Genomic DNA, 288,358 nt, shown 5'->3' with positions numbered 1-288,358 from the left:
CTGAAAATATTTCTAACACTAGGAACTGAATTTTAAAACTGATGGCCATGAAGGAACATAACAACACACCTGTACATCTAAGACTGTTGTAGAGCACTCTGTCAAATATGCAAATTATTTGTATTCACATAACACTAATATCTTATACTTCAGCAAACTGTTTAGTTTCCGCAGTTAATGCTATTATAAAAATCTCCCAGGATATTTTGGAGACATAAAAAACAAATCTTATATGGGATAGATACATAGTGGGCAAAGCATATAGACAGCTCAGTCAGTGATATGCTTTCCCCTCATGAACCAGACTCAGAATCAGGGATCTTGGCATATTATTCAATCTGTCTTAGCAAGTTCCAAAGGCTGTGTAGGGTAGGCTTCTCTGCCAGCAAAGGATCACGTGTTGGTGATGGACTAGCCTCACCTTCATTGTTTCAGCCTTTTCCCAAAGTAAACAGTTCCTTCCATTAGAGGCTCCCTTGATCATTGCCTGACCGACTTTATGTCCAAAGGTATGATCCCAGAAAAATAGGAAGTCACTATAAATAGGATCCAATGGATCAATTTTCTTCAAATAATATGACTGTGTCAGGGATATTTTGAGTAAAATGAGACTAACTAGTTGAAGGTCAAATACTTGCATGGATTATCTAACACTGAGCAATAGTTCATGAAAGGGCTGCATCATATAGTACATTTTCACTCTTTAGCTGATGGATATCAGGATATCATCTTCTTCCGGATTACTCTGAGGACCATTACAGACCTCATGTGCCCTAGAGACTCTGTCGATATCTACTCTTGTTCTGGAATCTCTGGATCCAAGGAGACTTCTTTTCTACTTTCTGAACCTTGCTTCTCAAACACCTACCTGATTTTATATTACCAGACCTGTCTGAAGGTCCTAATTTCTCCCAACCCCCAATTAGGCTGACTCTAACTCTGAGAAAATGATTTTGAATAACAGCAATTGCAGAATGTTACACAAATAACATAGTGTGAGTTCTTTAGATTATCATTATTATTATTATTATTATTATTATTATTATTATTATCAAGGGGCTCCTGAAACAGCCCTGTTTTGCACCACAGCTATGGGAATTGTGCTGGATACAGGTACAACTACAAGCAACACAATCTCTCAATGACTAGAATCCAAATCAAATTATAAGGCAAAGTTTTACTGAGTAGAGGAAGCTGGAAAGGCAATGGTAGCAAGCAGTGAGGAAAGAATCTGGAATGCTGAAAAGACACAGTGAGCCACCTGACATTACAGTGGGCCTTCATAATTCTTCCAGAGCAGAAAAGGGACATAACATGGATTTTATATAATAATGTCCTCCTCGACTCTATGTACCATATACAGATGATTTTCTCCACAAGTTTTCAATGAGGATCAGTAACATGGCCCCTAGCCAGTAGAAAGTAGGACTATATATGAGCTTTTGTGTCCCTTTTTATTTCACTTGGGAGCTAGGTAGAGTTGCATACTAAATGGACTGCTGTATTTGATTTTTCATGGGTGCAATCTGAAATCTCAGGGGCTTTACTCATCATGCTTGGTCGCTAAAGATGGACATGGTTGCAAGGCTACACAAACAGACTAACAAACACATATAGACATAGAAACACAGTTGTATATATCCATACCACAAACACTTACAAAGGCATTTTGCATTATACAAACACACAACTTAGAATAAACACACTGAGTCACAGCTGGTACACACACACACACACACAAACACACCCCAACACACACACCACATAGCACAAAAAGACTGAAACAAAAACATATACATCAATGAAATTCTTGCTCTTATCTAGCATATTTTTTGTTGTATGAGCATGTCGAGGGACCTATGATGTGTACAAGGGTTTTAGACTCAAGGGGGCTTTGCAGCTCTGACCTGTACTTATCTCCTCTTTAGAAACTTTTTCTATGCAAATACTTGCTGGTTCTACAAGGACATTAAAATCTCTACACAGATATCCTGGACAGCGTAGCACTAAATTGCCAAGAAAGAGCTTTCTACCTATAGCCTCCAGTAAGCCCCATTTTGACTCATCACAGTCCCCTCACTAAACCTACACTGAGTCCTTTTTAGCATCTGAGGAAGACTGTGACTTTGATCATTACACAGGAAGTTTACAACACCTTACTTATTATATGATATTAAATCATTCTCAAAATCAGTCAGGAGAAATCTAGTTAGATGACCTGTTGTGACATATCTGAAATGCAGCACTCTACACAACTCTGAGAATCTATCCTGAAACAGAGCCATGCCCAAAATACAGTTAGCAAAACAATGTCAGCAGAATGATGTCCTGTAGGCTTCTATGTATGCCCATGGTTAAGCCAATAAGAACAGCCAGAATATCCCAGGCAATAACTCTAAGCAGGAAAAATGAAAAAATCTAATACTTAGTTTAAAAATAGTAGTATTGTTTAATGATTTGTTGGTTTAAATAAGAGACAGTTGTCCACCTGGTAGTGGACAGGAGATAAAAAGTCTACTGGACATCGAACAACAGGAAGTATCAGGTTTATTGAGAGACCTAGGCCCAAAGAAATAAGTTAAGAATGACTACACAAAATCAGATGTCCTTAACTGGCCTTACAAAATACCCACAAAGGTACAGATTGGCATAAGCACCCATAAACACACATACACATACACACACACACATAAAAACATAAGGGAGCAAAAAACAATGAAGAATCTATCATGCTAGATGAACAAATATTTTAGACTATGCAGAGCAGATATTTAAACTGAGAATTTCAACTCTAGTATTCTTACTAGAGAAATAGAAATCCCTATAAAACATTCTTGGTCAGATGAGGGGTATATATGGAGAAATTTTTACATGAAGCCTCAAAACTCTCACACCAACTGAGATTGTGAGAAGCCTTTCCTACATCCCTGCTCATTCAGCCAGCTCCAGACCACAAGGCCCAGGAAGGAAAACTCCAACAGCACTCAAAGAAAATAGGACTGACATGCTGCTACTCAGGTTCACTCAGTGTGAATCAAGATCTACAGGGGAAAAGGTTGGGGTGGGGGACAAAAACTTCCAAAAGGCAACAATGAAATCCACTTATTTGTCAGTTCCACTAAGCTATCATCCCTGCAATCTATGTCCTACCTAGAAACCTACCTGATGCCCATAAAGCAAATGAGCTTCAGGACTTTACTTCTTCCTTCAAAGCTCTCCACTGATCTGAAGAAGGACTCTAGCACAGCACCCTTCAAACTTAATATCATGTAGAGTTGTGATGTGTAATCAACTAATCTCCCCTAGTGAACTGCAGATTATAGCAGGGCAGAAAAATTTGCTTGCTAAACATATAGTTTCTTGAAAAAGGCTACCTCCAGAGAAAGCCTTGTAGATGATCACCTAAATAAACACTTGGAGGAGACACAGGGGAGTGCCTGGATAAGTTGGTGGATGTTTCATTGGATTGTCTATGTTTATGGTTAGCCATGAGGGCAATCTGCCTCTGATACACATCATCCTACCTGCTACTGCTTAGCACTTGGGATGTATGTTCTTAGAGGTCTCATCACAGAACCTCTTTTCTTCACCATAGGATGCTTCCTGGTCAGCCTGCTCTACCAGCAGCTTTCTGTTCTCATTCAGCAACATCCTTACTTTTTCCTTCAATTGATTGCATTCTGTCAGGAGGTAGGTGTGCTTGAAGCTGAACCAAAAACAAACAAACAAACAAACAAACAAACAAACAAAAAAGGTGATTCCCAGCAAGCTCTATTTGCATGCTACTCCACCAAGTACTATGATCTCTGCAAGAGCCCAGATCCCCAGACAGCCCCAGACTAGAGTCCACAGTATACCCATCAGTCCAAAATAGAGGCAGGTCAAATCCAGGGACCAGCCAAATGCCACAAGAATCAAAGGACTTCTGAAAACCCTGACACTAAGAGTGCCACATGTACATCACAGAGGAGGAAATGTACCTCATGGTTGCTTATATGTCTGTGGTACCAGAAAACCATCAGCAGGAAGAGTGCAAATCCCCTCTGAGGGAGGAGAGGAGACCCAAAAGGTATAAACTCTTTCGATTTTTGTCATAGATCCCAGATCTTTTAATCTGCTGTCAGAACCCTAGAGGTCAGGGTTGCTTGAGATTCCCAGCATGGTGGAAATTGGTTCTATACAGAGGATTCTGAATTTGGAAGAATAAAGACTGACTGTCTTGGACAATCTTCACACTTAGGAAAAATGAGTCCAAGAGGTACAAATCCAAGACCCTTGCCTCAAGGGAGGGCTCCTATTAAGAAACAGATAGTATAGAACTAGAGCTCTTACTTTTGTTCAAAGTCCTGGAAGTCCACAAGCATTCCCTGCCTAGTTCAGGGTCTCAGCTGTGTCTGGGACTCACCTGTAGGAATCTTTATCTTCTATGAATTCCTTGTACATCTCAATGGTATCACTTATTGACTGTGTCATTTTTTCCATATCTAACATTGTCTTCTCATGTTGTGATTTAATGATGGTGAATTCAATGTTCATCCTGTGGTAGAGCATGGCCCAAAGAGTAAATAATCCTCTGAACTAAAGCAATCAAGTATCATGTGCAAAAAGGCTGTATCTGGACTACCCAAGCCAATTGTATGCCACATCATTGCTCCTTCAAAGTGGGTCCTATTGGTACTGATTAAATATCTTGTGCAGAGGACAGCAGAGCCAGGCGACCAAATGGAGATGGCTGACCTTCAAGAGCTTCTTTTGTGAGCCTGAAAGAATATACTAGTTCTGTGAGATGTTTCTACTAGACTGTGCCACAGGCTTTGGTCCTTAGATATAAGGATTTTTTCTCCTCTTAGTTTTAAGGCAGGGATAATCCTTTGATCCAATTGCTAAATGAATTCTCAGAGGACATAACTAGTATTTACAAAGAAAAAGGCTTTATAACACCTCCTACCCCAGGAGATACCTGGTGATACCAAGGTAAACACAGGGAACAAAGTACCCTGATGATCAACTTGGGCCTCTAAGGACTCAACACTATCATGCACTACAAACTGTGCATCACACAAATCCTCAGATCCCATCAAAGGTCTCCGAACCCCAGATCCTTTTCAAAACACAAACAACTAACTTCACACGCACACACACACACACACACACACACATACACACACACAAGTTAAAATGCCAAATAAATCCAGGTAGGTTCCACAGTCTGAGAGTACAATGAACAAAATTATATTAAAGCAGTAATGGCCTGCAGACATTGCATTCTTACACAGTAAGGCAGCAATTGTGACCAGTTGTTAACAAAACCAATCAGACTCCAAGCACAGCAAGGGCAAGTACAAAAGAGGATGACCATAGAACACACAGCACTTATCCAACAATTTAACAACTGTCAAGACTTCTTATAATGAATGTGAGAGATGACACACTTCATTCATGGGAGAAAATGTGGGTTAACAGAGAGGGCACAATACAGTCAACAGGATACAGGGCATAATTTTACCTGTAGTTCAAATCAGTATTCATGTCAATGTCCAAGATTCGAAAAAGTTCTAATCTCTCAGCATTTATCTTCCTGATATAAAATTTCATATCTTCTACTTTATTCATATTCTTCATATGATTAATGATGTTGCAATTTTGGGATGATGTTTTCCCAGCAGACACTGAAGATAGATAAACACAAATGCATTTGCATAGTTGATGGCCCAGGGCAGGGGAGACCATTCTGAGTCCCAAAGAGAAGGTTGAGGAAGAGAAAAGCTAGAGACAGGATTAATCACAGAAAAAGCAGAAAGGCTATATTTGAGCTGGTCTGCTAAGTTATATTCCTCTTCCCAACCACCACTGTTGGTCACAACTAACACACACTATTTATTATATTACCCCTTGCCCTGAAATCCATAAGCTGCCTCACACATAAAGATTTGGGGAACAATTTCAGCTCATGTCATATGTTATGCCAAGAAAACCATCAATACCTAGTCATGTGTGTTCAAACTCAAAGTGGCTGAGACATCAACAAATGACCAGATTAGAATCCTCCTCTGTTCTCTGCATCAGAGACTCATGTATCCTACAATAATCTAGAACATGAAGTGCTTCAACTCCCTACCAATAAGGGACACATTGTTATTCTCATAGTGCCTTCTCAGGGCATTCTTTGACACTCTAAATGAAATTAAATGGCTCCTAGAAAAGAAGCTGCAGGATTGTCAATTCTTGGCTCTGTCAAATGAATTTTCAGAAATTCTAGTCTCTTGGTCTGTCATTAACAAAATCCAAGGCTCCAGCTCTTAATATCTACTCAGGGAAGGCTCAGCTCAAGCCTACCTGTTCCAGAATATCCCAAACTCTGCCCAAGACTCACTGTGCCTTCCCCAGAATGATTTCCTTCTTCTGTTTTTACAAGAAAGGATGCCAGATTCCTTCTGCCTTGGTCTGGTCTCTCCTTGATCGCCATTCTCCTTGGGAAATTGCCTGCGCAGCCAGGAAAACATGCCTGATTGAGAACCCAAAAGGCACTGAAGGAATGTCCCACAGGCAGTTGCTGTAGCCACAACACAGGTGACATCACAGAAGATTCTAGTTCTATCCTAGATACAAGAGATTGTCCAAGGAAGGCATTACTGATGATGTCACTGGGAAAGACTAAGGCCTATTTGATAACTAGAACTCCCCAAATTTACCAGTTTCTGTTGTGCATTTCCTGGAGCCTCTCCTGTGACCTGGCAAATACCCTATTGCAACCTCTCTTTCTAAATTCGGAGATTTTTCATATGCCTCATTAAAAGACAAGTGCTTTCGATGGGAAGCATTGATTAGGACCCTGATATGCAGAAGAGATTTTTGTTAGCATCCAAATCTCTAGGGATGGTGAAGAGATATTTCTCAATAATAAATATACTATCTGAGTGAATTCATGTGACATACAGTCTAATTCCCCAGGTTTTCCCTGTTTCACAAAGGCCAATATCTTTCTCCTATACCTTTAATTGTATAAAATCTGGATAATATCTTGTTACTGTGCATATCTTGATACTGGGTATTGTTCCTATATACATATCCATGTGTTTCAAAAAATCTCCCGTTTACAATCCCATCTTTTGCAAGGAAAACTCCCTTTTCTTTGGAACATAGGGGCTCAGCGACAGGACAAATATAAAGTGGTAAACTTCCTGTCCCATCTTCAAATTATTAACTTGCACACCCTCCCTTTCTAAAATACAACCAGACAATTAAAGTGGACATCATTGAGCAAAGGTCAACCTGGACTGTACTGCATTGTAGCCTCATAGCCATCAGTTCTCTAATATCAGTCTTCCTGAATTCCCAAGTGCAGGCATGGGATGCTGGGGTTGTATCATAATACTCTACTCATAGCAAACATAAAACTCAGGAGGTAGGGCAAGGAGTGGAATGGCCTGAGTTCAGGTTAAACTTCAATTTTAATGGGTCAATAAGTTCAGGATGGAGTCCCTTTGGCTTTGTCATCTGAGGCTTCTGTGTTCTTATGCTGGGTGTGCTGAATCTGTGCTAGAATGAAACCTATCCTCACAGATGGACGATGAAAAATCATGTATGTCTTTTGCGGGAAGACATCTGCCTTTGACTACCACCTGGAGCCACACAATACCAACATGCAGAGCTCACAATTGAGGGGCGGATATTGTTGATACCTTAGAAGTTGAGGGCCTTTTCTTCCAATATGGAGCCCATATTTTGGCAATGTGATTTTTCCTTTGGTTTTTCACTATCTGTGGCTTGGTTGTTTCCTGGTCTAAAGGGTTCTGGATGTACCAACAAGCGGTCTCCTCCATACTTTTTTTTATCATGAAAAGGATTTTTGCAGAATCATGCCATGCCAGTAGGAAGGTCAACTAGGCTGCTCTTAGGTCCAGCTCACCTGGTAGAAGACTGAAGACCTGAGGTATCTGGGGAAAGAAAGCAGCACACAGTATCACACAGCTCCCTCTACTGCAACTGATAGAACTGTAAAAGGGTTGTTTGGTTGGTTTTTATTACATATAAAGCTAGCCAGAGTGGGTACATGCCTTTAATCCCAGCACTCAGTATTTTTTTGAAAAGATGTTGTTGTTAGTATTCCTATTGTTTCCTTTGGTTTTTGTTGTTAATTCCCCCAGTTATTTGCACTGTACCTAGAAGGTTAAGCTCATGCTCTGTACAGTCCTATCATTCATGTTAGTCAGAAGTGGTTACTCCTCAGATGATCTCATTACTCAATTTCAAATAAGGAAAACAGTCACAGAAACATTAGTTACCTTGTATGATCTCATGGAACCAACTCAACATGACTGTAGAGTGGCATCTCAATATTTTGGATTAACTTAGCTTCTGTTTTTGAGATGACAGGCCTATGTGGAAGTCTCCATTTAGGTGGCAGAGGGCCTGGTATAGCTGAAAGAATGGCTGCCCTGGAAGGCCAAAGCTGGCCCTTCAGTGTCTCTGAACCCTGAGGCAGAAATCTGCCAGTAACACAGGAACACATGGCCAGGGCTTGTTTGGTACTGTATTATGGATGAGCCCTGAGACCAGGATGAAAAGAAGCCTCTAGATTTCTATTAAAGGTGGCACAGTCACTTTGATGTGAGGGGAATAATGGATCTTTGGGGTGCAAGTCCTCCATTTTATTCATCTTTGCTATGTACACAGTATGTGTCAATGACAAAGTCACCCTACTTTACAACATCTAGCCCTTCTAGATGTTAAAGTGTTTGCCGGTGTATACATACTAGAGTTACTAGAACAATATATTTTGCCCCATTTTGATAAAACTTTAATTTTGTTTTTGTATTAATATAGTTTTTGCTCATTCACATTACATGATGCTTACTGCAACCCCACACTCACAATGTTTCCCCAAAATTCATGAACTCTTATTCTCTGATCAGATGAGGGGCAACTATCTCAGAACATCTCTTCTTCTACCAAAGTCAACTTACCCTGTCCTGTGAAAAGGTGTCGAGGGTGCTGTAAAAAGGATGTCTTTTGCTTGGCTTTTCTCTTGCTCCATTTCCTGGATATGACAAGTTCATACAGAACTGTCCTGGAACATGGTACTTCATTCAGATGGTTCACAAGAAGCACTGGTTTTGTTAATGTTCCATCAAACCTACTCCCACTAGTGTCCTAACCCTGGCAAAGGCAATGAGACATGAGGCATCTATTCCAGGAGTTTCTGATTATTCTCAGAGCAGCAGTACAGCAGCCTACAAAGCTGGCAAAGTTAAGTGAGGTCAAACAGGGAACCTAAGAGCCTACTGCTTCTTTCATAAAGTATGTTCTAGAGGATTACCATATCTAAACACACATAGTTTCGTACGCACTGGACACTAAAGTGCTCAGCATACATTGCTTTTGTCACTCAGTTTCCCCAAATATTAGAAGTCCCCAAATTTGGAGAAATTTGAAGGAAAAAATATGTCCCTGGGGTTGGCGATACCTCAAAAAAGTGTGAGGACAGAGAACTGTTTGAGACTCAGAGACCAAATGCTTAACAAGATCAAAGTCGAAGCCCAATAGGAAGATCTAAATAATATGCCATTGGATGAAACATGAAATTCGGAAGCCATAGGCCATGAAGGTAAGTCATTGGCCTTCAGGCAGATCTATTTCGAATTTTCTGAGGAACCTCCAGATTGATTTCCATAGTTGTCATAGTACTTTGCACTCCCACCAGAAATGAAGTTTTGATTCTCTTTTCTCACATTCTCACCAACATGTGCTTTTGCCAGATTTTGATCTTGGCCATTCTTTATTGGAAAGTATACGGCCTTATACCAATCTCAATTGCTTTGGTTTTCATTTCCCGGAAGACTAAGGACTTTCCACATTTCTTTAACTGCGTCTCAGCCATTCAAGTTTCCTTGTTTTGATTTTTTTCTATAGTTCTTTGCGACTTTCAGACTGGGTTCTTTTCTTTTTGGTGTTTATCTACTTGAGTTCTTTAGATATTTTGGAATGTAAGGTTAGTGAAATTTTTTTCCCATTATGTAGGTTACCAATTTGTCCTACTGACTATGCCCTTTGCCTTACATAAGTTTTTCAGTCTCATGAGGTCCCATTTATCAATGTTTGATGTTAGAACCTGAGCCATTGGAGCGTATTTAGAAAATTTGCCCCTACTCCTGTGAGTTTGAAGATCTTTCTCAATTTCTCTTCAATTAGATTCAGTCAATCTGGTTTTATGTTGAAGTCTTTGATCCACCTGGCCTTGAGTTTTATTCCTGGTGACAAATATGGATCTACTTTCATTTTTATACATACTTACTTACTGACAGTAGGACCAGCACCATTGATTGAAGATGCTTTCTTTTTTCCATTGTATATTTTTGGCTTCTTTGTCAAAGATCATGTGTCGATATGTATGGTTAAATTTCTGGGTCTTCAATTAATTTTGTTTTTATATTTTAAAATATTTTAATCTTACACTTCAAATTTTATCCTGTTTCCTGGTTTCTGGTTCAAAACCTGTTATCTCATGCCCCCTCCATCTGCATCTATGAGAGAGTTCCCCACTCACACAAACACTGCTGTCTCCTTGCCCAGGCATTCCCCTATACTGGGGCATTGAACTTTCAAAGGAACAAGGGCCTCTCTTCCCATTAATGTCTGACAAGGCCATTGTCTGCTGCATATGTAACTAGAGCCTTGGGTTGCTCCATATGTACTCTTTGATTGGTGGTTCAGTTCCTGTGAGCTCTGGAGTATCTGGTTGGTTGACATTGTTGTTCTTCCAATAGTTGCAAATCCATTTAGCCCCTTCAGTCCTTTCTCTAACTCCTCAATTGGGGACCCTATGCTCATTCCAAAGGGTTGCTGCAAGCATCTGTTTCTGTATTCATCATTCTTAGGCAGAGCCTCTGAGGAGACAGCTGTAGCAGGCTCCTGTCATCAAACACTTCTTGGCATCTTTGATAGTGTCTGAGTTTGGTGTCTGTATATGGGATGGATCCCCAGGTGGGAATTCTCAGGATGGCCTTTGCTTCAGTCTCAGTTCCACAGCTTGTCTCCACATTTCTTCTTGTGACTCTTTTGTTCACTCTTCTATGACACTCTTTTTGTTATTCTAAATGAATTTGCAAATTGCTTTCTAAGTATAAGAACAATTGATTTGGAATTTTGATGGGGATTGCATTGAATCTGCAGATGCATGATGGCCATTTTTACTATATCAATCCTGCCAATCCATGAGAAGGGGAGATCTTTCTATCTTCTGAGATGTTCTTTGATTTCTTTCTTCAGAGACTTGAAGTTCTTGTCATACAGATATTTCACTTGCCTGGTTAGAGTTTCTTTCAAGGTATTTTCTTTTGTTTGTGACTATTGAGAAGGATGTGGTTTCCCTAATTTGTTTCTCAGCCGTTTATTTTTTGAGTAAATTAAGGATACTGATTTGTTTGATATAATTCATATCCAGCCACTGTGCTGAAGTTGTATATCAGGTTTAGTAGTTCTCTAGTGGTCAGTGCTTCTAATCATTGGTTGTGTGCTGACCCCTGTGGTTGAATTATGGGAAGCTGCTAACCCCTGTTGTTGGAAACCTGGAAGAAGCTGAGGAGGGGGGAGGGCAACCCTGTTGGAGGACAAGAACACTCAGTAAACATGGACCCTGGAGATCTCTCAGATGCTGCAATACCAACCAGGCTGCATACAACAGCTGTTATGAGGCCCCCAAAATATATACAGCAGAGGACTGTCAGGTGTGGATTCAGTCAGAGAAAATGCACATAATCCTCAAGAGAATGGAGGCCCTAGAGAGTTCAAAGGTCTGGTGGGGGTGGGCGTGGGGGTGGGGATATCCTGTGGACACAGGGGTTTGGGGGTGGTGGTATGGGATATGGTATGGTGGTGGACCAGGAGAGGAAAAAAATCTGGATTTTAGGCTGGCATGGTGACACACACCTTTAATTCCAGCACTCAGGAGGCAGAGGCAGGCAGATTTCTGAGTTCCAGGCCAGCCTGGCCTATAAAGTGAGTTCCAGGACAGCCAGGGCTACACAGAGAAACCCTGTCTTGAAACAAAACAAAACAAAACAAAACAAAACAAAACAAAACAAAAACAACAAACAAAAAAATCTGGAGTTTAAAATATGTAAAGGAAAAAATTTTTTTAAATAGAAGAAAGAAAAAAAAAGAAGGAATTCTCTGTTGGAACTTTTGTGTTCAGTTAAGTATATGATCCTATCATCTGCAAAAAGTGGTATTTAAATTTCTTCCTTTCCAATTTGTATCCCTTTGTCCTCCTGCTGTTGTCTAATTGCTCTGTCTAGGACTCTGAGTACAATATTGAATAGGTAGGGACTGAGAAGGCAGCCTTGTCTACTCCCTCATTTTAGTGGGATTGCTTCCAGTTTCTCTCCCTTTAGTTTGATGTTGGCTACAGGTTTGTTGTATATTGATTTTACTATGTTTAAGTATGGGCCATGAATTCCTGATCTTCCCTAGACTTTTATCATAAATAGATGTTGAATTTTGTCAAATGCTTTCTTAGCATATAATGAAATGATCATGCAGTGTTTTTGTTTGAGATTTTTTAGATAGTGGATTATACAGATGGATTTCTGTATATGGAACCTTCCCTGCATCCATGGGATGAAGTCCACTTGATAATGATGAATGATCTTCCTGATTTGTTCTTGGATTTGGTTTTTGAGAAGTAAAATGCATAATTTTGCACTGGTATCCATAAATGAAATTCAGAAGTTCTTTTTTTGTTGGGTCTTTGTGAGGCTTTGGTATCAGTGTAATTATGGCTCCATAGAGCACATTGGGTATTATTCCTTTTGTTTCTATTTTGTGGAATAGTTTGAAGGGAATAGGTATTAGGTCTTGTTTGAAGGTTTGAAAGAATTCTGCACTAAACCCATCTGGCCCGGAGTTTTTGTTGGTTGGGAGATTTTACCCATTGCTTCTATTTCTTTAGGGGTTATAGGACAGTTCACATGGTTTATCTGATCCTGATTTAATTTTGGTACCTGGTATCTGTTAAGATAATTGTCCATTTCATACAGATTTTCCTGTTTTGTTGACTACAGCTTTGTAGTAGGATATGATGATTTTTTTTTTATTAACTTGGTTTCTGTCATTATGTCTCCTTTTTCATTTCTGATTTTGTTAATTTGGATACTGTCTCTGTGCCATCAGGTTAGTCTGGATAAGGGATTTTCTATCTTGTTGATTTTGTCAAACAATCAGCTCCTTGTTTTGTTGATTTCATTGTATAGTTTTTTGTTTGTTTATTTGTTTGTTTGGTTGGTTGGTTGGTTGGTTGATTTCAGCCCTGAGTTTGATTATTTCCTTCCATCTACTCCTCTTGGGTATATTTGCTTCTGTTTGCTCTAGAATTTTCAGATGTTCTGTCAAGCTGCTAGCATATACTCTCACCAGTTTCTTTTAGGAGGTATTCAGCGCTATAAGTTTTCCACTTAACATGGTTTTCATTGTGTCCCATAAGTTTGGGTGTGTTGTAACTTTGTTTTCACTAAATTCTAAAAAGTCTTGAATTTCTTTCTTCATTTCTTCCTTGGCCAAGATATAATTGAGGAAAGTATTGTTTAGCTTCCATATGTATGTAGGCTTTCTGTTTTTTTTGTTGTTATTGATACCAGCCTTAGTCCATGCTGATCTGATAGGTTGCATCAGATTATTTCAATATTTTGTATCTGTTGTGGCCTGTTTTGTGAACATTTATATGGTTAATTTTGTAGAAGGTGCCATGAGGTGCTGAAAAGAAGGTATATTCTTTTGATTTAGGATGAAATGTTCTATAGATATCTGTTAGATCAATTTAGTTCATAACTTCTGTTAGGTTCATTGTGTCTCTGTTTAGATTCTGTATCCATGATCTGACCATTGATGAGAGTGGGGTACTTGAAGTCTCCCTCCAGTGTTGTGTGAGTTACAATTTGTGTTTTGAACTTTAGTAAAATTTCTTTTCTGGTTTTAGTTGCCCTTGCAATTGGAGCATAGATGTTCAGAATTGACAGTTTATCTTGGTAGATTTTTCCTTTGATGAATATGAAGTGTCCTTCCTTATCTTTTTTGAAAACTTTAGGCTGAAATTCGATTTTATTTGATATTAGAATGCCTACTTCTCGTTTCTTGGGACCATTTGTTTGAAAAATTGTTTTTCAGCTTTTAATTCTAAGGTAGTATCTGTCTTTGTCAGTGAGGTGCATATCCTGTATGCAGCAAGATCCTGGGTGCCGTTTACTTTTTGAGTCTTTTAGTCTATGTCATGATATTTGGGAATTGAGTCCACTGATGATTGAAAACCACTCTGGAAATCATTTTGGTGGTTCCTCAGAAAACTGGACATAGTACTACCTGAAGACCCAGCAGTAATACTCTTGGGCATATACCGAGAAGATGCTCCAACATGTAATAATGACACATGCTCCACTATGTTCATAGCAGCCTTATTATAATAGCCAGTAGCTGGAAAGAACCCAGATGTCCCTCAATAGAGGAATGGATGCAGAAAATGTGATGTAATTACACAATGGAGTACTATTCAGCTATTAAAAACAAAGAATTTATGAAAGTCTTAGGCAAATGGATAGAACTAGAAAATATCATCCTGAGTGAGGTAACTCAATCAGAAAAGAACACACATGGTATGCACTCACTTATAAGAGGATAATAGCCCTGAAGCTTGATATACCCAAGATACAATTAACAGATCACATGAAGCTCAAAAGAAGGAAGACCAAAATGTGGATACTTTGGTTCTTCTTAGAAGGGGGAACAAAATACCCATGGGTGGAGACAGAGAGACAAAGTGTGGAGCAGAGACTGAATGAAAGGACATTGAGAGACTGCCCCATCTGTCTAACCATTCCCTATAGTGTCACTACACCCAGGTGCTACTGTGGATGCCAACAAGAGCTTGCTGACCAGAGCCTGGTATAGCTACCTCCTGAGAGTCTCTGTCAGTGCTTGTCAAATACTGAGGAGGATGCTCTCAGCCCACCATTGGACTGATCACAGGGACTGCAGTAGTGGAGATAGTGTAAGGACCCAAGGTACTGAAGGGTTTTCCAGCCCCATAGGAGGAACAATACGAACCAACCAGTACCCCCAGTGTTCTTAGAGACTAAAGCACTAGGACAAGAGTACATATGGAGAGAACCATTTCCCTAGCTGCATATTTAGCAGAGGATGGTTTTGTTGGTCATCAATGGGAGGAGATGCCGTTAGTCCTGTGAAGGCTCAATGCCCCAGTGCTCAGGAATGCCAGGTCCAGGGAGCTTGAGTAGGTGGGTTAGTGAGCAGGGGGAGAGGTTAGGAGATTAGGGGTTTTCAGAGAAGAAACCAGGAAATGGAATAACATTTAAATGTAAACAAAGAAAATAATTAAATAAAAAATATTTTGAAAATAATAAATAAACTGAACTTCTAAATTATCCAGAGATTATGAGACTTGAGAAGCTCTTGGTTTATCTTCCTAACCTGTGTGTCCTTGTATAAATCAAGATAGGTTTCTTTGTATGTTGGGGAGGGTAGTTGAAGGAAATAATTTTAATTTTCATCTGGAGGTGGCTTATTCTTTAAGGATGAGGATGAATTCTGTCCTTTACTGTCAGGAATGGCACAGAACCATACATTGTTGTCCCATTTCCAGGCTGCAGAGCCCCACTGGTTTCTGAGCTTTATTGGCCGTTTGCTCTTGTCTACAAACCCTGCTCTCTCTTTTGGAGTAAATTGTCCCCTATTATATGTACTTAATTCTGTGTTTTGTCTTCCCACAGGATGTTGAGTAACTGCTTAAGTAGTTTCAGGACAACTAACCTTAGTGCTTTTATATAAGATTGAGTGGGATTATCATTTCAAAGTCTGCAGATGACCTCCAGAAATCAAAGAAAAGGAGTCAATTTGATAATCCCGAAATAAAATAACATGGGAAAAGCTTAAAAACCAGTGACTGGACAAGTTAGTCATTTGGAAGAGGTGTTCATCAGCCTCTGGTTCTATCTGTACCTTCAAAGTCTACTCAAGGCTGGACTAACCTGAAGGAGTAAACACGAATCTCAGGGAGCACACAGTGGCCATGGAATACTTTCACCAAAGATAGATTCACAGTCTACAAGGATGACAAACAGAACCCACCTGTGGAATGGGAACACTCTGGCTGTACAGTCTTATCCTGACAAAGGCTCCAGATTTCAAGATTACGAACCGTAAAAGTAGAGCAAATCTGTGTGTAGGACACTATTGGCTCATCAAGCCTGGGATGCACCAGGGCATACAGTAGGCACATATTTGTTTTAAGGAATCCCTACAGGAATGAGAAGACAGGATGAAGATGCCAAGATCATCCCTCTAAAAAGAAGACCTGAGAATGTTAACTCATCACCTAATTTGTAGAAAAGTTTGTGCTTTCCCTTTTAACTTCCAGCTATGCATGTGTTTAAAAAAGAGGATGAGAAGAGGCACAATGGGGAAATCCCAGCATCTTCAAGAAAACACCATTCTCTTCAATCACAGGAGAGTGGGTTAGGAATGCCTCCCCCACCCACCTGCACAACTCTTCCAGGGAAAACAGAGGCTTTAGAATCTAAGTGCAGACTCACATCTTACCTGTGAGAAAGGCATTCTAAGTTAGATCATACCAGTCCACAGATACTAAATGATACAATCAGAAAACCTTTTGAGAAGCAATCGCCCTCTACCCTACTACCTATTCCCCTCCCTTTCTTTTCTCAGACAGGGTCTTTTGTAGCTCAGGAGGGTCTTGAACTCTGGATCTTCCTGGTTCAGTGTTCCCAGTACCCAGCTTTGAAAGACATTTTTCAAACAATGTTTAACACTAGGTGTCAGACTCTAAACTTCTGAACTTCTAAGACTATCAGAAGCCATTTTACAACTATATATAAAAAAAAAGTCACCACTGTGGGTGTGATTGGCAAACACATTCTTGTACTTTTCTGCATTTTCTTAAACTTTATTTACATTATGCTCCACCCTTAAAGTTTTGGTCTAATTATCTGCAAGTTGGATAACTATCTTATTCTGTCTCTCAAAAATCCCCTCATGGTCGGGAAAAGTTAAGTAAGTGCTGGACAGACATTTCTGGGGTTGTCTGGTTTTGTCCCTAAAATACACCCAAATCCCCGGACCCCTTGGGGCAGGCAGAGGAAAGCTCTTCAGAATAGCTTGGCTGCCTGGAAGCCACAGCTGGTCTCTTTTACTGCCCTGTCTAGCAGGGTCACCAGTTTTATCTGGGGAAACTCAACTCTTAACTTTAGTTGGGCCACCAGCAGCCCCTTGCCCAGCACCTTCCTGGAACCCATAGCCAGGGCTCCTGGCTCACCTGACCAAGTTGGGGTGCTCAAATTCTCCAGGTGCCTTAGCACTGCCACCTAGCGGATGGTGGAGAGCTGCATGCCCTCCTAGCTGGTCTGCACTCATATGAGCTTCAGAGTCTTGAAGCAGCCACCTTTCTTCAGGTAGCGGGCCTTGAACACCTACCCTTAGGCGCCTTAGCAGATCTCCTCCAAGCACTCATACTGCTGATAGGTGAGACTCAGGCTGTCCTTCTCCATGCTGGCTGCAGGCTATCGGTTCAGCACAGTGGAACCAGGATGTGCACTCCTGCCTTACAGGCCTTAGGGATGCCTGGGGTTGGACTCCTGGCCAAAGGGCAGGACTGACCAACCTCCTTGCCCTTGGGCACAAGCCTCGTGCAGCCTCCAGGAAACTCCACCTAGCCAAGCCACTGTGCTGGGCTGCTGCTGCTGCGGAGAGCACCAATCCCTCCTCTTCACCCTCCTCAGTGATTATTACACAGTCTGCCCACAACCTCTGCACCTAGGAGAAGGAGACCAGAGGACAAGGAGAAATCATGATCAGTCTGCCCTGGAGACTTCCACCGGGTTCCACCAGCTCCCTTCTCCTCCCCTCGACTGGCCCTGGCTCCCTAATCAGGCTGGGTTTCTTGGAGAAAAACCAAGTTACTTTTCTTCCCCAGCAGGGCTCATGCAATCTTCAGAGGATAAGGTTGCTGGGGCCCCTGGGGGATGAGCGCCAGGCGGGAGGCAACAGGACAAGAGTGGGCCTGCAGAGCAGCCCAGAGTGTGCCCAGAGCACAGGGGAGGGGAGGCGCCCGGAGCATCAATGTTATGTCTCAATATTTATACCTACATAGTTGTTCTCTGTTGCCCTCCCTCACTCCGGGGGCCTAGTCCTGTGGAGTATGGGGCGACCTAGGGGAGATCTGAAGCTGGCATGAAAGCACCTGGGGTTCACCCATGTGGGGCCACAGAACTGGGATGGGGCTCCTAGGACCCTGTAACCCAATGCTGCAAGTATGCTAATAGGGGTGTCAGACATCTGCTCAGAGATTACTTCCTTTCTTTCTACTTTCAGTTTTTCCACAGGGAGTCATTTGAAAGGGACTCATTCTCACAAATGGTCTTTGGGGTGTGGCAAGCTTAGTGGGAGACCAAATTCTGCCTCTGACTTGGAGGACCTCCCTGGTGGATACTCAGGGAGGATAGACCATCTGGTAGGGGAGTGCTGGGGCTACTAGAGGTAGGAGAGCAAAGAGCCCTGGAAGGGGAGAAGTGTCTTGCCCCCCCCCCCCGCACAGATAAAGCCCACATATACAGGATGAGTGTGCCCCCAGGCTCTGGGCTGCTCCTGCCCAGGGAGTGCATTTGAACTGCAAAGCTTTAAATAAGAAAAGTAAACTTGGGGCTTGAAGCAAGAGTGCACACTTGCAGGGATTTAACCATGGTGGGCTGTGTGCACTACTCCATGCATAATGAACCTGAGGGGTCGCCAGCAGGAAGCCTGGGCCAAGGTTTTACTCCTTAGTTGGGAAGATGGGGCCCATACCCACACCCCTCGGGAGGCTACAGAGGGAACTTGCACAGGGGAAATAAACGTGGGGGCACGGAAACACATTCTGCAGCACAGAATCCCACCCAGATGGTGCACGTTCAATTTTAAATGTGACTGTTCAAGTAGAGTGAGTTTGGGGAAGCTCGATGAAAAGTGAACATATGAGTATTTTATGTACCAAATCTGTTCAAGCTGGCATAGGACCCAGGTATCAGCGTGTTCCTGCTGTGGGAGGTTCCTCTGGAGACCTCTAGCTCCTCCCAGCTGACCCCCAGAACCTACCCAGTCCCAATGTTAACCCAAGTAGATTCTGAGGGGCCACACAGCCCCCTACACACCTTTACTCTCACACACTGGGATCCTAGCCAGGACCCCCGCCCCTCAACCTACCCACGAGAGTCCTTGGCCCCTTTCCTGTGGTCCAGGGGCGCCAGACTCCTGTGAAGCTGGAGTGTCTGTCTGCCCCCACAGGCATTTGCCCCTAGAAGCAGGTAAGTGACTACTGTGGCCCAGGTGAGTGGCACTCTGCGGGCAGGGTGTGGGCATAGCCAGGGAGGGAGGAGGGACAGCAGAGTGCACTGCCCATGGGCAAGCCAGAAGGCTCAGGGGCCTTGGGCTTTAGCCCTGGCTAGGGAACCAAGTGGAGGACAGCAGGGCGTGGACCTTCTAGCCTCTGAGAACCACCTGGAGGTGAGCATGCAAATTAAAGCCTTCAGGAGCAAGCAAGCAAGGCTGTGCTCCCCAGTGAGCAGCTCAGAACTGGGGACCTGGAGGGCCAGGAAAAGGTAAATGAAAATTTCCAGTTCTCACTGCAACCACTCTAGTGGGGGAATCTAGCTACTGAAAATAAGTGGCATGAAAGGCATCCAGTGGGATTCTGCATCGGGGGTCTTCAGGGTTTCCACCAACACTTAAGTTCCCCCAGATTTGGGGTATTGACAGAGTGGGTGAAGGTTATCAGTCTGATGAGGACAGAAGAAAACAAAATAAAGAAAAGTACTTATGGGGGTTCCGTGGGGTGGCAGATAACAACATTTTCCTACATGCAAAAACCGGACCTTATTGAGGAGTGGGGTGTGGGGCGAAGATTGGCAGAATGCCATGCAGAAAAGAAAATACCAATCTGTCCAAGCACTTTTCACTTTCAGCTTGAGCTACATTTGTTTTGTTTTCTCTCACTTCCTTTCTGCCTCACAAAGCCCTATCTTTTCTTTTTGGACAGAGGCTATGGTTTGGGGAATGGCCAAGCACACTTGTGGTTAAGGATCTATTTGAAGGGGCTGGCGGGGTCACAATTATTAAGTGGTTAGAAACTGTTGAGGGCTCACCAAGGTATTTCTGGAGAACTATAAAGATTCAATTTCAGTATTAAAAATTACTGCAAAATAACAGACATGTGCACACATGAGGAAGAGTGCTTAATTTAAGTGCTTTATTGGGGACTTTGAGATTTGAACCTTTGTAAGAATGTCCTTTTACCTGAGAAAAAAATGGATGCAGCTACTTTAGGTGAGAATGAGAATTTTGGTGAAGGGGAGAAAGGTCTTCAAGTCTTTCTACAAGGAGTAAAACAAAATAGCTGTCTTTGAAAATAATTCGATTTTTCCCCAAATCTAGATCTGTAGATCTCAAAACTTTTAAACATCTTAAAGCAAGAGAGAGAAAAAAGTACAGGAGGGGCAATTTCTGTACTTTGTAGAAAAATCAACAAAATTCTGTTTAAATTGGAAATATTGCTTTTAAGATTTTTTTTTATATTAGACCATGTTACTAATTTCACCCTAGGTTTTTTTTTTTCGTTTTTAAAATTAATTCTGTTGCAATATGAAGCAAGGTTAAAGGAATAAAAGTTGCTCTAGAGAACTGCAAACAGTTTTTACTACAGATGCATTGTAGTAATTTTTTTAAATAATAAAACAGAGCTATGATGTGCCTTTAAACTTAACTTATAAAACACATTTTGTGTTTGAGCGCATCTTCTAAAATAAAACCCAGTTTCTGAGCAAATTTTACTTATGGTTTCAGATGTATCACATACACAAAGAAAATTATTAGATTTTATACTTATAAAAGCATTACTACCAATCACTAGGCTCTTAGCCGAAGATACAAGTGAGAGCGTCCCCCATTTTGATGACTGTTCACACTTAGCAATGCTTTTTAAAACAATTTATTTGCTGGTAATTAATATGCTTATCTCATCTAAAAATAATAGTCAATAAATAGCTGCAGGAACAAGCACTTGGTGTCATGCATTCATTTAAGTAAATTATTCAAAAAAATACTAAGTGGCAAATAGCTTATAACAGAAGAGTGTTTATTCTATACTATGTAGTATTTTTAATTATAGTGTTAGAAAACAACTGTTGCCAAGCAGATGAGAATTGTCATGGTTTAGATTACAAAATCACCTGGGCAATGTCAAAAACAACCCCCCAAACCAATGAAGCTGACTGTACCAGATTTTACCTCTCTTGGTGTCCTCTTTTCTTTTCTGCTGCAACTTATGTTTTATGTTAATTTAGCATTGTGTACTTTCCCTGGTTATGGTTCACATTAAGTACCAGCTGGTTAAAAATTCAGACCCAAAGAGTTACAATGGCTTGCATTAAAATATTAAACTAGGGGTTGGGGATTTAGCTCAGCGGTAGAGTGCTTGCCTAGCAAGCACAAGGCTCTGGGTTTGGTTCTCAGCTCTGGAGGGAAAAAAAAAAAACAAAGAAAGAAAAACAAAACAAAACAATAATAATAAACTATAAGGTTGTTTTTGTTTATGGGTATCTTCCTCTGTTGTCAGCAGGCTATCATAACAAAATTTGTGCAAAGTTTACAAACTGAACCAAAGTCTGACTCCTTTGTTGAATATCCTTCACATGAAAACACAGGATTTAAGACTCATGGCTGGACCTAGTGTTTTTATACTTACACTGCCAGTCATATTCCACAGTTGCAAATCAAAATCACCTTTGTGAATTTCTTAGAATTCATGAATTTAAACTCTAAACTGGGAGTTTAGTGTTACATAAAGGATATGTGTCATATGGGAGGAATTTTATGTCAAATTATGTAACTTTTTGTTTTCCCTTGAATAAAAATTAAAACTTATGAAGTTCTAATGTAAAAAAAAAAACAAAAAAACCAGTGAATGAATTCTTTGCATACTTCTATGACAGTGAAAGGCTGGGAAAATCCCTAGGAATTGGAGTGTGAGGTGAGACTCAGTACAAGGTCTATGGGCACAGAAATCAAATGTTGAAACAGCTTAGAAGACAGATCAGGACGAAATATATTGAGTCCAGACTGATGCTGGGGAGTCAATGAACAATCCAGAGAACATTGGCTCAGCAAGAAAGGAGCAGGGAGAGAGGTACTTAGGCAGTTCTTGAAGTTAACCTTTGCTAAAAATGAGTAAAAAACTCAATTTTTTATAGTTGGTGCATTCATACAGGAAAGGAGGAGATGACTCAGTCACTAAAGGTCCTGAGAGGCCACACTGAGCTGACATTCATGAGTTCTCCATTATTTATTAAGAACAACACACTTGATTAAGATGCTTACATGACCTATACACCCAGCACTTCTCTCTCTGCTACTATCTGTCATGGTGGAGGATTTTGTCAGGGTTGTCTCTTCTGAGCTGTCAGGACACTGGCAGGCTTTTCCTCTCACCTGTTTTGGTCTCAACAAAGTCTTCCCTCACCCACGAGAAAATCTCTTCTTGAAATTTGAGCCTCATTGTGAAGTAGCAAGAGAGTGGAAACAATTTATGGTATTAAAGATGAGGCCTTTGGAAGGCAATGTGGGTTAGATAATGTCATCAGAAAAAATTCTTGCCTTTTGCAAAAGCCTTCAAAACAAATGGTTCCCTAGAATAGTTTCCCAACCAGAGAGCAGGATAGCATGTGGCTTATGTATTTGCAATATGGTTGTGGGAGACAGGCTACTGATTTTAGATAGTCTTAAGTAGCCAGGGCTGGTCTTGTACACAACCCACTAACATGGTCAAGGTTGACTTTGGATCCCAAAAGCCATCCTAAATATTTGAATATCAATAATTAAGAACCACTTCTTCATTTCTAAAATTAGTAAGTGTTTCAAGTCTAAAATAGTTTACCTTTACCTTCTCTTAAGTTAGTATGTAAATAATGATATCATTGTGTAACGATGATTTAATTTTTCCCACCAAGAAAAAGAATGCTGCTTTCTTTTTCTTGGACCTAAATGGTTAAATGGAACCAATGATGGAAATCCTCTGTCAAAGTTCCCTCTGTAAAGAAAATGCTCCTGATTCCTGACTAAGGAACAGAGTGTGGTGTGTGTTTCTGGTTGAGGCCTCTTATCAAGTTAAGGAACTAAACTAGATTTCCTTTTTAGAAACCCATAAATGCGTGCCATCTTGTATCAAAGAGTTCTTCTGAGTGTGATGAGAACAATGGGTTTTTTTTTTGTTCCCCACAGAGATATTGTCAAGACTGAGGCTTCTGTGTGCAAAGCAGAGATCTGCTGTACCTTTCCCAACTCAGTCCATGACTCAGTTTATGTTAAAATGTATGACCTTATTAGTAATGCAAGGTAGGTGAATACCTCCTGTGTTCTCCTCCTGGGAATAGTCTAGACCAGAGTGAGATTATGTCTCTCTTTCTGTCTCTCTCTGTGCCCCTTAATTATGTTTATATGTGCCTCTGTCTCTCTGTTTCTCTCTGTCTCTGTCTATCTCTGTCTCTCTGTCTTTGGTTCGCTCTGTCCTATTTTCTGTCTCATTCTCTGTCTCACTCTGTCTCTGTCTCTCTCTCTCTCATGGTGTTTTCGAGGCAGTGTTTCTCTGTTTATTCTGGTCTGTACCTCACTCCATACACCAGGCTGACCTTGGAAGATTCAGATAAAATCATGAACCACAAATGCCTACTGCCTGATTCTAAGAAATCATATATACTTTAAAGTATAGTGGAAGTTCATTGTAACAGTGACTGGAGCAGTTGTTCATGTAATCTAGATAGGGGGATTAGAATTTAAGTTATTTGGGCTCTCCAGAGTTAAAAGAGATTATCTTGTGCTTCCTTCCTTTCTGAGTTTCTTCGTCCTTTCCTCTATCCCTCCCATGTTCCCTCTCTCAGTCCATGACTCAGTTTATGTTCAAATAATGTATGATCTTATTAGTAATGCAAGGTAGATGAATACCTCTTGTGTTCTCCTCATGGGAATAGTCTAGACCAGAGTGAGATTATGTCTCTCTTTCTGTCTCTCTCTGTGTCCCTAAATTATGTTTCTGTGTGCCTCTGTCTCTCTGTCTCTGTCTCTCTGTCTCGCTCTGTCTCATTCTATGTCTCATTCTGTCTCTGTCTCTGTGTCTGTTTCTGTCTGTCTGTCTCTCTCTGTCTCTCTCTCTCTCTTTCTCTCTCTCTCTGTCCCTCTTTCTCTGTCTCTTCTCTCTCTCTCTCTCTCTCTCTCTCTCTCTCTCTCTCTCTCTCTCTCTCTCTCTCTCTGTGTGTGTGTGTCCCTCTCTCTCTGTCTCCTGTCTCTCTCTCCCTCTCCCTCCCCCTCCCCCCCCCCCTCTCTCTCTCTCTCTCTCTCTCTCTCATGGTGGTTTTGAGACAGTGTTTTTGTGTGTTATTCCTAGCTGTTCTGTACCTGTACCTCACTCCATACACCATGCTGTCCTTGGGAGATTCAGGTAAAATCATGCACCACAAATGCCTACTGCCTCAAAATAGATGCCTTATTTTCATCTCTCCAATTCTACATAATTCCCCATTCATCTGCATTTTCTTTTCCACATTTAAAAAGCTAACACACTATTATATGTCACTGATGTATGCTTAGAGTATAACACTACTTCCCTTACAGCTATTGGTCATTGCTAATATGTATTAGTGTTGCTAAAATTTTTCTGTAGAATAAGATTCAGAACATGAACCAAATCCTTGCTCCAGTTTTTGTTTTCCTGCAATAACCAGCTGGGCTGCAATTCTCACATAACATCTTCCAGAACACCTGGACAACATAACCATATATTGGTCATTAGTTGTGACATTTTCCATTCTGTCCAGGTCAGTCCTCATAGCATAGAAACTGGCTGGACGTGTATTAACCTCTTCTGGATTGGTTCAGTACTGCAAGGGGATCTATCACACTTTATCTAGATATGTTGTATATTGCCTAGTATCTTATTCTGGAGTCTGGGTATTTCATGTGGATTTGCATGGGGATCCAAAGGATCTCTTCTGGATACGTTTGGCATTGGAAGGTGATTGATAGCCACTTTTTAATATTTTGAGTACCAAAAGGCAATCTATCCCACTCTCTAGAAAAGCCACTTTGACTTCAGGTCAATTTGGGTGAGGTACTCAGCAGGAAGGCAAGAGCTGTCCTGTGTGACATCAGAAGTCCCTTCCCTAGATGTTGTATTGTAACCTGGAGAGCCCTGGCATTGTCTGTGATGTTACTAATGTTGTGGTGACTCCAACTGCTCTTGGAGCATTCATTAACTACCTTTAAGGTTCATCCTTAGACATGCTGACAAAACTGAGCAGCCTTCTTGGAGGTGAACATACAATGAACATACAAAGACCAGAAAGAGGCAGCCACAAGATGGCCTTTGGTCTTAGTGTTAAAGAGAAAGAATTAATGGTCCTGGGGAAGTCACTATGAATCCTGGGCATGAAAGAGGGAGCTTCCTAGAGAAGGTGGGCTTGAGCTTGGAATTCCAGTAATAGAATCAGGAGCTTGGAGCTTCTTGGAGCAGTTTGTTTGACAGGGAGCAGGAATTGTCAAGGCTGCAGCTGCTGTACAAGAACTCCGTAATTTCATTCTGACTGTCAGAAGAGGGCATCAGGCGGCAGACTCCTCCTCCTTGCTCCTAGGGCTATACCACAAGCTGACTTTGATCTTAAGATGCTCTCTGGATGTCTTTGGTACTGGATGGCAATCTGTCTTATCCCATCTTCTGGATACTTTGGGTAATGAGGATCTAGCACCCTCTTCTGAGTAGTTTTCATAATGCATAGAGGACTTTCATCCTTTGCTGTCTGCTTTGAGTATAGGAAATAAATCTAACCCATTCTTCTACTCACTGAATTTACTCCATGACACAGGCTTCAAGGATCACGTGAATTCAGGCTATGTCCTGGACTACCCTCATGCAGTGGATGTCACATTCTGCCTCCTATATACGGAGACCTTCTGTTGCTTATTAAACTCAGTATCCTGATGCCAGGACAACACAGGTTGGGGTTCCTTAGTAAGGGATAAAGGGCTTCAAGACCTCCCTCATGGGCCTGGAAGGAAAGACTACCCTTCTAAAAAGTTCCCAGGAAGTCAGTGCCACAGGTCCTGGCCCACCTCAACCCTGTTACCACTTTTTTCAAAAATATATCTTCAGAACACAAATTCTCAGTTGTAGGTTCTTATTGCTACACAGCTACCAAGAGCAAAAAATCAGTATTTGTAGGGAGGAGACTCAGTATCAGGATTGCTATATATAATCCTCATGTGATTTGAATGTGCCACCAAGGTGAACATATAGACAAAGAGCAGTGCTGACTAAGGTGGGGCTCCCTGCACATGGAGACAGCATCACCTTGCAACAGGCCCCACTGTAGACTCCAGATTCCAAGGATGCATAGACCCATGGGGGATACAAGCACATACACACACACACAGACACACAATTGGTCCTCTATGAGGAGTCCATGTCTGTAGGCTTTTACTACACTGCATCCTTGGTGTATTGCTTTAAGTTCCATGTATGCCTGATAGCAAAAATCAAGGAAAGGATATTCCAAGTTCTCATTCATTCACTACTTTCATCTTGAACATAGGCAATCACAGCTTGGTGGTGCTAAACACTAGGGAATCCAGGACCTACTTGCATCACATCAGATACTAGCTGACAATGCCCTCCAAGCACAGCATGGCTGACTATCTTATGCCATCCAGAGCCAGTAGGACTGCAGTATGTGCTGAGGTACATGACTAGCCACAATGGTTGGGAATGATATCCTATCTTGAGAATAGCTGCCCTGATTTTAGGCCAAGAAGTGGGAGTGAGTAGGTAGGGGAGCAGGGCAGGGGATGGTATAGGGCACTTTAGGGATAGCATTTTAAATGTAAATGAAGAAAATATCTAATAAAATAAAATAAAATAAAATAAAATAAAATAAAATAAAATAAAATAAAATAAAAAGAAGAGGATACTTCTCAAAGAGTAGCTGAAAAGCTCTTCCAGATACTGGACCAACAGTTTTACCAGTCCCATTGAATTGTGTCAAACCATACCAAAGAATTCATAGACAAGACTTGTCAATAAACTGAATGATTTATGGATAGATGTGAAACTTCATGGTGCATGCAGACTTCAGAGTTCGGGTCTCATGCAGTAAAGAAGATTTCATAAATGGAAACACTACAAAACACTTAGTAGAGTGCAGGAAAAGGTGGATGGGCCTCCTTCTTACTTTGGGCCTATTGTACGCAAAAACAGGGAGGGATTCATCCCAATACTATTTGATTGGAATGCATGCTGCATTGCTTTCCATGCTCAGAGATAATCAGCTATCCAATCTATAACTATTGCTTTTTCATTACCCATTTTCTCCAGTTCTCCGTAAAGGCTATTCATCTGACGACCTGAGAGACAGATTGGGCTTCTGACTACCCCACCATCCCCCCAGACACTTTGGAGCCTTGTCATAGTGATATTACATAGCTCAAGAAGGTAGACAAGACAACATAATAAATTTGGAAAGGCTTTACATGATTTTTCCACTATTTTACTGGAGAGTTTAAGTATCATTTTAGCATGCACTCAGCACACCCAGGTCAAGAAGGCAGAAGGAACAGATGTCAATGCCAAACAGATCCCCTCCTGAAATGATGGATCCATTAAAATTGAGGTTTCACTGGGCCAGAGGCCTTTCCATCCCCTATCCATCGCCTATCCATTATATTGAGTCTTAAGCATCTAATGAATACAGGATCATTATCCAATCTGGAAGAGTCTCAGGCCTGGAACTGAGAACTCAAAAAGGTAGAAACTGGAGAAGGGATAGGTAATGGGACTATGGAGCAGCAATTCAATGTCCCTGTAGGCCTTTATTCACAGATGCCTATTTTGTGTGGTTGTTTTGGAGACAGGAAGAATGTGGGATTTTATCTTTTGAAGAATGGATGTAAACTTTACAAGTTGATGCTCTCCCTGAATCTGCCTTCCTCTATTGCCAAGTACAAGGGAGTTTTCTTTGCAAAGAAATGGGATTGTAAAACAGAGATTTAATGAAAACACATGGCTCAGTATAGTGAAACAATGTGTCCTTCCAAGGCATGTGCAGACTAAAAAATATAATCCAACTTGCATAAAAGTAAAGGTGCAGGAGGATGTTTTTGGCCTCTGGGAAACAAGTCCTCCTGGGGAATAGGATTGTATGTTACATCAATACACCCAGAACTAAATTTATATTGAAGAAGAATCGCCCACATCCAATGATGCTAGAGCTTTAGATCCTATCACAGATGTGCTACCCATGCCATGGCCCTAAGAAAATCTCCCCATTCAAATCATTTGACTTGTAGTGAAGCAGAGAGAAATGTCTCATTTTGGAAGGAGAAGTTGCCAAGAGTTAACCCCTGGGTCAAAAGAGAGACTCCAGGAAAGGGCACTTCAGAAACTGGTCAAGATGGGGCAAGCTGGCAAGCAGGTAAGCCATGGACATTCCCAGTGACATCATCAGTAGTTACTTCCCTTGACAATCTCTTGTATCCAGGAGAACCTTAGAATCTTCAGTGATGTCACCAGTGTTGTGGTAACAGAGTTGCCTGTGAGGTATTCCATTAGATCCTAATGGGTTCCCAAGCAGGTATGTTGTCCATGCTCCTCGGGGTATTTTGGAGGGAGAATATAATACAAACTGAGACCAGATCAAGGCAGAAGGACACTGTCCCTCTATCATGTTGGGAGAGGGCAAGAAAGAACTGGTCATGGAGAAGGCACAGTGAGACCTGGGCAAGGTTGGGGGAGATACATGGGGGATGTGTGCTTCAGCTGGTCATTGCAGGAATACGGCGTTTGATCTGGATCCTTCAGATTCCTTAATGGTTAAGCCAGAGACAAGAATATCTGATGATTAGTTTTTTAGACAGTGTGGAATTGACAAGCCTGCAGTTGATTTGCTGAGAGATCTTTATTTTCCTGTGAATGGCAAATTATTCAAAGACCCAGCTCTATGAGATTAACAAAGTGTTGCTCTCAGGAAAGAGTGTTGAAGCACTCCATGCTGATATAGTTTCCTCTAGGTTACATAAGCATGTGATGCCAAGAACAGAGAGGTATATTCCCCTGCTCATGTATCAAGGTTTCAGACACTTTGGTATTGAACACGTATGATGTGGACTGATTCACAGTCTGGGGTCAGTGTAGTAGTGTATGAGCTCTCATTACACATTGTAAGAAGCCTAGAAAGGTGTTGGCTCATGGAAAGTTAGGGGCTGGTGTTTATTGTCTATTTTCTTGTGCTAAGAGGGATGGAATAAGTTGTAAGATATGAACTGAAAATGCCCTCCAAGTCTTCTTTCTGGAGCAGCTTATTATGAATTTCAGGCCTGGGAGATTGCAATAGGTTGTCAGGCATATGTTTAGTGATGGTGGATGGGAACAGGGACACAGCTGAGGAGACCAGCTTGAAGATAGCTTTCCTGCTCTTTCAGGGATTCACAGTGTCTGTAGATTTTCTTCTTCCTCAGGCTTCTGTGTGTGACAATGCATGGTTTCTGCTTTCCCTGCCCTACTTTCTATACACGTTTACTAGTGTTTATCTACTTACAGGGTCTGTTGTGAAGGCACCACCCCAAACTCCCAACAACAATGAGCAGGAGAAAAGAATCAAGAGGTTGGAGAAGCTCAAAAGAGATCTCCAGAACATAAAAAATGAGAGAGACAAACTCCAGGGAATCCTGGCCAAGTACTCTAACAAGGATTTGAATGACAGGTAGTCACTGTGCCTACTTCTTTACTATCTTGGGACCTTCCTGTTAAGCACTGATTCCCTCGTAAAACAGGACACTACAAACCCCAGGCTGTCCACATATCCAAACTCATTTGGCTGATTGGAGTTTCAACACAGAACTTGAAGTTCAGATAGTAGTGAGATGGGGGTCACAGGAATTTTGATGCCTCCAAAACTAAATCAGAGCCTTTAGCATGAATCACCATCTGGGGATGAAGGTAGTAATGTGTGAGCTCTCATCCTGCCTTTTAAGAAGCTTGCACAGGTGTTAGTTTGGGGGATTTGCTAGGTATTGTGTGTTTATGGCCTATCCTTTTAAAATTGATCTGGAGGTAATTTGGGTGCAATTGACCCTGCCAACAGCTGGAGTGGCCTCGTCCCACATATTACCTCTCAGTATGACGGGATTGGCTGCAGTTCATCACTGCTTTTCTCAGATTTTATTCATTATACTCTCAGATAATGCCACATCATTATATTTATTTAGCATTCTGATTGAGTGTAAGTGTGTGTGTGTGTGTGTGTGTGTGTGTGTGTGTGTGTGTGTGTGTGTGTGTGTGTGTTTGCTTATCATCTGGAGAATCTATGTAATGTGATAGGTCATTATGTTTTGCCTGACACAGTTTCTAGGAAATAACAGTGAGGAAGCAAGGAAGGATCATTCTGAGCAGCACAGGACTTGACTTCTGTGCTTACATTCGAATCTCCTGGTATATGTTATAAAGGCTTTTCCCTGTAGATATGATTATGTCCTTTGGGAATTTTTGTAGTAATAGAGCCAAGGATTGCCAAATCCTTGTCTAAAAACAGGAGGAGAGTCATAGAGATTTAACGTGGTCCCAGGCCTGTTGCACAGATTCCAGGAAAGTCCATTGAGAGCTAATCTATTATTTCAAGCCTCTTCAGTGAACTGAAGCAGGTGAGCTCCCTGCCATTACTTCCCTGTCTCTACTGGCCCCAGGCCAAAGGTAATAAATTTAATAAGCACCAAGTGGAACTGGTGACAAGGAGCTAGGTTGTGGCATACATGGGTTGGGGTAGTGCATGATTCTCCTTGAATAGAAATGATTCTTGTACCCTTGGTTCACGGGATTATTTATTCCTTGGGCCATGTCCTCCCACAGGATCAACTTTGAGACATTCATGCTTGAGATGCAACATGATCAGGTGATGACTGACCTGAAGAGAATGCCCAAGGACATCAGTGAGGCCTTGTACAAGTGCCAGGACTTGACTAAAGAAAATGAATATTACTGGTGAGTGACTAACATGGTCATGAAGCAAGAACTAGACACGGGATATGTCTGTCCATATGTGTCTTTGAAACAAAGTGAGGGCTCAGGTTCTATACTGTTTTCTCTAACAGGAAGCCTATCTCGTTTAAAGCAAGCCTGTAAGATTTTAACATCTTGTACTCTATTTGGCAAAGTGTGTAGAGTCTGTGAGCCCCTCAAGTCATAGTCCTTTACAACTAAGTATCCTCAAGATAGAAAATGTTTACACCATGATGGAAATATTTATCAACCTTGAGCCTCTTGGGCTCTGAAATTAGATTCATAGATGAGGTTTCCCTGAGGAACATAGAACGACTGTGTGCTGCTTGGGTGTCTTCTCTCCTAGAGAAATTTTGCCCTATACCTAAAAACAGGTGGTTTTTTAATACTGTAGACATATAAGCACATATGGACCCCATGTTCCCTTCTGAGGGATACATGAGTGCCTGTTGGTGTCAGTGGTTTCAGAAGTACCTTGGGTTTTCTGGAAAGTGGCTGGCCTATGGATTTGACCTCTCTCTATGTGATGCTCCACGGACAATCTGGATACTTGTCTGGGGCTGTCTGGTTATCAAGGCTCATGACAGGGGAATGGTCCTTGGAGGAGTGGGAGGAAGATGGATATTGCCTGGAGTCATCATATTTTGTTTGTGGATCAGGTTCAGGAACTGCCACCTCCTGATTGAATCTAAGCTCATCCAGCTCAAAGTCAGGATGTTGCAGAAGGAGAACAGACAGCTGCTAAGGGAGCAGATTGCCTTTGAAGAATGCAACATAGAAACAAAAATACTATGTAAAGAAGGCAGCCAGAAGATCAAAGACAAATATAGCAGGCAAGCAGCAGGTAGGCTGAATGAAGCATCAGGGGCAAGTTGCCCTAATGTGTAAGCATAAACACAGTCAAGCCTATGCAACTGTCCTGAAACTTATGCAGGCTCTCTGCTATGTCCCATCCAGTTGTACAATTCTGTGATCATTACCAAGACTTTCTGTGTATTTGACCTTTTTTTCAAGAAATGTAATTACTGCCATGCCTTCTCCTCGTCCTCCTCTTCCTCCTCCTCTTCCTCCTAGCAATTGGACACCTCTAGTTGGCCACTATAAGGCAGAGGAGATCCTGGACCCCTTATACCATCACGTTATTGCTCTATGGTATGGAGAGGTGCCTCAGGATGCCACTTCCTGAATTATCTAGGAACCAGGTCCTCTGTACTGATCTATGGCAACTCACTCAGAGGGGCTTGTGCCCAGTCCCCTCCTAGGACAGTAGGGCAGCCTCTAATTTTAATGTTTTATAATTAAAGTCTTTAGTAAAAAGGAGTAAGTTCCACAATATACATATTTTAAAAATAAAAATTAGACTTCTCTGACTTTCTTGCATAAGTTAACCACCTAGACATTCAAGGTATATCTGATTGGCTTCACCAAGAGGATTCAAAAAATCCTACTCTGCATCCCTCTCCTGACATAGGTTTCCTTAGTATGTCATGGCCCTGGCTTTGCTTCAGTACAGATTCCCCCTCAGAGTTTTTCAGAGTGCTGCATTTCAGAACAATCATTGCATGTCAATTCACTAGCCTCATTTTGACTGACATTGGAGATGATTTTTATATCACATGAACTGCAACGTGTTGAAATGTTCCTGTATAATAACCATTGTTAACTCTTTTTATTGGTGCTACCAGGGTCTTCTGAGATGTGGCCAAGGTAGGTTTAGGAGCAGATTATATTTCAGATGTTCTTTGACCCCTCTTTCCTAGGACCTTGAATCTTGTGTGCCAGCTTGTCTGTGCAAGGCTTACACCATACTTGTAGAATCAGCAAGTATATGCATGGAAAATGTTCCTGACAAGGAAATCAGTACAGGCCAGGGCACACAGGCTGGGTTAGTCTAAGAGCCTTTTACACATCTTAGGTCCCAATAATTCCTCAAGTGACAGGAAATGTTCTGAAACATAGCCATCTTTTCATAGCGGAGGTTGTGTCTCTATGTGTGTGTGTGAGTGTGTGTGTTTGTGTACATTTGTGTGTGTGTGTCCTCTTGTCCATGGGTGTTTAGTATGTGTGTTTTGTATTTCAGTAATGGTAGGTGCTTGTTATAGTTGCTTCATTATACAAGTGTGTATTCATGTACTCTTTTTGTATGTGTGTGTGCATGTGTCTTTGAAGGGATGCAATTGTGGGTCTCTGTACATATACGTATGTAATTGTGTCTATATATATTCATACATTTGCTTGGTCATTAAACATCTTAAATGGTAATGGAGGAAATCTTTAATGAGAATTGTACTCTGTCAATTCATATTGCATTTTAAGAACCTCAAACATAGTAGCCCATCTTCATGCCTATCCACCTAGATCACTAGAACTAAAGAAGACAAAAAATGGTATAAAATCTGATATTCCAAAATTTGTAGATTGAAAAATACTTATCTGTTTTGATTTTATTTGTAGGAAAACAAATAATTGTGGTACCTGGAAGTAAGGAAAAGGCTCCTATGTCAAATCCATGTGCCTGAGAGTCAAAAAAAGCTGGCTAAGGCTTTGTGTTCCTTCTCTGCACTTGGTGAATAGTGATTGCCCACTGGAAGATCAACAACAGCACCAAAAACAACAACTTAAATAATGGACTTTGTGTGAATCTAAGGGGCATGTCTCTCTTAAAAAGAAAAAAAAATGGCATCTTCTAACGGAACTGAATATGTTTGCTATGTATTAGTCAGTTTGTTTCACTAGCATTAGAAAGGTATGAGGAAGAATTTATTAACATATCATCACCAATAAAAATTAAGGTTTTCAAAATTATTATTAATGTTAATTATTTATTTATATCCAGATCTCAGCTTCACCCTCCTCCCTTCACAATCCCTCTTTCCAGTGGCTCCCTGCTATCCACCCTTCCTACCCTTCTCCTCAGAATTGAGGAGGCCTCCTATGAATAACAACCAGCCTTGCATTATCAAGGTGCAGTATACCTAGGTGCATCTTTGTCTTTTCAGGCTAGATAAATCATGACAGTTAAGACAAGGGGATCCAAAGTTAGGCAATATTGTCAGAGACAATCTCTTCTCTAGTTTTACGATTCCCACGGGAAGACCAAGCTATGCAACTGTTACTTCTTTGGAGAAGGCCTAGGTCCATCCCACACATATTCTCTGGTTCAAAGTTCAGTCTCTATGAGTTATTCAGAGCTCAGATTTGTTGAAACTGTAGGTTATCAAGTGGTGTCCTTGATCACTGTGGCTCCTTCAACCCTGCCTCTCCCTCTTCCACAGAATTCCCCAAGCCTCTGCATCTGTTTCCAGAAGCTGCTGAGTGAAGGCTTTCTCTCTAACAATAGTTATGCTAGATCCATGGCTGCACATATACACGAATATCATTAACTATGTAGGGGGTGGGGAGGCTCCATTTCTTGGCATGGGTCTCAAGTTGGGCAAACCATTATTTTGTGCTTTCATAAAATTCAACTTCATCTTTTACCATGCACATCTTAAAAGCAAGAAAAATTGTGGGTCTAAGTTTTGGTGGCTGAGTTGTTGTTTCAGTCCCTCCACTGGAAGTCTTGTCCGGTTACAGGAGATGGCCAGTTCAGAATCCAGACTTTCCAATTTGAGTCTAGAGCCACCCTAAAAGATTCCTGGGGTTTTCCACTGTCCTGGGATTCTAGCTCTTCCCAGAGAGCCTCCCACCCCCAATACAGGTGCTGCTATGAAGAGAGGTATGCAAGTGTTCCTGTGGTATGGTAGAGCATCATTTACATATATGCCCAGGCAAAGTTCAACTGGGTCTTGAGGTAGAAATATTTCCTGTTTTCAGAGAAAGCATCAAGTTGATTTCCAATATGGTAGGACAAATTTGTACTCCCTCTAGCAGCAGTGTTATCCTTGGCACACATTTTCATCAGCATGAGCTGTCCCTTGAGATTTTTACTTTATCCATTCTGAGGCCTGTAAGATCTCAGAGTACTTTTGATTTGCATTTCCCTGATGATGATGACTAAGAATATTGAACATATCCATAAGTGCTTCTAGGCCTAGTGAGATTCTTCTGTTGGAATACTCTCTTTAGATCTGTACCCAACTTTAAAATTGGGATAAAATTTTATTTAGTTTGTAGATACATAGTTTGGTGAGTTATATAAGAGTTAGTGAAGATCTTTTCGCATTCTGTAGGTTGCACTTTTGCCCTTTTGATATTACCTGTGCCATTGTGAAGCTTTTCAGTTTTATGAAGTCCCATTTATTAAATTTTTGCTATAAGTGTGAGACCTGTTGGCATTCTGTACAGGAAGCTGTCTCCTGTGTGATTGTGTTCAAGGTTATTCCTCCCTTTCTCTTCTATCAGATTTAGTATATCATGTTTTAGATGAGGTCTTTGATCCAGTTGGACTTGTGTTTTGTGCAGGGTGAATAATATGGGTGTATTTTCATTCTTTAACATGCAGTCATTCAATTAGACCTGAGCCATTTGTTGAAGATGCTTTTTTTTTCCACCCCACTATACAGTTTTAGTTTCTTGGTGAAAAATTAAGTTCTCATCAAGGTAAGGGTATTTGCTTCTGGGTCTTCAGTTCAATTCCATTGGTCAAACTTTCTATATCCGTGCCTGTAGCACTTTGTTTGGTTGCTATTGCTCTCTAGTAAAGCTTAAATCAAAGATGGTGATGCCTCCAGAAATACCTTTACTGTAGGTGATTGTTTTGGTTTTACAGGGTTTTGGTATTGTTTTGTTTTTTGCTTTTGGTGGTGTTGGTTGTGGTGGTATGGTTTTTTGTTTGTTTTTTGTTTTTGATATTCTTTCTTTTTTTTTTTTTTGGCTTTCCATATTGAGTTGTGTAATGTCCTATCAAAGTCTGAAAAGAATTGTGTTGGAAATTTAATGGATGTTTTGCACTGAGCCTGTAGATTGCCTTTGGTAAGATGTTCACTCTTACTATGTAAATCCTACTAATCCATGAAAATGGGAGATCATTTCATCTGGTGATATTTTCTTCAATTTCTGTCTTACAGGTGTGAAAATTCCTGACATAAAGGTCTTTCATTTGCTTGGATAGAGTTACACCAAGATATTTAATATTATTTGTGGCTATTGTGAAGTGTGTTGTTTCCCTAATTTCTTTCTCAGTCCAATAGATGGTAGGCAACTTTATGATGTACCACTTGCTCAATGCTATATACATGTGCTGAAGAAACCTAGTTGTTAATTGGAAACATCTAATACATATCCTTGAAAGACACAACAGACTTTGTTTGATAATGAGTGTCTTTAACTCTAGGTTTAGACATTGGTATTCTTGTGTTCCACGTCTATAGCTAGGACTATAGATACTATCTTCAAAACAGTAAAAGAAAATGAATATAATGAACTCGTGGGATGTCACAATAGTGACGGTGATTGCAACCAAGCTGGAGACCAGAATTTGATCTCCAACAATTGAAAGACAAGAGTAAATTGATTCACAACTTATCTTTTAGGCTTCACCCAAGTGTGGGGGCAACAAGCACAGAGATGGATACAATAATTCATAAGTGTATAAACAATGCACAACATGATAAAAATAGAGGGCACATGCCACAATTTATGGATTATTATACCATAAAAACCATTACATTGACCACTATGTATGTGTCTTGTGAAGAGATTCTAGCCTACATCAGACTCTCCTGTCCTTATCCAAGTTTCTCCTTCCCTTCCACTCTGACATACCCAAATGGGACTCACCTAAATTCATTGTCTATTGCTAGCAAATAGGGTTTAACGTGAAGGCACAGGACACAGTACTAACCTGATGCTGAGCCTTTGCAGTCAATGCATCCTGAAAGGCTTAGGATTTACCCATCACAGAAAGAGTCTTCAAAAGTAGCTTTGAATTACACTCTTTCAAAGACATGATTTCTTCCCCATGCTAATATCAATCTTCTGAGTTTAAAGAAGCCCCACACCCTACAGAAGGGACACTTTAACTTCTTCAATAACTGAATTTGAAGTACTAAGCCAGAATCCTAAAGGTTCTGTGTAATTCCAAAGCTTGAAAACTACCTGAAATATGGCATGAATAGCTGGACAGACATTCATCTGGAGGCATCTTCTCTGTCAACTTTTCAGGATGAAGAGCAGGGCCTTGTCCTCTACCATACTCTGTCCATCACAATAGGTTGACACTTTTCCTAATGAAACTGTTCATGCTAAGATGTAATCTAATAGCTTACATAATTTGGCACAAATCATCCCACTACACATTAAGGCAGGACACCATTTTCTGACCCAGACTGGTAACACTTAAAGAAAGAGACTCTAGTTAATTCTGTTTCCAATGATATACAGGCTACTCACAAGCAGAGTGGCATAGTTTCCAGTATTCCTTGAGATGAACCTTAGGAGTGCTTCCTAAAAAGGCTAGCATGTTCTGGTTTCAAAATCCACATTGAAATATGCAGCTACCTATGAGTTAAAAAACTCTTTAATTCCAATATCTTTGCAGATAATGCATAAATGCAGGGCTATTCAGGCACTGTCTAGGAAGCTAAGCAGATCACAGAAAGAGTAACAAGAGATCTAGGATTTGTTACAGGCTTGACAACACAATGAGTTCAATTTATCTTATAACTGTCAGCCTGCCTACAAAGATACTGTGGTTTCTGAAAAACAAATAAAAATTACCTCTTGGATTTTCCAGTGTACACATAGCTGCCCCTGAAATTTAGTCTGCCTTATGTGGAAATGAGCCATGAACACAGACAGGTATACTTAAGAAAATCCTGTTTCCTGGTTGACTCATAAACTTCCAAGATCTGCCACCTGAAGCAGATCTGCTAATGTTTCAAGGACCCTGTTTGGTCAACTCATTGTTAATCTCCACCTTCTGGGGACCTGAAAAAGAGTAGTGGCTTCAAGAATGGTGGAAACCTTAGACCTTTCTCAGTCTCCTTGCATGGATTATCAGCCCAAATAGGGTGAATGTAATAAAACAAATTGAGCATTTTCTACCTTCATGATCCACACTGAAATTTGGTGTGAACTCTCAGCAGAGTTCATGACCAACAGGAGCACCTGGCCTCCCTTCTTCCCAATGGCCCTTACTGGTGTCCCCCTCCATTTTTTCTATTCTCTTTTCTAATCTGAACAATCAGCCTTGGGAACTCAGATTTGGGGTATTTTGCCATTTCATTCAGAATCTGTGTATTGCCTATGTCTCCCTTTAGGACTCTGTGAATCAGCCTGAGTTCTTATTAGAGCTTTTTCCAGCTCTGCATCAGCAGATACCCATGGGAGCTTCTGGCCCCCCAGGCAGGTGATTTTCCAAAGCTCAGATAAGAGACATGACTGTGAACAACACCCTGACTCCTGCAGATGGATATCTGATGAACAAACTCCATGACTAGTTGTACAAGGAGGTCTTTGGGACTCCTCCAAATCTCCTTGCACTGCAGCTTCCCCTACAGTTTAATGGGGATGCCTTACATATTCAGAGGATCAATACAGTATCAACAAGTTGGCAACATACTAGCATCCAGAAAGGCATGGTCCAGGAGAATCTGAGAGTCCTACATCTTCATCTGAAGGCTGCTAATATAACACTAATTTCAAAGCAGCTAGGTTGAGGGTCTTGACACAATGTCACATCTACTCCAACAGTGCCACACCTTCTTATTGTGCCAATAGGACAAAATGCAATGCACATACTAAGAAAACATCTTTACCAACCCTATATCTGATAGAGGGCTAATATCCAAAATATACAAAGAACTCAAGAAGTTACACTCCAGAGAACCAAATAACCCTATTAATGAATAGGGTACAGAGATAAACAGAAAATTCTCAACGGAGGAATCTTGAATGGCTGAGATGTACTTAAAGAAATGTTCAACATCTTTAGTCATCAGGGAAATTCAAATAAAACTGATCCTGAGATTCCACTTCACAGCAGTCAGATTGGCTAAAATCAAAACTCAACTGACAGCTGATGCTGGCAAAGATGTGATGAAAAAGAAAATTCCTCCATTTCTGCTGAGACAACAAGTTGGCAAAAATCACTTTGGAGATCAATCTGGCAATTTCTCAGAAAGTTGGAAATAGTTCTACCTTAAATGCAGCTATGCCACTATGGTGCATATAAGCAAAAGATTCTCCAATACATTAAAAGGAATATGCACCAGTATATTAATAACAGCCTTATTATATAATAATCAGAAGATGAAAACAACCCAGATGTCCCTCAACAGAGGAATGGATACAGAAAATATGGTACATTGTACAGTGGAATACTATACAGCTATTAAAAAAAAGACTTCATGAAATTTGAAGACCAATGGTTGGAAGCTGAAATATCATCTTGAGTTTGGTATCCCAGTCACAAAAGGACACACATGGTATGTACTTTTAATAAGTAGATGTTAGTCAAAAAACTGCATGGAATGCTCATGAAACAATTCACACACAATATGTAACCCAGAAAGAAGGAAGACCACACAAAATGTGGATGTTTCTGTCCTACTCAGAAGGGGGAAGACAAGAATGTTTGGAGATAGGAGGAGAGAAGGATCTGGGATGGAGAGAAGAGTAAGAGGTAAGAGTGGGCTGGTTCAGATATGGGAGGAGATAGGGGAGAAGTACAGAGGGTAACTCATTTGAAAGGAGGTCTGTAGCCATGGGGGAGGGGGAAGTGTTTGTAGCCACTATAAAGTCCCAGATGCCAGGGACCCAAGAGATTCCCAGGACGCAACATGGAGGACATTAGCCTAAATACCAAACAAAGGGCAGGTATGAACTATACAAACCATATTCAGTGAATATGCATGGCCACAGTTGAAGAGTGGGGCCATTTAGCTGCCTCAAAAATACTAATTCAGAATTACTTCTCTCAAAAGAAAATGCAGAGATAAAGAAAGGAGCAGAGATTGAAGGAAAGGCCACCCAGAGACTGACACACCTACTGTTCCATCCCATTTGCAAACACCAAACTCAGTCAATATAGCCAATGTGAAAAAATTTGGCGCTGACAGGAACCTGGTCTCTCTCTCTCTCTCTCTCTTTCTCTCTCTCTCTCTCTCTCTCTCTCTCTCTCTCTCTCTCTCTCTCTCTCTCTCTCTCTCTCCCACAGGGGGATAATCTTTTTGTCTTGCTTCCCTAAAGAGTGTAACAATGATAGATAACATATGTATCAAGTTAGGATTATGGGCAATCAGGAGATGTTTCAGTGTATCAGTACAGAGCAGTGCTTCTCAACCTTCCTTTTTTTTTTTTTAATATTCTTTTATTATGTATTTTCCTCAATTACATTTCCAATGCTATCCCAAAAGTTCCCCATACCCCCCAACTTACCTACCCACACATTCCCATTCTTTTGGCCCTGGCATTCCCCTGCATTGGGGCATACAAAGTTTGCAAATCCAATGGCCTCTCTTTCCAGTGATGGCCGACTAGGCCATCTTTTGATACATACAAGAGCTCCGGGGTACTGGTCAGTTCATCATGCTGTTCCAACTATAGGGTTGCACATCCCCAAAGCTCCTTGGGTACTTTCTCCAGCCTGTGAGCATCCACTTCTGTGTTTGTTACCCCGGCATAGTTTCACAAGGGAGAGCTATATCTGGGTCCTTTCAGCAAAAGCTTGCTAGTGTATGCAATGGTGTCAGCATTTGGAAGCTGATTATGGGATGGATCCCTGGATATGGCAGTCTCTAGATGGTCCATCCTTTCATCACAGCTCCAAACTTTGTCTCTGTCACTGCTTCCATGAGTGTTTTGTTTCCAATTCTAAGAAGGGGCACAGTGTCCACACTTTGGTCTTCATTCTTCTTCAGTTTCATGCGTTTAGCAAATTGTATCTTTTATCTTGAGTATCCTAAGTTTTGGGCTAATATCCACTTATCAGTGAATACATATTGTGTGAGTTCTTTTGTGATTGTGTTACTTCACTCAAGATGATGCCCTCCAGGTCCATCCATTTGGCCAGGAATTTCATAAATTCATTCTTTTTAATAGCTGAGTAGTACTCCATTGTGTAAATGTACCATATTTTCTGTATCCATTCCTCTGTTGAGGGACATCTGGGTTCTTTCCAGCTTCTGGCTATTATAAATAGGGCTGCTATGAACATAATGGAGCATGTGTCCTTCTTACCTGTTGGGACATCTTCTGGATATATGCCCAGGAAAGGTATTGCTGGATCCTCCGGTAGTACCATGTCCAATTTTCTAAGGAACCGCCAGACTGATTTACAGAGTGGTTGTACAAGCTTGCAATCCCACCAACAATGGAGGAGTGTTCCTCTTTCTCCACATCCTCGCCAGCATCTGCTGTCACCTGAATTTTTCATCTTAGCCATTCTGACTGGTGTGAGGTGGAATCTCAGGGTTGTTTTGATTTGCATTTCCCTGATGATTAAAGATGTTGAACATTTTTTCAGGTGCTTCTCTACCATTCGGTATTCCTCAGGTGAGAATTCTTTGTTCAGTTCTGAGCCCCATTTTTTAATGGGGTTATTTGATTTTCTGGAGTCCACCTTCTTTAGTTCTTTATATATAATGGATATTAGTCCCCTATCTGATTTAGGATATGTAAAGATCCTTTCCCAATCTGTTGGTGGTCTTTTTGTCTTATTGACAGTGTCTTTTGCCTTGCAAAAGCTTTGTAGTTTCATGAGGTCCCACTTGTCAATTCTCCATCTTACCGCACAAGCCATTGCTGTTCTATTCAAGAATTTTTCCCCTGTGCCCATATCTTCAAGGCTTTTTCCCACTTTCTCCTCTATAAGTTTCAGTGTCTCTGGTTTTATGTGAAGTTCCTTGATCCACTTGGATTTGACCTTAGTACAAGGAGATAGGAATGGATCAATTCGCATTCTTCTACATGATAACAACCAGTTGTGCCAGCACCATTTGTTGAAAATGCTGTCTTTCTTCCACTGGATGGTTTAGCTCCCTTGTCAAAGATCAAGTGACCATAGGTGTGTGGCTTCATTTCTGCATCTTCAATTCTATTCCATTGGTCTACTTGTCTGTCAGTATACCAGTACCATGCCGTTTTTATCACAATTGCTCTGTAGGAAAGCTTTAGGTCAGGCATCGTGATTCCACCAGAGGTTCTTTTATCCTTGAGAAGAGTTTTTGCTATCCTAGGTTTCTTGTTACTCCAGATGAATTTGCAGATTGCACTTTCTAATTCGTTGAAGAATTGAGTTGGAATTTTGATGGGGATTGCATTGAATCTGTAGATTGCTTTTGGCAAGATAGCCATTTTTACAATGTTGATCCTGCCAATCCATGAGCATGGGAGATCTTTCCATCTTCTGAGATCTTCTATAATTTCTTTCTTCAGAGACTTGAAGTTTTTATTATACAGATCTTTCACTTCTTTAGTTAGAGTCACACCAAGATATTTTATATTATTTGTGACTATTGAGAAGGGTGTTGTTTTCCTAATTTCTTTCTCAGCCTGTTTATTCTTTGTGTAGAGAAAGGCCATTGACTTGTTTGAGTTAATTTTATATCCAGCTACTTCACCGAAGCTGTTTATCAGGTTTAGGAGTTCTCTGGTGGAATTTTTAGGGTCACTTATATATACTATCATATCATCTGCAAAAAGTGATATTTTGACTTCATTTTTTCCAATTTGTATCCCCTTGATCTCCTTTTGTTGTCGAATTGCTCTGGCTAGGACTTCAAGTACAATGTTGAATAGGTAGGGCGAGAGTGGACAGCCTTGTCTAGTCCCTGATTTTAGTGGGATTGCTTCCAGCTTCTCACCATTTACTTTGATGTTGGCTATCCCACTAAAATCAGGGACTAGACAAGGCTGTCCACTCTCTCCATACCTATTCAACATTGTGCTTCTCAACCTTCCTATCCTGTGACACTTTTATGAAGTTCTTTAGTTTTTGGTGATGCTCCCCGCCCCCTTACCATATAAGTATTGCAATGCTACTTCATAACTGTAACTTTTGTTATTGCTGTCTCTTGAAATGCTATGCAGACCGCCAAACATTAAGTGAGGGAACCCAGATTGTGAAGTTAGGGCAAGGACTGAAGGAGCAGAAGGGGTTTGCAACCCAATAGGGAGAAAAACAATGTCAACAAACCAGAGGCTCCATGGAAGCTTTTAAAGTCTGCCACCCTCCTCATAGATCCCTCCCAGACTCCATTTATTGCCCTTAATTGAGTAGATATATTCTCTGGGGAAAGTTTCCATAGTTGAGGTATAAGCCTGAATGTACATACGAATACATAGATTATGACATTCTGTGTCTGTGGTGACTGGCTGATGAGATGGCTCAGTGGATAATGGTAATGCGACCAAGCATAGAGACCTGAGTTCCTTCCCTGTGACCCACATGATAGGAGAGAAAAAACTCCATATTTTGTCCTCTGGCTTTCATGTAGGTAGGGGTGCCAAGTCTTAGCCCACAGCAGCTCAAGTTTCCCATTGCTCACTTACTGAGAACTCTCCATCAGATACACACATGTAATTATATGATTCTATGCTCCATTTGAGAGATTCAGTACTTCTTTATTTTTACTTTTGTTGCCCAGAATTAGAAAAACCAAGGAGGCCAGCTGTGGCTGTAGGTCTCTGCATATTTACATTTAAATGATGATGGAGAGTGACAATTGGAGGGACTGCCCACAACAGGACACAATGGAAAACTCTCAGGAGCCTGCAGCAGCTACTTGTAAAAAGGGATGGTGTCTGTGTTCTTGAGAAGCAGGAGATACCTTCCTCCTGGGTACCTGCCATTTGAAATAAGGGACTGCCTGATGTAGGCTGTGATAGAAACATCTCAATAGACTGTGGAAGCTTTTCAAACTAAAACATAATTCCCCTTTATCTTAACCTTAGCCCTGTACAATCACTGTAGAGAATTCATTGTGCATGACTGCTTTTCAGCTGGCCTTGATGTGTATAATTATTCTATTATATCTGAATTTTCTATTTCTTTCTATTTCTGCTTTGGTGTAGTCTGTGAAACTCGATGTTTCTTGATGTAATGATTCTTAAAGTATGAAAAATTGAGATATAAGGAGCTCAGTACAGCACACTTCAAAATGTCCAAGGTGTATGCTGTGTGTTCTCATCTTGGAAACTATGTAAAAACTGTGTAATGATAGTTCCAGATTAATTCATGACTTTTAAAGAAAGTTTGAATAATGTATTAGAAAATGAAATAGGGACAACATTTGGACCCGAGAAATGTAAAAGTTATTGATGTTCTGAAATTAGTTTCACACAACATTTGAGAGTAGTCCTGAATAATAAAGTATAGAATATGTCATACTGTATGCCAGTCAAACTAAGTCAAAACACTGGGACTCTTTTATGAGAGTTATTGTGTGCAATGTACAGAATCAGAAAGCTAGCAGAAGTACTGAGTTAAGGGTTAAGCACCTCTGACCCATTCAGTGCTTTGGTAGAGGCTTTCCCATGAGAGCCCTACCCTGCAAAGCAGAGGATGAATCTCCAGTACACACCAGCTACTCAATTGGATACCTTGTTTCCTTTTGTAAAGAAATGGAGGAGGCCATTCAGCCACCATCTGGGAAGGCTCTATCTCATTTTCAGAGCCACTACAATTGCAAGATTTTAACTTGGCACCAGCTCCATTGTCTTATGCCAGTATTCTCTGCATTGCCCACTTTCCCATGGTAGTGTCAGTGATGGGCTCTGCACTATTATTTGTCCCTGTTACCTGGTGTTACTGTTCCCAAAATCTGCTTCTCTGATCTAAAGAGAAACTTCAAATCACATTCTAAACTGCTTTTGCTCTGAAAGGAGATGGGTGCTTCTACTTTTTTACAACAAAGTAAACATATCTCAAGAAACTCTTTCTATAGGTATGATCCATTCCACTAATATAGCACACAAGGAAGGACAAAAGTGCATATCAGGGGATGGAGAAATAGCTCTTCATCTGAGAATATGTTTCTCAAAAAACCCACCTGGCATCTAACAGTCCTCTGTCATTTTAGTTCCAGGTGAAACCCCATAACTTCTTCTGGCCTTTGGGGAATGGCATGCAAGTGTTGCACAGACCTACAGAAGGTAAAACATGCATAAATATAAAATAAATCAAAATTACAAACAAAATCACCACTGGGGCGAAAGAAAACAGAGGGAGAAAACTCATAGATCATATGGGCCTGGATTTTGTCTCAGCTTTTAAAAACATCTGGATACTGAATACTGAACTACACACTGTGCTTGTGTTAAAACACCCAAAAGGAACCAAATGTATTGTCAAGCACAAAATTCACTCTCATAATCAAGAAAAACAACAAAATCACCAAAAAAATTCCCTATCTCAAAAGGTCCTAAAATTGAGTATCTCTAGTAGTAGTTGCCACTGAATGAACATTTGAAGGAAAGCAGAAGCATACATGTCTGTGTTTTCTGACAGCTTTTATATTCCATTAGAATATGTTTTTATTTTCTGAAAGACATTTCAGAAATACTGATATATTTCCCATTAATTTGTTCAACACTATCATCCACAGTATTTTAGCAGCAGCTAAATATTTGAAATGCAAGGATACAGCATGGTGAATTTTTCCATCATGACATCGGTATCCACAGAGTTGGACACACTAGACACACTGAATGTAAAATCAATCACTTTTGTAGCTCAGTCTGGCTGAGAAGTCATTATGGAACCCAAGCCCCTTACAGAGATCCATCTGTGTCTGATAGGTGTGAGATTTCAGTAGGATGATACCACAGCTGAATAAAGAAGTTTCTTATGAGTGAAGAGGTGGAGATCATTGTTTTAATCTTAAGAAAACATCCAATTTATTCAATAGTAACTAAAAGTGGGCAGTCAATATGTACAGTGTATAGCCTTATCAAAATATTAAATCAATTACAAAACAAAACAACAGCAAAGAAACAAACAAAAAAACTTCTAATGAAATGAAAGAAAACCAAAGAACAAAAGTAATCAAAGCTCAAACCAAAATCCAAAAACAAGAATTGTGCAAAACAGCCTTCTTTTGCTGTTATTTTATAGCAAAGACTTACAGCCAATGACTGTCCTTGGCAACACAGTAGAAAATGAGTTACTTCTGGTAACAATCTTTACAAGAGAAATTTTAGTAGGTGTCCTTTTTTGGAGTGTGGGTTTGAAGAATAAGAACACCCAAGACTAAGCAGAATACATGTTACCAACCTTGGCTCAAATCTTTACAATTTTGTAGAATGATTTTTTAATTTTCCTGGATGACCTATTAGGACAAGAAAAATTTACACTCTCAGAATCTTCCTGCTTTCCTAGCAGCTCTTGATGTGTCTCAACACATGTCTGAATCCCTCTACATGTTCACACTTGCTGAGCCAGAGCCCAGATGAAATTAAGAGCTATTCATTCCAATGAAACAAAAATAAAGGAAATTAATGCAGCAGATGATAGCTATGATTACTGGGGATGAGATGAAATATTTGCTTTGCACATGCAGAGCTTCCCCTATAGAAGTTCTCTTCAAAGGAGACCTTGTCCTGGTCTGTTCCATGTTCCAGTTTCTGCTGGAGTATTTTACACCTAGGGAAGGAAGGAACAACAGCCCCGTTAGTGTTGTTTTTCAATTCAGCTTTAGGTCCCACACTAGATCTATTCAGCTGGACAACCAATTATTATGACCTATCGTCTGCTGAGGTCATTACCTGCATTCCCAACTGTCATAGAGCACTTGGGCTTGTAATTATTTCTCAGCTTTTAAAAACAGCTGGAAACTGAGCTTTGAACTACACACTGTAGTGGAGTTTAAAAAAAAACACTACATTACTCCAATAGCCCATGTATAATATATTGAATAATAACATTGTAATAATGTCTGAATCTTTGTTGAAGAGAGATGTGAACAACCTAGAAAATCATGTGGATGCCTTATGGGGAACCTGCCTAGAATTGAAGTGAAGGTTATGATTATTTCTCTAGTGCAGGATCCTGACAGGGTACCACTCATCAACCCCTATATCTGGAAATAACCAGAGAAAACATATCACATGAAATCCACAGGCACTGATCTGGGATCCATGACAAAAATCGAAAGAGTTTATACCTTTTGGGTCTCCTCTCCTCCCTCAGAGGAGATTTACACTCTTCCTACTGATGGTTTTCTGGTACCACAGACATATAAGCAACCATGAGGTACATTTCCTCCTCTGTGATGTACATGGGACACACTTAGTGTCAGGGTTTTCAGAAGTCCTTTGATTCTTGTGGCATTTGGCTGGTCCCTGGATTTGACCTGCCTCTCTTTTGGACTGATGGGTATACTGTGGTCTCTAGTCTGGGGCTGTCTGGGGATCAGGGCCCTTGCAGGGATCATAGTACTTGGAGGAGTGGCAGGCAAATGGAAGATTGCTGAGAACCTCCAGATTGATTTCCATAGCTCTCAAAGCACTTTGCACTCCCACTAGAAATGAAGTTTTGTTTCTCTTTTCTCACATTCTCACCAACATGTGCTTTTACCAGTTTTTGATCTTGGCCATTCTTATTTGGAAATTATACTGCCTTATACAAATCTCAGTCGCCTTGGTTTTCATTTCCCTGAAGACTAAGGACTTTCCACATTTCTTTAAGTGCTTCTCGGCCATTCAAGGATCCTTGTTGTGACTTTTTTCTATAGTTCTTTACGACATTTTTAGACTGGGTTCTATTCTTCTTGGTGTTTAGCTACTTGAGTTCTTTAGATATTTTGGAATGTAAGGTTAGTGAAAATTTTTCCCAATATGTAGGCTATCAATTTGTCCTACTGGCTATGCCCTTTGCCTTACATAAGTTTTTCAGTTTCATGAGGTCCGATTTATCAATTTTTGATGTTAGAACCTGAGCCATCGGAGCGTATTTAGAAAATTTGCTCCAATTCCTGTGAGTTTGAAGCTCTTTCTCAATTTCTCTTCAATTAGATTCAGTGAATCTGGTTTTATGTTGAAGTCTTTGATCCACCTGGCCTTGAGTTTTATTCCTGGTGACAAATATGGATCTAGTTTCATTTTTATACATACTTACTTACTGACAGTAGGACCAGCACCATTGATTGAAGATGCTTTCTTTTTTCCATTGTATATTTTTGGCTTCTCTGTCAAAGATCATGTGTCGATATGTGTGGTTAAATTTCTGGGTCTTCAATTCATTTTGTTTTTCTATTTTAAAATATTTTAATCTTACACTTCAAAATTTATCCTGTTTCCTGGTTTCTAGTTCAAAACCTTTTATTTCATGCCCCCTCCATCTGCATCTATGAGAGAGTTCCCCACTCACACAAACACTGCTGTCTACTTGCCCAGGCATTCCCCTACACTGGGGCATTGAGCCTTCAAAGGAACAAGGGCCTCTCTTCCCATTAATGTCTGGCAAGGCCATTGTCTGATGCATATGTAACTAGAGCCTTGGGTTGCTCCATGTGTACTCTTTGATTGGTGGTTCAGTTCCTGTGAGCTCTGGAGTATCTGGTTGGTTGACATTGTTGTTCTTCCAATTGTTGCAAACCCATTTAGCCCCTTCAGTCCTTTCTCTAACTCCTCAATTGGGGACCCTATGCTCATTCCAAAGGGTTGCTGCAAGCATCCTTCTCTGTATTCATCAGTCTCAGGCAGAGCCTCTGAGGAGACAGCTGTAGCAGGCTCCTGTCATCAAACACTTCTTCGCATCTTTGACAGTGTCTGAGTTTGGTGTCTGTATATGGGATGGATCCCCAGGTGGGAATTCTCAGGATGGCCTTTCCTTCAGTCTCAGTTCCACAGCTTGTCTCCACATTTCCTCCTGTGACACTTTTGTTCACTCTTCTATGACATATTTTTTTTGTTATTCTAAATGAATTTGCAAATTGCTTTTCTAAGTATAAGAACAATTGATTTGGAAATTTGATGGGGATTGAATTGAGTCTGCAGATGCATGATGGCCATTTTCACTATATCAATCCTGCCAATCCATGAGAAGGGGAGATCTTTCTATCTTCTGAGATGTTCTTTGATTTCTTTCTTCAGAGACTTGAAGATCGTGTCATACAGATATTTCACTTTCCTGGTTAGAGTCTCCTTCAAGGTATTTTCTTTTCCTCTATAAGTTTCAGTGTCTCTGGTTTTATGTGAAGTTCCTTGATCCACTTAGACTTGACCTTAGTACAAGGAGGTAGGAATGGATCAATTTGCATTCTTCTACATGTTAACAACCAGTTGTGCCAGCACCATTTGTTGAAAATGCTGTCTTTCTTCCACTGAATGTTTTTAGCTCCCTTGTCGCGAAGATCAAGTGACCATAGGTGTGTGGCTTCATTTCTGCATCTTCAATTCTATTCCATTGGTCTATTTGTCTGTCACTATACCAGTACCATGCAGTTTTTATCACAATTGCTCTGTAGTAAAGCTTTAGGTCCGGCATGGTGATTCCACCAGAGGTTCTTTTATCCTTGAGAAGAGTTTTTGCTATCCTAGGTTTTTTGTTATTCCAGATGAATTTGCAGATTGCACTTTCTAATTCGTTGAAGAATTGAGTTGGAATTTTGATGGGGATTGCATTGAATCTGTAGATTGCTTTTGGCAAGATAGCCATTTTTACAATGTTGATACTGCCAATCCATGAGCATGGGAGATCTTTCTATCTTCTGAGATCTTCTATAATTTCTTTCTTCAGAGACTTGAAGTTTTTATTATACAGATCTTTCACTTCCTTAGTTAGAGTCACGCCAAGATATTTTATATTATTTGTGACTATTGAGAAGGGTGTTGTTTCCCTAATTTCTTTCTCAGCCTGTTTATTCTTTGTGTAGAGAAAGGCCATTGATTTGTTTGAGTTAATTTTATATCCAGCTACTTCACCGAAGCTGTTTATCAGGCTTAGGAGTTCTCTGGTGGAATTTTTAGGGTCACTTATATATACTATCATATCATCTGCAAAAAGTGATATTTTGACTTCATTTTTTCCAATTTGTATCCCTTTGATCTCCTTTTGTTGTCAAATTGCTCTGGCTAGGACTTCAAGTACAATGTTGAATAGGTATGGAGAAAGTGGACAGCCTTGTCTAGTCCCTGATTTTAGAGGGATTGCTTCAAGCTTCTCACCATTTACTTTGATGTTGGCTACTGGTTTGCTGTAGATTGCTTTTATCATGTTTAGGTATGGGCCTTGACTTCCTGATCTTTCCAAGACTTTTATCATGAATGGGTGTTGGATCTTGTCAAATGCTTTTTCCGCATCTAAGGAGATGACCATGTGGTTTTTGTCTTTGGAGAAAGTGGGGAAAAGTCTTGAAGATATGGGCACAGGGGAAAAATTCTTGAATAGAACAGTAATGGCTTGTGCTGTAAGATCGAGTATTGACAAGTGGGACCTCATGAAACTGCAAAGCTTCTGCAAGGCTAAAGACACCATCAATAAGACAAAAAAACCACCAACAGATTGGGAAAGGATCTTCACCTATCCTAAATCAGATAAGGGACTAATATCCAATATATATAAAGAACTCAAGAAGGTGGACTCCAGAAAGTCAAATAACCCCATTAAAAATGGGGCTCAGAACTGAACAAAGAATTCTCACCTGAGGAATACCGAATGGCAGAGAAGCACCTGAAAAAATGTTCAACATCCTTAATCATCAGGGAAATGCAAATCAAAACAACCCTGAGATTCCACCTCACACCAGTCAGAATGGCTAAGATCAAAAATTCAGGTGACAGCAGATGCTGGCGAGGATGTGGAGAAAGAGGAACACTCCTCCATTGTTGGTGGGATTGCAAGCTTGTACAACCACTCTGGAAATCAGTCTGGCGGTTCCTCAGAAAATTTGACATAGTACTACCGGAGGATCCAGCAATACCTCTCCTGGGCATATATCCAGAAGATGTCCCAACCGGTAAGAAGGACACATGCTCCACTATGTTCATAGCAGCCCTATTTATAATAGCCAGAAGCTGGAAAGAACCCAGATGTCCCTCAACAGAGGAATGGATACAGAAATTATGGTACATTTACACAACGGAGTACTACTCAGCTATTAAAAAGAATGAATTTATGAAATTCCTGGCCAAATGGATGGATCTGGAGGGCATCATCTTGAGTGAAGTAACACAATCACAAAAGAACTCACACAATATGTATTCACTGATAAGTGGATATTAGCCCCAAACTTAGGATACCCAAGATATAAGATACAATTTGCTAAACGCATGAAACTCAAGAAGAATGAAGACCAAAGTGTGGACACTGTGACCCTTCCTAAAATTGGGAACAAAACACCCAGGGAAGGAGTTACAGAGACAAAGTTCGTAGCTGTGGTGAAAGGATGGACCATTTAGAGAGTGCCGTATCCAGGGATCCATCCCATAATCAGCTTCTAAACGCTGACACCATTGCATACACTAGCAAGATTTTGCTGAAAGGACCCAAATATAGCTGTCTCTTGTGAGACGATGCCGGGGCCTAGCAAACACAGGAGTGGATGTTCACAGTCAGCTATTGGATATATCACAGGGCTCCCAATGGAGAAGCTAGAGAAAGTACCCAAGGAGCTAAAGGGATCTGCAACCCTATTGTTGGAACAACATGATGTACTAACCAGAACCCCGGAGCTCTTGTCTCTAGCTGCATATGTATCGAAAGATGGCCTAGTTGGCCATTACTGGAAATAGAGTCCCATTGGACTTGCAAACTTTATATGCCCCAATATAGGGGAATGCCAGGGCCAAAAGAATGGGAATGGGTGGGTAGGGAAGTGGGGGGCGCTATGGGGGACTTTTGGGATAGCATTGGAAATGTAATTGAGGAAAATATGTAATAAAAATATTAAAAATTTAAAAAAAGGTATTTTCTTTTATTTGTGATTATTGAGAAGGATGTGGTTTCCCTAATTTCTTTCTCAGCCTGTTTATTTTTTGAGTAAAAAAAGGATACTGATATGTTTGATATAATTCATATCAAGTCACTTTGCTGAAGTTGTATATCAGGTTTAGCAGTTCTCTGGTGGTCAGTGCTTCTAACCATTGGTTGTGTGCTGACCCCTGTGGTTGAATTATGGAAACCTGCTAACCCCAGTTGTTGGAAAGCTGAAAGAAGCTGAGGAGGGGGGGGGCAACCTTGTTGGAGGACAAGAACACTCAGTAATCCTGGACACTGGAGATCTCTCAGACACTGCAATACCAACCAGGCTGCATACAACATCTGTTATGAGGCCCCCAAAATATATACAGCAGAAGACTGCCAGGCTGGATTCAGTCAGAGAAAATGCACATAAGCCTCAAGAGAATGGAGGCCCTAGAGAGTTTGAAGGTCTGGTGGGGGTTTGCCTGGTGGTGGGAACATCCTGTGGACACAGGGGTTTGGGGGTGGTGGTATGGGATATGGTATGGGGGTGGACCAGGAGAGGAATAAAATCTGGAGTTTAGCCTGGCATGGTGACGCACACTTTTAATCCCAGCACTTGGGAGGCAGAGGCAGATAGATATCTGAGTTCCAGGACAGCCTGGTCTATAAAGTGAGTTCCAGGACAGCCAGGGCTACACCAAGAAACCCTGTCCTGAAACAAAACAAAACAAAACAAAGCAAAGCAAAACAAAACAAAAACAAAAAACAAACAAACAAAATTCTGGAGTTTAAAATATATAAAGGAAAAAAATTTTAAAAATAGAAGAAAGATAAAAGAAGGAAATCTTTGGTGGAACTTGTGGTCAGTTCAGAATATGATCCTATTATCTGAAAATAGTGGTATTTTAACTTCTTCCTTTCCAATTTGTATCCCTTTGTCCTCCTTATGTTGTCTAATTGCTCTGGCTAGGACACTGAGTACAATATTGAATAGGTAGGGACTGAGAAGGCAGCCTTGTCTACTCCCTCATTTTAGTGGGATTGCTTCCAGTTTCTCTCCCTTCTTTGATGTTGGCTACAGGTTTGTTGTATATTGATTTTACTATGTTTAGGTATGGGCCATGAATTCCTGATCTTCCCTAGACTTTTATCATAAATAGATGTTGAAGTTTGTCAAATGGTTTCTCATCATATAATGAAATGATCATGTAGTGGTTTTCTTTGAGATTTTTTAGATAGTGGATTATGCAGATGGATTTTTGTATATGGAACCATCCCTGCATCCATGGGATGAAGTCCACTTGATAATGACGAATGATCTTCCTGATTTGTTCTTGGATTTGGTTTTTGAGAAGTGAAATGCATAATTTTGCACTGGTATCCATAAATGAAATTCAGAAGTTCTTTCTTTGTTGGGTCTTTGTGTGGTTTTGGTATCAGTGTAACTGTGTCTCCATAGAGCACATTGGGTATTATTCCTTTTGTTTCTATTTTGTGGAATAGTTTGAAGGGAATAGGTATTAGGTCTTCTTTGAAGGTTTGAAAGAATTCTGCACTAAACCCATCTGGTCTCGAGCTTTTGTTAGCTGGGAGATTTTACCCATTGCTTCTATTTCTTTAGGGGTTATAGGACAGTTCACATGGTTTATCTGATCCTGATTTAATTTTGGTACCAGGTATCTGTTAAGATAATTGTCCATTTCATACAGATTTTCCAGTTTTGTTGAGTACATTTTTGTAGTAGGATTTGATGATTTTTTTTAATTAACTTGGTTTCTGTCATTATGTCTCCTTTTTCATTTCTGATTTTGTTAATTTGGATACTGTGTCTGTGCCATCAGGTTAGTCTGGATAAGGGATTTTCTATCTTGTTGATTTTGTCTAAGAATCAGCTCCTTGTTTTGTTGGCTCATTGTATAGTTTTGTTGTTGTTGTTGTTTGTTTGTTTCTTTGTTTCTTTGGTTGATTTCAGCCCTGAGTTTGATCATTTCCTTCCATCTACTCCTCTTGGGTATATTTGCTTCTGTTTGCTCTAGAATTTTCAGATGTTCTGTCAAGCTGCTAGTATATACTCTCTCCAGTTTCTTTTAGGAGGTATTCAGAGCTATGAGTTTTCCACTTAACATGGTTTTTATTTTGCCCCATAAGTTTGGGTGTGTTGTAACTTTGTTTTCACTAAATTCTAAAAAGTCTTTCATTTCTTTCTTCATTTCTTCCTTGGCCAAGTTATAATTGAGGAAAGCATTGTTTAGCTTCCATGTGTATGTGGGCTTTCTGTTGTTTTTGTTGTTATTGAAGACCAGCCTTAGTCCGTGGTGATATGATAGGTTGCATCAGATTATTTCAATATTTTGTATCTGTTGTGGCCTGTTTTGTGAATGATTATATGGTCAATTTTGTAGAAGTTGCCATGAGGTGCTGAGAAGAAGGTATATTCTTTTGATTTAGGATGAAATGTTATATATATATATATATATATATATATATCTGTTAAATCAATTTAGTTCATAACTTCTGTTAGGTTCATTTTGTCTCTGTTTAGATTCTGTATCCATGATCTGACCATTGATGAGAGTGGGGTACTTGAAGTCTCCCTCCAGTGTTGTGGGAGTTACAATGTGTGCTTTGAACTTTAGTAAAATTTCTTTTCTGGTTTTGGTTGCCCTTGCAATTGGAGCATAGATGTTCAGAATTGAAAGTTTATCTCGGTAGATATTTCCTTTGATGAATATGAAGTGTCTTTCCTTGTCTTTTTTGAAAACTTTAGGCTGGAAGTCGATTTATTTGATATTAGAATGCCTACTTCATCTTATTTCTTGGGAACATTAGTCTGGGAAATTGTTTTTCAGCTTTTAATTCTAAGGTAGTATCTGTCTTTGTCAGTGAGGTGCATATCCTGTATGCAGCAAAATCCCGGGTGATGTTTACTTTTCCAATCTTTTAGACTATGTCCTTTTATTTGGGAACTGAGTCCACTGATGCTTGAAAACCACTCTGGAAATCATTTTGGTGGTTCCTCAGAAAACTGGATATAGTACTACCTGAGGACCCAGCAATAACACTCCTGGGCATATACCGAGAAGATGCTCCCACATGTAATGATGACACATGCTCCACTATTTTCATAGCAGGCTTATTATAATAACCAGTAGCTAGAAAGAACCCAAATGTCCCTCAACAGAGGAATAGATGCAGAAAATGTGATGTAATTACACAATGGAGTACTATTCAGCTATTAAAAACAATTATTTATGAAATTCTTAGGCAAATGAATAGAACTAGAAAATATCATCTTGAGTGAGGTAACTCAATCACAAAAGAACACACATGGTATGCACTCACTTATAAGTGGATACTAGCCCTGAAGCTTGGAATACCCAAGATACAATTAACAGACCACATGAAGCTCAAAAGAAGGAAGACCAAAATGTGGATATGTTGGTTCTTCTTAGAAGGGGGAACAAGATACCCATGGGTGGAGACAGAGAGACAAAGTGTGGAGCAGAGACTGAATGAAAGGTCATTAAGAGACTGTCCTGTCTGTCTAACTATTCCCTATAGTGTCACTACACCCAGGTGCTCTTGTGGATACCAACAAGAGCTTGCTGACCAGAGCCTGGTATAGCTACCTCCTGAGAGACTCTGTCAGTGCCTGTCAAATTCTGAGGAGGATGCTCTCAGCCAACCATTGGACTGATCACAGGGACTGCAGTAGTGGAGATACAGAAAGGACCCAAGGTACTGAAGGGTTTTGCAGCCCCATAGGAGGAACAATATGAACCAACCAGTACCCCCAGTGATCTTAGGGACTAAAGCACTAGCCCAAGAGTACACATGGAGGGAACCATTTCTCTAGCTGCATATTTAGCAGAGGATGGCTTTGTTGGTCATCAATGGGAGGAGAGGCCCTTAGTCCTGTAAAGGCTCCATGCCCCCGTGCTCAGGAATGCCAGGACCAGGGAGCTGGAGTAGGTGGGCTAGTGAGCTGGGGGAGATGGTAGGGGATTAGGGGTTTTCAGAGAGGTAACCAGGAAATGGAATAACATTTAAATGTAAATAAAGAAAATATTTAAATAAAAATATTTTAAAAATAATAAATAAACTGAACTTCTAAATTATCTAAAGATTATGAGACTTGAGAAGGTCTTGGCTAATCTTCCTAACCTGTGTGTCCTTGTATAAATCAAGACAGGTTTCTCTGTGTGTTGGGGAGGGTAGTTGAAGGAAATAATTTTAATTTTCATCTGGAGGTGGCTTATTCCCTAAGGATGAGGATGAATTCTGACCTTTTCTGTCAGGAATGGCACGGAACCATACATTGTTGTCCCATATCCAGGCTGCAGAGTTCCACTGGTTTATGAGCCTTAATCATTATTTGCTCTTCTCTACAAATCCTGCTCTCTCTCCTTTGGAGTAAATTGTCCCTTATTATATGTACTTAATTTTGTGTTTTGTCTTCCTACAGGATGTTGAGTAACTGCTTAAGTAGTTTCAGGACCACTAATCTTAGTGCTTTTATATAAGATTGAGTGGAATCATCATTTCAAAATCTCCAGATGATCTCCAGAAAACATAGAAAAGGAGTCAATTTGATAATCCCGAAATAAAATAACATGGGAAAAGCTTAAAAACCAGTGACTGGACAAGTTAGTCATTTGGAAGAGGTGTTCATCAGCCTCTGGTTCTTTCTGTATCTTCAAAGTCTACTCAAGGCTGGACTAACCTGAAGGAGTAAACACGAATCTCAGGAAGCACACAATGTCCACGGAAACTTTCTCCAAAGATAGTTTCGGACAGTCTATAAGGATGACAAACAGAACTTCCTGTGGAATGGGAACACTCTGGCCATACAGATTTATTCTGACAAAGGCTCCAGAATTCAAGATTATGAACCATAAAACTAGAGCAAATCTGTGTGCAGAACACTATTGGCTCATCAAGCCTGGGATGCACCAGGGCATACAGTAGGCACATATTTGTTTTAAGGAATCCCTACAGGAATGAGAAGACAGGATGAAGACGCCAAGATCATCCCTCTAAAAAGAAGACCTGAGAATGTTAACTCATCACCTTATTTGTAGAAAAGTCTGTGCATTCCCTTTTAACTTCCAGCTATGCATCTGTTTAAAAAAGAGGATGAGAAAAGGCACAATGGGGAAATCCCAGCATCTTCAAGAAAACACCATTCTCTTCAATCACAGGAGAGTGGGTTAGGAATGCCTCCCCCACCCACCTGCACAACTCTTCCAGGGAAAACAGAGGCTTTAGAATCTAAGTGCAGACTCACATCTCACCTGTGAGAAAGGCATTCTAAGTCAGATCATACCAGTCCACAGATACTAAATGATACAATCAGAAAACCTTTGGAGAAGCAATCGCCCTCCACCCTACTACCTACCTCCCTCCCTTTCTTTTCTCAGACAGGGTCTTTTGTAGCTCAGGAGGGTCTTGAACTCTGGATCTTCCTGGTTCAGTGTTCCTAGTACCCCAGCCTTGAGAGACATTTTTCAAACAATGTTTAACACTAGATGCCAGACTCTAAACTTCTGAACTTCTAAGACTATCAGAAGCCAATTTACAACTATATAAAAAAGGCACCACTGTGGGTGTGATTGGCAAATACATTCTTGCACATTTCTGCATTTTCTTAAACTTTATTTACATTATGCTCTACCCTTGAAGTTTCCTTCTAATTATCTGCAAGTTGGATAACTATGTCACTCTGTCTCTCAAAAATCCCCCCACGGATGAGAAAAGTTAAGTAAGGGCTGGAGGGACATTTCTGGGGTTGTCTGGTTTTGTCCCTAAAAGACACCCAATGCCCCTGGACCCCTTGGGGCAGGCAGACCCAATGCCCCTGGACCCCTTGGGGCAGGCAGAGCCTGCTCTTCAGAATAGCTTGGCTGCCTGGAAGCCACTGCAGGTCTTTTTTTCTGCGCTGTCTAACAGGGTCACCAGTTTTATCTGGGGAAACTCAACTCTTAACTTTAGTTGGGCCACCAGCAACACTTTGCCCAGCACCTTCCTGGACTCCATGGCCAGGGCTCCCAGCTCACCTGACCACATTAGGGTGCTGGAATTCTCCTGGTGCCTCAGCACCGCCACCTTGCGGATGGTGGAGAGCGGCATGCCCTCCTCACTGGTCTGCACTCACAAGAGTTTCAGATTCACGAAGAGGAAGCCTTTCTTCAAGTCGCAGGCCTTGAACACCTTCACTTAGGTGCCTTCGCTGATCTCCATCATGTACTCAAACTGCTGATCAGAGCGACTCAGGCTGTCCTTCTCCATGCTGGCTGCAGGCTGCCGGCGTGACACAGTGGAACCGGGTGCACACTCGCTGCCTTACAGGCCTCGGGGAGGCACGGAGTTGAACTCGCAGCCGCCAGGCTAGAACGAAGGACCTCAAGCACAGCAGCTGTGATACTCCACCTAGCCAAGTCGCCAGGCTCGCCTCGCCGCGCCGCGCTGCACCATCACTGCAGGAGAGCTCTGATCCCTCCTCTTCCCCCTCCTCAGTGATTGCATAGTCCGCCCACAATCTTTGCACCTAGGAGGAGGAGACAGGCGGACAAGAAGAAAGTGCGATTAGACTGCCCAGGAGACTTCCACAGGGTTCCACCAGCTCCCCGCCTCCTCTCCTCTACTCGCCCTGGCTGCCTAATCCGGCCGGGTTTCTCGGAGAAAAACCAAGTTACTTTTCTTCCCCAGCAGGGCTCATGCAATCTTAGCGAGGAAAAGGTTGCTGGGGCCTCTCGGGATGAGAGCTGGGCTTGAAGCAGCAGAAAGAGAGGGGGCGTGCGGAGCAGCCCAGAGTGTGCCTGGGGCGCGGGGGAGAAGACCCGCGCTTCAATGTCATGGCCATCTGTTAGGGAGGGCTGGGGCGACTAGAGGAGGGAGAGTGAGGGGCCCTGGAAGGGCATTACTATTTTTTTTAAATTATATATATGTTTTGCCTGCTGCAACCCGCACCTGGTACCAGCAAAACTGGCAAAAAGCAAGCTAGCCAGGCACATGGAGCAGACCACCTCGGGCACCCAGAGGGGACTCTAGAAATCCCACCACAACCACATCTGTGCACCAATGCATGCAATTCCCCCAGAAGCCAGAAGAGGGCATGGTGTTCAACCCAGAAATGCATTAATAGGATTGTTAGCTGCCCTCTGGCTCAATATTTATACCTATATCATTGTTCTCAGCTGCCCTCCCTGACTCCGGGGTCCTAATCGTGCGGGGTCGACCTGGGGTAATTCGGAAGCTGGTGTGAAAGCACCGGGGGTCACCTGTGTGGGGCCACAGAACGGGGTTGGGGCTCCTAGGACCCTGTAACCCCATGCTGCCCAGTATGCCAGTGGGGGTGGTTAGACATCTGCATGGAGATTGTTTCCTTTCTTTCTACTTTCAGTTTTTCGACAGTGAGACATTTGAAAGGGACTAGCTCTCACAAATGTTCCTTGGAGTATGGCAAGCTTAGTGGGAGATGAAATTCTCCTCCAACTCAGAGACCTAACTGGTGGATGCTCAGGGAGGACAGACCATCTGTTAGGGAGGGCTGGGGCGACTAGAGGAGGGAGAGTGAGGGGCCCTGGAAGGGGAGAAGTGTCGTGCCACCCACCCCCACCCGCGCACAAACACTAAGATCCCAAGGGTGTAGGAAAGGCAGGTCCATCACACTTTCACTCATCCTGTCCTGAAAAAGTAACTTCAGGACTTTTCTAGCTAACTGGGACTGGCTCTTAAGTTTTCAACCCTTGCAAAAGCAACCGCCCTTAAGATGGTGGGGGTCAGGGGCAGTAAACTTAGGTCTCCGGGTGTTAGAAGGGGCGGCCCTTGTGTAGAGACTTCTAAGAGTCACAACTGTATTGCTCTAAAGCTTCTTAGGAAATGAATATTCACTTGGAGTTCATAAGAAATCAGGAAACCCAGAGCTATCTGCCTCTCATTTCCTGGAAATACAGCACTGGTGATAACTGTAAAGCAGAAATACCGACTTTCCAGAAAAAGACTTCCCAACTACCCATGATGAGGTTTCCCAGACATGTTGAGACATGGCTTTCCTTTTAGGTAATATAAGTGTGACTACACATTTGGAGCCTTTTTGGGTTTCGTTTATTTGTTTGAATTTGGAGCATTACTATTTTTTTTAATTATATGTATGTTTTGCCTGCTGCAACCCGCACCTGGTACCAGCAAAACCGGCAAAAAGCAAGCTAGCCAGGCACATGGAGCAGACCACCTCGGGCACCCAGAGGGGACTCTAGAAATCCCACCACAACCACATCTGTGCACCAATGCATGCAATTCCTCCAGAAGCCAGAAGAGGGCATGGTGTTCAACCCAGAAATGCATTAATAGGATTGTTAGCTGCCCTCTGGATCCTCTGGTGGATAGACAAATGCTCTTAATGGAAGAGCCTTCTTTCCTGTCCCTACCCTACATTTCTTCTTTGTCCTTCCAGATGGTGTGGTTTTTAATTGAACAAGATCATCCACAATCAAAGATAGAAGTTTATGGAGACCTATAGGTTCAGGTGCTTGAAGATGGAATGCTAATTTTCCTAGGTTACCTGGCACCCATCCAGAGCTCTTGTGGGTTCAAGATAAGGTCATAGAATTGACAAAGTTGGAGCAGATCTGTTACCTCTCATGTAATATAACCAGACAGACTAGGCATGAAATGCCTAATTGATGAAATGCAGAATTGAGAATTTCCTCAATGGGTAGAAGTAGAGGAAGGAATAACCATTTAAGGCCAGCTAACTGGTGATGGGATGAAACCTCACACTCTCCTGCATGGATGGATCTTGAAATCGAGGTCACATGCCTATGGTGGAGAGCATGTCTGTGCAAGGCTAGGAAGGGAGAGCGATGGTTGATATTGATCTTAACCACACTAGATCTTAGAGTTTATTGAGGAAGTACTTCTTCCAGTGGATGCTTCATGCTTGTGAAGGTCTCCTGGAACACATCTCATTTCTGAGACTAACTGTGAGTCAGAGACTTAATGTGTGAAGGAATTAATCCCCTGGATCCCAAAACTGGTGCTGTCAAACCAGGGCTTTTAAGCAGAAGCCTGAGGATTGAGGGATGGGTTAAGTTGCTCACTGTCTTTGGTCACCTTCTCTAAGCTCACTCTGACACAGAAAGGGACACAGGAAACCAATCATTATCAAGTGATATGGCTCTTCTTATCCATCTTTCAATTCTCTGGTGGATCCTGAGCCTTATTTACTTCAGTGTAGTGCTTGGCTGTTTTGGTAAATGTTACCTGTTGGGTAGCTTAACCTGATATCTAGTAATGCTATTTGTGCAGGTAGATAACAGCTTGACATCAGTCTTTAAACGACTAAACTATCCCGAGTTTGCAGAGTGGACTGAGACACTTACTTTTCTCTTTCAGATAGATATTCCTAGGCTTGAAATTATTCTGTCAGCCATTCTCAAGGACCAGTCTTATAGCAGCCAAACTGACTATGGAGTCTCAAATTGCCACTTGCCTTGTAGCTGTTGTAGCAGATGAATGAAGTTACAGGCCTGGAATGTAACTCAGGGAGCATGGACATTATTAGGTTCAATCATAGCACAGGGAGGTCAAAGAGAAGGAAAAATTACCCCATCTCATCCAGACTTGTTGGAGACAAAACAAAACAAAACAAAACAAAACAAAACAAAACAAAACAAAACAAAACAAAACTGTGAGGCTCCATGGAAGCTTTTAAAGTCTGCCACCCTCTTCATAGATCCCTCCCAGACTCCATTTATTGCCCTATGGAAAGTTTTCATAGTGGGGTGTATAACCCAGAATATAAATATGAATACATAGATTATTAAATTCTGTGTCTGTGGTAACTGGCTGACTAGATGGCTCAGTTGATAAAGTTAATGGGACCAAGCATAGAGACCTGAGTTCCTTCCCTGTAACCCACATCATAGGAGAGAAAAAAACTCCATAAATTGTCCTCTGACTTTCATGTAGGTGGGGGTGCCAGGTCTTAGCAGGTCAAGTTTCCCACTGCTCACTTACACTGAGAACTCTCCATCTGATACACTCATGTAATTATATGACTCTGTGCTCCATTTAAGAGATTCAGTACTTTTTTATTTTCACTTTTGTTGCCCAGAAGTTAGAGAAACCAAGGAGGCCAGCATCAGACCAACACCTGAAACACTGGTTAGGGATTATGGAAATAGGGAACTTGTAACTGAGGTGTGAACATCATGTGTTCCAAACTGCTCTAAATGGTTTTCTATACATGCATGGCCAACTGTAGTAGATGCTGTTATTTCATTGCTATTTCTTTGTTGCTATAGTTTTGTTTTATTGTCTACCTCTGATTATCTCAAAGAGACCAAAAAAAAAAAAAAAAAACTGTGATGAAATTTGCACTAATCCCTGTGGCCTGTTGAAGCCTCACTAGATGTCAGAGTCAGGTTTAGTGAGGATGATTTGCCTGGATGATGCACAACTGCTCCGGGTCGCCTGTACTACCATATGCTAATATCTTCCTCTGACAAAGTAGCAGTTATCAGTGAAACAGAGTGAAATGATTTACAGTGCTAGCACTCTTAGGTTTAAGCAGACACCAGTAGCAAAGTACAAAGGACCCAAAGATGGAAGCACATGCCCAGGCTTACAACAGTAGGCTTTGAAACGATTACATTGACCTGGGAGTAGACAGTGGAATGTGAGGTGCAGGCAGAGGCCTAGTACAGAGTGTCTGACAATTATCCAGGCTAGAAGGTGTTCCCACTACTAGAAGGTCTTTGGATCTGTGGTCTAGGCAGCATAAGGAGAGTGATGAAAGTCACTGTCTTGTGAATTTGCTGCTGAGACAATTGCTTTCTCTTCTGAATATACACAGTGGAGTTGGCTCAAGGTCAAGAAGAAACAGCCATTGTTGTAGTTCATTCCTCTGAAGAACATTCTCCTTCTCTTTTCAGCCCACATAGATTAATCATGTACCAACTTGTTCCCTGGACCCTCACATGACAGGGATATGATACCACTTTCCTGTTATGTGTACCAGAAGATTACTTTACAATGGCCCAGATGATCTAGTTCAATCTTGCAAGACACAATGACCTAGCCTAGTATGGTGGCACTTGCCTTTAATACCCAGAGAGTCACAGGCAGACAGAATGTTATGAAATCAATGCAGTCTAAACAGTTGGTGGAGATTATGGGTTTTTTTTTGTTTTGTTTTTTTGTTTTTTTTATTCAGGATCAAGTCAGATAAGATCCTAAGGTTGGGAGGTTTTAGGTTTACCTTTTAAGAGGACTTTGTACTTGTAGGAAGGAATAATGCAAATATTCACAGATAAATTGTGGAACCCAGGCCTTCATTCAGCTCCAAGGCAAGTGCATCCAGGGGACTAATGAATAATATGCTTTGGGGATTCTGACCAGCCTAACAGAAGAGTCCTAAACGTAGTTATTATAAGGAAATAGTCCGACCAGTTCATATACAGTAAGATGCAGAGCCCACAACTGGACAGGTTTTTTGGCACCATGTATTTCCATGCATGATGTGGGTTCCTGGTGTCAGGAGACACAGAAGAAGGCCTCATATCCCTTGAAACTGAAGTTACTGACATCTCACACCATTGCTTGAAATCCCAGCACTTGGGAGAGGAGGTCAGAATCAGTTCAGGAGCATCCTTGACTACATAACAATTTTTTTTAATTAATCTTTTTTATTAGGTATTTTCCTCATTTACACTTCCAATGCTATCCAAAAAGTCCCCAATACACTCCCCCCCCTACTCCCCTACCCACCCACTCCCACACCTTGGCCCTGGCATTCCCCTATACTGGGGCATATAAAGTTTGCAAGTCCTATGGGCCTCTCTTTCCAGTGATGATATACTAGGCCATCTTTTGATACATATGCAGCTAGAATCAAGAGCTCTGGGTTACTGGTTAGTTCATAATGTTGTTCCACCTATAGGGTTGCAGTTCCCTTTAGCTCCTTGGGTACTTTCTCTAGCTCCTCCATTGGGGGCCCTGTGATCCATCCACTCACTAGCTGACTGTGAGCATCCACTTCTGTGTTTGCTAGGCCCCGGCATTGTCTTGCAAGAGACAGCTATATCTGTGTCCTTTCAGCAAAATCTTGCTAGTGTATGCAATGGTGTCAGCGTTTGGAAGCTGATTATGGGATGGATCCCTGGATATGGCAGTCTTTAGATGGTCCATCCTTTCATCACAGCTCCAAACTTTATCTCTGTAACTCCTTCCATGGGTGTTTTATTCCCAATTCTAAGAAGGGGCACAGTGTCCACACTTTGGTCTTTGTTCTTCTTGAGTTTCATGCGTTTAACAAATTGTATCTTATATCTTGGGGTCCTAAGTTTTTGGACTAATATCCACTTATCAGTGAGTACATATTGTGTGAGTTCCTTTGTGATTGTGTTACCTCACTCAGGATGATGCCCTCCAGGTCCATTCATTTGCCTAGGGATTTCATAAATTCATTCCTTTTAATAGCTGAGTAGTACTCCATTGTATAAATGTACCACATTTTCTGTATCCATTCCTCTGTTGAGGGGCATCTTGGTTCCTTCCAGCTTCTGGCTATTATAAATAAGGCTGCTATGAACATAGTGGAGCATGTATCCTTCTTACCGGTTGGGACATCTTCTGGATATATGCCCAGGAGAGGTATTGCAGGATCCTCTGGTAGTACTATATCCAATTTTCTAAGGAACTGCTAGACTGATTTCCAGAGTGGTTGTACAAGCTTGCAATCCCACCAACAATGGAGGAGTGTTCCTCTTTCTCCACATCCTCGCCAGCATCTGCTGTCACCTGAATTTTTCATCTTAGCCATTCTGACTGGTGTGAGGTGGAATCTCAGGGTTGCTTTGATTTGCATTTCCCTGATGATTAAGGATGTTGAACATTTTTTCAGGTGCTTCTCTGCCATTCGGTATTCCTCAGGTGAGAATTCTTTGTTCAGTTCTGAGCCCCATTTTTTAATGGGGTTATTTGATTTTCTGGAGTCCACCTTCTTGAGTTCTTTATATATATTGGATATTAGTCCCCTATCTGATTTAGGATAGGTAAAGATCCTTTCCCAATCTACATCAACTCTGAGAAGAGATGATTCAAACATCCAAGCCCTGGGTTGAGGTCAAACAGACACACAGTCCCCTTTTCCAGATGGTTGCCCTGACTGGCAAGTCCTGCAGGAGCAGTCACAGCCCTGTCTCCAGGACACACAGACCTTATCTCCTAAACCATCTCAGACAACTGACACTATCAGTTTTCTTCAGTTCCTAGGAAAGAGGCTCACTCACCAGATTCCCTTTCCTACTTTATCAGTTCTAAGTCTTCCTAAATGGATCAGATGTTGCCCAGTGTGCCAGAAGAAAGACATGTGGCACTCTCACTCTCTCTTTGTGTGTATGTTGTTGTTGTTGTTGTTTTTACAGCAGACTAAACTATCTTTCAACTATAGTTGTTCCCAGATCTCTTTCAGTCACTTTGGGGAAATTTTACCTGTCTCTGGCAACATTTCCCTCCAGAGGGGGCACCAGTGTCCCCAACCCAAAGCTGAGGGGCCACTCACTTGTCCAAGCTCATTCTTTGCAGCTCACCTCCCAGGATTTCTTTGTGAAATGACCCCTTGTTATGAAAAATCAGGAGGAGGGAGGATGCTGGCAGTTGGAACAGCTCTTATAAAGCAGAAGGAGAACGAGTGAAGCAGGGGAAATTTTAGAGCAATTTGTGTTGTGGAGAATTTCACAGAAAAACAAAACAAAACAAAACAAAACAAAACAAAACAAAACAAAACAAAACACCCATACACTTAAAATAAAATTTAGTGAAAAGACAGGAGAATTTGGATAGAATAAAGTTAGAAGGAGAAGCACCCACACCGGGCACTGTACACTTACCACATAACAAGTGTCTGCATGTGACCAGGATGAATGTTAATGACAAATGAAAAAGGAAATTTAGTCCAGTGAAGGAATGTCTTGACCTCCTTAAAGAAAACAACTTCAGTGTGAAAAAGACAAGCAAACATTGACCTCTGAACTCGAGCTATAAAACGTCTTCCAACAACAGGGCCAGACAGTTTTGGCAACAGAAGCAGAAACCAGCCTTAGCTACTCAGCTTTGGGGACCCACAGCTTGTCATAACATTGGGCACCTCGTCTCTGGAACTGAAGAAAACGGATAGAGTTAGTATTCTGAGGTGAGGTAGGAGATAAGGTCTGTGTGTCCTGGAGACAGGGCTGTGACTGTACCTGCTGGACTCACAGGAAAGTCAGGTCGAACATCTAGAAAAGGAGGTTGTGGGTCTGTTTGATCTTTAACCTGAACTTTCTGGAGTGATCCTAGCAGAGTCCATAGGAAATGGAGACAGAGACATTCCATCTCATGTTTATCCACATGGCCATGCTAATCTCTGAGACAGGTGTTGGCATTTTCTCCCTTCGGTCTCTTCCTTCTATGTAGCTAGGGTGGCTTAGGCTCTCCCACACTGTAATCTCTCTGAGAAGCAGATGTTACAGGCAATGGTCTGAATCTGGCCAGTAGCTCTTGGGGTTTAAGGGAGGTTGTGAGATCCTTTGTTTATTATCCATGTTTTTGTTTGCTGTTTTGCTTTATTATCATGGTTTACGTTTATTGTGTTGGTGGGTGCACACATACCACAGCACACTGTGTGAGGTCATGTATGTGGAGGTCAATGGACAACTTACAGCAGTTGGTTCCCGCCTTCTGCCATATGGATTGTGCAGGTCAAATTCAGATCATTAGCATTGCCTTTTATCACTGCTGTGATAAAATAGGGAAAAACCAACTTGTATAAGAATGGGTTACTTTGACTTACAGCTCCAGGCAGACACTGGGACACAGTCCAGCATCTGTCAAAGTTATGACAGCAGACGTGGAAGTCATACTAGTAGGAAAAGAGCTAGTCACATTACATCCACACTCAGAAAGCAGACAATGAGCCAGGCATGAGGCTAGGCTATGGAGCCTCAAGACTTGCTTCAAAGACATCCTGCACTACCTTCTGAAAACAACTGGGGTCAGGGGCCCTCAGTGTTTGGACACACAATTTCCTGTGTGATTTTGGGAACCTAATTAAGACAAAGCATTAAAACCAATTCCCAACAGAAAGGATGAGATGTTGGGATATAGAAAGTGTTAACTCTGGAATACCAGAGGGAGTGTGTGCTTGCCACAGGGAGGTTTGGAAGTGCCCAACCACTGAGCTAGTAAGGCATATCAAAAGTCAGCCGGCATGTGTGTGTCTTTCAATCATGAGTCCAGGTCTCTTGAGGGACTACAGGGCTATGAATGCTCCCACTGGGAGCTCAGAGCAGATTAACAATTTACCACTGAGTGGTTAAATTGATTAACAATTTAACCACTGAGTCCTCTCTCCAATCCCTCTTAATTTCTGTTTAGTGTTATGTGGGGATGTGGAAGACATAGGTCATCTTTGTGGAATCTATTCTTCTTTTCCATCTTTACATAGGTCCTAGGAATCAAATTCGGGTTGCCAAACATGAATAGCAAGGGCCTTTGCTGGTTGGTCCACCACCTCACTCCACCCTCACCCTTATGTCCATATTCCTTAGTAGCAGGATTCACATTGTTAAGACCTAGGTAAAATAGCAAGGCCAAGATGGAATGTTAAGGCCTAAGTGAAAATATCAGGCCTAGGTAACTGTTTCCTGGCTAACCTGTTATTTTGTGCTGTTACTAATATTATAAGGAAACTTTCTCATGTGTTGTTTCTGTTGTAACTAGAAAATTTTCTCATGCCAAATTGATTAAATATTCTATTATGTTCTGTGCCCTTGGAAATCATGATAAAAGTCAATAGAAATGCTTTGTATAGGTGCCCACATAAGCTTAAAACTGAACCAACCACACAGCAGCACTTCCTGCATCTGTGTATAACCCCTTATGATATTTACTTTTATACATTATGCCTGGGATGGAACCCAACATAAGAGAGACACTTGCATCAATTTATATTAAGACTTCCATTTTGAGTAAGGGTCAAGTAAAGTTCAAGTTGCCAGAACCTCTGCTTCCCTGCTCTCTCCCTATCTCTGCCTTCCTACAATAAATGCCTTAAAACCATTAACTGCCTTTTCTCATCAGACCTGCTGAGCTGAAGCAATGGAGCAGACATTCCTGTAAGGAGGTGCTTGCTCAGAACCTCCCACCAGGAGATCTCTCTGGTTCCCAGCCACCACCACCATCAACCTGCCCACTAAGGAAGCCAGCAGAGCTAGGCAGACACTCTCCTCCCCATGGGAACTGAGCCAGCACTCCCTCCTCCTGGAAATTTCCCTTCAGGCCCCAGACCAGAGTCTGCCTGAGCTTCCCCTCTCCCAGTCACCCCTTCTTTGGTCTCAGCTCTTCAGGGTCATCCAGTGGCATCTGCAGTGTCCAAGCCTGAGGACCACAGACTCCAGAACGAGGCCTTCCACAGCGCCCAGAGCTGTCTGCGGTGCCTAACACTCTGAACACAACTCTGCCATGTCTAGAGGAACATGTGTCACCAGATCTGGCTAGTAAACACATCCTTTTCCAAACAAAAAGATAAATAAGAAAAATTGATGCTGGATTATATTTTCAAAATCTCTTTAGAGGCTGACATCTTGATTCCAAATCTGATTTTTATTTGTACTTTTCTACATCATTATTCTGTTGAATTATATAAAGTTGGCTTCATACACATAAGCAGTGGAAAGAGAAGAGCTGACACACAGCTACCACAGAAGAGTTGATGGACCACCAGGGTTATTGGTGCAAACATGATGTAATCAGCGACAGCTTCTTGCTCCTGGGATCCACTGTTCTATCACTGGGAGACCCTTGACACTCAGAAACATTGTCTTGAGAGTGTTGAGGGACAAAGATGGAGACCTTACCCGCTCCTCTCATTCTTGAGACAGTAGGGTTTGGCCCTGCTGCCACTGGAGTAGAATATGCTAGAAAAGACCAATTACTAGATATAGACTTATTGGTTTATTTAGTTATATACTTGATTTACTGATACTGTTTGTACTGCCTGTTGGTCAACCATGACTTCACCTGCTACCTGAAACAGAATGGCTTGGAGAAATGGCAAGGGTCTGCTAATTTTAACCTGCTGACTGTCAGCTATGCTTCTATAATCTCTTGCTTGCTTATCTGCCCAACCTGGTGGTCCTAGAGTATAAAATGAGAATAAAAGCCAACCCCACCCTGAGAGCCCTTCCAGGATTTATCCTAGCTTCAGTCCACAGGTGACATCACCTCTCTTCTGGTCTCTCTGGTATCAGTGGGCTGATTCCAGAAAGATTGCCACAAAACGAATTTCTTATCAATGCGTGTGGGACTTCTGCCTGAAGATAGACCAAGACAGAAGAGATAGAGGGGTGGTGAAGTAACGGATTCTGCTTTCACCATCTGAGTTCTGATAAACGGCTTGTTAACCCATAACAACACCTTATTGCTTAGTGCCTTTTATCTAACATGTTCTGGGGACAACAGAATGACAACATTTTTCTTTTCTTTTTCTTTTTTCTTTTCTTTTTTTGAAGGAGGAGGGAGCTTCAAGGCACAAGAGAGGATGATTTTATAATAAACTTTAAACTAGAACCCATGTTGTATGGTTTTGTTATTATCACATGAACATTCATGATTACAGAAAGGTATTTAAGGACAGCTCATGCAAGTATATAAGGCTTCAGGCATAAGCTACCCTTATTCCACTGAGATCTCATTCATTACCCACCCCTCTTCTCAGTACTTTCCAAGCTGAGCCATCTCACCATCTCTTAACACTCCTTACCACTGCAAATCAGCAAGAGAGCTCACGTACACCAATGCAAAGTCCATTTGGGTCAACTGCTCCTGCCATGATACCAATAATTTGGGAGGAAAAAGGCAAAAGACCCAAGGTGGCCTGAAGGACATGCTGAGAAAACAAGAAACTTTAAAGAACCACAACTCCAAGGAGATGATCTGGCAGGAGAAAGAAAATAGAAGATGAATGGAACAGGCCTGAAGAGGCAACCAGTGCTAGTATGCTAAGCCTGTTTGTCCCTCCTGCACCCTGAGTGAAGTAGCTGCTTTTTATTTAACACAAAAACCTGGCAATCAGGTCATGTTTGCTAGGACAGACAGCTTCTTCAAACGTGTTGTCCATAGCAATGTTGTGATAGGCTTACCTAATTTCCACTAGCTGACTTGTTGGTGTGCCTAGCTCTATACTGTTCTTCCTGCAAGTTCGCAGTCATAGTAAAGGGGGATGATGTGGCCATGAACTACAAAGCAAAGGATAAGGTCACTAAGTAGGAGCAGAGACCTGATGCCCCTACATGTGTTCTGGCTGAACTACACTGTCCCTTTTATGTTTTTTAATTAACTACAAATATAAAGATAAACTGTTTTCGAGAGAGATGGCTCAATGGCTAAGAGCACTGACTGCTCTTACAGGATTCCTGAGTTTGATTCCCAGAAAACACATGGTGGCTTGTCTATAATGGAATCTGATGCTCACTTCTGGTCTGTCTGTAAATGGTGACAGTGTACTTACATACATTAAATAAATAAATACATACATAAATATTTACAGTTTTCAACATAAAAGTAATCTTTATTTCTGCCTTGTGAGAAATCAGAAAGTCTGCACAGTGTGGATCTAAATTTCCCAGATGCTGTGCCCAACAGAATCTGACCGAGAAGCTTTCTTCAGTGGTATCAGACATAGTGGCACAAGCTTTTACCCCAACACTTGAGAATCAGAATCAAGGGGCTCTGTCTGATTCTGAGGCCAGCCTGATCTACATAGCAAATTCCAAGCCACCCAGGGCTAAATAGTGAGAACTGTCTTTCAGAAAACAAACAAATAAAACAAACCAAAAACAGTCCTCAGCCCCTGAGAAGGTGGGAAGTTTATTCAGTAATCCAGCACTTGGGAGGCAATGCCAAGAATAGTACTGGTTCAAAGAGAGTGGCCTGGCTGAGGCAAATCAGACAGAAGTTGGACAGTTGGTGGCACCTACAGCCTGGTGCTGGGTAAGGGCCATACACTGAACAGGACCAGAGCTCCTGACCCCTTGAGTCCCCCAAAGCACCATGAAACTGAAGAGAGTATTTTATTGATAAAACTGAGAATAAAAGCCGTGTAGGTTAGGGAAGGAGGCAAGAGCAAGGGTTTCCTAGAGACCAACATGCAGCCTCTAAATGACTGTCCTCAGGACTTATCCTAACTGCTTTCATCTCTAGAGTGTTCTAAACAGCTGTATCCCAGGTTAGTGTCATCAAAGGGGAAGGCTGCTGAACATTGAAGCACAACCCCACTGGGATGATCTCTCATTTCAGAGTGAAGCAGCACCCCACACACATCATTACAGGTTATCCTATTAACAGAGTGAGGAGGCTGGGCAGTCCATTGAAAGTTACAACATTCTTAGTCTAGTAAAGAGACTCTAGTTGAGAAGGTTCCAGTGGGAAGAACATCCACATCTGTGTTTTCTGTGTTTCAGGAAGAAATGAGGCCATCTCCAGGCCAGGTCCTCTTTTCCCAGGCCCCACACCAGCACAGGACTACAGGCCCTGTCCTGCCCTCTGCTGACCACAGTGAGGTCTTATAGACCTCATTCTGTGCTAGCTGATAGCCCAACCTTTCTTAGCCTCCTGCAGGCGCCCAGCTTCAGCCTCTTCTTCTCTTTCTGAGACTGCACACTCTGCAGGAGATCTCCACCTCAACCCTGAAGTTGTCAGAGTGCTGTGTGTCCCTAAGATCGGAGAGTCACCAGTCCCATATTGTGTCAGCCTGGGACATCACACCGGATTCTGGTCTTCTTTTGTGAAATGAAGGATCTGTAATAAAAGATCTCATAGATTCCTTCCATCTAGGAATCTCTCTAGTGCTTTGAGTCAATGAATAAATGTAGGTGCACGTGCATATGTGTGCATGTGTGCATGTGTGTGCATGTGTGCATGTGTGTACAGGAACAACTATGAAGGGAAACAGACATTCATTTAATTTTAGTGTCAGGGATAACATCCCGTCAGTTGGCTTTCTTATTCCGGAGTCTGTGGTAGAGAAACGCCCACGATGGGAGGTGTGTGTTAAAGCAATGCTGCTCAAGGTCAAGGCAGAAGAAAGGAGGACAGGAAAGGGCACTGCGTCCCCAAACATCCTTCAAGGGCAAGCCCATGGCATCCTAGCTTCTTGCTGCTGAGTCTTACTTCCTAAAGCTGAGCATCCACTCACAGCAGCACAGGCTGCTTACAACTTGGTTCATAAGCTGGGTCTGGAATTGCAAGTCTGGGAGCCTACAACTTCCAGCCTGAGGCAGAAGGACAGAAAATTTTGAATCCAATCTGGGTTTCTAAGCAAGTTGAAACCAAACCCAGGCTACAGAGTGATACCCTACTCAACACTCCTTAGACCCCCAAAAGATTAGTCCCTAAAAACAGGTTCCTGTGACAATTTTATAAATGTTGTCCACTGTCATTTCCATAGACAGCCGGAGCACTTGACAGAGCTGTGTCAAATACTACACTGACACTGGGCATCTGTCAGTCAGTAAGTCAAGAGCAGTCATTGCATGAGGATCCCAGGGTTGAAGAAATTCCAAGTTTTGGAAACAATCTCTCATCGATGGAATCTGCACAAAAAACATCTATCAATTGGGAAAGCAAAATAGTCATTGTAGCTTATAGGTCAAGTGCAAAAGTATTTCTTGAGATATTATTATGATATTCATCAAGATTGGAAAGAAAATCCCAAGACTTACTCTTGGGCTATAACTCCGGCTGTACTTCACAACAGAACTGAGAGCAGGTCTGGGCATGTGTCAGTGGGTGGGAGTGCAAGGGAGGTTTGGATAACAAAAAACTTAGAGAGGCTTTTAAACAATGGAAGCCCAAACTCTCTATCTAGGTGACACTAGGGATGTAGACCAGCAGCAGTTCATGTCTCTAGATTGCAAAAAGCCTGGTTCAAACTCCAGTATGAAGAAAAACAGAAATCAAAATTCTTTTAGAGTTATTGCACCATTTTTAACATTGGCTTATAGTAACTCTGGCATCTTAGATAAAGAGATGTTTTCTGAGGGTCCATGTTGTAAAACTAGACCATTGGTACTAGCTCTGGAACAAATGAGGGTAGATGGAAATGTAGAAAGGAATCTTATATAGAAAACAATCAGGAAAGTACTATGAACTATGCCGTGAGTACAGTGTTTTCTTATAACTATGACAGTGTTCCTATATGCAATATTTAAAGTTTGCCTTTTTAACATTTACATGTGTCTGAACTCACATGTGCCATGTGTGTACAGGTACTAACAAAAACCAAACAGGTGTCCAATTCCCCTGGACCTAGAGTTATCTCAAGTTGTGGCCTCTGCATGACAAACTGTGATCTTCTGGAAGAGGAGGAATCTGGAAGAGTGGAAGTTCTCTTAACCACTATCATCTCACTGATTTCTAAGACCTATTTTTACTAATGTGTCTCTGTCTGTCTGTGCACATGTGTATGAACATGCCAACAGATGCTATTAGAAGACATGATATGTGCTGGATGGAGTTACAGGCAATTGTAAGCCATCCAGCATAGGTACTGAAACCAACCTTGGGTCCTCTGGAGAGCATCAAGTACTCTTAACAACTGAGCCATCTCTGCAGACCTCACCATCATATAATTTTAAAGATGCAAGACAGAAAGGTAAATATCTCTTATGTTTCCGGCTTCCCAAGGCTTCCTAAAAGTGTGTAGTCAGGCTAATAGAAAACTTGTCTGTTCCTTACTGAAAACAGACACGAAGCCTACAGCCAATCAAAAGGCAATACAGAGATTTCTGTGGAGAGTTCCAATTCAGACTTCAAACTGCCCTGCACAAGAGGGCTTGGAATTTATTCCTTACAATGGAGCCAGCAGCACCATGGCTTGGCCAAGTGAAGAAACAGAAGGCTGGTTGCACAAGCAGGCAATGTACCAATCTGTGGGTTCTCCACCAGCTCCACCCACAGAGCCTGCTGTATATCTAAGGGCCCAAGTGGTGCTCACCCATTATCCCTGATTTCCAGGACAACCAGACCTCAGGTCCACGGGAACCACAAGCAGATGGGGTAAGACACTGACTGCCTATGCCTGGGACAGGGTGGGCAGGTAATGGGGCAGTGTCCAGGAAAAGTGGCACTGTGAACCCATAATGACAGCAAGGGCCTTCAGGAAGACATAGGGAAAACTAAGGCAAGGTGGGAGCAGTCACTTCTCTTCTCTCCTCACAGGAAACATGGGTCCGAAGCTGCTTGAGTCCCGACTTTGTCTCCTGCTGCTGCTAGGACTTGTCCTAATGCTTTCCTCATGCCTGGGACAAACCCCTTCCCAGTGGTTTGCCATCCAGCATATCAATAATAATGCCAACCTCCAATGTAATGTTGAAATGCAGCGTATTAACAGGTTTAGAAGAACATGTAAGGGCCTAAATACTTTTCTTCATACAAGTTTTGCTAATGCTGTTGGTGTGTGTGGAAATCCAAGTGGCTTGTGCAGTGACAATATAAGTAGAAACTGTCATAATAGTTCATCTCGGGTGCATATAACTGTCTGTAACATCACAAGTCGGAGGAGAACACCTTATACCCAATGCAGATACCAACCAAGAAGATCAGTGGAGTACTACACAGTTGCCTGTAACCCCAGAACTCAACAGGATAGTCCCATGTATCCAGTGGTACCAGTTCACTTGGATGGGACATTTTAACTCCAGTGCCAGCACTTTGCACCTTCACTCATCTGCTACTTGCAAGATCATAGTAATGAAGAGACAGTTCCTCTGTCTGCACTCCATATAGCACATGTCCTCGTGTAACCTGTCCCTGACTACCTTTAATTTAGCTGAACAGATATTTTCTTACTAATAAACACCTTTGCGTACAAATCTAGATCTCTGGTATCTTTGTGTCTGTCAGTGTTGTGGAAAGAGGAAGGGGAAGAGACACACACAGAAAAGTGTGTGTGTGTTGTGTGTGTGTGTGTGTGTTGAGGCAGGGCCTTATACCAATTTAGGAATCTTCCCAGTCCCTAGAAACAAATGAATCTGAGAAAAGATGGACATCTTTCCCAAAAGTTCCCACACAGCATCTTACCTAAAGTTTCACTGTGGGAAAGAGGTGGCTGGCAGAGGAGACCAGGGAATTGGGATCTCTGGATGAGGCTATCCCTTGCCCTCTCCTTGTACAGCTGTCCTTAAAGATCAATTACGAGAACATTCAACTCAAACCAGAAGGACAGATTCCAAGATAAGGGAACTGGAATCTGCACAGGAAAGAGATGAATAATGAGAGGGCCTGCCCTGGGGTTACAGATGTTTGTTAGCTACATGGGAACTAGGAATGAATCACAGGTCCTCTGCAAGAGCAATCAGTGTTCTTAACTGCCGAGATATCTCTCCACCTCAATGGATTTTTAAAAGTGGGGTGTGTGTGTGTGTGTGTGTGTGTACTTATATGTAACCATACATGGATTTAGATGAAAAGCAAAGATGAAATCTAAAGGAAAGTGTAAAATAGGGGAGTAGAATACATGGAATAGGAAAGCAGAAGCTGGGACTGTGTGAAACAAGAGAACCAGCCACACAGGGTGAGGAAGTGCAAGACAGATCAGAGAGGCAGAGGAATGAAGGAGAAATTATGATTACACAAGTGAGTGAAATGTCCATGATAAACACTACTGCTTTGTATCTAACCTTTACACAGACAAAAACCAGGAAGTGAATCTTCAAACTGTCCTTTCTTGGGTGGCCCATCCATCTGAGAAGAGAGAGGCTCAGCATTCTATAGCTTTGTCTTCCTCTCTTCATTAAGCTAACAAATTCCATAGGAAATGGTAACAGAGCCATTCCTTCTCATGTTTATCCATGTGACCATTCTTGTCTCTGAGATAGTTGTTGGCACTTTTCTCTGTACAGCTAGCATGCCTTATGCTCTCCCACACTATTTTCTCCCTGATAAGATTATGTTACAGGTGATGATCTTAGTCTAGATAGGGGGTGATGGCATTTCATGGGGGTAGAGGTTTGTTTATTGTTTGATGTTTTATTTTAATGCTTTACATTTATTGTGTTGGTGGGGGCACACATACCATAGCATGTATGTGGAAGACATGTATGTGGTGGTCATGTATGTGGGTATCAAAGGAGAACTTACAGAATCTGGTTCCCTTCTTCCAATACATGGACTCTGCAGCTCAAACTTGGGACATCAGCAGTGCTTTCATTTGCTGAGCCAATTCATTGGTCCATTAAGAGAAGTTGGAGAGCCTTCCTTGGATCATAGGGGGGGTTATTACTCTATGTCCTCAGGTGGAATCTCTGCTTTGAGGTTGCTGCTTTTAGCTTGAAACTATAACCCCAGGTATTAACATCAAACAATGTGACAGTCATTGGGGTTCTCAGAACCACCTGGTAAGGTCCCTTCCACAGAGGATCCAACTATTCTGTGGATTTTACCAGGAGAAGCCAGATCCATTCAGACTGAGTGCGTACAACTTTGTTTCCATACTCTTGTAGGGTTATTGGATTTGCCCCAAGTTCGTAGTGTATTGTACTGAATCATCTGATTGACCTCAGAGTCTAACCCAGGACTCATGTGAGGAAAAGCTATACAACAACCAAGGACTATATTTGGTGTCAGTTTGGGGAGCTATTCTAACACCCCTGGGGGCAACAAGAACAGATTCACCCATTTATCAGAGGTTTTGAAAGACCAGTAAAAATTCAGAGCCCTAGCACCAAGAATGTAGGTTAGCTGGTTCAGTGACCCTGTTCCAGGACCTCACCGTCCACAAAAGTTAGGTTAAAATCTTGAGAACAATCTTCAGAAGCAGGGAGTTTCCCCTTGTAATTTTTAGTTCCCCCTTGGGACTTTTTCACCAGTGTTTTTTGCATTTTCCAATAATGCCCTCCCTACCCCCTTGGGCTGTGTTTTTTTCCTTTAAATACCTCCTTTTCCAGCTACTCGGGGTCCACAGTCTTCTACCCCTGCGTGGTGTGCGACTGTGGGGCCTAGAGCTTGCCTGGAATAAAAAAAAATCCTCTTGCGGTTTGCATCAAGGCCATTTCTGGTGAGTGATTTGGGGTGTCGCCTCTCCTGAGTCAGAACATGGGGGAGTCCTAACTTTGTGGGTCTTTCAATTTCTTGGTAACGTTTTCCTAGGATCTACTTAAGAGCTTCGTTAATAATTTCAATACCACATGAGCTTTGGGGCTTCCAAGCAGAGTTTGGGTAATATTTTATCCCTAGAGCTGTGAATATAGATAATCACATGTGTAAATAAAGGTTAATCTGTGAGTCTTAAATGATCAGAAGAGACCAAACCTTGGACAGTGTCCTTTAGAAAAACATATTTGACTCCTCTGTAATCGTTTCAACCCCAGTTGCTAAAGATTCTATCTAGTACAAGAAGGTGTGTACAAACACCAACACATATTTGAAGCTGCCCCAAGGAGACAAAAGAGTACATTCTACCTCCAAGTCCTTATTGGGATAGGAGCACGTCCTCTGCATTGCTCCAAGATGTGTAAAGAATGAGGGCAGCAACATTGTGAAGACCATAGCCCTGATATTCTTGCTTTACTGTAGGTAACTCTCTACCCAAGAACAGTCAAGTTACCACTTACAGAGTGACATCCCTCCCTGGATGGAATGAATCATGTATTCCATGATTTTTCTTAACTGCAGGACTTAGAGAGGAAAGGTGCTCTCCACATTGATCCATGGCCAGTTTCTGTTGCCCCTTTTTCATGGCACAGTGATGTACATATAGGTTTTATATCATCTGTCTTTGGAAGGATCAGTACTCTCATGGGGATCTATCTGCAATACTGTCTTCTTTGCTTTTCTCTGTGCTGGAATATTTCCTTGGGACACATGAGACATGCATGCCCTTCTGATGGCCCTTCCAGTACATGACTGATCTTTGTCAAAATCTTCGACAGCGTCCAACAGGATTAAAATCTTTTTTGCTTATGTTTGCTTATATTTTATAGGTCAGATGTTGGCCAATAACCGTTATGTCGGTTCTAGGAATCAAACTCAGGTTGCCATACATTCATGGCAAGGGCCTTTGCTGGTTGATCCACCGCTTCACTTCACCCTCACCCTTATCTCCATATTCCTTAGTAGCAGGATTCAAATTGTTAAGACCTAGGTAAAATAGCAAGGCCAAGATGGAATGTTAAAACCTAAGTAAAAATGTTAAGGCCTAGGTAACTGTTTCCTGGATAGCCTGTCATTTTGTGCTGTTACTAATATTATAATGAAACTTTCTCACGTGTTGCTTCTGCTGTCATTAGGAAACTTGCTAATGCCAAGTTGATTACATATTCTTTTCTGTTCTGTGCCCTTGAAATTAAGATAAAATTCAATAGAACTGCTTTGTCTAGGTACCCACAATAAGCTTCATCCCGAACCAACCACTCAACAACAGCACTTCCTGCACCTGTGTATAAATCCTTATGGTACTTGCTTTTATAAGTTGCCCCTGGGATGGACCCAATCATAAGAGAGACACCTGCATCTATTTAGATTAAAGCTTCCATTTTGAGTAAGGGTCAAGTAAAGTTTAAGTTGCCAGGACCGTTCTGGGAGCTGGCATCCTACTTGGTACAAAGAGATGTGTATATGGGTAACTGACATCCTGGTTGGCAAGTTAAGACATGAAGTTTAGACAAATTCCATCCTGGCTGACAAGTTAACACATGAAGGTCAGACAAATCCCATCCTGGTTGACAAGTTAACACATGAAGGTTAGACAAATCCCATCCTGGTTGACAAGTTAACACATGAAGGTTAGACAAGGCAAGTCCTTTGCCACAGTTGAATACTCCAACCAATGGGAACAGGATGAGTGTACAACAAAGACATGTTCCTAAGGAAACCCCCATCCCTAAATCCTGATGGGTGAAAATCTTGGCACAGATATTTGTAATCTCAGGCTTAAAAAGCCCTACTGGATCTTGACACAAGGTGACAGTCTGCTCCCACGTCTGACTGGAGTCCCTGATCTATCATCAGCCATGGGGTATGGTGTTTGATAGACCATTCCTGTTTGATGGGAGGCACCAGTGTCTGAGTGGTGTGTGTGACGATTCTCAGACTCCAACACAAACATTTGAGTCATGGTGTCATTTTACACTCTAAAACTTGCCTTGATTTGTGGGACAGTGAGCTGTGCACCTACAGGCTGGTCCCTAGTAGAGCACAGGCCTTGAACCATGGTGACCTGGTATATGGTGACTTCTGCCTGAATGGGACGGCAGGTGTTCAGCCACATCTCCTGGGCCCCTGGTTCCTACTGCAGCCACAGCCTCCCACAGTCCCCCTGCAGGGGTGTGTGTGCCCATCAGTCACATAGACAAGGCCCCAAGCTCCTGGTATTCTGTATGGTCTCCACACTGCCAATTACCTGGCCACATCTAGTTTCCTCTCCACAATTACTTGGCAACAGCCAGGTAGACCTGTGCACTCTAAAAGGGGTTATTTGCCCCCTTCTCCCTTTCTTAACCTCTTACACTTTTACTGTCATGTCTCTCTTATTCTTGCTTCCCACTTTCTCCTCCTTTCCCCATCCTCTTCTACTTTCTCTCCATATGGCCATAGCGAGCCTCCCTGTTTCCTTGCTCTCTTCCTCTCTGTGCCTTTCTAAAATACATGCTTTAAAACCATTGACTGCCTGTTCTCATTGGGACCGGCCATGCTGAAGCAATGGAGCAAGGGAAAACCCTCATAGAAGCATGATAAAGGGGGATGGCATGGGAGTTTGCAGAGGGGAAACCTGCAAAGAGTATAAGATTTGAAAATCAAATAAATAAAATATCCAATTAAAAAACAGAGTAAATTGACGATAGGGGAAAAAAAAAGAATTTGAAGTCATCTTAATAAGGAGTCAACAGCACCTTAAGAACACACCTAAATTCTCTAGGATGAAAAGAAGCAAACACATTGAAGAGGTGTAAATGTCAGAAAATACTCAAACTCAGGGCTGAAGTCAACCAAATAGAAACAAAGAGCAAGATACAAAGAATCAAAGAATCCCAGAGCTGGCTCTTTGAGAAAACAGTTAGCCAAACTAACTAAAGGGCACAAAAACAGTACCAAAATTAAGAAAAACAGAAATGAAAAGGGAAACATAACAATAGAAACTGAGGAATTTAAAAACTCAGCCTGTCTGACTAGAAACACCTATGCTCAACCAACCTGGAAAATGTAGATGAAATGGAAGATATTATTTTATTTTAAGGTTTATTTTGGAATGTATGAGTGCTCTGCTGCATATACACACATGTGTCAGAAGAGGGCATCAGATCCCATGATAGATTTTTGTGAGCCACCATGCTGCTGCTGGAAATTGGACTCAGGACCTCTGGAAGAAACCCAGAGCTCCCAACTGCTGACCCATCTCTCCAGCCCAATACCACATACCAAACTAAAATCAAGATAAGTAAACCATATAAAAAGTCCCATAACCTCTACAGAAACAGAAGTAGTCATTAGAATCCTCCCAACCAAAACAAAAACAAAAAATAAAACAAAAACAAAAAAAGTGAAAATGAGGGCATTGACTCTCTAATCTGGAATGAGTCTGCACAAATCATGTTTGGGACCTTAAAGATGGGGCTTTAGTTCAAAACCCTAGCAACTCCAGATGCCTCCAAGCCTTTTCATCTACAGGTCCATAAAACAAATTTTACTGCAAGTAGTGTGAAACTACGTATTTTAGGCCCATTGTACCACCGTGTAACAGCCCTGTCCAGGCTACTGGACTCTGTCTCCTCAGGTTGTTCCACTTAGGGAACAAAATACCTATAGTCTCATGTGAGGCTCTGCAAGTGCCTGTCAAATACAGACATGGATGCTCATAGTCAGCTATTGGATGGAACACAGGGCCCCGAATGGCAGAGCTAGAGAAAGTACCCAAGGAGCTGAAGTGGTCTGCAACCCGATAGGTGGAACAACAATATGAACTAACCAGTACCCCCAGAGCTCGTGTCTCTAGCTACATATGTAGCAGAAGATGGCCTAGTCGGCCATCATTGGGAAGAGAGGCCCCTTGGTATTGCACACTTTATGTGTCCCAGTACAGGGGAACACCAGGGCCAAGAAGTGGGAGTGGGTGGGTAGAGGAGCTGAGCGGGGGGAGGGGACAGGGAACTTTTGGGATAGCATTTGAAATGTAAATAAAGAAAATATCTAATAAAAAATGAGCTATGTTGGCTACTACTATTTTAGCAAGAGAAGCAGAGACGTTAACTCTGGGTCAGCATCTTATACTTACATCACCCCATGCAGTGAAGGTTCTTCTCAAAGGAAAACCAGAACCCTGGCTGATCAAGGCATGTTTGAAAAAGTAGCAGGTCCTTTTCTTGGACTATCCTTGGAATCTAGATAGAAAACCCCACTGTCATCAGTCCTGCTACATTCTTGCCAGATGCTGACACACAGAAACTCATCAGTAATTGTCTGAGGAAAGAAATGTGATGAAAGAGATCTGTCTCTGTAACTCATGTACCCATAGAAGGACTTACAGAGACAAAGTTTGGATCTGAGACAGAAGGAAGGTCACACAGAGACTGTCCCACCTGGGGATCTATCCCATAAACAACCACCAAACCCAGACATTATTGCTTATGCCAGCAAGATTTTGCTGACAAGACCCTGATATAGCTGTCTCTTGTGAAGCTATGCCAGTGCCTGGCAAATACAGAAGTGGATGCTCACAGACATCTCTTGGATGGAAGACTTAGCCCCCAATGGAGGAGCTAAAGAAAGTACCTGTGGAGCTGAACAGGTCTGCAGCCAATATGAACTAACCAATACCCCCAGAGCTCATGTCTCTAGCTGCATATGTAGCAGAAGATGGCCTAGTTGCCCATCATTGGCAGGAGAGGCCCTTGGTCTTGGGAAGATTATATGCCCCAGCACAGGAGAATGCCAGAGCCAGGAGGTGGAAGTGTGTGGGTTGGGGAACAGGGTGGGAGGAGGGTATAGGGAACTTTTGGGATAGCATTTGAAATGTAAATGAGGAAAATCTCTAATAAGAAATTAAAAGAAAGAAAGAAAGAAAGAAAGTAAGAAAGAAAGAAAGAACAAATGAACAAAAGAAAGAACGAAAGGAAGGAAGGAAGAAGGAAGAAAGAAAGAAAGAAAGAAAGAAAGAAAGAAAGAAAGAAAGAAAGAAAGAAAGAAAGAAAGAAAGAAAGAAAGAAAGAAAAATCTGTCTACCTAAACCTAATAAATATCCCCACATCCAATGAAATCTTTCAGTTCTGAGGCAATTCTTGGCATTCTGAGGCAATGAGGCATGGTTGGGAGCACCATCTTTAAACATGGATTCAGAGACACAGGGGCTTCAGCAGAAATTGCAACTGGAATGATTTGGACCCCAGACTTATAGACCAAATATATGGTGAAAAAGAAGACCTGTTATCTCATACCAGGAATGTCACTATGCCTTAGATTCTGCACATGTGAATGTTCTGATCTATCAAGAAGGAGGGCTCGTCACTGCTGGCAGAAAGAACATTAAAAACGAAGAGGAGTTCTTGCCTCTCCTGGAAACTCTTTGCCTTCCTCTAGGAGTTTCTTGGTTTCAATGCTTAGGACATCAACTTTAAAACACCCTTGAGGCCACGAGTCACCAGGGAATTGACTTGGCTACCCAAAAATCGGCCCAAAAACCAGTGAGGCCTACTGACATTCTGGTGACATAAAGTGCATCACTGCTGCCTGAGAATCCATATACAACCAAGGGGACATAGGGAATATAAAAATATCCAAAGGGTAGAAGAACCAAACGAATGGTGGTGGAAGCCAGAGGGAAGATCATTCTGCCAGGAAATATTGGCAGGGTTCTGGAAAGTAACTTTCATCAGGGTACCAGACAGAGGTCCAGTATACTTTCTGAGTTGCCCAGAAAAAGGTATGTTATAACTAGACATGACAGCCTGGCCCGATTTATGTAAGCAATATGTCAGATTTATAGTAAAATAAATGTAAAGACAGACACTTATCCCAGAAGTGGGCACATACGAGGGGCCAAACTATGGTCAATTGTGAGAAACTGACTTCAGTGATATGTGGCCTGCTAGGGGAGGATAAGAGTCCATGCTTCTTTTTAGTGATACCTTATTTGGATAAGTATAAGTTTTATCCACTAGTCTCAAAGGTCTCAAAGAGTAGCTCAAAAGCTATTCCAGGTGCTGGACCAACAATTTTACCACTTGCTTGGAATTGTGTCAGATTATAGCAGAGAACTCATAGCCAAAACTTGTCAAGTAACAGTGGATGATTTCTGAATAGCTGAGAAACTTCATTGTATATGCAGACCTCAGAGTTCTGCTCACATTCAAATGAAGAATAGTTCACTAATGGAAACGGTACTTAACTCTCAGGAGATTTCCTGGAAGGATGGATGGGCCTCCTTCTTACTTTGGCATTTTGTACCCAATGCATGTAGGAATCCATCCCTATAGTATTTGTTTAGAATGCCTCCCCCATTGCTTCCCAATATCAAAGATAATCAGTTAACCAAACTATAAGTATTTCTTTTTCATTGTCCAGGTCCTCCTGTTTCCATAAAGGCTATTCATCAACTCTTTGAGAGACATAGTGGACTTCTGACTTTTCCACCATCATCCTAGCCACCTCTGAGCCTTGTTGTAGTGATACTACTTGGCTGAAAAGGGTAGCTAAAGACAACACAATCAATTTGAAAAACACTTACATGATTTTTCCACTCTTACACCTGAGAGGTTAGGTGGCATTTTACCATGCATTCAGCAGGCCCATGTCGAAAAGCTAGAAGCCAGAGATGACAATGCCAAACAGAGACCATCCTGAAATTATGGACCCATTAAAATTGAGGTTTCCACAGACCTGAGCCCTTTCCATTGCCTATCCACCATATTGAGTATTACGTATCTTGTAGTCGACTATGGGATCATAATTCAATGCCCAACAGCCTCAGACTTGGAACTGGGAACATCAGAAGGTAAATATTGGAGAAGGGAGAGCTAATGGGACTACAGAGCAGCAATCCAAGACCCCTGTTGACCTTTGCTCACAGATGCCTACTTTGTCTTGTTCTTTTGGATGAAGAGAGAATGTGGGATTTTAGCTTTTGAAGAAGGGACATAAACTTTACAATTTGATATTCCCCCTGTATCTGAGTTCCTCTATTGCCAAGTACAAGGAAATTTCATTGAAAAAAAATCTGATCTTAAAACAGAGCTTTTTTGAAAGCACATATCTCAATATATTGAAACAATGACTCCTCTCAAGGTATGTGCCCACTAAAAAACATAACCCAACATGCAGAAAATTAAATGTGCAGGAGAATGATTTTGTCCTCTGAAAACCAGAGCAACCTGGGGAATTGGACTATATGTTATATGAATGGACACCAGAAGTAGATTTACATTGGAGAACAATCTACCACATGCAAGGATCCTAGAGCTCTAGGCCTTAACGAAGATGAGCTATCCATGTTTAGGCCCTATGAATCTCTCCCCATCCTAAGCACTTGACATGTAGTGAAGCAGAGAGAACTCTCCAGCTTTGGAAGGAGAAGGTGACAAAGGGAACCCCTGGGTCAAAAGAGAGAATCCCACTTTTTTTTCTAATTAAAACTCCCTTGTTCATGGCAATAGGGAATCTCAGGTACAGGGGGAATATCAAATTTTACAGGCACCTCAGAAACGGGTCTAAATGGGGCAAGCTGGTAAACCAGTGCACCATGGTAGTTCCCAGTGACATCATCAGTAGTCACATCCCTGGACAATCTCTTGTATCCAGGAGAACCCTTGACTCTTCTGTGATGTCACCATTGTTGTGGTGACACCAAAGGCCTGTAGTGTATTCCTTCAGAACCAATTGGTTTCACAGGCAAACATGTTGTCCATGCAGCTCACGCTATTTTGGAGGGAAAATACAATACACACAGAGACCAGACTTTGGAGGAATGAGGCCAGCCTTCTGTCATCTTGGGAAGTGGGAAGAAAGAAATGGTCCTGGAGAAGGCACAATATTTCCTGCGCAAAGGTTGGGGAGCTACATTGAGGATGTGGGCTTGAGCTGGTCCTTTCAGGAATAGGGCTTATGATTTGGATCCTCAAAATTCTTCAATCGCAGACCCAGAAACAAGAATTTATGATGATTAGTTTGCCGAGAGCCAGGAATTGGGAAACCTGTACTTGCTTTGTTAAGAAATTTAATATCATCCCAAGTGGCAAAAATATGCCCAGAGGAAGCTCTGTGAGGATAACAGAGTGTTGTTCTCAGGATAGAGTGTTGAAGCACTTCATCCTGTTAGAGTTTCCAGTAGGTTATATGAGGATGTGATGGCAAGTACAGAGTGGGATATTCCCCTGCTCATGAATCAAGGTCTCTGACACTCTGGCATTGAACACACAAGATGTGGACTGATTCACAGTCTGAGGTTAGTGTAGTAATGTGGGAGCTCTCATCATGCATTTTAAGAAGCATGGACAGGTGTTGGCTTATGGGAGATGTTAGGTGTTAATGTTTATGGTCAAACTTTTTTATGCTAAGTAGAACAGACTGCATTGTCAGATAAGAGCTGACAATGCCCTCCAATTATTCTTGCATGGGAGAGCTTATGCATTTCAGGGCTAGGGGAATTGCAATAGGGAGGGAGGAATATGCTTAATGATGGTTTCTGGGAACAGGGATCTAGCTAAGGAGCCCAGCCTGAAGATAGCTTTCCTGCTCTTTCAGGGATTCTCTGTGACTCTAGATTTTCCTCTTCCTCAGACTTCTGTGTGCAACAAAGCATGGTGTCTCCATTCCGTGCCCTATTATCTTTACAAGTTTACTAGTGTTTATCAACTGTTGGAAAGGCATCACCACAAACCTCCACCATCAATAAGCAGGGGCAGAGAATGAAGAGGATGGAGAAGCTCAAAAGGGATCTCCAGAAGATCAAAAATGAGAGAGACGAACTCCAGGGTATCCTACTCAATTACACTAACAAGGATTTGAACAACAGGGAGTCATTATGCCCAGTTCTTTGCTGACTGTCTTGGGCCCTCTCTGTTAACCGCAGATTCCCTCATATCACAGGAGGCTACAACACCAGGCGGTCCACATATCCAAATTCATTTTGCTGATTGGAATTTCGACACAGAACTTCAAGTTCAGATAGGAGTGATATGGGTCTTAGGCACTTTTGATTCCTCCAAAAGGAAATCAGAGCCTGTGGTATGAATCTCAGTCTGGGGATAAGGGTAGTAGTGTGTGAGCCCTAATTCTGCATTGTAAAAATCCTATAAAGGTGTTGGTTTGTGGGAGATACAAGGTCCTCTCTGTTTATGACCAATCATGATTGCAGTTTACATGGAGGTAAGTTGGGTCCAACTAGTCCAGTCAACAGGTGGAGGAGCCTGGTCGCACATACTGCCTCTCACGATGACTGGATTGGCTGTAGTTCATCAATGCTTTTCTCAAATTTTGTTCATTATACTCTTAGATAATGTGTGTTTATTTGGAATTCTGATTGTGTTTAGTTATGTGGTGTGTGTGTGTGTTTGTGTGTGTGTGTATGTTCCACTTAAAATCTAGAGTGACTGTGTAGTATGCTGGGGCCTGAGATTTTGCTTGACACAGTTTCCAGGCAATAATTATGAAGATGCCAGGGAGCCTCACTTTGAGCAGCACAGCACATGACCTCTGTGCTCACCTTAGATGCACACTGGAAACTCCTGGTGTATGTTATAAAGGCTTTCACCTGAGGATACTGATTATGTCTTTTGAGAATTTATGTAAGCAATAGAACCAAGGATTGACAATTCCTTGTCTACAAACAGATGTCCCATCACAGGTCTATAAGGATGACAAACAGAAATCACCTGTGGAATAGGAACACTCTGGCCGTACAGTCTTATTCTGACAAAGGCTCCAGAATTCAAGATTATGAACCATAAAACTAGAGCAAATCTGTGTGCAGAACACTATTGGCTCATCAAGCCTGGGACGCACCAGGGCATACAGTAGGCACATATTTGTTGTAAGGAATCCCTACAGGAATGAGAAGACAGGATGAAGACTCCAAGATCATCCCTCTAAAAAGAAGAGCTGAGAATGTTAACTCATCACCTAATTTGTAGAAAAGTCTGTGCTTTCCCTTTTAACTTCCAGCTATGCATGTGTTTAAAAAGAGAATGAGAAAAGGCACAATAGGGAAATCCCAGAGTCTTCAAGAAAACACCATTCTCTTCAATCACAGGAGAGTGGGCTAGGAACACCCCCACCTGCACAACTCTTCCAGGGAAAACAGAGGCTTTAGAATCTAAAGCACAGACTCACATTTAACCTCTGTGAGAGAGGCATTCTAAGTCAGATCATACTAGTCCACAGATACTAAATGATACAATCAGAAAACCTTTTGAGATGCAATCGCCCTCCACCCTACTACCTACTCCCCCTCCCTTTCTTTCCTCAGACAGGGTCTTTTGTAGCTCAGGAGGGTCTTGAACTCTGGATCTTCCTGGTTCAGTGTTCCCAGTACCCAGCCTTGAAAGACATTTTTCAAACAATGTTTAACACTAGGTGTCAGACTCTAAACTTCTGAACTTCTAAGACTATCAGAAGCCAATTTACAACTATATAAAAAAGGCACCACTGTGGGTGTGATTGGCCAACACATTTTTGCACATTTCTGCATTTTCTTAAACTTTATTATTTACATTATGCTCCACCCTTAAAGTTTCCTTCTAGTATCTGCAAGCTGGATAACTATCTCACTCTGTCTCTCAAAAATTCCCCCCACGGACGGGAAAAGTTAATTAAGGGCTGGAGGGACATTTCTGGGGTTGTCTGGTTTTGTCCCTAAAAGACACCCAATATCCCTGGACCCCTTGGAGCAGGAAGAAAGAAAGCTCTTCAGAATAGCTTGGCTGCCTGGAAGCCACCGCAGGTCAACTTTTCTGCACTGTCTAGCAGGGTCACCGGTTTTATCTGGGGAAACTCAACTCTTAACTTTAGTTGGGCCACCAGCTGCCCCTTGCCCAGCACCTTCCTGGACCCCAAGGCCAGGGCTCTCAGCTCACCTGACCACACTGGGATGCTTGAATTCTCCAGGTGCCTCAGCACCGCCACCTCGCGGATGGTGGACAGCCGCATGCCCTCCTCACTTGTCTGCCCTCACATGTGCTTCAGATTCAAGAAGTGGCCACCTTTCTTCAGGTCGCGGGCCTTGAACACCTTCCCATAGGCGCCTTAGCAGATCTCTGTCATGCACTCATACTGCTGATAGGCGCGGCTCAGGCTGTCCTTCTCCATGCTGGCCGCAGGCTGCAGGTGGGGCACAGTGGAACCGGGGTGCGCACTTCCTGCCTTACAGGCCTCGGAGAGGTATGGAGTTGGACTTGAGGCCACCAGGCTAGAAGGAAGGACCTCTGGTGCAGCCTCCATGAAACTCCACCTAGCCAAGTCATAAGGGCGCCCCGTGCCATCACTGCAGGAGAGCTCCGACCCCTCCTCTTCCCCCTCCTCAGTGATTACAGAGTCTGCCCACAATCTCTGCACCTAGGAGGAGGACACAGGAGGACAAGGAGAAAGTGTGATCAGACTGCCTGGGAGACTTCCACCGGGTTCCACCAGCTCCCCCCCCCCCGCCCCGCCCTGGCTGTCTAATCAGGCTGGGTTTCTCAGAAAAAAACAAAACAAACAAACAAAAACAAAACAAAAAACAAAAACAAACAAACAAACAAAAAGTTACTTTTCTTCCCCAGCAGGGCTCCTGCAGTAAAAGATTGCTGGGGCCCCTCAGGGATAAGCACCGAGCGAAGCAGTAGGACCAGATGGGGCGTGCCTAGCAGCCCAGAGTGTGTCTGGAGCGCGGGGGAGGGGAGGAGCCAGGCTCAATATTTATACCTATATCATTGTTCTCCGCTGCCCTCCCTGACTATGGGGTCCTAATCCTGCGGGGTACGGAGTGACCTGGGGGAATTCGGAAGTTGGAGTGAAATCACCAGCTGTTCACCCTTTTGGGGCTGCAGAATGGAGTTGGGGCTCCTAGGACCCTGTAACCCAATGCTGTGAGTAGTGACTTCACGAGTAGGGGTGGTCAGACATCTGCTTGGAGATTGCTTCCTTTCTTTCTACTTTCAGTTTTTCTACAGGCAGACATTAGAAAGGGACTCGCTCTCACAAATGGACTTTGGAGTATGGCAAGCTTAGTGGGAGACGAAATTCTGTCTCCAACTGGGAGGACCTCCCTGGTGGATACTCAATGAGGACAGACCATCTGGTAGGGGAGGTCTGGGGCTACTAGAGGTGGGAGAGTGAGGGGTCCTGGAAGGGGAGAAGTGTCGTGCCCCCCACACCCACCTCCACCCCCGCACACACACTAAGATCCCAAGGGTGTAGGAAAGGCAGGTCCATCACACTTTCACCCATCCTGTCCTGAAAAAGTAACTTCGGGACTTTTCTAGCTAACTGGGACTGGTCCTTAAGTTTTCAACCCGTGCACAAGCAACCGCCTTATGATGGTGGGGGTGGGGGGCAGTAAACATAGGTCGCCCAGGTGTGAGAAGGGGCAGCGCTTGTGTCACTACTTCTGAGAGTCACAACTCTAAAGCTCTAAAGCTTCTTAGGAAATAAATATTCATTTGGGGTTCATAAGAAATCAGGAAACCCAGAGCTATCTGCCTCACATTTCCTTGAAATACAGCATTGGTGATAACTGTAAAGCAGAAATACTGACTTTCCAGAAAAAGACTTTCCAACTACCCATGTTGAGATTTCCCAGACATGTTGAGACATGGCTTTCTTTTAAGGTAATATTAATGTGACTACACATTTGGAGCCTTTTGGGTTTTATTTGTTTGAATTTGGAGCGTTGCTATTTTTTTTTATTATAAATATGTTTTGCCTGCTGCAACCCTCACCTGGTACCAGAAAACCGGCAAAAAGCAAGTGAGCCAGGCGCACGGGGCAGGACCCCACGGGTGCCCAGAGGGGGTTCTAGAAATCCCACCAGGACCACATCTGTGCACCAAATGCATGCAATTCCTCCAGAAGCCAGAAGAGGGCATTATGTTCAACCCAGAGAAGCATTAATAGGATTGTTAGCTGCCCTCTGGGTCCTCTGTTGGATAGACAAATGCTCTTAATGGAGGAGACTTCTTTCCTGTATCTACACTATATTTCTTCTTTGTCCTTCAAGATTGTGTGGTTTTCAAATGAACAAGATCATCCACAATCAAAGATAGAAGTTTATGGAGACCTATAGGTTCAGGTGCTTGAAGATGGAATGCTAATTTTCCTAGGTTACCTGACACCCATTCAGAGCTCTTGTGGGTTCAATATGCCATAGAATGGTCAAGGTTGAAGCAGATCTGTCACCTCTCATGTAGGATAACACTGCAGACTAGGCATGAAATGCCTAATCGATGAAATGCAGAATTGAGAAGTTCCTCAGTGAGTAGAAGTGGACAAAGGAATAAAAATTTAAGGCCAGCTAACCAGTGTTGGGATGAAACTTCAAACTATCCTGCATGGATGGATCCTGAAATAGAGGTCACATGCCAATGGTGGAGAGCATGTCTGTGCAAGGCTAGGAAGGGAGAGCGATGGCTGATATTGATCTTAACCACACTAGATCTCAGAGTTTATTGAGGAAGTACTTTTTCCAGTGGATGCTGCATGCTTATGAAGGTCTCCTGGAACAGATCTCATTTCTGAGACTGTGAGTCAGAGACTTAATGTGTGAAGGAATTAATCCCCTGGGTCCCCAACCTGCTGCTGTCAAACCAGGGCTTTTAAGTAGAAGCCTGAGAAGGATTGAGGGATGTGTTAAGTTGCTCACTGTCTTTGGACACCTTCTCTTTCTAAGCTGACTGTGACACAGAAAGGGACATCTGTAAACACACAGGAAACCAATCATTATCACGTGATACGGCTTTTCTTGTCCATCTTTTAATTCTCTGGTGGGTCCTGAGCCTTATTTACTTGTAAGTCTTCAGTGTAGTGCTTGGCTGTTTTGGTAAATGCTACCTGTCAGGTACATTACCTGATATCTAGTAATGCTATTTGTACAGGTAGATAACAGCTTGACATCAGTATTTAAACCACTAAACTGTCCCAAGTATGCAGAGTGGACTGAGACACTTCCTTTTCTCTTTCAGATAGATATTCCTAGTCTTTAAAGGATTCTGTCAGCCATTTTCAAGGACCAATCTTGTAGCAGCCAAACTGACTATAGAGTCTCAAATTGCCACTTGCCTTGTAGCTGTTGTAACAGATGAATAAAGTTACAGGGCTGGAATGTAACTCAGGGAGCATGGACATTTATTAGGTTCAATCATAGCACTGGGAGGTCAAAGAGAAGGAAAAAGTACCCCATCTCATTCAGACTTGTTGGAGACAAAAAAAACTGTGAGGCTCCATGGAGGCTTTTAAAGTCTGCCACCTTCCTCATAGATCCCTCCCAGACTCCAATTATTGCCCTTAATTGAGTAGATATATTCTCTGGGGAAAGTTTTCATAGTTGTGTTATAACCCCGAATGTAAATAGGAATACACAGATTATTAAATTCTGTGTCTGTGATGACTGGCTGATGAGATTGCTCAGTGGATAAAGGTAATGTGACCAAGCATAGAGACCTGAGTTCCTTCCCTGTGACCCACATCATAGGAGAGAAAAAACTCCATAAATTGTCCTCTGACTTTCATGTAGGTGGGGGTGCCAGGTCTCATCAGCTAAAGTTTCCCACTGCTCACTTACACTGAGAACTCTCCATCTGATACACTCATGTAATTATATGACTCTGTGCTCCATTTCAGAGATTCAGTACTTTTTTAGTTAGAGAAACCAAGGAGGCCAGCATCAGACCAACAACTGAAATGCAGGTTAGGGATTATGGATATAGGGAATTTGTAACTGAGGTGTGAACCTCATGTGTTCCAAACTGCTCTAAATGGTTTTCAATACATGTGTGGCCAACTGTAGTAGATGCTGTTGTTTCACTGCTGTTTCTTTGTTGCTATAGTTTTGTTTTATTGTCTACCTCTGATTACTTCAAAGAGACAAAAAAACTGTGATGAAATTTGCACTAATCCCTGTGACTGTTGAAGCCTCACTAGATGTCAGAGTCAGCTTGAGTGAGGATGATTTGCCTGGATGATGCACAGCTGCTCCTGGTCGCCTGTACTGCCATATGCTAATATCTTCCTCTGACAAAGTAGCAGTTATCAGTGACACAGAGTGAAACGATTTACAGTGCTAGCACTCCTAGGTTTAAGCAGACACCAGTAGCAAAGTACAAAGGACCCAAAGATGGAAGCATATGCCCAGGCTTACAACAGTAGGCTTTGAAACGATTAAAATGACCTGGGAGTAGACAGTGGAATGTGAGGTGCAGGCAGAGGCCTAGTACAGAGTGTCTGACAGTTTTCCAGGTAGAAGGTATTCCCACTACTAGAAGGTCTTTGGATCTGTGGTCTAGACAGCATAAGGAGAGTGATGAAAGTCACTGTCTTGTGAATTTGCTGCTGAGACAATTGCTTTCTCTTCTGAATATACACAGTGGAGTTGGCTCAAGGTTAAGAAGAAATAGCCATTGCTGTAGTTCATTGCTCTGAAGAACATTCTCCTTCTCTTTTCAGCCCACATAGATTAATCATGTACCACCTTGTTCCGTGGACACTCACATGACAGGGATGTGGTCCTACTTTCCTGTTATGTGTACCAGAAGATCACTTTACAATGGCCCAATGATCTATTTCAATCTTACAAGACATAACAATCTAACCTAGTATGGTGGCACTTGCCTTTAATGCCAGGAAAGGTACAGGCAGACAGAATGCTATGAAATCAATGCAGTCTAAACAGTTTGTGGAGATTATGTTTTTTATACGGAATCAAGTCAAATAAGTTTCTGAGGTTTGGAGGTTTTAGGCTTACCAGTTAAGGGGACTTTGTACTTGTAGGAAGGGATAATGCAAATATTCACAGATAAATTGTGGAACCCAGGCCTTCTTTCAGCTCCAAGGCAAGTGCATCCAGAGGACTAATGAATTATCTGCTTTGGGGATTCTGCCTAGCCTAACAGAATAGTGCTAAACATAGTTATTATAAGGAAATACTCCCACCAGTTCATATATAGTAAGATGCAGGGCCCACATTTGGATGGGTTTTTTGGCACCATGTATTTCCATTCATGATGTGGGTACATGGTGTCAGGAGACACAGAAGAAGGCCTTATATCCCTTGAAAATGAAGTTACTGACATCTCACAACATTGCTTGTAATCCCAGCACTTGGGAGAGGAGGTCAGAATCAGTTCAGGAGCATCCTTGACTACATAAGAAATTTTAAGTCACCTTTATTACTCTAAGAACTTCATTGAGTTCCCATCTGTTGCTATGTATTGTAATGCTAAATTCTGTTCCTAGGAAGGTCTGGAACTAGGAGAGAATTCTCCTATAAAATGATTTTGTTGTGCAAATATTGTTGCTTAATTTAAAACCATTGGTTAAATAAAACTGACTACTGGTATTTAATGGAGGCAGTAGACATATGTGAGTTTTTAGTTATCTGGTTGTGGGTGGAGAACTGAAAGATAAGAGGAGAAATTAGAAGAAAAGAGAAAAGGTACCATGGAGGAGAGGTACCCTGTGTGCATATGGAGGAGAAACAGCAAGTATTTGGGGTGCACCACTGGGGAGGTAGCCAGGTGAGCTGGTAGAAAAGCAGATTAGGGGTGACCAAACCCACAGTAACTGTCTCTGTTTTTGTTTTTTTAACACGGGGTTTCTCTGAATATCCCTGGCTGTCCTGGAACTCACTTTGTAGATCAGGTTGGCCTCAAACTCAGAAATCCTGCCTCTGCCTTGCAAGTGCTGGGAGTAAAAGTGTGCACCACCACCTCACAGTAATTGTCAGAGTCAAATGATGTAAGCATAGTCTGAGTCATTTGTTTGGAAGCAAGTCCAGATGAGCTTAAATTGGTTCTACTGAAACTTTGTATCAAAAAAGAAGGTGATAGGGAAGGAGTAGAGCATTGCCTGGAGGGGAAGGGAGAGAAGATCATGAAGAAAATGATCAAAGACATACTTGAACAGAAAGTCTCCAAGAGCCAGTGGGTGTGCATTTTTTCGTTGAATTATTTATTTATTTCCATCTGATCACAGTCCCTCCTTCTCTTCCTAGTCATAATCAATGTCCCAATCCCCCCCACACACAATTCCCTATCCCCTTCTCCCCAGAGTAAGTGACCCTCCTTTTTTCCCCTGTAACAACTCACCGGGCACATCAAGTTGCATCAGGAATAAGTGCATCCTCTCTCACTGAGCCCAGACAGGGCAGCCCAGCTAGGGAAAATAGATCTAAAGGCAGGTAACAGAGTCTAAATCCGAGGCAGCAACCACTCCAGTTATTAGTCGCCCACATGAAGACCAAGCTACATATCTGTTTCATTTATGAAAGGGTCCTAGTTCAAACCCCTACATGGTGTTGGCTCATGGTTCAGTCTCTGTGAACCCCTAAGGGTTCATATTAGTTGACTCTGTAGGTCCTCTTGTGGCTTCCTAACCCTTCTGGCTACTACAACCCTTCCACCAACACTTCCACATGAATTTCAGACCACAGCCTAATGTTTGCCTGTGGGTCTCTGCATTTTTACATTTAAAGGGTGATGGAGATAGCATGCAATTAGAGGGACTGCCCACAACAGGTCACAATGGAAACCTCTCAGCAGCCTGCAGCAGCTACTTGTAAAAAAGATGGTGTCTGTGGTCTTGAGAAGCAGGAGACACATTCCTCCTGGGTACCTGCAATTTGAAATAAGGGCCTGCCTGTTGTAGGCTGAGATAGAAACATCTCAATTGCCTGTGGAAGCTCTTCATACTAAAATGTAATTCCGCTTTATCTTAACCTTAGTCCTATACAATCACTGTATAGAATTCATAACTGCTTTTCAGCTGGCCTAGATGTATATAATTATTCTATTATATCTGAATTTCCTGTTTCTTTTTTCTTCTTCCCTAGTGTAGTCTGTGAAACTCGATGTTTCTTGATGTAATGATTCTTAAACTATGAAAAAATTGAGATATAAGCGCTCAGTACAGCACAGATCAAAATGTCCCAGGTGTATGCTGTGTGTTCTCATCTTGGAAACTGTGTAATAACTGAGTAATGGTAGTTCGAGATTAATGCATAACTTTCAAAGACATTTTGAAGAAATTATTAGAAAATGAAATAGAGACAATATTTGGACCTGAGAAATGTAAAAGTTATTGATGTTCTGAAATTAGTTTCACACAACATTTGAGAGTAGTCCTGAATAATAAAGTATGAAATATGTCATATGCTATATGTCAGTCAAACTAAGTCAAAACACTGGGACTCTTACAAGGATTATTGTGTGCAATGTACAGAATCAGAAAGCTAGGAGAAGTACTCAGTTAACGGTTAAGTACCTCTGACCCATTCAGTGCTTTGGTAGAGGATTTCCCATGAGAGCCCTAACATGCAAAGCAGGGGTTGGATCTCCAGTACACACCAGCTACTCAAATGGATACCATGTTTCCTATTATAAAGAAATGGAGGACTCCATTCAGGCACCATCTGGGAAGGCTCTTTCTCATTTTCCAAGCCACTGCAATTGCAGGATTTTAACTTGGCACCAGCTCCATTATCTTATGCAAGTATTCTCTGCATTGCCCACTTTCCTGTGGTAGTGTCAGTGATGGGCTCTGCACTATGATTTGTCCCTGTTACCTGGTGTTGCTGCTCCCAAAACCTGCTTCTCTTATCACAAGAGAAACTTCAAATCACATTCTAAACTGCTTTGGCTCTGAATGGAAATGGGTGCTTCTACTTTTTTACAACAAAGTAAACATATCTCAAGAACCACTTTCTATAGGTATGATCCATTCCACTAATATAGCACACAAAGAAGGACAAAAGTGCATATCAGGGGATGGAGAGATAGCTCTTCATTTGAGAATATGTTTCTCAAAATACCCACATGTCATCTAACTGTCCTTTGTCATTTTAGTTCCAGGTGAAACCCAATAACTTCTTCTGGCCTTTTGGAATGGCATGCAAAAGTTGCACAGACCTACAGAAGGCAAATCATGCATAAATATAAAATAATTCCAAATAACAAGCAGAATCACCACGGGGGGGGGGGGGTGGTGAAGAAGGAGAAAACTCATAGAGCATATGGGCCTGGATTTTGTCTCAGCTTTTAAAAACATTTGTATACTGAATACTGAACTACACACTGTGTTTGTGTTAAAAACGCAAAAAGGAACCAAATGTATTGTCAAGCACAAAATTCACTCTCATAACAAAGAAAAACAACAAAATAACCAAAAAATGATAAATCCCTACTCGAAAGGTCCTAAATATGAATATCTCTAGTAGTAGTTACCACTGGTAGAACATTTGAAGGAAAGCAGAAGCATACATATCTGTGTTTTCTGACAGCTTTTATATTCCCTTAGAATATGTTTTTATTTCCTGAAAGACATTTCAGAAATACTGATATATTTCCCATTAATTTGTTCAACACTATCATCCACAGTATTTTAGCAGCAGATAAATATTTGACATGCAAGGATACAGCATGGATAATTTTTCCATCTTGTAGTTGGAATTCACAGAGTTGGACACACTAGACACACTGAATGTACAATCTATTCCTTTTGTAGCTCAATCTGGCTGGGAAGTCATTATGGAACCCAAGCCCCTTAAGTATATCCATCTGTGTCTGATAGGTGTGAGATTTCAGTAGGATGATACCACATCTGAATAAAGAAGTTTCTTAAGAGTGAAGAGTTGGAGATCACTGTTTTATTCTTAGAATATATCCAATTTACTCAATAGAAACTAAAAGTGGGCAGTCAATATGTACAGTGTATAGCCTTATCAAAATATTAAATCAATTACAAAACAAAACAACAGCAAAGAAACAAACAAAAAAACTTCTAATGAAACAAAAGAAAACCAAATAACAAAAGCAATCAAAGCTCAAACCAAAATCTAAAAACAAGAATTGTGGTAAAGAGCCTTCTTTGGCTGTTATTTTGCTGCACAGACTTACAGCCCATGACTGTCCTTGGCAACACAGTAGAAAATAAGTTACTTCTGGTAACAATCTTTACAAGAGAAAATTAAGTAGGTCTCCTTTTTTGGAATATGGGTTTGAAGAATAAGGACACCCAACACTAAGCAGAAAACATGTTACAGACTTTGGCTCAAAGACTTTGCGATTTTGTAGAATGATTTTGTAATTTTCCTTGATGACCTATCAGGACAAGAAAAATTTACACTCTCAGAATCTTCCTGTTTTCCCAGCAGCTCTTGATGTGTCTCAGCACATGTCTGAATCCCTCTACATGCTCACTCTTGCTGAGCCAGAACCCAGATGAAATTAATAGCTATTCATTGCAAGGAAACAAAAGTAAAGGAAGAAAATGCAACAGATGATAGCCATGATTACTGGGGATGAGATGAAATATTTGTTTTGCACACGCAGAGATGCCCCTATAGAAGTTATCTTCAAAGGAGACCTTGTCCTAGTTTGTTCCATGTTCCAGGTTCTGCTGGAGTAGTTCACATCAAGTGTAGGAAGGAACAACGGCCTGATTAGGATTTGTCAATTCAGCTCTCCATCCCACACTAGATCTATTAAGCTGGATAATATATTATGACTTATCGTTAGCTGAGGTCATTCCCTGCATCCCCATCATTGGCTGATGTCATTCCCTGCATCCCCATCATTGGCTGATGTCATTCCCTGCATCCCCATCATTGGCTGAGGTCATTCCCTGCATCCTCAAGTGTCATAGAGCACCTGGACTTGGAATTATTTCTCAGCTTTTAAAAACTGCTAGAAACTGAGCTGTGAACTACACATTGTACTGGAGTTTAAAAGAAAAACACTATATTACTCCAATAGTCCAGGTATAATATATTGAATACTAACATTGTAGGAATGCCCAAATCTGAGTTCAAGAGAGATGTGAACAACCTAGAAAATCATGTGGATGCCATATGGGGAACCTGCCTAGAATTAAGCGAAGATTATGATTATTTCTCTAGTGCAGGATCCTGACAGGGTACCACTCATCAACCCCTATATCTGGAAATAACCAGAGAAAACATATCACATGAAATCCACAGGAACTGCATGGGTCCTATAATCAGCAAGAATGTGTTAACTGAAAATATTTCTAACACTAGGAACTGAATTTAAAAAGTGATGGTCATGAAGGAACATAACAACACACCTGTACATCTGAGACTATTGTAGAGCACTCTGTCAAATATGCTAATTATTTGTGTTCACACAACACAAGCACAGTATACCTCAGTAACCAGTTTAGTGTTGTTTCCTTGGTAATGCTATTATAAAAATCTTCCAGGATATTTTGGAGTCATAAAAAACAAGTCTTGAATGGGATAGGTACATAATGAGCAAAGCATATAGACAGCTCAGTCAGTGATAAGCTTTCCCCTCATAAACACAGACTCAGAATCAGGGTTCTTGGCATAGTATCCAATCTGTCTTAGCAAGTTCCAAAAGGTATGTAGAGTAGGCTTGTCTGCCAGCAAAGGATCACATGGTGGTATTGGACTAGCCTCTCTTTCACTGTTTCAGTCTTTTCCCAAAGAAAACAGTTCCTTCCATTAGAGGCTCCCTTTGTCATTGCCTAACTGACTAGGTGTCCAAAGGTATGATCCCAGAAAAATAGGAGGTCACTATAAATAGGAACAAATGGAACAATTTTCTCCCAATAATGTGACTGTGTCAGGGATATTTTGAGTAAGATGCGGCTAACTTGTTGAAGGGCAAATACTTGCATGAATTATCTAACACTGAGTAATAGTTCATGAAAGGGCTGCATCACATAGTACAGTTTCACTCTTTAGCTGATGGACATCAGGATATCATCTTCTTCTGGACTACTCTGAGGACAATTACAGACCTCATGTGCCCTAGAGACTCTCTGGATATCGACTCCTTGTTCTGCAATCAGTGGGTCAAAGGGGACTTCTTTTCTACTTTCTGAACCTCACTTCTCAAACACCTACCTGATTTTATACTACCAGACCTGTCTGAAGGTCCTCATTTCTCCCAACCACCATTGAGGCTGATTTTAACACTGAGAAAATGAGTTTGAATAACAGCAATTGCAGAATGCTACACAGATAACATAGTGTGAGTTCTTTAGATTATCATGACCCTCAAGGGGCTCCTGAAACACCCCTGTTTTGCACCACAGCTATGGGAATTCTGCTGGATGCATGTACAGCCACATGCAACTCAATCTCTCAATGATTAGAATCCAAGACATATGATAAGGCAACGTTTTACTGAGTATAGGTAGCTGGATAGGCAATGGTAGCAGGCAATGACGAAAAGAATCTGGAATGCTGAGAATACACAGTGAGACACCTGAAATTCCAGTGGCCCTTCATGATTCTTCCAGAGCAGAAAAGGGACATAACACATGGATGTTATACACCAACGTCCTCCTCAACACTATGTACCATATTCTGATGATTTTTTCCAAAGGATTTCAATGAGGATCAGTAGTATTGCCCCTAGCCAGTTGTGAGTCTGACTTTACATGAGTTTTTGTGTCCTTTTTTTTTTTTTTTCTGGGAAGCTAGGTAGAGTTGCACACTAATTTGACTGCCGTATTTGATTTTTTATGCGTGCAGTGTAATCTCAGGGGCTTTTCATCATGCTTGGCCTCTAGAACAGACATGGTTACACGTCTACACAAACATATATACACACACAAACACAGCTGTATATTCAAGCATCCATACCACAAACACTTGCAAAGGCATTTTGCCTTACACAAACACACAACTTAGAATAAACACTCTGAGTCATAGCTGGTACACAAACACACACACATACACACACACAGACACACCAACACACACACCACATACCACAAAAAGACTGACACAAACACACATACAACAATGAAATTCTTGCTCTTATCTAGCATATTTTCTATTGTATGAGCATGTAGTGGGACCTATGATGTGCACAAGGCTCTTAGACTTAAGGGGGCTTTGCAGCCCTGACCTGTACTTATCTCCTCCTCAGGAATATTTTATATGCAAATACTTGCTGTCCTACCAGGAAATTATAAGCTCTACACAGATATCCTGGACAACACAGCACTAAATTGACAAGAAAGAGCTTTCTACCTATAGCCTCCACTAAGCCCGTTTTGACACATCAAGGCCCTCTCACTAAACCTACACTGAGTCCTTTTTAGCATCTGAGGAAGACTGTGACTTTTGGACATTACTCAGGATCTTTTCAACACATTACTTATTATATTATATTAAATCATCCTCAAAATTAGTCAGGAGAATTCTAGTTAAATGACCTGCTGTGACATTTCTGAAATGCAGCACTCTGCACAACTCTGATTGAGAATCTATCCTGAAACAAAGCCATGCCCAAAATATAGTTAGCAAAACAATGTCAGCAGAGTGAGCACTGTAGGCTTCTATGTATGCCCATGGTTAAGCCAATAAGACAAGCCAGAATAGCCCAGGCAATAACTCGAAGCAGGAAAAATTATAAATGTTATACTAATTTTAAAAATAGTGTTATTGTTTAATGAATTGTTGATATAAATAAGAGACAATCTCCACCTGGTAGTGGACAGGAAATGAAAACTCTACTGGACATCAAACAACAGGAAGTATCAGGTTTATTGAGAGACGTAGGCCCAAAGAACCAAGTTAGAGAATGACTACACAAAATCAGATGTCCTTAACTGGCCTTACAAAATACCCACAAAGGTACAGATTGGCATAAGCATCCATAATCACACACACACACACACACACACACACACACACACACCCATAAAATCATAAGGGAGCAAAAAACAATGAAGAATCTGTCATGCTAGTGGAACAAAAATTTAGACAATGCAGAGCAGATGTTTCAACTGAGAAACACATCTCTGGTATTCTTACTGGGGAAATAGAAAGATCTAGACAACATTCTTCTTGGTCAGAATGAGGAGCATATAGAGTGAAATTTTTTCATGAAGTCTCAAAACTCTCACACAAAGTGAGATTGTGAGAAGCCTTTCCTACATCCCTGCTCATCAAGCCAGCTCCAGACCACAAGGCCCAGGAACTCCAACTCCAACAGCACTCAAAGAAAATAGGACTGACAAGCTGCTACTCAGGCTCACTCAGTGTGAATCAAGATCTACAGGGGAAAGGGTAGGGGTGGGGGGCAAAAACTTCCAAAAGGCAACAATGAAATCCACTTATTTCTCAATCCCACTAAGCTCTCATCCTTCCAAACTACTTCCTACCTGAAATCTACATGCTCCCCACAAAACTTTTGAAGGCCTTTACATCTTCCTGCAAAGCACTCTACTATTCTAAAGAAGGGCTCCAACACAGCACCCTTCAAACTCAATGTCATATAGAGTTGTGATGTGTAATCAACTTATCTCCCCCAGTGAACTGCAGATTCTAGTAGAACAGAAAAATTTACTTCTCAAACTAACAGTTTCTTGATAAAGGCTACCTCCACAAAAAGCCTTGTAGATGATCCCATAAATAAACAGTTGGAGAAGACATAGGCAAGTGCCTGGTAAGTTGGTGGACTGTTACATTGGACTGTCTTTGTTTATAGTGAGCCATGAGGGCAATCTGCCTCTGATACACATCACCCTACCTGCTGCTGCTTGGTACTTGTGACAAAGATGTTCTTGCTGGCCTCATCACAGAACCTTTTTCTTCACCATAGGATGCTTCCTGTTCAGCCTGCCCCTCCAGCAGCTTCCTGTTCTCATTCAGCAACATCCTTACTCTTTCCTTCAATTAATTGCTGTCATTCAGGAGGTAACAGTGCCTGAAGCTGATCCACAAACAAAGAAACAAAAAATGGTCATTTCAAGCAAGCTTACATTTCTCTGCCACTCTTTTAAGAACTAGGATCCCTACAAGAGTCCTGATCCCTGGACAGCCTCAGACTAGAGTCCACACTATACCCATCAGTACCAAATAGAGGTAGGTCAAATACAGAGATCAGCCACATTTCACAAGACTCAGAGGACTTCAGAAAATCGTATCACCAATATTGTGGTTGTTTATATGTCTGTGTACCATAAAACAATCAGCAGGGAAAGGGCAAAAACACTCTGAGGGAGAAGAGAAGACCCAACATGTATAAACCAAATCGAGGTAGATCAAATGCAGAGATCAGCCACATGCCACAAGACTCAAAGGACTTCGGAAAACCATAACACCAACAGTTTTCCATATACATCACAGAAGAGGAAATGTTCCTCATGGTTGCTTATATGTCTGGGTACCAGAAAATAATCAGCAGGGAAAGGGCAAAAACATTCAGAGGGAGAAGAGAAGACCCAACAGGTATAAACTCTTTCCATTTTTGTCATGGATCCCAGAACTTTGAATCTGCTGTCAGAATCCTAAAGTTTCAGGGTTGCTTGATATTCCCAGCATGGTGGAAATGGTTTCTATGCAGAGGATCCTGAATTTGGAAGAATAAAGTTTGGAGTGTCTTGGACACTCGTCACACTGAAGAAAACTGAGTCCAAGAGGTACAAATCCAAGACCCTTGCCTCAAGGGAGGGCTCCTATTAAGGAACAGATAGTGGGGCTGGAGAGATGGCTCAGAGGTCAAAAGCACTGACTGCTCTCCTGGAGGTCCTGAGTTCAATTCCCAGCAACCACATGGTGGCTCACAACCATCAGTAATGTGATCTGACCTCCTCTTCTGGGGTGTCTGAAGACAGCTACAGTGTACTTACACATATAATAAATAATTTTTTTTAAAAAAAGAAACAGGTAGTATAGAACTAGAGCCCTTATTTTTGTTCAAAGTCCTAGAAGGCCACCAGCATTCCCTGCCTAGTGTTTCTCCTTACCTGTGTCAGGGACTCACCTGCAGGAATAGTTATCTTCTATGAGTTCCTTGTACTTCTCTATGATATCACTTATTGACTGGGTCATTTTTTCCATATCCAACATTGTCTTCTCATGTTGTGATTTAATGATGGTGAATTCAATGTTCATCCTGTGGAAGAGCATGGCCCAAAGAGCAAATATCCTCTGAACTAAGCAATCAAGTATCATGTGCAAAAAGGCTGTATCTGGACTACCCAAGCCAATTGTATGCCACATCCTTGTTCCTTCAAAGAAGGTCCTATTAGTACTGAGTAAACTTATTATCTTGCCCAGAGAACAGCAGAGCCTGAGAACCAAATGAAGAGCAATGACCCTCAAGAGCACCTTGGGTAAGACTGAAGTACTATACTAGGTCTGTGAGAAGTTTCTAATAGACCTGTCAAGATATTGAATCCTTTATCCTCAGGCTGGTCCTCTTGTCTTAGAGCTGTGGTGGTTCCCACTATCTAGTGAAAGAAACAGAGAAGTTCTCTCTGGGTCAGCATCTTATATTTACATCACCCCATGCAGTTGAGGTTCTTCTCAAAGCAACACCAAAATTCTGGCTGTTCAAAGCAAGGGTCAAAGTCCTACTCTTTGACTATCCTGGAGTCTAGTTTGAAAAACCCACTGTCATCACGTCTGCTAACATCTTGACAGATGAAGACCCACAGAAGCTCATCAATAATTGTATGAGGAAACAAACATGAAGAAACAGATCGGTCTCAACATATTGGACACCCCCACATCCCATGAAAGATTCTGAGTGAATGTTCTACATGGATGGGAACAACTCAATTAAATATGGAACCAGGTACACAGGGACTTCAGGAGATATTGCAGGTGAAAATATTTGGCCCCAAAATATATAGACCAAATCTATGGTGAAAGAAAGGACCTGTCATCACTTACCAGGAATGTCAATATGCTTTACTTAATAAATATGTGGATATTATGATCTATGGAGAAGGAGAGCTCATCACTGCTCACAGAAAGAACATTAAAAACAAAGAGGAATTCTTGGCTCTCCTGGAAACTCTTTGAATTCCTCCATGATACTCTTGGTTTCAAGGCAAAGCACATCAACTTAATGACCCCCTTGTGGTCACAAGTAATCAGGTCACTGAGTTGGCATGCCAAAAATTGTTTGAGATCAGTGTAAACTGTGCATGGTGGCACATGCCTTTAATCCCAGAAATTGAGAGGCATACGCAGGCAGATTTCTAAGTTCGAGGCCAGACTGGTCTACAGAGTGAGTTCCAGGACAGCCAGGCGATACAGAGAAATCTTGTCTCGAATAAACCAATCAAAAAGCAAACAAACAAAAAACAGTGGAATCTACTGACATTCAGTTGACATACTGTGACCCACTGCAGCCTGAGAATCCATTGTATAAACAAGGGGAAATAAGGGATGTAAAAATATCTAAAAGATAGCTGAAGCCAAAATTTGGTGGTGGACACCAGAGGGAATGATCACTCTGCCAGGAAATACTGGTAAGTTTCTGGAAACAAACCTTCAACAGACTACCTGACTGGCATACACACTACTTTCTAAGTTGCTCATAACAAGGTATGTATAACTGGACTTAACAGCATGGCTCAATTCCTCCAAGCAATATGTCATCTTAATAGTAAAATACATGTAAAGACAGATACTTCGGCCAGAAGTGAGAACATATGAGGGGCCAAACAATGGTCAAATGTGGGAAACTGACTGCACTGATGTGTGTTCTGGTGGGGGAGAGTAAGAGTCCATGCTGTTTTTTTTTAATGAAACCTTCTATGCGTTTATCCACTAGTCTGAAACTTCTAAAAGAGTAGCTGAGGAGCTCTTCAAGGTACTTGACCAATAATTATACCACACCCTTTGAATTGTGTCAAACTATAGCAGAGCATTCATAGCCAAAAGCTGTCAATAAACAGTGAATGATTTAGGAATAGATGGGAACCTTCATGGTATATGCAGACCTCAGAGTTCTGGTCTCATGAAAGTAAAGAAGAGTTCCTTAACGGAAACACTACAAATCTCTCAGAAGAGTTCAGGGACTGAGCCTCCTTCTTACTTTGGGCCTATTGTACCCAATACAGGGAGGAACTCATCCCTATACTATTCTATTGGAATGCCTGCCCCATAGCTTTGTAGGCTCAGATATCATCAGCTAGTCAAAATATAACTATTTTTTTTTCATTAGCCATATTCTCCAGTTCTCCATAAAGGCTCTTCATTTGACTACCAGAGAGAGAGAGAGTATACTTCTGTCTACCCCACCATCTCCCCAGACACCTTTGGGCCTTGTTGTAGTGATATTCCATAACCGAAGGTGGTAGCCAAAGACAACACAATCAATGTGGAAAGGCTTTGCATGATATCTACACTCTTACACCTGTGAGGTTAGGTGGCATTTTACCATGCACTCAGCACACCCAGGTCAAGAAGGCAGAAGGCACTGATGTCAATGCCAAAGAGAGCCCTTTCTGAAATTATGAATCCATTAAAATGGACCCGAGGCCATTCATCCCCTATCCATCCAATTGAGTCTTAGGTATATCATGAATACAGGATCATATTCCAACCCCCAACAGACTCAGGCCTGGAACTGGGAACTTACAAAGGTAGATACTGGAGAAGTGAGAGCTAATGGGACCAGGAAGCAGCCATTCAATGTCCCTCTTGGCCTTTGTTCAGAGATGCCTATTTTGTCTGGTTGTTTTGGAGATAGAGAGAATGTAAGATTTTAGCTCTGGAAGAAGGGACATAAAATTTACAATTTGATGTTGCCCCTGTAGTGACTTCTTCTATTGCCAAGTACATGGGAGTTTTCATTGCAAAGAAAAGGGGTTGTAAATCAGAGATTGTGTGAAATCACATGGATCAATATATTGAAACAGTGTCTCCTCCCAAGGCAGTTGCACTCTAAAACATATAATCCAACTTGTGTAAGAGTAAAGGTGCAGGAGTAGGTTTTTGGCCTCTGGGAAACAGAGACACCTGGGTAAATCGATTGTTTGTTCCATGAATGGACCCCAGAAGTAGATTTATATTGGAGAAGAATCTCCCTCATAAAAGGATCCAAACAAAGATGAGCGACCCATTCCAATGCACTAACAAACTCTCCCCATTCAATGCACTGGACTTGTAGTGAAGCAGAGAGAAATCTCTAGCTTTGGAAGGAGAAGTTGCCAAGAGGTATCCCAAGGGGCAAAAGAGAAACTCCAGGAAAGGGCACCTCAGAAACTGGTCAAGATGGGGCAAGCTGGTAAGCCAGTAGGCCATGGAAGTTCCAGATGACATCATCAGTAGTCACTTCCCAGACAATCTCTTGTATCCAAGAGAACCCTAGAATCTTCTGTGATGTCACCACTGTTGTGGTAACCAGAGCAGCTTGTGGGGTATTCCTTCAGATCCTCATGGGTTCCCAAGGAGGCATGTTGTCCATGCTCCTCAGGGTATTTCGGAGAGAGAATAGAATACACTCAGACACCAGAGTAAGGCAGAAAGAGTCCAGCCGCCCGTCAGTGTGGGAAAGGGCAAGAAACAACTGGTCATGGAGATGGCACAGTGAGTCCTGGGCAAGGTTCGGGGAGCTGCCTAGAGTATGTGGGCTTCAGCTGGTCCTTCCAGGAATAGGGATTATGATACTTCAGATTCTTCAATGGTAGAACCAGAGTCAAGAATATCTGATGATTAGTTTTACAGACAGCCTGATATTCAAAAGCCTGCAGTTGCTTTGCTGAGAGATCTTAATTTCCTCCTGAATGGAAAATTATGCAGAGCAAGCTCTGTGAGAATAGAAAAGTGTTGTTCTCAGGATAGAGTGTTCATGTACTTCATCTTAATATAGTTTCCTCTAGGATACATGAGCATGTGATGCCAAGAACAGAGAGGGCTATTCCCCTGCCTATGAATCAAGGTCTCAGACACTTTGGTATGGAACACACATGATGTGGACTGATTCATAGTCTGGGGTTCCTGTAGTAGTGTATGAGCTCTCATCATGCATTTGAAGAAGACTAGAAAAATGTTGGCTAGTATGCTAAGAGGTACAGATTTGTTGTCAGATATGAGCTGACAATGCCATCCATTTATTCTTGCCTGGAGCAGCTTATGCATTTCAGGGCTAGGGCGATTACAAAAGGAAGTCAGGCATATGTTTAGTGATGGTGGTTGTGAACAGGGACCTAGCTGAGGAGCCCAGCTTGAAGAAACCTATGATGCACTATCAGGGATTCTAGGTGTCTCTAGATTTTCCTCTTCCTCGGGCTTCTGTGTAGGACAAAGCATGGTTTCCCTTTCCCTGCCCTATTATCTCTACAAGGTTACTAGTGTTTTTTCTACCTACAGGGTCTGTTGGGGAGGCATCACCACAAACCCCCACCATCAATGAGCAGGAGAAGAGATGTGAGAGGTTGGAGAAGCTCAAAAGAGAGCTCCAGAACATAAAAAATGCCAGAGAAGAACTTCAGGGAATCTTGGCCAATTACACTAACAAGGATTTAAATGACAGGTAGTCTTTATGCCCAGTTTTCTGCTGACTATCTTGGGCCATCCCTGTTAAGCCCAGATTCCCTCATACCACAGGTGGCTACAACTCCAGGCTGTCTGCATATCCAAATTAATTTTGCTGATTGGACTGTCGACACAAAACTTCAAGTTCAGATAGGAGTGAGATGGGGTTACAGGCACTTTTCATTCCTCCAAAAGTAATTCAGAGGCTGTGGCATGAATCACAGTCTGGGGATGAAGGTAGTAATGTGTGAGCTCTCATCCTGCCATTTAAGAAGCTTACACAGGTGTTGGTTTGTGGGAGTTGCTAGGTAAAGTTTGTTTATAGCCAATCCTTTCCATAATTGACCAGGCTATAATTTGGATCCCATTGGTCCTGTCAACAGCTGGAGCGGGGTGTCCCACATATTGTCTCTCAGTATGACTGGATTGGCTGCAGTTCATCACTGCTTTTCTCAAATTTTGTTCATTATACTCTCAGATAAAGCCAAATAATTTTAATTATTTTGCATTCTGATTGTGTTGTGTGTCTTGTGTGTGTGTGTCTTGTGTCTTGCGTCTGTCTGTGTGTGAGTGTGTGTGTGTGTGTGTGTGTGTGTTTGTGTAAAAGAGATAGAGAGAGACAGAGAGAGATACTGACAGAGAGACAGAGACTGAGAGAGATACTGTTTGCATGTGAGCTTGAGTGTGCCTTTGTGGATGTGTGTGTTCCTGTGTGTATGTGTTCCTGTGTGTGTGTGTTCCTGTGAGTGCAGCTTAAGATCTAGAGAGTCTGTGTCATGTGATATATCATTGAGTTTTGCAAGACTCCATTTCCAGGCAATAACAGTGAGGAAGCCAGGGAGGTTCATTTTGAGTAGCAGAGGACTTGACCTCTGTGCTCACCGTGAATGCACATTGGAATCTCCTGGTGTGTTATAAAGGCTTTTCCCTGTAGATATGATTATGTCCTTTGGGAATTTTTGTAGCAATAGAACCAAGGATTGGGAATTCCTTGTCTAAAACCAGGAGGAGAATCATACAGATTTAACGTGGACCCAGGCCTGTGACACAGATTCCTGGAAAGTTCTGGGAGAGCTAGTCTATTCTTTCAAACCCCTTCAGGGAGCTGAAGCAGATCAGCACCCTGCCTTTTCTTCCCTGGGCTTAATGGCCCAAGCTGAAGAGCAATAATTTTAATAAGCACCAAGTGGAAAAGGTAATAAGGAGCTAGGTCCAGTGGCATATATGGGGTAGGGTAGAGCATGATTCAGCTTGAATTGAAATGATCCTTGTATCCTTAGTTCATGGGACAATTTGTTGCTTGGGCCATGCCCTCCCACAGGATCAACTTTGAGACATATATGCTTGAGATGCAACATGACCAGGTGATGACTGACCTGAAGAGAATGCCCCAGGACATCAGTGAGGCCTTGTCCAAGTGCAAGGAGTTGACTAAAGAAAATCAGTTCTACTGGTGAGTGACTAACAGGGTCATGACCCAAGAAATAGGCCCAGGATATGTCTGACAATCCTTGTCTTTGAACTAACATGGGGCTCAGGTTCTATACTCTTAGTCTCTAAAGAGGAAGCCTGCCTCCTTCAAATGAGGCACTAAGATTTTAACATCTTAGAGTCATTTTGACCAAGTGTGAAGAGTCTGGGAGCCCCTCAAGTCACTGTCCTTTCCAACACAGTATCCTCAAGATTGAAAGGTTTCTACCATGATGGAGATATCAATCAACCTTGGACCTCTTGAGCTCTGAAAGTAGATTCATAGATGGGGTTTCCAGGAGAAACATAGAAAGATAGTGTGATGCTTGGGTCTCTTCACTCCTAGAGAATTTTTCCCTATACCTACAGGTGGTTTTTTAATACCACAGACTCATAAGCACATATAGACACCATGTTCTTTTCTGAGAGATACATGAGTCCCTGTTGGTGTCAGGGTTTTCAAAAGTATCTTGGGTCTTCTGGAAAGTGGCAGTCCTCTGGATTTGATCTCCCTTTATGGCCAATCTGGATACTTGTCTGGGGCTGTCTGGGGATCAGGGCCCATGAAGAAGGAATGGTGCTTGGAGGAATGGGAGGAAGATGGATGGATGCTGCCTGTAATCACCATGTTTTGTTTGTGTCTCAGCTTCAGGAACTGCCACCTCCTGATTGAATCTAAGCTCATCCAGCACAAAGTCAGGATGTTGAGGAGTGAGAACAGACAGCTGGTATGGGATCAGACTGCATTGGAAGAATGCAACATAGCAACAAAAATACTATGTAAAGAAGGCAGCCAGAAGATCAAAGACCACTATACTAAGCAGCAGCAGGTAGGATGAATGAAGCATCATGGGCAGAATGCCCTAATGTGTAATCATAAAGACAGTCAAGCCTGATGGTATTTATGGTATTAAAAAACCACCTGTAGGTATGTAACCATCCTGCACCTTATCCAGGCTCTCTCCTATGTCTCATCCAGTTTTACACTTCTGTGATCATTTCCAAGACTTTCTGTGGAGTTACCCTCTTTTGGAGAAATTGGATTTCTGCCATGCCCTCTCCTCCCCATCCCAGTTGGCCACCTCTAGCTTGCCACTCTAGGCAGAGGAGATCCTGGACCCCTGACAGAAACCCCTAGAGGCTCTATGGTATGGAGAGGTGACTCAGGATGCCATTTCCTGAATTATCTAGGAACCAGGCCCTCTGTTTTGCTCTATGGCAACTCATCCAGAGGGGTCTGGGCCTGTCCTCTCCTAGGACAGAAGGGCAGGCTCCAATTTTATTGTGTATGTGTACGTGTGTAAGGGTGTGCCTGTATGTCATGGCTTGGCTGAAAAGATGCAGTGTCCTTTCGATGTCTCCAAGATGAAGTACTAGTACAGGATGGCAGTATCTAAGGAGCCATACACATAGCAGGGCTATTGGTTTTTGGTTTTGCTTTTGTTTTTTCCTTCATGAGTATCCACTTTAGAGTTCAATGCTTACCCTTGGGAAGAATTGCATGAAGCACACTCTTGCTGATTACAGTATCTTTTCAGTGTGCATGGATTTCCTGTGAGATGGTTTCTCTGGGGATTCCCAGATATAGGGGTTCACAAGGAGAGCCAAGGAAGGAATCTTCACTCCAGAAATAATAAGAGCCTTCACTTCAAAGTTTGCTAGGCTCCTTAGAAGGCCTCTGTTCAATGTTAGATTCAGACACTGATACACACTTATTTTTCAATATAAACATTTAGACTATTGGAGAAATGTGGTGTTTTACTTTAACTCCAGCACAGTGTGTAGTTCACAATTAAGTGTCAAGCAATTTTTTACATTTGAGAAAAACATCCAGGCCCAGGTTCTCTCTGCCCCTTCTCCTATGGGGATACAGGAAAGATCTCAAATGAAAGGTCATACTAGATTATCCTGATGAGTAAAGCTGGTGTTTCTTGGATCGCTGACATGGCAAGATCTCACCAGGCTTTTTTCTCTTCCTCCCATAGGTCTGAAATATTCTGCAGAAGCTCAAACAGATCAGAGACCAGGTCAAGATCTTGCTCCGACATAACTGTTCACCAGGAGCACTGGATGTGCAAAGCAAATTAACCACCATTGCATCTAATCCTTGTAACCATGGCAATCTTGGGCTGCATTTTCTTCTTTTTTAGTTTGCTATGGGTAATGAGGCCTTTATTTTTTCTAGCCTCTCATCCAGCAAAACTGCCTGTTTGGAAGGCTTCAGAGAAGTACTGAGATACATCAAGATCTGCTGGGCATCCAGCAGGACTCTGACAATGCCAATTTTGGCAGGTCCTGTTGGGTCATCAAGATATAATTCATAGTGGTCAGTCATGTGAATTTGAAAAACTTTAAGGTATCACCTGTAACATCTCTCATGTTAGCCTTGAAGGACTAGTCCATGAGCAGAACACCCACCCCAATGAGGCATGCCTATATTCATCTTCAACAGATTATTACCATCAGTGACTGCCTTTGCACTATTTCACCAAGGCCAGCAATAGGCTGTGGGTCTGTGCTGAACATCTGCAGCAAGAGAATGATGTTTAGCTTAATTATTTTGTTTGGTTTTTGGTTAGAGTGTTGATTTCTTTGGGTCTTTGGTTTTCCTGTGTTTTCATTTGAAGTTTCATTATATATTCATTATCTTTTTGTTAATGTAATTAATGTAATGCATTTTGCTAAGTCTATATCTTGTATAAACTGACTCCCCACGTTAAGAATTTATTGAATAAAATTAGTGTATTGTTATGGATAAAACATCATCTCTAATTATTTCTATTATAAGGATATTCTGCATTTATGTGTGGTTCATACATAGTCCTGTAACACTAGAAGTTTTAGGCAGGAATGGGACTCTTCAAGTATTATGTTGTTTAGGCTTCATAAGTAGTGCCCAGCCAGACGGATCTCCACATAAAATTGAGCTTTTGATGTGGATAATGTATCAAACTATGTGGATCCCGAGGTCAGGATGGAAAAACTATCCTTGCTCTATCTCTATAGTAAAAAATTTAGCTACAGTCATAATGTACTCTCTTGGATGACCACGTCAGACAAACAAATTAGAAACACAACAGTATTTCTCTAATACATCTCAGGAAACAAAAATATTCACATTGAGTAATTAAAATCTTCTGAATTATAAATGAAGTGATTGGGATTAAAATGACCTTCAAAGTTCATTTCAGAATTGAATGTTTGATACCTACTTCATCGAACTGTTTTACAAAGGACTAGTAGATATGGACTTGCTGGAGGAGTTGTGACAATGGAGGTTGGTATTGAGGTTTCAAAAGCTCATGCCAATCCCTGCCTCTGTCTTTGTCCCTGTCTTTGTCACTATCTCTCCGTCTCTGTTGATCTCACTATGTTTCTCTCTCTTTTTCTCTATATCTCAGTCTATAATGTCTCTGTCTCTGCCTAAGTCTTTCTGTTTGTCTGTCAATCTGTATCTATCTATCTCTTTCCTCTGCCTCCTCTATATGTATCAGATGCAAGTTCATCTACTCCTCTATTTTTATGATGCCTGTATGCATGCCTGCCTGCCTACCGCCACGTTCCCCAACTTGACAATCCTGGATCACACTTTTATATTGTAGGTCAACCCCAATTGAATATTTTCTTTATACGTTATCCTGGTCAAGATGTGTCCTAGCAATAAAACAGTGAATAAGAAAGCAAAAGAAAAACTTAATCAATGCAAAGATCAGCTACAAGATGGGAGAGGATCTTTACTAAGTATACATATGACAGAGAGTTCATTTCTAGACAATCTGATGGTGTTTAAAACCAAACAACAGGAAACCTGCCTGTTAAATATTAAAACATTATAAATTTAAACATTTCAAAATGTTCTATGGCTGTACATGGTAGTGCACACCTGTAATCCCAGCAGTCAGAAGGCAGAGGCAAGAAGAACTGCATGAGCCTCTGGACAGTCTAGTCTATGTACTAGATTCTGGGACAGCAGGGGTAACTAGAGAGTCCCAGTCTCAAACATACTCCCTTCTGATGTTCTGTCGAACTGAACAGAATCTTCAAGAAAGAGAAAGAAATGGATCATAGATATGTATTTACATATTTAATATCCTTCCTCATAGGAAAATGCAAATTAAAATAGTTTTAACCTTGTATCTTACTGCAGTCAGAATGGCTATTACAAATAGACTAAGGACCACAACTGTTGGCATGAGTGTGGGGTAAGAGAACATATATTCACCTGTACAGTCATTATGAAAAACAGGAGAAATGTTCTGGAAAACATTACTAGAGATAGATCTTCTATATGAACCAGCTGTACTATTTGTGGTGGTGTGAATGAGAAGAACCCTTATAGGCTCATAGATTTGAATACTTGGTTAACAGGGTATAGCACTATTTGATCAAATTTGGAGCTGTAGCCTTCTGTGGGGGTGGGCTTTAAAGTTTCAAAAGTCCAGCTCAGGGCCAGTATCCCTGTTTCCTGCAGATCCAGATCCAGAACTCTCAGCTACTTCTCCAACACCATGTCTGCCTGTGCATGATTCTGTCAAGACAAAAATGTACTAAAATTCTGAAATGGTAAGCAGACCCCCATTTACATGCTCTCCTTAAAAGGACCTATCATGGTCCTGTTGTCCCTTTCTAGCAAGTGAACACAGACTCAGACACTATTCCAGGGCATATAGCCAAAGGCATTATCCTAAGACAGACACCCGGAGGTGCTCATGTTCCTTGCTGCTTTATTCACAATAGGCAGGACATCAAAACAACCCAGACGTAAATATAACTGATGAAAGGATAATGAATATATGGTTCATATACACAATGGTAATGAACTGTGACAATATAAATGAAATTTACAGGTTAATGGATGGAGACATGAATAATCTTTCTGAGTGATATAACCCAGACCCAAAAAGACAAATACCACATGATGTGTCTTATGTGGATGGTAACTTTGAATGTATAGAGATGTGTATTTAAACTGCAGTATCCATAGAAGGTAATGCATAGTGTTGGGTTATAGGAGGATATTTCAAGAAAATAATAGTACACATAATTGGTGAAGGAGAAAAAAAGAAAACAGTAGGACAGAGTGAGGTAAATATCTTGGGAGATTGCAGAGGAGTGTGGTGGCTTGAATATGCTTGATCATGGGAGTGGTACCTTTAGGTGTTGTGGCCTTGTTAGAAACAGTGTGTCAGTGTGGAGGGTGAGCTTTGAGACCCTCCTACTAAACACCAGTTAGACAGTCTTCTTGGTGCCTTAGGAATAAGATATAGAGCTCTTAGCTTCTTCTCCAAAGTAATGTCTGTCTAGATGCTGCCATGCTTCCTGCCTTGAAATCAATGGACTGAGCCTCTGAACCTATAAGCCAGTCCCAATGAAAAGTGGCCTTGGTCCTGGTGTCTCCTCACATCAATAAAACTCAAAGACCTGGGACAGTAGACCACCATGTCAGGAATTTGGTAAGGTTGAGTGGGTTGGAAGTCCCAGACCCACAGTAGATGGCAAAAGTGTCACCTGCTTCCTACCAGGCCTCTTTCATGGGACCAAAATCTCTACATAGGTACATGGCCTGTGGTCATTTAGAACAGAATAAGGTTCCCCATACTAATGAGGTACCTAGAAGATGGTAGGGTTTAGTCAATAAGCTTCCCTTCCTGGACATTCCTTCCTCAGAAGGTACTTACCTTCTAGTCTAACCTCAAGACGTGTTATGCTTTCATTTCCATGAAAAACAATCAATAAACAGTTTAGAACCAAGGACTGTCTCTCTCATCAAACCAACTGTGGGTTATATGGAGAAAAAGCCTTTGCCTACAGAGCCATGCCATCTAAGTCTCCAACAGAAGGACCCTCAATACTCCTGGACTAGCCACTTCTGAGCTAACCCAGAATTCCCCATTCCCTGTTTTCAGGGCTAGTTCTCAGCCTGCTGGCCTCCTACATGCTCAGCTCCTCTGTGACTTCTAGCAGTACCTGCATGTCCAAGATTCTGAGACCCCTTGGCCTGGTCTCCTTGCAGGCCAGCAGGCTCTAACCTGCTATAAACTCCCTGCAACCCAGCACTGTCTGGATGTCCAGGATTTCCTGGGTCCCTGACCCCAGACTCCTTAACATAGGCCCATGGAATTCAGAACCTCCATTCTCTACTCTTGCCTGTGGTTTTCATTGTCAAATGGACTCCAAGGTGTCAGGGAACCCCAGCTTCCACCTCCCATGCCCAAGGCGACATTCTTCCACCCCCTAAGTAGTGTAATTGCATTTCAATCCAGGTCAATACCAGACAGTGGGCTTAGGATACATACAATCTACCATGTCTGCATTTGGTCTGCCCAGTTGGTTTCCCACACCTGTGCTGCAGACCAGAAAGCAAAACAACACTAAGACAAGGAAGTAGTATGGAGGTGGGATAACTGACTGCAGACTTTTGAAAGGCCACCTGTAAGCCTACAATTTAAGAAGCTTTATAATACACAAACCCATATAAAGGAGGTTTAAATGAAAATACCCTATTATGCTCTGACAATTCCTCCCCTGAACATAATATACTACCCAATGAAAAGCCCAGGGCCAGGTTTGCCTTATCTTGTTTGGAGTTGCTCATCACTGAGTCTCATACACACTACCCAATCATTAAAGACTGCGTCCATTGCTCTTCCTTCCTTTCTGGAAGTCAATGGTCAGACCACATTGCTGAAGAAGATGGTATCTGGCACAGCCATCAATTCAGGCATCTATCTCATTATTTTCTGTGTGTTGAGAACATATCTATTGCTCTTTAGCAGTTACTTGGAGATATTTGGCCCACTACAACCCACCAAATGTCTATAGAAGAGATAATCCCTTGGTAGCTGAGATTGCAAATCCCAGTCCATCATCACCCTCCTAAAATCTGGCAATTGATATTCTAATTTCAGCTTCTCTAAGTGGGCTAAACTGGAGAGGGAGCCCAGGGCCTCAGGCACACCATGCAGCAAACACTACAGGACAATACACTACACTTCACCACAGCACACCGCACCACACCACACTACAGTATACTACACTAGATAACCCCAGTCCTCCTGTTTCTCTGAGATCAACTTTGGCTGTCCACTGTGGGAACATGTCTACTTTATATATCTGCAATGGATATAGGAAAATATGTTTTAACCAAGATCACTTCGGTGTTTGTCTAGCACGTTTGTTGGCAATGTTAAAGATTTTCAATTGGCATGCAACTTTATCCTTTGTGAAGATTCAATATAAGAACACAATGTACAACTATCAAATCATTTATCATTTCTTTTCATTGGGAGCTTTCAACTCCCATTTTCATTTTGACCTAATGTTTTCTTGTTGGTTGGTATTGTGGTAGAAGCTGTTCCACATTCTTTAATTTTCTTCTCCTAGGTATAATGACCATTACCATACGACCCTGAAAATATTCATCTCATCAGATACCTTTAAAGGGGCTAAATACTCTTTTGCAAAGAAATTATGGATTATGGAGAATCTGGGGGTTGGGTTGTAAAATACTTTCACAAAATAGACAGAATATAAAAGCTCGTAACTAGTTTCTGGTTTATTTAAAAGGATCAGCTTACCTGTAGTATAGAAATGATTTTCTTAAACAAGGACTTGCTGTAACCAAGTCTGTGAAGATTAGCTTTAATTGTCAGTTGGAAACAACCTGGAGTCAATCTCGGAGCAGAATCTCAACAAGGGATTTTTCCATGGGTGGCCTGTGGTCATATCTTTAGGGTTGGTTCTCTTAGTCAAATTAAATGATATCAAAAACCACAGCCCACTCTCAGAGGCAATATTCCCTAGGCAGGGAGGAGGCCCTGAAATGCATAAAGGTGGAGAATTGAACTGAACACAAGTAAGCACTCAAGCGAGCTAGTGAGCATATCTGTGTTCATTTGTCTCTGCATTGGAATGTCAGTGTGATGTGACCAGTACTCTCAAGCACCACCTGTTACGACTTCCTGCAATGCTGGGCAGTCACATGAAAATGGAAGCTAAACAGTTTCTCTCCTAAGATGCTTTTTCTGAAGTGTCTCTTCATTTGTCCACCCTGTCAGATCTTCTCATTTGGAGACTTGAAACTATTTTTACTTTAATTCTCCATCAAATATAATAAGTTTCTGGGAACTGAACTTTCCCTTCTACAATGTTAAGTACTAGAATTAATTTCTTCGTTCTTATTGTAATTTGACATCTGTTATCTAACAATCCCATCTCCTTCCTTCTACTCAGGTCTCTACAAGAACTATCTCATCTACTCTATTTCTATAGAAGAGGTAATCCCTTGGTAGCTGAGATTGCAACTCCCAGTCCACCATCACCCTCATAAAATCTGGCAACTGATGTTCTAACTTCAGCTTCTCTAAGTGGGCTAAACTGGAGAGGGAGCCCAGGGCCTCATGTATACCAAGCAGCAAACACTACACGAGTGTACACTACACTTCACCACAACACACCACCCCTCACCACACTACAGTATACTACACTAGAGAACCCCAGTCCTCCTGTTTCTCTGAGGTCAACTTTCTTTCTTAGCCCTTTCTCAGCCTTCCTGCATGGATTATCTGCCCAAACAAGGTGAATGTACTAAAACAAAGGGAACATTTTCTACTTTCATAATCCACATTGAAATTAGCTGTGAACTCTGTGCAGAGTTCATGACCACCAGGAACACCTCGCCTCCCTTCTCCCCATTGCCACTTATTTGGGTTCTCTCTCCATTTTTTCTGTTCTCTTTTCTAATCTGAGGGTACAGCCTTGGATACTCAGATTTTGGGTACTTTGTCCTTTCCTTCAGACCTCTGTATTTGCTGTGTCTACTCTTAGGACTCTGTGTATCAGGCTGAGTACTTAGTAGAGCTGTTTCTAACTCTGCATCAGCAGATACCCACAAGAGCTTCTGGCCCTCAGATAGGTGGTTCTTCAAAGCTTTAGATAAGAAGTGTGACTCTGAACAACACCCTGACTCCTGCAGACAGATGGCTGCTGAACATACTCCATGACTAGTTGTCCCAGGAGGGTTTTGGGACTCCTCCAAATCTGGCTGCACTGCAGCTTCCCTTACAATTCAATGTGGATGTCTTACAGGTTAAGAGGATCAGTCAAGTACCAACAAGGTAGCCACATGGATGCATCCAGAAAGGCATGATTCAGGAGAAGCTGAAAGTCCTACATGTTCATGTGAAGGCTGCTAATAGAACAGTAATGTCCAGGCAGCTAGGGTGAGGGTCTTGACCACACACTATACTCTAACATGGCCACACCTTCTTATATTGCCACTCAGTGGACTGAGCATATAAAAACCATAAAAAATATTTATTTATGCAAAAATATTTATGCAAAAATACACAATAACTTCTTGGAAACTGAATCTAATAGCACATGCAAATGATCATTCACCATGATCCAATAGTCATCATGCATAGGATGTAAGAATGATTCAATGTTTTGGAATTCATCAAAGTAATATACTATGTAATAAATTTAAGAAATTTTTACTTGATCATCTCATTAGATGCTGTATCATCCCACGAATGCAGGAATGACTCATTATGGACATCCATCAATGTAATCCACTATATAAAATATCTTAAAATATATTGGATAATCTCATCAGATGCTGAAAAATTGTTTGACAATATACAATACAACTTCAAGATAAATGCATTGGAAGAATCAGAAAGTCACGGTCTATATCTGAATATAATAAGAGCAACATAGATCAATCCAGTTGCCAACATAAAAATATATGGAGAAAATTTTGAAGCAATCCCATTAAAATCAGAGACAAGGAAAGACTTCCCCCTCTTCCCCTATGTATTCAACATAGTCCTTGACATTTTAGCCATAGCAATCAGGCAAAAAAGGCAGATCAAAGTGTTGCAAATTGGAAGGGAAGAATTCAAGACACTACAATTTGAGGAGTATGGGATATTACACATAAATGAGCCCCAAAATATCCAGGAGAGAACTCCTACAGCTGATAAATAACTTCAGCAATGTCAATGGATATAAAATTAACTCAAACAATCCAGGAACTTTCCACTACTCAAAGGATAATTAGGCTGAGGGAGAAATTTTTAAAAACTACATACTTCACAATAGTCACAAACAATATCCTGGTGTGATTCTAACAAAGCAAGGGAAAGATCTGAATGACAAGAACATTAAGTCTCTGAACAAAGAAATCAAAGAAGACTGTAGAAGATGGAAAGATCTCCCATGGTCATTGATGAGCAGGATTAATATAGTAAAAAATGTCCATCTCGCCAAAACAATCTACGGATTCAATGCAATCCCCATCACAATTCCAACTCATTTCTTCACAGAGATAGAACAAGCAATTCTCAAATTTATCTGGAATAACAGAAACCACAGTATAGCAAAAACTATTCTTAACAATAAAAGAATGGCTGGGGAAATCACCATCTCTGATCTCAAAATATACCACAGGGCAATAGTGATGAAAATGGCATGGTACTGGTATAGAGAGACAAGTAGACCGATGGAATAGAATTGAAGACCTAGAAATGGACCTACACTCATATGATACTTGATCTTTGTCAAAGGAGCCAACACCATCCAGTGGATAAAAGACAGCATTTTCAACAATTGGTGTTTGTTCAACTGGCAGTCTTCATATAGAAGAATGCAAATTGATCTATTCTTATCTCCTTGTACAATGCTCAATTCCAAGTCACTCAAGGACCTCCACATAAAACAAGATACACTGAATCTAATACAAGAGAGAGCAGTAAAGAACTTCGAACACATTGGCACAGGGGAAATGTTCCTGTACAGGACACCAATGGCTCATGCTGTAAGATAAAAAACATTGTCAAATGGGACCCCATAAAATTCAAAAGCTTTGTAAGTCAAAGGTTACTGTCAAAAGGACAAAATTGCACACACATATTGGGAAGACATCTGTACCAACCCTACGTCTGATAGAGGGCTACTATCCTGCTGCAGACCCTCTGGGTCCCGTGCCTGCATGAAATGGTTCTCTAGTGTAGGTGGGCAAAGCTTAGGATAGAGTGACAAAGTGTCATACACAGGAGAGGTTGTGCAGAATCTGAATGTAATTTTCTGGTCGAACTTAGACTAAATATATTACAGCGAATATCATAAATTGTAAAACATAGCAGATAGGGTACATAGAAGTTTTCCAGGTGCAAGAGGAGTGACTATAAAAAGAATTTGTAGGAACCAGATAAATGTTTACATTAGAGATAAGCATCCCTCCAGATGTAAGAGGAGTGACTTCAAAAGGATGATGTTTACATTAGAGATTAGCACCTGCTTTGGATCAGCCCTGTGCCAGGCAAGAGTTTCACACTTTAATGTTAATGGGCTAGGGGAGTATTAACTCTTGCCTGGCCTCAGGAATAAAGTAGTGTCAAGGACCTTGGAATTCTTAGGTCTTTTTAATTCTTATCTATGTCTGGAGAATTCCCATTTATCAGTATAGTATATTAACTTGCTGTTGGCATGGAATGTAGTCTGTAAAAAGAATTTCTATCTCAGTGAGAATTCCAATCTCTTTCTGCAGATAACTGAGCTAATGGCTAGTGCTTTATTGTTTTATTACAGTGCTTAATTAGTTACTGAATAGTTTAAGCTCCTTGCTGCTATCTGGGAACTTAGAACACTGGGAAAGGCTTTAGCTATGTTAGAATTCAATCTTAAAAGTCATTACATTAAGGTAATACTAAATAGAGCACACGTGAATCCATACACTAGGCTAATTCGGGGATGGAAGATTGATTTTATGGTTTATAAAGATTTAGGGGAGAAAGTGCCAGACTCCAGGAAGAGAGTTTCCTTGAAACTCATTGCTTCATAGGTCAGCTTCCCAGGTTTCGCTATGTCAAACTGACTCAACCAAAGTACGTGGCAATATCCAAAATATATAAAGAACTCAAGAACTTACACTCCAGAGATCCTAATAACCCTATTAAAGAATGGGGTACAGAGCTAAACAGAAAATTCTCAACTGAGGAATCTTGAATGGCTGAGATGTACTTAAAGAAATGTTCAACATCTTTAGTCATCAGGGAAATGCAAATCCAAATGACCCTAAGATTCCACTTCACAGCACTCAGATGGGCCAAGAATAAAACTCAGCTGACAGGTGATTCTGGCAAAAATGTGAAGAAAGAAGAACATTCCTCCATTCATGCTGGGACTGCAGGTTGGAAAAACGACTTTGGAGATCAATCTGGCAATTCCTGAGAAAGTTAGAAATAGTTCTACCTCAAATACAGTTATACCACCATGGTGCATATACCCAAAAGATTCTCCAATATATTAATAGGACACATGCACCACTATGTTCATAGCAGCCATATTTAAAATGACCAGACACTCAAAACAACCCAGATGTCCCTCAACAGAGGAATGGATACAGAAAATATGGTACATTGTACAGAAGTACTACTCAGCTTTAAAAACATTACTTCATGAAATTCAAAGGCCAATGTTTGGAAGTTGAAATATCAATCTCAGTGTGATATCCTAGTCACAAAAGGACACACATGGTATGTAGTTATTGATAAGTGGAAATTGTTCAAAAAATGCATGGAATGCCCACGATACAACTAACAGACTATGGGAAACTGAAGAAGAAGGAAGATCACACCAAAGTGTGAATGCTACAGTTCTACTCAGAAGGGGGAAGAAAAGAATGTTTGGAAGTAGGAGGAGAGAAGGATCTGGGAGGGAGAGAAGAGTAGGAGGTAAAGGAGGTTCTGGTTCGGACATGGGAGGAGATGGGGAAGAAGTACAGAGGGAAAGTCATTTGAAATGAGGTCTGTAGCCATTGGGGAGGGGGAACTGTGTGTAGCGACTATAAAGTCTCAGATGCCAGGGACCCAAGAGATTCCCAGAACCCAACATGAAGGACATTAGCCTAAATACCAAACAAAGAAGAAGTAGGAACTGTACAGACCATATTTATTGGATAAGCATGGCAATCTTTGAAGGGTGGGGCCACCCAACCATCTCAAAAGTATTAATCCAGAAATCCTTCTCTCAAAAGGAAATGAAGGGATAAAGAGAGGAGCAGAGCTTGAAGGAAAGGCCATCCAGAGACTGCCCCATCTTGGGATCCATTCCATCTGGAGACACCAAACCAAGTCACTATTGTTGATGTCAAGAAATCTGATGCTGTCAGGAGCCTGGTATATTCTCATTCTCTCTCTCTCTCTCTCTCTCTCTCTCTCTCTCTCTCTCTCTCTCTCTCTCTCTCTCTCTCTCTCTTTCTCCTTTTTTTCCCACAGGTGGAGGAACATTTTTGTTGCTTTTCCCTAAACACAGTATAACAACGATAGATAACATTCATATCAAGTTAGGATTATGGGTAATCAGAAGGTGATTCAGTATATCAGTATACAGCAATGGTTCTCAACCTTCCTAATGCTGCATATCCTTTATGTACTTATTCAGGTTTTGGTGATACTCCCTCCACCATACCATAAAATTATTCAATGCTACTTCATAACTGCAACTTTTGGTAGTTGGTGTCTCTTGAAATGCTATGCACGCAGCCAAACATGAGACCGAGCGAGGGAACACAGAATGTAAAGTTAGGACAAGGACTGAAGGAAGAGAAGGGGCTTGCAACCCCATAAGCAGAACAACAAAATCAATGAAACAGAGCCCCACAAAACTCACATGCACAAAACCACCAAGCACATAGTACATGAGGGGATATCCAGAGTTCCAGCTGGATACGTAACAGAGAAATGCCTAATCTGGCATCAATGGGAGGGCATGCCCTTGGTCCTCTACAGGCATGATGATCCAGGGTTGGGCAATGCCAGGGCACTGAGGCAGGAGTGTGGGGAGGAGGGGGTATAGGAGCACCCTCATAAATAGAGGCAATGCTAGAAGTGGAGGGGATGGGGTTTTGGAGGGGGAACTGAGAAGGAGGATAAAATTTGGACTGGAAATACATAACAAAATCAATAAAGAAAAAGTAAAAATAAAGTTATAAAAATCACAAATGTGGCAACCCTAGAAAAGGACAACCTACAAAAGAGATCAGGATCTACAGATGCAAGCCTCACCAACAGAACATAGAAAAGAGAATTGCAGGCAAAGGAAATACCATAGATGATATTACAAAGTCACTCAAAGAAAATACAAAGAGTAAAAAACTCCTAACTCAAAACATCTAGCAAATGCAGTACACAAAAAAAGAACAAAACTAAGAATAACAGAAAAAGAAGTGGGTGAGGGTTAACAGTTCAAAGACCCAGAAAAAACATCTTCAACAATATCATTTTTAAAAGTCCTTAACCTAAAGCTGAGATGGCCTTAAATTTACAAGAAACATACAACACACCAAATCGATTGGATCAATACAGAAAATCATTCTGTCACATATTAGACAAAAGTATAAATGTACAGTATAAAGAAAGAAAATATTACAAGCTATAAGGGAAAAAACTCAAGTAACATACAAAGGAAGACCTATGGGAATTACATCAGACTTGTCACCAGAAATGAAAATATCTAGAAGATCTTGGAAAAATGTCTTGCAGAGACTCTAAGAGAACACAAAAGCCAGCCCTGGCTACTATACCCAGAAAACTCTTTATGACCATAGTTGGAGAAATTAAGATATTCTGCCACAAAAACAAATTCAAACAGTATCTTTCCACTAATCCAATACTACAGAGGATACTAGAAGCAAAATTCCAACAGAATGAGTGTGATTATACCCAAGAAAACACAACAAATGAATAATGTCACAAGAGCCCCAAAAAAAAGGAAAATCATGTTGTCTCCATTACCTGCCATATTATCTCAACCTACATGGTCTGTTGGAAAAGCATCACCCCAACCCTCCACCACCAATAAGCAGGAGCATAGAATGAGGAGGATGGAGAATCACAAAAGGTTTCTCCAGAAGATCAAAAATGAGAGAGACGAACTCCAGGGAATCCTAGCCAATTACACTAACAAGGCTTTGAACAACAGGTAGTCATTATGCCCAGTTCTTTGCTGACTGTCTTGGGCCCTCTCTGTTAACCTCAGATTCCCTCATATCACAGGAGGCTAAAACACCAGGCTGTCCACACATCCAAATTCATTTTGCTGAATGGATTTTCGACACAGAACTTCAAGTTCAGATAGGAGTGAAATGGGACTCAGGCAGTTTGATTTCTCCAAAGGTAAATCAGAGCCTGTGGTATGAATTACAGTCTAGGCATAAGGGTTGAAGTGTGTGAGCCTTAATCATGCATTGTAAGAATCCTATGCAGGTATACGTTTTGGGGAGATGCAAAGTACACTGTGTTCATGGCCAATCATGTTTGCAGTTAAGCTGGAAGTAATTTGGGTTAAACTGGTCCTTTCAACAGTTGGAAGGGCCTGGTCCCACATACTTTCTCTCAGTAGAACTGGATTGGCCATAGTTCATCACTGCTTTTATCAAATTTTATTCACTATACTCTCAGATAATGTGTGTTCATTTGGCATTCTGATTGTGTTTGATTATGGGTGTGTGTGTGTGTGTGTGTGTGTGTGTGTGTGTGTGTGTGTATGTTCCACTTAAGATCTGAAGACACAGGGAGCCTCACTTTGAGCAGCACAGCATATGAGCTCTGTGATCACTTTAGGTGCACACTGGAAATGTAGTCTCCTGTAGATACTGATTATGTCCTTTGGGAATTTATGTAGCAACAGAAGCAAGGATTGACAATTCCTTGTCTACAAACAGATGTGTCATCGCAGACCTAAATCTTGGCTCACACTGAAAGAGCCTGAGCAGGTACTTGTCAGGACTGTTTTCTGTCAGTGTTGCTAGAGTTCTTTCCTAGAGCTTATATTCTGGAGCTCACTGGATCAACCAGGATGTGAGAAAAGCTTCTCTCAGGCTGAGTGTTGGTGTGAGAGATGTGAGGCTTCAAGAATGAAATTTCACTAACACTCTCAACCTAGTCTAAAAATTGTGCCCCCTAAGAAATGTTAGTGCCCAAGGGATGGATAGCAGAGACCAGCGTCTCACATTAAACATAAGCCTTCCATAGTCCTCATTCAACTGTTTCTCTACCATCCATTGTTATCTCCTCATAGTTTTCTACTCACTTATGATTTTTAGACAGAGAAAGCGACATATATCTATATCTATCTATCTATCTATCTATCTAGAGAGAGAGAGAGAGACTATGTGTTTGTGTGTGGTATCTATCTACCTATCTATCTATCTATCTATCTATCTATCTATCTATCTATCTATCTATCTATCTATCTATAGAGAGAGAGTATGTGTTTGTGTGTGGCATAAGCATGTCTGTACCAATACATATATTGGTGGGTGTGTTGAAATTCCAGTTATTTATGTAAGATTTTGTTCAGTTTTTCTTTTTTTGTTTTATTTATTTATTGATTGATTGATTGATTGATTGGGACAGCATCGTTTTGTTTGTTTTTTATTCAGTCTTTCTGTAACATATTCCCTAGAAACCAGGTCTGTCACTGAACCTGAGACTTCCTGTTTTGTTTAAGCTGTCTGACCAGCATCTTTGAATTTTCTGTCACCTCCCAGGCAGAAATCTTTGTATAGTTTGGTCTCAATTAATTGTTATGAGGTTCAATTGCTCATAGCTAGGAAGATCATGGTGCTATTTTCTATAATTTTATACAAACATTTTAGTGTTTTGGGGTTTTTTATTTGTTTGTTTTTGTAAGTGCCAATTCATTAACAAAGAGGAAGACAATGCCGTCTGCTTCAGGTGTCAGACACACAACTTGGCTCACTGTGCCTTCTCATGAGTTTTATCTCATCATGAAGGAAACTTCAGAAAGAAGTAGTAGGGAGGGGGTAGACTAGTGGTGGTCTTACCCAAGAAACCTGGGCTACATGTTACCCAAAGTTGAATGTTTCAACAATTAATGTCTTACTAATCCAAGAGAAGCCATGTTGCCAACACTTAAAAGTGAATGAAAACATAGATAGTCCAGCCCACCTTTTCCGAATCTTACCATGTGACCTCAGATTCCCCTTCCCAGTCCTTCCCTCATTCATTACAACTTCCAGATCCTGAGTTTGGATGCCCACCCATGTGAGAAAAAACCGCAAAGCCGGCATGGTACCCTTGGAATATGAGTATGATATGGGGCACAAAAGGGGTGCTCAAAAACAGCTAGCTGAAGACATGAACAAAACGGGGCTCCAAGAATCTCGATGTTCCGATTGAAAGAACACTTAGGAACCTAAAACAACAGCCTATCATTCTAAGATGGGAGTGTGGGGCTCTTGGAGGTCAAGGGGCAGGAGTCCAGGCACCCCCGAGTCACAAAGATGGTTCCCTGACATTGGGCAAAAGCATTGGTGTTGGTTGAGGGACCACAGAAGCCAACTTACCTGGATTATCATGGCTCTCCATCCACTGGACCTCAGACTCCAGTGGCCCTGGGATCAAGCTTCTTCGTGAAGCTCCACTTCTGTGTCTGTCTTCTGCTGCAGGGCCTTCACAAAGCACTCTTTCTCTTGCCTGCCTCGTGGATGCTGGCAAGAATCACAGGAGATACTCAGACCCTGGGGTCAGGAGGTCAGGAGACCAGGCCAGATGTGACCTTCGTGGCCACTTCCAATCCAGACACACGCTCTTGTCCCCCTCCCAGTTGGTCACTGCTAGCTTTCCTTTCTAGGCAGAGGAGTTCCTGGACCCCTGACAGCAACCCCTTCCAGCTCTATGGTATGGAGAGGTGAATCAGGATGTCACTTCCGGAATTATCTAGGAACCAGGTCCTCCGATCTTCTCTATGGCAGCTATCTCAGAGCCGAGCTCCTCGGGCCTAATACACTCCTAGGACAGACAGAAGGACAGTCTCCAGTTTTATTGTTTTCTAATTAAAGTCTTTAGTAATAAAAAGTTAAACATGTAAGCATTTTAAAAATAAAACTTAGACTCCTTTGCCTCATTGCACTAAGATAAACCCCTGGAATCTAATGAGTGTCTTACTGGCTTCACCAAGTGGATTCATGGAATCCTATACTGCATCCCTTTGCTGACTTTATTTTGCTGAGTGTATCATAGACATGACTTTGCTTCTGTACAGATTCCCCCTCATTGTTCTGCAGAGTGCTGCATTTCAGAAAAATCAAGGCATGTTAAGTCACTAACCTCTTTTTGGCTGACATTACTAAGTGTGTGTGTGTGTGTGTGTACGCACATGCGCGCGCGCGCGTGCGTGCTCGCGGGCACACGCACAACTTTATTTTTAAATTGGGTATTTTCTTTACTCACATTATCCCGTTTCCTGGTTTCCCATCATAAAAAAAAAAAAAAAAACCCTCCCCCAATTCCTTTTCCACTCCCCTTCTTACCAACCTACCCACTCCTGGTTCCTGGCCCTGGCATTATATCTCATGAACTGTAATCTGTTGATTGCAGCTACTGGATAATATCTATGGCTAACTGTTTTTGTTGGTGCTACCAGAGTCTTATGAGAAATTGCTAAGTTAGGTTTAGAGAGCAGAATATATTTCCACTTGGAGCTTGCTGGAGGATATTCTTGGAACCCTCTTTTAGAACCTTGAATCTTGTGTGGACCCACTTGTGTATGCAGAGGACCCATTTGTCTGTTTTATGTCATACTTGTAGAAGCAGCAAATATCTGCATGGAAAAATTTCCTGACAAGGAAATCAGTACAGGCCCAGGCAGCACAAGTTGGGTTAATTTAAGAATCTATTACACAGCTCAGGTCCCAATACTTCCTCAGTTGTCAGGAAATGTGCTGTAATATAGCAGTGTTTTCATTGGTGTGTGTGTGTGTGTGTGTGTGTGTGTGTGTGTGTGTGTGTGTGTGTGTGTGTATGTGTATGTTTGTGTGTGTATGTGTTTTTGCCCAGGTGTTTGTGACCATGTTTATGTGTCATATTTGTGTAATGATAGGTGCTTGTTGTAGGTGCTAGTATACAGTACTGTTCATTCATATTTTCTTTTAAGTGTGTGCATGTATATGTGAAGGCAAGTATTCATGTGTCTCTGTATACATATGCATGTATTTTTTTATATATTCACATAGTCACTTTGTCAGCAAATATCTTAAACGATATAATAGAGGACAACTTAAAAGAGAAAAGTACTCTGTCAGTTCATTTTGCATTGGGGAAACAGCTTTTCATCATGCCTCTCCACCTAGATCACTAGAACAAATGGCACAATACAGAAGGAGAGGGAATTTGTAGGAAAAATTAACTCTAAATTGTTTGAAATAGACTTAACGGGTCGAATTACTTTACATATACATAAATTATATAACACACATACACACACATACAGTCACAAGGAGAGAGAGAGAGAGAGAGAGAGAGAGAGAGAGAGAGAGAGAGAGAGAGAGAGAGAGAGAGAGAGAGTTATGCTACTGGGATAAAAAGTCTTCCCCAAGAGCCATAGGCTATGAAATATAAAGTCCCAATAGAAGGCATGGGAGATATCCTTTGGCTGTGTTTGTAAGGAGACTCCAAGACACCCTTAATGAATTATACACTATTGATTTTTGTGAGGCCAGTGAGCTAGGGGCTGAGAGAAGCAGGCCTGGAGTAAGAGGTAGTTGAGGCATGTCCAAACCCTGGAAATTTCATCCTCAGAGTGGCAGCAATAGAATACCTTTTAGAGTTTCAGATGGTTCATCTGAAAAGGTGTAACTGTAAATCATGTTGCAAAAGAAAATTTCAGAGAATTCTACTGGTTTTAGTGTATAACTGCAGTCATTCATTTCTCCAAGTTGTAGGGTTGGACAAGGTCACTATAAGAAACAACTGTTTATGGACAATAAGGGCTTCTATCATTCTCCAAGCTGAGAACCTAAGAAACTTCACTATTTGCAGCTAATGTAAAATGTGTAGACTTGGGGATGAACAAAGCTTTAAGTTCATTAGGCTCAACAGCCATTTCAGAGTGAAGGGAGCAATACCATACTCATGTCTGTGCTGCTGTGTGTAGTACATGTCAGGAAAAGGGGGAGGGGAGCTATGTGCTTCCAGGACAAAGCATCAAGAACACTTAGGTTGCTAGAATTTGTATTCTATACTATATTGTTTATGTTATGTTATATTATATTTATGCTACAAAATTATTGTTGTACATCAAGAAGACATTCATCTTCTTAGGAGTTGAAAGACATGAACAGAGGTCAGATGATGTTCCAGGTCGGCAGGGGCAGTATATTTCCACACAGAGGTGTATGGGCTTCCCCTCTTGCTGAGGTTGCACCAGGCAGAGCTTCAGAGAAGGAAGAAGCACATCCAGAGCTGCTCAGCATTCAGGAGGAAATGTCTAAGACTGTAAATTAATACTTGTCCTCACCCAACACCAAGAATATTTAATGGAGTTGAGTTAAGTAAAGTTAAAAGACTTTGAGCAAAATCCTGTAACATGTGTCAACCTTGGTCTTACAAAGTCTAAACTACAAAGCCCCCAAAGAAACATGGCAATGATTGTCTTGATGGGCTATTACATCTGAAACTGCCTTTCTACCTTGCTTCACGGTTGACCACATGTTGTAATTCAGTGCTACTAAACTGCCCCTGTAGGTTTTGGTTTTGATTGCTTAGGGGATTAGAATTTTTGGTTACCTTGGTGTTGCAGATTTGATTTTTATTTTCTCTTTCTTTTTTCTGGTCACTATTTTGATATTTTGCTGAAGCCATATACACTGCATATACTGATACAGCTAAGTAGAGAGAGATTCTTTTTAAATCCATACTGAGTGAAATGTCTGCACTTTTATGAATTAAAAAACAAACAAACAAAAAAGAAAACAAGTTCAAATCCTACACTATCAAGCCCAGCGTTTTTAGCCAGGTATGGTGTCACACTCCTGGAGCTCCAGAATTCACAGGCAGAGATGGTTTTCTGTAAACTCCAGGCATCATGGTCTAAATCGAGAATTCCCAGACAGCCAGTCCTTCACAAGGGTATATTTTGGGGGGCATGGATGTCATATCCTACTCTGTGTATAAGCACTTCATGATAGAAAATGGATCTATGCTGTATCCTTTAGGTCATATATTTAGGTACCCCTAAAATAAGGTAAATGGCATTCACATGTTCCTGTAATAAGCATGCTGACCAAATTATGAGAGTCACAACTGTATTGCTCTAAAGCTTGTTATGAAATGAATATTCATTCGGGGTTCATAAGAAATCAGGAAACCCAGAGCTATCTGCCTCTCACTTCCTTGATATACAGCATTGGTGATAACTGTAAAGCAGAAATACTGACTTTCCAGAAAACTACCTCCTTCTACTCATGTTGAGATTTCCCAGACATGTTGAGACAAGGCTTTCTTTTTAGGTAATATTAGTGTGACTACACATTTGGAGCCTATTTGGGTTTTATTTGTTTGAATTTGGAACGTTGTCATTTTTTTTTTTAATTTATATGTATGTTTTGCCTGCTGCAACCCGTACCTGGTATCACAAAACCAGCAAAAAACAAGCAAGCCAGGCCTGCAGGGCAGGACCCTAGGGGTGCCCAGAGGGGACTCTAGAAATCCCCCCAGGACCACATCTGTGCACCAAATGCATGCAATTCCTGAAGAGGCCAGAAGAGGGCATGGTATTCAACCCAGAGACTCATTAATAGGATTGTTAGCAGCCCACTGGATCCTCTGGTGGATAAACAAATGTTCTTAATGGAAGAGCCTTCTTTCCTGTCCCTACTCTACATTTCTTCTATGTCCTTCCAGACTGTGTGGTTTTTAATTGAACAAGATCATCCATAATCAAAGATAGAAGTTTATGGAGACCTATAGGTTCAGGTGCTTGAAGATGGAATGCTAATTTTCCTAGGTTACCTGGCACCCATCTAAAGCTCCTGTGGGTTCAAGATAATGCCATAAAATTGTCAAGGTTGGAGCAAATCTGTCTCCTCTCATGTAGGATAACACTGCAGACTAGGCATGAAATGCCTAATTGAAGAAATGCAGAATTGAGAAGTTCCTCAGTGAGTAGAAGTGGACGAAGGAATAAAAATTTAAGGCCAGCTAACCAATGTTGGGATGAAACTTCAAACTATCCTGAATGGATGGATCCTGAAATAGAGGTCACATGCCTATGGTGGAGAGCATGTCTGTGCAAGGCTAGGAAGGGAGAGAGATGGTTGATATTGATCTTAACCACACTAGATCTTAGAGTTTATTGAGGAAGTACTTTTTCCAGTGGATGCTTCATGCTTGTGAAGATCTCCTGGAACAGATCTCATTTCTGAGACTGTGAGTCAGAGACTTAATGAGTGAAGGAATTAATCCCCTGGATCCCCAAACTGGTGCTGTCAAACCAGGGCTTTTAAGCAGAAGTCTGAGAAGGATTGGGGGATGGGTTAAGTTGCTCACTGTCTTTGGACACCTTCTCTTTCTAAGCTGCCTCTGACACAGAAAGGGACACCTGTAAACACACAGGAAACCGATCATTATCACGTGATGCAGCTCTTCTTGTCCATCTTTCAATTCTCTGGTGGGTCCTGAGCCTTATTTAATTGTAGGTCTTCAGTGTAGTGCTTGACTGTCTTGGTAGATGTCAGGTAGCTTAACCTGATATCTACTAATGCTATTTGTGCAGGTAGATAACAGCTTGACATCAGTCTTTAAAGGACTACACTCTCCCGAGTATGCAGTGTGAAGTGAGACACTTCCTTTTCTCTTTCAGATAGATATTCCTTGTCTTGAAAGCATTCTCTCAGCCACTCTCAAGGACCAATCTTGTAGCAGCCAAACTGACTATGGTGTCTCAAATTGCTACTTGCCTTGTAGCTGTTGTAGCAGATGAATGAAGTTACAGGCCTGGAATGTAACTCAGGGAGCATGGACAATATTAGGTTCAATCATAGCACTGGGAGGTCAAAGAGAAGGAAAAATTACCCCATCTCATCCAGACTTGTTGGAGACAAAAAAAAAAAAAAAAAAAAAAAAAAAAACTGTGAGGCTCCATTGAAGTTTTAAAGCCTGCCACCCTCCTCATAGATCCCTCCCAGACTCCATTTATTGCCCTTAATTGAGTAGATATATTCTCTGGGGAAAGTTTTCATAGTTGCGGTATTACCCCGAATGTAAATATGAATACATAGATTCTTAAGCTCTGTGTCTGTGGTGACTGGCTGATGAGATGGCTCAGTGGATAATGGTAATGAGACCAAGCATAGAGACCTGAGTACCTTCCCTGTGACCCACATGATAGGAGAGAAAAAACTCCATATTTTGTCCTCTGGCTTTTATGTAGGTGGGGGTGCCAAGTCTTAGCCCACAGCAGCTCAAGTTTCCCACTGCTCACTTACTGAGAACTCCCCATCAGATACACACATGTAATTATATGATTCTGTGCTCCATTTGAGAGATTCAGTACTTCTTTATTTTTACTTTTGTTGCCCAGAATTAGAAAAACAAGGAGGCCAGCTGTGGCTGTAGGTCTCTGCATATTTACATTTAAATGGTGATAGAGAGAGCATGCAATTAGAGCATGCACTGCCCACAACAGGTCTCAATGGAAACCTCTCAGGAGCCTGCAGCAGCTACTTGTAAAAAAGGATGGTGTCTGTGTTCTTGAGAAGCAGGAGATACCTTCCTCCTGGGTACCTGCCATTTGAAATAAGGGACTGCCTGATGTAGGCTGTGATAGAAACATTTCAATAGCCTGTGGAAGCTCTTCATACTAAAACGTGATTCCCGTTATCTTAACCTTAGCCCTGTACAATCACTGTATAGAATTCATTGTGCATGACTGCTTTGCAGCTGGCCTTGATGTGTATAATTATTCTATTATATCTGAATTTCCTATTTCTTTCTTCTTCTGCTTTGGTGTAGTCTGTGAAACTCGATGTTTCTTGATGTAATGATTCTTAAACTATGAAAAATTGAGATATAAGGGGCTCAGAAAAGCACACTTCAAAATGTCCCAGGTGTATGCTGTGTGTTCTCATCTTGGAAACTATGTAATAACTGTGTAATGATAGTTCCAGATTAATTCATGACTTTTAAAGAAAGTTTGAATAAATTATTAGAAAATGAAATAGAGACAACATTGGGACCCGAGAAATATAAAAGTTATTGATGTTCTGAAATTAGTTTCACACAACATTTGAGAGTAGTCCTGAATAATAAAGTATAGATTATGTCATGTGCTGTATGCCAGTCAAACTAAGTCAAAACACTGGGATTCTTTTATGAGAGTTATTGTGTGCAATGTACAGAATCAGAAAGCTAGCAGAAGTACTGAGTTAAGGGTTAAGCACCTCTGACCCATTCAGTGCTTTGGTAGAGGCTTTCCCATCAGAGCCCTACCCTGCAAAGCAGAGGATGAATCTCCAGTACACACCAGCTACTCAATTGAATGCCTTGTTTCCTTTTGTAAAGAAATGGAGGAGGCCATTCAGACACCATCTGGGAAGGCTCTATCTCATTTTCAGAGCCACTACAATTGCAAGATTTTATCTTGGCTCCAGCTCCATTGTCTTATGCCAGTATTCACTGCATTGCCCGCTTTCCAGTGGTAGTGTCAGTGATGGGCTCTGCACTATGATTTGTCCCTGTTACCTGGTTTTACTGTTCCCCAAATCTGCTTCTCTGATCCAAAGAGAAACTTCAAATCACATTCTAAACTGCTTTGGCTCTGAAAGGAGATGGGTGCTTCTACTTTTTTTACAACAAAGTAAACATATCTCAAGAAACAGTTTCTATATGTATGATACATTCCACTAATATAGCACACAAGGAATGACAAAAGTGCATATCAGGGGATGGAGAGATAGCTCTTCATTTGAGAATATGTTTCTCAAAAGACCCACATGGCATCTAACAGTCCTCTGTCATTTTAGTTCCAGGTGAAAGCCCATAACTTCTTCTGGCCTTTGGGAAATGGCATGCAAGTGTTGCACAGACCTACAGAAGGCAAAACATGCATAAATATAAAATAAATCAAAATAACAAACAGAATCATCACGGGGAGGGGGGAAGAAAACAGAGGGAGAAAACTCATAGATCATATGGGCCTGGATTTTGTCTCAGCTTTTAAAAACATCTGGATACTGAAAACGAACTCTACACTGTGCTTGTGTTAAAACCCCTAAAAGGAACCAAATGTATTGTCAAGCACAAAATTCACTCTCATAATCAAGAAAAACAACAAAATCACCAAAAAATTCCCTATCTCAAAAGGTCCTAAAATTGAATCTCTCTAGTAGTAGTTACCACTGATAGAACATTTGAAGGAAAGCAGAAGCATACATGTCTGTATTTTCTGGCAGCTTTTATATTCCCTTAGAATATGTTTTTATTTCCTGAAAGACATTTCAGAAATACTGATATATTTCCCATTAATTTGTTCAACACTATCATCCACAGCATTTTAGCAGCAGCTAAATATTTGACATGCAAGGATACAATATGGGTAATTTTTCCATCATGACATCGGTATCCACAGTTGGACACACTATCCACACTGAATGTAAAATCAATCACTTTTGTAGCTCAGTCTGACTGAGAAGTCATTATGGAACCCAGGCCCCTTAACGAGATCCATTTGTGTCTGATAGGTGTGGGATTTCAGTAGGGTGATACCACACTTGGATAAAGAAGTTTATTATGAGTGAAGAGTTGGAGATCACTGTTTTAATCTTAAGAATACATCCAATTTATTCAATAGTAACTAAAAGTGGGCAGTCAATATGTACAGTGTATAGCCTTATCAAAATATTAAATCAATTACAAAACAAAACAACAGCAAAGAAACAAAGAAAAAACTTCTAATGAAATGAAAGAAAACCAAAGAACAAAAGTAATCAAAGCTCAAACCAAAATCCCAAAACAAGAATTGTGCTAAACAGCCTTCTTTTACTGTTATTTTATAGCAAACACTGACAGCAAATGACTGTCCTTGGCAACACAGTAGAAAATGAGTTACTTCTTGTAACAATCTTTACAAGAGAATCTTTAGTAGGTCTCCTTTTTTGGAGTGTGGGTTTGAAGAATATGGACACCCAAGACTTAGCAGAATACATGTTACCAACTTTGGCTCAAATCTTTACAATTTTGTAGAATAATTTTGTAATTTTCCTGGATGACCTATCAGGACAAGGTAAATTTACACTCTCAGAACCTCCTGCTTGCCTAGCAGCTTTTGATCTGTCTCAGCACATGTCTGAATCCCTCTACATGTTCACTCTTGTTGAGCCAGAGCCCAGATGAAATTAAAAACTATTCATTGCAATGAAACAAAAATAAAGGAAGAAAATGCAGCAGATGATAGCTATGATTACTGGGGATGAGATGAAATATTTGCTTTGCACATGCAGAGCTTCCCCTATAGAAGATCTCTTCAAAGGAGGCCTTGTCCTGGTCTGTTCCATGTTCCAGTTTCTGCTGGAGTATTTCACACCTAGGGAAGGAAGGAACAACGGCCCAGTAAGTGTTTTTCAATTCAGCTCTACGTCTCACACTAGATCTATTAAGCTGGACAATCTATTACAACTTATCATCTGCTGACGTCATTGCCTGCATCCCCAAGTGTCACAGAGCACTTGGGCTTGTAATTATTTCTCAGCTTTTAAAAACAGCTAGAAACTGAGCTGTGAAATACACACTATACTGGAGTTTAAAAAACCCTATATTACTCCAATAGTCCATGTATAATATATAGAATAATAACATTGTAGCAATCTCTGAATCTGAGTTCAAGAGAGATGTGATCAACCTAGAAAACCATGTGGATGCCTTATGGGGAACCTGCCTAGAATTGAAGTGAAGGTTATGATTATTTCTCTAGTGCAGGATCCTGACAGGGTACCACTCATCAACCCCTATATCTGGAAATAACTAGTGAAAATATATCACATGAAGTCCACAGGCACTGCATGGGTCCTGTAATCAGCAAGAATGTGTTAACTGAAAATATTTCTAACACTAGGAACTGAATTTTAAAAGTGATGGCCATGAAGGAACATAACAACACACCTGTACATCTAAGACTGTTGTAGAGCACTCTGTCAAATATGCAAATTATTTGTATTCACATAACACTAATACCTTATACTTCAGCAAACTGTTTAGTTTCCACAGTTAATGCTATTATAAAAATCTCCCAGGATATTTTGGAGACATAAAAAACAAATCTTAGCCGGGCGTGGTGGCGCACGCCTTTAATCCCAGCACTTGGGAGGCAGAGGCAGGCGGATTTCTGAGTTCGAGGCCAGCCTGGTCTACAAAGTGAGTTCCAGGACAGCCAGGACTATACAGAGAAACCCTGTCTCGAAAAACCAAAAAAAAAAAAAAAAAAATCTTATATGGGATAGATACATAGTGGGCAAAGCATATAGACAGCTCAGTCAGTGATATGCTTTCCCCTCATGAACCAGACTCAGAATCAGGGATCTTGGCATATTATTCAATCTGTCTTAGCAAGTTCCAAAGGCTGTGTAGGGAAGGCTTCTCTGCCAGCAAAGGATCACGTGTTGGTGGTGGACTAGCCTCACCGTCATTGTTTCAGCCTTTTCCCAAAGTAAACAGTTCCTTCCATTAGAGGCTCCCTTGATCATTGCCTGACCGACTTTATGTCCAAAGGTATGATCCCAGAAAAATAGGAAGTCACTATAAATAGGATCCAATGGATCAATTTTCTTCAAATAATATGACTGTGTCAGGGATATTTTGAGTAAAATGAGACTAACTAGTTGAAGGTCAAATACTTGCATGGATTATCTAACACTGAGCAGTAGTTCATGAAAGGGCTGCATCACATAGTACAGTTTCACTCTTTAGCTGATGGACATCAGGATATCATCTTCTTCTGGACTACTCTGAGGACCAGTACAGACCTCATGTGCCCTAGAGACTCTGTGGATATCTACTCCTTGTTCTGGAATGTCTGGAACAAAGGGGACTTCTTTTCTACTTTCTGAACCTCACTTCTCAAACAGCTACCAGATTTTATACTACCAGACCTGTCTGAAGGTCCTCATTTCTCCCAACCCCCAATTAGGCTGACTCTAACTCTGAGAAAATGATTTTGAATAACAGCAATTGCAGAATGTTACACAAATAACAGTGTGAGTTCTTTAGATTATCATTATTATTATGATTATTATCAAGGGGCTCCTGAAACACCCCTGTTTTGCACCACAGCTATGGGAATTGTGCTGGATACAGGTACAACTACAAGCAACACAATCTCTCAATGATTAGAATTGAAACCAAATTATAAGGCAAAGTTTTACTGAGTAGAGGAAGCTGGAAAGGCAATGGTAGCAAGCAGTGAGGAAAGAATCTGGAATGCTGAAAAGACACAGTGAGCCACCTGACATTACAGTGGGCCTTCATAATTCTATCAGAGCAGAAAAGGGACATAACATGTATTTTATATACTAATGTCCTCCTCGACTCTATGTACCATATACCGATGATTTTCTCCAAAAGTTTTCAATGAGGATCAGTAACATGGCCCCTAGCCAGTAGAAAGTATGACTATATATGAGCTTTTGTGTCCCTTTTTATTTCACTTGGGAGCTAGGTAGAGTTGCATACTAAATGGACTGCTGTATTTGATTTTTCATGGGTGCAATCTGAAATCTCAGGGGCTTTACTCATCATGCTTGGTCGCTAAAGACGGACATGGTTTCAAGTCTACACAAACAGACTAACAAACACATATAGACATAGAAACACAGTTGTATATATCCATACCACAAACACTTACAAAGGCATTTTGCATTATACAAACACACAACTTAGAATAAACACACTGAGTCACAGCTGGTACACACACACACACACACACACACACACACACACACACACACAAACACACCCCAACACACACACCACATAGCACAAAAAGACTGAAACAAAAACACATACATCAATGAAATTCTTGCTATTATCTAGCATATTTTTGTTGTATGAGCATGTAGTGGGACCTATGATGTGTACAAGGGTTTTAGACTCAAGGGGGCTTTGCAGCTCTGACCTGTACTTATGTCCTCTTTAGAAACTTTTTCTATGCAAATACTTGCTGGTTCTACAAGGACATTAAAATCTCTACACAGATATCCTGGACAACGTAGCACTAAATTGCCTAGAAAGAGCTTTCTACCTATAGCCTCCAGTAAGCCCCATTGTGACTCATCACAGTCCCCTCACTAAACCTACACTGAGTCCTTTTTAGCATCTGAGGAAGACTGTGACTTTGATCATTACTCAGGAAGTTTACAACACCTTACTTATTATATGATATTAAATCATTCTCAAAATCAGTCAGGAGAAATCTAGTTAGATGACCTGTTGTGACATATCTGAAATGCAGCACTCTACACAACTCTGAGAATCTATCCTGAAACAGAGCCATGCCCAAAATATAGTTAGCAAAACAATGTCAGCAGAATGATGTCCTGTAGGCTTCTATGTATGCCCATGGTTAAGCCAATAAGAACAGCCAGAATATCCCAGGCAATAACTCTAAGCAGGAAAAATGAAAAAATCTAATTCTTAGTTTAAAAATAGTAGTATTGTTTAATGATTTGTTGGTTTAAATAAGAGACAGATCTCCACCTGGTAGTGGACAGGAGATGAAAAGTCTACTGGACATCAAACAACAGGAAGTATCAGGTTTATTGAGAGACCTAGGCCCAAAGAAATAAGTTAAGAATGACTACACAAAATCAGATGTCCTTAACTGGCCTTACAAAATACCCACAAAGGTACAGATTGGCATAAGCACCCATAAACACACAAACACAAACACACACACACACACATAAAAACATAAGGGAGCAAAAAACAATGAAGAATCTATCATGCTAGATGAACAAATATTTTAGACTATGCAGAGCAGATATTTAAACTGAGAATTTCAACTCTAGTATTCTTACTAGAGAAATAGAAATCCCTATAAAACATTCTTGGTCAGATGAGGGGTATATATGGAGAAATTTTTTCATGAAGCCTCAAAACTCTCACACCAACTGAGATTGTGAGAAGCCTTTCCTACATCCCTGATCATCCAGTCAGCTCCAGACCACAAGGCCCAGGAAAGAAAACTCCAACAGCACTCAAAGAAAATAGGACTGACATGCTGCTACTCAGGTTCACTCAGTGTGAATCAAGATCTACAGGGGAAAAGGTTGGGGTGGGGGACAAAAACTTCCAAAAGGCAACAATGAAATCCACTTATTTGTCAGTTCCACTAAGCTATCATCCCTGCAATCTATGTCCTACCTAGAAACCTACCTGATGCCCATAAAGCAAATGAGCTTCAGGACTTTACTTCTTCCTTCAAAGCTCTCCACTGATCTGAAGAAGGACTCCAGCACAGCACCCTTCAAACTTAATATCATGTAGAGTTGTGATGTGTAATCAACTAATCTCCCCTAGTGAACTGCAGATTATAACAGGGCAGAAAAATTTGCTTGCTAAACATATAGTTTCTTGAAAAAGGCTACCTCCAGAGAAAGCCTTGTAGATGATCACCTAAATAAACACTTGGAGGAGACATCGGGGAGTGCCTGGATAAGTTGGTGGACTGTTACATTGGATTGTCTATCTTTATGGTTAGCCATGAGGGCAATCTGCCTCTGATACACATCATCCTACCTGCTACTGCTTAGCACTTGGGATGCATGTTCTTGGAGGTCTCATCACAGAACCTCTTTTCTTCACCATAGGATGCTTCCTGGTCAGCCTGCTCTACCAGCAGCTTTCTGTTCTCATTCAGCAACATCCTTACTTTTTCCTTCAATTGATTGCATTCTTTCAGGAGGTAGGTGTGCTTGAAGCTGAACCAAAAACAAACAAACAAACAAACAAAAAAGGTGATTCCCAGCAAGCTTCTATTTGCATGCCACTCCACCAAGTACTATGATCTCTGCAAGGGCCCAGATCCCCAGACAGCCCCAGACTAGAGTCCACAGTATACCCATCAGTCCAAAATAGAGGCAGGTCAAATCCAGGGACCAGCCACATGCCACAAAAATCAAAGGACTTCTGAAAACTCTGAAACCAAGAGTGTCCCATGTACATCACAGAGGGGGAAATGTACCTCATGGTTGCTTATATGTCTGTGGTACCAGAAAACCATCAGCAGGAAGAGTGCAAATCCCATCTGAGGGAGGAGAGGAGACCCAAAAGGTATAAACTCTTTCCATTTTTGTCATGGATCCCAGATCTTTTAATCTGCTGTCAGAACCCTAGAGGTCAGGGTTGCTTGAGATTCCCAGCATGGTGGAAATTGGTTCTATACAGAGGATCCTGAATTTGGAAGAATAAAGACTGACTGTCTTGGACAATCTTCACACTTAGGAAAAATGAGTCCAAGAGGTACAAATCCAAGACCCTTGCTTCAAGGGAGGGCTCCTATTAAGAAACAGATGGTATAGAACTAGAGCTCTTACTTTTGTTCAAAGTCCTGGAAGGCCACAAGCATTCCCTGCCTAGTTCAGGGTCTCAGCTGTGTCTGGGACTCACCTGTAGGAATCTTTATCTTCTATGAATTCCTTGTACATCTCAATGGTATCACTTAATGACTGGGTCATTTTTTCCATATCCAACATTGTCTTCTCATGTTGTGATTTAATGATGGTGAATTCAATGTTCATCCTGTGGTAGAGCATGGCCCAAAGAGTAAATAATCCTCTGAACTAAAGCAATCAAGTATCATGTGCAAAAAGGCTGTATTTGGACTACCAAGCCAATTGTATGCCACATCATTGCTCCTTCAAAGTGGGTCCTATTGGTACTGATTAAATATCTTGTGCATAGGACAGCAGAGCCAGGCGACCAAATGGAGATGGCTGACCTTCAAGAGCTTCTTTTGTGAGCCTGAAAGAATATACTAGTTCTGTGAGATGTTTCTACTAGACTGTGCCACAGGCTTTGGTCCTTAGATATAAGGATTTTTCTCCTCTTAGTTTTAAGGCAGGGATAATCCTTTGATCCAATTGCTAAATGAATTCTCAGAGGACATAACTAGTATTTACAAAGAAAAAGGCTTTATAACACCTCCTACCCCAGGAGATTCCTTGTGATACCAAGGTAAACACAGGGAACAAAGTACCCTGATGATCAACTTGGGCCTCTAAGGACTCAACACTATCATGCACTACAAACTGTGCATCACACAAATCCTCAGATCCCATCAAAGGTCTCCGAACCCCAGATCCTGAACAAAACACAAACAACTAACTTCACACGCACACACACACACACACACACACACACACACACACACACACACACATACACACACACACAAGTTAAAACGCCAAATAAATCCAGGTAGGTTCCACAGTCTGAGAGTACAATGAACAAAATTATATTAAAGCAGTAATGGCCTGCAGATATTGCATTCTTACACAGTAAGGCAGCAATTGTGACCAGTTGTTAACAAAACCAATCAGACTCCAAGCACAGCAAGGGCAAGTACAAAAGAGGATGACCATAGAACACACAGCACTTATCCAACAATTTAACAACTGTCAAGACTTCTTATAATGAATGTGAGAGATGACACACTCCATTATGAGAGAAAATGTGGGTTAACAGAGAGGGCACAATAGAGTCAACAGGATACAGGGCATAATTTTACCTGTAGTTCAAATCAGTATTCATGTCAATGTCCAAGATTCGAAAAAGTTCTAATCTCTCAGCATTTATCTTCCTGATATAAAATTTCATATCTTCTACTTTATTCATATTCTTCATATGATTAATGATGTTGCAATTTTGGGGTGATGTTTTACCAGCAGACACTGAAGATAGATAAACACAAATGCATTTGCATAGTTGATGGCCCAGGGCAGGGGAGACCATTCTGAGTCCCAAAGAGAAGGTTGAGGAAGAGAAAAGCTAGAGACAGGATTAATCACTGAAAAAGCAGAAAGGCTATATTTGAGCTGGTCTGCTTTATATTCCTCTTCCCAACCACCACTGTTGGTCACAACTAACACACACTCTTTATTACATTACCCCTTGCCCTGAAATCCATAAGCTGCCTCACACATAAAGATTTGGGGAACAATTTCAGCTCATGTCATATGTTATGCCAAGAAAACCATCAATAGCTAGTCATGTGTGTTCAAACTCAAAGTGGCTGAGACATCAAAAAATGACCATATTAGAATCCTCCTCTGTTCTCTGCATCAGAGACTGATGTGTCCTACAATAATCTAGAAGATGAAGTGCTTCAACTCCCTACCAATAAGGGACACATTGTTATTCTCATAGTGCCTTCTCAGGGCATTCTTTGACACTCTAAATGAAATTAAATGGCTCCTAGAAAAGAAGCTGCAGGATTGTCAATTCCTGGCTCTGTCAAATGAATTTTCAGAAATTTTAGTCTCTTGGTCTGTCATTAAGAAAGTCCAAGGCTCCAGCTCTTAATATCTACTCAGGGAAGGCTCAGCTCAAGCCAACCTGTTCCAGAATTTCCCAAACTCTGCCCAAGACTCACTGTGCCTTCCCCAGAATGATTTCCTTCTTCTGTTTTTACAAGAAAGGATGCCAGATTCCTTCTGTCTTGGTCTGGTCTCTCCTTGATCACTATTCTCCTTGTGAAATTGCCTGCGCAGCCAGGAAAACATGCCTGATTGAGAACCCAAAAGGCACTGAAGGAATATCCCACAGGCAGTTGCTGTAGCCACAACACAGGTGACATCACAGAAGATTCTAGTTCTATCCTAGATACAAGAGATTGTCCAAGGAAGGCATTACTGATGATGTCACTGGGAAAGGCTAAGGCCTATTTGATAACTAGATCTCCCCAAATTTACCAGTTTCTGTTGTGCATTTCCTGGAGCCTCTCCTGTGACCTGGCAAATACCCTATTGCAACCTCTCTTTCTAAATTCGGAGATTTTTCATATGCTTCATTAGAAGACAAGTGCTTTCGATGGGAAGCATTGATTAGGACCCTGATATGCAGAAGAGATTTTTGTTAGCATCCAAATCTCTAGGGATGGTGAAGAGATATTTCTCAATAATAAATATACTATCTGAGTGAATTCATGTGACATACAGTCTAATTCCCCAGGTTTTCCCTGTTTCACAAAGGCCAATATCTTTCTCCTATACCTTCAATTGTATAAAATCTGGATAATATCTTGTTACTGTGCATATCTTGATACTGGGTATTGTTCCTATATACATATCCATGTGTTTCAAAAAATCTCCCGTTTACAATCCCATCTTTTGCAAGGAAAACTCCCTTTTCTTTGGAACATAGGGGCTCAGCGACAGGACAAATATAAAGTGGTAAACTTCCTGTCCCATCTTCAAATTATTAACTTGCACACCCTCCCTTTCTAAAATACAACCAGACAATTAAAGTGGACATCATTGAGCAAAGGTCAACCTGGACTGTACTGCATTGTAGCCTCATAGCCATCAGTTCTCTAATATCAGTCTTCCTGAATTCCCAAGTGCAGGCATGGGATGCTGGGGTTGTATCATAATACTCTACTCATAGCAAACATAAAACTCAGGAGGTAGGGCAAGGAGTGGAATGGCCTGAGTTCAGGTTAAACTTCAATTTTAATGGGTCTATAAGTTCAGGATGGAGTCCCTTTGGCTTTGTCATCTGAGGCTTCTGTGTTCTTATGCTGGGTGTGCTGAATCTGTGCTATAATGAAACCTATCCTCACAGATGGACGATGAAAAATCATGTATGTCTTTTGCGGGAAGACATCTGCCTTTGACTACCACCTGGAGCCACACAATACCAACATGCAGAGCTCACAATTGAGGGGCGGATATTGTTGATACCTTAGAAGTTGAGGGTCTTTTCTTCCAATATGGAGCCCATATTTTGGCAATGTGATTTTTCCTTTGGTTTTTCACTATCTGTGGCTTGGTTGTTTCCTGGCCTAAAGGATTCTGGATGCACCAACAAGGGCTCTACTCCATACTTTTTTTTATCATGAAAGGATTTTTGCAGAATCATGCCATGCCAGTAGGAAGGTCAACTAGGCTGCTCTTAGGTCCAGCTCACCTGGTAGAAGACTGAAGACCTGAGGTATCTGGGGAAAGGAAGCAGCACACAGAATCACACAGGTCCCTCTACTGCAACTGCTAGAACTGTAAAAGGGTTGTTTGTTTGGTTTTTATTATATATAAAGCTAGCCAGAGTGGGTACATGCCTTTAATCCCAGCACTCAGAAGGTTTTTTTAAAAAAATGTTGTTGTTAGCATTCATTCCTATTGTTTCCTTTGGTTTTTGTGGTTAACTCCCCCAGTTATTTGCACTGTACCTAGAACGTTAAGCCCATGCTCTGTACAGTCCTATTATTCATGTTAGTCAGAAGTGGTTACTCCTCAGATGATCTCATAACTCACTTTCAAATAAGGAAAACCTTCACAGAGACATTAGTTACCTTGTATGGTCTCATGGAACCAACTCACCATGACGGTAGAGTGGTATCTCAATATTTTGGATTAACTTAGCTTCTGTTTTTGAGATGACAGGCCTTTGTGGAAGTCTCCATTTAGGTGGCAGAGGGCCTGGTATAGCTGAAAGAATGGCTGCCAGGGAAGGCCAAAGCTGGCCCTTCAGTGCCTCTGAACCCTGATGCAGAAGTCTCCCGGCAACACAGGAACACATAGCCAGAGCTTGTTTGGTACTGTATTATGAATGAGCCCTGAGACCAGGATGAAAAGAAGCCTCCAGATTTCTATTAAAGGTGGCACAGTCACTTTGATGTGAGGGGAGTAATGGATCTTTAGGATGCAAGTCCTCCATTTTATTCATCTTTGCTATGTACACAGTATGTGTCAATGACAAAGTCACCCTACTTTACAACATCTAGCCCTTCTAGATGTTAAAGTGTTTGCCAGTGTATACATACTAGAGTTAGTAGAACAATATATTTTGCCCCAATTTGATAATACTTTAATAATTTTGTTTTAGTATTAATATAGTTTTTGCTCATTCACATTACATGATGCTTACTGCAACCCCACACCCACAATGTTTCCCCAAAATTCATGAACTCTTATTCTCTGATCAGATGAGGGGCAACTATCTCAGGACATCTCTTCTTCTACCAAAGCCAACTTACCCAGTCCTGTGAAAAGGTGTTGAGTGTGCAGGAAATGGATGCCTTCTGTTTGGCTTTCCTATTGCTCCATTTCCTGGATATGAGAAGTTCATACAGAACTGTCCTGGAACATGGTACTTCATTCAGATGGTTCACAAGAAGCACTGGTTTTGTTAATGTTCCATCAAACCTACTCCCACTAGTGTCCTAACACTGGCAAAGGCAATGAGACATGAGGCATCTATTCCAGGAGTTTCTGATTATTCTCAGAGCAGCAGTACAGCAGCCTACAAAGCTGGCAAAGTTAAGTGAGGTCAAACAGGGAACCTAAGAGCATACTGCTTCTTTCATAAAGTATGTTCTAGAGGATTACCATATCTAAACACACATAGTTTCGTACACACTGGAAACTAAAGTGCTCAGCATATATTGCTTTTGTCACCCAGTTTCCCCAAATATTAGAAGTCCCCAAATTTGGAGAAATTTGAAGGAAAAAATATGTCCCCGGGGTTGGCGATACCTCAAAAAAGTGTGAGGACAGAGAACTGTTTGAGAATCAGAGACCAAATGCTTACCAAGATCAAAGTCGAAGCCCAATAGGAAGATCTAAATAATATGCCATTGGATGAAACATGAAATTCAGAAGGCATAGGCCATGAAGGTAAGTCTTTGGCCTTCAGGCAGATCTATTTCGAATTTTCTGAGGAACCTCCAGATTGATTTCCATAGTTGTCATAGTACTTTGCACTCCCACCAGAAATGAAGTTTTGTTTCTCTTTTCTCACATTCTCACCAACATGTGCTTTTGCCAGTTTTTGATCTTGGCCATTCTTTATTGGAAAGTATACAGCCTTATACCAATCTCAGTTGCTTTGGTTTTCATTTCCCGGAAGACTAAGGACTTTCCACATTTCTTTAACTGCATCTCAGCCATTCAAGTTTCCTTGTTTTGATTTTTTTCTATAGTTCTTTGCGACTTTCAGACTGGGTTCTTTTCTTTTTGGTGTTTATCTACTTGAGTTCTTTAGATATTTTGGAATGTAAGGTTAGTGAAATTTTTTTCCCAATATGTAGGTTACCAATTTGTCCTACTGACTATGCCCTTTGCCTTACATAAGTTTTTCAGTTTCATGAGGTCCCATTTATCAATTTTTGATGTTAGAACCTGAGCCATCGGAGCGTATTTAGAAAATTTGCCCCTACTCCTGTGAGTTTGAAGCTCTTTCTCAATTTCTCTTCAATTAGATTCAGTGAAACTGGTTTTATGTTGAAGTCTTTGATCCACCTGACCTTGAGTTTTATTCCTGGTGACAAATATGGATCTACTTTCATTTTTCTACATACTTACTTACTGACAGTAGGACCAGCACCATTTATTGAAGATGCTTTCTTTTTTCCATGTATATTTTTGGCTTCTTTGTCAAAGATCATGTGTCGATATGTATGGTTAAATTTCTGGGTCTTCAATTAATTTTGTTTTTATATTTTAAAATATTTTAATCTTACACTTCAAAATTTATCCTGTTTCCTGGTTTCTGGTTCAAAACCTGTTATCTCATGCCCCCTCCATCTGCATCTATGAGAGAGTTCCCCACTCACACAAACACTGCTGTCTCCTTGCCCAGGCATTCCCCTATACTGGGGCATTGAACTTTCAAAGGAACAAGGGCCTCTCTTTCCATTAATGTCTGACAAGGCCATTGTCTGCTGCTTATGTAGCTAGAGCCTTGTGTTGCTCCATATGTACTCTTTGATTGGTGGTTCAGTTCCTGTGAGCTCTGGAGTATCTGGTTGGTTGACATTGTTGTTCTTCCAATTGTTGCAAATCCATTTAGCCCCTTCAGTCCTTTCTCTAACTCCTCAATTGGGGACCCTATGCTCATTCCAAAGGGTTGCTGCAAGCATCTGTTTCTGTATTCATCAGTCTTAGGCAGAGCCTCTGAGGAGACAGCTGTAGCGGGCTCCTGTCATCAAACACTTCTTGGCATCTTTGATAGTGTCTGAGTTTGGTGTCTGTATATGGGATGGATCCCCAGGTGGGAATTCTCAGGATGGCCTTTGCTTCAGTCTCAGTTCCACAGCTTGTCTCCACATTTCTTCCTGTGACTCTTTTGTTTAACCTTCTATGACACTTTTTTTGTTATTTAAATGAATTTGCAAATTGCTTTTCTAAGTATAAGAACAATTGATTTGGAATTTTGATGGGGATTGTGTTGAATCTGCAAATGCATGATGGCCATTTTTACTATATTAATCCTGCCAATCCATGAGAAGTGGAGATCTTTCTGTCTTATGAGATGTTCTTTGATTTCTTTCTTCAGAGACTTGAAGTTCTTGTCATACCAATATTTCACTTGCCTGGTTAGAGTCTCATTCAAGGTATTTTCTTTTGTTTGTGACTATTGAGAAGGATGTGGTTTTCCTAATTTCTTTCTTAGCCTGTTTATTTTTTTAATAAAATAAGGAAACTAATTTGTTTGATATAATTCACATCCAGCCACTTTGCTGAAGTCGTATATCAGGTTTAGCAGTTCTCTGGTGGTCAGTGCTTCTAACCATTGGTTGTGTGCTGACCACTGTGGTTGAATTATGGAAAGCTGCTAACCCCTGTGGTTGGAAAGCTGGAAGAATCTGAGGAGCAGGGGGTGTGGGGGTAAGGGGTGGGGGTGGGGGGGGTGGGGGGATCAACCCTGTTGGAGGACAAGAACACTCAATAATCCTGGACCCTGGAGATCTCTCAGACACTGCAATGCCAACCAGGCTGCATATAACCACTGTTATCAGGCCCCCAAAATATATACAGCAGAGAACTGTCAGGTCTGGATTCAGTCAGAGAAAATGCACATAAGCCTCAAGAGAATGGAGGCCCTAGAGAGTTCAAAGGTCTGGTGCGGGTGGGCGTGGGGGTGGGGACATCCTGTGAACACAGGGGTTTGGGGGTGGTGGTATGGGTAATGATATGGGGGTGGATCAGGAGAGGAATAAAATCTGGAGTTTAGCCTGGCCTGGTGACACATACCTTTAATCCCAGCACTCCGGAGGCAGAGGCAGGCAGATTTCTGAGTTCCAGGCCAGCCTGGTCTATAAAGTGAATTCCAGAACAGCCAGGGCTACACAGAGAAACCCTGTCTTGAAACAAAACAAAACAAAACAAAAACAACAAACAAACAAATCTGGAGTTTAAAATATATAAAGGAAAAAAATTTTTTAAATAGAAGAAAGATAAAAAGAAGGAATTCTCTGTTGGAACTTTTGTGGTCAGTTAAGTATATGATCCTATCATCTGCAAATAGTGGTATTTTAATTTCTTCCTTTCCAATTTGTATCCCTTTGTCCTCCTTATGTTGTCTAATTGCTCTGGCTAGGACTCTGAGTACAATATTGAATAGGTAGGGACTGAGAAGGCAGCCTTGTCTACGCCCTCATTTTAGTGGGATTGCTTCCAGTTTCTCTCCCTTTAGTTTGATGTTGGCTACAGGTTTGTTGTATATCAATTATACTATGTTTAGGTATGGGCCATGAATTCCTGATCTTCCCTAGACTTTTATCATAAATAGATGTTGAATTTGGTCAAATGCTTTCTCAGCATGAAATGATCATGTGGTGTTTTTCTTGAGATTTTTTTAGATAATGGATTATGCAGACAGATTTCTGTATATGGAACCATTCCTCCATCCATGGGATGAAATCCACTTGATAATGACGAATGATCTTCATGATTTGTTCTTGGTTTTGGTTTTTGAGAAGTGAAATGCATAATTTTGCACTGGTATCCATAAATGAAATTCAGAAGTTCTTTCTTTTTTGTGGCTTTGTTATCAGTGTAACTGTGGCTCCATAGAGCACATTGGGTATTATTCCTTTTGTTTCTATTTTGTGGAATAGTTTGAAGGGAATTGGTATTAGGTCTTCTTTGAAGGTTTGAAAGAATTCTGCACTAAACCCATCTGGTCCGGAGCTATTGTTGGTTGGGAGATTTTACCCATTGCTTCTATTTCTTTAGGGGTTATAAGACAGTTCACATGGTTTATCTGATCCTGATTTAATTTTAGTACCTGGTATCTGTTAAGATAATTGTCCATTTCAAACAGATTTTCCAGTTTTGTTGACTACAGCTTTGTAGTAGGATTTGATGATTGGTTTTTTTTTTTTTTTTTTTTGATTATGTTGGTTTCTGTCATTATGTCTCCTTTTTCATTTCTGATTTTGTTAATTTCAATACTGTCTCTGTGCCATCAGGTTAGTCTGGATAAGGGAATTTCTATCTTGTTGATTTTGTCAAAGAATCAGTGCCTTGTTTTCTTGATTCATTGTATAGTTTTTTGTTTGTTTGTTTGTATGGTTGGTTGGTTGGTTGATTTCAGCTCTGAGTTTGATTATTTCCTGCCATCTACTCCTCTTGGGTATATTTGCTTCTGTTTGCTCTAGAATTTTCAGATGTTCTGTCAAGCTGCTAGTATATACTCTCTCCATTTTCTTTTAGGAGGTACTCAGAGCTATGAGTTTTCCTCTTAACATGGTTTTTATTGTGTCCCATAAGTTTGGGTGTGTTGTAATTTTGTTTTCAGTAAATTCTAAAAAGTCTTTAATTTCTTTCTTCATTTCCTCCTTGGCCAAGTTATAATTGAGGAAAGCATTGTTTAGCTTCCATGTGTATGTAGGCTTTCTGTTGTTTTTGTTGTTATTGAAGAACAGCCTTAGTCCGTGGTGATCTGATAGGTTGCATCAGATTATTTCAATATTTTGTATCTGTTGTGGCCTGTTTTGTGAACGATTATATGGTCAACTTTGTAGAAGGTGACATGAGGTGTGGAGAAGAAGGTATATTCTTTTGATTTAGGATGAAATGTTCTATAGATATCTGTTAAATCAATTTAGTTCATAACTTCTGTTAGGTTCACTGTGTCTCTGTTTAGATTCTGTATCCATGATCTGACCATTGATGAGAGTGGGGTACTTGACCTCTCCCTCCATTGTTGTGTGAGTTACAATGTGTGCTTTGAACTTTAGTAAAATTTCTTTTCTGACTTTGGTTGCCCTTGCAATTAGAGCATAGATGTTCAGAATTGGCAGTTTATATCGGTAGATTTTTCCTTTGATGAATATGAAGTGTCCTTCCTTATCTTTTTTGAAAAACTTAGGCAGAAACTCGATTTTATTTGATATTAGAATGCCTACTTCATCTTATTTCTTGGGAACATTAGTCTGGGAAATTATTTTTCAGCTTTAAATTCTAAGGTAGTATCTGTCTTTGTCAGTGAGGTGCATATCCTGTATGCAGCAAAATCCTGGGTGCTGTTTACTTTTCCAGTCTTTTAGACTATGTCCTTTTATTTGGGAACTGAGTCCACTGATGGTTGAAAACCACTCTGGAAATCATTTTGGTGGTTCCTCAGAAAACTGGATATAGTATTACCTGAGGACCCAGCAATAACACTCCTGGGCATATACGGAGAAGATGCTCCAACATGTAATAATGACACATGCTCCACTATTTTCGTAGCAGCCTTATTATAATAGCCAGTAGCTGGAAAGAACCCAGATGTCCCTCAACAGAGGAATGGATGCAGAAAATGTGATGTAATTACACAATGGAGTACTATTCAGCTATTAAAAACAATGAATTTATAAAATTCTTAGGCAAATGGATAGAACTAGAAAATATCATCCTGAGTGAGGTAACTCAATCAGAAAAGAACACACATGGTATGCACTCACTTATAAGTGGATACTAGCCCTGAAGCTTGGAATATCCAAGATACAATTAACAGCCCACATGAAGCTCAAAATAAGGAAGACAAAAATGTGGATACTTTGGTTCTTCTTAGAAGGGGGAACAAAATACCCATGGGTGGAGACAGAGAGACAAAGTGTGGAGCAGAGACTGAATGAAAGGTCATTGAGAAACTGCCCCATCTGTCTAACCATTCCCTATACTGTCACTAATCCCAGGTGCTACTGTGGATGCCAATAAGAGCTTGCTGACCAGAGCCTGGTATAGCTATCTCCTGAGAGTCTCTGTTAGTGCCTGTCAAATACTGAGGAGGATGCTCTCAGCCAACCATTGACTGATCACAGGGACTGCAGTAGTGGAGATAGAGTAAGGACCGAAGGTACTGAAGGGTTTTGCAGCCCCATAGGAGGAACAATATGAACCAACCAGAACCCCCAGTGATCTTAAGGACTAAAGCACTAGCCCAAGAGTACATATGGAGAGAACCATTTTTCGAGCTGCATATTTAACAGAGGATGGCTTTGTTGGTCATCAATGAGAGAAAAGGTTCTTAGTCCTGTGAAGGCTCGATGCCCCAGTGCTCAGAAATGCCAGGACCAGGGAGCTGGAGATTGAGTGGGATTATCATTTCAAAGTCTGCAGATGACCTCCAGAAAACAAAGGAGTCAATTTGACAATCCCGAAATAAAATAACATGGGAAAAGCTTAAAAGCCAGTGACTGGACAAGTTAGTCATTTGGAAGAGGTGTCCATCAGCCTCTGGTTCTATCTGTACCTTCAAAGTATACTCAAGGCTGGACTAACCTGAATGAGTAAACACAAATCTCAGGGAGCACACAGTGGTCATGGAATACTTTCACCAAAGATAGATTCAGACAGTCTATAACAATGACAAACAGAACTCACCTGTGGAATGGGAACACTCTGGCTGTACAGTCTTATTCTGACAAGGGCTCCAGAATTCAAGATTATGTACCATAAAACTAGAGCAAATCTGTGTGCAGGACACTATTGGCTCATCAAGCCTGGGATACACCAGGGCATTCAGTAGGCACATATTTGTTTTAAGTAATCCCTACAGGAATGAGAAGAGAGGATGAATATGCCAAGATCACCCCTCTAAAAAGAAGACCTGAGAATGTTAACTCATCACCTAATGTAGAAAAGGCTGTGCTTTCCCTTTTAACTTCCAGCTATGCATCTGTTTAAATAAGAGAATGAGAAAAGGCACAATGGGGAAATCCCAGCATCTTCAAGAAAACACCATTCTCTTCAACCACAGGAGAGTGGGTTAGGAATACCTCCCCCACCCAACTGCACAACTCTTCCAGGGAAAACAGAGGCTTTAGAATCTAAAGCACAGACTCACATCTAACCAATGAGAGAGGCATTCTAAGTCAGATCATACCAGTCCACAGATACTAAATGATACAATCAGAAAACCTTTGGAGAAGCAATCGCCCTCCACCCTACTACCTACTCCCCCTCCCTTTCTTTTCTCAGACAGGGTCTTTTGTAGCTCAGGAGGGTCTTGAACTCTGGATCTTCCTGGTTCAGTGTTCCCAGTACCCAGCCTTGAAAGACATTTTTCAAACAATGTTTAACACCAGGTGTCAGAGTCTAAACTTCTGAACTTCTAAGACTATCAGAAGCCAATTTAGGAATATATAAAAAAGGCACCACTGTGGGTGTGATTGGCAAACACATTCTTGCACATTTCTGCATTTTCTTAAACTTTATTTACATTATGCTCTACCCTTAAAGTTTCCTTCCAATTATCTGCAAGCTGGATAACTATCTCACTCTGTCTCTCAAAAATTCCCCCATGGACGGAAAAAGTTAAGTAAGGGCTGGACGGACATTTCTGGGGTTGTCTGATTTTGTCCCTAAAAGACACCCAGTGCCCCTGGACCCCTTGGGGCAGGCAGAGCAAAAGCTCTTCAGAATAGCTTGGCTGCCTGGAAGCTACCTCAGGTCTCTTTTTCTGCGCTGTCTAGCAGGGTCACCGGTTTTATCTGGGGAAACTCAACTCTTAACTTTAGTTTGGCCACCAGCTGCACCTTGCCCAGCACCTTCCTGGACCCCATGGCCAGGGCTCCCAGCTCACCTGACCACATTGGGGTGCTCCAGGTGCCTCAGCACCGCCACCTCGCGGATGGTGGAAAGCTGCATGCCCTCCTCACTGGTCTGCACTCAAATGTGCTTCACATTCACGAAGAGGCAGCCTTTCTTCAAGTCGCGGTCCTTGACACCTTCCCATAGGCGCCTTAGTCGATCTCCATCACGACCTTATACTGCTGATCAGCGCGACTCAAGCTGTCCTTCTTCATGCTGGCTGCAGGCTGATGGCGTTATACAGTGGAACTGGGGTGCGCACTCGCTACCTTACAGGCCTCCGGGAGGCACGGAGTTGGACTCGCGCCCGCCACGCTAGAAGGACAGACTTCAAGCACAGCAGCTGTTAAACTCCGCCTAGCCAAGTCGCCACGCCGCGCCGCGCCATCACTGCAGGAGAGCTCCGATCCCTCCTCTTCCCCCTCCTCAGTGATTACAGAGTCCGTCCACAATCTCTGCACCTAGGAGGAGGAGACAGGTGGACAAGGAGAAAGTGATCAGACTGCCCTGGAGACTTCCACCAGGTTCCACCAGCTCCTCTCCTTCTCCCCTCTACTCGCCCTGGATGCCTAATCCGGCCCGGTTTCTCAGAGAAAAACCAAGTTACTTCTTCCCCAGCAGGGCCCTGCAGTCTTAGCGAGGAAAAGGTTGTTGGGGGACCTCGGGTATGAGCGCTGCGCCGGAAGCAGCGGGAGGCGACCGGGCATGCAGAGCAGCTCAGAGTGTGCCTGGGGCGCGGGGGAGGGGAGGAGCGGGCGCTTCAATGTCATGGCTCAATATCTATACCTATATCGTTGTTCTCAGCTGCCCTCCCTGACTAATCGTGCGGGGTACGGGGTGACCTGGGTAATTCGGAAGCTGGCATGAAAGCACCAGGGTTCACAGGTGTGGGGCCACAGAACAGGGTTGGGGCTCCTAGAACCCTGTAACCCCATGCTGCCAGTATGCCAGTGTGGGTGGTCAGACATCTGCTTGGAGATTGTTTCCTTTCTTTCTATGTTAAGTTTTTCTACAGGGAGACATTTGAAAGGGACTAGCTCTCACAAATGGTCTTTGGGGTATGGCAAGCTTAGTGGGAGAAGAAATTCTCCTCCAACTCAGAGACCTAACTGGTGGATACTCAGGGAGGACAGACCATCTGGTAGGAGAGGGCTGGGGTTACTAGAGGTGGGAGAGTGAGGGGTCCTGGAAAGGGAGAAGTGTTGTGCCCCCCACACCCACCTCCACCCCCGCACACACACTAGATCCCAAGGGTGTAGGAAAGGCAGGTCCATCACACTTTCGCTCATCCTGTCCTGAAAAAGTAACTTCTGGACTTTTCTAGCTAACTGGGACTGGCCCTTAAGTTTTCAACCAGTGCAAAAGCAACCGCCCTTATGATAGTGGGTGTTGTGGGCAATAAACATAGGTCTCCCAGAGGGGAGATGGGGCGGTCCTTGTGTAGTGACTTCCAAGAGTCACAACTGTATTGCTCTAAAGCTTCTTAGGAAATGAATATTCATTTGGGGTTCATAAGAAATCAGGAAACCCAGAGCTATCTGCCTCTCATTTCCTTGAAATACAGCATTGGTGATAACTGTAAAGCAGAAATACTGACTTTCCAGAAAAGGGCTTCCCAACTACCCGTGTTGAGATTTCCCAGGCATGTTGAGACATGGCTTTCTTTTTAGGCAATATTAGTGTGACTGCACATTTGGAGCCCTTTTCGGTTTTGTTTATTTGTTTGAATTTGGAGCGTTGCTATTTTTAATTTGTTTTATTATATGTATGTTTTGCCTGCTGCAACCCGCACCTGGTACCAGCAAAAGCGGCAAAAAGCAAGCAAGCCAGGCACATGGGGCAGGCCCCCATTGGCACCCAGCAGGTCTCTAGAAACCCCACCATGACCACAACTGTGCACCAAATGCATGCAATTCCTCCAGAAGCCAGAAGAGGGCATGATGTTCAACCAAGAGACTCATTAATAGGATTGTTAGATGCCTACTGGGTCCTCTGTTGGATAGACAAATTCTTTTTTTTTTTTTTAATTTCTGTGCCTTTATTACTTTTTTAAATATTTTTTATTACATCTTTTCCTCAATTACATTTCCAATGCTATCCCAAAAGTCCCCCATACCCTCCCCCACCCACGTCCCTACCCACCAATTCCCAGTTTTTTTTTTTTTGTTTGTTTGTTTTTTGGGGTTTTTTTTTTGGCCCTGGCATTCCCCTGTACTGGGGCATATAAAGTTTGCATGTCCAATAGGCCTCGCTTTCCAGTGATGGCCGACTAGGCCTTCTTTTGATACATATGCAGCTAGAGTCAAGAGCTCCGGGGTACTGGTTAGTTCATAATGTTGTTCCACCCATAGGGTTGCGGATCCCTTCAGCTCCTTGGGTACTTTCTCCAGCTCCTCCATTGGAGGCCCTGTGATCCATCCACTAGCTGACTGTGAGCATCCACTTCTGTGTTTGCCAGGCCCCGGCATAGTCTCACAAGAGACAGCTATATCTGCGTTCTTTCAGCAAAATCTTGCTAGTGTATGCAATGGTGTCAGGGTTTGGAAGCTGATTATGGGGTGGATCCCTGGATATGGCAGTCTCTAGATGGTCCATCCTTTTGTCACAGCTCCAAACTTTGTCTCTGTAACTCCTTCCATGGGTGTTCTGTTCCCAATTCTAAGGAGGGGCATAGTGTCCACACTTCAGTGTTCATTTTTCTTGAGTTTCATGTGTTTATCAAACTGTATCTTGTATCTTGGGTATCCTAAGTTTTGGGCTAATATCCACTTATCAGTGAGTACATATTGTGTGAGTTCCTTTGTGATTGTGTTACCTCACTCAGGATGATGCCCTCCAGGTCCATCCACTTGGCTAGGAATTTCATAAATTCATTCTTTTTAATAGCTGAGTAGTAGTACTCCATTGTGTAAATGTACCATATTTTCTGTATCCATTCATCTGTTGAGAGGCATCTGGGTTCTTTCCAGCTTCTGGCTATTATAAATAAGGCTATTATGAACATAGTGGAGCATGTGTCCTTCTTACTGGTTGGGACATCTTCTGGATATATGCCCAGGAGTAGGTATTGCTGGATGCTCCAGTAGTACTATGTCCAATTTTCTAAGGAATAGCCAGACTGATTTCCAGAGTGGTTGTAAAAGCTTGCAATCCCACCAACAATGGAGGAGTGTTCAACTTTCTCCACATCCTCGCCAGCATCTGCTGTCACCTGAATTTTTGATCCTAGCCATTCTGACTGGTGTGAGGTAGAATCTCAGGGTTGTTTTGAGTTGCATTTCCCTGATGATTAAGGATGTTGAACATTTTTTCAGGTGCTTCTCTGCCATTCGGTATTCCTCAGGTGAGAATTCTTTGTTCAGTGACAAATGTTCTTAATGGAAGAGCCTTCTTTCCTGTCCCTACCCTACATTTCTTCTTTGTCCTTCCAGGTTGTGTGGTTTTTAATTGAACAAGATCATCCACAATCAAAGATAGAAGTTTATGGAGACCTATAGGTTCAGGTGCTTGAAGATGGAATGCTAATTTTCCTAGGTTACCTGGCACCCATGCAGAGCTCTTGTGGGTTCAAGATAATGCCATAGAATTGTCAAGGCTGTTGCAGATCTGTCACCTCTCATGTAGGATAACCATGCAGACTAGGCATGAAATGCCTAATTGATGAAATGCAGAATTGAGAAGATCCTCAGTGAGAAGAGATAGAGGAAGGAACAACCATTTAAGGCCAGCTCACCAGTGTTGGGATGAAACTTCAAACACATCTGCATGGATGGATCCAGAAATAGAGGTCACATGCCTATGGTGGAGAGCATGTCTGTGCAAGGCTAGGAAGGGAGAGTGATGGTGGATATTGATTTTAACCACACTAGATCTCAGAGTTTATTGAGGAAGTACATCTTCCATTGGATACTTCATGCTTGTGAAGGTCTCCTGCAACAGATCTCATTCCTGAGACTAACTGTGAATCACACACTTAATGTGTAAAGGACTTAATCCCCTGGATCCCCAAACTGGTGCTGTCAAACCAGGGATTTTAAGCAGAAGCCTGAGAAGGACTGGGGGATGTGTTAAGTTGCTCACTGTCTTTGGACACCTTCTCTTTCTAAGCTAAGTCTGACACAGAAAGGACACCTGTAAACACACAGGAAACCAATCTTCATCAAGTGATATGGGTCTTCTTGTCCATCTTTCAATTCTCTGGTGGATCCTGAGCCTTATTTACTTGTAGGTCTTCAGTGTAGTGCTTGGCTGTTTTGGTAAATGCTATCTGTCAGGTAGCTTAACCTGATATCTAGTGATGCTATTTGTGCAGGTAGATAACACCTTGACATCAATCTTTAAACGACTAAACTGTCCCGAGCATGCAGTGTGGACTGAGACACTTCCTTTTCTCTTTCAGATAGATATTCCTTGTCTTGAAAGTATTCTGTCAGCCATCTCAAGGACCAATCTTGTAGCAGCCAAACTGACTATGGAGTCTCAAATTGCCACTTGCCTTGTAGCTGTTGTAGCAGATGAATGAAGTTACAGACCTGGAATGTAACTCAGGGAGCATGGACTTTTTTATTAGGTTCAATCATAGCACTGGGAGATCAAAGAGAAGGATAAATTACCCCATCTCACCAGACTTGTTGGAGACAAAAACAAACAAACAAACAAACAAACAAACAAACAAACTGTGAGGCTCCATGGAGTCTTTTAAAGTCTGCCACCCTCTTCATAGATCCGTCTCAGATTCCATTTATTGCCCTTAATTGGGTATATATATTCTCTAGGGAAAGTTTTCAGTGTTGGGGTATAACCCAGAATATAGATACCAATACATAGATTATTAAATTCTGTATCTGTGGTAACTGGCTGACTAGATGGATCAGTGGATAAAGGTAATGTGACCAAGCATAGAGACCTGAGTTCCTTCCCTGTAACCTACATCATAGGAGAGAAAAAACTCCATAAATTGTCCTCTGACTTTCATGTAGGTGGGGGTGCCAGGTCTTAGCAGCTAAAGTTTCCCCCTGCTCACTTACACTGAGAACTCTCCATCTGATACAATCATGTAATTATATGACTCTGTGCTCTATTTGAGAGATTCAGTACTTTTTTATTTTCACTTTTGTTGCCCAGAAGTTAGAGAAACCAAGGAGGCCAGCATCAGACCAACACCTGAAATGCAGGTTAGGGATTATGGATATAGGGAATTTGTAACTGAGGTGTGAACATCATGTGTTCCAAACTGCTCTAAATGGTTTTCAATAAATGTGTGGCCAACTGTAGTAGATGCTGTTATTTCATTGCTGTTTCTTTGTTGCTATAGTTTTGTTTAATTGTCTAACTCTGATTACCTCAAAGAGACAAAAAACTGTGATGAAATTTGCACTAATCCCTGTGGCCTGTTGAATCCTCATTAGATGTCAGAGTCAGCTTTAGTGAGGATGCTGGCCTGGATGATGCACAGCTGATGGAGGTCGCCTGTACTGCCATATGCAAATAACTTCCTCTGACAAAATAGCAGTTATCAGTGACACAGAGTGAAATTGTTTACAGTGCTAGCACTCCTAGGTTTAAGCAGACACCAGTTGCAAAGTACAAAGTACCCTAAGATGGAGGCATATGCCCCGGCTGACAACAGTAGGCTTTGAAATGATTAAATTGACCTGGGAGTAGACAGTGGAATGTGAGGTGCAGGCAGAGGCCTAGTACAGAGTATCTGACAGTTTTCCTGGTAGAAGGTATTCCCACTACTAGAAGGTCTTTGGATCTGTGGTCTAGGCAGCATAAGGAGAGTGATGAAAGTCACTGTCTTGTGAATTTGCTGCTGAGACAATTGCTTTCTATTCTGAATATACACAGTGGAGTTGGCTCAAGGTCAAGAAGAAACAGTCATTGTTGTAGTTTTTTCCTCTGAAGAACACTCTCCTTCTCTTTTCATCCCACATAGATTAATCATGTACCACCTTGTTCCGTGGACACTCACATGACAGGGATTTGGTCCTACTTTCCTGTTATGTGTACCAGAAGATCACTTTACAATGGCCCAGATGAACTAGTTCAATCTTGCAAGACACAATAATCTAGTCTAGTATGGTGGCACTTGCCTTTAATGCCAGGAGAGGCACAGGCAGACAGAATGCTATGAAATCAATGCAGTCTAAACAGTTGGTGGAAATTATGTTTTTTTTTGTTTTTTATTTTTTATTCAGGATCAAGTCAAATAAGTTCCCGAGGCTTGGAGGTTTTAGGTTTACCTTTTAAGGGGACTTTGTACTTGTAGGAAGGGATAATGCAAATATTCACAGATAAATTGTGGAACCCAGGCCTTCATTCAGCTACAAGGCAAGTGCATCCAGGGGACTAATGGATAATCTGCTTTGGGGATCCCGACTAGGCTAACAGAAGATTATTAAATGTAGTTATTATAAGGAAATTGTCCTACCAGTTCATATACAGTAAGATGCAGAGCCCACATTTGGACAGGTTTTTTGGCACCATGTAATGCCATGCATGATGTGGGTACATGGTGTCAGGAGACACAGAATAAGGCCTCATTTCCCTTGAAACTGGAGTTACTACCATCTCACACCATTGCTTGAAATACCAGCACTTGGGAGAGGAGGTCAGAATCAGGAGTTCAGGAGCATCCTTGACTATATAAGAAATTTTAAGTTACCTTCATTCCTCTAAGAACTTCATTGAGTTTCCATCTGTTGCTATGAATTGTAATGCTAAATCCTGTTCCTAGGAAGGTCTGGAACTAGGAGAGTATTCTCCTATCAAAAGCTTTTGTTGTGCAAATATTTTTGCTTAATTTAAAGCCATTGGTTAAATAAAATTAGGCTACTGGTATTTACTGGACGGATTAGACATATTTGAGTTTCTAGTTATGTGGTTGTGGGTGTAGAAGTGAAAGATAAGAGGAGAAACTAGAAAAAAGAGAGAAGGCACCATGGGGGACCTGTACCATGAGCACATATGGAGGAAAAACCGCAAGTATTTGGGGTGCACCACTAGAAAGTTAGCCAGGTGAGATGTTAGAAAAGCAGATTAGGGGTCACCCGACCCACAGTAATTGTCTCTATTTTTGTTTTTTTTTAAGACAGTGTTCCCTGTATATCCCTGGCTGTCCTGGAACTCACTTTGTAGATCAGGCTGGCCTCAAACTCAGAAATCCTCCTGCCTCTGTCTCGCAAGTGCTGGGAGTAAAAGTGTACACCACCACCTCATAGTAATTATCAAAGCCAAATGATATAACAATAGTCTGAGTCATTTCTTTAGAAGCAAGTCAGATTGAGCTTCCATTGTTTCTACTAAAACTTTGTCTCAAAACAGAAGGTGATGGGGAAAGAGAAGAGCATTGGCTGGAGGGGAGAGGAGAGAAGACCATGGAGAAAATGGTCAAAGACATATTTGAATAGAAAGTCTTCAAGAGTCAAAGGATGTGCATTTTTTCATTGAATTATTTATTTCCATCTGATCACAGCCCCTCCCTCTCTTCCCAGTCAGACTCAATGTCCCACTCCTCCCCCCCCAATTCCCTATTCCCTTCTCCCCAGAGAAAACGACCCGCTTTTTTTCCCATCCTGGCACATCAAGATGCATCAGAAATAAGTGCATCCTCTCTCACTGAGCACAGACAGGGCAGCCCAGCTAGGGGAAAGAGATCTAAAGGCAGGTAACAGAGTCTAAATCCGAGGCAGCACCCACTCCAGTTGTTAGTCGCCCACATGAAGACCAAGCTGCATATCTGTTTCATTTATGTAACAGTCCTAGTTCAAACCCCTACATGGTGTTGGCTCATGGTTCAGTTTCTGTGAACCCCCAAGGGTTCATATTAGTTGACTCTGTAGGTCCTCTTGTGGCTTCCTAACCCTTCTGGCTACTACAACACTTCCACCAACACTTCCACAAGACTCTCTGACCACAGCCTAATGTTCGGCAGTGGGCCTCTGCAGTTTTACATTTAAAGGGTGATGGAGAGAGCATGCAATTAGAGGGACTGCCCACAACAGGTCAAAATGGAAACCTCTCAGCAGCCTGCAGCAGCTACTTGTAAAAAAGATGGTGTCTGTGGTCTTGAGAAGTAGGAGACACATTCTTCCTGGGTACCTGCCATTTGAAATAAGGGACTGCTTGATGTAGGCTGTGATAGAAACATCTCAATAGCCTGTGGAAGCTCTTCATCCTAAAACATAATTCCCCTTTATCTTAACCTTACCCTGTACAATCATTGTATAGAATTCATTGTGCATGACTGCTTTTCAGCTGGCCTTGATATGTATACTTATTTTATTATATCTGAATTTCCTATTTCTTTCTTCTTCTGCTCAGTTGTAGTCTGTGAAACTCGATGTTTCTTGATGTAATGATTTTAAACTATGAAAACCTGAGATATAAGGGCTCAGTACAGCACAGTTGAAAATTTCCCAGGTGTATGCTGTGTGTACTCATCTTGGAAACAATGTAATAATAACTGTGTAATGGTAGTACCAGATTAATGCATAACTTTCAAAGACAGTTTGAAGAAATTATTAGAAAATGAAATAGAGACAACATTGGGACCCGAGAAATGTAAAAGTCATTGACGTTATGAAATTAGTTTCACACAACATTTGAGAGTAGTCCTGAATAGTAAAGTATAGAATATGTCATAAAGTATGTCAGTCAAAATAAGTTAAAACACTGGGACTCTTACAAGGGTTACTGTGTGCAATGTACAGAATCAGAAAGCTAGCAGAAGTACTGAGTTAAGGGTTAAGCACCTCTGACCCATTCAGTGCTTTAGTAGAGGTTTTCCCTTCAGAGCCATACCCTGCAAAGCAGGGGTTGGATCTCCAGTACACACCAGCTACTCAAATGGATACCATGTTTCCTTTTGTAAAGAAATGGAAGAGTCCGTTCAGCCACCATCTGGGAAGGCTCTATCTTATTTTCAGAGCCACTGCAATTGCAGGATTTTAACTTAGCACCAGCTCCATTGTCTTATGCCAGTATTCTCTGTATTGCCCACTTTCCTGTGGTAGTGTCAGTGATGGGCTCTGCACTAAGATTTGTCCCTGTTACCTGACCTGGTGTTGCTGCTCACAAAACCTGCTTCTTTGATCCAAAGAGAAACTTCACATCACATTCTAAACTGCTTTGGCTCTGAAAGGAAATGGGTGCTTCTACTTTTTTACAACAAAGTAAACATATCTCAAGAAAAACTTTCTATAGGTGTGATCCATCCCACTAATTTAGCACACAAAGAAGGACAAAAGTCCATATTAGGCGATGGAGAGATAGCTCTTCATTTGAGAATATGTTTCTCAAAAGACCCACATGGCATCTAACAGTCCTCTGTCATTTTAGTTCCAGGTGAAACCCAATAACTTCTTCTGGCCTTTGGGGAGTGGCATGCAAGTGTTGCACAGACCTACAGAAGGCAAATCATGCGTGAATATAAAAGAAAACCAAATAACAAACAGAATCACCACTGGGGGGAACAAAAACCAAAGGAGAAAACTCACAAAGCATATGGGCCTGGATTTGGTCTCAGCTTTTAAAAAACATCTGCGTACTGAATACTGAACTACACACTGTGCTTGTGTTAAAACCATAAAATGGAACCAAATGTATTGTCAAGCACAAAATTCACTCTCATAATAATGAAAAATAACAAAATCACAAAAAAATAATAAATCCCTATCTCAAAAGTTCCTAAAATTGAATCTCTCTAGTAGTAGTTACCACTGATAGAACATTTGAAGGAAAGCAGAAGCATACATGTCTGTGTTTTCTGACAGCTTTTATATTACCTTAGAATATGTTTTTATTTCCTGAAAGACATTTCAGAAATACTGATATATTTCCCATTAATTTGTTCAACACTATCATACACAGTATTTTAGCAGCAGCTAAATGTTTGACATGAAAGGATACAATATGGGTAATTTTTCCACCTTCAAGTTGGAATCCACAGAGTTGGACACACTAGACACACTGAATGTACAAACTATTACTTTTGTAGCTCAGTCTGGCTGGGAAGTCATTATGGAACCCAAGCCCCTTACTTAGATCCACCTGTGTCTGATAGGTGTGAGATTTCAGTAGGATGATACCACATCTGAATAAAGAAGTTTCTTAAGAGTGAAGAGTTAGAGATCACTGTTTTATTCATAAGAAAACATCCAATTTACTCAATAGTAACTAAAAGTGGGCAGTCAATATGTACAGTGTATAGCCTTATCAAAAAAGTAAATCAATTACAAAATAAAACAACAGCAAAGAAACAAACAAAAAATAAACTTTAAATGAAACAAAAGAGAAACAAAATAACAAAAGTAATCAAAGCTCAAACCAAAATCTAAAAACAACAATTGTGCTAAAGAGCCTTCTTTGGCTGTTATTTTGCAGCACAGACTTACAGCCCATGGCTGTCCTTGGAAACACAGTAAAAAATACGTTACTTCTGGAAACAATCTTTACAAGAGAAATTTAAGTAGGTCTCCTTTTTTGGAGTATGGGTTTGAAGAACAAGGACACCCAAGACTAAGTAGAAAACATGTTATAGACTTTGGCTCAAAGTCTTTGCCATCTTGTAGATAGATTTTGTAAATTTCCTTGACGACCTATCAGGACAAGAAAAATTTACACTCTCAGAATCTTCCTGTTTTCCCAGCAGCTCTTGATGTGTCTCAGCACATGTCTGAATCCCTCTACATGCTCACTCTTGCTGAGCCAGAGCACAGATGAAATTAAGGATTATTCATTGCAAGAAAACAAAAGTAAAGGAAGAAAATGCTGCAGATGATAGCCATGATTACTGGGGATGAGATGAAATATTTGCTTTGCACATGCAGATATCCCACTATAGAAGTTATCTTCAAAGGAGACCTTGTCCTGGTCTGTTCCATGTTCCAGTTTCTGCTGGAGTATTTCACACCTAGGGAAGGAAGGAAGGAAGAACAACCTGATTAGGATTTGTCAATTCAGCTCTCCATCCCACACTAGATCTATTCAGCTGGATAATCTATTATGACCTATCATTGTCTAAGGTCATTCCCTGCATCCCCAAGTGTCATAGAGCACCTGGGCTTGGAATTATTTCTCAGCTTTTAAAAACGGCTAGAAACTGAGCTGAGAACTACACATTGTATTGGAGTTTAAAAGAAAAACACTATATTTCTCCAATAGTCCATGTATAATATATTGAATAATAACAATGTAGCAATGTCTGATACTGAGTTCAAGTGAGATGTGAACAACCTAGAAAACCATGTGGATGCCTTATGGGGAACCTGCCTAGAATTGAAGTGAAGGTTATGATTATTTCTCTAGTGCAGGACCCTGACAGGGTACCACTCATCAACCCTTGTATCTGGAAATAACCAGAGAAAACCTATAACATGAAATCCACAGGCACTGCATGTGTCCTAAAATCAGAAAGAATGTGCTAACTGAAAATATTCCCCAGGCTAGGAACTGAATTTTAAAAGTGATGGCCATGAAGGAACATAACAACACACCTGTACATCTGAGACTGTTGTAGCGCACTCTGTCAAATATGCAATTTATTTGTATTCACACAACCCAAGCACAGTATACCTCAGTAACCTGTTTATTTTCCTAGCTAATGCTATTATAAAAATCTCCCAGGATATTTTGGAGTCATAAAAACAAATCTTGAATGGGATAGGTACGTAATGAGCAAAGCATATAGACAGCTCAGTCAGTGAGATGCTTTCCCCTCATAAACACAGACTCAGAATCAGGGTTCTTGGCATAGTATCCAATCTGTCTTAGCAAGTTCCAAAAGCTGTGTAGAGTAGGCTTCTCTGCCAGCAAAGGATCACGTGTTGGTGGTGGACTAGCCTCTCCTTCACTGTTTCAGTTTTGTCCCAAAGTAAACAGTTCCTTCCATTAGAGGCTCCCTTTGTCATTGCTTGACTGACTTGGTGTCCAAAGGTATGATCCCAGAAAAATAGGAAGTCATTATAAATAGGAACCAATGGAAGAATTTTCTCCCAATAATGTGACTGTGTCAAGGATATTTTGAGTAAAAATGAGGCTAACTAGTTGAAGGTCAAATACTTGCATGGATTATCTAACACTGAGCAGTAGTTCATGAAAGGGCTGCATCACATAGTACAGTTTCACTCTTTAGCTGATGGACATCAGGATATCATCTTCTTCTGGACTACTCTGAGGACAATTACAGACCTCATGTGCCCTAGAGACTCTGTGGATATCTACTCCTTGTTCTGGAATCAGTGGGTCAAAGGGGACTGCTTTTCTACTTTCTGAACCTTGCTTCTCAAACACCTGATTTTATACTACCAGACCTGTCTGAATGTCCTCATTTCTCCCAACCCCCATTGAGGCTGATTTTAACACTGAGAAAATGATTTTGTATAACAGCAATTGCAGAATCCCACACAGATAACATATTGTGAGTTTTTAGATTATCATGACCCTCAAGGGGCTCCTGAAACAGCTCTGTTTTGCACCACAGCTGTGGGAATTCTGCTGGATGCATGTAAGCTACATGCAACTCAATCTCTCAATGATTAGAATCCAAGCCATATCATAAGGCAACATTTTACTGAGTAGAGGTAGCTGGAAAGGCAATGGTAGCAGGCAATAAGGAGAAGAATTTGGAATGCTGAGAATACACAGTGAGCCACCTGATATTCCAGTCGGTCTTTTTAATTCTTCCAGAGCAGAAAAGGGACATAACACATGGATGTTATACACCAACTTCCTCCTCAACACTATGTACCATATTCCATTGATTTTCTCCAAAGGAGTTCAATGAGGATCAGTAGTATTGCCCCTAGCCAGTTGAGAGTCTGACTTTAGATTTTGTGTCCTTTTTTTTTTTTTGTCTTGGAATCTAGGTAGAGTTGCACACTAATTGGAATGCTGAATTTGATTTTTCATGGGTGCAGTCTGTAATGACAGGGGCTTTACTCATCATGCTTGGCCTCTAGAGACAGACATGGTTACATGTCTACACGAACACACACACAAACATACACACACACACACAGTTGTATATTCAAGCATCCATACCACAAACCCCTGCAAAGGCATTTTGCCTTACGCAAACACACAACATAGAATAAACACACTGAGTCACAGCTGGTACACAAACACACACACACACACACCAACACACACACCACATACCACACAAAGACTGACACAAACACACAAACATCAATGAAATTCTTGCTCTAATCTAGCATATTTTCTGTTGCATGAGCACGTAGTTGGACCTATGATGTGTATAAGGCTCTTAGACTCAAGGGGGCTTTGCAGCCCTGACCTGTACTTGTCTCCTTTTCAGGAACTTTTTCTATGCAAATACTTGCTGGTCCTAAAGGGAAATTACAAGCTCTACACAGATATCCTGGACAACACAGCACTAAATTGCCAAGTAAGAGATTTCTATGTATAGCCTCCAGTAAGCCCCATTTTGACTTATCAAGGCCCTCTCACTAAACCTACACTGAGTCCTTTTGAGCATCCGAGGAAGACTGTGACTTTTGATCATTACTCAGGAACTTTTCAACACATTACTTATTATATGATATTAAACCATCCTCAAAATCAGTCAGGAGAAATCTAGTTAAATGACCTGCTGTGACATTTCTGAAATGCAGACTCTGCACAACTCTGAGTGAGAATGTATCCTGAAACAAAGCCATGCCCAAAATATAGTTAGCAAAACAATGTCAGCAGAGTGAGCACTGTAGACTTCTATGTATGCCCATGGTTAAGCCAATAAGACAAGCCAGAATCTCCCAGGCAATAACTCTGAGCAGGAAAAATTAAGAAATGTAATACTAATTTTAAAAATAGTAGTATTGTTTAATGATTTGTTGATATAAATAAGAGACAGATCTCCACCTGGTAGTGGACAGGAGATGAAAATTCTACTGGACATCGAACAACAGGAAGTATCAGGTTTATTGAGAGACGTAGGCCCAAAGAACTAAGTTAAAGAATGACTACACAAAATCAGATGTCCTTAACTGGCCTTACAAAATACCCACAAAGGTACATATTTGCATAAGCATCCATAAACACACATACACACACACACACACACACACACACACACACCTAAAATCATAAGGGAGCAAAAACAATGAAGAATCTGTCATGCTAGTGGAAAAAAAATTTAGACTATGCAGAGCAGATGTTTCAACTGAGAAACACAACTCTGGTATTCTTGCTAGGGAAATAGAAAGATCTAGACAACATTCTTCTTGGACAGAATGAGGAGCATACAGAGAGAATTTTTTTCATGAAGCCTCAAAACTCTCACACCAACTGAGATTGTGAGAAGCCTTTCCTACATCCTTGCTCATCCAGCCAGCTCCAGACCACAAGGCCCAGGAAAGAAAACTCCAACAGCACTCAAAGAAAATAGGACTGACAAGCTGCTACTCAGGCTCACTGAGTGTGAATCAAGATCTATAGTGGAAAGGGTTGGGGTGGGGGGCAAAAACTGCCAAAAGGCAACAATGAAATCCACTTATTTCTCAATCCCACTAAGCTCACATCCCTGCAAAAAACTTCCTACCTGAAATCTCACATGCTCCCCACAAAACTTTTGAAGGCCTTTACATCTTCCTGCGAAGCACTCTACTATTCTAAAGAAGGGCTCCAACACAGCACCCTTCAAACTCAATGTCATATAGAGTCCTGATGTGTAATCATCTTATCTCCCCTAGTGAACTGCAGATTCTGGCAGAAGAGAAAAACTTGCTTGTCAAACATGCAGTTTCTTGATAAAGGCTACCTCCACAAAAAGCCTGGTAGATGATCCCATAAATAAACAGTTGGAGGAGGCATAGGCAAGTGTCTGGTAAGTTGCTGGACTGTTCCATTGGACTTTCTATGTTTATGGTGAGCCATGACGGCAATCTGTCTCTGATTCACATCACCCTACCTGCTGCTGCTTGGGACTGGTGACAAAAATGTTCTTGCTGGCCTCATCACAGATCCTTTTTCTTCACCATAGGATGCTGTCTGTTCAGCCTGCCCCACCAGCAGCTTCCTGTTCTCACTCAGCACCATCCTTACATTTTCCTTCAATTAATTGCAGCCACTCAGGAGGTAACAGTGCCTGAAGCTGATCCACAAAAAAAGAAACAAAAAATGGTCATTTCCAGCAAGCTTACATTTCTCTGCCACTCTTTTAGAACTAGGATTCCTACAAGAGTCCTGATCCCCGGACAGCCTCAGACTAGAGTCCACACTATACCTATCAGTACCAAATCGAGGTAGGTCAAATCCAGAGATCAGCCGCATGCCACAAGTCTCAAAGGACTTAGGAAAACCATAACACCAATAGTGTTCCATGTACATTACTGAAGAGGAAATGTTCCTCATGGTTGCTTATATGTCTTGTTACCAGAAAACAATCAGCAGGGAAAGGGCAAAAACACTCTGAGGGAGAAGAGAAGACCAACAGGTATAAACTCTTTCCATTTTTGTCATGGATCCCAGAACTTTGAATCTGCTGTCAGAATCCTAAAGTTTCATGGTTGCTTGATATTACCATCGTGGTGGAAATGGTTTCTATGCAGAGGATCCTGAATTTGGAAGAATAAAGTTTGGAGTGTCTTGGACACTCTTCACACTTAAGAAAACTGAGTCCAAGAGGTACAAATCCAAGACCCTTGCCTCAAGGGAAGGCTCTTATTAAGGAACAGATAGTGGAGCTGGAGAGATGGCTCAGAGGTCCTGAGTTCAATTCCAAGCAACCACATGGTGGCTCATAGCCATCCGTAATGTGATCTGACCTCCTCTTCTGGAGTGTCTGAAGACAGCTACAATGTACTTACACATATAATAAATAATTTAAAAAAAAAAAGGAAACAGGTAGTATAGAATTAAGCCCTTATTTTTGTTCAAAGTCCTAGAAGGCCACAAGCATTCCCTGCCTAGTGCTGCTCCTTACCTGTGTCAGGGACTCACATGTAGGAATAGTTATCTTCTATGAGTTCCTTGAACTTCTCTATCATATCACTTATTGACTGGGACATTTTTTCCATATCCAACATTGTCTTATCATGTTGTGATTTAATGATGGTGAATTCAACGTTCATCTTACGGTAGAGCATGGCCCAAAGAGCAAATATCCTCTGAACTAAGCAATCAAGTTATCATGTGCAAAAAGGTTGTATCTGGACTACCCAAGCCAATTGTATGCCACATCCTTGTTCCTTCAAAGAAGGTCCTATTATTACTGAGTAAACTTATTATCTTGCCCAGAGAACAGCAGAGCCTGGGAACCAAATGAAGAGTAATGACCCTCAAGAGCTCCTTGGGTGAGCCTGAAGAAATATACTAATTCTGTGAGAAGTTTCTAATAGACCTGTCAAGATATTGAATCCTTTATCCTCAGGCTGGTCCTCTTGTCTTAGAACTTGGTGGTTCCCACTATCTAGTGAAAGAAACAGAGAAGTAATCTCTGGGTCAGCATCTTATATTTACATCACCCCATGCAGTTGAGGTTCTTCTCAAAGCAACCCCACAATTCTGGCTGTCAAAGCAAGGGTCAAAGTCCGACTGTTTGTCTATCCAGGAGTCTAGTTTGAAAAACCCACTGTCATCATGTCTGCTAACATCTTGACAGATGAAGACCCACAAAAGCTCATCAATAATTGTATGAGGAAACAAACATGAAGAAACAGATCAGTCTAGACATATTGGACACCACCACATCCCATGAAAGATTCTGAGGGAATGTTCTACATGGATGGGAACACCTCAATTAAACATGGAACCAGTTACCCAGGGGCTTCAGGAGATATTGTAGCTGAAATTATTTGGCCTCAAGATATATAGACCAAGTCTATGGTGAAAGAAAACACCAGTCATCACTTACCAGGAATGTCAATATGCTTTACTTAATAAATATGTGGATACTATGATATATGGAGAAGGAGGTCTCATCATTGCTGGCAGAAAGAACATTAAAAACAAAGAGGAATTCTTGGCTCTCCTGGAAACTCTTTGAATTCCTCCATGATACTCTTGGTTTCAAGGCAAAGCACATCAACTTAATGACCCCCTTGAGGTCACAAGTAATCAGGTCACTGAGTTGGCATGCCAAAAATTGTTTGAGATCAGTGTATGCTGTGCATGGTGGCACATGCCTTTGATCCCAGCAATTGGGAGGCAGATGCTGGCAGATTTCTAAGTTCTACGCCAGACTGGTCTACAGAGTGAGTTCCAGGACAGTCAGGCAATACAGAGAAATCCTGTCTAGAAACAAACCAATCAAAAAACAAACAAACAAAAAACAGTGGAATCTACTGACATTTAGGTGACATACTGTGACCCACTGTAGCCTGAGAATCCATAGTATAAACAAGGGGAAATAAGGGATGTAAAAATATCTAAAGCATAGCTGAAACCAAAGTTTGGTGGTGGACACCAGAGGGAAGGAACACTCTGCCAGGAAATACTGGCAAGTTTCTGGAAACAAACCTTCACCAGACTACCTGACTGGCATACACACTACTTTCTAAGTTGCTCATAACAAGGTATGGTAAAACTGGACTTAACAGCATGGCTCAATTCCTCCAAGCAATATGTCAGCTTAATAGTAAAATACATGTAAAGACAGATACTTCTGTTAGAAGTGGGAACATATGAGGGGCCAAACAGTGGTCAATTGTGGGAAACTGACTTCACTGATGTGTGTCCTGATGAGGGAGAGTAAGAGTCCATGCTTTTTTTTTTTTTTTTTTTTTTTTTTTTTTACTGAAACCTTCTATGCGTTTATCCACTAGTCTGAAACTTCTAAAAGAGTAGCTGAAAAGCTCGTCAAGGCACTTGACCAACAATTATAACACACCCTTTGAACTGTGGCAAACTATAGCAGAGCATTCATAGCCAAAAGCTGTCAATAAACAGTGAATGATTTAGGAATAGATGGGAATCTTCATGGTACGTGCAGACCTCAGAGTTCTAGTCTCATGAAAGTAAAGAAGAGTTCTTAACGGAAACACTACAAATCTCTCTGAAGAGTTCAGGGAAAGGTGGCTGAGCCTCCTTCTTACTTTGGGCCTATTGTACCCAAAACAGGGAGGAATTCATCCCTATACTATTTTATTGGAATGCCTGCCCCATAGCTTTCTAGGCTCAGATATCATCAGCAAGCCAAAATATAACTATTTCTTTTTCATTAGCCATGTTCTCCGTTTCTCCATAAAGGCTCTTCATACGACTGCCAGAGAAACAGAGTAGACTTTTGACTGCCCAACCATCTCCCCAGACACCTTTGGGCCTTGTTGTAGTGATATTCCATAAGCAAAGGTGGTAGCCAAAGACAACACAATCAATGTGGAAAGCTTTTGCATGATTTCTACACTCTTACACCTGTGAGGTTAGGTGGCATTTTACCATGCACTCAGCACACACAGGTCAAGAAGGCAGAAGGTACTGATGTCAATGCCAAAAGGAGCCCCTTCTGAAATTATGAATCCATTAAAATGGAGGTTTCACTGGACCCAAGGCCTTTCATCCCCTATCCATCCAATTGAGTCTTAGGTATCTCATGAATACAGGATCATATTCCAACCCCCAACAGTCTCAGGCCTAGAACTGGGAACTTAAAAAGGTAGAAACTGGAGAAGTGAGAGCTAATGGGACTATGAGGAAGAAATTCAATGTCCCTGTAGGCCTTTGTTCACAGATATCTATTTTGTCTGGTTGTTTTGGAGATAGAGAGAATGTGGGATTTTAGCTTTTGAAGAAGAGACATAAACTTTACAATTTGATGTTGCCCCTGTACCTGACTTCTTCTATTGCCAAGTACAAGGGAGTTTTCATTGCAAAGAAATGGGGTTGTAAATCAGAGATTTTGTGAAAACCCATGGCTAACTACATTGAAACAATGTCTCCTCTCAAGGCAGTTGCACACTAAAATATATAACCCAACTCCTGTACAAGTAAAGGGGCAGGAGTAGTTTTTTGGCCTCTGGGAAACAGAGACACATGGGTAAATCAACCGTTTGTTACATGAATGGACCCCAGAAGTAGATTTATATTGGAGAAGAATCTCCCTCATAAAAGGATCCTAACAAAGATGAGCGACCCATGCCATGGCACTAACAAACTCTCCCCATTCAAAGCACTGGACTTGTAGTGAAGCAGAGAGAAATCTCTAGCTTTGGAAGGAGAAGTTGCCAAGAGGTATGCACAGGGGCAAAAGAGAGACTCCAGGAAAAAGCACCTCAGAAACTGGTCAAGATGGGGCAAGCTGGTAAACCAGTAGGCCATGGAAGTTCCAGATGACATCATCAGTAGTCACTTCCCTGGACAATCTCTTTTATCCAAGAGAACCCTAGAATCTTCTGTGATGTCACCACTGTTGTGGTAACCAGAGCAGCTTGTGGGGTATTCCTTCAGATCCTCATGGGTTCCCAAGGAGGCATGTTGTCCATGCTCCTCAGGGTATTTGGGAGAGAGAATACAATACACACAGACACCAGACCAAGGCAGTCCGGACGCCCGTCATGGTGGGAAAGGGCAAGAAACAACTGGTCATGGAGAAGGCACAGTGAGTCCTGGGCAAGGTTTGGGGAGCTACCTGGAGGATGTGGGCTTCAGCTGGTCCTTCCAGGAATAGGGATTATGATCTGGATCCTTCAGATTCCTCAATGGTAGAACCAGAGTCAAGAGTGTCTGATGATTAATTTTACAGACAGCCTGGTATTGACAAGCCTGCAGTTGCTTTGCTGGGAGATCTTAATTTCCCCCTGAATGGAAAATTACGCAAAGAGCAAACTATGTGAGAATAGAAAAGTGTTGTTCTAAGGATAGAGTATTCATGTACTTCATCTTAATATAGTTTCCTCTAGGTTACATGAGCATGTGATTCCAAGAACAGAGAGGGCTATTCCCCTGCCTATGAATCAACGTCTCAGACACTTTGGTATTGAACACATATGATGTGGACTGATTCACAGTCTGGGGTTCCTATAGTAGTGTATGAGCTCTCATCATGCATTTAAAGAAGACTAGAAAAGTTTTGGCTAGTGTGCTAAGAGGTACGGATTTTGTTGTCAGATATGAGCTGACAATGCCCTCCATTTATTCTTGCCTGGCACAGCTTATGCATTTCAGGGCTAGGGTGATTACAATAGGAAGTCAGGCATATGTTAATGATGGTGGTTGTGAACAGGGACCTAGCTGAGGAGCCCAGCTTGAAGATACCTATTATGCACTATAAGGGATTCTCGGTGTCTCTACATTTTCCCCTTTCTCAGTCTTCTGTGTGGGACAAAGCATGGTTTCCCTTTCCCTGTCCTATTATCTCTACAAGGTTACTAGTGTTTTTCTACCTACAGGGTCTGTTGGGGAGCCATCACCCCAACCCCCGACCATCAATGAGCAGGAGAAGAGATGCGAGAGTTTGGAGAAGCTCAAAAGAGAGCTCCAGAACATAAAAAATGCCAGAGACGAACTTCAGGGAATCCTGGCTAACTACACTAACAAGGATTTAAATGACAGGTAGTCTTTATGCCCAGATCTCTGCTGACTATCTTGGTCCATCCCTGTTAAGCCCAGATTCCCTCATACCACAGGTGGCTACAACTCCAGGCTGTCTGCATATCCAAATCAATTTTGCTGATTGGATTGTCGACACAGAACTTCAAGTTCAGATAGGAGTGATATGGGGTCACAGACATTTTGATTCCTCCAAAAGTTATTCAGAGCCTGTGGCATGAATCACAGTCTGGGGATGAAGGTAGTAATGTGTGAGCTCTCATCCTGCCATTTAAGAAGCTTACACAGGTGTTGGTTTGTGGGAGTTGCTAGGTAATGTTTGTTTATAGCCAATCCTTTCCATAATTGACCAGGCAGTAATTTGGGAACAATTGGTCCTCTCAACAGCTGGAGAGGCCTGGCCCACATACTGCCTCTCAGTCAGTATGACTGGGTTAGCTGCAGTTCATAATGGCTTTTCTCAAATTTTGTTCATTATACTCTCAGATAAAGCCAAATCAATTTATTTATTTGGCATTCTGATTGAGTGTAAGTGTGTGTGTGTGTGTGTGTGTGTGTGTGTGTGTGTGTGTGTGTGTGTATGTGTGTAAAAGAGAGAGAGAGAGACAGAGACACAGACTCAGAGAGATACTGGGTGCATGTGAGCTTGTGTGTGTGTTTGTGGATGTGTGTGTTCCTGTGTGTGTGTGTGTTCCTGTGTGTGCAGCTTAAGATCTAGAGAGTCTGTTTCATGTGATATATCCTTAGGTTTTGCCTGACTCCATTTCCAGGCAATAGCAGTGAGGAAGCCAGGGATGTTCATTTTGAGTAGCAGAGGACTTGACCTCTGTGCTCACCATGGATGCACATTGGAATCTCCTGGTTTGTTATAAAGACTTTTCCCTGTAGATATGATTATGTCCTTTGGGAATTTATATAGCAATAGAGCCAAGGATTGACTATTCCATGTCGAAACTAGGAGGAGAATCATACAGATTTGGCGTGGACCCAGGCCTTTGACACAGATTCCTGGAAAGTTCTGGGAGAGTCAGTCTATTCTTTCAAACCCCTTCAGGGAGCTGAAGCAGATCAGCACCCTGCCTTTTCTTCCCTGGGCTTACTGGCCCAAGGTGAAGAGTAATAAGTTTAATAAGCACCAAGTTGAACAGGTAACAAGGAGCTAGGTCCAGTGGCATATATGTGGTGGGGAAGTGCATGATTCACCTTGAATTGAAATGATCCTTGTATCCTTAGTTCACGGGACAATTTGTTGCTTGGGCCATGCCCTCCCACAGGATCAACTTTGAGACATATATGCTTGAGATGCAACATGACCAGGTGATGAATGACCTGAAGAGAATGCCCAGGGACATCAGTGAGGCCTTATCCAAGTGCAAGGAGTTGACTAAAGAAAATCAGTTCTACTGGTGAGTGACTAACAGGGTCATGACCTCAGAACTAGGCCCAGGATATGTCTGACAATCCTTGTCTTTGAACTAACGTGGGGGCTTAGGTCCTATACTCTTAGTCTCTAAAGAGGAAGCCTGCCTCCTTCAAACAAGGCACTAAGATTTTAACATCTTAGACTCATTTTGACCAAGGGTGAAGAGTCTGGGAGCCCCTCAAGCCACTGTCCTTTCCAACTAAGTATCCTCAAGATCGAAATGTTTCCACCATGATGGAGATATCAATCAATCTTGGGCCTCGTGGGCTCTGAAAGTAGATTCATAGATGGGGTTTCCAGGAGAAACATAGAAAGATAGTGTGATGCTAGGGTCTCTTCACTCCTAGAGAATTTTTCCCTATACCTATAGGTGGTTTTTTAATTCCACAGACTCATAAGCACATATAGACCCCATGTTCTTTCTGAGAGATACATGAGTCCCTGTTGGTGTCAGGGTTTTCAAAAGAACCTTGGGTCTTCTGGAAAGTGGCAGTCCTCTGGATTTGATCTCCCTCTATGGCCAATCTGGATACTTGTCTGGGGCTGTCTGGGGATCAGGGCCCATGATAAAGGAATGGTGCTTGGAGGAATGGGAGGAAGATGGATGGATGCTGCCTGTAATCACCATGTTTTGTTTATGGTTCAGCTTCAGGAACTGCCACCTCCTGATTGAATCTAAGCTCATCCAGCACAAAGTCAGGATGTTGAGGAGTGAGAACAGACAGCTGCTAAGGGATCAGACTGCATTGGCAGAATACAACATAGAAATAAAAATACTATGTAAAGAAGGCAGCCAGAAGATCAAAGACCACTATACTAAGCAGCAGCAGGTAGGATGAATGAAGCATCATGGGCAGAATGCCCTAATGTGTAATCATAAAGACAGTCAAGCCTATGTAACCATCCTGCACCTTATCCAGGCTCTCTCCTATGTCTCATCCAGTTTTACACTTCTGTGATCATTTCCAAGACTTTCTGTGGAGTTACCCTCTTTTGAAGAAATTGGATTTCAGCCATGCCCTCTCATCCCAATACCAGTCGGCCACCTCTAGCTTGCCACTCTAGGCAGAGGAGATCCTGGACCCCTGAATGCAACATATTTAGGCTCTATGGTATGGAGAGGTGCCTCAGGATGCCACTTCCTGAATTATCTAGGAACCAGGCCCTCTGTTCTGCTCTATGGCAACTCATCCAGAGGGGTTTGAGCCTGTCCTCTCCTAGGACAGAAGGGCAGGCTCCAATTTTATTGTGTATGTATATGTGTGTGCATGTGTCTCATGGCTTGGCTGAAAAGATGCACCGTCCTTTACATGTCTCTGAGATGAAGTACTCGTACAGGATGGCAGTATCTAAGGAGCCATACACATAGCAGGGCTATTGGTTTTTTTTTTTTTTTTTTTCCTTCATGAGTATCCACTTTAGAGTTCAATGCTTACCCTTGGGAAGAATTCCATGAAATACACTCTTGCTGATTACAGTATCCTTTCAGTGTGCATGAATTTCCTGTGAGATTGTTTCTCTGGGGATTCCCAGATATAGGGGTTCACAAGGAGAGCCAAGGAAGGATTCAGCACTCCAGAAATAATAAGAGCCTTCACTTCAAAGTTTGCTAGGCTCCCTAGATTGCCTCTGTTCAATAATAGATTCAGACCCTGATACACACTTATTTTTCAATATAAAAAATATTTAGACTATTGGAGAAATGTGGTGTTTTACTTTAACTCCAGCACAGTGTGTAGTTCACAATTCAGTGTCAAGCAATATTTTACATTTGAAAAAAACATCCAGGCCCAGGTGCTCTCTGACCCTTCTCCTATGGAGATACAGGAAAGATCTCAGATGAAAGGTCATACTGGATTATCCTGATGAGTAAAGCTGATGTTTCCTGGATCGCTGACATGGCAAGATCTCACCAGGCTTTTTCCTCTTCCTCCCATAGGTCTGAAATATTCTGCAGAAGCTCAAACAGATCAGAGACCAGGTCAAGATCTTGCTCCGACACAACTGTTCACCAGGAGCACTGGATGTACAAAGCAAATTAACCACCATTGCATCTAATCCTTGTAACCATGGCAATCTTGGGCTGCATTTTCTTCTATTTTGGTTTGCTATGGGTAATGAGGCCTTTATTTTGTCTAGCCTCTGGTCCAGCAAGACTGCCTGTTTGGAAGGCTTCAGAGAAGTACTGAGATACATCAAGATCTGCTGGGCATACAGCAGGACTCTGAAAATGCCAATTTTGGCCGGTCCTGTTGGGTCATCAAGAATTATTTCATAGTGATCAGTCAAGTGAATTTGAAAAACTTTGAGGTATCATCTGTAACATCTCTCATGTTAGCCTTGAAGGACTAATCCATCAGCAGAACACCCACCCCAATGAGGCACGCCTATATTCATCTTCAACAGATTATTACCATCAGTGCTTTGCACTATTTCACCAAGGCCAGCAACAGGCTGTGGGTCTGTGCTGAACATCTGCAGCAAGAGAATGATGCTTAGCTTAATTATTTTGTTTGGTTTTTGGTTAGAGTTTTGATTTCTTTGGGTCTTTGTTTTTCCTGTGTTTTCATTTGAAGTTTCATTATATATTCATTATCTTTTTGTTACTATAACTAATTTGTATTTTTTGCTAAGTTTATATCTTTTATAAACTGACTCCCCACGTTAAGATGTTATTGAATAAAATTAGTGTATTGTTATGGATAAAACATCATCTCTAATTATTTCTATTATAAGGACATTCTGCATTTATGTGTGGTTCATACATAGTCCTGTAACACTAGAAGTTTCAGGCAGGAATGGGACTCTTCAAGTATCATGTTGTTTAGGCTTCATAAGTAGTGCCCAGCCAGCCAGAGCTCCACAGAAAATTGAGCTTTTGATGTGGATAATGTGTCAAACTATGTGGATCCCAATGTCAGGATGGAAAAAGTATCCATGCTCTATCTCTATAGTCAAAAATTTAGCTACAGTCATAATGTACTCTCCTGCGGATGACCACGTCGGACAAACAAATTAGAAACACAACAGTATTTCTCTAATACATCCCAGGAAACAAAAATATTCACACTGAGTAATTAAAATCTTCTGAATTATAAATGAAGTGATTGGGATTAAAATGACCTTCAAAGGTCATTTCATAATTGAAGGTTTGATACCTACTTCATAGAACTGTTTTACAAAGGAGTAGTAGATATGGACTTGCTGGAGGAGTTGTGACAATGGAGGTAAGCATTGAGGTTTCAAAAGCTCATGCCAATCCCTGCCTCTGTCGTTGTCCCTGTCTTTGTCACTATCTCTCTGTCTCTGCTGATCTCACTATGTTTCTCTCTCTTTTTCTCTATATCTCAGTCTACAATGTCTCTGTCTCTGCCTCAGTCTTTCTGTTTGTCTGTCAATCTGTATCTATCTATCTCTTTCCTCTGCCTCCTCTATATGTATCAGATGCAAGTTCATCTACTCCTCTATTTTTATGATGCCTGTATGCATGCCTGCCTGCCTACTGCCTCGTTCCCCACCTTGACAATCCTGGATCACCCTTTTATATTGTTGGCCAACCCCAATTGAATATTTTCTTTATACGTTATCCTGGTCAAGATGTGTCCTAGCAATAAAACAGTGAATAAGAAAGCAAAAGAAACTCTTAATCAATGCAAAGATGAGCTACAGGATGTGAGAGAATCTTCACCAAGTGTACATATGACAGAGAGTTCATTTCTAGACAATCGGATGGTGTTTAAAACCAAACACCAGGAAACCTGCCTGTTAAATATTAAAACATTATAAATTTAAACATTTCAAAATGTTCTATGGCTGTACATGGTAGTGCACACCTGTAATCCCAGCAGTCAGAATGCAGAGGCAAGAAGAACTGCATGAGCCTCTGGACAGCCTGGTCTATGTACTAGATTCTGGGACAGCAGGGTTAACTAGAGAATCCCAGTCTCAAACACACTCCCTTCTGATGTTCTGTCGAACCGAACAGAATCTTCAAGGAAGAGAAAGAAATGGATCATAGATATGTATTTAAATATTTAATATCCTTCCTCATAGGAAAATGCAAATTAAAATAGTTTTAACCTTGTATCTTACTGCAGTCAGAATGGCTATTACCAGTAGACTAAGGACCACAACTGTTGGCATGAGTGTGGGGTAAGAGAACATATATTCACCTGTACAGTCATTATGAAAAACAGGAGAAATGTTCTGCAAAACATTGCTAGAGATAGATCTTCTATATGAACCAGCTGTACTATTTGTGGTGGTGTGAATGAGAAGAACCCTTATAGGCTCATAGATTTGAATACTTGGTCAACAGGGTATAGCACTATTTGATCGAATTTGGAGCTGTGGCCTTCTGTGGGGGTGGGCTTTAAAGTTTCAAAAGCCCAGCTCAGGGCCAGTATCCCTGCTTCCTGCAGATCCAGATCCAGAACTCTCAGCTACTTCTCCAACACCATGTCTGCCTGTGTATGATTCTGTCAAGACAAAAATGTACTAAAATTCTGAAAAGACCCCCATTTAAATGCTCTCGTTAAAAAGACCTATCATGGTCCTGTTGTCTCTTTCTAGCAAGTGAACACAGACTCAGACACTATTCCAGGGCATATAGCCAAAGGCATTATCCTAAGACAGAGACCTGGGTGTGCTCATGTTCCTTACTGATTTATTCACAATAGGCAGGACATCAAAACAACCCAGACGTAAATATAACTGATGCAAGGATAATGAATATATGGTTCATATACACAATGGTAATGAACTGTGACAATATAAATGACATTTACAGGTTAATGGATGGAGACATGAATAATCTTTCTGAGTGATATAACCCAGACCCAAAAAGACAAATACCACATGATGTGTCTTATGTTGATGGTAACTTTGAATGTCTAGAGATGTGTATTTAAACTGCAGTATCCATAGAAAGTAATGCACTAGTGTTGGGTTATAGGAGGATATTGAAAGAAAATAATAGAACACATAATTTGTGAAGGAGAAAAAAGGAAAACAGTAGGACAGAGTGAGGTAAGTATCTTGGGAGATTGCAGAGGAGTGTGGTGGCTTGAATATGCTTGATCATGGGAGTGGTACCTTTAGGAGTTGTGGCCTTGTTAGAAACAGTGTTTCAGTGTGGAGGGTGGGCTTTGAGACCCTCCTACTAAACACCAGTTAGACAGTCTTCTTGGTGCCTTAGGAATAAGATATAGAGCTCTTAGCTTCTTCTCCAAAGTAATGTCTGTCTAGATGCTGCCATGCTTCCTGCCTTGAAATCAATGGACTGAGCCTCTGAACCTATAATCCAGTCCCAATGAAAAGTGGCCTTGGTCCTGGTGTCTCCTCACATCAATAAAACTCAAAGACCTGGGACAGTAGACCACCATGTCAGGAATTTGGTAAGGTTGAGTGGGTTGGAAGTCCCAGACCCACAGTAGATGGCAAAAGTGTCACCTGCTTCCTACCAGGCCTCTTTCATGGGACCAAAACCTCTATATAGGAACATGGCCTGTGGTCATTTAGAACAGAATAGGGTTCCCCCTACTAATGAGGTACCTAGAAGATGGTAGGGTTCAGTCAATAAGCTTCCCTTCCCGGACATTCCTTCCTCAGAAGGTACTTAACTTCTAGTCTAACCTCAAGACCTGTTATGCTTTCATTTCCATGAAAAACAATCAATAAACAGTTTAGAACCAAGGACTGTCTCTCTCATCAAATCAACTGTGGGTTATACGAAGAAAAAGCCTTTGCCTACAGAGCCATGCCATCTAAGTCTCCAACAGAAGGCCCCTTAATTCTCCTGGACTAGTCACTTCTGAGCTAATACAGAATTCCCCATTCCCTGTTTTCAGGGCTAGTTCTCAGCCTGCTGGCCTCCTCCATGCTCAGCTCCTCTGTGACTTCTAGCAGTACCTGCATATCCAAGATTCTGAGAACCCCTTGGCCTGGTCTCCTTGCAGGCCAGCAGGCTCTAAGCTGCTATAAACTCCCTGCAACTCAGCACTGTCTGGATGTCCAGGATTTCCTGGGTCCATGTCCCCAGACTCCTTAACATAGGCCCATGGAATTCAGAACCTCCATTCTCTACTCTTGCCTGTGGTTTTCAATGTCAAATGGACTCCAAGGTGTCAGGGAACCCCAGCTTCTATCTCCTATGCCCAAGGCTACATTCTTCCACACCTTAAGTAGTGTAATTGCATTTCAATCCAGGTCAATACCAGACAGTGGGCTTAGGATACATACAATCTACGATGTCTGCATTTGGTCTGCCCAGTTGGTTTCCCACACCTAAAATCTGGCTAAAATCTGGCAACTGATATTCTAATTTCAGCTTCTCTAAGTGGGCTAAACTGGAGAGGGAGCCCAGGGCCTCAGGCACAACAAGCAGCAAACACTACAGGACAATACACTACACTTCACCACAGCACACCGCACCACACCACACTACAGTATACTATACTAGATAACCCCAGTCTTCCTTTTTCTCTGAGATCAACTTTGGCTCTCCACTGTGGGAACATGTCTTCTTTATATATCTGCACTGAATACAGGAAAATATGTTTTAACCAAGATCACTTTGGTGTTTGTCTAGCTAGTTTGTTGGCAATGTTAAAGATTTTCAATTGACATGCAACTTTATCCTATGTGAAGATTCAATATAAGAACACAATGTACAACTATCAAATCATTTATTATTTCTTTTCATTGGGAGCTTTCAACTCCCATTTTCATTTTGACCTAATGTTTTCTTGTTGGTTGGTATTGTGGTAGAAGCTGTTCCACACTCTTTAATTTTCTTCTCCTAGGTATAATGACCATTGCCATACAACCCTGAAAATATTCATCTCATCAGATAGCTTTAACGTGGCTAAATACTCTTTTGCAAACAAATTATGGATTATGGAGAATCTGGGGGTTGGGTTTTAAAATACTTTCACCAAAATAGTCAGAATATAAAACCTCTTACCTAGTTTCTGGTTTATTTCGAAGGAACAGCTCACCTGTAGTATAGAAATGTTTTTCTTAAACAAGGACTTGCTGTAACCAAGTTTGGGAGGGTTAGCTTTAATTGTCAGTTGGAAACAACCTGGAGTCAATCTCAGAGGAGAGTCTCAACACGGGATATTTCCCTGGGTGGCCTGTGGACATATCTTTGGGGTTAGTTCTCCTAGTCAAATTAATTGATATCAAAAACCACAGCCCGAGTTAGGGAAGCAGAAACCGGCCTGAGTAGGGCCACAGGCCTCATCTGGCCGGATCGGCGCCAGGGTAGCTGGAGCGCAGGGTTGCCTGACACCTGCCAGCTACCCACAACCCCCGCCGCAGGATTTTGGGACTGCTGGTGAGTGGAACACAGCTTCTGCTCCAGTCCAATCACGCGGGACCTGAGACTGCTCTGGTTGGGGAGAGAGAAATCCGGCCTACATAGGGCCACAAGCCTCTTCCGGTCAGAAAAGCACTGGGGCAGCTGGGGCGCAGGGTCGGCTCACACTCGCCAGCTACCCACAACACCCACCACAAGATCTTAAGACTTCTGGTGAGTGGAACACAGCTTCTGCTCCAATCCAATTGCACGCGGGACCAGAGACTGCATTAGTTAGGGAAGCAGAAAACCGGCCTGAGTAGGACCACAAGCCTCTTTCGGCCGGACCAGCACCGGGATAGCTAGAGCGCAGGGTCGGCTGACACCCGCCAGCTACCCACGACCCCCGCCACAGGATTTTGAGACTGCTGGTGAGTGGAACACAGCTTCTGCTCCAATCTTTAAACAGTGACAATGACAACAACTAACCCCAGAGATTACCAGATGGCGAAAGGTAAACGTAATAATCTTACTAACAGAAACCAAGACAACTCACCATCATCAGAACCCAGCACTCCCACTTCGCCCAGTCCAGGGCACCCCAACACACCGGAAAAGCTAGACACGGATCTAAAAGCATATCTCATGGTGATGGTAGAGGACTTCAAGAAGGACTTTAATAACACACTTAAAGAAATACAAAGGAACACTGGTAAAAAGGTAGAAGACAGTAAAGAGGAAGCACAAAAATCCCTTAAAGAATTGCAGGAGAACACTGCTAAAGAGTTACAAATCCTTAAAGAAAAACAGGATAACATAATCAAACGGGTAGAAGTCCTTACAGAAAAACAGGAAAACACATCCAAACAGATGATGGAAATGAACAAAACCATACTAGACCTAAAAAGGGAAGTAGACACAATAAAGAAAACCCAAAATGAGGCAACACTGGAGATAGAAACCCTAGGAAAGAAATCTGGAACCATAGATACGAGCATCAGCAACAGAATACAAGAGATGGAAGAGAGAATCTCAGGTGCAGAAGATTCCATAGAGAACATCGGCACAACAATCAAGGAAAATGTAAAATGCAAAAAGATCCTAACTCAAAACATCCAAGAAATACAGGACACAATGAGAAGACCAAACCTACGGATAATATGAGTGGATGAGAATGAAGATTTTCAACTCAAACGACCAGCAAACATCTTCAACAAAATTATAGAAGAAAACTTCCCAAATCTAAAGAAAGAGATGCCCATGAACATACAAGAAGCCTACAGAACTCCAAATAGACTGGACCAGAAAAGAAATACCTCCCGAAACATAATAATCAGAACAACAAATGCTCTAAATAAAGATAGAATACTAAAAGCAGTAAGAGAAAAAGGCCAAGTAACATATAAAGGCAAGCCTATCAGAATTACACCAGATTTTTCACCAGAGACTATGAAAGCCAGAAGATCCTGGACGGATGTTATACAGACACTAAAAGAACACAAATTCCAGCCCAAGCTACTATACCCAGCCAAACTCTCAATTAACATAGATGGAGAAACCAAAGTATTCCACGACAAAACCAAATTCACACATTATCTCTCCACAAATCCAGCCCTTCAAAGGATAATAACAGATAAAAACCAATACAAGGACAGGAACCACTCCCTAGAAACAACAAGAAGCTAATCCCTCAACAAACCTAAAAGAAGACAGCCACAAGAACAAAATGCCAACTTTAACAACAAAAATAACAGGAAACAACAATTACTTTTCCTTAATATCTCTTAATATCAATGGACTCAACTCCCTGATAAAAAGACATAGACTAACAAACTGGCTACACAAACAAGACCCAACATTTTGCTGCTTACAGGAAACTCATCTCAGAGAAAAGGATAGACACTACCTCAGAATGAAAGGCTAGAAAACAATTTTCCAAGCAAATGGCATGAAGAAACAAGCTGGAGTAGCCATTCTAATATCTGATAAGATTGACTTCCAAACCAAAGTCATTAAAAAAGACAGGGAGGGACACTTCATACTCATCAAAGGTAAAATCCTCCAAGAGGAACTATCAATCTTGAATATCTATGCTCCAAATACAAAGGCAGCCACATTCATTAAAGAAACTTTAGTAAATCTCAAAGCACACATTGCACCTCATACAATAATAGTGGGAGACTTCAACACACCACTTTCACCAATGGACAGATCATGGAAACAGAAACTAAACAGGGACACAGAGAAACTAAGAGAAATTATGAATCAAATGGATCTGGCAGATATCTACAGAACATTCTATCCTAAAACAAAAGGATATACCTTCTTCTCAGCACCTCATGGTACCTTCTCCAAAATTGACCACATAATTGGTCACAAAACAGGCCTCAACAGATACAAAAATATTGAAATTGTCCCATGCATCCTATCAGATCACCATGGACTAAGGCTGATCTTCAATAACAAAATAAATAATAGAAAGCCAACCTTCACGTGGAAACTGAACAACACTCTTCTCAATGATACCTTGGTCAAGGAAGGAATAAAGAAAGAAATTAAGGACTTTTTGGAGTTCAATGAAAATGAAGCCACAACATACCCAAACTTATGGGACGCAATGAAAGCATTTCTAAGAGGAAAACTCATAGCTCTGAGTGCCTCCAAAAGGAAACTAGAGAGAGCACACATTAGCAGCTTGACAACACACCTAAAAGCACTAGAACAAAAGGAAGCAAATTCACCCAAGAGGAGTAGACTGCAGGAAATAATCAAACTCAGGGGTGAAATCAACCAAGTGGAAACAAGAAAAACTATTCAAAGAATCAACCAATCAAGGAGCTGGTTCTTTGAGAAAATCAACAAGATAGATAAACCCTTAGCCAGACTCACTAGAGGGCACAGGGAAAGCATCCTAATTAACAAAATCAGAAATGAAAAAGGAGACATAACAACAGATCCTGAAGACATCCAAAACACCATCAGATCCTTCTACCAAAGGCTATACTCAACAAAACTGGAGAACCTGGATGAAATGGAGAAGTTCCTAGACAGATACCAGGTACCAAAGTTGAATCAAGATCAGGTCAATGATCTAAACAGCCCTATATCCCCCAAAGAAATAGAAGCAGTCATTAATAGTCTCCCAACTAAAAAAAGCCCAGGACCAGATGGGTTTAGTGCAGAGTTCTATCAGACCTTCAAAGAAGATCTAATCCCAGTTCTTCACAAACTATTCCACAAAATAGAAACAGAAGGTACTCTACCCAACTCATTCTATGAAGCCACAATTACTCTGATACCTAAACCACAAAAAGACTCAACAAAGATAGAAAACTTCAGACCAATATCCCTTATGAATATTGATGCAAAAATCCTCAATAAAGTTCTTGCTAACCGAATCCAAGAACACATCAAAACAATCATCCATCCTGACCAAGTAGGTTTCATCCCAGGGATGCAGGGATGGTTCAATATACGGAAATCCATCAACGTAATCCAGTATATAAACAAACTCAAAGACAAAAACCACATGGTCATCTCGTTAGATGCGGAAAAAGCATTTGACAAGATCCAACACCCATTCATGATAAAAGTCTTGGAAAGATCAGGAATTCAAGGCCCATACCTAAACATGATAAAAGCAATCTACAGCAAACCAGTAGCCAACATCAAAGTAAATGGTCAGAAGCTTGAAACAATCCCTCTAAAATCAGGGACTAGACAAGGCTGTCCACTTTCTCCATACCTATTCAACATTGTACTTGAAGTCCTAGCCAGAGCAATTCGACAACAAAAGGAGATCAAAGGGATACAAATTGGAAAAGATGAAGTCAAAATATCACTTTTTGCAGATGATATGATAGTATATATAAGTGACCCTAAAAATTCCACCAGAGAACTCCTAAGCCTGATAAACAGCTTCGGTGAAGTAGCTGGATATAAAATTAACTCACACAAATCAATGGCCTTTCTCTACACAAAGAATAAACAGGCTGAGAAAGAAATTAGGGAAACAACACCCTTCTCAATAGTCACAAATAATATAAAATATCTTGGCGTGACTCTAACTAAGGAAGTGAAAGATCTGTATAATAAAAACTTCAAGTCTCTGAAGAAAGAAATTATAGAAGATCTCAGAAGATGGAAAGATCTCCCATGCTCATGGATTGGCAGGATCAACATTGTAAAAATGGCTATCTTGCCAAAAGCAATCTACAGATTCAATGCAATCCCCATCAAAATTCCAAATCAATTCTTCAACGAATTAGAAAGTGCAATCTGCAAATTCATCTGGAATAACAAAAAACCTAGGATAGCAAAAACTCTTCTCAAGGATAAAAGAACCTCTGGTGGAATCACCATGCCGGACCTAAAGCTCTACTACAGAGCAATTGTGATAAAAACTGCATGGTACTGGTATAGTGACAGACAAATAGACCAATGGAATAGAATTGAAGACCCAGAAATGAACCCACACACCTATGGTCACTTGATCTTCGACAAGGGAGCTAAAAACATCCAGTGGAAGAAAGACAGCATTTTCAACAAATGGTGCTGGCACAACTGGTTGTTAACATGTAGAAGAATGCGAATCGATCCATTCCTATCTCCTTGTACTAAGGTCAAGTCTAAGTGGATCAAGGAACTTCACATAAAACCAGAGACACTGAAACTTATAGAGGAGAAAGTGGGGAAAAGCCTTGAAGATATGGGCACAGGGGAAAAATTCCTGAATAGAACAGTAATGGCTTGTGCTGTAAGATCGAGAATTGACAAGTGGGACCTCATGAAACTACAAAGCTTCTGCAAGGCTAAAGACACCATTAATAAGACAAAAAAACCACCAACAGATTGGGAAAGGATCTTCACCTACCCTAAATCAGATAAGGGACTAATATCCAATATATATAAAGAACTGAAGAAAGTGGACTCCAGAAAGTCAAATAACCCCATTAAAAAATGGGGCTCAGAACTGAACAAAGAATTCTCTCCTGAGGAATACCGAATGGCAGAGAAACACCTGAAAAAATGTTCAACATCCTTAATCATTAGGGAAATGCAAATCAAAACAACCCTGAGATTCCACCTCACACCAGTCAGAATGGCTAAGATCAAAAATTCAGGTGACAGCAGATGCTTGCGAGGATGTGGAGAAAGAGGAACACTCCTCCATTGTTGGTGGGATTGCAAGCTTGTACAACCACTCTGGAAATCAGTCTGGCTGTTCCTCAGAAAATTGGACATAGTACTAAGAGGATCCAGCAATACCTCTCCTGGGCATATATCCAGAAGATGTCCCAACCGGTAAAAAGGACACATGCTCCACTATGTTCATAGCAGCCCTATTTATAATAGCCAGAAGCTGGAAAGAACCCAGATGTCCCTCAACAGAGGAATGGATACAGAAATTATGGTATATTTACACAATGGAGTACTACTCAGCTATTAAAAAGAATGAATTTATGAAATTCCTAGCCAAATGGATGGACCTGGAGGGCATCATCTTGAGTGAAATAACACAATCACAAAAGAACTCACACAATATGTATTCACTGATAATTGGATATTAGCCCAAAACTTAGGATACCCAAGATATAAGATACAATTTGCTAAACGCATGAAACTCAAGAAGAATGAAGACCAAAGTGTGGACACTGTGCACCTTCTTAGAATTGGGAACAAAACACCCAGGGAAGGAGTTACAGAGACAAAGTTCGTAGCTGTGATGAAAGGATGGACCATCTAGAGACTGCTGTATCCAGGGATCCATCCCATAATCAGCTTCTAAACGCTGACACCATTGCATACACTAGCAAGATTTTGCTGAAAGGACCCAAATATAGCTGTCTCTTGTGAGATGATGCCGGGGCCTAGCAAACACAGGAGTGGATGTTCACAGTCAGCTATTGGATGTATCACAGGGCTCCCAATGGAGAAGCTAGAGAAAGTACCCAAGGAGCTAAAGGGATCTGCAACCCTATTGTTGGAACAACATGATGTACTAACCAGAACCCCGGAGCTCTTGTCTCTAGCTGCATATGTATCGAAAGATGGCCTAGTCGGCCATCAATGGAAAGAGAGGCCCATTGGACTTGCAAACTTTATATGCCCCAATATAGGTTAATGCCAGGGCCAAAAGAATGGGAATGGGTGGGTAGGGAAGTGGGGGGCGCTATGGGGGACTTTTGGGATAGCATTGGAAATGTAATTGAGGAAAATATGTAATAAAAATATTAAAAATCAAAAAAAAACCCACAGCCCACTCTCAGAGGCAATATTCCCTAGACAAGGAAGAGGCCCCGAATGCATAAAGGTGGAGAATTGAGCTGAACACAAGTAAGCACTCAAGCGAGCTAGTGAGCATATCTGTGTTCATTTGTCTCTGCATTGGAAGGTCAGAGTGATGTGACCAGTACTCTCAAGCACCAGCTGTCACGACTTCCTGCAATGCTGGGCAGTCACATGAAACTGTAAGCTAAACAAATTGTTTCTCTCCTAAGATGCTTTTTCTGAAGCGTCTTTTCATTTGCCCACCCTGTCAGATCTTCTCATTTGGAGGCTTGGAACTCTTTTTACTTTATTTCTCCATCAAATGCAATATGTTTCTGGGAACTGAACTTTCCCTTCTACAATGTTAAGTACTAGAATTAATTTCTTTGTTCTTATTGTAATTTGACATTTGTTATCTAACAATCCCCATCTCCTTCCTTCTACTCAGGTCTCTACAAGAACTATCTCATCTACTCTATTTCTATAGAAGAGGTAATCCCTTGGTAGCTGAGATTGCAACTCCCAGTCCACCATCACCCTCCTAAAATCTGCCAACTGATATTCTAACTTCAGCTTCTCTAAGTGGGCTAAACTGGAGAGGGAGCCCAGGTCCTCATGTATACCAAGCAGCAAACACTACATGAGTGTACACTACACTTCACCACAACACACCGCCCCTCACCACACTACAGTATACTACACTAGAGAACCCCAGTCCTCCTGTTTCTCTGAGATCAACTTTCTTTCTTAGCACTTGCTCAGCCTTCCTGCATGGATTATCTGCTCAAACAAGGTGAATGTAATAAAACAAAGGGAACATTTTCTACTTTCATAATCCACATTAAAATTTGCTGTGAACTCTCTGCAGTTCATGACCACCAGGAACACCTGGCCTCCATTCTCCCCATTGCCACTTACTGGGTTCCTTCTCCATTTTTTCTGTTCTCTTTTCTAATCTGAGGATACAGCCTTGGATACTCATTTTTTGGGTACTTTGTCCTTTCCTTCAGACCTCTGTATTTGCTGTTTCTCCCCTTAGGACTCTGTGTATCAGGCTGAGTACTTATAGAGCTGTTTCTAACTCTGCATCAGCCGATACCCACAAGAGCTTCTGGCCCTCAGACAGGTGGTTCTCCAAAGCTTTAGATAAGAGGTGTGACTCTGAATAACACCCTGACTCCTGCAGACGGATGGCTGCTGAACAAACTCCATGACTAGTTGTACCAGGAGGGTTTTGGGACTCCTCCAAGTCTGGCTGCACTGCAGCTTCTCCTACAATTCAATGGGGATGCCTTACATGTTAAGAGGATCAGTCAAGTACTAACAAGGTGGCCATATGGACGCATCCAGAAAGGCATGGTACAGGAGAAGCTGTAATTCCTACTTGTTCATGTGAAGGCTGCTAATAGAACATTAATGTCCAGGCAGCTAGGGTGAGGGTCTTGACCACACCCTATACTCCAACTTGGCCACACCTTCTTATATTGCCACTCAGTGGGCTGAGCATATAAAAACCATAACAAATATTGATGCAAAAATACTCAATAACTTCTTGGAAACTGAATCTAATAACACATGCAAATGATCATTCACCATGATCCAATAGGCATCATGCATAGGATGTAAGAATGATTCAATGTTTTGGAATTCATCAAAGTAATATACTATGTAATAAATTTAAGAAAGTATTACTTGATCATCCCTTTAGATGCTGTATCATCCCACAGATGCAGGAATGATTCAATATATGGAAATCCATCAATGTAATCGCTATATAAAATAACTTAAAATATATTGGATAATCTCATCAGATGCTGAAAAAGTGTTTGACAAAATACAATACAAATTCAAGTTCAATGCACTGGAGGGATCAGAAATCACGGTCTATATCTGAATATAATAAGAGCAACATAGAGCAATCCAGTTGCCAACATCAAAATATATGGATAAAAATTTGAAGCCGTCCCCTTAAAATCAGAGACAAGGAAAGACTTCCCCCTTTTCCTCTATGTATTCAACATAGTTCTTGACATTTTACCCAGAGAAATCAGGCAAAAAAAGCAGATCAAAGTGATACAAATTGGGAGGGAGGAATTCAAGACACTACAATTTGAGGAGTATGGGATATTACACATAAGTGAGCCCCCAAAAATCCAGGAGAGAACTCCTACAGATGATAAACCACTTCAGCAAAGTCAATGGATATAAAATTAACTCAAAAAATCCAGGAACTTTCCTCTACTCAAAGGGTAATTAGGTTGAAGAAGAAATTTTAAAAAACAACATACTTCACAATAGTCACAAACAATATCTTGGTATGACTCTAACAAATCAAGGGAAAGATCTGAATGACAAGAACATTAAGTCTCTGAACAAAGAAATCAAAGAAGACCATAGAATATGGAAAGATCTCCCATGGTCATTAATGAGAAGGATTAATATAGTAAAAAAAGGTCCATCTCGCCAAAATAATCTACGGATTCAATGCAATTCCCATCACAATTCTAACTCATTTCCTCACAGAGATAGAAAAAGTAATTCTCAAATTTATCTGGAATAACAGAAACCACAGTATAGCAAAAACTATTCTTAACAATAAAAGAATGGCTGGGGAAATCACCATCCCTGATGTCAAAATATACCACAGGGCAATAGTGATAAAAATGGCATGGTACTGGTATAGACAGACAAGTAGACCGATGGAATGGAATTGAAGACCTAGAAATGGACCTACACTCATATGGTACTTGATCTTTGTCAAAGGAGCCAAAACCATCCAGTGGATAAAAGACAGCATTTTCAACAATTGGTGCTTGTTCAACTGGCAGTATGCATATAGAAGAATGCAAATTGATCTATTCTTATCTCCTTGTACAAAGCTCAAGTCCAAGTCACTCAAGGACCTCCACATAAAACAAGATACACTGGATCTAATACAAGAGAGAGCAGTAGAGAACCTCAAACATATTGGCAAAGGGGAAATGTTGCTGTACAGGACACCAATGGCTCATGCTGTAAGATAAAAAACACTGTCAAATGGGACCCCATAAAATTGAAAAGCTTTGTAAGGCAAAGGATGCTGTCTAAAGGACAAAATTGCACACACATATTGGGAAAACATCTGTACCAACCCTACGTCTGATAGAGGGCTAATATCCAAAAAATACCAAGAACTCAAGAAGTTACACTCCAGAGATCTTAATAACCCTATTAAAGAATGGGGTACAGAGCTAAACAGAAAATTCTCAACTGATGAATCTTGAATGGTTGAGATGTACTTAAAGAAATGTTCAATATCTTTAGTCATCAGGGAAATGCAAATCAAAATGACCCTAAAATTCCACTTCACAGCACTCAGATGGGCAAAGAACAAAAGTCAGCTGACAGGGGATTCTGGCAAGAATGTGAAAAAAGAAGAACATTCCTCCATTCCTGCTGGGACAGCAAGTTGGAAAAACCACTTTGGAGATCAATCTGGCAATTTCTGAGAAAGTTGGAAATAGTTCTAACACAAATACAGTTATACCACCATAGTACATACACCCAAAAGATTCTCCAATATATTAAAAGAACACATGCACCACTACTTTCATAGCAACCTTATAAGACCAGATGCGAAAACAACCCAGATGTCCCTCAACAGAGGAATGGATACAGAAAATATGGTACATTGTACAGAAGTACTACTCAGCTTTAAAAACATTACTTCATGAAAGTCAAAGGCCAATGTTTGGAAGTTGAAATATCATCCTGAGTGTGGTATCCTAGTCACAAAAGGATATAGATGGTATGTAGTTATTGATAAGTGGAAATTGTTCAAAAAATGCATGGAATCCTCACGATACAACTAACAGACTATGGGAAACCGAAGAAGAAGGAAGATAACACCAAAGTGTGAATGCTACAGTTCTACTCAGAAGGGGGAAGAAAAGAATGTTTGGAAGTAGGAGGAGAGAAGGATCTGGGAGGGAGAGAAGAGTAGGAGGTAAAGGGGGTTCTGGTTCAGACATGGGAGGAGACCGGGAAGAAATACAGAGTGAAAGTCATTTGAAAGGAGGTCTGTAGCCACTGGGGAGGGGGAACTGTGTGTAACCACTATAAAGTCTCAGATGCCAGGGACCCAAGAGATTCCCAGAACCCAACATGAAGGACATTAGCCGAATACCAAACAAAGAAGAAGTAGGAACTATACAGACCATATTTATTGGATAAGCATGGAAACCTTCGAAGGATGTAGCCACCCAACCATCTCAAAATTATTAATCCAGAATTCCTTCTCTCAAAAGTAAATGCAGGGATAAAGAGAGGAGCAGAGCTTGAAGGAAAGGCCATCTAGAGACTGCCCCAACTTGGGATCCATTCCATCTGGAGACACCAAACCCAGTCACTGTTGCTGATGTCAAGAAATCTGATGCTGTCAGGAGCCTGGCAAGTTTCTCTCTCTCTCTTCTCTCTCTCCTTTTTTTTTCCCCCCACAGGTGCAGGAACATTTTTGTTGCTTTTCCCTAAACACAGTGTAACATTGATAGATAACATTTGTATCAAGTTAGGATTATGGGTAATCAGGAGACGATTCAGTATATCAGTATGTAGCAATGGTCCTCAACCTTCCTAATGCTGCAGCAAATCTTTTATGTACTCTTATGTTTTGGTGATACTCCTGCCCCCATACCATGTAATTATTGAAATGCTACTTCATAACTGCAACTTTGGTATTTGGTCTCTCTTGAAATGCTATGCATGCAGCCAAACATGAGACCGAGCAAGGGGACCCAGATTGTGAAGTTAGGACAAGGACTGAAGGAACAGAAGGGGATTGCAACTCCATAAGGAGAACAACAAATTCAACCAAACAGAGCCTCGCAAAACTCACATGCACTAAACCACTAAGCACATAGTACATGAGGGGATATCCAGAGTTCCAGATGGATACGTAGCAGAAGAATGCCTTATCTGGCATCAATGGGAGGGAATGCCCTTGGTCCTGTACAGGCATGATGATCCAGGGTTGGGCAATGCTAGGGCACTGAGGCAGGAGTGTGCGGAGGAGGGGGTATAGGAGCACCCTCATACATAAAGGCAACGCTAGAAGTGGAGGGGATGGGGTTTTTGGAGGGGGAACTGAGAAGGAGGATAACATTTGGAATGGAAATACATAAGAAAATCAATAAAGAAAAAGTAAAAATAAAGTTATAAAAATCAAAAATGGGGCAACCCTGGAGAAGGACAACCTACAAAAGAGACCAGGATCTACAGATACAAGCCTCACCAAAAGAACTTAGAAAAGAGAATTACAGGCAAAGGAAATACCATAAATGATATTACAAAGTCACTCAAAGAAAATGCAAAGAGTAAAAAACTCCTAACTCAAAACATCTAGCAAATACAGGACACAATAAAAAGAACAAAACTAAGAATAATAGAAAAAGAAGTGGGTGAGACTTAACAATTCAAAGACCCAGAAAACATCTTCAACAATATCATTTTTAAAAGTCCTTAACCTAAAGACAGAGATGGCCTTAAGTTTACAAGAAACCTACAACACACCAAATCGATTTGACCAATACAAAAAATCATCCTGTCACATATTAAACAAAAGTATGAATGTACAGAATAAAAAAAGAAAATATTACAAGCTCTAAGGGAAAAAAAAGTCAAATAACATACAAAGGAAGACCTATGAGAATTACATCAGACTTGTCACCAGAAATGATAATATCTAGAAGATCTTGGACAAATGTCTTGCAAACTCTAAGAGAATACAAATGCCAGCCCTGGCTACTATACCCAGAAAACTCTTTATGACCATAGGTGGAGAAACTAAGATATTCTGCAACAAAAACAAATTTAAACAATATCTTTCCACTAATCCAGCACTACAGAGGATACTAGAAGCAAAATTCAAACAGAATAAGTGTAAACATACCCAAGAAAACACAACAAATGAATAATCTCACAAGAGACCCAAAGAAAAGGAAAAGCATGTTGTCACCATTCCCTGCCCTATTATCTCTATGAGTTTAATAGTGTTTATCAACCTACATGGTCTGTTGGAAAGGCATCACCCCAACCCTCCACCACCAATAAGCAGGATCAGAGAATCAAGAGGATGGAGAAGCTCAAAGGGATCAAAAATGAGAGAGACGAACTCCAGGGAATCCTAGCCAATTACACTAACAAGGATTTGAACAACAGGTAGTCATTATGCCCAGTTCTTTGCTGACTGTCTTGGGCCCTCTCTGTTAACCTCAGTTTCCCTCATATCACAGGAGGCTAAAACACCAGGCTGTCCACACATCCAAATTCATTTTGCTGAATGGATTTTCGACACAGAACTTCAAGTTCAGATAGGAGTGAAATGGGACTCAGGCAATTTGATTTCTCCAAAGGTAAATCAGAGCCTGTGGTATGAATTACAGTCTGGGCTTTAGGGTTGTAGTGTGTAAGCCCTAATCCTGCAATGTAAGAAACCTATACAGGTATAAGTTTTGGGGAGATGCAAAGTACACTGTGTTTATGGCCAATCATGTTTGCAGTTGACCTGGAAATAATTTGTGTTCAACTGGTAATGTCAACAGCTGGAGGGGCCTGGTCCCACATACTATCTCTCAGTATAACTGGATTGGCCATAGTTCATCACTGCTTTTATCACATTCTATTCACTATACTATCAGATAATGTGTGTTCATTTGGCATTCTGATTGTGTTTGATTATGGGGGGGTGTCAGTGTGTGTGTGTGTGTGTGTGTGTGTGTGTGTGTGTCTGTGTGTATGTGTTCCACTTAAGAGCTGGAGTGTCTGTGTGGTATGCTGGGGCCTGAGATTTTGCTTGACACAGTTTCCAGCCAAAAATAGTGAAGACAGAGGGAGCCTCACTTTGAGCAGCACAGCTTATGAGCTCTGTGCTCACCTTAGGTGCACACTGGAAATGTAGCATCCTGTAGATACTGATTATGTCCTTTGGGAGTTTATGTAGCAATAGAAGCAAGGATTGACAATTCCTTGTCTACAAACAGATATGTAGGTGGACCCAGGACTACAGCACAGGTTCCTGGAAAGTTCTTGGAGTGCTAGTCTATTCTTTCATGCCCCTTCGGGGAGATAAAGTAGGTCAAATCCCTGCCTTTACTTCCCTGCCTCTACTGACCCCAGGCAAAGAGTAATAAGTTTAATAAGCTCCAAGTGGAACTGGTAACATGGAGCAATGTCGTGGTATATATGTGTTGGGGTAGTCCATGATTCAGCTTGAATTAACATGATCCTTGTATCCATAGTTCATGGGATTATTTGCTCCTTGGGCCATGCCCTCCCACAGAATCAAAATTAGGACATTCATGCTCAACATGCAACATGAACAGGTGATGACTGACCTGGAGAGAATGCCTCAGGACATTAGTGAAGCCTTGTACAAGTACAAGGAGTTGACTAAAGAAAATCAATTCTACTGGTGAGTGACTAACAGGATCATTATCCATGTACTAGGCATAGGATATGTCTGCCCATCCTTGTCTTTGAACCAAAGTAGGGGCTCAGTTTATATACTGTTTGCCTCAAAACCAGAAGATCTCAGAAAATGGAAAGATCTCCCATGCTCATGGATTTGCAGGATCAACACTGTAAAAATGGCTATCTTGCCAAAAGCAATCTACAGATTCAATGCAATCCCCATCAAAATTCCAACTCAATTCTTCAACCAATTAGAAAGAGCAATCTGCAAATTCATCTGGAATAACAAAAAACCTAGGATAGCAAAAACTCTTCTCAAGGATAAAAGAACCTCTGGTGGAATCTCCATGCCTGACATAAAGCTTTACTACAGAGCAATTGTGATAAAAACTGCATGGTACTGGTATAGTGACAGACAAGTAGTCCAATGGAATAAAATTGAAGACCCAGAAATGAACCCACACACCTCTGGTCACTTGATCTTTGACAAGGGAGCTAAAACCATCCAGTGGAAGAAAGACAGCATTTTCAACAAATTATGCTGGCACAACTGGTTGTTATCATGTAGAAGAATGTGAATTGATCCATTTCTATCTCCTTGTACTAAGGTCAGATCTAAGTGGATCAAGGAACTCCACATAAAACCAGAAACACTGAAACTTATAGAGAAGAAAGTGGGGAAATGCCTTGAAGATATGGGCACAGGGGAAAAATTCCTGAATAGAACAGCAATGGCTTTTGCTGTAAGATTGTGAATTGACAAATGGAACCTCATGAAACTTTAAGCTTCTGCAAGGCAAAAGACACCGCCAATAAGACAAAATGCCACCAACAGATTGGGAAAGGATCTTTACCTCTCCTAAATCAGATAGGGGACTAATATCCAATATATATAAAGAACTCAAGATGGTGGACTCCAGAAAATCAAATAACCCCATTAAAAAATGGGGCTCAGAACCAAACAAAGAATTCTCACCTGAGGAATACTGAATGGCAGAGAAGCACCTTAAAAAATGGTCATTTGCTTCTTAGGGGTCACGTGAGACAGGCAGGACAAAATTTACAAATATTAGATCCCAGTGGAATTGCCAAATGAATGGTTATCATTGCCTTTGGGGGGGGGATTTTATGTTTTCTCTCCCCTTTCCCCGCATTACAAGATGGTCTCTTCAACCTGCCTAGATCTTGACTCACACTGAAAGAGCCTGAGCAGGTACTTGTCAGTCCTGTTTTCTGTCAGTGTTGCTCGAGTTCTTTCCTAGAGCTTATATTCTGGAGCTGACTGGATCAACAGGGATGTGAAATAGGCTTCTCTCAGGCTGAGTGTCAGTGTGAAAGATGTGAGTCTTCAAAAATGAAATTTCACTAATGCTCTCAACCTAGTCTAAGAGTGTGCCCCCTAAAAATTTTTATTCCCCAGTGATGGATAGCAGAGTCCTGTGTCTCACATTAAACATAAGTCTTTCATAGTCTCCATTCAACTGTTTCTGTACCATCCATTGCTATCTCCTCATAGTTTTCGACTCACTTATGATTTTTGGTAAAGAAAGGGAGGGAGGGAGGGAGGGAGGGAGGGAGGGAGGGAGGAAGGAGGGGAAGGGGGAGAGGGAGAGGGAGAGGGAGAGGGAGAGGGAAAGGGGCGGGGAGGAGGAGGGGGAGGGGGAGAGGGAGGGGGACGGGGAGAGGGAGAGAGAGAGAGAGAGAGAGAGAGAGAGAGAGAGAGAGAGAGAGAGAGAGAGAGAGAGAGAGAGAGAGAGAGAGAGAAACCATGTTGCCAACATTTAAAAGTGAATAAAAACATAGATAGTCCAGCCCACCTTTTCCAAATCTTATCATGTGACCTCAGAGTCCCCTTCCCAGTCCTTCCCTCATTCACTACAACTTCCAGACCCAGGGTTTGGAGGCCCACCCATGTGAAAAAAAACAGGGGTACCACGAAGCATGGTACCCTTGGAACCCGAGCATGATATGGGGCACAAAAGGGGAGCTCAAAAACAGCTAGCTGAAGACATGAGACAAAACAGGGCTCCAAGGATCTCAATGTTCCTATTGAAAGAACACTTAGGAACCTAAAACACCAGCCTATCATTCTATGATGGGAGTGTAGGGCTCTTGGAGGACAAGGGGCAGGAATCCAGGCACCCCGGAGTCACGAAAGATGGTTCTGTGGCCTGGTGGGAAAGCATTGGTGTTGGTTGAGGGACCACAGAATCCAACTTACCTGGATTCTCATGGCTCTCCATTTACTGGTCCTCAGACTCCAGTGGCCCTGGGGATCAAGCTTCTTCCTGAAGCTCCACTTCTGGGCCTCTCTTCTGCTGCGAAGCCTTCACACAGCACTCTTTCTCTTGCATGCATCGTGGATGCTGGCAGGGGTCGCAGCAGATACTCAGACACTGGAGTCAGGAGGTCAGGAGACCATGCCAGATATGACCTTTGTGGCCAGTTCTAATCCAGCCACATGCCCTGGTCCCCCTCCCAGTTGGTCACGGCTAGCTTTCCTTTCTAGGTATAGGAGTTCCTGGACCCCTGAAAACAACCCCTTCCAGCTCTATGGTATGGAAAGGTACCTCGGGATGTCACTTCCGGAATTATCTAGGAACCAAGTCCTCCGATCTTCTCTATGGCAGCTAACTCAGAGCACCTCTGGCCCCATCTACTCCTAGGACAGAAGGACAGTCTCCAGTTTTATTGTTTTCTAATTAAAGTCTTTAGTAATAAAAAGTTAAATATGTAAGCATTTAAAAATAAAAATTAGACTCCTTTGCCTTCCTTGCACTAAGATAACCCCCTGAAAATTAATGGAGTGTCTTACTGGCTTCACCAAGTGGATTCTTGGAATAATACAGTGCATCCCTCTGCTGACATTGTTTTTGCTGAGTGTATCATGGAAATGACTTCTCTTCTCATGTCTTCCACCTCATTATTTTGCAGAGTGCTTCATTTCAGAAAAAAAAAAAAAAAAAAAAAAAAAAAACAAGGCATGTTAAGTCACTAATATCATTCATTTTGGCCCACATTAGGAATGATGAGTGTGTGTGTGTGTGTGTGTGTGTGTGTGTGTATTTGTGCACATGCGCGCGCATGCATGCCCGCGCACACGTGCTATTGCACGCCTGTGTGTTTAAATTGGGATTTTTTAAATTTACATTTTAAATATTATCCCGTTTCCTGGTATCCCCTCATTAAAAAAAACCTCCCCCAATTCCCTTTCCCCTCCCCTTCTTACCAACTCACCCACTCCTGGTTCCTGGCCCTGACATTATATCACATGAACTGTAATGTGTTGAATTGCAGCTACTGGATAATATCTATGGCTAACTGTTTTTATTGGTGCTACCAGAGTCTTATGAGAACTAGCCAAGTTAGGTTTAGAGAGCAGAATATATTTCAACTTGGAGCTTGCTGGAGGATGTTTTGAAACCCTTTTTTAGAACCTTGAATCTTGTGTGGACCCACTTGTGTGTGCAGAGGATCCGCTTGTCTGTTTTATACCATACTTGGAGAAGCAGCAAATATCTGCATGGAAAAAGTTCCTGACAAGGAAATCAGGACAGGCCCAGACAGCACAGGCTGGGTTAATTTAAGAATCTACTACACAGCTCAGGTCCCAATACTAGGTCAATTGTCAGGAAATGTGCTGTAATATATGTAATATAGCAGTGTTTTCATTGGTGTGTTTGTGTGTGTGTGTGTGTGTGAGTGTGTGTGTGTGTGTGTGTGTGTGTGTGTTTTTGCCCAGGTGTTTGTGAACATGTTTATGTGTCATATTTGTGTAATGGTAGGTACCTGTTGTAGGTGCTAGTACATAGTACTGTTCATTCATGTATTCTTTTCTTTTATGTGTGTGTGCATGTATATGTGAAGGCATGTATTCATGTGTCTCTGTACACATATGTATGTATGTGTTTGTATATATTCACATAATCACTTGGTGAGCAAACATCTTAAACTATATAATAGAGGACAACTTAAAAGAGAAAAGTACTCTGTCAGTTCATTTTGCATTGGGGAAACAGCTCTTCATCATGCCTCTCCACCTAGATCACTAGATCAAATGGAGACAAACATGGTGTGAAGTCAGATTTTGAAGGGTTTGTAGAGGGAAAAGTGCTTATCTGCATTGAAATCATTTGTAAGAAAAGAAAGGAAGGTGGAACCTGGAATTAGTGATGAGTCTGCTGTGTTAAACCCATTTGGCTGAGAGTCAAAAAGGCTGGCTAAGCCTTTGTGTTCCTTCTCTGTACTTGGTGAATAGTAACTGCACACTGGAAAACCAGGGGGATTCTTGCATATTTTTGGCATCCTAGTTTGTTTTCCTCTTTGCCTGCTAGCATTTTCTTTCCAACTTTGCCTATGCTTCACTCAGTCTCCCTTCCTTGGAGTTTGTTCAGGGTGTTATGATTTGAAAGACTGAGTTGCTTGGGGTTGAGACTGTCCCAAGCCAAAGGGCCATAAGTATGGTGAAACGTAAGAACAGGGCTGCCTCAGAGAGCCCCTTAGGCTCATGGGCTCATGATATTCAGAAGCACAAACACTATGTTGTGTCTTTAGACCTCTGTAATTCCTGTTATTAAAAACAGCTTTAAAGGTTCACCAGCTCAGGACAGGTATTCTTGCTTCCTGGAGTTCCAGATACAGAACTCCCACACCATGTCTGCCCATAGGATGCCATGCTTTTGCCAAGACAAAAATGTACTAAAATTTTGAAAATATAAGCCCAGTTTCAACCTCCCACATCCAAGGCTACATTTTCCTACTGTCTAAGTAGTGTATCTGCATTTTCATCCAGGTCAATACCAGACAGAGGGATTATGGTAAATATAGTCTAACATCTCTGCATTTGGTCTGCCCAGTGGTTTTTCCACACCTTTACTGCAGGGAAAAAGCAAAACTGCACTAAGACAAGGAGGTAGTATGGAGGTGAGATAACTGACTGAAGATTTTTGAAAGGCTACATGGAAACCAACCATTGTAGAACCTTTATAATATACAAATAAATATAAACAATGTTTAAATAAAATTACTCTATTATGCTCTGACAATGCCTCCGCTAAATCCCATAAACTATCAAATGAAAAACCCAGGGGCAACTTTTGGTTATTTTGTTTTGGGTTGTTCATCATGGAAGTCTAGTACCCACTCAGGAAACATTAAAGGCTATTGTGATTGCTCTTGGATACTTTCTAGAAGTCAGTGGTAAGACCACAATGCTGAAGAAGATGGTAATTGGCACATCCATCAGGTCAGACATCTATCACATTAGTTTGTGTGTGTGTGTGTGTATGGATGTTTGTGTGTGTGATGTGTGTTGTGAACATACCAATTTCTCTTTAGCAGTTACTTGGAGATATTTGGCCAATTGCTGCCCACCACAGTACTTCTACAGAAGAGCTAATCCATTGGTAGCTGAGTTTGCAACTCACTGCCTACCATGACCCTCTCAACATCTGTCCCAAGATCTGTCACCTGCTGTTCTGATTTCAGCTTTTCTAAGTGGGCATTACTAGAGAGAGAGCCCAGGGTCTTGGGCACACTAAACATTAAGCATTACATTAAACTACACTTCACTACACTACACTACACTAGCCAACCCCAGTCTTCCTGTTTCTCTAAGATCAACTTTTGACTTTCCACTGAGGGAACATGTCTTCTTTATATTTCTATACTGGATTCAGAAAACTATTTTTTAAGCAAAATCACTTTTGGCTTTGTCTAGCAGGCTGGTTGGCAATATTAAGGTTTTTAAACTGGCATGCAAATTTATGTTTTTTTGAAGCTTCATTACAAGAACGCAATGTAAAACTATCAAATCATTTAACATTTCTTTTCCTTGGGAGCTTTGAACTCCCATTTCTGACTGACCTAATGTTTTCTTCTTGGTTTGTTTTTTGGTAGAAACAGCTTCTGACTCTTTAATTTTATTCTGACAGGTATAATGTCCATTACCATATGAACCTTAAGATACTGAACTTACGAGATAGCTTTAAAGTTGCTAAATACTCTTTTGCACAAAAAAATTGTGGATTGTGGAGAACACAGGAACTGGTGTTAAGATACTTTTCAAAAATAGTTAAATATAAAAGTTCTTAATTAGAACCTTCTCTATTTTTAAGGACCAGCTTACCTGAGCAGAGATGTATAGGCCTCTCAACCTGGTACTTGGGATGCTGGGGCAAGAGTTCATGGCCAGCATGGACAACATGGCAGGACTCAGCCTCATTAAACTGAAAAAGAGAAAGCACCTGACTACCTGATACAAAAATGACCTTTATAGCCTTAAATACATAGTGAATAGTATATAAATGTTTTTCTTAAACAAGTACTTTTTCTAACCATAAACTTGCTGTCTGTGAGGGTTAACTTTAATTGTCAATTACATCTAACCAGGGGTCATCTCGGAGGAGAGTCTCATCAAGGGATTATCCATGGGTGGCCTATGGGCATATCTTTGGGGTTAGTTCTCTTAGTCAAATTAATTGATGTCAAAAACCACAGCCCACTGTCAGAGGCACAATACCCTAGACAGGGAGGGGGTCCTGAACTGCATAAAGGTGGAGAATTGAGCTGAACACAAGAGAGCACTCAAGTGAGCTAGTGAGCATATATGTGTTCATTTCTCTCTGCTTTGGACTGTCTGTGTGATGAGTCCAGTAATGTCAACCACCAGCTGTTATTCCTGCAATGATGAACAGTCACATAAAACTGTAAGCTAGAAGAACTGCTTCTTCCCTGAGACATTTTTGGCTTGGATATTTCATCACAGCAAGAGAAATGAAACTACCACCTCTAATGAGCCTTTTCATTTGTCCACCCTTTCACATTTTTCCATTTAGAGACTTTGAACTATTTACTTAAGTTCTCCATAAAATATATAGTATGTTTCTGGGGAGTGAACATTCCCTTCTACAGTGTTATGTACTAGAGTATATTTCTAGTGTATATTGTTGTTTGAAATCTCTTATCTATCAGTATCCATCTCCTTACTTCTAAACAAATCTCTGCAACAACCATCTCATCAACTCTGAAATCACACCACACATCATACATCCTTGCTCTGCTTCCCGCACAACCTATGCACTATCCATACCATAAGCATAGCTTATGTCTTTTGGCCAAATTAGATCCTAAGAGGATACACAGTGGGGTGATACATAGAGGAGAGAAAAATACATTTAAAGAAAGGAAGACCTGGAAAGATAACCCAGACTGTAAATATTCTCTGCAAGTAATAGGACAGAAAGTAATAGAACAGGACCCTTGATGTTCTTATCTGACCTAGATATGCCACAAATGTGTGTATCCCTCCATGTTAAAATGTTCATGTGTGCTACATATATCAGGCACACACACACACACACAAACACACACACACATTTTTATAAAAATTCTTTATCTAACAACCACTGAAGAATATCTTGCCCTGTACCTGACTTTCCATTCTTCAGAGAACGATGATGTGTAAGCAGAACCAGAAGTTAGAAATGCATAAGGCATTCAGTACTTAATGAAAGGCTCTGGTTCTGGGTAACCACCTAGGCTGCTCCTACCATTTCTCCTTGCATGCCATCTGTTCCTCACTGTCATGGTGACTTTCTTCTACTCTGTACAGCTATAGTCCTTTCATCTCCTCATACTTGGAAGACCTACTGAGATTTTTTGAAAGTTTTGTCTTTTTTGTGTCATAATCAAAGGAATGTAGACTAGAATAAAGCCAGTGTTGCAGTAAATCTCTCCAACCCAAATATATCCTGGCAAGGAACAGTACAATATGATTACATGCAGTGCACCTAGATTGGGCAGACCTACCACTACACTAACATCTTTCAGAACTTAAGATACCCCTTAGAACTTGCAGTTTCTCCAGACCATGTGCTTCTGCTCCAATTTTCTCCTTCTTCCTCCTCCTCTGTGTCCTCTCCCTCTTCCATTTTCTCCTTCTTCTCCCCCTCCACCTTCCCTTTTACCTGCCCAATCATCAGCTCTCCTCTATTTTACAAATTAAAATGGGAATAAGGTTTACAGGAAATCACCTGAGTGCTGACTCATTCCTTGTTCACAACCACTCACAGGAGAACAGAATTAATATCTTATATAATTAGCCCCAGGGCTGTCCACAAAAATCCTGTGATGGGATCATCTCCAGTTTCCTCTCTATTATTCCTGCTAGGAATAACAAGGGGCAATGCCCTTGAGCTTCAGTGAATGTCAACCCTGGTTATGCATGCTGACCACTGGAGGTGTCTTTCTACTAAAGGCTCAACCCTATACTCTACAGTCTTTGACTCTAAACAGCAGGAATGGGATCAGTCATAGGTGTCTTCCAGGAAGCTCTAATGGTTATTCTAATACTCAGGCACTGCTCTAAGCCACAATGTTACCTTCTCCCTCATTAGAGCAGTTTTCACTAATCCCAAGAAATAGAGATTTGGTGCAAACTAATAAGAGGTCATCAGGACTTTGAGACAGTTGGTCTGGGGAGGAAAGGGAAAGATCAGAAATTTTGCATCTGAGGCCCCTTCAGGAGGTGTTCATGTTTTTAAAAAGCCCTTGCACAAACAGGAAAGATGCAAGTCTGGTACATTCTACAGGAAACAAACAGATTTCATGTGAGTGAAGGCTGACATCATTATCCGTGAAATAAATATCAGCAAATGTTTAAAGAATAGCCATTTGAAAAGTCCCATGTTAATTTTCTGGAGCTATCATTACAAAGTACCACAAAGTGGATGCCTTAATCAATAGAGGATTTTTATCCTCGATTCTAAAATTCAGGAGTTCAAAACTATGGTGACTTAATTTCTTTTCCTGTTGCTGTGATATAATATCCGTAGACAAGGGCTAGCTTTCTGTGCTGCCCAGGCAATTTGCAGGACTGCTCTCCTGAATGCTTCAGCTGGTGAGGAGCAGGGCCAACTGTGACACTTGTATGGCCCCACATCCTGCTCCACTACCTGGCACAGGGTTGGGAATTTGGGGACAACCTCTCTCCCATGCCCATGCCACAGCTCAGCTGCCAAGTGACAGAATCATGTCTGCTGTACTCACATTCTTGGGGCTGGGTCACTGTTGCTCCTGCAACCTGGCTCAGCTCTAGTGTGCAGCCCAGGTGATATGCTGGGTGTGCTGCTCTAACAGCTATAGTCTGTGAGGGGTGGGTAAACTGCCACTCTCTCTTGTCCCTCAGGCTTCATTCCTGTCTATCTAAGGTGGCCAAGGGTAAGGGCAGGAAAGGCATCTCCCCTGCATTCTGGCTTCCTCACTGCAGAAGAGTGGCAGGACCAGCTATCCTGTGGTGAAACAGGGGAAGATCAAGAGATGTGGCATTAGTGTGTGTGTGTGTGTGTGTGTGTGTGTGTGTGTGTGTGTGTGTGTGTGTGTGAAGTTGTAATCTCTCAGCACAGTGACTTACTGCCTGACTGCCTGATGCCATATTCTCTAGCCATGATGGCCACAGACACATTTTCTGAAATTTTAAGTTCCAAATATGCATTTAATGGTTAAATTCTTTTGCAAATTTACTGGATTAAGAACTACCTAGTGGGCAGGGTGTGGTGGCACATGCCTTTAATCCCAGCACTCAGGGACAGGGGGGTGGGGGGAAGAGGCAGTCGGATTTCTGAGTTCAAAGCTAGCCTGCTCTATAAAGTGAGTTCCAGGACAGCCAGGGCTATACAGAGAATCCCTGTCTCAAAAAACAAACAAACAAACAAGAACTACCTAGTATCGGAATGAGGTTAAAAACTACAGATATATGTACAAGGACATTTCCAAAGAGGATTAACTGGGTACAAAAGACCCACCCTGCAGTTTGGTGGCACAGTTTTATGTCCTTAAATCCCAGACATGTAATTGAAGAAATATTATTAAAATGGAAGAACTTAGAGATATTAATTTTCCTTGTAGAACAGTTTTGACATGTGCTAGAGATACTGTTGTGTTGTTCTTTCCTGGAAATTTTCTACTTTTTTTCTTTTTTGATTTCTTCTTTGATGTATCATGATCTAGCACTGAGTTGTTTAATTACAATGAGTTTTGTACTTATTAGAGATTTGTTTGCTGTTGGTTTTAAATGTTACTGTACTGTGTTGCAATAGGATATGTAGACTTATTTCAATTTTGCTCATATTTCTTTTGTGGCCCACAAACTTGTCTATTTTAGAGAAGAGTCCCTGGATTGTTGAGTACAATGTTTATTCTTTGGTACTTGGGTAGAATATTCTGCACCTATCTGTCCATTTGATGTGTAATATTTAATTCTCATGTTTCTTTATCTTTTGTCTTGATGACCTGTGTTCTGGAGAGTAGCATACTGCAAAATAGCTCACTACTATTCAATTGGTATTAATTTGCAGTAACCATAGAAAACAAAAATGTAAATGGAGACTATGGGAGTAGAATAGGCTATTAGGATACAGGTGATAAGGTGATATGAAATGGAAAGTGGACAAAACAGGGAGAGGCTTAATTTGAGAAGGATGAAGGGGATAATACAGAAGGAGAGGGAATTTGTGGGAAAAACTAACACTAAATTAATATGACTTAAGCGGTCATATTAATTTACATATACGAAAAATTTTATAACACACATACACACTCACACACAGTAACACGGGGAGAGAGAGAGAGAGAGAGAGAGAGAGAGAGAGAGAGAGAGAGAGAGAGAGAGAGAGAGAGAGAGAGAGAGAGAGAGAGAGAGAGAGAATTATGCTACTGGGATAAAAAGTCTTCCCCAGAGCCATAGGCTATCGAACAAAAAATCCCAATATAAGGCATGGAATACATCCTTTGGCTGTGTTAGTCAGAAGGCTCCAAGAGTCTCTTAATGAATCATAGACTATTGATTTTTGTGAGGCCAGAGAGCTAGGGGCTGAGGGAAGCAGGCCTGGAGCAAGAGGCAGTTGAGGCATGTCCAAACCCTGGAAATTTCATCCTCAGAGTGGCAGCAATAGAATACATTTTAGACTTTCAGACGGATTATCTGAAAAGGTGTAACTGCAAATCATGTGGCAAAAGAGCTTTTCAGAGGATTCTACTGGTTGTAGTGTATAACTGTTGTCATTCATTTCTCCAAGTTGTAGGGCTGGACAAGATCACTATAAGAAATAAGTGTTTATGGACAATAAGAATTTCTATCATGCTCCAAGCTGAGAACCTAAGAAACTTCATTATTTGCAGCTAATGTGTAGACTTGGGGATGAACAAAGCTTTGAGTTCATTAGGCTCAATAGCCATTTCAGAGAGAAAGGAGCAATACCATACTCAGGTCTGTGCTGCTGTGTGTAGTACATGTCAGGAAAAGGGGGAGGGGAGCTATGTGCTCCAGGACAAAGCATTGAGAACACTTAGGTTGCAAGAATTTGTATTCTATACTATATTGGTTATGCTATATTATATTATATTTATGCTACAAAATTATTAATGTACATCAAGAAGATATTCATCTTCTTAGGAGTTGAAAGACCTGAGCAGAGATTAGATGATGTTGCTGGTAAGCAGGGGTAGTTTATTTCCACATAGAGGTGTATGGGCTTCCCCTCTTGCTGAGGTTGCACCTTGCAGTGCTTCAGAGAAGGCAGAAGCTCATCCAGAGCTGCTCAGAATTCAGGAGAAAATGTCTAAGACTGTAAATTAATACTTGTCCTCACCAACCACCAAGAATATTTAATCGATGTGAGTTAAGTAAATTTAAAAGACTTTGAGCAAAATCCTGTAACATGTGTCATCCTTGGTCTTACAAAGTCTTAAACTACAAAGCCCCCAAAGAAACATGGCAATGCTTGCCTTGATAGCTATTACATCTGAAACTTTCTACCTTGTCTTCATGGCTGACCACTTGTTGTAATTCAGTACCACTAAACTGCCCCTGTTTATTTGGGTTTTGTTTGCTTACAGGCTTAGCTTTTTTGGTTGCATTAGTTTGAGGATTTGATATTTATTTTCTCTTTCTTTTTTCTGGTCACTATTTTGATATTTTGCTAAAGCTATATACACTGCATATACTGATCCAGCTGAGTAGAGAGAGGTTCTTTTTATGCCAGTACCGAGTGAAATGTCTGCATTTTTATGAATTGAAAAACAAACCAACAATAAGGAAACAAGTTCAAAGCCTACACTCTCAAGCCCAGCATTTTTAGCCAGCTATGGTGTCACACTTCTGGAGCTCCAGAATTCACAGGCAGAGATGTTTTTCTGTACTCTCCAGGCATCATGGTCTAAATCATGAATTCCCAGTGCTTCACAAGGGTATATTTTGGGGTGTGTGGATGTCATGGCCTACTCTGTGAATAAGCACTTCATGATAGAAAATGGATTTATACTGTATCCTTTAGGTCATATATTTAGATACCCCTAAAATATGGTATATGGTATTCACATGTTCCTGTAATAGTCATGCTGACCACATTTGCCATGGCACTCTGGTCGAGTCAGCTTTTCAGGTAGGGATGCCTAAATAAAAGCTGCTCATGAAGCAAAAAGAGTTTCACAGAAACTTGCTCCTGGAGTCTGGCTTTCTCTTTAACCCATACATTAATTTTCCATTCCCACGTTAGTCTAGTGGATGGATCCACGTGCTCTCTTTATTATAAATGCCTTTTAAGATTGAATTCTGACATAGCTAAAGCCTTAGTGTTCCAACAGTCCTAGAACGTCCTTGAGCAAGACCATGGGCTTGAAATTCAGTAAGAATGTTGCTTATTCACTGACATTCAGAATAGCCTCTGGTACTACACTATCACTTAGAATATAAGTCAAGTCGCTCCCATATACAGGAATTTACAATGGTTTAGGAAGTAGTTTAGGGCGGTGGTTTTAGAGTATTGCATTATTCATGAGATGGTTAGCTAGAATGGAACTCCCTAGTTAGAACCATGACTTGGGTGTGAAAGCCCTTGCCCTAGGAGTGAAAAGATCTCACACCAGGCTTCTAAGACTAAACTGATATTAGATAGGGCTGACTTTGTCTCAGTTATTTTATTGCCCAGTTCCTGCCAGTCTTTGTGTTTTCATTCCTCTGTTCTGTGTAAGAGTCATTAAGCATCCGGTTACCTCATTTGTACCTTGCGAGTATGTCACCCAACTTCGTTATTGTCTTCTGCATAAAAAGTCTGATGCTCGAATTGGCATTACATTCAGATTCCACAAGACCTCTCCTGTGTGCATCTGTTTGTCATTCATCCGACGCTTTGCCCACAGGTGACTAAAGACCCGTTCTGTGCAGACAAAGGGGCCCAGAGGGTCTGTGGCATACATTAATAAGAGTCACAACTGTATTGCTCTAAAGCTTCTTAGGAAATGAATATTCATTTGGGGTTCATAATAAATCAGGACCCAGATATAGCTGTCTCTTGTGAGACTATGCCAGGGTCTAGCAAACACAGAAGTGGATGCTCACAGTCAGCTATTGGATGGATCACAGGGCCCCCAATGGAGGAGCTAGAGAAATTACCCAAGGAGCTAAAGAGAACTGCAACCCTATAAGTGAAACAACATTATGAACTAACCAGTACCCCCAGAGATCGTGTCTATAGCTGCATATGTATCAGAAGATGGCCTAGTTGGCCATTAGAAGAAAGAGAGGTCCATTGGTCGTGCAAACTTTTTATGCCTCAGTACAGGGGAAAGTCAGGGCCAAGAAGTGGGAGTGGATGGGTGGGGTAGTGGATGGGGGAGCGAGTGGGGGACTTATGGGATAGCATTGGAAACGTAAATGAAATAAATACCTAATTAAAAAATAGAAATCAGGTAACCCAGAGCTATCTGCTTCTCATTTCCTCAAAATATAGCATTGGTGATAACTGTAAAGCAGAAATACTGACCTTTAAGAAAAAGACCTCCCTACTATCCATGTGGAGATTTCCCATACATGTTGAGATAGGGCTTTCTTTTTAGGTAATATTAGTGTGACTACACATTTGATGCCTTTATGGTTTTTGTTTATTTGTTTGAATATGGAGCATTGCTATTTTTTTTAATATATGTATGTTTTACCTACTGCAAGCCGCACCTGGTACCAGCAAAACCTGCAAAAGCAAGCCAGCCAGGCAGGAGGGGCAGACCCCCACAGGATCCCAGAGGGGGCTCTAGAAAACACCCCTGGACCACATCTGTGCACCAAATGCATGCAATTCCTCCAGAGGCCAGAAGAGGGCATCGTGTTCAACCCAGAGACTCATTAATAGGATTGTTAACTGCCCTCTGGGTCCTCTGTTGGATAGACAAATGCTCTTAATGGAGGAGACTTCTTTCCTGTATCTACACTATATTTCTTCTTTGTCCTTCAAGATTGTGTGGTTTTCAATTGAACAAGATCATCCAAAATCAAAGATAGAAGTTTATGGAGACCTATAGGTTCAGGTGCTTGAAGAAGGAATTCTAATTTTCCTAGGTTACCTGGCACCCATACAGATCTGTTGTGGGTTCAAGATAATGCCATAGAATTGTCAAGGCTTGAGGAGATCTGTCACCTCTCATGTAGGATAACCAGGCAGACTAGGCATGAAATGCCTACTTGATGAAATGCAGAATTGAGAAGTTCCTCAGTGGGTAGAAATGGAGGAAGGAAAAACCATTTAAGGCCAGCTCACCAGTGTTGTGATAAAACTTCAAACTCTCCTGCATGGATGGAGCCTGAAATAGAGGTCACATGCCTATGGTGGAGAGCATGTCTGTGCAAGGCTAGGAAGGGAGAGAGATGGTTGATATTGATCTTAACCACACTAGATCTCAGAGTTTATTGAGGTAGTACTTCTTCCAGTGGATGCTTCATGCTTGTGAAGGTCTCCTGGAATAGATCTCATTTCTGAGACTAAATGTGAGTCAGAGACTTAATGTGTAAAGGAATTCATCCCCCGAATCCCCAAACTGGTGCTGTCAAACCAGGGCTTTAAAGCAGAAGCCTGAGAATGACTGGGGGATGTGTTAAGTTGCTCACTGTCTTTGGACACCTTCTCTTTCTAAGCTAACTCTGACACAGAAAGGGTCACCTGTAAATACACAGGAAACCAATCATTATCAAGTGATACGGGTCTTCTTGTCCATCTCTTAATTCTCTGGTGAGTCCTGAGCCTTATTTACTTGTAGGTCTTCAGTGTAGTGCTTGGCTGTTTTGGTAAATGCTACCTGTCAGGTAGCTTAACCTGATATCTAGTAATGCTATTTGAGCAGGTAGATAACAGCTTGACATCAGTCTTTAAATGACTAAACTGTCCTGAGCATGCAGTGTGGACTGAGACACTTCCTTTTCCTTTTCAGATAGATATTCCTAGTCTTGAGAGTATTCTGAAAGCCATTCTCAAGGACCAATCTTGTAGCATCCAAACTGACTACGGAGTATCAAATTGCCACTTGCCTTGTAGCTGTTGTAGCAGATGAATGAAGTTACAGGCCTGGAATGTAACTCAGGGAGCATGAACTTTTATTAGGTTCAATCATAGCACAGGGAGGACAAAGAGAAGGAAAAATTACCCCATCTCATCCAGACTTGTTAGAGACAAAAAAAACTGTGAGGCTCCATGGAGGCTTTTAAAGTCTGCCACCCTCCTCATAGATCCCTCCCAGACTCCATTTATTGCCCCTAATTGAGTAGATATATTCTCTGGGGAATGTTTTCATAGTTGTGTTATAACCCCGAATGTAAATAGGAATACACAGATTATTAAATTCTGTGTCTGTGGTGACTGGCTGATGAGATGGCTCAGTGGATAAAGGTAAGGCGACCAAGCATAGAGACCTGAGTTCCTTCCCTGTGATCCACATCATAGGAGAGAAAAAACTCTATCAGTTGTCCTCTGACTTTCATGTACGTGGGGGAACCAGGTCTTAGCCCACAGCATCTCAACTTTCCCACGGCTCGCTTACACTGAAAAATTTCCACCTGATACACACATGTAAGTATATGACTCTGTGCTCCATTTGAGAGATTCAGTACGTTTTTTATTTTTACTTTTGTTGTCCAGAAGCGAGAGAAACCAAGGAGGCCAGCATGGGACCATCACTTGAAACCCAGGTTAGGCATTATGGATACAGGTAACTGGTAACTGAGGTGTGAACATCATGAGGTCCAAACTGCTCTAAATGGTTTTCTATACATTCATGGCCAACTGTAGCTGATGCTGTTGTTTCACTGCAGTTTCTTTGTTGCTATTGTTTTGTTTTATTGTCTACCTCTGATTACCTCAAAGAGACAAAACCTGTGATGAAATTCCCAATAATTCCTCTGTCCTGTTGAATCCTCATTAGATGTTAGAGTCAGCTTTAGTGAGGATGCTGGCCTGGATGATGCACAGCAGCTCCGGGTTGCCTGTAATGCCATGATAATATCTTCCTCTGACAAAATAGCAGTTATCAGTGATACAGAGTGAAACGATTTACAGTGCTAGCACTCTTAGGTTTAAACAGACACCAGTTGGAAAGTACAAAGTACCCTAAGATGGAGGCATATGCCCCGGCTGACAACAGTAAGCTTTAAAACGATTATATTGACCTGGGAGTAGACAGTGGAATGTGAGGTGCATGCAGAGGCCTAGTACAGAGTGACTGACAGTTTTCCAGGTAGAAGGTATTCCCACTACTAGAAGGTCTTTGGATCTGTGGTCTAGGCAGCATATGGAGAGTAATGAAAGTCACTGTCTTGTGAATTTGCTGCTGAGACAATTGCTTTCTATTGTGAATATACATAGTGGAGTTGGCTCAAGGTCAAGAAGAAACAGCCATTGCTGTAGTTCATTCCTCTGAAGAACATTCTCCTTCTCTTTTCAGCCCACATAGATTAATCATGTACCACCATGTTCCCTGGACACTCACATGACAGGGATATGGTCCTACTTTCCTGTTATGTGTACCAGAAGATCGCTTTACAATGGCCCAGATGATCTAGTTCAATCTTGCAAGACACAATAATCTTGCCTAGTATTGTGACACTTGCCTTTAATACCAGGAGAGGCAAGGGCAGATAGAATGCTATGAAATCAATGCAGTCTAAACAGTTGGTGGAGATTATGTTTTTTTATTCAGGATCAAGTCAAATAAATTCCTGAGGTTGGGAGGTTTTAGGTTTACCTGTTAAGGGAACTTTGTACTTGTAGGAGGGGATAATGAAAATATTCACAGATAAATTGTAGAACCCGGGCCATCCATCATTCAGCTACAAGTAAAGTGCATCCAGGGGAATAATTAAGAATCAGCTTTGGGGATTCTGACTAGGCTAACAAAAGAGTACTAAACGTAGTTATTATAAGGAAATTGTTCCACCAATTCATATACAGTAAGATGCATAGCCCACATTTGGACAGGTTTTTTGGCACCATGTATTTCCATGCATGATGTGGGTACATGGTGTCAGGAGACACAGAAGAAGGCCTCATATCCCTTGAAACTGGAGTTACTGACATCTCACACCATTGCTTGAAATCCAGCACTTGGGAGAGGGGGTCAGAATCAGGAGTTCAGGAGCATCCTTGACTACATAAGGAATTTTAAATCACCTTCATTACTATAAGAACTTCATTGAGTTTCCATCTGTTGCTACGTATTGTAATGCTAAATTCTTTTCCTAAGAAGGTCTGGGCCTAGGAGAGAACTGTCTTATAAAAAGATTTTGTTGTGAAAATATTGTTGCTTAATTTAAAACCACTGGTTAATTAAAATTGGCTGCTGGTATTTACTGGAGACATTAGACATATGTGAGTTTTAGTTATCTGGTTGCTGGTGGAGAAGTGAAAGATAAGAGGAGAAACTAGAAAAAAAGAGAAAGGCACCATGGAAGACAGGTACCATGAGAACATATGGAGGAGAAACAGCAAGTATTTGGGGTCCACCCCTGGGGAGGTAGCCAGGTGAGCTGTCAGAAAAGCAGATTACGGGTCACCCCACAGTAATTATCTCTGTGTTTGTTTTTTAAGACAGGGTTTCTCTGTATATCCCTGGCTGATCTGGAACTCACTTTGTAGATCAGGCTGGCCTCAAACTCAGAAATCCTCCTGCCTCTGCCTCCCAAGCACTGGGAGTAAACATGTGCACCACCACCTCACAGTAATTGTCAAAGCCAAATGATATAAGCATAGTCTGAGTCATTTGTTTGGAAGCAAGGCAGGATGAGCTTAAATTGGTTCTACTAAACGTTTGTCTCAAAAAAGAAAGTGATGGGGAAGGAGAAGAGCATTGGCTGGAAGGGATAAGAGAGAAGACCATGGAGAAAATGGTCAAAGACATACTTGAACAGAAAGTCTCCAAAAGCCATAGTATGTACACATATTTTTATTGAATTATTTATTTATTTCCATCTGATCACAGCCCCTCCCTCTCTTGAGATCCAATGTCACATCCTTCACCCTCCAATTCCCTATCCCCTTCTCCCCAGAGAAAGGGACCATCCTTTTTCCCCAGTACCAACCCACCCTGGCACATCAAGTTGCATCAGGAATAAGTGCATCCTCTCTCACTGAGCCCAGACAGGGCAGCCCAGCTAGGGAAAGGAGATCTAAAGGCAGGTAACAGAGTCTAAATCCGAGGTAGCAACCACTCCAGTTGTTAGTCGCTCACATGAAGACCAAGCTACACATCTGTTTCATTTATGTAAGGGTCCTAGTTCAAACCCCTACATGGTGTTGGCTCATGGTTCAGTCTCTGTGAACCCCCATGGGCCCAGATTAGTTCACTCTGTAGGTCCTCTTGTGGCTTCCTAACCCTTCTGGCTACTACAACCCTTCCACCAACACTTCCACAAGACTCTGACCACAGTCTAATATTTGGCTGTGGGTCTCTGCATTTTTACATTTAAAGGGTGATGGAGAGAGCATGCAATTAGAGGGACTGCCCACAACAGGTCACAATGGAAACCTCTCAGGAGCCTGCAGCAGTTACTTGTAAAAAAGGATGGTGACTGTGGTCTTGAGAAGTAGGAGACACATTCCTCCTGGGTACCTGCCATTTGAAATAAGGGACTGCCTGATGTAGGCTCTGATAGAAACATCTCAATAGACTGTGGAAGGTCTTTATACTAAAACGTAATTCCCCTTTATCTTAACCTTAGCCCTGTACAATCACTGTATAGAATTCATTGTGTATGACTGCTTTTCACCTGGCCTTGATGGGTAGAAATATTCTATTATATCTGAATTTCCTATTTCTTTCTTCTTCTGCTTTGGTGGAGTCTGTGAAACTCGATGTTTCTTGATGTAATGATTCTTTTTTTTTTTAATTTTTAATATTTTTATTACATATTTTCCTCAATTACATTTCCAATGCTATCCCAAAAGTCCCCCATAGCGCCCCCCACTTCCCTACCCACCCATTCCCATTCTTTTGGCCCTGGCATTCCCCTATATTGGGGCATATAAAGTTTGCAAGTCCAATGGGCCTCTCTTTCCATTGATGGCCGACTAGGTCATCTTTCGATACATATGCAGCTAGAGACAAGAGCTCCGGGATTCTGGTTAGTACATCATGTTGTTCCAACAATAGGGTTGCAGATCCCTTTAGCTCCTTGGGTACTTTCTCTAGCTTCTCCATTGGGAGCCCTGTGATACATCCAATAGCTGACTGTGAACATCCACTCCTGTGTTTGCTAGGCCCTGGCATAGTCTCACAAGAGACAGCTATATTTGGGTCCTTTCAGCAAAATCTTGCTAGTGTATGCAATGGTGTCAGCGTTTAGAAGCTGATTATGGGATGGATCCCTGGATACGGCAGTCTCTAAATGGTCCATCCTTTCATCACAGCTATGAACTTTGTCTCTGTAACTCCTTCCCTGAGTGTTTTGTTCCCAATTCTAAGAAGGTGCACAGTGTCCACACTTTGGTCTTCATTCTTCTTGAGTTTCATGCGTTTAGCAAATTGTATCTTATATCTTGGGTATCCTAAGTTTTGGGCTAATATCCACTTATCAGTGAATACATATTGTGTGAGTTCTTTTGTGATTGTGTTACTTCACTCAAGATGATGCCCTCAAGGTCCATCCATTTGGCTAGGAATTTCATAAATTCATTCTTTTTAATAGCTGAGTAGTACTCCATTGTGTAAATGTACCATAATTTCTGTATCCATTCCTCTGTTGAGGGACATCTGGGTTCTTTCCAGCTTCTGGCTATTATAAATAGGGCTGCTATGAACATAGTGGAGCATGTGTCCTTTTTACCGGTTGGGACATCTTCTGGATATATGCCCAGGAGAGGTATTGCTGGATCCTCCGGTAGTACTATGTCCAATTTTCTGAGGAACCTCCAGACTGATTTCCAGAGTGGTTGTACAAGCTTGCAATCCCACCAACAATGGAGGAGTGTTCCTCTTTCTCCACATCCTCGCCAGCATCTGCTGTCACCTGAATTTTTGATCTTAGCCATTCTGACTGGTGTGAGGTGGAATCTCAGGGTTGTTTTGATTTGCATTTCCCGGATGATTAAGGATGTTGAACATTTTTTCAGGGGCTTCTCTGCCATTCGGTATTCCTCAGGTGAGAATTCTTTGTTCAGTTCTGAGCCCCATTTTTTAATGGGGTTATTTGACTTTCTGGAGTCCACCTTCTTGAGTTCTTTATATATATTGGATATTAGTCCCTTATCTGATTTAGGATAGGTGAAGATCCTTTCCCAATCTGTTGGTGGTTTTTTTGTCTTATTGATGGTGTCTTTAGCCTTGCAGAAGCTTTGTAGTTTCATGAGGTCCCACTTGTCAATTCTCGATCTTACAGCACAAGCCATTACTGTTCTATTCAGGAATTTTTCCCCTGTGCCCATATCTTCAAGGCTTTTCCCCACTTTCTCCTCTATAAGTTTCAGTGTCTCTGGTTTTATGTGAAGTTCCTTGATCCACTTAGACTTGACCTTAATACAAGGAGATAGGAATGGATCCATTCGCATTCTTCTACATGTTAACAACCAGTAGTGCCAGCACCATTTGTTGAAAATGCTGTCTTTCTTCCACTGGATGTTTTTAGCTCCCTTGTCGAAGATCAAGTGACCGTAGGTGTGTGGGTTCACCAGCAGTCTCAAAATCCTGTGGCGGGGGTCGTGGGTAGCTGGCGAGTGTCAGCCGACCCTGCGCCCTAGCTACCCTGGTGCTTTTCTGTAATGATTCTTAAACTATGAAAAACTGAGATATAAGGGCTCAGTACAGCACAATTCAAAATATTCCAGGTGTAGGCTGTGTGTTCTCATCTTAGAAACAATGTAATAATAACTGTATAATGGTCGTTCTAAATTAATGCATAACTTTAAAAGAAACTTTGAAGAAATTATTAGAAAATGAAATAGAAACAACGTTGCGACCTGAGAAATGTAAAAGTTATTGAAGTTATGAAATTAGTTTTACAAAACATTTGAGAGTAGTCCTGAATAGTAAAGTATAGAATATGTCATACTGTATGCCAGTCAAACTAAGCCAAAACACTGGGACTCTTACAATGGTTATTGTGTGCAATGTACAGAATCAGAAAGCTAGCAGAAGTACTGAGATAAGGGTTAAGCACCTCTGACCCATTCAGTGCTTTGGTAGAGGCTTTCCCATCAGAGCCCTACCCTGCAAAGCAGAGGATGAATCTCCAGTACACACCAGCTACTCAAATGGATACCATGTTTCCTATTGTAAAGAAATGGAGGAGTCCATTCAGCCATCATCTGGGAAGGCTCTATCTCATTTTCAGAGTCACTGCAATTGCAGGGTTTTACCTTGGCACCAGCTCCATTGTCTTATGCCAGTATTCTCTGTATTGTCCACTTTCCTGTGGTAGTGTCAGTGATGAGCTCTGCACTATGATTTGTCCCTGTTACCTGGTGTTGCTGCTCACAAAACCTATTCTCTGATCCAAAGAAAAACTTCAAATCACATCCTAAACTGCTTTGGCTCTGAAAGGAAATGGGTGCTTCCACTTTTTTACAACAAAGTAAACATATCTCAAGAAAAACTTTCTATAGGTATGATCCATTCGACTAATATAGCACACAAGGAAGGACAAAAGTCCATATTAGGGGATGGAGAGAGAGCCCTTCATTTGAGAATATGTTTCTCAAAAGACCCACATGGCATCTAACAGTCCTCTGTCATTTTCGTTCCAGGTGAAACCCAATAACTTCTTCTGGCCTTTGGGGAATGGCATGCAAGTGTTGCACAGACCTACAGAAGGCAAATCATGCATAAATATAAAATAAATGCAAATAACAAACAGAATCGCACTGGGGGAAAAAAACCCCGAGGGAGAAAACTCATAGAGCATATGGGCCTGGATTTTGTCTCAGCTTTTAAAAACATCTGGATACTGAATACTGGACTACATTCTGTGCTTGTGTTAAAATTCCCTTAAAGAACCAAATGTATTGTCAAGCACAAAATTCACTCTCATAATAAAAAAAAACAACAAAATAACCAAAAAAATAATAAATCCCTATCTCAAAAGGTCCTAAAATTGAATCTCTCTAGTAGTAGTTACCACTGATAGAACATTTAAAGGAAAGCAGAAGCATACATGTCTGTGTTTTCTGACAGCTTTTATATTCCCTTAGAATATGTTTTTATTTCCTGAAAGACATTTCAGAAATGCTGATATATTTCCCATTAATTTGTTCAACACTATCATTCACAGTATTTTAGCAGCAGCTAAATATTTGACATGCAAGGATACAATATGGGTAATTTTTCCATCATGACATCGGTATCCACAGAGTTGGACACACTATCCACACTGAATGTAAAATCAATCGCTTTTGTTGCTCAGTCTGGCTGGGAAGTCATTATGGAACCCACTAAAAGTGGGCAGTCAATATGTACAGTTTGTAGACTTATCAAAATATTAAATCAACTACAAAACAAAACAACAGCAAAGAAACAAAGATAAAACTTCTAATGAAACAAAAAACCAAATAACAAAATTAATCAAATCTCAAACCAAAATCTAAAAACAAGAATTGTGCTAAAGAGCCTTCTTTGGCTGTCATTTTGCAGCACAGACTTACAGCCCATGGCTGTCCTTGGCAACACAGTAGAAAATAAGTTACTTCTGGTAACAATCTTTACAACAGAAATTTAAGTAGGTCTCCTTTTTAGGAGTATGGGTTTGAAGAATAAGGACACCCAAGACTAAGCAGAAAACATGTTACAGACTTTGGCTCAAAGTCTTTGCAATTTTGTAGAATGATTTTGTAATTTTCCTTGATGACCTATCAGGACAAGAAAAATTTACACTCTCAGAATCTTCCTGTTTTCCCAGCAGCTCTTGATGTGTCTCAGCACATGTCTGAATCCCTCTACATGCTCACTCTTGCTGAGCCAGAGCCCAGATGAAATTAAGGGCTATTCATTCCAATAAAACAAAAGTAAAGGAAGAAAATGCAGCAGATGATAGCCATGATTACTAGGGATGAGACGAAATATTTGCTTCGCACATGCAGATCTCCCCCTATAGAAGTTATCTTCAAAGGAGACCTTTTCCTGGTCTGTTCCATGTTCCAGTTTCTGCTGGAGTATTTCACACCTAGGGAAGGAAGGAACAAAGGCCTGATTAGGATTTGTCAATTCAGCTCTCCATCCCACACTAGATCTATTCAGCTGGATAATCTATTATGACCTATCATTGGCTGAGGTCATTCCCTGCATCCCCAAGTGTCATAGAGCACCTGGGCTTGGAATTATTTCTCAGCCTTTAAAAACTGTTAGAAACTGAGCTGTGAACTACACACTGTACTGTAGTTTAAAAAAAAAAACACTATATTACTCCAATAGTCCAGGTATAATATATTGAATAATAACATTGTAGGAATGTACAAATCTGAGTTCAAGAGAGATGTGAACAACCTAGAAAACCATGTGGATACCTTATGGGGAACCTGCCTAGAATTGAAGTGAAGGTTATGATTATTTCTCTAGTGCAGGATCCTGACAGGGTACCACTCATCAACCCTTATATCTGGAAATAACCAGAGAAAACCTATAACATGAAATCCACAGGCACTGCATGTGTTCTAAAATCAGAAAGAATGTGCTAACTGAAAATATTCCCCAGGCTAGGAACTGAATTTAAAAAGTGATGGTCATGAAGGAACATAACAACACACCTGTACATCTGAGACTGTTGTAGAGTACTCTGTCAAATATGCAAATTATTTGTGTTCACACATCACAAGCACAGTATACCTCAGTAACCTGTTTAGTTTAGTTTCCTAGCTAATGCTATTATAAAAATCTCCCAGGATATTTTGGAGTCATAAAAAACAAATCTTGAATGGGATAGGTACGTAATGAGCAAAGCATATAGACAGCTCAGTCAGTGATAAGCTTTCCCCTCATAAACACAGACTCAGAATCAGGGTTCTTGGCATATTATTCAATATGTCTTAGCAAGTTCAAAAAGCTATGTAGAGTAGGCTTGTCTGCCAGCAAAGGATCACATGGTGGTGGTGGACTAGCCTCTCCTTCACTGTTTCAGTCTTTTCCCAAAGTAAACAGTTCCTTCCTTTAAAGGCTCCCTTTGTCATTGCCTGACTGAATCGGTGTCCAAAGGTATGATCCCAGAAAAACAGGAAGTCACTATAAATAGTATGTAATGGAACAATTTTCACCCAATAATGTGAATGTGTCAGGGATATTTTGAGTAAGATGAGGCTAACTAGTTGAAAGTAAAATACTTACATGGATTATCTAACACTGAGCTATAATTCATGAAAGGGCTGCATCACATAGTATATTTTCACTCTTTAGCTGATTGACATCAGGATATCATCTTTTTCGGGGCTACTCTGAGGACCAGTATAGACCTCATGTGCCCTAGAGAATCTCTGGATATGTACTTATTCTGGAATCAGTGGGTCAAAGGGGACTTTTTTTCTACTTTCTGAACCTCGCTTCTCAAACACCTACCTGATTTTATACTACCAGACCTGTCTGAAGGTCCTCATTTCCCCCAACCACTGTTGAGGCTGATTTTAACACTGAGAAAATGATTTTGAATAACAGCAATTGCAGAATGCTACACAGATAACATAGTGTGAGTTCTTTAGATTATCATGATCCTCAAGGGGTTCCTGAAACAGCCCCTTTTTGTACCACAGTATGGGAATTCTGCTGGATGCATGTACAGCTACGTGCAACTCAATCTCTCTATGATTAGAATCCAAGCCAAATTATAAGGCAACATTTTACTGAGTAGAGGTAGCTGGAAAGTGATGGAGGAAGGCAATGATGAAAACAATCTGGATTGTTGAGAAGAGACAGTGAGCCACCTGACATTACAGTGGGCCTTCTTAATTCTTCCAGAGCAGAAAAGGGACATAACACATGGATTTTATACACCAACCTCCTCCTCAACACTATGTACCATATTCCATTGATTTTCTCCAAAGGATTTCAATGAGGATCAGCAATTTGGTGCCTAGTCAGTTGAGAGTCTGACTTTACATGAGTTTTTGTGTCCTTTTTTTTTCCCCTTGGGAGCTAGGTAGAGTTGCACACTAATTGGACTGCTGTATTTGATTTTTCATGGGCAATTTGAAATCTCAGGGGCTTTACTCATTATGCTTGGCCTCTACAGACAAACATGGTTGCATGTCCACACAAACACACACACAAACACATATACACACACAAACACAGTTGTATATAGAGCATCCATACCAAAAACACTTGGAAAGGCATTTTGCATTATACAAACACACAACTTAGAATAAACACACTGAGTCACAGCTGGTACACACACACAAACACACACACAAACACCACATACCACACAAAGACTGACACAAACACACATACATCAGTGAAATTCTTGCTCTTATCTAGCATATTTTCTATTGTATGAGCATGTAGTGGGACCTATGATGTGTACAAGGCTTTTAGACTCAAGGGGGCTTCGAAGCCCTGACCTGTACTTATCTCCTCTTCAGGAACTTTTTCTATGCAAATATTTGCTGGTCCTACAAGTAAATTACAAGCTCTACACAGATATCGTGGACAACACAGTACTCAATTGCCATGAAAGAGATTTCTGTGTATAGCCTCCAGTAAGCCCCATTTTGACTCATCAAGGACCTCTCACTAAACCTACACTGAGTCCTTTTGAGCATCCGAGGAAGACTGCAACTTTTGGTCATTACTCAGGATCTTTTCAACATATTACTTATTATATGATATTAAATCATCCTCAAAATCAGTCAGGAGAAATCTAGTTAAATGACCTGCTGTGACATTTATGAAATGCAGCACTCTGCACAACTCTCAGTGAGAATCTATCCTGAAACAAAGTCATGCCCAAAATACAGTTAGCAAAACAACGTCAGTAGAGTGATGCACTGTAGGCTTCTATGTATGCCGATGGTTAAGCCAATAAGACAAGCCAGAATCTCCCAGGCAATAACCATAAGCAGAAAAAATTAAGAAATGTAATACTAATTTTAAAAATAGTATTATTGTTTAATGATTTGTTGATATAAAGAAGAAACAGATCTCTACCTGGTAGTGGACAGGAGATGAAAACTCTACTGGACATTAGACAATAGGAAGTATCAGGTTTATTGAGAGACGTAGGCCCAAAGAACTAAGTTAGAGAATGACTACAAAATATCAGATGTCCTTAACTGGCCTTACAAAATACCCACAAAGGTACAGATTGGCATAAGCATCCATAAACACACATACACACACACACACACACACACACACACACATCTAAAATCATAAGGGAGAAAAAACAATGAAGAATCTGTCATGCTAGTGGAACAAAAAATTTAGACTATGCAGAGTAGATGTTTCAACTGAGAAACACAACTCTGGTATTCTTACTAGGAAATAGAAAGATCTAGACAACATTCTTCTTGGTCAGAATGAGGGCTATATATGGAGAAATTTTTTCATGAAGCCTCAAAACTCTCACACCAAACCTGAGACTGTGAGAAGCCTTTCCTACATCCCTGCTCATTCAGCCAGCACCAGACCAGAAGGCCCAGGAACTCCAACTCCAACAGCACTCAAAGAAAATAGGACTGACAAGCTGCTACTCAGGCTCACTTAGTGTGAATCAAGATCTACGGTGAAAGGGTTGGGGTGGGGAGCAAAAACTTCCAAAAGGCAACAATGAAATCCACTTATTTGTCTATTCCACTAAGCTCTCATCCATGGCAATCTACTTCCTTCCAGGAATCCCACCTGATCCCTATAAAGCAAATGAGCTTCAGGACTTCTTCCTTCAAAGCTCTCTACTATTCCATCTCTACTATTCTAAAGAAAGGCTCCAGCCAAGTACCCTGCAAACTTAATGTCATGTAGAGTTGTGATGTGTAATCAACTAATCTCCCTTAGTAAACTGCACATTCTAGCAGAGCAGAAATATTTGCTTGCTAAACATACAGTTTCTTGAAAAAGGCTACCTCCAGAGAAAGCCTTGTAGATGATCACCTAAATAAACACTTGGAGGAGACACAGGTGAGTGCCTGGATAAGTTGGTGGATGTTACATTGGATTGTCTATGTTTATGGTTAGCCATGAGGGCAATCTGCCTCTGATACACATCATCCTACCTGCTACTGCTTAGCACTTGGGATGCATGTTCTTGCTGACCTCATCACAGAACCTCTTTTCTTCAACATAAGATGCTCCCTGGTCTGCCTGCTCTACCAGCAGTTTTCTGGTCTTATTCAGCAACATCCTTACTTTTTCCTTCAATTGATTGCATTCTTTCAGGAGGTAGGTGTGCCTGAAGCTGAACCACAAATAAACAAAAAAACAAAAAAAGGTGATTCCCAGCAAGCTTCCTTTTGTCTGCCACTCCTCCAAGTACTATGATCCCTGCAAGAGTCCTGATACCCAAACAGCCCCAGACTGGAGTCCACAGTATACCCATCAGTACCAAATAGAGGCAGGTCAAATCCAGAGACCAGCCACATGCCACAAGAATCAAAGGACTTCTGAAAACTCTGACACCAACAGTGTCCCATGTACATCACAGAAGAAGAAATGTTCCCCATGGGTGCTTATATGTCTGTGGTACCAGAAAACCATCAGTAGGGAGAGGGCAAATCCCCTCTGAGGGAGGAGAGGATACCCAAAAGTTATAAAATCTTTCCATTTTTGTCATGGATCCTGTTGTGGCCCGCCCGCAGTCCGCAACGCGAACGGTTCAACTGAGAATGGCAGTTCGAGCTGAAAAGAGAGGAAGCTAGACGGGGCGGGAGAAAGAATGAGGCCAAGATGATTCCATGTTCAAGGCCCCCCTTTACTAATTCCAACTTTTAGTTATAAAGGAAGGGGGAGGGAACCCAATTTCCCGCCAAGTAACTCGGGGTCCAGTAGCAGGATGAACACGTGTGTGCCTCCAAGCAGCAAAGCTGACAGGGTCCAGCAGTGGGCGTGGCAGAACGAATGAGCAGGAAACTCCACCCTTGAGCAAGCAGGTTCAAGCAGGTGGGGGAAGAGAGACCACAGGATCCCATATCTTTTAATCTGCTGTCAGAACCCTAGAGATCCGGGTTGCTTGTGATTCTCAGCATGGTGGAAATTGTTTCTATAAAGAGGATCCTGAATTTGGAAGAATAAAGACAATCTTGGACAATCTTCACACTTAGGAAAACTGTGTCCAAAGGTACAAATCCAAGACTCTTGCCTCAAGGAAGGTCTACTATTAAGAAACAGATATTATAGAACAGAGCTATTACTTTTGGTCAAAGTCCTATCCTTATCTTCTATGAATTCCTTGTACTTCTCAATGGTATCACTTATTGACTGCATCATTTTTCCATATCCAACATTGTCTTCTCATGTTGTGATTTAATGATGGTGAATTCAATGTTCATCCTGTGGTAGAGCATGGCCCAAAGAGCAAATAATCCTCTGAACTAAGCAATCAAGTATCATGTGTAAAAAGGCTGTATTTGGAATACCCAAGCCAATTGTATGCCACATCCTTGCTCCTTCAAAGTGGGTCCTATTGGTACTGATTAAATATCTTGGGCAGAGGACAGCAGAGCCAGGGGATCAAATGGAGATAGCTGATCTCCAAGCGTTTCTTACGTGAGCCTGAAGGAATATACTAGTTCTGTGAGATGTTTCTACAAGACTGTGCCATAGTCTTTGGTCCTTAGATTTAAGGCTTTTTTCTCCTCTTAGTTTTAAGGCAGGGATAATCCTTTGTTCCTATTGCTACATGAATTCTCAGAGGACATAACTAGTATTTACAAGGAAAAAGGTTTTATAACACCTCCTACCCCAGGCCATTCCTATGTGACACCAAGGTAAACACAGAGAACAAAGTACCCTGATGATCAATATGAGCCTCTAAAGGTTCAACAGTAGCATGCCCTACAAACTGTGCATCACACAAATCCTCAGATCCCAACAAAGTTCCCATAACTCCAGATCCTGAAAAAAACGCATAAAACAAACTTCACACACAGGAAAATTAAAATGCCAAATAAATCCAGGTAGGTTCCATAGTTTCAGAGTACAATGAAGAAAACAAGAGTAAAGCAGCAATGGCCTGCAGACATTACATTCTTACACAGTAAGGCAGCTATTGTGACCAGGTCCTTCCAGCTGTTGACAGAACCAATCAGACTCCAAGTACCACAAGGGCAAGTACAAAAGGTTGGTGAAGAATTTTTCCCAATATATAGTTTGCCTATTTGTCCTATTAGCTATGCCCTTTGGCTTACATAAGTTTTTCAGTTTCATGAGGTCCCATTTATCAAGTTTTGATGTTAGACCTGAGCCATGAGAGCTGTGTTTAGAAAAATTGCCCCTATTTCGTGAGTTTGAAGCTCTTTCTCAATTTCTCTTGAATTAGATTCAGTGAATCTGGTTTTATGTTGAGGTCTTTGATCCACTTGGACTTGAGTTTTATTCATGGTGATAAATATGGATCTACTTTAATTTTTCTACATACTTACTGCCAGTAGCACCAGCACATTTATTGAAGATGGTTTCTTTTTTACATTGTATATTTTTGACTTCTTTGTCAAAAATCAAGTATCCATACGTGTGTTTTCATTTCTGGGCCTTCAATTCTTTCTTTTTTTTTTCTATTTTAAAATATTTTAATCTTACTTTTCAAACTTTATCCTCTTTCTTGGTTTCTGGTTCAGAACTTATTATCTCATGCCCTCTCCACCTGCATCTATAAGAGAGTTCCCCACTCACACACCCACTGCTGTCTCCCTGCCCTGGCATTCCCTACATTTGGCCATCGATCCTTCAAAGGAACAAGGGCGTCTCTTTCCATTCATGTCTGGCAAGGCCATTCTCTGCTACATATGTAGGTAGAGCCATGGGTTGCTCCATATGTACTCTTTGATTGGTGGTTTAGTCCCTGTGAGCTCTGGGGTATCTGGTTGGCTGATGTTGTTCTTTCTATGTTTGCAAGCCCATTAACACCTTCAGTCCTTTCTCTAACTCCTCCATTGGGGACTCTAGGCTAGGACCAAAGGGTAGCTGCAAGCATCTACCTCTGTATTTATCAGTCTCAGGCAGAGCCTATGAGAAGACAGCTGTAGCAGGCTCCTGTCAGCAAGCACTTTTTGGCATCTTTCATAGTGTCTGAGTTTGGTGTCTGTATATGGGATGGATCCCCAGGTGGGAAGTCTCAGGATGGCCTTTGCTTCAGTCTCTGTTCCACATCTTGTCTCCAAATTTTCTCCTGTGATGCTTTTGTTTATGCTTCTAAGACATTTTTTTTGTTATTCTAAATGAATTGGCAAATTGCTTTTCTAAGTATAAGAACAATTGATTTGGAATTTTGATGGGGATTGCATTGAATCTGTAGATGCACGATGGCCATTTTTACTATATCAATCCTGCCAATCCATGAGAGCTGGAGATCTTCCCATCTATTGAGATGTTCTTAGATTTCTTTCTTCAGAGACTTGAAGTTCTTGTCATACAGATCTTTCACTTGCTTGGTTAGAGTCACCTTCAAGGTATTTTCTTTTGTTTGTGACTATTGAGAAGGATGTGGTTTCCCTAATTTCTTTCTCAGCCTGTTTATTTTTTGAGTAAAAGAAGGATACTGATTTGTTTGACATAATTTATATCCAGCCACTTTGCTGAAGTTGTATATCAGGTTTAGCAGTTCTCTGGTGGACAGTGCTTCTAACCATTGGTTGTGTGCTGACCCCTGTGGTTGAATTATGGAAAGCTGCTAACCCCTGTTGTTAGAAAGCTGGAAGAAGCTGAGGACTGGGGGGGGGGGGGGGGGGGCAACCCTGTTGGAGGACCAGAACACTCAGTAAACCTGGACCCTGGAGATCTCTCAGACACTGCAATACCAACCAGGCTGCATACAACAGATGTTATGAGGCCCCCAAAATATATACAGCAGAGGACTTCCAGGTCTGGATTCAGTCAGAGAAAATGCACATAAGCCTCAAGAGAATGGAGGCCCTAGAGAGTTCAAAGTTCTGGTTTGGGTGGGCGTGGGGGTGGGGACATCCTGTGGCACAGGGGTGTGTGGTGGAGGTATGGGATATGGTATGGGGTTGGACCAGGAGAGGAATAAAATCTGGAGTTTAAAATTATAAAGGAAAAAAATTTTAAAAATAGAAAAAGAAAAAAGAAGGAATTCTCTGGTGGAACTTTTGTGTTCAGTTAAGTATATGATCCTATCATCTTCAAATAGTGGTAATTTACCTTCTTTCTTTCTAATGTGTATCCATTTGTCCTCCTTCTGTTGTCTAATTACTCTGGATATGACTCTGAGTACAATATTGAATAGGTAGGGACTGAGAGGGCAGCCTTGTTTACTCCTCGATTTTAGTGGGATTGCTTCCAGTTTCTCTCCCTTTAGTTTGATGTTGGCTACTGATTTGCTGTATATTGATTTTACTATGTTTAGGTATGGGCCATGAATTCCTGATCTTCCCTAGACTTTTATCATAAATAGATGTTGAATTTTGTCAAATGCTTTCTCAGCATGAAATGATCATGTAATGTTTTTTCTTTGAGATTGTTTAGATAGTGGATTATGCAGATGGATTTCTGTATATTGAAGCATCCCTGCATCCATGGGATGAAGTCCACTTGATAATGACAAATGATCTTAATGATTTGTTCTTGGATTTGGTTTTTGAGAAGTGAATTGCATAATTTTGCACTGGTATCCATTAGTGAAATTCAGAAGTTCTTTCTTTGTTGGGTCTTTATGTGGCTTTGGTATCAGTGTATCTGTGGCTCCATAGAGCACATTGGGTATTATTCTTTTTGTTTGTATTTTGTGGAATAGTTTGAAGGGAATTGGTATTAGGTCTTCTTTGTAGGTTTGAAAGAATTCTGCATTAAACACATCTGGTCCCCAGCTTTTGTTGGTTGGGAGATTTTACCCATTGCTTGTATTTCTTTAGGGGTTATGGGACAGTTCATATGTTTTATCTGATCCTGATTTAATTTTGCCTGTATCTGTCAAGAAAATTGTCCATATCATACATATTTTCCAGTTTTGTTGAATACATCTTTGTAGTAGGATTTGATGATTTTTTTTTAATTACCTTGGTTTCTGTCATCATGTCTCCTCTTTCATTTCTGATTTTATTAATTTGGATACTGTCTCTGAGCCATCAGGTTAGTCTAGATAAGGGATTTTCTATGTTGTTGATTTTCTCAAAGAATCAGCTTCTGGTTTTGTTGATTCATGTATAGTGCTTTTTGTTCATTTGCTTGATTTCAGCCCCGAGTTTGATTATCTCAGAGCATCTACTCCTCTTGGGTATATTTGCTTCTGTTTGCTCTAGAATTTTCAGATGTTCTGTCTAGCTGCTAGTATATACTCTCTCCAGTTTCTTTTAGGAAGTACTGAGAGCTATGAGTTTTCCACTTAACATGGTTTTCATTGTATCCCATAAGTTTGAGTGTGTTGTAAATTCATTTTCACTAAATTCTAAAAAGTCTTTCATTTGTTTCTTTATTTCTTCCTTGGCCAAGTTATAATTGAGGAGAGCATTGTTCAGCTTCCATGTGTATGTGGGCAATCTGTTGTTTTTGTTGTTATTGAAGATCAGCCTTAGACCTTGGTGATCTGATCGGTTGCATCACATTATTTCAATTTTTTTTTAATCAGTTGTGGCCTGCTTTGTGAACGATTATATGGTCAAATTTGCAGAAGGTGCCCTGAGGTACTGAGAAGAAAGTATATTCTTATGATTTAGGATGAAATGTTGTATAGATATCTGTTAAATTGATTTAGTTCATAACTTCTGTTACGTTCACTGTGTCTCTGTTTAGAATCTCTATCCATTATCTGACCATTGATGACAGTGGGGTACTGAAGTCTCCCTCGAGTATTGTGTGAGTTACAATGTGTGCTGTGAACTTCAGTAAAATTTCTTTTATGGCTTTGGTTGCCTGTGCAGATGGAGCATAGATGTTCAGAATTGAGAGTTTATCTTGGTAGATTTTTCCTTTGATGAATATGAAGTGCCCTCCTTACGTTTTTTGAAAACTTTAGGCTGAAAGTCCATTTTATTCGATATTAGAATGCCTACTTCAGCTTATTTCTTGGGAACATTTGTTTGGGAAATTGTTTTTCAGCTTTTAATTCCAAGATAGTATCTGTCTTTGTCATTGAGGTGCATATCCTGTATGCAGCAAAATCCTGGGTGCTGTTTACTTTTCCAGTCTTTTAGTCTATGTCATTTTATTTGGTAACTGAGTCCACTGATGATTGAAAACCACTCTAGAAATCAGTTTCCTGGTTCCTTAGAAAACTGGACATAGTCCTACCTGAGGACCCAGCAATAACACTCCTGGGCATATACCGAGAAGATGCTCCAACATGTAATAATGACACATACTCCACTGTGTTCATAGGAGCCTTATTATAATAGCTAGTAGCTGGAAAGAAACCAGATGTCCCTCGAAAGAGGAATGGATGGAGAAAATGAGATGTATTTACACAACAGAGTACTATTCAGCTATTAAAAACAGTGAATTAATGAACTTCTTAGGCAAATGAATAGAACTAGAAAATATCATCCTGAGTGAGGCAACTCAATCACAAAAGAACACACATGGTATGCACTCACTTATAAGTGGATCTAGCCCTGAAGCTTGGAATACCGAAGATACAATTAACAGACCACATGAAGCTCAAAAAGAAGGAAGACCAAAGTGTGGATATGTTGGTCCTTCTTAGAATGGGGAACAAAATACCCATGGGTGGAGACAGAGAGACAAAGTGTGGAGCAGAGACTGAATGAAAGGTCACTGAGAGACTGCCCCATCTGTCTAACCATTCCCTATACTGTCACTACACCCAGGTGCTATTGTGGATGCCAACAAGAGCTTGCTGACCAGAGCCTGGTATAGCTACCTCCTGAGAGACTCTGTCAGTGCATGTCAAATACTGAGGAGGATGCTCTCAGCCAAACATTGGACTGATCACAGGGACCACAATGGAGGAGATAGAGAAAGGACTCAAGGTACTGAAGGGGTTTGCAGCCCCATAGGAGGAACAATAAGATCCAACTAGTACCTCTAGTGATCATAGGGACTAAAGCACTAGCCCAAGAGTACACGTGGAGGGAACCATTTCTCTAGCTGCCTATTTAGCAGAGGATGGCTTTGTTGATCATCAATGGAAGGAGAGGTCCTTAGTCCTGTGAAGGCTCAATGCCCTAGTGTAAGGGAATGCCAAGACCAGGGAGCTGTAATAGGCGGGATAGTGAGCAGGGGAAGGGGGGATGGGACTGGGGGTTTTAGGGGGAAAAAGCAGGAAATGGAATAACATTTGAAATGTAAATAATGAAGATACTTAATTTAAAAATATTTTAAAAATAATAAATAAACTGAACTTCTAAATTATCCAGAGATTATGAGACTTGAGAAGGTTTTGGCTAATGTTCCTAACCTGGTTGTCCTGGTATAAATCAAGACAGGTTTCTTTGTGTGCTGGGGAGGGTAGTTGAAGGAAACAATTTTAATTTTCATCTGGAGGTGGCTTATTCCCTAAGGATGAGGAGGAATTCTGACCATGTCTGTCAGGAATGGCACGCTACCATACATTGTTGTCCCATTTCCAGACTGTACAGCCCCACTGGTTTCTGAGCCTTATTGGCTGTTTGCTCTTGTCTACAAACCCTGCTCTCTCTTTTGGAGTAAATTGTCCGCTATTATATGAACTTAATTTCGTGTTTTGTCTTCCTACAGGATGTTGAGTAGCTGCTTAAGTAGTTTCAGGACAACTAACCTTAGTGCTTTTATATAAGATTGAGTGGGATTATCATTCAAAGTCTGCAGATGACCTCCAGAAATCAAAGAAAAGGAGTCAATTTGATAATCCTGAAATAAAATAACATGGGAAAAGCTTAAAAACCAGTGACTGGACAAGCTAGTCATTTGGAAGAGGTGTTCATCAGCCTCTGGTTCTATCTGTACCTTCAAAGTCTACTCAAGGCTGGACTAACCTGAAGGAGTAAACACGAATCTCAAGGAGCACACAGTGGCCATGGAATACTTTCTCCAAAGATAGATTCAAACAGTCTACAAGGATGACAAACAGAACTCACCTGTGGAATGGGAACACTCTGGCCGCACAGTCTTATTCTGACAAAGGCTCCAGAATTCAAGATTACGAACCATAAAAGTAGAGCAAATCTGTGTGTAGGACACTATTGTCTCATCAAGCCTGGGACGCACCAGGGCATACAGTAGGCACATGTTTGTTGTAAGGAATCCCTACAGGAATGAGAAGACAGGATGAAGATGCCAAGATCATCTCTCTAAAAAGAAGACCTGAGAATGTTAACTCATTACCTAATTTGTAGAAAAGTCTGTGCATTCCCTTTTAACTTCCAGCTATGCATCTGTTTAAAAGAGAGAATGAGAAAAGGCACAATGGGGAAATCCCAGCATCTTCAAGAAAACACCATTCTCTTCAATCACAGGAGAGTGGGTTAGGAGTGCCTCCCCCACCCACCTGCACAACTCTTCCAGGGAAAACAGAGGCTTTAGAATCTAAGTGCAGACTCACATCTTACCTGTGAGAAAGGCATTCTAAGTTAGATCATACCAGTCCACAGATACTAAATGAAACAATGAGAAAACCTTTTCAGAAGCAATTGCCCTCCACCCTACCACTCACTCCCCCTCCCTTTCTTTTCTCAGACAGGGTTTTTTTTTTAACTCAGGAGGGTCTTGAACTTTGGATCTCCCTGGTTCAGTGTTCCCAGTACCCAGCTTTGAAAGACATTTTTCAAACAATATTTAACACCAGGTGTCAGAGTCTAAACTTCTGAACTTCTAAGAGTATCAGAAGCCATTTTACAATTATATATATATAAAAAAAGTCACCACTGTGGGTGTGATTGGTAAACACATTCTTGCACATTTCTGCATTTTCTTAAACTTTATTTACATTATGCTCCACCCTTAAAGTTTTGGTCTAATTATCTGCAAGTTGGATAACTATCTCACTCTGTCTCTCAAAAATCCCCCCAAGGACAGGAAAGTTAAGTAAGGGCTGGAGGGTCATTTCTGGGGTTGTCTGGTTTTGTCCCTAAAAGACACCCAATCCCCGGACCCCTTGGGGCAGGCAGAGGAAAGCTCTTCAGAATAGCTTGGCTGCCTGGAAGCCACAGCTGGTCTCTTTTTCTGCGCTGTCTAGCAGGGTCACCGGTTTTATCTGGGGAAACTCAACTCTTAACTTTAGTTAGGCCACCAGCAGCCCCTTGCCCAGCACCTTCCTGGACCCCATAGCCAGGGCTCCTGGCTCACCTGACCAAGTTGGGGTGCTCAAATTCACCAGGTGCCTTAGCACTGCCACCTAGCGGATGGTGGAGAGCCGCATGTCCTAATAGCTGGTCTGCACTCATATGAGCTTCAGAGTCCTGAAGCAGCCACCTTTCTTCAGGTAGCGGGCCTTGAACACCTACCCTTAGGTGCCTTAGCAGATCTCCTCCAAGCACTCATACTGCTGATAGGTGAAACTCAGGCTGTCATTCTCCATGCTGGCTGCAGGCTATCGGTGCAGCACAGTGGAACCAGGATGTGCACTCCTGCCTTACAGGCCTTAGGGATGCCTGGAGTCGGAATCGTGGCCACAGGGCAGGACTGACCAACCTCCTTGCCCTTGGGCACAAGCCTCGTGCAGCCTCCAGGAAACTCCACCTAGCCAAGTCTCTGTGCTGGGCCACTGCCACTGTGGAGAGCACCAATCCCACCTCTTCACCCTCCTCAGTGATTACAGAGTCTGCCCACAATCTCTGCACCTAGGAGGAGGAGGCAGGAGGAGAAATCGTGATCAGTCTGCCCTGGAGACTTCCACCGGGTTCCACCAGCTCCCTTCTCCTCCCCTCTACTCGCCCTGGCTCCCTAATCAGGCTGGGTTTCTAGGAGAAAAACCAAGTTACTTTTCTTCCCCAACAGGGCTCATGCAATCTTCAGAGGATAAGGTTGCTGGGGCCCCTGGGGGATGAGGGCCAGGCAGGAGGCAGCAGGACAAGAGGGGGCATGCTGAGCAGCCCAGAGTGTGCCCAGAGCACAGGGGAGGGGAGGCGCCCGGAGCATCAATGTTATGGCTCAATATTTATACCTACATAGTTGTTCTCCTTTGCCCTCCCTCACTCCGGGGGCCTAGTCGTGTGGGGTATGGGGCGACCTGGGGGAGATCTGAAGCTGGCATGAAAGCACCTGGGGTTCACCAGTGTGGGGCCACAGAACAGGGATGGGGCTCCTGGGACCCTGTAACCCAATGCTGCAAGTATGCTAATAGGGGTGTGAGACATCTGCTCAGAGATTGCTTCCTTTATTTCTACTTTCAGTTTTTCTACAGGGAGACATTTGAAAGGGACTCATTCTCACAAATGGTCTTTGGGGTATGGCAAGCTTAGTGGGAGACCAAATTCTGCCTCTGACTTGGAGGACCTCCCTGGTGGATACTCTGGGAGGATAGACCATCTGGTAGGGGAGTGCTGGGGCTACTAGAGGTAGGAGAGCAAGGAGCCCAGGAAGGGGAGAAGTGTTGTGCCCCCGCACAGATAAAGCCCACATGCACAGGATGAGTGTGCCCCCAGGCCCTGGGCTGCTCCTGCCCAGGGTGTGCATTTGAACTGCAAAGCTTTATATGCCCCAATATAGGGGAATGCCAGGGCCAAAAGAATGGGAATGGGTGGGTAGGGAAGTGGGGGGCGCTATGGGGGACTTTTGGGATAGCATTGGAAATGTAATTGAGGAAAATATGTAATAAAAATATTAAAAATCAAAAAAAAAAAAAGAAAAGTAAACTTGGGGCATGAAGCAAGAGTGCACACTTGCAGGGATTAAACCATGGTGGGCTGTGTGCACTACTCCATGCATAATGAACCTGAGGGGTCACCAGCAGGAAGCCTGGGCCAAGGTTTTTACTCCTTAGTTGGGAAGATGGGGCCCATACCCACACCCCTCGGGAGGCTACAGAGGGAACTTGCACAGGGGAAATAAACGTGGGGGCACGGAAACACATTCTGCAGCACAGAATCCCACCCAGATGGTGCACGTTCAATTTTAAATGTGACTGTCCAAGTAGAGTCAGTTTGGGGAAGTTCGATGAAAAGTGAACATATGAGTATTTTATACACGAAATCTGTTCAAGCTGGCATAGGACCCTGGTATCAGGGTGTCCCCGCTGTGGGAGGTTCCTCTGGAGACCTCTAGCTCCCCCCAGGTGGCCCCCATAACCTACCCAGTCCCAATGTTAACCCAAGTAGATTCCGAGGGGCCACACAGCCCCCTACACCCCTTTACTCTCACACACTGGAATTCTAGCCGGGACCCCCGCCCCTCAACCCACCCACGAGAGTCTTTGGCCCCTTTCCTGTGGGCCAGGGGCGCAGGCCTCCTGAGAAGCTGGAGTGTCTGTCTGCCCCCACAGGCATTTGCCCCTAGAAGCAGGTAAGTGACTACTGTGGCCCAGGTGAGTGGCACTCTGCGGGCAGGGGGTTGGCACAGCCAGAGAGGGCGGAGGGACAGCAGAGTGCACTGCCCATGGGCAACCCAGAAGGCTCAGGGGCCTCTGGCTCTAGCCCTGGCTGGGGGCCCGAGTGGAGGACAGAGGGGCTTGGACCTTCTAGCCTCTGAGAACCACCTGGGGGTGAGCATGCAAATTAAAGCCTTCAGGAGCAAGCAAGCAAGGCTGTGCTCCCCAGTGAGCAGCTCAGAACTGGGGACCTGGAGGGCTGGGAAAAGGTAAATGAAAATTTCCAGTTCTCACTGCAACCACTCTAGTGGGGGAATCTAGCTACTGAAAATAAGTGGCATGAAAGGCATCCAGTGGGATTCTGCATCGGGGGTCTGCAGGGTTTCCACCAACACTTAAGTTCCCCCAGAGTTGGGGTGTTGACAGGATGGGTGAAGGTTATCAGTCTGATGAGGACAGAAGAAAACAAAATAAAGCAAAGTACTTATGGGGGTTCCGTGGTGTGGCAGATAACAACATTTTCTTACATGCAAAAACCGGACCTTATTGAGGAGTGGGGTGTGGGGCAAAGAAGATTGGCAGGATGCCATGCAGAAAAGAAAATACCAATCTGTCCAAGCACTTTTCACTTTCAGCTTGAGCTACATTTGTTTTGTTTTCTCTCACTTCCTTTCTGCCTCACAAAGCCCTATCTTTTCTTTTTGGACAGAGGCTATGGTTTGGGAATGGCCAAGCACACTTGTGGTTAAGGATCTATTTGAAGGGGCTGGTGGGGTCACAATTATTAAGTGGTTAGAAACTGTTGAGGGCTCACCAAGGTATTTCTGGAAAGCTAAAAAGATTCAATTTCAGTATTAAAAATTACTGCAAAATAACAGACACGTGCACACATAAGGAAGAGTGCTCAATTTAAGTACTTAATTGGGGACTTTGAGATTTGAACCTTTGTAAGAATGTCTCTTTTACCTGAGAAAAAAATGGATGCAGCTACTTTAGGTGAGAATGAGAATTTTGGTGAAGGGGAGGAAAGGTCTTCAAGACTTTCTACAAGGAGTAAAAGAAAATAGCTGTCTTTGAAAATAATTCAATATTTCCCCAAATCTAGATCTGTAGATCTCAAAACTTTTAAACATCTTAAAGCAAGAGAGAGAAAAAAGTACAGGAGGGGCAATTTCTGTACTTTGTAGAAAAATCAACAAAATTCTGTTTAAATTGGAAATATTGCTTTTAAGATTTTTTTTATATTAGACCATGTTACTAATTTCACCCTAGGTTTTTTTTTCCTTTTTAAAATTAATTCTGTTGCAATATGAAGCAAGGTTAAAGGAATAAAACTTGCTATAGAAAACTGCAAACGGTTTTTTACTACAGGTGAATTGTAGTAATTTTTTAAAATAATAAAACAGAGCAATGATGTGCCTTTAAACTTAACTTATAAAACACATTTTGTGTTTGAGCGCATCTTCTAAAATAAAACCCAGTTTCTGAGCAAATTTTACTTATGGTTTAAGATGTATCACATACACAAAGCAAATTATTAGATTTTATACTTATAAAAGCATTACTACCAATCACTAGGCTCTTAGCCAAAGATACAAGTGAGAGCCTCCCCCATTTTGATGACTGTTCACACTTAGCAATGCTTTTTAAAACAATTTATTTGCTGGTAATTAATATGCTTATCTCATCTAAAAATAATAGTCAATAAATAGCTGCAGGAACAAGCACTTGGTGTCATGCATTCATTTAAGTAAATAATTAATTCAAAAAATAGTAAGTGGCAAATAGCTTATAACAAAAGAGTGTTTATTCTATACTATGTAGTATTTTTAATTATAGTGTTAGAAAACAACTGTTGCCAAGCAGATGACAATTGTCATGGTTTAGATTACAAAATCACCTGGGCAATGTCAAAAACAACCCCCCAAACCAATGAAGCTGACTGTATCAGATTTTACCTCTCTTGGTGTCCTCTTTTCTTTTCTGCTGCAACTTATGTTTTATGTTAATTTAGCATTGTGTACTTTCCCTGGTTATGGTTCACATTAAGTACCAGCTGGTTAAAAATTCAGACCCAAAGAGTTACAATGGCTTGCATTAAAATATTAAACTAGGGGTTGGGGATTTAGCTCAGCGGTAGAGTGCTTGCCTAGCAAGCACAAGGCTCTGGGTTTGGTTCACAGCTCTGGAGGGAAAAAAAAAACAAAGAAAGAAAAACAAAACAAAACAATAATAATTAATAAACTATAAGGTTGTTTTTGTTTATGGGTATCTTCCTCTGTTGTCAGCAGGCGATCATAACAAAATTTGTGCAAAGTTTACAAACTGAACCAAAGTCTGACTCCTTTGTTGAATATCCTTCACATGAAAACACAGCATTTAAGACTCATGGCTGGACCCAGTGTTTTTATACTGATACTGCCAGTCATATTCCACAGTTGCAAATCAAAATCATCTTTGTGAATTTCTTAGCATTCATGAATTTAAACTCTAAACTGGGAGTTTAGTGTTACATAAAGGATATGTGTCATATGGGAAGAATTTTATGTCAAATTATGTAACTTTTTGTTTTCCCTTGAATAAAAATTAAAACTTATGAAGTTCTAATGTAAAAAAAAAAGCAGTGAATGAATTCTTTGCATACTTCTATGACAGTGAATGGCTGGGAAAATCTCTAGGAATTGGAGTGTGAACTGAGACTCAGTACAAGGTCTATGGGCACAGAAATCAAATGTTGAAACAGCTTAGAAGACAGATCAGGACGAAATATATTGAGTCCAGACTGATGCTGGGGAGTCAATGAACAATCCAGAGAACATTGGCTCAGCAAGAAAGGAGCAGGGAGGAGAGGTACTCGGGCATTTCTTGAAGTCAACCTTTGCTAAAAATGAGTAAAAAACTCAATTTTTCATAGTTGGTGCATTCATACAGGAAAGGAGTAGATGGCTCAGTCACTAAAGGTCCTGAGAGGCCACACTGAGCTGACATTCATGAGTTCTCCATTATTTATTAAGAACAACGCACTTGATTCAGAAGTTTACATGACCTATACACCCAGCACTTCTCTCTCTGCTACTATCTGTCATGGTGGAGGATTTTCTCAGGGTTGTCTCTTCCCAGCTGTCAGGACACTGGCAGGCTTTTCCTCTCACCTGTTTTGGTCTCAACAAAGTCTTCCCTCACCCACCAGAAAAATCTCTTCTTGAAATTTGAGCCTCATTGTGAGGTAGAAAAAGAGTGGAAACAATTTATGGTATTAAAGATGAGGCCTTTGGAAGGCAATGTGGGTTAGATAATGTCATCAGAGTAAATTCTTGCCTTTTGCAAAAGCCTTCAAAACAAATGGTTTCCTAGAATAGTTTCCCAACCAGAGAGCAGGATAGCATGTGGCTCATGTATTTGCAATATGGTTGTGGGAGACAGGCTACTGATTTTAGATAGTCTTAAGTAGCCAGGGCTGGTCTTGTACACAACCCACTAACATGGTCAAGGTTGACTTTGGATCCCAAAAGCCATCCTAAATATTTGAATATCAATAATTAAGAACCACTTCTTCATTTCTAAAATTAGTAAGTATTTCAAGTCTAAAATAGTTTATCTTTACCTTCTCTTAAGTTATTATATAAATAATGATATCATTGTGTAACGATGATTTAATTTTTCCCATCAAGAGAATGTTGCTTTTTTTTTCTTGGACCTAAATGGTTAAATGGAACCAATGATGGAAATCTTCTGTCAAAGTTCCCTCTGTAAAGAAAATGCTCCTGATTCCTGACTAAGGAACAGAGTGTGGTGTGTGTTTCTGGTTGAGGCCTCTTATCAAGTTAAGGAACTAAACTAGATTTCCTTTTTAGAAACCCATAAATGCGTGCCATCTTGTATCAAAAGTTTCTTCTGAGTGTGATGAGAACAACGTTTTTTTTTCACAGAGATATTGTCAAGACTGAAGCTTCTGTGTGCAAAGCAGAGATCTGCTGTACTTTTCCCAACTCAGTCCATGACTCAGTTTATGTTCAAATAATGTATGATCTTATTAGTAATGCAAGGTAGATGAATACCTCTTGTGTTCTCCTCATGGGTAATAGTCTAGACCAGAGTGAGATTATGTCTCTCTTTCTGTCTCTCTCTGTGTCCCTAAATTATGTTTCTGTGTGTCTCTGTCTCTCTGTCTCTGTCTCTCTGTCTTATTCTGTCTCACTCTCTGTCTCATTCTGTCTCTGTCTCTGTGTCTGTCTCTGTGTCTGTTTCTCTCTCTCTCTCTCTCTCTCTCTCTCTCTCTCTCTCTCTCTCTCTCTCTGTGTCCCTCTCTCTCTGTCTCTTGTCTCTCTCTCTCTGTCTCTGTCTCTCTGTCTCTGTCTCTGTCTCTCTCTCTCATGGTGGTTTTGAGACAGTGTTTTTGTGTGTTATTCCTAGCTGTTCTGTACCTCACTCCATACACCATGCTGTCCTTGGGAGATTCAGGTTAAATCATGCACCACAAATGCCTACTGCCTCAAAATACATGCCTTATTTTCATCTCTCCAATTCTACATAATTCCCCATTCATCTGCATTTTCTTTACCACATTTAAAAAGCTAACACACTATTATATTTCACTGATGTATGCTTAGAGTATAACACTACTTCCCTTACAGCTATTGGTCATTGCTAATATGTATTAGTGTTGCTAAAATTTTTCTGTAGAATAAGATTCAGGACATGAACCAAATCCTTGCTCCAGTTTTTGTTTTCCTGCAATAACTAGCTGGGCTGCAATTCTCACATAAAATCTTCCAGAACACCTGGCCAACATAACCATATATTGGTCATTAGTGGTGACATTTTCCATTCTGTCCAGGTCAGTCCTCATAGCATAGAAACTGGCTGGACATGTATTAACCTCTTCTGGATAGGTTCAGTACTGCAAGGGGATCTATCACACTTTATCTAGATATGTTGTATATTGCCTAGTATCTTATTCTGGAGTCTGGGTATTTCATGTGGATTTGCATGGGGATCCAAAGGATCTCTTCTGGATATGTTTGGCATTGGAAGGTGATTGATAGCCACCTTTTAATATTTTGAGTACCAAAAGGCAATCTATCCCACTCTCTGGAAAAGGCACTTTGACTTCAGGTCAATTTGAGTGAGGTACTCAGCAGGAAGGCAAGAGCTGTCCTGTGTGACATCAGAAGTCCCTTCCCTAGATGTTGTATTGTAACCTGGAGAGCCCTGGCATTGTCTGTGATGTTACTAATGTTGTGGTGACTCCAACTGCTCTTGGAGCATTCATTAACTACCTTTAAGGTTCATCCTTAGACATGCTGACAAAACTGAGCAGGCTTCTTGGAGGAGAGAACAATGAACCTACAGAGACCAGAAAGAGGCAGCCACAAGATGGCCTTTGGTCTAGTGTTAAAGAGAAAGAATTAATGGTCCTGGGGAAGTGACTATGAATCCTGGGCATGAAAGAGGGAGCTTCCTAGAGAAGGTGGGCTTGAGCTTGGAATTCCAGTAATAGAATCAGGAGCTTGGGGCTTCTGGGAAGCAGTTTGTTTGACAGGGAGCAGGAATTGTCAAGGCTGCAGCTGCTGTACAAGAGCTCCTTAATTTCATTCTGACCGTCAGAAGAGGGCATCAGGCGGCAGACTCCTCCTCCTTGCTCCTAGGGCTATACCACAAGCTGACTTTGATCTTAAGATGCTCTCTGGATGTCTTTGGTACTGGATGGCAATCTGTCTTATCCCATCTTCTGGATAATTTGGGGACTGAGGATCTAGCACCCTCTTCTGAGTAGTTTTCATAATGCATAGAGGACTTTCATCCTTTGCTGTCTGCTTTGAGTATAGGAAATAAATCTAACCCATTCTTCTACTCACTGAATTTACTCCATGACACAGGCTTCAAGGATCACGTGAATTCAGGCTATGTCCTGGACTACCCTCATGCAGTGGATGTCACATTCTGCCTCCTATATACTGAGACCTTCTGTTGCTTATTAAACTCAGTATCTTGATGCCAGGACAACACAGGTTGGGGTTCCTTAGTAAGGGATAAAGGGCTTCAAGACCTCCCTCATGGGCCTGGAAGGGAAGACTACCCTTCTAAAAAGTTCCCAGGAAGTCTGTGCCACAGGTCCTGGCCCACCTCAACCCTGTTACCATTTTTTCAAAAATATATCTTCAGAACACAGATTCTCAGTTGTAGGTTCTTATTGCTACACAGCTACCGAGAGCAAAAAATCAGTATTTGCAGGGAGGAGACTCAGTATCAGGATGGCTATATATAATCCTCATGGTATTTCAATGTGCCACCAAGGTGAACATATAGACAAAGAGCAGTGCTGACTAAGGTGGGGCTCCCTGCACATGGAGACAGCATCACCTTGCAACAGGCCCCACTGTAGACTCCAGATTCCAAGGATGCATGGACCCATGGGGGTCACAAGCACATACACATACACACACACACACACGCACACGCACACGCACACGCACACACACACACACACGCACACACACACACACAGACACACACAAACACAACTGGTCCTCTATGAGGAGTCCATGTCTGTAGGCTTTTGCTACACTGCATCCTTGGTGTATTGCTTTAAGTTCCATGTATGTCTGATAGCAAAAATCAAGGAAAGGATATTCCAAGTTCTCAGACATTTACTACTTTCATCTTGTACACAGGCAATCACAGCTTGGTGGTGCTAAGCACTAGGGAATCCAGGACCTACTTGCATCACATCAGATACTAGCTGACAATGCCCTCCAAGCACAGCATGGCTGACTAGCTTATGCCATCCAGAGCCAGTAGGACTGCAGTATGTGCTGAGGTACATGACTAGCCACAATGGTTGGGAATGATATCCTATCTTGAGAATAGCTGCCCTGATTTTAGCCCAAGAAGTGGGAGTGAGTAGGTAGGGGAGCAGGGCAGGGGGATGGTATAGGGCACTTTAGGGATAGCATTTTAAATGTAAATGAAGAAAATATCTAATAAAATAAAATAAAATAAAAAGAAGAGGATACTTCTCAAAGAGTAGCTGAAAAGCTCTTCCAGATACTGGACCAACCGTTTTACCAGTCCCTTTGAATTGTGTCAAACCATAGCAAAGAATTCATAGACAAAACTTGTCAATAAACAGTGAATGATTTATGGATAGATGGGAAACTTCATGGTGCATTCAGACTTCAGAGTTCTGGTCTCATGCAGTAAAGAAGATTTCATTAATGAAAACACTACAAAACACTTAGTAGAGTGCAGGAAAAGGTGGATGGGCCTCCTTCTTACTTTGGGCCTATTGTACGTAAATACAGGGAGGGATTCATCCCAATACTATTTGATTGGAATGCATGCTGCATTGCTTTCCATGCTCAGAGATAATCAGCTACCCAATCTATAACTATTGCTTTTTCATTACCCATTTTCTCCAGTTCTCCATAAAGGCTATTCATCTGACGACCTGAGAGACAGATTGGGCTTCTGACTACCCCACCATCCCCCCAGACACTTTGGAGCCTTGTCATAGTGATATTACATAGCTCAAGAAGGTAGACAAGACAACATAATCAATTTGGAAAGGCTTTACATGATTTTTCCACTATTTTACTGGAGAGTTTAAGTATCATTTTAGCATGCACTCAGCACACCCAGGTCAAGAAGGCAGAAGGAACAGATGTCAATGCCAAACAGATCCCCTCCTGAAATGATGGATCCATTAAAATCGAGGTTTCACTGGGCCAGAGGCCTTTCCATCCCCTATCCATCGCCTATCCATTATATTGAGTCTTAAGCATCTCATGAATACAGGATCATTATGCAATCTGGAACAGTCTCAGGCCTGGAACTGAGAACTCAAAAATGTAGAAACTGGAGAAGGGATAGGTAATGGGACTATGGAGCAGCAATTCAATATCCCTGTAGGCCTTTGTTCACAGATACCTATTTTGTGTGGTTGTTTTGGAGATGGGAATAATGTGGGATTTTATCTTTTGAAGAATGGATGTAAACTTTACAAGTTGATGCCCTCCCTGAATCTGCCTTCCTCTATTGCCAAGTATAAGGGAGTTGTCTTTGCAACGAAATGGGGTTGTAAAACAGAGATTTAATGAAAACACATGGCTCAGTATAGTGAAACAATGTGTCCTTCCAAGGCATGTGCAGACTAAAAAATATAATCCAACTTGCATAAAAGTAAAGGTGCAGGAGGATGTTTTTGGCCTCTGGGAAACAGGGCCTCCTGGGGAATAGGATTGTATGTTACATGAATACACCCCAGAACTAGATTTATATTGAAGAAGAATCGCCCACATCCAATGATGCTAGAGCTTTAGATCCTATCACAGATGCGCTACCCATGCCATGGCCCTAAGAAAATCTCCCCATTCAAATCATTTGACTTGTAGTGAAGCAGAGAGAAATGTCTCATTTTGGAAGGAGAAGTTGCCAAGAGTTAACCCCTGGGTCAAAAGAGAGACTCCAGGAAAGGGCACTTCAAAAACTGGTCAAATGGGGCAAGCTGGCAAGCAGGTAAGCCATGGACATTCCCAGTGACATCATCAGTAGTTACTTCCCTTGACAATCTCTTGTATCCAGGAGAACCTTAGAATCTTCAGTGATGTCACCAGTGTTGTGGTAACAAGAGTTGCCTGTGAGGTATTCCATTAGATCCTAATGGGTTCCCAAGCAGGTATGTTGTCCATGCTCCTCAGGGTATTTTGGAGGGAGAATATAATACAAACTGAGACCAGATCAAGGCAGAAGGACACTGTCCCTCTATCATGTTGGGAGAGGGCAAGAAAGAACTGGTCATGGAGAAGGCACAGTGAGACCTGGGCAAGGTTGGGGGAGATACATGGGGGATGTGTGCTTCAGCTGGTCATTGCAGGAATACGGCGTTTGATCTGGATCCTTCAGATTCCTTAATGGTTAAGCCAGAGACAAGAATATCTGATGATTAGTTTTTTAGACAGTGTGGAATTGACAAGCCTGCAGTTGATTTGCTGAGAGATCTTTATTTTCCTGTGAATGGCAAATTATTCAAAGACCCAGCTCTATGAGATTAACAAAGTGTTGCTCTCAGGAAAGAGTGTTGAAGCACTCCATGCTGATACAGTTTCCTCTAGGTTACATAAGCATGTGATGCCAAGAACAGAGAGGTATATTCCCCTGCTCATGTATCAAGGTTTCAGACACTTTGGTATTGAACAAGTATGATGTGGACTGATTCACAGTCTGGGGTCAGTGTAGTAGTGTATGAGCTCTCATTACACATTGTAAGAAGCCTATAAAGGTGTTGGCTCATGGAAAGTTAGGGGCTGGTGTTTATTGTCTATTTTCTTGTGCTAAGAGGGATGGAATAAGTTGTAAGATATGAACTGAAAATGCCCTCCAAGTCTTCTTTCTGGAGCAGCTTAATATGAATTTCAGGCCTGGGAGATTGCAATAGGTTGTCAGGCATATTTTTAGTGATGGTGGATGGGAACAGGGACACAGCTGAGGAGACCAGCTTGAAGATAGCTTTCCTGCTCTTTCAGGGATTCACAGTGTCTCTAGATTTTTTTCTTCCTCAGGCTTCTGTGTGTGACAATGCATGGTTTCTGCTTTCCCTGCCCTACTTTCTATACACGTTTACTAGTGTTTATCTACTTACAGGGTCTGTTGTGAAGGCACCACCCCAAACTCCCAACAACAATGAGCAGGAGAAAAGAATCAAGAGGTTGGAGAAGCTCAAAAGAGATCTCCAGAACATAAAAAATGAGAGAGACAAACTCCAGGGAATCCTGGCCAAGTACTCTAACAAGGATTTGAATGACAGGTAGTCACTGTGCCTACTTCTTTACTATCTTGGGACCTTCCTGTTAAGCACAGATTCCCTCGTAAAACAGGACACTACAACCCCAGGCTGTCCACATATCCAAACTCATTTGGCTGATTGGAGTTTCAACACAGAACTTGAAGTTCAGATAGGAGTGAGATGGGGGTCACAGGAATTTTGATGCCTCCAAAACTAAATCAGAGCCTTTAGCATGAATCACCATCTGGGGATGAAGGTAGTAATGTGTGAGCTCTCATCCTGCCTTTTAAGAAGCTTGCACAGGTGTTAGTTTGGGGGATTTGCTAGGTATTGTGTGTTTATGGCCTATCCTTTTAAAATTGATCTGGAGGTAATTTGGGTGCAATTGACCCTGTCAACAGCTGGAGTGGCCTCGTCCCACATATTACCTCTCAGTATGACGGGATTGGCTGCAGTTCATCACTGCTTTTCTCAGATTTTATTCATTATACTCTCAGATAATGCCACATCATTATATTTATTTAGCATTCTGATTGAGTGTAAGTGTGTGTGTGTGTGTGTGTGTGTGTGTGTGTGTGTGTGTGTGTGTGTGTTTGCTTATCATCTGGAGAATCTATGTAATGTGATAGGTCATTATGTTTTGCCTGACACAGTTTCTAGGAAATGACAGTGAGGAAGCAAGGAAGGATCATTCTGAGCAGCACAGGACTTGACTTCTGTGCTTACATTCGAATCTCCTGGTATATGTTATAAAGGCTTTTCCCTGTAGATATGATTATGTCCTTTGGGAATTTTTGTAGTAATAGAGCCAAGGATTGCCAAATCCTTGTCTAAAAACAGGAGGAGAGTCATAGAGATTTAACGTGGTCCCAGGCCTGTTGCACAGGTTCCAGGAAAGTCCATTGAGAGCTAATCTATTATTTCAAGCCTCTTCAGTGAACTGAAGCAGGTGAGCTCCCTGCCATTACTTCCCTGTCTCTACTGGCCCCAGGCCAAAGGTAATAAATTTAATAAGCACCAAGTGGAACTGGTGACAAGGAGCTAGGTTGTGGCATACATGGGTTGGGGTAGTGCATGATTCTCCTTGAATAGAAATGATTCTTATACCCTTGGTTCACGGGATTATTTATTCCTTGGGCCATGTCCTCCCACAGGATCAACTTTGAGACATTCATGCTTGAGATGCAACATGATCAGGTGATGACTGACCTGAAGAGAATGTCCAAGGACATCAGTGAGGCCTTGTACAAGTGCCAGGACTTGACTAAAGAAAATGAATATTACTGGTGAGTGACTAACATGGTCATGAAGCAAGAACTAGACACGGGATATGTCTGTCCATATGTGTCTTTGAAACAAAGTGAGGGCTCAGGTTCTATACTGTTTTCTCTAACAGGAAGCCTATCTCGTTTAAAGCAAGCCTGTAAGATTTTAACATCTTGTACTCTTTTTGGCAAAGTGTGTAGAGTCTGTGAGCCCCTCAAGTCATAGTCCTTTACAACTAAGTATCCTCAAGATAGAAAATGTTTACACCATGATGGAAATATTTATCAACCTTGAGCCTCTTGGGCTCTGAAATTAGATTCATAGATGAGGTTTCCCTGAGGAACATAGAACGACTGTGTGCTGCTTGGGTGTCTTCTCTCCTAGAGAAATTTTGCCCTATACCTAAAAACAGGTGGTTTTTTAATACTGTAGACATATAAGCACATATGGACCCCATGTTCCCTTCTGAGGGATACATGAGTCCCTGTTGGTGTCAGTGGTTTCAGAAGTACCTTGGGTTTTCTGGAAAGTGGCTGGCCTATGGATTTGACCTCTCTCTATGTGATGCTCCACGGACAATCTGGATACTTGTCTGGGGCTGTCTGGGTATCAAGGCTCATGATAGGGGAATGGTCCTTGGAGGAGTGGGCGGAAGATGGATACTGCCTGGAGTCACCATATTTTGTTTGTGGATCAGGTTCAGGAACTGCCACCTCCTGATTGAATCTAAGCTCATCCAGCTCAAAGTCAGGATGTTGCAGAAGGAGAACAGACAGCTGCTAAGGGAGAAGATTGCCTTTGAAGAATGCAACATAGAAACAAAAATACTATGTAAAGAAGGCAGCCAGAAGATCAAAGACAAATATAGCAGGCAAGCAGCAGGTAGGCTGAATGAAGCATCAGGGGCAAGTTGCCCTAATGTGTAAGCATAAACACAGTCAAGCCTATGCAACTGTCCTGAAACTTATGCAGGCTCTCTGCTATGTCCCATCCAGTTGTACAATTCTGTGATCATTACCAAGACTTTCTGTGTATTTGACCTTTTTTCAAGAAATTTAATTACTGCCATGCCTTCTCCTCGTCCTCCTCTTCCTCCTCCTCTTCCTCCTAGCAGTTGGACACCTCTAGTTGGCCACTATAAGGCAGAGGAGATCCTGGACCCCTTATACCATCACGTTATTGCTCTATGGTATGGAGAGGTGCCTCAGGATGCCACTTCCTGAATTATCTAGGAACCAAGTCCTCTGTACTGATCTATGGCAACTCACTCAGAGGGGCTTGTGCCCAGTCCCCTCCTAGGACAGTAGGGCAGCCTCTAATTTTAATGTTTTATAATTAAAGTCTTTAGTAAAAAAGAGTAAGTTCCACAATATACATATTTTAAAAATAAAAATTAGACTTCTCTGACTTTCTTGCATAAGTTAACCACCTAGACATTCAAGGTATGTCTGATTGGCTTCACCAAGAGGATTCAAAAAATCCTACTCTGCATCCCTCTCCTGACATAGGTTTCCTTAGTATGTCATGGCCCTGGCTTTGCTTCAGTACAGATTCCCCCTCAGAGTTTTTCAGAGTGCTGCATTTCAGAACAATCATTGCATGTCAATTCACTAGCCTCATTTTGACTGACATTGGAGATGATTTTTATATCACATGAACTGCAACGTGTTGAAATGTTCCTGTATAATAACCATTGTTAACTCTTTTTATTGGTGCTACCAGGGTCTTCTGAGATGTGGCCAAGGTAGGTTTAGGAGCAGAATATATTTCAGATGTTCTTTGACCCCTCTTTCCTAGGACCTTGAATCTTGTGTGCCAGCTTGTCTGTGCAAGGCTTACACCATACTTGTAGAATCAGCAAGTATATGCATGGAAAATGTTCCTGACAAGGAAATCAGTACAGGCCAGGGCACACAGGCTGGGTTAGTCTAAGAGCCTTTTACACATCTTAGGTCCCAATAATTCCTCAAGTGACAGGAAATGTTCTGAAAAATAGCCATCTTTTCATAGCGGAGGTTGTGTCTCTATGTGTGTGTGTGAGTGTGTGTGTTTGTGTACATTTGTGTGTGTGTGTCCTCTTGTCCATGGGTGTTTAGTATGTGAGTTTTGTATTTCAGTAATGGTAGGTGCTTGTTATAGTTGCTTCATTATACAAGTGTGTATTCATGTACTCTTTTTGTATGTGTGTGTGCATGTGTCTTTGAAGGGATGCAATTGTGGGTCTCTGTACATATACGTATGTAATTGTGTCTATATACATTCATACATTTGCTTGGTCATTAAACATCTTAAATGGTAATGGAGGAAATCTTTAATGAGAATTGTACTCTGTCAATTCATAATGCATTTTAAGAACCTCAAACATAGTAGCCCATCTTCATGCCTATCCACCTAGGTCACTAGAACTAAAGAAGACAAAAAATGGTATAAAATCTGATATTCCAAAATTTGTAGATTGAAAAATACTTATCTGTTTTGATTTTATTTGTAGGAAAACAAATAATTGTGGTACCTGGAAGTAAGGAAAAGGCTCCTATGTCAAATCCATGTGCCTGAGAGTCAAAAAAAGCTGGCTAAGGCTTTGTGTTCCTTCTCTGCACTTGGTGAATAGTGATTGCCCACTGGAAGATCAACAACAGCACCAAAAACAACAACTTAAATAATGGACTTTGTGTGAATCTAAGGGGCATGTCTCTCTTAAAAAGAAAAAAAAATTGGCATCTTCTAACGGAACTGAATAGGTTTGCTATGTATTAGTCAGTTTGTTTCACTAGCATTAGAAAGGTATGAGGAAGAATTTATTAACATCTCATCACCAATAAAAATTAAGGTTTTCAAAATTATTATTAATGTTATTTATTTATATCCAGATCTCAGCTTCACCCTCCTCCCTTCACAATCCCTCTTTCCAATGGCTCCCTGCTATCCACCCTTCCTACCCTTCTCCTCAGAATTGAGGAGGCCTCCTATGAATAACAACCAGTCTTGCATTATCAAGGTGCAGTATACCTAGGTGCATCTTTGTCTTTTCAGGCTAGATAAATCATGACAGTTAAGACAAGGGGATCCAAAGTTAGGCAATATTGTCAGAGACAATCTCTTCTCTAGTTTTACGATTCCCACGGGAAGACCAAGCTATGCAACTGTTACTTCTTTGGAGAAGGCCTAGGTTCATCCCCCATATATTCTCTGGTTCAAAGTTCAGTCTCTATGAATTATTCAGAGCTCAGATTTGTTGAAACTGTAGGTTATCAAGTGGTGTCCTTGATCACTGTGGCTCCTTCAACCCTGCCTCTCCCTCTTCCACAGAATTCCCCAAGCCTCTGCATCTGTTTCCAGAAGCTGCTGAGTGAAGGCTTTCTCTCTAACAATAGTTATGCTAGATCCATGGCTGCACATATACACGAATATCATTAACTATGTCGGGGGTGGGGAGGCTCCATTTCTTGGCATGGGTCTCAAGTTGGGCAAACCATTATTTTGTGCTTTCATAAAATTCAACTTCATCTTTTACCATGCACATCTTAAAAGCAAGAAAAATTGTGGGTCTAAGTTTTGGTGGCTGAGTTGTTGTTTCAGTCCCTCCACTGGAAGTCTTGTCCGGTTACAGGAGATGGCCAGTTCAGAATCCAGACTTTCCAATTTGAGTCTAGAGCCACCCTAAAAGATTCCTGGGGTTTTCCACTGTCCTGGGATTCTAGCTCTTCCCAGAGAGCCTCCCACCCCCAATACAGGTGCTGCTATGAAGAGAGGTATGCAAGTGTTCTTGTGGTATGGTAGAGCATCATTTACATATATGCCCAGGCAAAGTTCAACTGGGTCTTGAGGTAGAAATATTTCCTGTTTTCAGAGAAAGCATCAAGTTGATTTCCAATATGGTAGGACAAATTTGTACTCCCTCTAGCAGCAGTGTTATCCTTGGCACACATTTTCATCAGCATGAGCTGTCCCTTGAGATTTTTACTTTATCCATTCTGAGGCCTGTAAGATCTCAGAGTACTTTTGATTTGCATTTCCCTGATGATGATGACTAAGAATATTGAACATATCCATAAGTGCTTCTAGGCCTAGTGAGATTCTTCTGTTGGAATACTCTCTTTAGATCTGTACCCAACTTTAAAATTGGGATAAAATTTTATTTAGTTTGTAGATACATAGTTTGATGAGTTATATAAGAGTTAGTGAAGATCTTTTCGCATTCTGTAGGTTGCACTTTTGCCCTTTTGATATTACCTGTGCCATTGTGAAGCTTTTCAGTTTTATGAAGTCCCATTTATTAAATTTTTGCTATAAGTGTTAGACCTGTTGGCATTCTGTACAGGAAGCTGTCTCCTGTGTGATTGTGTTCAAGGTTATTCCTCCCTTTCTCTTCTATCAGATTTAGTATATCATGTTTTAGATGAGGTCTTTGATCCAGTTGGACTTGTGTTTTGTGCAGGGTGAATAATATGGGTGTATTTTCATTCTTTAACATGCAGTCATTCAATTAGACCTGAGCCATTTGTTGAAGATGCTTTTTTTTCCACCCCACTATACAGTTTTAGTTTCTTGGTGAAAAATTAAGTTCTCATCAAGGTAAGGGTATTTGCTTCTGGGTCTTCAGTTCAATTCCATTGGTAAAACTTTCTATATCCGTGCCTGTAGCACTTTGTTTGGTTGCTATTGCTCTCTAGTAAAGCTTAAATCAAAGATGGTGATGCCTCCAGAAACACCTTTACTGTAGGTGATTGTTTTGGTTTTACAGGGTTTTGGTATTGTTTTGTTTTTTGCTTTTGGTGGTGTTGGTTGTGGTGGTATGGTTTTTTGTTTGTTTTTTGTTTTTGATTTTCTTTCTTCTTTTTTTTTTTTTTGGCTTTCCATATTGAATTGTGTAATGTCCTATCAAAGTCTGAAAAGAATTGTGTTGGAAATTTAATGGATGTTTTGCACTGAGTCTGTAGATTGCCTTTGGTAAGATGTCCACTCTTACTATGTAAATCCTACTAATCCATGAAAATGGGAGATCATTTCATCTGGTGATAGTTTCTTCAATTTCTGTCTTACAGGTGTGAAAATTCCTGACATAAAGGTCTTACATTTGCTTGGATAGAGTTACACCAAGATATTTAATATTATTTGTGGCTATTGTGAAGTGTGTTGTTTCCCTAATTTCTTTCTCAGTCCAATAGATGGTAGGCAACTTTATGATGTACCACTTGCTCAATGCTATATACATGTGCTGAAGAAACCTAGTTGTTAATTGGAAACATCTAATACATATCCTTGAAAGACACAACAGACTTTGTTTGATAATGAGTGTCTTTAACTCTAGGTTTAGACATTGGTATTCTTGTGTTCCACGTCTATAGCTAGGACTATAGATACTATCTTCAAAACAGTAAAAGAAAATGAATATAATGAACTTGTGGGATGTCACAATAGTGACGGTGATTGCAACCAAGCTGGAGACCAGAATTTGATCTCCAACAATTGAAAGACAAGAGTAAATTGATTCACAACTTGTCTTTTAGGCTTCACCCAAGTGTGGGGGTAACAAGCACAGAGATGGATACAATAATTCATAAGTGTATAAACAATGCACAACATGATAAAAATAGAGGGCACATGCCACAATTTATGGATTATTATACCATAAAAACCATTACATTGACCACTATGTATGTGTCTTGTGAAGAGATTCTAGCCTACATCAGACTCTCCTGTCCTTATCCAAGTTTCTCCTTCCCTTCCACTCTGACATACCCAAATGGGACTCACCTAAATTCATTGTCTATTGCTAGCAAATAGGGTTTAATGTGAAGGCACAGGACACAGTACTAACCTGATGCTGAGCCTTTGCAGTCAATGCATCCTGAAAGGCTTAGGATTTACCCATCACAGAAAGAGTCTTCAAAAGTAGCTTTGAATTACACTCTTTCAAAGACATGATTTCTTCCCCATGCTAATATCAATCTTCTGAGTTTAAAGAAGCCCCACACCCTACAGAAGGGACACTTTAACTTCTTCAATAACTGAATTTGAAGTACTAAGCCAGAATCCTAAAGGTTCTGTGTAATTCCAAAGCTTGAAAACTACCTGAAATATGGCATGAATAGCTGGACAGACATTCATCTGGAGGCATCTTCTCTGTCAACTTTTCAGGATGAAGAGCAGGGCCTTGTCCTCTACCATACTCTGTCCATCACAATAGGTTGACACTTTTCCTAATGAAACTGTTCATGCTAAGATGTAATCTAATAGCTTACATAATTTGGCACAAATCATCCCACTACACATTAAGGCAGGACACCATTTTCTGACCCAGACTGGTAACACTTAAAGAAAGAGACTCTAGTTAATTCTGTTTCCAATGTTATACAGGCTACTCACAAGCAGAGTGGCATAGTTTCCAGTATTCCTTGAGATGAACCTTAGGAGTGCTTCCTAAAAAGGCTAGCATGTTCTGGTTTCAAAATCCACATTGAAATATGCAGCTACCTATGAGTTAAAAAACTCTTTAATTCCAATATCTTTGCAGATAATGCATAAATGCAGGGCTATTCAGGCACTGTCTAGGAAGCTAAGCAGATCACAGAAAGAGTAACAAGAGATCTAGGATTTGTTGCAGGCTTGACAACACAATGAGTTCAATTTATCTTATAACTGTCAGCCTGCCTACAAAGTGACTGTGGTTTCTGAAAAACAAATAAAAATTACCTCTTGGATTTTCCAGTGTACACATAGCTGCCCCTGAAATTTAGTCTGCCTTATGTGGAAATGAGCCATGAACACAGACAGGTATACTTAAGAAAATCCTGTTTCCTGGTTGACTCATAAACTTCCAAGATCTGCCACCTGAAGCAGATCTGCTAATGTTTCAAGGACCCTGTTTGGTCAACTCATTGTTAATCTCCACCTTCTGGGGACCTGAAAAAGAGTAGTGGCTTCAAGAATGGTGGAAACCTTAGACCTTTCTCAGTCTCCTTGCATGGATTATCAGCCCAAATAGGGTGAATGTAATAAAACAAATTGAGCATTTTCTACCTTCATGATCCACACTGAAATTTGGTGTGAACTCTCAGCAGAGTTCATGACCAACAGGAGCACCTGGCCTCCCTTCTTCCCAATGGCCCTTACTGGTGTCCCCCTCCATTTTTTCTATTCTCTTTTCTAATCTGAACAATCAGCCTTGGGAACTCAGATTTGGGGTATTTTGCCATTTCGTTCAGAATCTGTGTATTGCCTATGTCTCCCTTTAGGACTCTGTGAATCAGCCTGAGTTCTTATTAGAGCTTTTTCCAGCTCTGCATCAGCAGATACCCATGGGAGCTTCTGGCCCCCCAGGCAGGTGATTTTCCAAAGCTCAGATAAGAGACATGACTGTGAACAACACCCTGACTCCTGCAGATGGATATCTGATGAACAAACTCCATGACTAGTTGTACAAGGAGGTCTTTGGGACTCCTCCAAATCTCCTTGCACTGCAGCTTCCCCTACAGTTTAATGGGGATGCCTTACATATTCAGAGGATCAATCCAGTATCAACAAGGTGGCAACATACTAGCATCCAGAAAGGCATGGTACAGGAGAATCTGAGAGTCCTACATCTTCATCTGAAGGCTGCTAATATAACACTAATTTCAAAGCAGCTAGGTTGAGGGTCTTGACACAATGTCACATCTACTCCAACAGTGCCACACCTTCTTATTGTGCCAATAGGACAAAATGGCAATGCACATACTAAGAAAACATCTTTACCAACCTTATATCTGATAGAGGGCTAATATCCAAAATATACAAAGAACTCAAGAAGTTACACTCCAGAGAACCAAATAACCCTATTAATGAATAGGGTACAGAGATAAACAGAAAATTCTCAACGGAGGAATCTTGAATGGCTGAGATGTACTTAAAGAAATGTTCAACATCTTTAGTCATCAGGGAAATTCAAATAAAACTGATCCTGAGATTCCACTTCACAGCAGTCAGATTGGCTAAAATCAAAACTCAACTGACAGCTGATGCTGGCAAAGATGTGATGAAAAAGAAAATTCCTCCATTTCTGCTGAGACAACAAGTTGGCAAAAATCACTTTGGAGATCAATCTGGCAATTTCTCAGAAAGTTGGAAATAGTTCTACCTTAAATGCAGCTATGCCACTATGGTGCATATAAGCAAAAGATTCTCCAATACATTAAAAGGAATATGCACCAGTATATTAATAGCAGCCTTATTATATAATAATCAGAAGATGAAAACAACCCAGATGTCCCTCAACAGAGGAATGGATACAGAAAATATGGTACATTGTACAGTGGAGTACTATACAGCTATTAAAAAAAAGACTTCATGAAATTTGAAGACCAATGGTTGGAAGCTGAAATATCATCTTGAGTTTGGTATCCCAGTCACAAAAGGACACATATGGTATGTACTTTTAATAAGTAGATGTTAGTCAAAAAACTGCATGGAATGCTCATGAAACAATTCACACACAAAATGTAACCCAGAAAGAAGGAAGACCACACAAAATGTGGATGTTTCTGTCCTACTCAGAAGGGGGAAGACAAGAATGTTTGGAGATAGGAGGAGAGAAGGATCTGGGATGGAGAGAAGAGTAAGAGGTAAGAGTGGGCTGGTTCAGATATGGGAGGAGATAGGGAAGAAGTACAGAGGGTAACTCATTTGAAAGGAGGTCTGTAGCCATGGGGGAGGGGGAAGTGTTTGTAGCCACTATAAAGTCCCAGATGCCAGGGACCCAAGAGATTCCCAGGACGCAACATGGAGGACATTAGCCTAAATACCAAACAAAGGGCAGGTATGAACTATACAAACCATATTCAGTGAATATGCATGGCCACAGTTGAAGAGTGGGGCCATTTAACTGCCTCAAAAATACTAATTCAGAATTACTTCTCTCAAAAGAAAATGCAGAGATAAAGAAAGGAGCAGAGATTGAAGGAAAGGCCACCCAGAGACTGACACACCTACTGTTCCATCCCATTTGCAAACACCAAACTCAGTCAATATAGCCAATGTGAAAAAATTTGGCGCTGACAGGAACCTGGTCTCTCTCTCTCTCTCTCTCTCTCTCTCTCTCTCTCTCTCTCTCTCTCTCTCTCTCTCTCTCTCTCTCTCTCTCTCTCTCTCTCTCTCTCTCCCACAGGGGGATAATCTTTTTGTCTTGTTTCCCTAAAGAGTGTAACAATGATAGATAACATATGTATCAAGTTAGGATTATGGGCAATCAGGAGATGTTTCAGTGTATCAGTACAGAGCAGTGCTTCTCAACCTTCCTTTTTTTTTTAATATTCTTTTATTACGTATTTTCCTCAATTACATTTCCAATGCTATCCCAAAAGTTCCCCATACCCCCCCCACTTACCTACCCACCCATTCCCATTCTTTTGGCCCTGGCATTCCCCTGCATTGGGGCATACAAAGTTTGCAAATCCAATGGCCTCTCTTTCCAGTGATGGCCGACTAGGCCATCTTTTGATACATACAAGAGCTCCGGGGTACTGGTCAGTTCATCATGCTGTTCCAACTATAGGGTTGCAGATCCCCACAGCTCCTTGGGTACTTTCTCCAGCCTGTGAGCATCCACTTCTGTGTTTGTTACCCCGGCATAGTTTCACAAGGGAGAGCTATATCTGGGTCCTTTCAGCAAAAGCTTGCTAGTGTATGCAATGGTGTCAGCATTTGGAAGCTGATTATGGGATGGATCCCTGGATATGGCAGTCTCTAGATGGTCCATCCTTTCATCACAGCTCCAAACTTTGTCTCTGTCACTGCTTCCATGAGTGTTTTGTTTCCAATTCTAAGAAGGGGCACAGTGTCCACACTTTGGTCTTCATTCTTCTTCAGTTTCATGCCTTTAGCAAATTGTATCTTTTATCTTGAGTATCCTAAGTTTTGGGCTAATATCCACTTATCAGTGAATACATATTGTGTGAGTTCCTTTGTGATTGTGTTACCTCACTCAAGATGATGCCCTCCAGGTCCATCCATTTGGCCAGGAATTTCATAAATTCAGTCTTTTTAATAGCTGAGTAGTACTCCATTGTGTAAATGTACCATATTTTCTGTATCCATTCCTCTGTTGAGGAGCATCTGGGTTCTTTCCAGCTTCTGGCTATTATAAATAGGGCTGCTATGAACATAGTGGAGCATGTGTCCTTCTTACCTGTTGGGACATCTTCTGGATATATGCCCAGGAGAGGTATTGCTGGATCCTCCGGTAGTACCATGTCCAATTTTATAAGGAATCGCCAGACTGATTTCCAGAGTGGTTGTACAAGCTTGCAATCCCACCAACAATGGAGGAGTGTTCCTCTTTCTCCACATCCTCGCCAGCATCTGCTGTCACCTGAATTTTTCATCTTAGCCATTCTGACTGGTATGAGGTGGAATCTCAGGGTTGTTTTGATTTGCATTTCCCTGATGATTAAAGATGTTGAACATTTTTTCAGGTGCTTCTCTACCATTCGGTATTCCTCAGGTGAGAATTCTTTGTTCAGTTCTGAGCCCCATTTTTTAATGGGGTTATTTGATTTTCTGGAGTCCACCTTCTTTAGTTCTTTATATATAATGGATATTAGTCCCCTATCTGATTTAGGATATGTAAAGATCCTTTCCCAATCTGTTGGTGGTCTTTTTGTCTTATTGACAGTGTCTTTTGCCTTGCAGAAGCTTTGCAGTTTCATGAGGTCCCACTTGTCAATTCTCGATCTTACTGCACAAGCCATTGCTGTTCTATTCAAGAATTTTTCCCCTGTGCCCATATCTTCAAGGCTTTTTCCCACTTTCCCTCTATAAGTTTCAGTGTCTCTGGTTTTATGTGAAGTTCCTTGATCCACTTAGACTTGACCTTAGTACAAGGAGATAGGAATGGATCAATTCACATTCTTCTACATGATAACAACCAGTTGTGCCAGCACCATTTGTTGAAAATGCTGTCTTTCTTCCACTGGATGGTTTTAGCTCCCTTGTCAAAGATCAAGTGACCATAGGTGTGTGGCTTCATTTCTGCATCTTCAATTCTATTCCATTGGTCTACTTGTCTGTCAGTATACCAGTACCATGTCCTTTTTATCACAATTGCTCTGTAGGAAAGCTTTAGGTCAGGCATCATGATTCCACCAGAGGTTCTTTTATCCTTGAGAAGAGTTTTTGCTATCCTAGGTTTCTTGTTACTCCAGATGAATTTGCAGATTGCACTTTCTAATTCGTTGAAGAATTGAGTTGGAATTTTGATGGGGATTGCATTGAATCTGTAGATTGCTTTTGGCAAGATAGCCATTTTTACAATGTTGATCCTGCCAATCCATGAGCATGGGAGATCTTTCCATCTTCTGAGATCTTCTATAATTTCTTTCTTCAGAGACTTGAAGTTTTTATTATACAGATCTTTCACTTCTTTAGTTAGAGTCACACCAAGATATTTTATATTATTTGTGACTATTGAGAAGGGTGTTGTTTCCCTAATTTCTTTCTCAGCCTGTTTATTCTTTGTGTAGAGAAAGGCCATTGACTTGTTTGAGTTAATTTTATATCCAGCTACTTCACCGAAGCTGTTTATCAGGTTTAGGAGTTCTCTGGTGGAATTTTTAGGGTCACTTATATATACTATCATATCATCTGCAAAAAGTGATATTTTGACTTCATCTTTTCGAATTTGTATCCCCTTGATCTCCTTTTGTTGTCGAATTGCTCTGGCTAGGACTTCAAGTACAATGTTGAATAGGTAGGGCGAGAGTGGACAGCCTTGTCTAGTCCCTGATTTTAGTGGGATTGCTTCAAGCTTCTCACCATTTACTTTGATGTTGGCTATCCCACTAAAATCAGGGACTAGACAAGGCTGTCCACTCTCTTCATACCTATTCTACATTGTGCTTCTCAACCTTCCTATCCTGTGACACTTTTATGAAGTTCTTTAGTTTTTGGTGATGCTCCCCACCCCCTTACCATATAAGTATTGCAATGCTACTTCATAACTGTAACTTTTTTTATTGCTGTCTCTTGAAATGCTATGTAGACCGCCAAACATTGAGTGAGGGAACCCAGATTGTGAAGTTAGGGCAAGGACTGAAGGAGCAGAAGGGGTTTGCAACCCAATAGGGAGAAAAACAAAGTCAACAAACCAGAGGCTCCATGGAAGCTTTTAAAGTCTGCCACCCTCCTCATAGATCCCTCCCAGACTCCATTTATTGCCCTTAATTGAGTAGATATATTCTCTGGGGAAAGTTTCCATAGTTGAGGTATAAGCCTGAATGTACATACGAATACATAGATTATGACATTCTGTGTCTGTGGTGACTGGCTGATGAGATGGCTCAGTGGATAATGGTAATGCGACCAAGCATAGAGACCTGAGTTCCTTCCCTGTGACCCACATGATAGGAGAGAAAAAAACTCCATATTTTGTCCTCTGGCTTTCATGTAGGTAGGGGTGCCAAGTCTTAGCCCACAGCAGCTCAAGTTTCCCATTGCTCACTTATTGAGAACTCTCCATCAGATACACACATGTAATTATATGATTCTATGCTCCATTTGAGAGATTCAGTACTTCTTTATTTTTACTTTTGTTGCCCAGAATTAAAAAAACCAAGGAGGCCAGCTGTGGCTGTAGGTCTCTGCATATTTACATTTAAATGGTGATGGAGAGTGACAATTAGAGGGACTGCCCACAACAGGACACAATGGAAAACTCTCAGGAGCCTGCAGCAGCTACTTGTAAAAAGGGATGGTGTCTGTGTTCTTGAGAAGCAGGAGATACCTTCCTCCTGGGTACCTGCCATTTGAAGTAAGGGACTGCCTGATGTAGGCTGTGATAGAAACATCTCAATAGCCTGTGGAAGCTTTTCAAACTAAAACATAATTCCCCTTTATCTTAACCTTAGCCCTGTACAATCACTGTAGAGAATTCATTGTGCATGACTGCTTTGCAGCTGGCCTTGATGTGTATAATTATTCTATTATATCTGAATTTTCTATTTCTTTCTATTTCTGCTTTGGTGTAGTCTGTGAAACTCGATGTTTCTTGATGTAATGATTCTTAAAGTATGAAAAATTGAGATATAAGGAGCTCAGTACAGCACACTTCAAAATGTCCAAGGTGTATGCTGTGTGTTCTCATCTTGGAAACTATGTAAAAACTGTGTAATGATAGTTCCAGATTAATTCATGACTTTTAAAGAAAGTTTGAATAATGTATTAGAAAATGAAATAGGGACAACATTTGGACCCGAGAAATTTAAAGTTATTGATGTTCGGAAATTAGTTTCACACAACATTTGAGAGTAGTCCTGAATAATAAAGTATAGAATATGTCATACTGTATGCCAGTCAAACTAAGTCAAAACACTGGGACTCTTTTATGAGAGTTATTGTGTGCAATGTACAGAATCAGAAAGCTAGCAGAAGTACTGAGTTAAGGGTTAAGCACCTCTGACCCATTCAGTGCTTTGGTAGAGGCTTTCCCATCAGAGCCCTACCCTGCAAAGCAGAGGATGAATCTCCAGTACACACCAGCTACTCAATTGGATACCATGTTTCCTTTTGTAAAGAAATGGAGGAGGCCATTCAGCCACCATCTGGGAAGGCTCTATCTCATTTTCAGAGCCACTACAATTGCAAGATTTTAACTTGGCACCAGCTCCATTGTCTTATGCCAGTATTCTCTGCATTGCCCACTTTCCCATGGTAGTGTCAGTGATGGGCTCTGCACTATTATTTGTCCCTGTTACCTGGTGTTACTGTTCCCAAAATCTGCTTCTCTGATCTAAAGAGAAACTTCAAATCACATTCTAAACTGCTTTTGCTCTGAAGGAGATGGGTGCTTCTACTTTTTTACAACAAAGTAAACATATCTCAAGAAACTCTTTCTATAGGTATGATCCATTCCACTAATATAGCACACAAGGAAGGACAAAAGTGCATATCAGGGGATGGAGAAATAGCTCTTCATCTGAGAATATGTTTCTCAAAAAACCCACCTGGCATCTAACAGTCCTCTGTCATTTTAGTTCCAGGTGAAACCCCATAACTTCTTCTGGCCTTTGGGGAATGGCATGCAAGTGTTGCACAGACCTACAGAAGGTAAAACATGCATAAATATAAAATAAATCAAAATAACAAACAAAATCACCACTGGGGCGAAAGAAAACAGAGGGAGAAAACTCATAGATCATATGGGCCTGGATTTTGTCTCAGCTTTTAAAAACATCTGGATACTGAATACTGAACTACACACTGTGCTTGTGTTAAAACCCCCAAAAGGAACCAAATGTATTGTCAAGCACAAAATTCACTCTCATAATCAAGAAAAACAACAAAATCACCAAAAAAATCCCTATCTCAAAAGGTCCTAAAATTGAGTATCTCTAGTAGTAGTTACCACTGAATGAACATTTGAAGGAAAGAAGCATACATGTCTGTGTTTTCTGACAGCTTTTATATTCCATTAGAATATGTTTTTATTTCCTGAAAGACATTTCAGAAATACTGATCTATTTCCCATTAATTTGTTCAACACTATCATCCACAGTATTTTAGCAGCAGCTAAATATTTGACATGCAGGGATACAGTATGGTGAATTTTTCCATCATGACATCGGTATCCACAGAGTTGGACACACTAGACACACTGAATGTAAAATCAATCACTTTTGTAGCTCAGTCTGGCTGAGAAGTCATTATGGAACCCAAGCCCCTTACAGAGATCCATCTGTGTCTGATAGGTGTGAGATTTCAGTAGGATGATACCACAGCTGAATAAAGAAGTTTCTTATGAGTGAAGAGGTGGAGATCATTGTTTTAATCTTAAGAAAACATCCAATTTATTCAATAGTAACTAAAAGTGGGCAGTCAATATGTACAGTGTATAGCCTTATCAAAATATTAAATCAATTACAAAACAAAACAACAGCAAAGAAACAAACAAAAAAACTTCTAATGAAATGAAAGAAAACCAAAGAACAAAAGTAATCAAAGCTCAAACCAAAATCCAAAAACAAGAATTGTGCTAAACAGCCTTCTTTTGCTGTTATTTTATAGCAAAGACTTACAGCCAATGACTGTCCTTGGCATCACAGTAGAAAATGAGTTACTTCTGGTAACAATCTTTACAAGAGAAATTCTGGTAGGTCTCCTTTTTTGGAGTGTGGGTTTGAATAATAAGAACACCCAAGACTAAGCAGAATACATGTTACCAACCTTGGCTCAAATCTTTACAATTTTGTAGAATGATTTTTTAATTTTCCTGGATGACCTATTAGGACAAGAAAAATTTACACTCTCAGAATCTTCCTGCTTTCCTAGCAGCTCTTGATGTGTCTCAACACATGTCTGAATCCCTCTACATGTTCACACTTGCTGAGCCAGAGCCCAGATGAAATTAAGAGCTATTCATTCCAATGAAACAAAAATAAAGGAAATAAATGCAGCAGATGATAGCTATGATTACTGGGGATGAGATGAAATATTTGCTTTGCACATGCAGAGCTTCCCCTATAGAAGTTCTCTTCAAAGGAGACCTTGTCCTGGTCTGTTCCATGTTCCAGTTTCTGCTGGAGTATTTTACACCTAGGGAAGGAAGGAACAACAGCCCCGTTAGTGTTGTTTTTCAATTCAGCTTTACGTCCCACACTAGATCTATTCAGCTGGACAACCAATTATTATGACCTATCCTCTGCTGAGGTCATTACCTGCATTCCCAACTGTCATAGAGCACTTGGGCTTGTAATTATTTCTCAGCTTTTAAAAACAGCTGGAAACTGAGCTTTGAACTACACACTGTAGTGGAGTTTAAAAAAAAAACACTACATTACTCCAATAGCCCATGTATAATATATTGAATAATAACATTGTAATAATGTCTGAATCTTTGTTGAAGAGAGATGTGAACAACCTAGAAAATCATGTGGATGCCTTATGGGGAACCTGCCTAGAATTGAAGTGAAGGTTATGATTATTTCTCTAGTGCAGGATCCTGACAGGGTACCACTCATCAACCCCTATATCTGGAAATAACCAGAGAAAACATATCACATGAAATCCACAGGCACTGATCTGGGATCCATGACAAAAATCGAAAGAGTTTATACCTTTTGGGTCTCCTCTCCTCCCTCAGAGGGGATTTACACTCTTCCTACTGATGGTTTTCTGGTACCACAGACATATAAGCAACCATGAGGTACATTTCCTCCTCTGTGATGTACATGGGACACACTTAGTGTCAGGGTTTTCAGAAGTCCTTTGATTCTTGTGGCATTTGGCTGGTCCCTGGATTTGACCTGCCTCTCTTTTGGACTGATGGGTATACTGTGGTCTCTAGTCTGGGGCTGTCTGGGGATCAGGGCCCTTGCAGGGATCATAGTACTTGGAGGAGTGGCAGGCAAATGGAAGATTGATGAGAACCTCCAGATTGATTTCCATAGCTCTCAAAGCACTTTGCACTCCCACTAGAAATGAAGTTTTGTTTCTCTTTTCTCACATTCTCACCAACATGTGCTTTTACCAGTTTTTGATCTTGGCCATTCTTATTTGGAAATTATACTGCCTTATACGAATCTCAGTCGCCTTGGTTTTCATTTCCCTGAAGACTAAGGATTTTCCACATTTCTTTAAGTGCTTCTCGGCCATTCAAGGATCCTTGTTGTGAATTTTTTTCTATAGTTCTTTACAACATTTTTAGAGTGGGTTCTATTCTTCTTGGTGTTTAGCTACTTGAGTTCTTTAGATATTTTGGAATGTAAGGTTAGTGAAAATTTTTCCTAATATGTAGGCTATCAATTTGTCCTACTGGCTATGCCCTTTGCCTTACATAAGTTTTTCAGTCTCATGAGGTCCCATTTATCAATTTTTGATGTTAGAACCTGAGCCATCGGAGCGTATTTAGAAAATTTGCTCCAATTCCTGTGAGTTTGAAGCTCTTTCTCAATTTCTCTTCAATTAGATTCAGTGAATCTGGTTTTATGTTGAAGTCTTTGATCCACCTGGCCTTGAGTTTTATTCCTGGTGACAAATATGGATCTAGTTTCATTTTTATACATACTTACTTACTGACAGTAGGACCAGCACCATTGATTGAAGATGCTTTCTTTTTTCCATTGTATATTTTTGGCTTCTCTGTCAAAGATCATGTGTCGATATGTGTGGTTAAATTTCTGGGTCTTCAATTCATTTTGTTTTTCTATTTTAAAATATTTTAATCTTACACTTCAAAATTTATCCTGTTTCCTGGTTTCTAGTTCAAAACCTTTTATCTCATGCCCCCTCCATCTGCATCTATGAGAGAGTTCCCCACTCACACAAACACTGCTGTCTACTTGCCCAGGCATTCCCCTACACTGGGGCATTGAGCCTTCAAAGGAACAAGGGCCTCTCTTCCCATTAATGTCTGGCAAGGCCATTGTCTGATGCATATGTAACTAGAGCCTTGGGTTGCTCCATATGTACTCTTTGATTGGTGGTTTAGTTCCTGTGAGCTCTGGAGTATCTGGTTGGTTGACATTGTTGTTCTTCCAATTGTTGCAAACCCATTTAGCCCCTTCAGTCCTTTCTCTAACTCCTCAATTGGGGACCCTATGCTCATTCCAAAGGGTTGCTGCAAGCATCCTTCTCTGTATTCATCAGTCTCAGGCAGAGCCTCTGAGGAGACAGCTGTAGCAGGCTCCTGTCATCAAACACTTCTTCGCATCTTTGACAGTGTCTGAGTTTGGTGTCTGTATATGGGATGGATCCCCAGGTGGGAATTCTCAGGATGGCCTTTCCTTCAGTCTCAGTTCCACAGCTTGTCTCCACATTTCCTCCTGTGACACTTTTGTTCACTCTTCTATGACATATTTTTTTTTTGTTATTCTAAATGAATTTGCAAATTGCTTTTCTAAGTATAAGAACAATTGATTTGGAAATTTGATGGGGATTGAATTGAGTCTGCAGATGCATGATGGCCATTTTCACTATATCAATCCTGCCAATCCATGAGAAGGGGAGATCTTTCTATCTTCTGAGATGTTCTTTGATTTCTTTCTTCAGAGACTTGAAGATCGTGTCATACAGATATTTCACTTTCCTGGTTAGAGTCTCCTTCAAGGTATTTTCTTTTCCTCTATAAGTTTCAGTGTCTCTGGTTTTATGTGAAGTTCCTTGATCCACTTAGACTTGACCTTAGTACAAGGAGATAGGAATGGATCAATTCGCATTCTTCTACATGTTAACAACCAGTTGTGCCAGCACCATTTGTTGAAAATGCTGTCTTTCTTCCACTGAATGTTTTTAGCGCCCTTGTCGAAGATCAAGTGACCATAGGTGTGTGGGTTCATTTCTGGGTCTTCAATTCTATTCCATTGGTCTATTTGTCTGTCACTATACCAGTACCATGTCCTTTTTATCACAATTGCTCTGTAGGAAAGCTTTAGGTCAGGCATCATGATTCCACCAGAGGTTCTTTTATCCTTGAGAAGAGTTTTTGCTATCCTAGGTTTCTTGTTACTCCAGATGAATTTGCAGATTGCACTTTCTAATTCGTTGAAGAATTGAGTTGGAATTTTGATGGGGATTGCATTGAATCTGTAGATTGCTTTTGGCAAGATAGCCATTTTTACAATGTTGATCCTGCCAATCCATGAGCATGGGAGATCTTTCCATCTTCTGAGATCTTCTATAATTTCTTTCTTCAGAGACTTGAAGTTTTTATTATACAGATCTTTCACTTCTTTAGTTAGAGTCACACCAAGATATTTTATATTATTTGTGACTATTGAGAAGGGTGTTGTTTCCCTAATTTCTTTCTCAGCCTGTTTATTCTTTGTGTAGAGAAAGGCCATTGACTTGTTTGAGTTAATTTTATATCCAGCTACTTCACCGAAGCTGTTTATCAGGTTTAGGAGTTCTCTGGTGGAATTTTTAGGGTCACTTATATATACTATCATATCATCTGCAAAAAGTGATATTTTGACTTCATCTTTTCCAATTTGTATCCCTTTGATCTCCTTTTGTTGTCGAATTGCTCTGGCTAGGACTTCAAGTACAATGTTGAATAGGTATGGAGAAAGTGGACAGCCTTGTCTAGTCCCTGATTTTAGAGGGATTGCTTCAAGCTTCTCACCATTTACTTTGATGTTGGCTACTGGTTTGCTGTAGATTGCTTTTATCATGTTTAGGTATGGGCCTTGAATTCCTGATCTTTCCAAGACTTTTATCATGAATGGGTGTTGGATCTTGTCAAATGCTTTTCCGCATCTAATGAGATGACCATGTGGTTTTTGTCTTTGGAGAAAGTGGGGAAAAGCCTTGAAGATATGGGCACAGGGGAAAAATTCTTGAATAGAACAGTAATGGCTTGTGCTGTAAGATCGAGAATTGACAAGTGGGACCTCATGAAACTGCAAAGCTTCTGCAAGGCTAAAGACACCATCAATAAGACAAAAAAACCACCAACAGATTGGGAAAGGATCTTCACCTATCCTAAATCAGATAAGGGACTAATATCCAATATATATAAAGAACTCAAGAAGGTGGACTCCAGAAAGTCAAATAACCCCATTAAAAATTGGGCTCAGAACTGAACAAAGAATTCTCACCTGAGGAATACCGAATGGCAGAGAAGCACCTGAAAAAATGTTCAACATCCTTAATCATCAGGGAAATGCAAATCAAAACAACCCTGAGATTCCACCTCACACTAGTCAGAATGGCTAAGATCAAAAATTCAGGTGACAGCAGATGCTGGCAAGGATGTGGAGAAAGAGGAACACTCCTCCATTGTTGGTGGGATTGCAAGCTTGTACAACCACTCTGGAAATCAGTCTGGCGGTTCCTCAGAAAATTGGACATAGTACTACCGGAGGATCCAGCAATACCTCTCCTGGGCATATATCCAGAAGATGTCCCAACCGGTAAAAAGGACACATGCTCCACTATGTTCATAGCAGCCCTATTTATAATAGCCAGAAGCTGGAAAGAACCCAGATGTCCCTCAACAGAGGAATGGATACAGAAATTATGGTACATATACACAATGGAGTACTACTCAGCTATTAAAAAGAATGAATTTATGAAATTCCTGGCCAAATGGATGGACCTGGAGGGCATCATCTTGAGTGAAGTAACACAATCACTAAAGAACTCACACAATATGTATTCACTGATAAGTGGATATTAGCCCCAAACTTAGGATACCCAAGATATAAGATACAATTTGCTAAACGCATGAAACTCAAGAAGAATGAAGACCAAAGTGTGGACACTGTGCCCCTTCCTAGAATTGGGAACAAAACACCCAGGGAAGGAGTTACAGAGACAAAGTTCGTAGCTGTGATGAAAGGATGGACAATTTAGAGACTGCCGTATCCAGGGATCCATCCCATAATCAGCTTCTAAACGCTGACACCATTGCATACACTAGCAAGATTTTGCTGAAAGGACCCAAATATAGCTGTCTCTTGTGAGATGATGCCAGGGCCTAGCAAACACAGGAGTGGATGTTCACAGTCAGCTATTGGATATATCACAGGGCTCCCAATGGAGAAGCTAGAGAAAGTACCCAAGGAGCTAAAGGGATCTGCAACCCTATTGTTGGAACAACATGATGTACTAACCAGAATCCCGGAGCTCTTGTCTCTAGCTGCATATGTATCGAAAGATGACCTAGTCGGCCATCAATGGAAAGAGAGGCCCATTGGACTTGCAAACTTTATATGCCCCATATAGGGGAATGCCAGGGCCAAAAGAATGGGAATGGGTGGGTAGGGAAGTGGGGGGGGGCGCTATGGGGGACTTTTGGGATAGCATTGGAAATGTAATTGAGGAAAATATGTAATAAAAATATTAAAAATTTAAAAAAAGTTATTTTCTTTTATTTGTGATTATTGAGAAGGATGTGGTTTCCCTAATTTCTTTCTCAGCCTGTTTATTTTTTGAGTAAAAAAAGGATACTGATTTGTTTGATATAATTCATATCAAGTCACTTTGCTGAAATTGTATATCAGGTTTAGCAGTTCTCTGGTGGTCAGTGCTTCTAACCATTGGTTGTGTGCTGACCCCTGTGGTTGAATTATGGAAACCTGCTAACCCCAGTTGTTGGAAAGCTGAAAGAAGCTGAGGGGGGGGCAACCTTGTTGGAGGACAAGAACACTCAGTAATCCTGGACACTGGAGATTTCTCAGACACTGCAATACCAACCAGGCTGCATACAACATCTGTTATGAGGCCCCCAAAATATATACAGCAGAAGACTGCCAGGCTGGATTCAGTCAGAGAAAATGCACATAAGCCTCAAGAGAATGGAGGCCCTAGAGAGTTTGAAGGTCTGGTGGGGGTTGGCCTGGTGGTGGGAACATCCTGTGGACACAGGGGTTTGGGGGTGGTGGTATGGGATATGGTATGGGGGTGGACCAGGAGAGGAATAAAATCTGGAGTTTAGCCTGGCATGGTGAAGCACACTTTTAATCCCAGCACTTGGGAGGCAGAGGCAGATAGATATCTGAGTTCCAGGACAGCCTGGTCTATAAAGTGAGTTCCAGGACAGCCAGGGCTACACCAAGAAACCCTGTCCTGAAACAAAACAAAACAAAGCAAAGCAAAACAAAACAAAAACAAAAAACAAACAAACAAAATTCTGGAGTTTAAAATATATAAAGGAAAAAAATTTTAAAAATAGAAGAAAGATAAAAGAAGGAAATCTTTGGTGGAACTTGTGGTCAGTTCAGAATATGATCCTATCATCTGCAAATAGTGGTATTTTAACTTCTTCCTTTCCAATTTGTATCCCTTTGTCCTCCTTATGTTGTCTAATTGCTCTGGCTAGGACACTGAGTACAATATTGAATAGGTAGGGACTGAGAAGGCAGCCTTGTCTACTCCCTCATTTTAGTGGGATTGCTTCCAGTTTCTCTCCCTTCTTTGATGTTGGCTACAGGTTTGTTGTATATTGATTTTACTATGTTTAGGTATGGGCCATGAATTCCTGATCTTCCCTAGACTTTATCATAAATAGATGTTGAAGTTTGTCAAATGGTTTTTCATCATATAATGAAATGATCATGTAGTGGTTTTCTTTGAGATTTTTTTAGATAGTGGATTATGCAGATGGATTTTTGTATATGGAACCATCCCTGCATCCATGGGATGAAGTCCACTTGATAATGACGAATGATCTTCCTGATTTGTTCTTGGATTTGGTTTTTGAGAAGTGAAATGCGTAATTTTGCACTGGTATCCATAAATGAAATTCAGAAGTTCTTTCTTTGTTGGGTCTTTGTGTGGTTTTGGTATCAGTGTAACTGTGGTTCCATAGAGCACATTGGGTATTATTCCTTTTGTTTCTATTTTGTGGAATAGTTTGAAGGGAATAGGTATTAGTTCTTCTTTGAAGGTTTGAAAGAATTCTGCACTAAACCCATCTGGTCTCGAACTTTTGTTAGCTGGGAGATTTTACCCATTGCTTCTATTTCTTTAGGGGTTATAGGACAGTTCACATGGTTTATCTGATCCTGATTTAATTTTGGTACCAGGTATCTGTTAAGATAATTGTCCATTTCATACAGATTTTCCAGTTTTGTTGAGTAGATTTTTGTAGTAGGATTTGATGATTTTTTTTAATTAACTTGGTTTCTGTCATTATGTCTCCTTTTTCATTTCTGATTTTGTTAATTTGGATACTGTGTCTGTGCCATCAGGTTAGTCTGGATAAGGGATTTTCTATCTTGTTGATTTTGTCTAAGAATCAGCTCCTTGTTATGTTGGCTCATTGTATAGTTTTGTTGTTGTTGTTGTTTGTTTGTTTCTTTGTTTCTTTGGTTGATTTCAGCCCTGAGTTTGATTATTTCCTTCCATCTACTCCTCTTGGGTATATTTGCTTCTGTTTGCTCTAGAATTTTCAGATGTTCTGTCAAGCTGCTAGTATATACTCTCTCCAGTTTCTTTTAGGAGGTATTCAGAGCTATGAGTTTTCCACTTAACATGGTTTTTATTTTGCCCCATAAGTTTGGGTGTGTTGTAACTTTGTTTTCACTAAATTCTAAAAAGTCTTTCATTTCTTTCTTCATTTCTTCCTTGGCCAAGTTATAATTGAGGAAAGCATTGTTTAGCTTCAATGTGTATGTGGGCTTTCTGTTGTTTTTGTTGTTATTGAAGACCAGCCTTAGTCCGTGGTGATATGATAGGTTGCATCAGATTATTTCAATATTTTGTATCTGTTGTGGCCTGTTTTGTGAATGATTATATGGTCAATTTTGTAGAAGTTGCCATGAGGTGCTGAGAAGAAGGTATATTCTTTTGATTTAGGATGAAATGTTCTATATATATATATATCTGTTAAATCAATTTAGTTCATAACTTCTGTTAGGTTCATTTTGTCTCTGTTTAGATTCTGTATCCATGATCTGACCATTGATGAGAGTGGGGTACTTGAAGTCTCCCTGCAGTGTTGTGGGAGTTACAATGTGTGCTTTGAACTTTAGTAAAAGTTCTTTTCTGGTTTTGGTTGCCCTTGCAATTGGAGCATAGATGTTCAGAATTGAAAGTTTATCTCGGTAGATATTTCCTTTGATGAATATGAAGTGTCTTTCCTTGTCTTTTTTGAAAACTTTAGGCTGGAAGTCGATTTATTTGATATTTGAATGCCTACTTCATCTTATTTCTTGGGAACATTAGTCTGGGAAATTGTTTTTCAGCTTTTAATTCTAAGGTAGTATCTGTCTTTGTCAGTGAGGTGCATATCCTGTATGCAGCAAAATCTCAGGTGCTGTTTACTTTTCCAGTCTTTTAGACTATGTCCTTTTATTTGGGAACTGAGTCCACTGATGCTTGAAAACCACTCTGGAAATCATTTTGGTGGTTCCTCAGAAAACTGGATATAGTACTACCTGAGGACCCAGCAATAACACTCCTGGGCATATACCGAGAAGATGCTCCCACATGTAATGATGACACATGCTCCACTATTTTCATAGCAGGCTTATTATAATAACCAGTAGCTAGAAAGAACCCAAATGTCCCTCAACAGAGGAATAGATGCAGAAAATGTGATGTAATTACACAATGGAGTACTATTCAGCTATTAAAAACAATGAATTTATGAAATTCTTAGGCAAATGAATAGAACTAGAAAATATCATCTTGAGTGAGGTAACTCAATCAGAAAAGAACACACATGGTATGCACTCACTTATAAGTGGATACTAGCCCTGAAGCTTGGAATACCCAAGATACAATTAACAGACCACATGAAGCTCAAAAGAAGGAAGACCAAAATGTGGATATGTTGGTTCTTCTTAGAAGGGGGAACAAGATACCCATGGGTGGAGACAGAGCGACAAAGTGTGGAGCAGAGACTGAATGAAAGGTCATTAAGAGACTGTCCTGTCTGTCTAACCATTCCCTATAGTGTCACTACACCCAGGTGCTCTTGTGGATACCAACAAGAGCTTGCTGACCAGAGCCTGGTATAGCTACCTCCTGAGAGACTCTGTCAGTGCCTGTCAAATACTGAGGAGGATGCTCTCAGCCAACCATTGGACTGATCACAGGGACTGCAGTAGTGGAGATACAGAAAGGACCCAAGGTACTGAAGGGTTTTGCAGCCCCATAGGAGGAACAATATGAACCAACCAGTACCCCCAGTGATCTTAGGGACTAAAGCACTAGCCCAAGAGTACACATGGAGGGAACCATTTCTCTAGCTGCATATTTAGCAGAGGATGGCTTTGTTGGTCATCAATGGGAGGAGAGGCCCTTAGTCCTGTAAAGGCTCCATGCCCCTGTGCTCAGGAATGCCAGGACCAGGGAGCTGGAGTAGGTGGGCTAGTGAGCTGGGGGAGATGGTAGGGGATTAGGGGTTTTCAGAGAGGTAACCAGGAAATGGAATAACATTTAAATGTAAATAAAGAAAATATTTAAATAAAAATATTTTAAAAATAATAAATAAACTGAACTTCTAAATTATCTAGAGATTATGAGACTTGAGAAGGTCTTGGCTAATCTTCCTAACCTGTGTGTCCTTGTATAAATCAAGACAGGTTTCTTTGTGTGTTGGGGAGGGTAGTTGAAGGAAATAATTTTAATTTTCATCTGGAGGTGGCTTATTCCCTAAGGATGAGGATGAATTCTGACCTTGTCTGTCAGGAATGGCACGGAACCATACATTGTTGTCCCATATCCAGGCTGCAGAGTTCCACTGGTTTATGAGCATTAATCATTATTTGCTCTTCTCTACAAACCCTGCTCTCTCTCCTTTGGAGTAAATTGTCCCCTATTATATGTACTTAATTTTGTGTTTTGTCTTCCTACAGGATGTTGAGTAACTGCTTAAGTAGTTTCAGGACCACTAATCTTAGTGCTTTTATATAAGATTGAGTGGAATCATCATTTCAAAATCTCCAGATGATCTCCAGAAAACATAGAAAAGGAGTCAATTTGATAATCCCGAAATAAAATAACATGGGAAAAGCTTAAAAACCAGTGACTGGACAAGTTAGTCATTTGGAAGAGGTGTTCATCAGCCTCTGGTTCTTTCTGTATCTTCAAAGTCTACTCAAGGCTGGACTAACCTGAAGGAGTAAACACGAATCTCAGGAAGCACACAATGTCCACGGAAACTTTCTCCAAAGATAGTTTCGGACAGTCTATAAGGATGACAAACAGAACTTCCTGTGGAATGGGAACACTCTGGCCATACAGATTTATTCTGACAAAGGCTCCAGAATTCAAGATTACGAACCGTAAAAGTAGAGCAAATCTGTGTGTAGGATCTATTGGCTCATCAAGCCTGGGATGCACCAGGGCATACAGTAGGCACATATTTGTTTTAAGGAATCCCTACAGGAATGAGAAGACAGGATGAAGACGCCAAGATCATCCCTCTAAAAAGAAAACCTGAGAATGTTAACTCATCACCTAATTTGTAGAAAAGTCTGTGCATTCCCTTTTAACTTCCAGCTATGCATGTGTTTAAAAAAGAGAATGAGAAAAGGCACAATGGGGAAATCCCAGCATCTTCAAGAAAACACCATTCTCTTCAATCACAGGAGAGTGGGTTAGGAATGCCTCCCCCACCCACCTGCACAACTCTTCCAGGGAAAACAGAGGCTTTAGAATCTAAGCACAGACTCACATCTAACCAATGAGAGAGGCATTCTAAGTCAGATCATACCAGTCCACAGATACTAAATGATACAATCAGAAAACCTTTTGAGATGCAATCGCCCTCCACCCTACTACCTACTCCCCCTCCCTTTCTTTTCTCAGACAGGGTCTTTTGTAGCTCAGGAGGGTCTTGAACTCTGGATCTTCCTGGTTCAATGTTCCTAGTACCCAGCCTTGAGAGACATTTTTCAAACAGTGTTTAACACCAGGTGTCAGACTCTAAACTTCTGAACTTCTAAGACTATCAGAAGCCAATTTACAACTATATAAAAAAGTCACCACTGTGGGTGTGATTGGCAAACACATTCTTGCACATTTCTGCATTTTCTTAAACTTTATTTACATTATGCTCTACCCTTGAAGTTTCCTTCTAATTATCTGCAAGCTGGATAACTATCTCACTCTGTCTCAAAAATCCCCCCACGGATGGGTAAAGTTAAGTAAGGGCTGGAGGGACATTTCTGGGGTTGTCTGGTTTTGTCCCTAAAAGACACCCAATGCCCCTGGACCCCTTGGGGCAGGCAGAGCCTGCTCTTCAGAATAGCTTGGCTGCCTGGAAGCCACTGCAGGTCTCTTTTTCTGCGCTGTCTAACAGGGTCACCAGTTTTATCTGGGGAAACTCAACTCTTAACTTTAGTTGGGCCACCAGCAACACTTTGCCCAGCACCTTCCTGGACTCCATGGCCAGGGCTCCCAGCTCACCTGACCACATTAGGGTGCTGGAATTCTCCTGGTGCCTCAGCACCGCCACCTTGCGGATGGTGGAGAGCGGCATGCCCTCCTCACTGGTCTGCACTCACAAGAGTTTCAGATTCACGAAGAGGAAGCCTTTCTTCAAGTCGCAGGCCTTGAACACCTTCACTTAGGCGCCTTCGCTGATCTCCATCATGTACTCAAACTGCTGATCAGAGCGACTCAGGCTGTCCTTCTCCATGCTGGCTGCAGGCTGCCGGCGTGACACAGTGGAACCGGGTGCACACTCGCTGCCTTACAGGCCTCGGGGAGGCACGGAGTTGAACTCGCAGCCGCCAGGCTAGAACGAAGGACCTCAAGCACAGCAGCTGTGATACTCCACCTAGCCAAGTCGCCAGGCTCGCCTCGCCGCGCCGCGCTGCACCATCACTGCAGGAGAGCTCTGATCCCTCCTCTTCCCCCTCCTCAGTGATTGCATAGTCCGCCCACAATCTTTGCACCTAGGAGGAGGAGACAGGAGGACAAGAAGAAAGTGCGATTAGACTGCCCAGGAGACTTCCACAGGGTTCCACCAGCTCCCCGCCTCCTCTCCTCTACTCGCCCTGGCTGCCTAATCCGGCCGGGTTTCTCGGAGAAAAACCAAGTTACTTTTCTTCCCCAGCAGGGCTCATGCAGTCTTAGCGAGGAAAAGGTTGCTGGGGCCTCTCGGGATGAGAGCTGGGCGTGAAGCAGCAGAAAGAGAGGGGGCGTGCGGAGCAGCCCAGAGTGTGCCTGGGGCGCGGGGGAGGAGCCCCGCACTTCAATGTCATGGCCATCTGTTAGGGAGGGCTGGGGCGACTAGAGGAGGGAGAGTGAGGGGCCCTGGAAGGGCATTACTATTTTTTTTTAATTATATATATGTTTTGCCTGCTGCAACCCGCACCTGGTACCAGCAAAACTGGCAAAAAGCAAGCTAGCCAGGCACATGGAGCAGACCACCTCGGGCACCCAGAGGGGACTCTAGAAATCCCACCACAACCACATCTGTGCACCAATGCATGCAATTCCTCCAGAAGCCAGAAGAGGGCATGGTGTTCAACCCAGAAATGCATTAATAGGATTGTTAGCTGCCCTTTGGCTCAATATTTATACCTATATCATTGTTCTCCGCTGCCCTCCCTGACTCCGGGGTCCTAATCGTGCGGGGTCGACCTGGGGTAATTCGGAAGCTGGTGTGAAAGCACCGGGGGTCACCTGTGTGGGGCCACAGAACGGGGTTGGGGCTCCTAGGACCCTGTAACCCCATGCTGCCAGTATGCCAGTGGGGGTGGTTAGACATCTGCATGGAGATTGTTTCCTTTCTTTCTACTTTCAGTTTTTCGACAGTGAGACATTTGAAAGGGACTAGCTCTCACAAATGTTCCTTGGGGTATGGCAAGCTTAGTGGGAGATGAAATTCTCCTCCAACTCAGAGACCTAACTGGTGGATACTCAGGGAGGACAGACCATCTGTTAGGGAGGGCTGGGGCGACTAGAGGAGGGAGAGTGAGGGGCCCTGGAAGGGGAGAAGTGTCGTGCCACCCACCTCCACCCGCGCACAAACACTAAGATCCCAAGGGTGTAGGAAAGGCAGGTCCATCACACTTTCACTCATCCTGTCCTGAAAAAGTAACTTCAGGACTTTTCTAGCTAACTGGGACTGGCTCTTAAGTTTTCAACCCTTGCAAAAGCAACCGCCCTTAAGATGGTGGGGGTCAGGGGCAGTAAACTTAGGTCTCCGGGTGTTAGAAGGGGCGGCCCTTGTGTAGAGACTTCTAAGAGTCACAACTGTATTGCTCTAAAGTTTCTTAGGAAATGAATATTCACTTGGAGTTCATAAGAAATCAGGAAACCCAGAGCTATCTGCCTCTCATTTCCTGGAAATACAGCACTGGTGATAACTGTAAAGCAGAAATACCGACTTTCCAGAAAAAGACTTCCCAACTACCCATGATGAGGTTTCCCAGACATGTTGAGACATGACTTTCCTTTTAGGTAATATAAGTGTGACTACACATTTGGAGCCTTTTTGGGTTTCGTTTATTTGTTTGAATTTGGAGCATTACTATTTTTATAAAATTATATGTATGTTTTGCCTGCTGCAACCCGCACCTGGTACCAGCAAAACCTGCAAAAAGCAAGCTAGCCAGGCACATGGAGCAGGCCCCCACTGGCACCCAGAGGGGACTCTAGAAATCCCACCACAACCACATCTGTGCACCAAATGCATGCAATTCCTCCAGAAGCCAGAAGAGGGCATGGTGTTCAACCCAGAAATGCATTAATAGGATTGTTAGCTGCCCTCTGGATCCTCTGGTGGATAGACAAATGCTCTTAATGGAAGAGCCTTCTTTCCTGTCCCTACCCTACATTTCTTCTTTGTCCTTCCAGATTGTGTGGTTTTTAATTGAACAAGATCATCCACAATCAAAGATAGAAGTTTATGGAGACCTATAGGTTCAGGTGCTTGAAGATGGAATGCTAATTTTCCTAGGTTACCTGGCACCCATCCAGAGCTCTTGTGGGTTCAAGATAAGGTCATAGAATTGACAAAGTTGGAGCAGATCTGTTACCTCTCATGTCATATAACCAGGCAGACTAGGCATGAAATGCCTAATTGATGAAATGCAGAATTGAGAATTTCCTCAATGGGTAGAAGTAGAGGAAGGAATAACCATTTAAGGCCAGCTAACTGGTGATGGGATGAAACCTCACACTCTCCTGCATGGATGGATCTTGAAATCGAGGTCACATGCCTATGGTGGAGAGCATGTCTGTGCAAGGCTAGGAAGGGAGAGCGATGGTTGATATTGATCTTAACCACACTAGATCTTAGAGTTTATTGAGGAAGTACTTCTTCCAGTGGATGCTTCATGCTTGTGAAGGTCTCCTGGAACAGATCTCATTTCTGAGACTAACTGTGAGTCAGAGACTTAATGTGTGAAGGAATTAATCCCCTGGATCCCAAAACTGGTACTGTCAAACCAGGGCTTTTAAGCAGAAGCCTGAGGATTGAGGGATGGGTTAAGTTGCTCACTGTCTTTGGTCACCTTCTCTAAGCTAACTCTGACACAGAAAGGGACACCTGTAAACACACAGGAAACCAATCATTATCAAGTGATATGGCTCTTCTTATCCATCTTTCAATTCTCTGGTGGATCCTGAGCCTTATTTACTTCAGTGTAGTGCTTGGCTGTTTTGGTAAATGTTACCTGTTGGGTAGCTTAACCTGATATCTAGTAATGCTATTTGTGCAGGTAGATAACAGCTTGACATCAGTCTTTAAATGACTAAACTATCCCGAGTTTGCAGAGTGGACTGAGACACTTACTTTTCTCTTTCAGATAGATATTCCTAGGCTTGAAATTATTCTCTCAGCCATTCTCAAGGACCAGTCTTATAGCAGCCAAACTGACTATGGAGTCTCAAATTGCCACTTGCCTTGTAGCTGTTGTAGCAGATGAATGAAGTTACAGGCCTGGAATGTAACTCAGGGAGCATGGACATTATTAGGTTCAATCATAGCACAGGGAGGTCAAAGAGAAGGAAAAATTACCCCATCTCATCCAGACTTGTTGGAGACAAAACACAACAAAACAAAACAAAACAAAACAAAACAAAACAAAACAAAACAAAACAAAACTGTGAGGCTCCATGGAAGCTTTTAAAGTCTGCCACTCTCTTCATAGATCCCTCCCAGACTCCATTTATTGCCCTAGGGAAAGTTTTCATAGTGGGGTGTATAACCCAGAATATAAATACGAATACATAGATTATTAAATTCTGTGTCTGTGGTAACTGGCTGACTAGATGGCTCAGTGGATAAAGGTAATGGGACCAAGCATAGAGACCTGAGTTCCTTCCCTGTAACCCACATCATAGGAGAGAAAAAAACTCCATAAATTGTCCTCTGACTTTCATGTAGGTGGGGGTGCCAGGTCTTAGCAGCTCAAGTTTCCCACTGCTCACTTACACTGAGAACTCTCCATCTGATACACTCATGTAATTATATGACTCTGTGCTCCATTTAAGAGATTCAGTACTTTTTTATTTTCACTTTTGTTGCCCAGAAGTTAGAGAAACCAAGGAGGCCAGCATCAGACCAACACCTGAAACACTGGTTAGGGATTATGGAAATAGGGAACTTGTAACTGAGGTGTGAACATCATGTGTTCCAAACTGCTCTAAATGGTTTTCTATACATGCATGGCCAACTGTAGTAGATGCTGTTATTTCATTGCTATTTCTTTGTTGCTATAGTTTTGTTTTATTGTCTACCTCTGATTATCTCAAAGAGACCAAAAAAAAAAAAACTGTGATGAAATTTGCACTAATCCCTGTGGCCTGTTGAAGCCTCACTAGATGTCAGAGTCAGGTTTAGTGAGGATGATTTGCCTGGATGATGCACAACTGCTCCGGGTCGCCTGTACTGCCATATGCTAATATCTTCCTCTGACAAAGTAGCAGTTATCAGTGAAACAGAGTGAAATGATTTACAGTGCTAGCACTCTTAGGTTTTATCAGTGAAACAGAGTGAAATGATTTACAGTGCTAGCACTCTTAGGTTTAAGCAGACACCAGTAGCAAAGTACAAAGGACCCAAAGATGGAAGCACATGCCCAGGCTTACAACAGTAGGCTTTGAAATGATTAAATTGACCTGGGAGTAGACAGTGGAATGTGAGGTGCAGGCAGAGGCCTAGTACAGAGTGTCTGACAATTATCCAGGCTAGAAGGTGTTCCCACTACTAGAAGGTCTTTGGATCTGTGGTCTAGGCAGCATAAGGAGAGTGATGAAAGTCACTGTCTTGTGAATTTGCTGCTGAGACAATTGCTTTCTCTTCTGAATATACACAGTGGAGTTGGCTCAAGGTCAAGAAGAAACAGCCATTGTTGTAGTTCATTCCTCTGAAGAACATTCTCCTTCTCTTTTCAGCCCACATAGATTAATCATGTACCAACTTGTTCCCTGGACACTGACATGACAGAAATATGGTACCACTTTCCTGTTATGTGTACCAGAAGATCACTTTACAATGGCCCAGATGATCTAGTTCAATCTTGCAAGACACAATGACCTAGCCTAGTATGGTGGCACTTGCCTTTAATACCCAGAGAGTCACAGGCAGACAGAATGTTATGAAATCAATGCAGTCTAAACAGTTGGTGGAGATTATGTTTTTTTTTTTTTGTTTTGTTTTGTTTTTTTGTTTTTTTTTATTCAGGATCAAGTCAAATAAGATCCTAAGGTTGGGAGGTTTTAGGTTTACCTTTTAAGAGGACTTTGTACTTGTAGGAAGGAATAATGCAAATATTCACAGATAAATTGTGGAACCCAGGCCTTCATTCAGCTCCAAGGCAAGTGCATCCAGGGGACTAATGAATAATATGCTTTGGGGATTCTGACCAGCCTAACAGAAGAGTCCTAAACGTAGTTATTATAAGGAAATAGTCCGACCAGTTCATATACAGTAAGATGCAGAGCCCACAACTGGACAGGTTTTTTGGCACCATGTATTTCCATGCATGATGTGGGTTCATGGTGTCAGGAGACACAGAAGAAGGCCTCATATCCCTTGAAACTGAAGTTACTGACATCTCACACCATTGCTTGAAATCCCAGCACTTGGGAGAGGAGGTCAGAATCAGTTCAGGAGCATCCTTGACTACATAACAATTTTTTTAATTAATCTTTTTATTAGGTATTTTCCTCATTTACACTTCCAATGCTATCCAAAAAGTCCCCAATACACTCCCCCCTTACTCCCCTACCCACCCACTCCCACACCTTGGCCCTGGCATTCCCCTATACTGGGGCATATAAAGTTTGCAAGTCCTATGGGCCTCTCTTTCCAGTGATGATATACTAGGCCATCTTTTGATACATATGCAGCTAGAATCAAGAGCTCTGGATTACTGGTTAGTTCATAATGTTGTTCCACCTATAGGGTTGCAGTTCCCTTTAGCTCCTTGGGTACTTTCTCTACCTCCTCCATTGGGGGCCCTGTGATCCATCCACTCACTAGCTGACTGTGAGCATCCACTTCTGTGTTTGCTAGGCCCCGGCATTGTCTTGCAAGAGACAGCAATATCTGTGTCCTTTCAGCAAAATCTTGCTAGTGTATGCAATGGTGTCAGCGTTTGGAAGCTGATTATGGGATGGATCCCTGGATATGGCAGTCTTTAGATGGTCCATCCTTTCATCACAGCTCCAAACTTTATCTCTGTAACTCCTTCCATGAGTGTTTTGTTCCCAATTCTAAGAAGGGGCACAGTGTCCACACTTTGGTCTTCGTTCTTCTTGAGTTTCATGTGTTTAACAAATTGTATCTTATCAGATGTTGCCCAGTGTGCCAGAAGAAAAACATGTGGCACTCTCACTCTCTCTTTGTATGTTGTTGTTGTTGTTGTTTTTACAGCAGACCAAACTATCTTTCAACTATAGTTGTTCCCAGATCTCTTTCAGTCACTTTGGGGAAATTTTACCTGTCTCTGGCAACATTTCCCTCCAGAGGGGGCACCAGTGTCCCCAACCCAAAGCTGAGGGGCCACTCACTTGTCCAAGCTCATTCTTTGCAGCTCACCTCCCAGGATTTCTTTGTGAAATGACCCCTTGTTATGAAAAATCAGGAGGAGGGAGGATGCTGGCAGTTGGAACAGCTCTTATAAAGCAGAAGGAGAACGAGTGAAGCAGGGGAAATTTTAGAGCAATTTGTGTTGTGGAGAATTTCACAGAAAAACAAAACAAAACAAAACAAAACAAAACAAAACAAAACAAAACAAAACAAAACAAAACACCCATACACTTAAAATAAAATTTAGTGAAAAGACAGGAGAATTTGGATAGAATAAAGTTAGAAGGAGAAGCACCCACACCGGGCACTGTACACTTACCACATAACAAGTGTCTGCATGTGACCAGGATGAATGTTAATGACAAATGAAAAAGGAAATTTAGTCCAGTGAAGGAATGTCTTGACCTCCTTAAAGAAAACAACTTCAGTGTGAAAAAGACAAGCAAACATTGACCTCTGAACTCGAGCTATAAAACGTCTTCCAACAATAGGGCCAGACAGTTTTGGCAACAGAAGCAGAAACCAGCCTTAGCTACTCAGCTTTGGGGACCGACAGCTTGTCATAACATTGGGCACCTCGTCTCTGGAACTGAAGAAAACGGATAGAGTTAGTATTCTGAGGTGAGGTAGGAGATAAGGTCTGTGTGTCCTGGAGACAGGGCTGTGACTGTACCTGCTGGACTCACAGGAAAGTCAGGTCGAACATCTAGAAAAGGGGGTTGTGGGTCTGTTTGATCTTTAATCTGAACTTTCTGGAGTGATCCTAGCAGAGTCCATAGGAAATGGAGACAGAGACATTCCATCTCATGTTTATCCACATGGCCATGCTAATCTCTGAGACAGGTGTTGGCATTTTCTCCCTTTGGTCTCTTCCTTCTATGTAGCTAGGGTGGCTTAGGCTCTCCCACACTGTAATCTCTCTTAGAAGCAGATATTACAGGCAATGGTCTGAATCTGGCCGGTAGCTCTTGGGGTTTAAGGGAGGTTGTGAGATCCTTTGTTTATTATCCATGTTTTTGTTTGCTGTTTTGCTTTATTATCATGGTTTACGTTTATTGTGTTGGTGGGTGCACACATACCACAGCACACTGTGTGAGGTCATGTATGTGGAGGTCAATGGACAACTTACAGCAGTTGGTTCCCGCCTTCTGCCATATGGATTGTGCAGGTCAAATTCAGATCATTAGCATTGCCTTTTATCACGCTGTGATAAAATATGGAAAAACCAACTTGTATAAGAATGGGTTACTTTGACTTACAGCTCCAGGCAGACACTGGGACACAGTCCAGCATCTGTCAAAGTTATGACAGCAGACATGGAAGTCATACTAGTAGGAAAAGAGCTAGTCACATTACATCCACACTCAGAAAGCAGACAATGAACCAGGCATGAGGCTAGGCTATGGAGCCTCAAGACTTGCTTCAAAGACATCCTGCACTACCTTCTGAAAACAACTGGGGTCAGGGGCCCTCAGTGTTTGGACACACAATTTCCTGTGTGATTTTGGGAACCTAATTAAGACAAAGCATTAAAACCAATTCCCAACAGAAAGGATGAGATGTTGGGATATAGAAAGTGTTAACTCTGGAATACCAGAGGGAGTGTGTGCTTGCCACAGGGAGGTTTGGAAGTGCCCAACCACTGAGCTAGTAAGGCATATCAAAAGTCAGCCGGCATGTGTGTGTCTTTCAATCATGAGTCCAGGTCTCTTGAGGGACTACAGGGCTATGAATGCTCCCACTGGGAGCTCAGAGCAGATTAACAATTTACCACTGAGTGGTTAAATTGATTAACAATTTAACCACTGAGTCCTCTCTCCAATCCCTCTTAATTTCTGTTTAGTGTTATGGGGGGATGTGGAAGACATAGGTCATCTTTGTGGAATCTATTCTTCTTTTCCATCTTTACATAGGTCCTAGGAATCAAATTCGGGTTGCCAAACATGAATAGCAAGGGCCTTTGCTGGTTGGTCCACCACCTCACTCCACCCTCACCCTTATGTCTATATTCCTTAGTAGCAGGATTCACATTGTTAAGACCTAGGTAAAATAGCAAGGCCAAGATGGAATGTTAAGGCCTAAGTGAAAATATCAGGCCTAGGTAACTGTTTCCTGGCTAACCTGTTATTTTGTGCTGTTACTAATATTATAAGGAAACTTTCTCATGTGTTGTTTCTGTTGTAACTAGAAAATTTTCTCATGCCAAATTGATTAAATATTCTATTATGTTCTGTGCCCTTGGAAATCATGATAAAAGTCAATAGAAATGCTTTGTATAGGTGCCCACATAAGCTTAAAACTGAACCAACCACACAGCAGCACTTCCTGCATCTGTGTATAACCCCTTATGATATTTACTTTTATACATTATGCCTGGGATGGAACCCAACATAAGAGAGACACCTGCATCAATTTATATTAAGACTTCCATTTTGAGTAAGGGTCAAGTAAAGTTCAAGTTGCCAGGACCTCTGCTTCTCTGCTCTCTCCCTATCTCTGCCTTCCTACAATAAATGCCTTAAAACCATTAACTGCCTTTTCTCATCAGACCTGCTGAGCTGAAGCAATGGAGCAGACATTCCTGTAAGGAGGTGCTTGCTCAGAACCTCCCACCAGGAGATCTCTCTGGTTCCCAGCCACCACCACCATCAACCTGCCCACTAAGGAAGCCAGCAAAGCTAGGCAGACACTCTCCTCCCCATGGGAACTGAGCCAGCACTCCCTCCTCCTGGAAATTTCCCTTCAGGCCCCAGACCAGAGTCTGCCTGAGCTTCCCCTCTTCCAGTCACCCCTTCTTTGGTCTCAGCTCTTCAGGGTCATCCAGTGGCATCTGCAGTGTCCAAGCCTGAGAACCTGACACCCCTGGACTCTGTGTGGACCACAGACTCCAGAACGAGGCCTTCCACAGCGCCCAGAGCTGTCTGCGGTGCCTAACACTCTGAACACAACTCTGCCAGGTCTGGAGGAACATGTGTCACCAGATCTGGCTAGTAAACACATCCTTTTCCAAACAAAAAGATAAATAAGAAAAATTGATGCTGGATTATATTTTCAAAATCTCTTTAGAGGCTGACATCTTGATTCCAAATCTGATTTTTATCTGTACTGTTCTACATCATTATTCTGTTGAATTATATAAAGTTGGCTTCATACACATAAGCAGTGGAAAGAGAAGAGCTGACACACAGCTACCACAGAAGAGTTGATGGACCACCAGGGTTATTGGTGCAAACATGAGGTAATCAGCGACAGCTTCTTGCTCCTGGGATCCACTGTTCTATCACTGGGAGACCCTTGACACTCAGAAACATTGTCTTGAGAGTGTTGAGGGACAAAGATGGAGACCTTACCCGCTCCTCTCATTCTTGAGACAGTAGGGTTTGGCCCTGCTGCCACTGGAGTAGAATATGCTAGAAAAGACCAATTACTAGATATAGACTTATTGGTTTATTTAGTTATATACTTGATTTACTGATACTGTTTGTACTGCCTGTTGGTCAACCATGACTTCTCCTGCTACCTGAAACAGAATGGCTTGGAGAAATGGCAAGGGTCTGCTAAATTTAACCTGCTGACTGTCAGCTATGCTTCTGTAATCTCTTGCTTGCTTATCTGCCCAACCTGGTGGTCCTAGAGTATAAAATGAGAATAAAAGCCAACCCCACCCTGAGAGCCCTTCCAGGATTTATCCTAGCTTCAGTCCACAGGTGACATCACCTCTCTTCTGGTCTCACTGGTATCAGTGGGCTGATTCCAGAAAGATTGCCACAAAACGAATTTCTTATCAATGCATGTGGGACTTCTGCCTGAAGATAGACCAAGACAGAAGAGATAGAGGGGTGGTGAAGTAACGGATTCTGCTTTCACCATCTGAGTTCTGATAAGCGGCTTGTTAACCCATAACAACACCTTATTGCTTAGTGCCTTTTATCTAACATGTTCTGGGGACAACAGAATGACAACATTTTTCTTTTCTTTTTCTTTTTTTTTTTTTTTTGAAGGAGGAGGGAGCTTCAAGGCACAAGAGAGGATGATTTTATAATAAACTTTAAACTAGAACCCATGTTGTATGGTTTTGTTATTATCACATGAACATTCATGATTACAGAAAGGTATTTAAGGACAGCTCATGCAAGTATATAAGTCTTCAGGCATAAGCTACCCTTATTCCACTGAGATCTCATTCATTACCCACCCCTCTTCTCAGTACTTTCCAAGCTGAGCCATCTCACCATCTCTTAACAATCCATACCACTGCAAATCAGCAAGAGAGCTCATGTACACCAATGCAAAGTCCATTTGGGTCAACTGCTCCTGCCATGATTCCAATACTTTGGGAGGAAAAAGGCAAAAGACCCAAGGTGGCCTGAAGGACATGCTGAGAAAACAAGAAACTTTAAAGAACCACAACTCCAAGGAGATGATCTGGCAGGAGAAAGAAAATAGAAGATGAATGGAACAGGCCTGAAGAGGCAACCAGTGCTAGTATGCTAAACCTGTTTGTCCCTCCTGCACCCTGAGTGAAGTAGCTGCTTTTTATTTAACACAAAAACCTGGCAATCAGGTCATGTTTGCTAGGACAGACAGCTTCTTCAAACGTGTTGTCCATAGCAATGTTGTGATAGGCTTACCTAATTTCCACTAGCTGACTTGTTGGTGTGCCTAGCTCTATACTGTTCTTCCTGCAAGTTCGCAGTCATAGTAAAGGGGGATGATGTGGCCATGAACTACAAAGCAAAGGATAAGGTCACTAAGTAGGAGCAGAGACCTGATGCCCCTACATGTGTTCTGGCTGAACTACACTGTCCCTTTTATGTTTTTTAATTAACTACAAATATAAAGATTTACTGTTTTCAAGAGAGATGGCTCAATGGCTAAGAGCACTGACTGCTCTTACAGGATTCCTGAGTTTGATTCCCAGAAAACACATGGTGGCTTGTCTATAATGGAATCTGATGCTCACTTCTGGTCTGTCTGAAAATGGTGACAGTGTACTTACATACATTAAATAAATAAATACATACATAAATATTTACAGTTTTCAACATAAAAGTAATCTTTATTTCTGCCTTGTGAGAAATCATAAAGTCTGCACAGTGTGGATCTAAATTTCCCAGATGCTGTGCCCAACAGAATCTGAACGAGAAGCTTTCTTCAGTGGCATCAGACATAGTGGCACAAGCTTTTACCCCAACACTTGAGAATCAGAATCAAGGGGCTCTGTCTGATTCTGAGGCCAGCCTGATCTACATAGCAAATTCCAAGCCACCCAGGGCTAAATAGTGAGAACTGTTGTTCAGAAAACAAACAAATAAAACAAACCAAAAACAGTCCTCAGCCCCTGAGAAGGTGGGAAGTTTATTCAGTAATCCAGCACTTGGGAGGCAATGCCAAGAATAGTACTGGTTCAAAGAGAGTGGCCTGGCTGAGGCAAATCAGACAGAAGTTGGACAGTTGGTGGCACCTACAGCCTGGTGCTGGGTAAGGGCCATACACTGAACAGGACCAGAGCTCCTGACCCCTTGAGTCCCCCAAAGCACCATGAAACTGAAGAGAGTATTTTATTGATAAAACTGAGAATAAAAGCCGTGTAGGTTAGGGAAGGAGGCAAGAGCAAGGGTTTCCTAGAGACCAACATGCAGCCTCTAAATGACTGTCCTCAGGACTTATCCTAACTGCTTTCATCTCTAGAGTGTTCTAAACAGCTGTATCCCAGGTTAGTGTCATCAAAGGGGAAGGCTGCTGAACATTGAAGCACAACCCCACTGGGATGATCTCTCATTTCAGAGTGAAGCAGCACCCCACACACATCATTACAGGTTATCCTATTAACAGAGTGAGGAGGCTGGGCAGTCCATTGAAAGTTACAACATTCTTAGTCTAGTAAAGAGACTCTAGTTGAGAAGGTTCTAGTGGGAAGAACATCCACATCTGTGTTTTCTGTGTTTCAGGAAGAAATGAGGCCATCTCCAGGCCAGGTCCTCTTTTCCCAGGCCCCACACCAGCACAGGACTACAGGCACTCTCCTGCCCTCTGCTGACCACAGTGAGGTCTTATAGACCTCATTCTGTGCTAGCTGATAGCCCAACCTTTCTTAGCCTCCTGCAGGCGCCCAGCTTCAGCCTCTTCTTCTCTTTCTGAGACTGCACACTCTGCAGGAGATCTCCACCTCAACCCTGAAGTTGTCAGAGTGCTGTGTGTCCCTAAGATCGGAGAGTCACCAGTCCCATATTGTGTCAGCCTGGGACATCACACCGGATTCTGGTCTTCTTTTGTGAAATGAAGGATCTGTAATAAAAGATCTCATAGATTCCTTCCATCTAGGAATCTCTCTAGTGCTTTGAGTCAATGAATAAATGTGGGTGCACGTGCATATGTGTGCATGTGTGCATGTGTGTGCATGTGTGCATGTATGTACGGGAACAACTATGAAGGGAAACAGACATTCATTTAATTTTAGTGTCAGGGATAACATCCCGTCAGTTGGCTTTCTTATTCCGGAGTCTGTGGTAGAGAAACGCCCACGATGGGAGGTGTGTGTTAAAGCAATGCTGCTCAAGGTCAAGGCAGAAGAAAGGAGGACAGGAAAGGGCACTGCGTCCCCAAACATCCTTCAAGGGCAAGCCCATGGCATCCTAGCTTCTTGCTGCTGAGTCTTACTTCCTAAAGCTGAGCATCCACTCACAGCAGCACAGGCTGCTTACAACTTGGTTCATAAGCTGGGTCTGGAATTGCAAGTCTGGGAGCCTACAACTTCCAGCCTGAGGCAGAAGGACAGAAAAATTTGAATCCAATCTGGGTTTCTAAGCAAGTTGAAACCAAACCCAGGCTACAGAGTGATACCCTACTCAACACTCCTTAGACCCCCAAAAGATTAGTCCCTAAAAACAGGTTCCTGTGACAATTTTATAAATGTTGTCCACTGTCATTTCCATAGACAGCCGGAGCACTTGACAGAGCTGTGTCAAATACTACACTGACACTGGGCATCTGTCAGTCAGTATGTCAAGAGCAGTCATTACAAGAGGATCCCAGGGTTGAAGAAATTCCAAGTTTTGGAAACAATCTCTCATCGATGGAATCTGCACAAAAAACATCTATCAATTGGGAAAGCAAAATAGTCTTGTAGCTTATAGGTCAAGTGCAAAAGTATTTCTTGAGATATTATTATGATATTCATCAAGATTGGAAAGAAAATCCCAAGACTTACTCTTGGGCTATAACTCTGGCTGTACTTCACAACAGAACTGAGAGCAGGTCTGGGCATCTGTCAGTGGGTGGGAGTGCAAGGGAGGTTTGGATAACAAAAAACTTAGAGAGGCTTTTAAACTATGGAAGCCCAAACTCTCTATCTATGTGACACTAGGGATGTAGATCAGTAGCAGTTCATGTCTCTAGATTGCAAAAAGCCTGGTTCAAACTCCAGTATGAAGAAAAACAGAAATCAAAATTCTTTTAGGGTTATTGCACCATTTTTAACATTGGCTTATAGTAACTCTGGCATCTTAGATAAAGAGATGTTTTCTGAGGGTCCATGTTGTAAAACTAGACCATTGGTACTAGCTCTGGAACAAATGAGGGTAGATGGAAATGTAGAAAGGAATCTTATATAGAAAACAATCAGAAAAGTACTATGAACTATGCCATGAGTACAGTGTTTTCTTATAACTATGACAGTGTTCCTATATGCAATATTTAAAGTTTGCCTTTTTAACATTTACATGTGTCTGAACTCACATGTGCCATGTGTGTACAGGTACTAACAAAAACCAAACAGGTGTCCAATTCCCCTGGACCTAGAGTTATCTCAAGTTGTGACCTCTGCGTGACAAACTGTGATCTTCTGGAAGAGGAGGAATCTGGAAGAGTGGAAGTTCTCTTAACCACTATCATCTCACTGATTTCTAAGACCTATTTTTACTAATGTGTCTCTGTGTGTCTGTGCACATGTGTACGAACATGCCAACAGATGCTATTAGAAGACATGAGATGTCCTGGATGGAGTTACAGGCAATTGTAAGCCATCCAGCATAGGTACTGAAACCAACCTTGGGTCCTCTGGAGAGCATCAAATACCCTTAATAACTGAGCCATCTCTGCAGACCTCACCATCATATAATTTTAAAGATGCAAGACAGAAAGGTAAATATCTCTTATGATTCCGGCTTCCCAAGGCTTCCTAAAAGTGTGTAGTATGGCTAATAGAAAACTTGTCTGTTCCTTACTGAAAACAGACACGACACCTACAGCCAATCAACAGGCAATACAGAGATTTCTGTGGAGAGTTCCAATTCAGACTTCAAACTGCCCTGCACAAGAGGGCTTGGAATTTATTCCTTACAATGGAGCCAGCAGCACCATGGCTTGGCCAAGTGAAGAAACAGAAGGCTGGTTGCACAAGCAGGCAATGTACCAATCTGTGGGTTCTCCACCAGCTCCACCCACAGAGCCTGCTGTATATCTCAGGGCCCAAGTGGTGCTCACCCATTATCCCTGATTTCCAGGATACCAGACCTCAGTTCCACTGGAGCCACAAAGCAGACGGGGTAAGACACTGACTGTCTATGCCTGGGACAGGGTGGGCAGGTGATGGGGCAGTGTCCAGGAAAAGTGGCACTGTGAACCCATAGTGACAGCAAGGGCCTTCAGGAAGACATAGGGAAAACTAAGGCAAGGTGGGAGCAGTCACTTCTCTTCTCTCCTCACAGAAAACATGGGTCCGAAGCTGCTTGAGTCCCGACTTTGTCTCCTGCTGCTGCTAGGACTTGTCCTAATGCTTGCCTCATGCCTGGGACAAACCCCTTCCCAGTGGTTTGCCATCCAGCATATCAATAATAATGCCAACCTCCAATGTAATGTTGAAATGCAGCGTATTAACAGGTTTAGAAGAACATGTAAGGGCTTAAATACTTTTCTTCATACAAGTTTTGCTAATGCTGTTGGTGTGTGTGGAAATCCAAGTGGCTTGTGCAGTGACAATATAAGTAGAAACTGTCATAATAGTTCATCTCGGGTGCATATAACTGTCTGTAACATCACAAGTCGGAGGAGAACACCTTATACCCAATGCAGATACCAACCAAGAAGATCAGTGGAGTACTACACAGTTGCCTGTAACCCCAGAACTCAACAGGATAGTCCCATGTATCCAGTGGTACCAGTTCACTTGAATGGGACATTTTAGCTCCAGTGCCAGCACTTTGCACCTTCACTCATCTGCTACTTGCAAGATCATAGTAATGAAGAGACAGTTCCTCTGTCTGCACTCCATATAGCACATGTCCTCGTGAAACCTGTCCCTGACTACCTTTAATTTAGCTGAACAGATCTTTTC

The 288,358-nt window shown here is 41.5% G+C and overlaps 5 protein-coding genes, 2 long non-coding RNA genes and 1 pseudogene across 7 annotated transcripts; 5 read left to right on the top strand and 3 right to left on the bottom strand.

Annotated features, from left to right (window-relative positions):
• Positions 1-6,518, bottom strand: part of LOC147001742 (uncharacterized) — a 7,215-nt pseudogene extending 697 nt beyond the window's left edge.
• A 22,157-nt stretch (positions 6,519-28,675) lies between these two features.
• On the top strand, positions 28,676-33,909 carry LOC147001741 (disks large homolog 5-like). The gene is made up of 5 exons (XM_085828564.1): positions 28,676-28,721; positions 29,687-29,849; positions 30,992-31,123; positions 31,801-31,985; positions 33,596-33,909. The coding sequence occupies exons 1-5, from the start codon at positions 28,706-28,708 to the stop codon at positions 33,658-33,660; spliced, it is 561 nt and encodes a 186-aa protein (XP_085684690.1). The 5' UTR covers positions 28,676-28,705; the 3' UTR covers positions 33,661-33,909.
• Positions 33,910-45,684: 11,775 nt separating this feature from the next.
• LOC147001736 (uncharacterized) lies at positions 45,685-273,138 on the bottom strand. Its single transcript, XR_015044621.1, has 3 exons — positions 272,442-273,138; positions 57,986-58,476; positions 45,685-46,667 (listed from the first exon to the last, which is right to left on the bottom strand). It is a non-coding gene; the product is annotated as an uncharacterized LOC147001736 (long non-coding RNA).
• On the top strand, positions 74,198-74,668 carry LOC147001740 (eosinophil cationic protein 2-like). Its single transcript, XM_085828948.1, has one exon. It carries the CDS (start codon positions 74,198-74,200, stop codon positions 74,666-74,668), a length of 471 nt encoding a protein of 156 aa, XP_085685074.1.
• LOC147001739 (disks large homolog 5-like) lies at positions 84,855-111,205 on the top strand. Its single transcript, XM_085829002.1, has 8 exons — positions 84,855-84,953; positions 94,710-94,712; positions 103,204-103,259; positions 106,358-106,470; positions 107,254-107,416; positions 108,740-108,871; positions 109,535-109,718; positions 111,074-111,205. The coding sequence occupies exons 1-8, from the start codon at positions 84,855-84,857 to the stop codon at positions 111,203-111,205; spliced, it is 882 nt and encodes a 293-aa protein (XP_085685128.1).
• Positions 162,911-198,254, bottom strand: LOC147001738 (uncharacterized). Its single transcript, XR_015044620.1, has 3 exons — positions 197,933-198,254; positions 167,697-167,879; positions 162,911-163,679 (listed from the first exon to the last, which is right to left on the bottom strand). It is a non-coding gene; the product is annotated as an uncharacterized LOC147001738 (long non-coding RNA).
• On the top strand, positions 243,190-248,416 carry LOC147001737 (disks large homolog 5-like). The gene is made up of 5 exons (XM_085828947.1): positions 243,190-243,239; positions 244,205-244,367; positions 245,501-245,632; positions 246,310-246,494; positions 248,104-248,416. The coding sequence occupies exons 1-5, from the start codon at positions 243,224-243,226 to the stop codon at positions 248,166-248,168; spliced, it is 561 nt and encodes a 186-aa protein (XP_085685073.1). The 5' UTR covers positions 243,190-243,223; the 3' UTR covers positions 248,169-248,416.
• A 14,599-nt stretch (positions 273,139-287,737) lies between the features above and the next one.
• On the top strand, positions 287,738-288,208 carry LOC147001735 (eosinophil cationic protein 2-like). The gene has a single exon (XM_085828946.1). The coding sequence runs from the start codon at positions 287,738-287,740 to the stop codon at positions 288,206-288,208; it is 471 nt and encodes a 156-aa protein (XP_085685072.1).
• Positions 288,209-288,358: the final 150 nt, after the last annotated feature.

Source organism: Mus caroli, unplaced genomic scaffold (assembly GCF_978045245.1).
Source record: "Mus caroli unplaced genomic scaffold, Mus_caroli_1 scaffold_12, whole genome shotgun sequence".
NCBI lineage: Eukaryota > Metazoa > Chordata > Mammalia > Rodentia > Muridae > Mus > Mus caroli.
This window is presented reverse-complemented; position numbering and strand designations above follow the sequence as displayed.

Excerpts from the sequence above, each read along its gene's own strand:
- LOC147001740 (XM_085828948.1), top strand. The coding sequence starts at position 74,198 with ATGGGTCCGAAGCTGCTTGAGTCCCGACTTTGTCTCCTGCTGCTGCTA.
- LOC147001739 (XM_085829002.1), top strand. The coding sequence starts at position 84,855 with ATGTTGTCCATGCAGCTCACGCTATTTTGGAGGGAAAATACAATACAC. Across the intron at positions 103,260-106,357 it reads GACCCTCAAGAGCACCTTGG|GGTATTTCGGAGAGAGAATA; the intron begins GTAAGACTGAAG and ends CATGCTCCTCAG. Across the intron at positions 109,719-111,073 it reads ACTATACTAAGCAGCAGCAG|CCTCTCATCCAGCAAAACTG; the intron begins GTAGGATGAATG and ends TATTTTTTCTAG.
- LOC147001735 (XM_085828946.1), top strand. The coding sequence starts at position 287,738 with ATGGGTCCGAAGCTGCTTGAGTCCCGACTTTGTCTCCTGCTGCTGCTA.
- LOC147001737 (XM_085828947.1), top strand. Across the intron at positions 244,368-245,500 it reads AACAAGGATTTGAATGACAG|GATCAACTTTGAGACATTCA; the intron begins GTAGTCACTGTG and ends GTCCTCCCACAG. Across the intron at positions 245,633-246,309 it reads AAAGAAAATGAATATTACTG|GTTCAGGAACTGCCACCTCC; the intron begins GTGAGTGACTAA and ends TTTGTGGATCAG.
- LOC147001741 (XM_085828564.1), top strand. Across the intron at positions 29,850-30,991 it reads AACAAGGATTTGAATGACAG|GATCAACTTTGAGACATTCA; the intron begins GTAGTCACTGTG and ends GTCCTCCCACAG. Across the intron at positions 31,124-31,800 it reads AAAGAAAATGAATATTACTG|GTTCAGGAACTGCCACCTCC; the intron begins GTGAGTGACTAA and ends TTTGTGGATCAG.